This window comes from Cricetulus griseus, chromosome 4 (genome assembly GCF_003668045.3).
Source record: "Cricetulus griseus strain 17A/GY chromosome 4, alternate assembly CriGri-PICRH-1.0, whole genome shotgun sequence".
Classification (NCBI taxonomy): Eukaryota; Metazoa; Chordata; class Mammalia; order Rodentia; family Cricetidae; genus Cricetulus; species Cricetulus griseus.
Genome location: NC_048597.1, coordinates 55,967,666 through 56,256,023, shown reverse-complemented (window position 1 = coordinate 56,256,023; position 288,358 = coordinate 55,967,666). Strand labels below are relative to the sequence as shown.

At 43.7% G+C, this 288,358-nt stretch overlaps 2 protein-coding genes, 1 non-coding gene and 1 pseudogene across 15 annotated transcripts; all 4 read left to right on the top strand.

The window, feature by feature from the left end:
- Positions 1-52,728: 52,728 nt before the first annotated feature.
- On the top strand, positions 52,729-167,476 carry Znf148 (zinc finger protein 148). 13 transcript variants are annotated; one of them, XM_035444614.1, is made up of 11 exons: positions 52,731-52,936; positions 53,518-53,780; positions 90,767-90,843; positions 91,156-91,225; positions 97,630-97,765; positions 103,664-104,012; positions 121,792-121,917; positions 133,671-133,794; positions 134,965-135,048; positions 158,811-158,929; positions 159,181-165,981. In XM_035444614.1, the coding sequence occupies exons 6-11, from the start codon at positions 103,680-103,682 to the stop codon at positions 160,783-160,785; spliced, it is 2,391 nt and encodes a 796-aa protein (XP_035300505.1). In that variant the 5' UTR covers positions 52,731-52,936; positions 53,518-53,780; positions 90,767-90,843; positions 91,156-91,225; positions 97,630-97,765; positions 103,664-103,679; the 3' UTR covers positions 160,786-165,981. The 13 variants fall into 13 exon arrangements, with proteins under 13 accessions (XP_027268607.1, XP_035300505.1, XP_035300504.1 ...); XM_035444613.1 differs by lacking the exon at positions 53,518-53,780; XM_035444615.1 differs by lacking the exon at positions 91,156-91,225 and having other exon boundaries at positions 97,725-97,765.
- A 27,866-nt stretch (positions 167,477-195,342) lies between these two features.
- Positions 195,343-207,943, top strand: LOC118237735 (solute carrier family 12 member 8-like). Its single transcript, XM_035444125.1, has 5 exons — positions 195,343-195,408; positions 196,625-196,771; positions 201,500-201,691; positions 207,599-207,830; positions 207,903-207,943. The coding sequence occupies exons 1-5, from the start codon at positions 195,343-195,345 to the stop codon at positions 207,941-207,943; spliced, it is 678 nt and encodes a 225-aa protein (XP_035300016.1).
- Positions 207,944-228,530: 20,587 nt separating this feature from the next.
- LOC107979009 lies at positions 228,531-229,307 on the top strand (annotated as a pseudogene).
- Positions 229,308-247,043: 17,736 nt separating this feature from the next.
- Positions 247,044-262,132, top strand: LOC100756489. Its single transcript, XR_004769811.1, has 3 exons — positions 247,044-247,160; positions 260,089-260,176; positions 262,045-262,132. It is a non-coding gene; the product is annotated as an uncharacterized LOC100756489 (transcript).
- Positions 262,133-288,358: the final 26,226 nt, after the last annotated feature.

Sequence of the window (288,358 nt, the reverse complement as noted above, 5' to 3'; positions counted from 1 at the left end):
TTACAGACAGTGGGCTTTGGTTGGCTATTAGTTCGTTTGATTGTAACAACTTCCACCCCTGTACAGTTCATTTTCTATCTTAAGATACTGAAATTGAGAGAGAAGACCTCTGTCCAGCTGGTTACCTTATTCTCTTGTAGGCAGTTCCAGGACTCTAGCCAAGGCAAGGGATTCAGGTGGATGCCCCAGTTGGCCAGCCCTACACTCTAGGAATATGCCACTAGGTGGCAGTAGAGCCAGCGGACCTGAGTGGAACTTCTGGTTGAAACTTTTTTTTTTACTTTTTTCATAAAAGTAGCACTAACTTCTATGCTGTGGCCAAAACTAGATTATTCGATAAAATAAACTTTAACCAAACAACCACTTTCTTTGGAGTAAAAAGATAAAGTAAACAGACCTTTAAACTTGGACCTTTCCGCCTACATTTCAGCAATGTAATTACTCAGATTCACCCCGTGTCCTGTACTGGCTCAACCCCAGTGACACTGGCTGTGAGATGACTCTTGCCTGGGAGACTGCATCAGAATCTGGATCCAGGATGTAAACAGTGGGAGCATGGAGGGTAGTAAAGCCTTGCCTTCAAGAGGGTGAGGGTATGCTTGCCTGTCTTCTAAGGGGGCTCCCAGGTTTGGGAGAGAATCCCAGCTCATCACATACCCAGCCATCATTTTTGTGACAGAGCACATGAGGTCTTTCTGATCTAAGCATTTGCAAGCTCCCCATTTCTTCATTCTCCCAAGTGGGGCATGTAATTCTTCTCCCTTTGAAATGGTTGTGAAAAGGAGCCAGCAATGGTGGCATACAGGCATATATTCCCAGCCCAAGCCATGACAAAACCCCTTCTGGGAATGATTGGAGCATGGGTCAATGGTAGAGAACCTGCCTAGCATATATGAAATAGGAAATATTGAGTTTCTTACCACATGATCACTCACACACATACATACAGCTTTCTTCATGCCTGTGTGTGTGTGTGTGTGTGTGTGTGTGTGTGTGTGTGTGTGTGTGTGTGTAGGTCAGAGGTCACTCTGAAGTCTGTTCTTTCCACCTTTATGTGGGTTCTGGGAATCAAACTCAGGTTATCAGCCTTGCACATGCATGTTTTACCCACTGAGTCATCACCCTGGCTGTGCTTTCTTTTTAGCATGGAGATTGAGCATGAGTGTTTTTGCCTGCATGCATATCTGGGCACCGTGTATGCAGTACCCATAGAGGCCAGAAGAGGGCATTGCATTCCCCAGAACTAGAATTACAGAAGGGTGTGAACCAATATGTGGATTCTGGGAGCTGAGCCTGGGTCCTCTGGAAGAGCAGCCAATACTCTTAACCACTGAGCCATCTCTCCAATCCACATCTAAATTCTAGAACTGCCTCATGGCCGAAGCAGAACATGGAGAGGGGTTTCCTAATGGTCCACTATACCTTTCTACTGTCTGGACACTGGTCTTTAACTCCAAGCTATTCCCTGGGTGTTCTAGGCTGTGGGAGGACTACCCAGGCCACCTAGGAAAAGGGCTCTTCATCCCCAGATGGGTGTGGTCCTCAAGTGGTACCAGAGTTAGGGACTCCAGGACTTGGGAGGAAAGGGCTCATTTCATCTTTTGTTTATTGTTTTGTTTTGCCTTTCCAGACGGTTTTTGTGTGTAGTCCTGGCTGTATGGGAACTCGCTCTGTAGACCAGGCTGGCCTTGAATTCAGAGATCCACCTGCCTCAGCCTCCTGAGTGCAGGGATTAAAGGTATGCACCACCACCACCACCACCACCACCACCACCACCACCACCACCGGGCTAGAAACACTGCTGTTTTTGAGGACTTGAAAGAAATACCTCGAGGTGGCCCACGTAGGGCTGTTTGGAAACATGAACCCAAACCAGGAGGCTGGTGACTATGGATTCCATTTGTTTGCAACCGTGAGTTGACATTAATTTTTAGATCCCCATTTGGGGCCCTAACTAGGCATACACAAAATGAAATGATCTAATTAGTATAAATATCTGCTACTGCTCACAGAACACTAACTCAGGGAAGGGGCGGGAGAGTGGTATAGACTTGAATACTCAGTTTTTTTCCCAGCATCAAGGCTGAGCTGCAGAAAAGCTTGGCCACAAATAACATAAGGCCTTGTGCAGTGAAGATGGTGCCACACCTGGTCACACCACAGCTTCTGCTCCCCTAGTTGACCCCTACTTACTAGAAAGGCCTAGGCCATCCTTGAGCCTAGGCTCAAGGCCTTCATCCCTTGAGCCCTGGGGCAGCTGAGAACACTGGTTGCAAGGTGCTGGGTACAGGTAAGCCCTGGGGGGCTGACTCCAGGTTAGAGTGTCTTAGAATCATGGGGTGGGGATAGGGTGGGGCATCTTTTGGAAGCTCTTCATTATGAGCCAGCAGAATCTAGAGAAGGGAGTGTTTGGGAGGTGAGTGCTGCCTTCCACTTTGATGTGTTTTGGATCTTTTAAAAAGAATTGATTTAACTGGGTGGTGGTGTCGCACGCCTTTAATTCCAGCGCTTGGGAGACAGAGGCAGGTGGATTTCTGTGAGTTCAAGGCCAACTTGGTCTACATAGACAATTCCAGGCCAGCCAGTGCTACCTAGTGAGACCATATCTCAAAAAATTACTTGTTATCATCATTATTATTATTGTGTGTATGTGTACTACAACACACATGCAAAGGTCAAAGGACAATGCTGAGAGTCAGTTTTCTCCTACCATATGGATCCCAAGGATCCAACTCAGGTTGGCAGGCTTGGTGGCAAGTGTCTATCCCCTGAAGCATCTTGCTGAGCTCTGCTTTGTTTTTTGTTTGTTTGTTTGTTTTTTAAGATTTATTTACTGTGTGTATAGTGTTCTGCCTGCACATCAGGAAAGGGCACCAGATCTCATTATAGATAGTTGTGAGCCACCATGTGGGTTCTGGGAATTGAACTCAGAACCTCTGGAAGAACAGCCAGCGCTCTTGACCTCTGAGCCATCTCTCCAGCCCAATGCTTTGGTTTTAAATACGCCCCTAAAGCCCATGTGCCAAAGGTTTGGTTGCCAGCCATAGCAGTCACTACTGGGAGGTGTAGAATCTCTTAAGACAGCCATTCTCAACCTGTGGGTCTCGACCCCCTCACCAAACCTCTGTCTCCAAAAATATTTATATTACTATTCACAACAGTGGCAAAATTACAGTTGTGAAGTAGTAACAAACTAATTTTGTGGTTGAAGGTCACCACAACATGAGGAACTGAATTAAAAAGGGTTGCAGCGTTAGGAAGGTTGAGAGCCACTGTTGTAAGAGGCGGGCCCTAGAGGAAGGAAGATAGGGCTTGGGTGTGCACACTAGCCCCCACTCCTTCCTGGCTTCCAGAGAGAAACAGACCTCCTTTGGTACATGTTCTGCCGGGTGCCGTACTGTGCCAGGACAAGCTCAAAGGAAGGAAGCCAAACCAACCACAGTGACAAAATGCAAAGCTGTTAACGCCCACCTGGAGGTAGTGAAGGTGAAATAATGACAACTGGACTAGCAAAGTGGGGCCAGCTGAGATCTTGTTAGGGCAGCAGACCCCCCAGCCCACCTCCTCCACTCCCCACCCAACACCCCAGCCCTCCTCCATGGGCTCAGGCAACTGTGGTGGTTCCGGCCCTGTGCTGTTCTGAGTGCCCAGGTGACTGAAGGTGTTAGCATGCAGGGCTCTACACCAAGCCACCCTGGCACTATAGAGGTAAGTCTGTGCACTTGGCGCCATCATACCTGCATCCTGCTTCTGCTTCTTCTCCTGGACATTAGGGTGAGAGCCCGGAACACCCAGGGCACAGGTGGGAAGCAGGCCCTGTGTAGGCGGTAGCCAGTTTTTTCACTGGCTGCCTCCCTGCTCACCCTCCACCTGGTCCCGGCTCCTTACTGGACTGAAAGTGATCTTAGATCGTGCGATGCTCAGGTCTGTTCTGTTCTCTAGAGACAGGCCCCAGAAGCGCACATTTGAAGAACTCCATGGTCAGGCTAGTAGTGGCATCTTGCCTTGCCAATGAACTTGCAGTGGTGACCACACCCTTTGCGTGTGGTTTCGGGTGCAAATGTGACCGGTTATAAGGTAGAGGAGGGGCTGGCTCAAGCTCTCTGGGGTTGCGGAGACTGCATCTTCTGGAGCAGGAAGACCTCACAGTTACTCTTATCTGTGTAAGTGCTTCCCTAATAAATACCTACTTAGCATCTATTTTGGGTCTGGTGGACTCATTTAAACCCCACTTTCACAGGCTGATATCAGTTGTTTCTGACTTGCTTTCCTGAACTTCAGTTTTCTATTCTGTTAAAAGGAGGAGAGCTGGGTGGTGGCATGCAGGCGGATCTCTGTGAATTCAAGGCCAGCCTGGTCTATAGAGCAAGTGCCAGGGCAGCCAAGACTACACAGGGAAACCCTGTCCTGAAAAACAAAAAAAGAGGGGAGGGATAGTGCTGAGAACTTGGTGGGTCCCTGTGACCCCAGCCTTCATGACACATTTGCAGGCGCTTTCTTGGTGAGATCTCTGGCCATTCTGCATGCCCATCCACCCTGAGTGTGTGGAGGAAGGGGTGCTGTCTGCCTGACCTTGTGGAAAGACCTCCATGGGAGAACCTAGCAAGAGTTCAGGTTACAGCAGAGCCACTGCCAAGTTGGTCCCTTAAGGCAGCCATCCCCATAGACTGGCTCATGGTCATACTACAAATGGCTCATCACATTCCAGGTTTGTTGACTGAGGGCCTTGAACCTCCTCTATCTGGCTTCTGTTCTGTCCCCTATCATGGAGACTGGGGTCCCCCAGGGAGAAAAGGAGGCCTCCAGGCCTCTGAATGTGGAGAACTTGTCCACAGTCACTTTCACATTATAATGGTTCGGCAGCCACAGCCTTGTTCAGAGTCAAGGGGGTGGCGTTGCAAACTGGATAGCTGCACCGAATGCCCTTCAGAGAGGGAAGGCAATGGCGGCAGGTGTCTTTGCAGAAGCCGTGCCTGCTACAAGACCTGCGAAGCTGGGGGAGTAGGGGCCTGGGATGTGAGGCCCTACTCCAATGTATCACAGACAGATGAGCTGACTTGGGGCTTTGGGGAGCAGCCAGACTCTTGTGGGGACATGTCTTAGGACCACCACATACCCAACAAGAGGCTATGTGGCTATTTCTCATAGATCAAAAAGTGGGCCCAGGCCATGCATGGCTGTTCACATTTGTTTTTTTTTTTTTTTTTTGGTTTTTTGAGACAGGGTTTCTCTGTAGCTTTGGAGGCTGGCCTGGAACTAGCTCTTGTAGACCAGGCTGATCTCGAACTCACAGATCCACCTGTCTCTGCCTCCAAAGGGCTGAGATACAAGGTGTGTGCCACCAACGCCCATCAGGAAGTCACCTTTAATTGTCTCCCAACACGAAAAGCCATCAAGTTGAGCACCAAATGGCAATATCCTCCTCCCCATACAGGACAGAAACGGCTATGTAGTGGAAGTGGTATCAGGGGAAATGGGTTGGTTTAATTGAAGCCAATCATCCTTCTCACAGCAGCACGGACCACTAATTGCTGTGCCCTGTATTGCATGGTTCTAGAACCTGTGTAGTGATATCTTGTTTACACTCTAATAAATAAAGCTTGCCTGAAGACTAGAGGGCGGAGCTAGCCACTAGCTAACCATAGAGGTCTGGAGGTCTGTATAGACAGACAGGAAGTGATATGGCTGGGTGGAGAAGGAAGTGATAGGGAAGGAGGAGACAGGAGCCCAGTCTCTTTTCGGCTGGGAAATTATTGAGGTATGGTGTGGCTGTGGCTTGCTCCTTCATCTCGCTGATCTTCCAACATTTTCTCCCATATCTGACTCTGGGCTTTTATTATTAAGATCTATTAGAACTCTGTCTGGGGCAACACAGGAAGGAGCAACAGGCACACACAGAAAGGCTGGGATTGAGTGGGCTGTGCCCACTCTGATGGAGGGTACCTATTGCACAGTGGGATACTCAGCATGAGGAGAGGGGAGTTGACTCTGTTTGAGGTCTCTAGGGAAGGAGGAAACTCTGCCCCACGCTTTCTTCACACACTGTCAATGTTCATACCGGGCTTTGTCATGAGTGTGAGACCTTAGAGTCCTTAACATGGCCATTCCCATGTTAATAACACATTCACACAGGAGCTCAGTTGCTGCTTGTGCATTCTGTTCCTCACACCTAGTGTTGGCCCCAGGAAGTGAGAAGGCCTTCCTTTAAATTCAGACGGAAGGATGGCTTTGTCATATGTCTACATTATGTGAGGGCAGAGGACAACATGCAGGAGTAAATTCTCTGCTACCATGTGGGTTTTGAGGAGCAAACTGAGGTCATGAGCCTTGGTGCTAGGCACTTTTAACCACTGAGCTATCTCACTGACCAAAAGTGCAGTTCCTGACTTGGTCACTGTGCTGGCTACCATCCTGTCAATTTGACACAAATTTTGGGGAGTGGGAGCCTCAGCTGAGAGAATGCTCCCCCAAGATTGGCCTGTGGAATGTTTTTTGGATTGATGATGATGTAGCAGAGTTTAGTTCGCTGCAGATGGTGCCACCCCTGGTGTGGTGGGCACTATAAGAAAGTAAACCCATAGACTAGAGAGATGGCTCAGAGGTTAAAAGCACTGGCTGCTCTTCCAGAGGACCCGAGTTCAATTCCCAGCAACCACATGGTGACTCACAACCATCTATAATGAGATCTGGTGTCCTCTTCTGGCCTGCAAGCATATATGGAGGCAGAGCAGAACCAATATACATAATAAATAAATAAATCTTAAAAAAAAAAAAAGGAAGAAAGAAAGAAAGTAAACGGAGCAGCCGGATGTTGGTGGTGCACGCCTTTAATCCCAGCACTCAGGAGGCAGAGGCAGGCGGTCTACAGAGTGAGTGCCAGGATAGGCTCCAAAGCTACACAGAGAAACCCTGTCTCGAGAAAAAAAAAAAAAAAAACACAAACAAACAAAAAGAAAGTAAATGGAGCAAGTCAGGAAGGGCAAGCCAGTAAGCAGCACTCTTCCATGGCTTCTGCTTCAGTTCCTGCCTCTAGGCCCTGACTTCCTCAGTGATGAACTGTTACCTGGAAGTGTAAAATGAAATAAACCTTCCTGCCCAAATTGCTTTTGGTGTTGTATCACAGCAATAGGAACCCTAACTAAGACAGTCACAAATATGCTTGTTTGTTTTACAGTAAATGGATGGTGCTACTGCAACCCCAGAGCCCAAAAGCCCAGTGTGAAGAACCCATTGTACAAAGCCTTGTGCAGGCCATTTGTTCCTAGTGCCTTTCCCTACTTGGGTGGAAGTGGGGGTGGTCACCAGGACATTTCATCCAGATCCCAAAGATGGAAAGGACTTTTATTTCCCAGCAGAGCCTCAGAAACATTTCCAGCCCTTCTAAAGCTTCCGCCCTGGCCTGGAGATCCCTTCCGGTGCTGTGGGTCTCTTGTCTGGCACCTGGAAATGTCAGCACACCCCTATCATAGATGTATCTTTAGGCATCTTCATACATACAGCCAGGCTGTGACCTGGCTTCTGTTGTGTTGACTGCTATGGGGCAGACAGATGTGGGGAGCTGGTAGTGAGGGAATGCCAGCTATGTGAGCGAAATATAATCCAGTACCTCTGTCTAGTCATGACAGCAGAGTCTTCATGGGGAAAGAAGGGCTGGGCCAGCTGGCAGCCCTGGACTAGGATGTGATAAATTCTGAATCCCTGGTTGGAAATCCACCACCACTGATGTAATAAGCCAATCAAACCGAATTATTAAATGCAGATATAATGAACAGAGCAAAGGACCCTCAGGAGGTCAGGAGAGGAATCACGTGGCAAATATGGCTACCAGGTCTTAAGTAGTCTATAGGCATGGTCTTGAGCAGCCCCCCCAGGGGAGGAGCTTCCTGAGGGGAGGGGCTGATGCCTGGTGGGCTTTTGAGGTGGGGGGGTTGGAATGGGAGGAGTGGGACCTGGGTGTGGAATGGAACCCCACGATGGAGATCCCCAACACTTACCTCTAGATTTCCCAACTGCACAGGTGGGTGCCACCCTGGCTGCCTCCAAGTCACTCCAAGGTTATGACAGTGCGGCTGTCAGAAAGGAGTGAGTTTCTCATTGCTGTCTGTGTAGGGCTCCATTCAGAAGTTCTGTTTCCTAGCTGAAGGACTTCCTCCTCCTGTGGGATTAGCCCTGGGAATGAAGCCATCTCAGGAGAACCCCAGGAAGTCAGAGCAGGCAGAAAGTGATTTGAAGAGTTTAATGACAGGACCAGGTAGAAAGGTTGGTCAGGGTTAGCAGACACCAACAAGAAGCCATGGATTCCCGGGACATGAATTGCCGTACTTAAGCTTGCAGGGGCGGGACAGGGTCAAAGTCAAAATTTGCTGAGAATCCTAGGAACAGGAGAAGGCCACCCAACAGTCCTGTGGACACTTTTGAAGAAATGTGGCCATTAGGATGCAGATGAGATGACTCAGTGGGTAAAACTGCCCGTTGGCAAGCCTATAGATATGAGTCTAATTTATCACAGACTAGGTAGGAGAGAACCAACCCCAAACTGTCCTCCACACTCACACTGGGGTGAACATTCCCCATTACCACATAAACATATGCAAAACAAATTACATGTAATACAAATTTCAATTTCTATTTTATGTATGAATGCTCTGCATGTACACCTGCAGGCCAGAAGAGGGCACCAGATCTCACGATAGATGGTTGTGAGCCACCATGTGGTTGCTGGGAATTAAACTCAGGACCTCTGGAAGAGCAGCCAGTGCTCTTAACCTCTGAGCCATGCCTCCAGCCCCCTAGTTAGGGCAAGGTTTAAGTGACTCTTTAAAAGTCACTTAAGAAGAGTTCAGGGATGTGACTTGTAGCTAGCATACTCATTTTCATGGCTTGCTGACAGGGAATATTTTTTTAAGATAGTTAGGCTGCTGTAGAGACTCTGCTCGGGAAGAGGTGGCCAGCGTCAGCACCTCTAGGCACTTCTTTAAAGGCAGTTTTTGCTTTCATTTGGTGCACTATTTGCACTCCCAGAGTCTTGTGAAAAAGTGGCAGAGTTCTAACTTCAGGAGGATGCATCCTCGCTTTGAGTCTCGGGTCTATTCAGGGACAGACACCTGTGGACAGCCCAGGTCATTCCAAAGAGGATCTGCCCAGTGCCCTTGCCTTTGGAGCCGTTTGCACCTCATGCATGCAGTGCTGGCAGAGGCCAGAAGAGGGCATCAGATTCCCTGGAGCTGGAGTTAGAGACACCCCTGAGACCCCATAAGGATGCGGGGAAACGGAGTCAGGGTCCTCTGCAAGAACATCCAGTGTTTCCAGTCCCACAGTTCTCTTTTAACACCCAAAAGTCCTAGGCAGAGAAAGGGCCCACATGATGGGGACTGAGCAGTCTGGCTCAGTGACTCAGCGTGTAGAAGTCGTTAGCACATGTCTTCTGCAGCGCCTGTGCCAAATGGGAAACTTCAACCCTCTCATTCAGAACCTTGTCATTTGAGTGAGGTCAGCCCTGCCCAGTGCCACCCAGAGATGCTCTCCAGAGGACATCAGGTATGTGACAGCTGGTCAGAAACCCTATGGCTTAACAGCTCCTCCTTGAGTAATAACTATTGGTCCTTGCTTGTGTTGCCACCCTGACGTTTGTACCTGCATGGAGCAGGAGCTGGCTCTGCTGACTGGATGTTGTTAAGTCCAGCTCACAAATGCTACTGAGAATGAAAGGAAGGAAGGAAGGAAGAAAAGAAAGAAAGAAAGAAAGAAAGAAAGAAAGAAAGAAAGAAAGAAAGAAAGAAGAGCAAGCCAACCAAAGCCCACGTAGCCTCCTCCTCTAGATGTCAGGAGAATATACAATGTTCTGTTCCAAGACAGTTAAAAACAATGGAAAAAGGCAGTTTAGTCCCCTAGAATCTTGGCCAAACATCAAATTGCCATGATGTGTCTGTGGAGGTGGGGGATTGGAGGGGAAGGTCCAACATCGCCTGCCAAGGGATGCTCAAATTGGATAAACACAGCCCAACCTCTTGGAGCATCAATTTTGGTCTAAGTTTTAAGGAAGAAAACATATTTTTGCTATAAACACATTATGAAACTGACTGTAAAACCCACATGGCTTTTTAAAATATAAATTGCAAATTTTTAAAGACATTTTTAGCTTACAGCTGACCTTTTGGGGCTATAACCTCTCCTCATCTGCCTCCAGCTTGGGTGCGTGTGAGGGTGTTTTCCTGGCAAAGCCGAGGGAGCAGGCTCAGGGAAGGGCCTTGAAGATGGAGGAACTCCAGGGTGACATTGATTCCCCCACCCCAGGTGGGCACATAAACACTTGCCTTGCTTAGGAACTGATGTCTCACTGTGAGCTTTTGGGCGACTTTATAGAGCGCCCTCCAGCCAAACGGGTTCAAGAGGGCTTTATAAACTGTCAGAGATGGTCCTTGGCTTCCCTCAATGTCCTCTCTATGAGGAGTTGTGTTATAAATTCCCATTTGGTTCCAGATCTTCGCTACAGCTGCCTCCACACCATGAGTTAGAATTCTTTGTCTTAATTGGACAATGAAAATTATGTAACCCGTTGTGTTTCTTTCTGTTTCCTTGCCAGGCAGCTTGGAACCAAACTCTCTTGTTTTAAATACATTCAACACTGTGCCAGAAAATGTATACCTCACCACCATCAGGCAGTTTGTCCCCTGCCACCATCAGGTGGTTTGTTCCCTGTATACTAGATCTGGCTCTAGTTTGTAAATTGCTGGTGAGAGGTGCCAGGCGGCATGCTTTTTAGTGTAAATTCACTTCAATGAACTTTTAAAAGAATACGGTAAGTTTATAATAAAAATTCAGATACACGAACAAAAACTCTTAACGCAAGCTAAGACAGAAGTCAAGCCTCAGAGGAGAATACCTGCTTGTCCCCAATCCCTCACCCTATGTGGTCCTGTCTGTCCTAGATGTGTAGCCCCAGGAGGCCTTGAACTCTGATACCCCTCCCTACCTTTAGCTCCAAAGCACTGAGATTACAGCCCGAATGCCTGGTTTATGTGGTGCTGGGGATGGGAGCCAGGGTCTTGTGTGAGTGAGGCCTAAGCTTACCAACCTAGTCCCTGTTTTTGGTTTTGGTTTTGTTTTTTCCCCAAGTGGAAAACTTGTGCAAATTTAAAAAGTTTTTGCATGCCAGGTGGTGGTGGCCCATGCCTTTAGTCCCAGTGCTCTGGAGGCAGATGCAAGCAGATCTCTGTGAGTTTGAGACCAGCCTGGTTTATAAGAACGAGTTCCAGGACAGGCTCCAAGCTACACAGGGAAACCCTGTCTCAAAAGAACCATATATATATATATATATATATATATATATATATATATTGCAATTATAAAGAGTACTGAAGCCAGGTGGCATACACCTTTAATCCCAGCACTGGCAGGCAGATCTCTGTTGAGTTCAAAGCCAGCCTGGTCTACAGAGCTAGTTCCAGGACAACCAAGGCTACACAAAGAAATCGTGTGTTAACCTCCCCGTACTTGGATGACTGCCTCTGTGTGTACCTTTCTGATTGGTATTTTGTGGGGGCAGGAACGATGTCTCATTGATTAAGATCAACTCTGCTCATTCAGTTCCCAGTACCCACATCAGAGCCTACAATCTCTTGAACTCCAGCTCCTGGGATCCGATCTTAGGGCTTCTGCTGCAATATTTTCAAAACTCTTAAAGCCCATCTATTTCTGGGCTAGGGGTGCAGCTCTGTTGGTAGATCATTTGCCTGGTATGAATACATGAATCTTTGTGTTCAAGCCCCAGCACCACCTAAACCTCAGATGGTGGCACACACCTGGAACGTCTCTCAGCCCTTGTGAGGGAGACCATAATTTCAGGTGCTTCCCCAGTTGCATTCTGAGTTTGAGGACAGCCCGGAATACGTAAGACGTTGTCTCAAGAGGTGGGCGATATTTCTAGAAGTTTACTTCATCTAGTGTTAATATTCTCTCTCTTGTTTTTTTGTTTTGTTTTTCAAGACAGGCTTTCTCTGGGTAACAGTCTTGGCTGTCCTGAAACTAACTCTGTAGCCCAGGCTGGCCTTAAACTCACAGAGATCCTCCTGCCTCTGCCTCCCAAGTGCTGGGATTAAAGGGGTGTGCCACCATTGCCTGGCTAATATTTTCTTTTTTAAAGATTTATTCACTTTGATTTTATGTGCATGTGTGAGTCCCTGCATGTATGAAGATGTACTAGGTGCATGTCTGATGTCTGTGAAGAGGCTGGAAGAGGGTACTGGGTGACCTGGAACTGTAATCACAGGTGGTTGTGAGCCACCATGTGGGTGCTTGGATCTGAGCCCAGGTGACTTGCCAAAACAGTCAGTGGTTCTCACTAAGCAATTTCTCAGCCCCAGTGTCAATGCTTTCAAGGGCAAGCTAGTTTGCTGTGTCTGTGAGGATCTTTGGGTCCTAAGAGACATATAGCACACCTGCACACATGTATACAAACACTCACATGTGCACATGTACACAGAAGAGAAAAAGACAGACAGACAGACCGGCTCTGACTACCTTACCTTCTGCCAACTAACCCTTTAACATGAAATCTGGTCACACACCCAGTCACAAAAACCAGGTCATGTAGTTGGCCGCTATATCAAACAGAGCCTTTTAGTCTTTTTAGTCTTTCTCTCTCTTTTTTTCCCCCCTTGGTTTTTCAAGACAGGCTTTCTCTGTGTAGCTCTAGCTGTCCTGGCACTCACTCTGTAGACCAGGCTGGCCTCGAACTCAAAGAGATCACCTGCCTCTGCCTCCCAAGTGATGAAATTAAAGGCAAGCACCACCACTGCCCTGCCCCACTGTCTTTGTCTTTCTTAAGCTCTTAGGAGTATTTGATTGAGTTCATGTCAAATAGTTTAGGAAGTGAGAACAGGATATTCAAAGACCTGGTTGTGCCTGAGGGCAGGGAACGCTCCAGTGAGCCTGTGGGCACTCCTCGCAGCTCCCCCTGCTTGTCCCTGGCCTTGGCAGGCTGTGTGTGTGTGTTCCTGGGCTCGGTCCAGCCTCTCCCATTACTCCTCCTTAGGGCTTTTTTCGTTGACTATCTTCTAACATTGGCTCCCTCCTCAGGGGCCTCAGCTTGGCTCCTTCCCTCCTCCCTTCTCTGTATGTCTTTCTAGATCTTTGTTCATTTTTCAGTGACAGCCCTGTGAAGGCTAACATCGATTGCCAGCTTGACCGAATCTAGACTCACCTAGGTGACAAACCCGTGAACATGCCTATGAGTTTTTAAATTGTGTTGGTTTCGATAGGAAGCTCTACCTAAAGGTGGGTGCTACTGTTTCACTGGCCTGAACTGTGGACTGAATAAAAAAGGGAAGGCAACCAAAGGCAGCCTTCATCTCTCTGCTTCCTCTCAGCTATTACTAAAGTAACTAATACAAACCCGTCCTGAGGGATGCCCAACGCAGGCTCCCTGGCTCAGACTCCCAGCAGAGCCCCTGTCCCACACACTGAACACTCCCACTCAATTTTGTAGGGATTTCATAGGTACTTTTTGTAGGATTTTTCAGGAACCTGGAAAGCGATGCCACTCAACTCATTCATGCGTTTTTCTCTCGTGTGTGTTCTTTGGTACCACTGGCTACTAAAGTCAGAAGAAGGGAGCCAGTTTTGACCCCCCTCTCCCTGTCCCCACACTACATAAAACAGCATCTTCTAAGAGGAAGCTGGGGTTCTGCTGGCTTCTTCACACCGCCCGCACGCTCTACCAGTCCATGAGCCTTGTTCGCCTGAGCAGTTGAATGGCTTCCCAAAGATTCTCCCTATTAATTGCGATGGACTCCAATCCAATGTGCACTCAACTCTAGATGTCTTCTTTTACATCAAGGGGAAAAAATAGCTTTTGCCTTGACACCCCTTAAACGAGTGGCAAAGGCCTTTGTGAGCCTCCACGAAGCAGCTTTCATCTTGGGGTGCCACAGTCAGGACTTTGAATGCGATGTTCCCTCTCCCTTTTACCTTTGCCTGTCTTAGCCTAACTTTTTATTTTCTGATCTCAAAGTTAATATCACTTTTTCAGGTTAGGCTTTGTGGTCACATGCTTCCTTATCAAGATAGTCTTCTCTAACACCTAGCCCAGAAGCTTGAAATTTCATATTGTATTTTTCCTGTTAGATCATAGGGTCCAGGAAGTTATAAGATATATTGATTTTTTTCTCTTTTTGCCACCATGCACCCCAGCACTGTGTAATATCAACAGATGATAATTAGCTACTAAATCTGGGACCAGTTGCATAAGGGTGTGTACACTTTGTGTTGTTCATAGTGGCAAAGAAAATAATTCTAAGTAAAGCATAATTTTCTTAATTTTGTTTGTGTGTGTGTGCCTGTGATTATTTGTATATGTGTGCCTGTGTCTATGTAAGTGCCTATGTGTGTGCCTGTGTGTATCTGTGTATGTTTTTTTTTGTTTTGTTTTGGTTTGGTTTGGTTTGGTTTGGTTTTTCGAGACAGGGTTTCTCTGTGTAGCTTTGGAGCCTATCCTGGCACTCGCTCTGGAGACCAGGCTGGCCTCAAACTCACAGAGATCTTCCTGCCTCTGCCTCCCGAGTGCTGGGATTAAAGGTGTGCGCCACCAACACCTGTCGTGTGTATGTGTTTCTGTGTGTGTGTGTCTGCATGTATTTGAGTGTATGTGTGTGTGTATATGTGTATGCTTGTGGTTATTTGTGTATGTGTGCATGTGTATGTATGCATGTATGTGTGTATATGTCTCTCTCGATATGTGTGTGTGTGTGTGTGTGTGTGTGTGTGTGTGTGTGTGTGTTTCTCTGTGTGTGTACGAGCGTGCACGAGGGTGTAAAGCCATATATTTAGAATTAGCCAACAGGACCGAGGTTTTGTTTTTGTTTTTGTTTTTTTCCGAGACAAGGTTTCTCTGTGTAGCTTTGGAGCCTATCCTGGCAATCACTCTGTAGACCAGGCTGGCCTTGAACTCATTGAGATCCGCCTGCCTCTGCCTCCTGAGTGCTGGGATGAAAGGTGTGTGCCATCTTTAATGGACTGAGTTTAGATGAACTTCATTTTGTTGGTCACATGCTCTTGTTTTTCCTTTTTCTTGGCGTTCATAGTCCCAGGTAGACACCTATTCACTAGGTTCTTTTTCTGCTCTGCCACATATTTTTTTTTTCTCTCTGATGATGATGCCAAATAATTCCCTAACATTTTCTTGTGTCTTACAGTAATTTGCCCCCCCCTTTTTGGGAGGGTTCCCTTTCCTCTTATTCTTTAGGGAGAAAATGACCTAATCCTCCTTCTCTTTGGTATCATTTTCTCAAAGGATCCATCCTCCCCCATTCTGTGAGATAAGCAAAACAGAGTTATCCAGTTTGGCCTCTCTTACCTGCTTGAGGCTATTCTCTCTCTAATCAGCTGTGTAGGAGAGGCTAGTGTGACTGGCTCCCCATCAATTTCTGAATTCTACAGGACAGCAGTTGAACTGCATCACTAACTTGATGTCTTTGGCACCTCCCACCAGCCTTTTGCTTCTATAATCTCGTCTGCTATATATAATTTTGATTCCTTTTCTGTTAGGGAAAGGAACTAGGGCTTACAGGGGACAAGGGTGGTTCCAGGTCTCTGTAAGAAGTAAGCAAGATAAATCTGAACAGTTTTGTGCTGGCTAGTCATGTCAACTTGACACACAAACTAGAGTTATCTGAAAGGAGGGAACCTCAATTGAGAAAAATGCCTCCATAAGATCTGGTTGTAGGGCATTTTCTTAATTAGTGATTGATGGGGGAGGGCCCAGCTTATTGTGGGTGGTGTCATCCCTGGGCTGGTGGTCCTGGGCTCTATAAGAAAGCAGGGTGAGCAAGAGGGAGGCAAGCCAGTAAGCAGCAACTCTCCGTGGTCTCTGCATCAGCTCCTGCCTCCAGAATCCTGCCCTGTTTGAGTTCCTGGACTGACTTCCTTCAATATAGAAGTACTGTGGAAGTAAGCCAAATAAACCCTTTCCTCCCCAACTTTCTTGTTGGTCATGGTATTTCATCAAAACAGTAGAAACTTGAAGTGAGACAGTCTTCTTACACCAGAAGGGCTCCTTTGACTGACAGTGGATAATCTTGAGGCCAAATGTAGTAGATTCGAAATATATCAGAAAATTTAAGTCATGCACTTCTGACCCCACCCAGACAACTCTAATCAGATGATCAATTATATTGAGAGACCAACTTTTTTTTGCCGTTTTTTTTTTTTTTTTTTGATTTATTTATTGTGTATACAGTGTTCTGTCTGCATGTGTCTCTGCAGGCCAGAAGAGGGCACCAGATCTCATTTATGGATGGTTGTGGTTGCTGGGAATTGAACTCAGGACCTCTGGAAGAGCAGTCGGTGCTCTTAACCTCTGAGACATCTCTCCAGCTGTTGTTTTGTTTTTCAAGACAGTGTTTCTCTGTAGCTTTGGAGCCTGTCCTGGAACTCACTCTGTAGACCAGGCTGGCCTTGAACAAAGATCTGCTTGTCTCTGCCTTCTGAGTGCATGCACCACCAAAGGCATGCACCACCACCAAAGCCCAGTTGAAAGAGCAACTCTTTATGAGAACTGATAGATAAAGGTAAGAAACCTAAGAAACCAAATACAAACAAACAGTGGGGAAGTTTCTCTTTAGAGTTACAGTTCCTTTGTAATGACAGATGAGTAAGGAGGACAGAATTGCAATCCCCAAAGTCTTAAGGGAGTTAGGTTTTGATCATCAGCAACTGTCAAAGTTGGGCTGGGGACAGACGGCAGAACACTTGCCTGGCATGCTGAGGTTAGTCCTTCGTGCTCAAGAACTACTCAAGAGGCAGAGGCAGAGGCAGAAAATGATCTGAGCCCAGGAGACAGGGTAACAGAGAACCTTTGTCTCTAAAAGGAGAGACCAACTGCCAGACTGCAAGGGGCTTTCTGGTCACTGGAAGAAAACAGCACTAACTCTAAAGCAGTCTTGACAAAAACCAAACAACAACAACAAAGCTTAACCCTACCTAACCCCCAGGTCTAGCTCTCCTTTCACTGAAAACACAGGAAGCAATTCACTGTCATCAATACATGGATGCAGCCACAGTACCCAAATTGTGTGACATTCTGTAGGACCAATAGCATATCCTTTTTGATAAATTACCAGAAGAAAGAAAAACTTGATACATGGGAAATGGTAAAAAGGAATATATGTACACTTCAAAGTGATGTCCCTGGCCCTAACATATGGTGTTTAATGAAACAGCTGAAAATATTTACCACTGACTAGATTCTGATAATATTAAATGTTATATTAACTATTGAGATGATAGTGCTATTTTATTGACATTGGGAGATCTGTTAATTTATCTGATAAAATACCTATGAAATGATATGATGCTTAGAGTGTGTTTCAAAACTATACAGGGGGTAGTGAATGGAATGCAAGCAAACAAAATCCACAAAAACCCCCAAACACTCACACACACACACACAACCCATGCACACAGTATTAGCCATGAGTCAATAACTGTTGGATTGAGTAATGAAAAAGCAGACCCACAGCAGTTTTCTGCTAATCTTGTATAGCAATATTCTTTATAATAAAAGGTTTTTAGAAGTGTAGGGTAAATAAGTCAGTGATACCTTCCTGCTGTGTTGTGAGGTATCCGGTTCAAACCCCAGAACCACACAAACACAACAACAAAAACACAAATACTATGTAGTTAAAAACAGAACGCTAACACTTGACTCTCCACTGACACAGCCTCTGACACAGCAGTTGGGAATCCTCTAGAGATCATGGCCTACGGTGGAACCCTGGCCGCCCATAATGATGGTCTTCATGCAGCATGTGCCTTGCCTTGAAAACCCTCTGTATTTCCCATGAGGAGTAGATAAGGTGTTGCAGCAGCTGCCTTCCTTATGCATGGTCTCAGTTAAAAAACACTTAGATTGCCGGGTGTTGGTGGCGCACACCTTTAATCCCAGCATTCGGGAGGCAGAGGCAGGTGGATCTCTGTTGAGTTTGAGACCAGCCTGGTCTATAAGAGCGAGTTCCAGCACAGCCTCCAAAACCACAGAGAAACCCTGCCTGGAATCCCCCCCCCCCAAAAAAAAAAAAAAACTAATAACATGACATACTCCTTGTTTCTGGATACCATTTTTTCTTGATTCTCTTCCTACCTTATTGGCTGTTTTCCTCATGGTCCTTCATATGTTGTCAGTGTTGGGGTGTCTGGGGGTTCAGCCCTGTACTGAGACTTTTTTCTGTCATAGAGGCTGGTGACTTAAGCGATGTTGATGGGTTGATGATTGCCACATTTAATGCCTGCAATGTGGCTCAGTCCCTGAAGCCCAGGCCTAGTTATCCAGTTGCCACTGAATGTTCACTTTTGGATGTCAGTTAGGCTCTTAAATTAGCATGTGTGAAGCAAGATACACTCCATTTCTGTACTTTTTCTACTTACCCCCCCCCTTAGTGGTTGACCTTCCTAAAAATGGTGCCAGTTGCTCAAGAATAAAATGTTACGTCTCTCTCTCACATCCCATACCCGATCTTTCTTCCTTTAAAATAGCCCCGGGATCAAATCACTCTTCCCACCCCCACCACTGCCGGTATGAGGCCAAGGTCTTTTGCTTGGGTTTCTGCAGCCCCTTGGGCTTCTACTCTTACTCTCACTGACAGTTACTTTTCAAGCCCTGCAACCCAAATGACCACCTACCTGATCTAGTCTCGCCTCCTCCAAACCTGTCTCAGAGTAAAACCCAAAGATCCCAAGTGGCCTCCTGTGCTGTAACTGTCAACTTGACACAACCTGGGGTCATCCAGGGAGAAAGTCTAGTGAGGAGTTCTCTACATCAAATTGACAAATCTGTGGAGCATTGTCTTGACTGTCAGTTAAGGTGGGGAGACCCAATCAGATTGTGAGTGGCAACCACCTTATGGGCTGGGCCCTGAACTATACAAGAATGAAAAAAAGCTGAAAGCAACACGCAGACGGAAGTGTGGGTCCATGACTGTCTCCCTTACTCTTGACCGTGGGTGTGATGTCACTAACTGCTCCAGTTCCTACCTTGACTTCCCCTCAGTGACAGACTATAGCCTGGAACTGTGAGCCAAATAAAATGTCCCCTAAGTTGCTTTTGGTCAGAGCGTATTATCACAGCAACTGACTTGAAACTGTGAGGCTTAATGAGAGAATGAGACCCTAGAGGCTCGAGGCTGGCAGACAAAGTGGCGAGAGCTGCCCGGCTGTCTCCAAGAGATGGGAAAGCAGCCCCGCCAAGGGGGGCACTGGGGTTTTATAGGGAGGTTTTAGTTGGATGGGAGAGTGGCAGGGGAGCATTAAGGGGAAAGGAATTGCTACAAGCAAAAATTGTTGTAAGCAAAATTGTCTTATGAGGGGACTTCTGGAATTTAAGATATTACGATATGTGGCCAAGCGGCCCTCTTGAGTTAAGAGTCCGATGGCATCTCTCCAGTTCCAGTGGATCCAGTGCCCTCTCCTTTTTTTTTTTTTTTTTTTTTTTTTTGGTTTTTCAAGACAGGGTTTCTCTGTGTAGCTTTGGAGCCTATCCTGGCTCGCACTTTGGAGACCAGGCTGGCCTCGAACTCACAGAGATCCACCTGCCTCTGCCTCCCGAGTGCTGGGATTAAAGGCTTGCACCACCAACGCCCGGCTCAGCGAGCTCTTCTGACCTCTATGCAGATCGCTCAGTTTTCATTTCCCTGAAAGGGCTCTGGTCCCTACGAGGGTCTTCTCTTGGTGTCATAGGTGACTCCATCTTGGGCCAGCTTAACAGAAACTAGACTGCTTACAAAACCCTTAAATTTGTTATTTATTCATTAAAAGAAATTGTGGTACAGGAGATTGAGCCAGGGCTCACACTTGGTGAGTAAGTACTCTTGTTTCTGGGTTACTTGTTGGTTCCTTTCACCATACTGAGGAGTGCGCTCCACTGCTCCCCAAGGGCCACTCCCTCCTCTGCCAGTCTTACTATTCTTTGCATCACTGAGTTTGCTCAACTGGCTGCTTCCACCACTGTTCGGAGAAGACCCCCACCCCGAGCCTTGGCTCATCCTCACTTCTCTGGGTGCATAGGTGCCCTTCTGATTGCTCTCACCGGGGCCTTGCCCTTGAGCACTCTCCTCAGTACTTCCTCTCCCATTTACCCTGCCTCTTAAAATGGTTTTGTTAGCATAGACTACCAATTATACATAATAGATTTTTATTATGACTTTTCACACATGGATATGATGCATTTCAATCACCTTCACTCCCGTTACCCTCTCCTGTCCCGCTTCCAGGCAACTAATCTCCTTCTTCTCAAATAGCCCTCCTCTTACTCTCTTGTCTTTTTTTTTTTTTTTTTTTAAATCCAGTGAGTTTCATTACGGTTGTTGCCATTGCATGGATGAGAGTTTGTTTACAGGAGCATGGGCATCTTACCAGTTACTTTACTTTTTTCTTTTTCCTGTAAGACTGTAACTGCTGGGACTCTGGTCCCATAGAGTCTGTGAGATGATAACTGCATTTAAGCTGTGTTGTTTTATGCCACTATATTAGTTCCTTCTCCTCCTCTTCATCCTCCTTGTTTGTCAAGACAGGGTTTCTCTCTGTAGCCTTGGCTGCCCTGGAACTCACTCTGTAGACCAGGCTAGCCTCAAACTCACAGAGATCTGCCTGTCTCTGCCTGCTGAGTTCTGGGATTAGTGATATGTGCTACCACATCTGGCCAATTTTGGGGTATAATTTCTTACACCGCCGTGGTCGAGTAAGACAGGTTGGGTGAGTACCTGGTCTGCCTCTCCAGCTCTCCAAAGGGTTGGGACAATCTGGAGGAGACTGGAGTTTTCCAAACACACAAGCGCTTTCCACAAAGGGCAGGGTGTGCTTCTGAGAGCTAGCAACAAGCTGGGTAATTGTCATCTCTGACAATGGCCCTTTGATTAGAAGCTCCAATGCTGCACTTCCCAGAACACTAATCTGCAGTTAGCAATCACAGGTTATTGTTGCAGGCAAACTTGACTTACTATCTCCTCTTCTGGTCTGACCACCTGTGGAGATGTGGTCCACTCTGAGCAGCCAGCCTTCCATTGTAAAATGACACAGAGCAGGGACTTCTCCAGAGCCACTCCTAAGACGAGCACCTACCTATGCACCAACATTAGTCCTTATTTTGAATCCCAGCCCAAGAAGGTGGTAATCATGGGGTCTGACATGTGACCATTTGCACGCACATATCAGCCGGCACGTCCCCACTGAGTCACAGTGGATTCCTTCCATCAGGAAATGAACAGAGGCTGCAAGGGAAAACTTCTTCACTGTGCTAGCCAGACGCTTGCCTCTGCCAAGTCCTGTGCTCAGAGCCAGCTAAAGACAGAGCTAGAACGCACTGAATAGAACACTCCCTTTTATAAACAGGCCTCACCCCTGCAGGTCATGTGAGAGCCCACAAGAAAGGTGAGAGGCCAGACACCGTTCATTGAACATCACGACACATTCTGTGTCCCAAGAAAGAATCCCTGCTCAACTTGTGTGTTAAGCCTTGGGTCTCAGAGAAAGCAGCTGTGGGTTTTTTATATTTTTTCAACCAAATTTTATGCTTCTTTAATGACTGAGTGCTTGCAGACTGCCAGGCAGGACATGGTTAGCTTTTTTTCCCCCTTCCTTCCTTCCTTCCTTCCTTCCTTCCTTCCTTCCTTCCTTCCTTTTTTTCTTTTCTTTTCTTTCTTTCTTTCTTTCCTTCTTTCTTTTTTTTCTTTTTTTTTTTTTTGAGACAGGGTTTCTCTGTGAAACAATCCTGGCTATCCTGACACTCACTCTGTAGATCAGGCCTAGAATTCATTGAGATCCACCTGCCTCTGCCTCCTGAGTGCTGGGATTAAAGGCCTGTGGGACCAATGCCCGGCTCTTTTTTTTTTTTTTTTTAATATTAGAATAAAATCACAAAATTTCCAAGCAGCTTTCTTTGTGGAAGAGAAGGACAGGGTGACATTTGACAGATAGACAGAACTGGGTGTTATTGGTAAAACCAGAATTATGCAGGGGTAGGGATCAGATTTGAGACCTTGGGTAAAGATAAGATTTGAGAGGGGTTTTCTGTGGCAGGAAGGAAGGAAGGCAGTAAGAGCACATTAGTCCAGTTAATAGAGTGTGAGGCCTGGAGACGTGGCTCGGTGGTTAAGCATGCTTACTGCTTACTTCTTCCAGGGGATGTGAGCAGGTTCAGTTCCCAGGCTAACTTGGCGCCTCACAACCATCTGTAACTCCAGTTGTAGAGGGGCCAGTGCCCTCTTCTGGCCTCCTAGGGTACTATACTCATGTAGTTCACATACATACATGAAAGTACATCCCCATACACATAAAGCAGCAACAACGAAAGCCCTTTAAAAATAGAGTGTAAGGCCAGGTGGTAATGGCACACGCCTTTAATCCCAGCACTCGGGACCAGGGAAGCACAGAAGGAAGGATTCATTTGGGGCTTACAGTTCCAGAAGGATAGGAGTCCATTGCCATCACACTGGTGAGGTGTGGCAACAGGCAGGCAGGGCAACTGGAGCTGAAAACCCGAGAGCTGAGGGCTCACATCTTAAACCACAAAAAGGAAGCAAACAGAGCAAACTCTCAAAGGCAGGCCCCAAAGACACACTTCCTCCAGCAAGGCCACACCTCCTAAGCCTCCCCCAACAGTGCCACTAACTGCAAGTATTCAAATGTCAGGGCCTATGGGGGGGCATTCTCATTTAAACCACCACACCCCCCCAAAGTGTAAGCAAAACCAAACCTTTCCTTCAGTTGATCTAGCCAGATTTTTGGTTACAGCAGTGGGAAAAGTAATACATTCAGAAATCCTAGTTCCAGTGAAGCCTCTCTGTGAAGGGACCTTGAATGATGCTGAGGCTGAAAGAGCCTGGGGCTGTGGGACTCCACAAGAACGGAATCCAGACTGTGGTGCTTTGACTCTGAAATGTCCCCCATAGTCTTGTGGTTGGAATGCCTGTTTCACTGTTTCTAGAAGGCTGGGCGACTTTTAGGATACATGAACCTTGCTGGGGGAAGAGAAGTTACTAAGAATCTTTTTGTTGCTTTTTGAGGCAAGGTCTCTGTGGGGAGCGAGCATTCATGTGCATGCATGTCATGAGCATGGCCATGTCAAAGACCTCAGTGCCTCAGATCTGTGGTGGTGCAAACTTCCCCCAAGCCCAGAATGGATGTTAATATGTGTGCAGAGGGGATGAACCATACATAGTACCTCCTCCCAGATGACTGCAGCCTGCCTGAGGCTGCTCCCTACAGAGGCCCCCTATGCGATCAGCTCACATACCTCCTCATTCAGCTGTGTGTAATACATGGGGAGAGTTTCTGGGCCCATGGCCCACCGGATCCCAGATTGTCTGTCTGTGTGTCTGTCATTTCTTCATTTCTGGTTGCCCAGTAAAGTCAGTCCCAAAGCCATTCAGGTCTCATTGTGTGTTCTTTTTTATGGGGGGGGGGGCGAGGGTTGAGATAGGGTTCCTCTCCCTGGCTGTCCTGGAACTTGCTCTGTAGACTAGGCTGGCCTCAAACTCAGACACCCACCTGCCTCTGCCTCCCAGGTGCTGGGATTAAAGGTGTGCATCACCATGCCAAACTAAAGATGGCCTTTGAAGGTTTTGGCCCAGTCCTTGGTTCTAGCCATTTTCGGCTTCCTAGTCCACCACAGTGTGGTGATTCCCATCCCCATCACTGACAGAGACTCAGCAGCTGTGCCTCTCCTACTGTGGTGATGATGCATCAGAGAAGTAGAGACAGGAGTCTTACAAATTCAAAGTTATCTGGACAGAAATCTGTTCCTGAATAGTATTTTGAAATGAATGCTACTAATGTTCTAGAGCCAGAGTAAACTGCTTGGTCTGATGTGATGTCTGAGAGGAAATGGGTCAAAGCGTGGTCCTAGCCCTCCAGGAAGGGACTCCTCTTCCCCTGGCTGCACACGGCAGTGACTCAGGGAATTTTAAGAAGTATCCATGCCTGAGACTAAGCCAGCTCAGCTAAGTTGGTAGCTGGGTAGCTGGGAGTGTGTACTCGTGCAGTCACCTTTTTTGAGAGCTCTTAGAGATACGGGATGGACACTTCTGGCTTACCCTATTCTAGAATGACCTCAGCTGCTCTAGGCAGACCAGAGGCAGACCACTTCTTCCAGAGCAAAGGCAAGTTCACGGAGATGCCTACGAATGACAAAAGGATGGCCAAGCTAGCCAGCAAGTTGGTCAGCAAGGTCTAAACTTCAAAAGCAAATAGTTCAAGTCACTTTCCCTATGGCTAGAAACCTTTTAAGATGTTAAAAAGCAAACCTTTATGCTCCAAAGCAGCTTTGAAGTTTAAAAATGTAAAGCAAGCAGGCCATCGCCCTATGGAAGGGAACATTTGAAATTCCCAGTGAGCTTGTCAGGATTTCAAAGGATAATAATAATAGGTGAAAACTGACTGAAGTCTCGAGGCAGGGAGGCAGGGAGGCAGTGAGGGCTAACAGGACAACAGTCACCCAAAACCTCCAGGTCTCACTGTCTTCTGCATAGAAATAGACAGCTATAGGACTGGAAGACCAGTCTCCTACCAGACAAGAAAATTGTCCAGAATGACTCCTCTGTAGGGCAAAATGAGACTTTTGAGGGGGAAGAATCTCATTAAAGAGACCTTTAATGTCCTCTTAGAATGGTCCACACAACTTGTATGACAGCATTCCTAGGGAGATGTGAACAAATGTCCCAGTTTGGGAACCAAGGATAGACCAAAGTACAGATCCCACCAAAGACCAGCTTGGTGAACCAGTGAGTTTTACTGGGGTTGCATAGAAGAATATGGGTGAGGGGTTACAGACAGCAGCAAAAATGACTCAAAGACACTGCATCAGCCAAGCCCAACCCAGTGTGGATGAAAGCTCATGAAAGCTGTAGTGCCCAGCAATGGCCTGCAGGCAACTCAGGAGTTGGAGACTATCCTTTCCAGGTAGTTCAGTTGGTCTGAGCCTCTTCTAGACAGTCTTCTCTGAGCATCTCCCAGAAGCCCTCACATCTTATATTTGCTTCTGTGTGTGTGTGGGGGGGGAGGTAGTGAATCTAGTCAGTTTCAGGGACTTCCTGAAGCTTCTAGGTGTTCACTTCTCTGCTTAATGAGCTTCTGTGAAGGATGGAGTTTTTTTTTTCACCTCCCTGTAAACATTCTATGTCCTAGTCAGCTTCCATTGAGATGGAAGGGTTTAATCTGGGAGGAAACTGCTGCACAATATCGCATAAACAGAAATGGGTGCTCTCAAAGGCCACAATTCTGCCCTCATCCTGTGTTGGAGCACCCATGCGTCCACAAACCCTCTCTCTTCTGGTTGGGTTTTTTATTTCATTCTTGGTATAAGATGGTTTACAGTCTCCTTGCTATCTGGTGTTCTGTCCAATCTATCAGTATGCTTCTTAAAATCTGATACCCAGAACCAAACACTGGGTATGAAATGTCAGATGCACTGGATGACGGGACTTAGACACACAAGCATCTGAGGTTTGCTTCTCTGTAATTAGAATGGAAGCCAATCCCAGGCTGGGTCATCCCTGAGCCAGTGGCATGGACTGAGACAGGCTTTGAGAAGAATCACTCAGGGAGAGAGAGCATAGCTATATGGTCAGAGAAGAATGGGTAAGATTTAGCTCCAATGGGTAAGATTGTTGCACCCAGGAATAGATAGGAATGTTGCTTGGCAGTGGACTCCTTTACTATTAATTAGTAAACGTCTTGAAAATGTCTGCTCAGGTATAGTCTATGGAGATCAAGACAAGGAAGGTCATTGGAGGAGAGAGAGAGGGAGAGAGAGAGAGAGAGAGAGAGAGAGAGAGAGAGAGAGAGAGAACACCCCTGTTTCTTGGGCACAAACAGCTCCATTGGCCCTGCTATGTTGTTGGCTGAAAAGTCAGAGGCTTTGATGTCAAACCAGAAATGATACAGTCACTGACTGGTCCCTAGCCAGAAACTGGTAGAATATTCTAGAAGGCAGGCTGGGACTGAGAGCAATCATGGGTATTGGCTTTGGCCCCCTAATCCCCTGCCTGGAACAATGGGAGGCTCTGGGAAGTTTGGTGTTCTGGGAGAGCAGGTCAGAGGCCAAGATAGTATCCCCCAAATCCCCAAATATTCGCCCATGCCACTCCTCTTGGAGCAGAAGGGTGGGTCTGTGCTCTCTCCTTTTTGTCTTGTGCCAGAGAGTCAGAGTTCTAAAGAATGTTCTAGAGCAGCGGCTCTCAGCCTTCCTGATGCTGCTACCTGTTAATACAGTTACTCATGTTGTGGAGAACCCCAACCGTAAAATTATTTTTGTTGCTTCGTAACTATAGTTTTGCTACTGTTATGAATCACAATATAAATATCTGTGTTTTTAGATGGTCTTAGACAACCCCAGTGAAAGGGTTGTTCAACCCCCCAAAGGGGTTGACTCACAGGTTGAGAACCACTGCTCTCAAAGGTGTCCTACCTACTAGGCACAGTGTCACACACCTATAACCCTTGGCACTTGGGAGGTGGAGGCAGAATGATCAAGGATTTCAAAACAGCTATGTAGCAAGTTCTGGGCTAGCCTGGGCTACACAAGACTCTGTCTTGAAAAAAAGCAAAACAAAATACAACAAAGAAGAGAATGTTTCATCTGGAAAGAGACAAGAGGGGAATTTCCAAAGGCCGTGGGCCAGAGGCAGCTCTGACCTTCCGCAGGAAGCTGCTTGGAGAGCTGGCAGTCCCACAATGAGGACAAAAGCAAAGACTCTGCACCCTGCCATGGAGGCAGGCAGCAATGCAAATGAAAGGTGATGTCATCATTTGGCTTGCTCAGAATTTCTGCAGTTTGAAAGCTGAACCTGGTGTCCTGAAGATGTACGCATCTTACAGAGGACCAGGCTTCAGAAAGAAGCTCAGGGGACCAAAACAGTCTCCAGAGGTACAGGGGCGGGGCCTGTCCCACAGGAGGGCGCCTCTGAGCCCATTAGGCAGCAACTACCCACTCTTTGCCATTTGGGTTATATTTAGTCTCTAACACAACACCACTTTATTTTATTTTTTGGTTATTTGAGACAGGATTTCTCTGTATGGCTTTGGAGCCTGTCCTGGAACTCTCTCTGGAGATCAGGCTGGCCTCGAACTCACAGAGATCCACCTGCCTCTGCCTCCCCAGTGCTGGGATTAAAGGCGTGCGCTACCAACGCCTGGCTTCCCATCACTATTTTCTGGTATGAGCTTTCCTGGTTTTGTGAATGGTCCATGATGGATCAGGCAGCATTTGACCTGCTTTCCTTCCAGGTTCACTGTCTTCCTGGAAATCGTCTCCTAAAAAGAAAACATACAGAGGAGAAAGACAGGTAAACTAAGGACAGGAGTGAACTGGTGATGAGGGGAGTTTGGTTGTTTGTTCACTTCTGAAATACCTGAGTGTGCCCAGGTTGCAAGACACTGTCTCAAAACCAAACCAAACAGGGTCTATGGAAGTGCTTAGACCACAAAGGCGGTTGCTTTCAACCTGACAACCTGGGTTCAAACCCCAAACCCACTTGATAGGAGAGAACCAGTTCTTGAAAGTTGTCCTCGAACCTCCACACACATGACATTCATACCCACAAACACACATGCAAAAAACATAAATAAACATAACAATAAAAATAGATTTAAGGGGCTGGAGAGATGGCTCAGAGGTTAAGAGCACTGGTTGCTCTTTCAGAGGTCTTGAGTTCAATTCCCAGCAACCACACGGTGTCTCACAACCATCTATAGTGGGATCTGATGTCCTCCTCTCTCTGATACCTTCTTCTGTCATGCAGGCATACATGCAAATTACATATAATACATGAATAAATCTTTAAAAAATAAATAAATGTAAAATCACACAAACATCACAAAAAAGGAATAAAAAATACAGAGGACTTCCGTTAAGGGTTGGTCACCTTTTGGAGGGGGAAAATACTATAGCAAGCTCAACCTATTGTTTAAATCTTCCCCTATCAGGGTGGGACTTGAACCAGTGCTATTTCCAATCACTCCCCCACTGAACTATAGTCCTAGCTGGTACCACAGCTTTAACCACAGGGAGTGGGCACTGGCCCACATGGATCCTCACAATCTCTAAAAACTCCAACACATGGCCCAAATGCTGCCAGGTAAAATCCACACCGCCTCAGTAATACCATGCTCACAAATGAGAGAAGGAAGCAGGCTTGCAAATGGAATCCGTGAGACGAGTGTCAACCCAAAGGAACAGTGTGTTTGAGGAGGAATTTAAATGTGCCCAGCTTGTGCGCCTGTCCAGAATCACAGAGAGCAAAATCTGTTTGTTCATTCATTCATGCATGCGCTCGTTTAACAAATATTTATTGAGGGCGACTCTGTGTCCACAGTGACTGTTTGGCTTTCAGGTTAGAAGCGGCTCAGCCATAGGTCTCCAGCTCTGTAGAGGGAGGCACGGCATATTCATCAATCCCCTGTGAGAAGCAGGCTGGTCCTGGCCAAGACGGTGCTCAGCAGCCTCGGTGTGAGGAAATGCACACAGGTGAGGAAATGCACACAGGTGAGCTCGCATGCATGGCTGTGACTAGAACACCTGAATCCAGGCTTGCTCAGTGTTCCCACTCTTTATATCCAAATGTCTCCATCTCTCTCTTTTTAAAAATTTATTTATTACTTTTTTTTTTTTTTTTGAGACAGGGGTTCTGTTAGGATAATGCACAAGGGGAACCTTGGTGGATTCCATGGCTTAGTGAGGAGTTTTATTAGAAAGGGGAGGGAGGGGGAAGGAAAGAGAAAAGAGGTAAAGGGACACAGAGAGAGGACAGACGAGAGAGACAGGAAAAGTCCTGTCTGCCCCAGGGGAACCTCGGGGAAGGGGGAGGGTGGAAAGAGCTTAAGTGGGGGGGCTCTTTTTTTTTTAAAGGATCCTTTGAACCTGCTTCCAGACTATGCAACCATGGAACCCTGGGCTGACCATGGTACTGCCTGAGTGCATTCTGCCAGGTGACGGGCAGGGCAGGATTATACCTGAATCCTTACAGTTTCTCTGTGTAGCCCTGACTGTCCTGGAGGCTCACAACCCTAACTCAGGAGAGCTGACACTCTCCCCCGGCCTTTGAGGGCCACATATGTAGCAGACACGTAAATACAAATAAATCTTTGGGGGGGGCGGTTTTCGAGACAGGGTTTCTTTGTGTAGCTTTGGAGCCTCTCCTGGCACTTGCTCTGGAGACCAGGCTGGCCTCGAACTCACAGAGATCCTCCTGCCTCTGCCTCCCGAGTGCTGGGATTAAAGGCGTGTGCCACCAACGCTTGGCACAAATAAATTTTTTTTGAAGATTTTATTTATTATGTATACAACATTCTGCTTCCACGTATTATCTGCACACCAGAAGAGGACACCAGATCTCATAACAGATGGTTGTGAGCCACCATGTGGTTGCTGGGAATTGAACTCAAGACCTTTGGAAAAGCAGTTAGTACTCTTAACCTCTGAGCCTGTGAGCCATCTCTCCAGCCACAAATAAATCATTTTTAGAAAGACTTTTGTTTTGGTTTTTCGAGACAGGGTTTCTCTGTGGCTTTGAAGGCTGTCCTGAAACAACTAGTTCTTGTAGACCAGGCTGGTTTCTAACTCATAGAGATCCTCCTGCCTCTGACTCCCAAGTGCTTGGATTAAAGGTGTCTGCCATCATCGCCCTGCCTAGAAAGACTCTTAACTGGGGGCTGGAGAAATGGCTCAGTGGTTAAGAACACTGACCACTCATCCAGATGGGTCCTGGGTTCAGTTCCTAGCACCCACATGGCAGCTCTCACCTGTCTGCAACTTGAGTTGTAGGGGCTCCGACACCCTCACACATACATCTGTGCAGACAAAACACAATTGCACATAAAATAAAAATAAATTTTAAAAAAGGTCTCAGCCAGGCAGTGGCAGTGCACACCTTTAATCCCAGCACTCAGGAGGCAGAGGCAGGCAGATCTCTGAGTTCAAGGCCAGCTTGGTCTACAGAGTGAGTTCCAGGGCAGCTAGGGCTACACAGAGAAATTCTATCTCAAAAAACAAAACAAACAAAAAAACTCAGAGAGAGAGAAGTTACTCACATGGTTGTTGTAAAGATATAATGAGTGAATGGTGCTTAGTTCTCAGAGCAGAGGTGGCCTAGGAAAGGCCCCTCTGAAGTAATCCTTGTTTTTGGCATTTGTATCTGAGGACACAGGTCCCAGTTTCTGTCCACGGCTGGCCCAGACATTACCTCAGAATTGCAGACACCTCCTTGCCACTCGGTGACTAGAAAGGTACTTGGGTTCTTCGTCTCTCTCCTGCTTCAGTTTCAGGCAGTTATGGGATAACCGTGTTTTTCTCTGTGCCAGTTCTTTTGGACGCCCATCTCTACTCTTGAGCCTTTGCTCAAGGCCTACTTCTGCCTTTTGAACTGTGTCTGGCCAGGGCACTGTCACCTCCCCTTTGCTGCACTCTGGGGCTGCCCTGGTGGGTTCTGGGGTTTGGTGGGATCAGGCCCTGTACTGGGGGGCTGATCTAGTATGATGATTCCCACATGCTACTGAGCATTCTTTTGGGGAATGTCTCTTTTCTTCTGGATGATTATGGTGTGTGCATGCGTGCGTGGTGTGTGTGTGTATGTGTGTGTGTGTGTATGCATGCCGTGTGTGTGTGTGTGTGTGTGTGTGTGTGTGTGTGTGTGTGTGTGTGGTGTGTGTGGTGTGTGTGTATGTATGCTGTGTGTATGCATGTTGTGTGTGTGTGTATGGTGTGTGTGTGTATGGTGTGTGTGTGTGTGTGTGTGTGTGTGTGTGCATGCTGGTTATTGAACTTGGAGTCTCCCACATTCAAGGCAAGTGCTCTACAATTGGAGTGCAGCACCCCAGCCCCACATTAGGTATTTTAGATAGACTCAGGGAACCAGGCTCACAGGAGGTGCTCACTAAACACTTATTTTTAAAGTTGCTTATTCCATTTACTTTTACTATATTTTTCATTCCTATAACTTGGGGGTGGGTTGGGATGGGGGTGGGCTGAGGCTTCATTGCAGTGGCACCCTTACTTATGTGGGAAAGTCACCTTAGCATGGCTATCATTGGGTGCAATGACTCAGACGTATTAGACTTCAGCAATGGATTTGTGTTGAGCCGCTCCCACAAATGAATTGATGTAGACTTGTAATAAAGATGAACTCTCTTCCTTTTCTGGCCATGCTGCATGGCCAGTCTTGTGTCCAGCTCTCCATGGAGGCAGCCAGAGGCACTTTAACTTTTTTGGTTTTCTATAGTGTATTTCTGAAATGAAGGTCACTGGTCCTTTATACTTCTAAAGCCTCATGGCAGATACAGCAGTAGTAGCTAGCTATGCCCTATGCCTCTGAAAGCAAGCAAGCCTGGGTCTACAAGACACCAGGTAGGCTCTTGTCTGTCCCCCAAAGCTGAACTTTCTGAATAAAGAGAACATGGCCCCCAGTGCCACCATGGACAAGCTCTCCACATATTGCATGAGACATTGCACTAAGAAATTACTGAGGTTGGGAATCTAGTTCGGTTGGGAAGTATATGATTAGCATTAAACACACACACACACACACACACACACACACACACACACACACACACACACACACACACTCAGCAACAAAAAATGCAAATGTAATGGGCATAACCAGGAGGGGAGGAAAGGCAGTGGGGGTGACAGGTTCTATTCTAGAAGAAGGGGCAACAGGGACAACCATGGGCAGGTCCAGCGCCCACTTGTGAAACAATCCAGATTTTTGTGGAGGGCCAGTTTTAGTAAGCATAGCAGCTGGAGTCCGAGGCTGAGAGCCATTCAGGGCTGGGGATTGTTTCTCTCCTTTTCCTGCCGCTTTAGCGATCAGGCCTGGCAGAGGCCTCTACATCCCACTGTCCTCAGAGAATGGAGCTCTGCACGCAGCCTGCATTCATTTGCTCTTTGAAGGGCCTTCTGAGGAATGGAACACTGAGGGGGGAGAAGACACAGAAGTATATGCCGTGAAGAGCCTAAAGTATAACCTAATCTGGGCCAAATGTAGCCCACAGGATCCTAAAAATGAGACACGTGGGCACCTCCAGTCTCTAATTACATGGCAAGGATGACGCAGGTTGGCTGAAGCCTGGGTTGAGCGTACACAAAGCCTGCTGCCTCTTTCCTTATGGGAGGCAGGGGTGCCGTCCCTCTGGAGACCAGAGAACAAGGGCAGTGGAGGCATGTTTGTCATCCCTGTCATCGTGACCATGTATGTCTCCACCTATCTACTGGAGCGTGTTGTCATTGTTATAACATTTCTAAGCACTCAAAATGGCCTGTGTTTTATAAAATGAAACCAAAACAAAGGAGCTTCACATTGCTAGACACTGGGGAGAACGAAAATTAAAAGCATATTACAAGTGGGCTGTGCTCTGATCCTGAAGTCCCAGCAACAGGAAGGCAAAGGAAGAAAGATCACTTGGGCTGGAAGTTCAAGGCCAGTCTAGCTGACTACATGTCTCAAAATTGAGCCGGGCTCCGGGTCACATGCCTGTAATCCCAGCCCTGGGGAAGGGAAGATAAGAGATCCCTGGGCTTTTTTGACTGGTCAATCTAGCTGAATCACTGAGCTCCAGGCTCAGTGAGAGACCCTGTCTAAAAGATAAGGTGGAGCTGACTAAGAAGTGCCTGCTGTAAGTCTGACTTCCAGGGGAGTTCGATCCCTGGAACCCCTATGGTAGGACAGTCAGCTCCCTCAAGTTGACTCTGGCCTGTCCACACCACAACCTCCCTTAAGCTGCCATTCAGTCTACTGTCTAGAATGACAAACATTGAAATATAAAGTAATCTTCATTAACCATAAAATATACTTTTAAAGCTGATATATGATATTTAATGTATAGAGAATAACATTCTTTTTGTTCCCCCTAAGACAGGGTTCCTCTGTGGAGCCCTAACTGTCCTGGAACTCACTTTGTAGACCAGGCTGGCCTAGAACTCAGAGATCCACCTGTCTCTGCCTCCCAAGTGCTGGGATTAAAGGAATTTGCCATCACCGCCCAGCAACATTCATCTTCCATCATGGCTTCCAGGGCTGGAAAGTCAGGCTGTCAGTTGTAGCACGAATTCTACTCTGTGGCTGACTAGTGTGACTAGCTTTGCACTCTGATCTTCAGGCAAGCTGTATTTGTTAGATCATAAAGTATCAGCACAGTCAGTATTACACAGCACGTGCTTTTTACCTGCTGATCCATCCTTCCTATATTCTGATACATGCATTCATTTCTTTGCCATTAAGAACTCCAGATTCATTATCTAAGATGGGCCTTCTCATCTTCTAGAGATGTCTCCACCAGGCACCCAACTAAAACATCATCCTGGTTTCTGCACCCAGGCTGTTATAGTTTACTTTTGTAACAGTGATAAAACACTAATTAAAGCCAGCTTGGGGGAGCTGGAGAGATGGCTCAGAGGTTAAGAGCACTGGCTGCTCGTCCAGAGGTCCTGAGTTCATTTCCCAGCAACCACATGGTGGCTCACAACTAACTGTCTGTGACTCCAGTTCCAGAGGATCCAACACCCTCACACAGAAGGCAAAACACCAATTCATATAAAACAAAAATACATTATAAAAAAGCCAGCCAGGCGGTGGTGGCACATGCAGGTGGATCTTTGTGAGTTTGAGGCCAGCCTGGTCTACAGAGTGAGTTTCAGGACAGGCTCCAAAGCTACACAGAGAAACCATGTCTGAACCCACCCACCCCCACCCCCCCCAAAAAAAAAGAAAAGAAAAAAGAAAGAAGAAAGTTCAATCTCTCTTTAAAATATCCAGTGTCTTACCTGTGGGCTAAATTTTAAAAAATGAGTTAAATACTTCTTAATTCAAAACTGAAAAGTCAGAATATAGTTAGTCTTATCAGAGCAAACTAAGATCCAGTAAACTGAATCCCTTAGCTCATTGTCCATCTCCTTGGAGTTACTCATAATCTTCTGGCCTTCAAAGGACTTGTGGAGCTCTTCTACTCCAGCTCTGCCATTCACAACACACAGCTATGTCATCAGCTCAGGTTACCCCCACTCTGCACATGTCACTGTTCTTGGTGGTCATCCTGGCATTTCCAGTATCCTGGGGTCTCCACTGTAACGGAGGCTGTATCTTTATTGATGGCCTCTCCTTGCTTCTCACAAACGCCAAGACTCACTCACTCTCTATGATCCTTTTATGCTTTCAAAGCCAGGATGTGGGAGGCTCACACATTGCCAAGTTCGGTTTCCAGCTTGAGATGCAAGCTTGACACCCTCTGGACTACACCTTCCATGTACTAACTCTGAGGAAGTAGTTTCCCTCAACTATGCTGGTTTCTTAACAATCAGTTTTTTTCAGCCCCAGCTAACCAGCATCTGTTGTTCCAAGGCTTCGCTTCCATGGGTTCGTAATTGAAAATGTAACACAAACAATCACCGTAACCGTAGCATCTTTCTTCCCTCCAAAAATTCACAAGCCAGGCCTCCATTGTTTGCATCGCTCTCGTCATTCCTATCTCCAAAGCTTCTACAACAGCTCCTTAAGCTCTGAGAACTCAACAGTTCTAGCCCAAACTTCCAAATGCTTCCATACCCTTTCCAAAGCAACATGCCAATCTCTATCACAGTAATAAACCCCCTTTCCTGGTACCCGTGTCTGACCTCATTTGTTTTCTGTTGCTGTGATAAATCACCAGCAAAAGCATCCTGAGGGATGAAAAGGCTTATTTGATGTATAGATGATAGCCCATCATTGATGGAAGCTAAGGTAGGAGAAACTCAAGGCAGGAACCTAGACACAGAAACGAAAGCAGAGGCCAGGGAGGAATGCTGCTTGCTGCCTAGTTTCCTCAGCTACTTTCCTTATGCAGCCCAAATCAGCACCACCCATGGGGATTTGGTTCCTTGTACTGAAAGACCCTGGTGGCTCAGGCCCCCAGGATCTTGGTGCAGAACTGCGGTGACTCCAATCACCAGGTGGAGGCGAAAACTTGATGCAAACAGCACGAGGTTTTATTGCAGTTGTTTAACGAGCTAACCCCATGTTAACTCAGTCCTTTCATCCACCCACCATGGTGGATGGCTGGGGAAAGACTCTGAGAAGCCACAGGACCGAGATCTTATAGGGCAGCATAAGGGGAGTGTCTAGGGGTACGCACAGGCTCAGGATTGGTGTGCCTCCAGGCTTGGAGGGTTTGCCCTGTGTTGATTGGTCAACTGGTTGTTATGGCCCATAGGCCCTCCCAGGGTGATTGCTATGCTCTGCATGTCATTGCTGTGCACTTGTCCGTAAAGCACACCCAGAGCCGTAAAGCATAGCACCTCAGGCATCTGACCGCCTAGTGACCAAGGCAAGGTCAGGAAAACATGTGTTAGGCTGTTATGGCTGCTGAAATGGGGAGCTGGTCCCTTTAGTACATCAATTATCGATTAAGAAAACGCCTCAAGCCAGGCAGTGGTGGTGCCTGCCTTTAATCCCAGCACTCGGGAGGGAGGCAGAGGCAGGTGGATCTCTGTGAGTTCGAGGTCAGCCTGTTGCACAGAGCTAGTTCTAGGACTGTCACACAGAAACCCTGTGTCCAAAAACAAACAAAAAACCTCAAACAAACAATAACAAAAACAAAACAAAAAATGCCTCAAACTGGGTGGTGGTGGTGCACACATCTCAGCATTTTGGAAGCAGAGACAGGTAAATCTAGTTCTGAGGTCCAGGACAGCCAGGGCTACACAGGGAGACCCTGTTCCCAGGTAACTCTAGATTTGTGTCAGATTGACAGCTGAAGTTGGCCATGACTCAGTCACTTTCCCTGAATTTTAAAAATCATCCTCCAATCTGTCCTTTTCTCTGGCCTTCATCATACCAGCACCAGACTGGCTCCCTGGGGCACTGTCATCTCAAGCTTCGACATGCTTCAGTTTCTGAAAGGCACAGTGACACCCACATCACATCCCTGGACATCCTGACACAGCAGGTTTTGGGAAACTCCATTGGAGTCTCTACCAGAGGATGGTCCCTTTGGTGATCTTCGACTCCACTCTGAGACTCCATGGCCTAGAGGTGGATTTCAAATTTTACCCTTCTTAGGCTGGGCAGTGGTGTCAAACATGGGTGGGTTTCTGAGTTGGAGGCCAGCCTGGTCTACAGAGCAAGTTCCAGGACAGCCAGGGCTACACAGAGAAACCCTGTCTCAATAAACAAACAGACAAAAAAATAAACAAATTTCACCCTTCTTTACTGAGTGGCCTTGGGCACATCCCTTAGTTTCTCTTGGTCTCTTTCCTTGCCTTTCACATGGTGGTGAATATTAGTTTTAAATGAGATTATATAGGTCAAACATGCAGCACTGTTAGCCTGGGCAAATAAGGACCTAAGAGATGGCTGCTATCCCAGATTGACCAGTGATTTCCTCCACACATTAGGAAGTAGCCATCCAAGTGATTATCTCAGAACACAGTGTCTACAATGCTTGGCTTTCTTGCTACATTTTGTTCCTTGCGCCTGGTCTAGTTCTATTGAGGCTTTGGCTCTTTGACTGTATCCTCTGACTCCCACACCCTTACTATGGGTGGCATGAGTGTGAAAGACCCTGTCCACTGCTTCTACACCTTGGCTGATGGGACCATTAGGGTTGTGGAAAGCTGCAATGTTGTAGGTTAAGAGACAAAGTCTTGGACTGTTGCTAGCCACTTGCCTTCACTTTCGTATCTGGCTTAATCTTCCTGTAGCTAATGAATAAATTTCACTAAGCTAGACAGACCTCTAGCCTCCGTCACCCCCAAAGCTAAGAACAGATGAATGGCAGAGAACCTTTGCTCTGCTGTGGCTCATCTTGCTGATGCTCCACAATGTAGTTGATAAATGCATTGATTTATGGCTTTCTATCATGAATTCTGTGGCAATAAGAGCTCATATAACCCACTTGTATGTCATTCAGGGGAACTTCAATCTGTGTCCCTGGACCATGGTCACTCATATGTGACTTGGAATAAAGCTACTTTCTTAACTTAAACAGAGTCACAATCTTCCTTCCTTCCTTCCTTCCTTCCTTCCTTCCTTCCTTCCTTCCTTCCTTCCTTCCTTCCTTCCTCTCTTTCTTTCTTTCCTCCTTTTCTTTTCTTTCTTTTTGGTTTGTGTGCTCTTGTGCACATGCACATAGAAGCCAAAGCATAGTCTTGAGTCTCATACTTAAGAACACGGTCTACCTCCTTTGAGACAGTGTCTCTCATTGGCCAGCAGCTCACCAATTAGCTCAAACTGGCCAGCCACCAAATCCCAGGGATCTCCCCATCTCTACTTTCTCAACACTGGGTTACAAGCATGGCTTTTTTTATGTGCGTATTGAACTTGGGTCTTTGTGCTTGTCAGGCAAGCACTTTACCCAGTGAGCCATTTCCCCAGGCACTAATCTATTACTTATGTGTGTTTGATTTCATTTATGTTAACTCTTGTTCAAAGTCTACAAAATTTCTGCCATATTATCTCCACTTCCTCTCCAGCTGACCTTCTCAATGAGAAGTGACACGGAAGTTCCCATTGTCCGTCTGCCTGCTGTCCCCTCTGCAGAGTCCTGTACCCACACCATGCTCCATCCCAACGACTGGTTCGTACATCTATGTGAATTTGTATCATATCTGCATTCTTGAAGAACTTGTATTTTAATTAATTGATTAATTGGTTGCAGTACTGTGGATCGGACCTAGGGTCTGAGCTAGCCCCAGCCCTCCCCCTTTTATTTGTATATAATATCCATTTGCATGGTGAATGTGTGTATGAGTGTGTGTGTGTGCATGCACAGCCAGTGTGTGTGAGTGTGTGCATGTGCATGCACAGCCAGTGCTCTTAACCGCTGAGTCATCTCTCCAGCCAACCCTTCTCCGCTTTTAAATCACACCTGAGTTCACATGCCTAAGCTAACTCCCCTCCACACAGGGTTAGTCACCAGAACAAACAAACGAATAACAACAACAAACAACAAGCTTCTCTCAGCCCCAACATCCTGTAAAGGGCTGGAGACTTAAGTTCAACAAAAACATCTTGAAATACTGATTGGGCGAGTTTCTGAGTTGGTAAATGCATCCACATTTGCATCCACAAGTGGGTGGCACAATCCTGACTCCTACCATCCAGACTCTTGTAGACCCCACCATATGGGCTACCTGCCTGTCCTATATAATAGTCTGGTAGGTGGGACAAAGTGTTTCTTTGAGATCTGTGAGCTATTTAGTAAATTATCCTGTCTGAGGAAGGAGTCCCAGGAAATTCTAATCCAGGAAGACTTGCAATTGACATCTGAAGTGGGGAGAGGGGGGATCTCTGTGGCACTAAGCCCATGGATTGTGAGATCTGGCCCTGATAGGGTCACAATTGAAGTTTGGAATACCTATCTGGTGTCAGAGAATTGGGTGTTGTTTGGAAAACCTTGTACAGTTGGTGTTCACAGTGTTCTGTGTACAAGTGTACCGAAACAGGGTGTTTTATTAGAAAACTAGGTGATAGCCAGGCAGTGGTGCTCACTCCTGAATTCCTAGCATTTGGGAGGCAGAGGCAGTTCAAAGCCAGCCTGGTCTACAAAGTGAGTTCCAGAACAGCCAGAGCTGTTACACAGAGAAACACTGTCTTGAAAAACAAACAAAAACCCCAAAACAAACAAACAAAACAAAAAAAACGAAACAAAGTAGGTAACAAATGTATTTGTTTTACTTTGATTTTTTTCCTTCTTTGCTTGTAGATGGGGGTCTCTTTAATGTAGCCCCAGCTGTTCTGGAACTTGATATGTAGACCAGGCTGGCCTCAAACTGAAGAGTTCTGTCTGCTTCTGCCTTCTAGTGCTGCCTTTCTTTCTGAAAGTACTTTGCACCATCAAGCTATGCCTCCTTTCCTTCCTAACTCCCTATCTCCTCTGTCTTTCCCCTGCACCCTTTGTTTTTGCTATCTCTTACTGCTGCTGTTTCTTCTTTCTTTCTTTTCTTTCTTCCTTCCTTTCTTTCTTTCTTTCTTTCTTTCTTTCTTTCTTTTTTTTCTCTGTGACTTTGGAGGCCGTCCTGGAACTAGTTCTTGTAGACCAGGCTGGTCTCGAACTCACATAGATCTGCCTGCCTCTGCCTCCTAAGTGCTGGGATTAAAGGCATGTGCCACCAACGCCCGGCTACCACTGCTGTTTCTTAAGGTTCTTTTTGCTTCAAATCTCAATATTCTTTCCAGTCTCACCCATTCAATGCCACATACAAGCCAGTGACCCTAAATTTATTCCACCTGGGTTCTGGTCTTACAGGATACTCAGACACAGCATGTCCAAACCTGAACTTGTATTTCCCTCACACACACCCACTCCATCCTCCCACATTGTCTGTCTCTACAAACCACTATCTCTTAGTTTGTTCAAGATAGAAAGCTTTTTGGGCATTGCCTTTTATTTATTCAACAGTATTTACTGCAGAGTGTGGTGGTGCATGCCTGCAATCCTAGCGTGTTCCGGGGCATAGGCAGGTATAGGCAGTAGGAGTATCACACATGAGCCTGGTGTATACGGTGAGACCTTATATTACACAGACACACACACACACACACACACACACACACACACACACGCACGCGCGCGCGGGGTGTGTGTGTGTGTGTGTGTGTGTGTGTGTGTGTGAGAGAGAGAGAGAGAGAGAGAGAGAGAGAGAGAGAGAGAGAGAGAGAATACACATACCCCACATACGCCTACACACAGATTCATCAAGCTATAAGGTACCATGTAGTGCTCCAGGGTCAAGAAAAGTGACATTCCTGTGGGGAGGGAGACGATGAGGGAAGCTATATGGCTGTCAGCGTCTCTGTATCCATCCATCCATCTCCCAAAAAGGGCTATCGAGGAAAATTGAGCAGGCGCCAGGATGGGATGGAGGATTCATTATAGCATCAGGCAGATGGTGAGAAGAGACCTCTTTAAACACAAGAGACTTTAAAAGGCCAGGACTGTGCTGTAGGACTGTTTCGGCACAAAGGGAACAGTTCGTTCAGAAGCCTTGACTGGGACCCTGACTGGGGACTTGAGACCAGCAAGGTGGCCTGAGTGGCTGGACAGAGAGAAACAGGGAGCTTACCCGAGAGAAAACTGGTGTGTCCAGATCATGTACAGCCGCAATTATTGCAAGGAGTTGGGGTTTTACTCTGAGTACTACAGGGACCTGTGGGAGGGTTCTGCTCAGAGGAGTCACGTGATCACTCTGGCTACTATGTTTAGCACCGGCTGGAGAGAGATCGTCCCTGTTCCGTTTTTATCTCTCAGCCCTCAGTCTATTTTTCTCACCTGTTTGTTTCACCTCTTGAATATGCAGAGAACCATCTGCTTCTCCCAATTTCTGTTGTCATTTCTCAAGTCAAACCAGCCACATCCCACATTCTTTTATTCTTTTAGGTAACACTTGGGGACCAGGTATTGTGTTCCAGGCCTGGGAGCTATGGACACAGCAATGGACAAAACAGACTTTGTGACACCTATGTTATACCTTGAATTTATTTATTATTATTTCCTTTTTAGACCTGGGTCTCACTATGTAGCCCTAGATGTCCTGGAAAGTTCACTATGTAGACCAGGCTGGTCCCAAATTTACAAGAGTTTGCCGAATGCTGGGATTAAGGCATGGTACACCCAGTTTGAATTTATTTTTAAGTTTTTGGTTTTTTTTTTTTTTTTTTTTTTGAGGCAGGGTTTCTATATTTAGTTTTGGCTGCCCTGGAACTCACTGGTTAGACCAGGCTGGCCTCAAACTCACTGAGATCCACCTGCCTCTGCCTCTCAGGTTTTGGGGTTAAAGGTGTGCACCACCACTGCCCAGCCCCAAAATTTGTTATTTTTTTAGAGCTTGCCATCTCTTACATTGCTTAGGGCTTTATTTGGTCACTTGCTCATGGTAGCTCTTCTTCACCCAAGTGGAAGCTGTGGGGCTGGGTGTAACATAGTGGGAGATTTTTGCATGTATGAGGTCTTAGCTCCCCAGCACCAGAATGGAAGTACAGACTCAGCCACAATATCTAGTTTGTTCACCATCTAGAACCTCAGGGCCTTGAACAGTACTAGCTGAATGAATAAATGAATGAAATACTACAACAGTCTCCTAAATGATCAAACTCTAATAGCTTTAAACTTCCTTTGTGGTAGCAGAGAGATGGCTCAGCAGTTACAGGCATTTGCTGCCAAACCCACGGGCCTGTGTACAATCCCTGGAACCCATATTGCAGAAGAGAACCAGTTTCCACAAGTTGTTTCCTGCCTTCCACATGGGTACCATGGAGTGCCACCCCTAATAAATAAATAAAGTGATGGGAAAATGAACATTAGTGTTAGCAGAGGCTCGTGTATGCTGTGACTTGGAGAAGTGTCCCTAAAGGACTGTGTGTCAATGGTTCGGACTCTGGCCTCCAGCAACACGAAGAAATGATGGAGAGAATAGAAATATGTGCTGGAGAAATGCTAAGATAAGTACTGCTCTTGCAGAAGACCCGAGTTCTATTCCCAAGGCCTGCGTTGGTCAGCTCACAACCACCTGTAACTAGGGCTCCAGGGGATCCAACACTTCTGGCCTTCTTAGACACTGTACTTGTGTGGCATACCCACACAGAGACGCATATACATAATTTAAAAACAAAACAAGCCTTTAGAAAGAAGAGTGGGAGCCTGGTGGGGGAAAGGAATGTTGGGGCTTCAGCTTCCTTCTCTGCTTTAACACACTGGCTGTGAAGCAGAGGCAGACAGGTCTCTGTGAGTTGGAGGCCAGCCTGGTGTATACTGAGAGTTCCAGGACAGCCAGGGCTACACAGACACACCATGTCAGTTGCTTTAACTTAGCCTCAGGTGCACTACGGCTCATTGTTGCTTTCTGCTGATGTGCACACATACACAAGTACACATACACGTGTAGCCATGCAAATATTTTATTGTGTCATATACTAACATCGTGAGTGTATTATATGATATATAATTGTGCATTATACAATGAATACATTTGTATTGTCAATCTATAGTATTATAAATAATTGAAGAGAAGAAAGTTGTTATTGTATATCCTAAAACTATATAATACATTGTTATAGAAGCATGTAATAGTTATCTATTCTATACAATGTTATAGATAATAAATTCTTTTTATTTATTTATTATGTATACAACATTCTGCTTCCATGTATATCTGCACACCAGAAGAGGGCACCAGATCTCATGACGGATGGTTGTGAGCCACCATGTGGTTGCTGGGAATTGAACTCAGGACCTCTGGAAGAGCAGTCAGTGCTCTTAACCTCTGAGCCATCTCTCCAGCCCTGATAATAAATTCCTATCCCATCACTTTTATTGCACCACATATGTAACTCTTTCCACCTCCTGAATAGATTCTGAAGTATCTGCAGGCCCCTGAACGCAGTGCAGGTTTCTGGCAATAGGGCTCTACACAGGCCATTTTCTGTCTCTCCAGAACGCCACCTACCACTCTCTTTCAGGTTTCAGCTTCAATGTCACCTTGGGGAAGCTGCTCTGGCTCTGGTCTGGGCTGTACCCTCCCCCAGCATCCTGTGCTCATCCCTGGGCTAGAGTGTATTTCCTGGACTAAATCACATGCTTTATTCCTCCAACTGGACACTGCCATTTCTTCTTGTGGTAGAAGAGTATTACAGCATTTCTAGCCTCAATTACCAGACGTTCAATAACAAATTGTTCTGTGAATCAAAGATCTAGAGTTCTCGGTGGAATTATTCTCCTTAGCACTAGTACTCCCCACGGCACACGAGAGGCATTCAGGAACTTCTGCTGAGTGCTTGACAGATGTGAGTCCTCACCCTCCCGCAAGCGGCCTCACGGAAATGGAGGGTGGTCTCGGGTTCCAATGTATCATGCTCTGTGGCTTGAACAGATGTCAGGCATGGAGTAAAGTGTGGTCCTGCAGCCTGAAACCTGAGGGTTTCTCCATGTGCGAGCCTGCCATGGCGGTGGGTGGGAAGCTGCAGCGGATGGATAGACATTCTTCGCATGCCTCTTACATTGATTTCGCAGTAGAGCCAATGCACGTGCGTTTGAGTGCAGTGAATGTGACAGTTACTGTAGAACCGGGCTTTTATAGCAGCGTCTCTTCTGAGGTGATCTGTGGTACTGGTGATGATGTGCCTCAGATGGTGAAGGAAGCAGAGGTTTGTTTGCTTCTTCTCCGTGGTGGTTCTACGATCCCGCATCTGGGGAGATGTGGAATAAACGATTCCACAGATAACTGACCTTTACTTTTATAAGCATTAAAATATTAAAAAAGTAAAAAAAAAAAAAAAAAAAGATGGAAAGGTTCCCAGTATGCTGCACTCTTACATTGACTTTCCAAAACAAAATGTTCCAGATATTAGATTAACTCTCCTTGCTGACTGGGCTATGATTGTATACTACAGCCATTTGCACGTCGTATCGGTCTTTGCTAGAGAGGACATTCCCGGTTGGACATATACAATCAGATGATGTGTGGCCTGAGGCCAGGTGGGTAGTGATTTTAACAGTAACACTGAAGCATCTTTTTACTGTTGTTCAGGCAGGCTTTCTATAGCCCAGGCTGTCCAGTAACTCATTCTGTCCCCCAGGCTGGTCTTGAGCTTTCAGGGATCCTCATGACTCAGCGGTCAGAGTTTGGGGATTATAGGTGTGAGCCATCACACTTGCCTGACAGTTTTCTTTTCACAAACAAAATGAAACTTCAAACCAGCTGATTTTTTGAGCTTTTCTTTGTGCACTTCCTCCCTTTTGTAAGGGAAGAACAAAGCCTATGTAGATGCATATTTTCCAGAAAGGGTAAGATGGCTGCCCCCAGGAAGCAGCATTTATTAAATAGAAAGTGAGTCACTTCATGGGGTGTGTGAAAAGGGATTTGCCTTGAGGTTTAGACATTTTAAATCCTCTTTGTCTCCTGGAGCAGTCTGTGAGTTTTAGTCTGTCTTCTCTAAACCCTAGCACTGGAGGACTTCCTGCCCTCGGGTTTTCAGGATTTGGGGCACTGGAGCTAACCCAGGCAGTGCTTGCTCTACCGCTGAGCTGCACTCCCAGCCCAGCTCTTCAGTTCTCAGTGTGGCTACATCATTCTCTTTAGGAAAGCAAGAAACAGTTGCTGTTGGGAATAACCAGCCAATGAGTGAGAAGGTAAAATAGCCAGCACTTCTTCCTGTGACCCCCCACCCCCTTTGCCTCATGTCTTCCTGTGTCCCTTGACATCACATTGTGGACTTAAGTACAACCTAGTTTCTCCTTTACTCTTTTTAGTGTCTTTTCACTGTCTTCCATGTGGACTTTCAATAAATACTTAAACCGAATACTGGCTGGTAGGAAGTATTTTTTTCAAACCAACCAGCCTTTGTGTTGAACTAAACAATTTTAGTGACAGGATGGTTTTAATATGCTTTGATACTTTTTATTTCATTTCATTTTATTTATTTATTTTGTTTTTCGAGACAGGGTTTCTCTGTATTGCTTTGGAGCCTGTCCTGGGACTTGCTCTGTAGACCAGGCTGGTCTCGAACTCACAGAAATCTACCTGCCTCTGCCTCTGCCTCCTGAGTGCTGGGATTAAAGGTGTGCCCCACCACCACCTGGTAATACTTTTTAAAAATTTTATCACTAGGGCTTGATGACTACCAACCTACTAAAGAATTTGAGCTCTGAGCTGGGTGGTCTACAAAGCTACACAGAGAAACCCTGTCTGGGAAAAAAAAAAAAAAAAGATAAAAAGATGCTATAGGTACAGTGCAAGACATCTCGATTATTCTTTTTTTTTTGGGGGGGGGGTTGAGACTGTGTTTCTCTGTGGCTTTGGAAGTTGTCTTGGAACTAGCTCTTGTAGACCAGGCTGGTCTCAAACTCACAGAGATCCGCCTGCCTCTGCCTCCCAAGTGCTGGGATTAAAGGCATGCGCCATCACCGCAGGGCTCGATTATTCGTCACCCAACTTTTCCCAATAACATAAAACTCTGGAAAGACATCAAAATTAACAAATTGATAGGAGCATATAACTGTAACGCTGTATCTGTGACCTTTTAACCCATTACTTCTGCATGTGTGTTTAGCGTTTACCTCTATTCCTGTGTGTAGACCTGTGCTCCTGACCCTCTATCGAAAATATAGAACCACTCCTTGTCGGACATGGTGACATAGGCCTTTAATCCCAACACTCAGGAGGCAGAAGGAAGGCAGCTCTATGAGAGTTTGAAGCCAGCCTAGTTCCAAGACAACCTCCAAAGATACAGAAAAACCCTGTCTCAAAAAACAAAAGCAGGAACTGGAGAGATGGCTCAGAGGTTAAGAGCACCGACTGCTCTTCCAAAGGTCCTGAGTTCAAGTCCCAGCACCCACATGATGGCTCACAACCATCCGCTATGAGATCTGGTGCCCTCTTCTGATGTGCAGATCTACATGGAAGCAGAATGTTGTATACATAATAAATTAAAATAAAATCTTAAAAAAAAACAAAAATAAAACTATGCTTTGTGTCTTAACTTTTGAATTTTTTTCTTGAATCTGTGTGTCTGATGGGAAGTGCAATTCATGCCATGTCACCCTTGTGGCTGTCAGATGTCAACTTTGTGGAGTCGATTGATTCTCTCTTTCCACCATCATGTGGATTCCAGGGATGGAACTCGGGTCACCAGGCCAGTACAGCATACCCCTATACCAACGGAGTCATCTCACTAGCCCTTAACTCCTCTGTTGAGATGGTGCCGGGATCTGTCTGTTAAACGGATCAATTACTCTTGAGAGGCAGTAGAAATTAAACTGAGGTGTTCAGGAGCCACACGGGTAGCAAGCCCTGTGTGCAACAAGCCCAGCAGGTAAGGTGAGCTGAGGGAAGCAGATGTGGAAACACTTGACAGTGAAAGGATGAGAAGAGGCAGCACACTCCAACTAACTGGTCCAAAGGTCACAGCCACTAGTCACTCAGTACCAGCTTTGGGTAAGGAAATGAGAGGAGCCAGGAATCTGAGGGTGAATTATAACTTTTTTTTTTTTTTTTTTTTTTTTTTTTTTTTTTTTTTTCGAGACAGGGTTTCTCTGCATAGCTTTGGAACTAGCTCTGGAGACCAGGCTGGCCTCGAAATCACAGAAATCCGCCTGCCTCTGCCTCTGCCTCCTGAGTGCTGGGATTAAAGGCATGTACCACCAACGCCCGGCGAATTATAACTTTTTTTTTAAAAGATATTTATTTATTTATTTATTATTTATACAGTCTTCTGCCTGCATGCCAGCAGAGAGCACCAGATCTCATTCAGGGTGATTGTGAGCCACCATGTGGTTGCTGGGAATTGAACTCAGGACCTCTGGAAGAACAGTCAGTGCTCTTAACCATTGAGCCCTCTCTCCAGCCCCCTCGAATTATAACTTTAAAAAAAAATGTGTATCAGTGTTTTTGCCTGCATGTAAGTCTATGTGAGGGTGTCAGATTTTAGAGTTATAGTCAGTTGTGAGCTGCCATGTGGGTGTTGGGGATTGAACCCCAGTCCTCTGGAAGAGCACTCAATGCTTGTAAACATTGAGCCATCTTTCCATGCCCAAATTAGTAACTATTTATTTATTTATTTATTTCCTTTCCTTTCCTGTTTCTTTTTTTCTACAGCTGGGCTAAATAGTGCACGCCTTTGGTCCCAGCACTCAGAAGGCAGAGGCAGGTGGATCTCTGTGAGTTCCATACCAGCCTGGTCTATAAAGTTCCAGGATAGCCAGGGCTATAACACAGAGAAACTTGTCTTAAGAAAACTAAAACAGAAAACGAGTTCTCATGTAGTGCAGGCTGGCTTAAAACTTACCACAGACAACAACTGACGTCTGGTCGTGCTGCCTCCACCTCCCAGGGTTTACAGGTGTGTACTAACACACTCAGCATTTGTTTGTCTTGAGAAAGTCTCACATAGCCCAAAATGGCTATGGACACTTGATCCTCCTGCCTCTGACCTCCAAGTGCCATGATTATGGGCATGTGCTGCTAGGCCTGGCTTTCACTACACTTCTGGAGAATAAAAAAACATGTCAGAGAAAATATGGGCTACATTCAGCCTGCAGACACCAGTGATTTTCCCCCTCTGGTGTGGCCCAACCCACAGAGGGTTTCCTGGAAAAGCAGCTCTGGCGGAGGATTGCAGAGCCTCCCACAGTCCCTCCTAGACTCTGCCAATGGAATGTATTCTCATAGATCTGTTCCCCGGGCCTCTTTCCCAAAGCAATATACTTTTATCCCAATCCCCAAAAGCTTCTCCAGGGCTACAGACCTCCTAAGCTCTAAGCTTCCTGGGACCCAAGCTCAAATCTGCATGGACAGCTACCTTCTCCACCCATGTGGATACTGATGGCATTTGTCAGGGCTGGTTCTACCTGGCAGAAACTTGGCTTCTTTTTGCAGAGCCTGAAATTCAAGGCCTTATCAGAGACTGGGCTGGAGGCTTCCTCCACTAAACCTTGTCAGTCCCACTAGCTTGTCCTGCTCCTAGGAGTCCTCTTTACTGGAGACACTTCTCCTGAGCGGCTGCTTCAGATTTGAAGGACAGTTCAAGGTCAGTGAAATACACTCAGCCTTCCAGACATGTCAGTGCTATATCAGTCACGTAGGAATAAAATATATTTGGGGAAGATAATTCCTATATTGCCATATAGATTATATTTTTCCTTGTCTTTATTCTAACCTAAACATTACAGCATAAGCTTTTACATTGTATGAAATATTAGAAGAAACCAGAGCTATATTCAAGTGGTATTTTTTATAAGGAATGTAAGCATGCATACTCTGAGGAATCACCCTCTCACAGGGCTATGAGGTGACCAGCCTGTCTCTAAAACTAAGTGAATGGCCTGTCTCCCACTCAAAATACAGATCATAGGTTTTTGAGTCCTGGACAATAGAAAGCCCATGGTCCCTCAGAAGCACCTCTGGGGGTCTCCAGGCTGTGTGAGAAACAGAATAATCTTGGTGTTGCTCTAAGGAACACACAAAGAGAAAGTTTGACAAGGCAATTGTTTTTGTGAAAAGGGTGTGCCAAAATCCAGACAAGGCTAGCCACACACCCAGGCCAACATGGCTCCTGTCTTTTATCCCTGACAGGTGGTGACAGTGTGTCATCCCATCTGTGGAAGCTTGACTTCACAATCTGATACCATTGGCTAATTGGTAGAAGAGCCAGGAATGCTCAGAAAACATGAGTACTTGTTGATTAAAAAAAAAAAAAAAAGTGTTTCTTACATTTACACTGAAGTTCACTGGCTATGAGATTATCATGATTTGGAAAGCACAAGTTATCTTAGTGAGGGTGTCTACTGTTGTGATGAAACACCATGACCAAAGGCAATTTGGTGACAAAATGGCTTATTTCCTCTTACAGCTTGTAGCCCATCATCCAGGGAAGTTGGAGCAGGAGCCTGATGCAGAGGTCATGAAGGGGTGATGCTTATTGGCTTGTTCCCTATCTCAGCCTGCTGTCTTAGAGCATCCAGACCACCAGCCCAGGGGTGTCAACAACACAGTGAGCTGGGGCATCCCACATTGATTGTCCATCAAGAATTCACCATGGGCTTGCCCACAGGTCAGTCTGGTGGGGGCATTTTCTCAATTGAAGTTCCTTCTTCCAAAATGACTCTAGCTTATGTCAATTGACAGGAAACTAGCCAGCACGGAGTGAAGTCAAGATACGTAGGAACATAAGAATGAATGAAAATAAAGCCTTAGGCCAAGCTGGTATTAACCATATGGGGTGGGGGTGGGGCAAGGGAATAAGGATGCTCTTACAGGGCCTCGTGGTTACCCTGGGGTAAAATCCACAGGCTCTGACTGAAGCCTCCTCTGTTGAAACCCTTATTCTATCACTGTGGTGGTTTGAAAGAAAATGACCCCCAAAGGGAGCAGCACTATTAGGTGTGGCTTTGTTGGTGTGGGTGTGGTCTTGGGGAAGGAAATGTGTCACTGTGGAGGTGGGCTTTGAGGTCTCATATATGTTCAAGCCATGCCCAGTGTCTCAGTTCACTTCCTGTTGCCGGTGGATCAAAGATGTAGAATTCTCAGCCCTTTCTCCAGCACCATGTCAGCCTGTACACTGCCATGTCTCACCATGATGACAATGGACTGAACCTCTGAACTCTAAGACCCCCAATGAAATGTCTTTCTTTATAAGAATTGCTGCGGTCATAGCATCTCTTCACAGCAATAGAAATCCTAATTAAGACAATCATTTAGTGGCTCTACTCATGTAACTCCTCTGTGCTGTGACATACCCCAAGCACAAAACTAGGTTGACAGTCCTGTAAAGGCTGCTGGGTATATTAAATGTTAATACAAATAAGTATTTAGGATAACATCTAGTTACATAGTTTGTGTATATGCTGTTGGCATTATTTTTAAGAATGTGGTGGGCCCAAATTTCTTAAAACTAAAATTTATAGGTTTGGGAGGGAAAAAGTTCGAATGAGTAGATAGGAGTGAAAGAAAAAACAAAAACTATACAGATGTCTCTCTGACTCCACAAAACGAACATGAGAAATATGCTTTGGGTGAGAAACTATGCAGAATGTTTAGTATGGAAGTCATACTTGGAGCTGAGGGCAAAATAAACAATGAAGCTGCAGAAAAAAATATTGAACAGTTTTCAGAGGATTCCTTTCTGAGCATGGTCTTGGCTGAACAATTGGGTAGGGCTGATAAAGTTACTTGCTATGCTGTGCCAGCATGGTGGCACACACCTTTAATCCTCAGAGGCAGGGACCTCTGTGACTTTGAGTCCAGTCTGTCTACACAGAAAGTTCCAGGCCAGCCAAGGCTACATAGTGAGACCCTGTCAGGAAGGAAATCTCAATGAATCTACTGCCTGCCAAGGGTTTAACCAGAATGAAGACAAACTGACTACTCTTTCACACTAAAGCAGTGGGTTTCTATTAAACAGAAATAGTGTCAGTTCAAAGTTTTTATTTTTCTAGTGTTGAGAGATTCCACTTATTTAAACCAGCTGTTTGTGGTAAGCACCTGGAGTGTTAGCCACTGGCAAGGCTGAGGCAGGAGAACAGATTGAGTCCTAGAGTTTGAGGCTAGCCTAAGAAAAGTCTTAAAACAAAAATAAAGACAAACAACATATCAAAGCCTGGCACAGTGGTGCATGTCTGTAAGTCTAGCCCTTAGGAGGTGGAGGCAGAGAGATCCTGATTTCAAGGTTAGCTTTAGGTTCATAGGAAGTTTAAGGCCAGCTGGGACTACAAAAGATTCTAAATAAATAAGATTTCTGATATAATAAAAAAAACAAGACTTCACACACTTGCTTATTGCTAAGGTACATGAGTGTAGTACACATGTATATGGCTTTTGTGTGCACACCATGCACACCTCTGTCCTTAGAGGCAGGTCTCTTCCTGAATCCAGAGTGCAAATTCTTTTTTTTGTTAGTTTTTTTTTTTTTTTTTTTTTTTTTTTTTTTTTTTTGTGAGACAGGGTTTCTCTGTGTAGCTTTGGAGCCTGTCCAGGAACTCTCTCTGTAGATCAGGCTGGCCTTGAAGTCACAGAGATCCACCTGTCTCTGCTTGGATCAAAGATGTGTGCCGCCACTGCCCAGCTTATCTGTAACTTCTTATGAGTCTATGGTTATTTTTTAAATTTTATTTATTGTTAGTATGTGCACATGTGGAGGTTAAGAGGACAACTTTGTGGAGTTGGTTCTCTCCATCTATCTTTAATGGGAGCTGAGCTCAGGTTGCCAGTCTTGTGAAATTAAGTGCCTTTACCTGCTGAGCCCTCTAGCTGGTCCTTTTTTTTTTTTTTTTTTTTTTTTTTTTGCTATTTTTATTCATGTGTATGGTATGAGTCATCTGCTGTGTGTGTGTGTGTGTGTGTGTGTGTGTGTGTGTACAGGTGCTCTTGGAGGCCAGAAGAGGAAGTCGCTGAAGTGGATGGCAAGTACTCTGAAATGCTGAGTTACCTCTTTATTGTTTTAAGAGGGAAAAAAAGAAATTAAGAAGGAAAGGAAGGAAGCTGAATGGATAGGACTGGCAATGGGAAGGCAAGCAACAGCAGTATGGATAACAAAGGGGCTAGAAGTCTTTCTAGAGGTTTACCCTATCTAGGGCCTTCTTACTTTGGCCATCACAGTCTCAGTCTGTAGTCTTTTTCATTCTGCCCATTTAAGATGGTTATTTCTTCTTTGCCTCTTAATTATGTTCAGAAACAAAGAATTAGATCTATTCCTAGTGGCAACCCTATCCACCTTAGTCCATTAGGGTATGACCCTAGGCTTTTAGTTCTAATTATTAGCTTCTCCACAGGTTAAAACTGAAAGTCTGCTTCTTTGCTGCCAGAGGGTTTTTTTTTTTTTTTAAACATGTGAATTTGATGCCATTGCAGTTGCTAGAAGTTGCCAGAAGGCTGTCCTCCAGAGAAGTGTCCCTTGCTCTAGCTTATATCACTGTTTTGTTACAATTAGCATTCAGAATATGCACTGTCATCTTATTAAAATTTATATCTTTTAGCAGAGAAATCGAATGGAGCTTATTGCGGAGCTGTTGGCTCATCCTTGCATTTCTTAGTTACCCGTGTCTGAATTCATCTGAACTTCTGAGCCTCAGCTATTTCAAACGGGCATCACGATATACTAAGGTTAGTACCTGAGGGGTATATTAACCTTGCAGACAGTAATCTAATTCAGTGTCATCACAAGTGCGTAATTCGGGAGTTTGGAGTTTTGCCAAAAAAGCACTATTCAAATGAACATTCAGGGGTGGGGAGGTGGGTGTGGACAAGGAGGATTCCAGAAATAGTTCTGTAGGTATTTTAATGTCCTTTCCCTCTCACCCCAAAGGTTATGTTTAAGTATTGCAGAGAGGCGCTAAATAAAGCCTTGAGATTAATGAAGAAATCATAATGAAGGTGCTCCAACTCATAAAGTCCTGATAACCGTTCAACTTTCACTGAACATATTACATTACCTAGCTGACCTTGTATTAGTGTGTGGTACAAAAGCGCGTAATTGTAAGCCATCCCTCTGTACAGGCAACTCAGGGGCTTGATGTTAGTTAAATGAGGGTAGGAAGGACACGATTTACTGAAGGTCACCAAAGAGTCTCCAAAAGACGGGACAAATGAGCAATCTTAGGTCTGTATAGATCATAATCAGATCTTTGTTGGTGCGCAGAACGAGGTTTGGGCCCAACAAAGTCCCGACTGGGATCTCTTTGCTTTTTCTCGGTGCTCACACCCTGCATCACAGTTTGCAGACTCCAACAAGGTCTTCTGGTTCAAGGATGCAGGATTGCATCTTCCGGAAAACGTGACCCTCGGGGTCGCAGATGAGAGGCTAGGTAAGAGGCTAAAACAAAGATCCAAGAAATTCTGGCCAAACCTTTCATCTGCGTTCCCGCCCCTTCCACTTCCCAGGGCCGGGGCCACTTTCAATCCCCGTTCCTCACTTCTCGGGGCTCCAGGCACGCACCCAGCCTCAAGGGGCGGTCGTCCCTCGCAGGAGCTTTCCCAGCTCCGCTCTATTTCAAAGCGTCTTCCTCGCAGGCCCATCAGGGGGACCGCGGCGCGAGGCCAGCTTCCCCGGCCACGCTGCGCGGCTGACACGCAGGCGCCGGAATCAAAGCCACGCTCCGGGTCTCGCAGCCAGGTCTCCGTGCCAGGCGAGGGCCGAGCGCTTCCTGTGTGCGGGGCTTCCCACAATGCACCGCTCAGGCAAGCGGCGGCGACCGCGGCGGCGCTCTAGCCGCGCCATGTCTGCTTCTCGACTGCTCTGGGAGGAGGAAGAGAAGGAGGAAGAGGAGGAGGAGGAGGAGGGGGAGGAAGAGGAGAAAGGCGCAGGGGTGGGAGCTGTCGCCGGAGCTGCCACAGCAAAAGTTCTCTCCCCTCCCCCTCGCCCTCCTTGCCGGGCCCGTGGGAAGGTCGGAGCCGCCGCCGCCTGCAGTCGGTGACCGCGCGCCTCGGCGCCAGCCCGCGGTAAACGCTCGGCCTGGCAGGCCCGGGCCGGGAGGGCGGGGGAGGGGGGGGGCACGGGGGGAGCGCGGCGGCGACGGCCTGACCGCGGGAGCGGCGGGCCAGCCGGGGGCGGCCCGGGAGGCGGCGGGCGCAGGCCGCGGGAGCGCGGGGCTGGGGGACGCGAGGAAGCGGGGCGAGGATGGTGGGTCGGGGCTTGGAGAACGGAGAATGACGGGGGCGGCGGAGGCGAGCTGGCGGCCTCAGAGGCCTGCGGCCGGTGTCGGGTAGGAAGGAGGTGGGATGCTCGCGGGGAGGCCTCGGGGTGCCACGGCTGTGGGCGAGGAGGCCGGCCAGACCCCAGGGCTCTCCGCCGTCTTGGTGCAGTGCTTTATGCACCGCAGGCCTCGGTCGCCGCTGCTGCCTCCGAGTGCTCTTTGGCTGCAGGGAAGGGCAGGGGCTGGAGAAAGGGGATTGCTTGCAGGAAGCGTAGTGGGAGTGCGAAAGGGGAGAAAGGGGCCGGAGGGAAGATGCCGGATAGGTGGAGGAATGCCGGGGGTGGCTGTGGAGCAGTCTTGAGGATTCTGGGGGTGTTCATTGTGCAGATATGTTATGTGCTTCATTATGGAAAGAACCGGAGCGTTTCCAAGGCAAGCAAAGAAGGCAAAGAGTAGTTTCTGCGGATAGAAGGGAGAGCATTTGAAGCTGGAGGAGTGCTAAATATTAGAGAAGATGCAGGCAATGCATAATAGAATAGACAGATGTAGCATAATTATCAAATGCTGGCTCAAGGTCTAAAGAGTTATTCCAGATGGGCCAGAGTGGCCTAGTTCGGAACCTGTTTGGGCTCTTCAGTAGATGACATCCGGTAAGTGCGGGTCCCCGCTGTGGTTGGGGTCACTGAGAATTAGTCTCTTAGCCTGTAGATTGGTTTGAGACATTTTAGTGCCGCACTACTGAACTGAAAATCTTTGAAAGAGTCCTTGAGAAACCGCCTGGCCTACGGGGATTCTTGAGGCCACCGAGTTTAGAATTTTAGCAGATTTGGAGTATTGTCACTTGGGGGAGGCTGGATGAACACCGTCCTGGCAGGCACTGGAATAGGAATTACTTGGCCTGGAGGTTTTCTTCTTCACTCCCTAGCTTCCACGGTTCCAGAAGAGCCGGCGCTGTATTTCAGCCTGGGTTGCAGGACACAAGATTATAATTGTTCGTGTTGAGAGTCAGTGCATTATAGTCCGGTCTTTGCATTTGTGTAGCCCCAAAGGAGACTAGTTGGATTGGTTCTATACCTCGGGTTGGCGGGAGATCCTTTTCCATTCACAATTCCGGATGTACTCTGTCACCGAGGCATGGAGTTAGTGAAGAAAATAGCATCTGCCAGCAAAATGTAGGCATGCAGAGTGGAGGCTCTGTAATGTCTGTGCTGATCTTAGGTTATAAGGAGGTCAAGAGTAGTTAATCATGATGCCTAAGGAAACTTGAAGTGACAGGATGAGTCTAGGTCTGATGAGGATGGACAGTTAGCATCTCTGTTTATGTCAGGAAACCAGGTTCTTTCTTTTGCTTTCACTGAGTGCACATTAGACCTGATTTTCAAGAAGGAACACTGGATGAGGACAGTGCCTTATCTTTTTTTGTTGTTGTTGTGGTGTGTGTCGTCCCGTGTCGTGTGTCCCATGTCTTGCCCCCTCACCCCCCCCCCCCCCCGTTTCTTTGTGTAGTTCTGGCTGTCCTGGAACTCACTTTGTAAAACAGTTTGGCCTTGAACTCAGAGATTCTCCTGCCTCTGCCTCCGGAGTGCTGGGGATTAAAATCGTGCACCACTGCAAGGCTAGGTCAATGTCTTAAAGTCTACCTGAATAGTATTCACCTTTTGTTATTAAAGAGGAATTACATACATATTAAGTTGTACTATTACTTCAGCTGAGTAGAAAATAATAAGTGTGTTAAATGTGACAGATCTTTTTATGGAAGTTGAGAGAAAAATTAATGGGGAAGATGGAGTGAAATTTGGGAGAGGGATGGGAAACGAAGGTTATCACTCCTTCCTTTATCAGAGGTTTCATTTCTCTAGCTAAGATGGTACTTAAGGTGTGGAGGAGATTTCTTCCATTACAAAATTTCTTGTAGAAATAATTGGGATTTTTGTTTTAAAAAACTTGGAAAATTTCCTGTTAGTGCATTTAGATTTGCTCACTTTTAAAGATTTTATTTTTATTTATGTGTTTGTGTGAACATATGCCATGGGTGTGTGCATACCCCCAAGGAGGCTAGAAGAGACTGTTGGGTCCCCTGGAGCCAGCATGACAGGCAGTTTTGAACTGCCTGACGTGGGTGCTGGGAATTGAACTTGGGTCCTTTGGAAGAAGCACTCTTAACTGATGAGTGTGTCTCCAGCCTGATTTGCTCACTTTTAAAAAGGGCTTACTTGTACCCATTTTTATTATCATCATGGTGAGAGAGGCTCAGCCTCTCCCCCTACTAATACAGTATAACGTCAATTCTTTTACTACAATGCACCTAAGTATAGTGTTTTTTCCTTATGCAAATAACATAAATATATTTAATTTTAAAAATTGTTCTGAGGAAACTAACAATGAAAAGCATACCCTGTCAATCAATTGCATTTTGCTTTCTAGAGATTGCTGCATGCTGTGATGAGTGCCCCCCTCCTTTTTTTTTTTTTTTTTTTTTTTTTGACAGGGTGTCACCATGTAACTCTGGCTGCTCTAGAACTGACTGTAGGTCAGCCTGGCCTCAAACCTGGAGACCCACCTGCCTCTTGCTCTACCACTCCCAGCTTACATTTTTTTTTTTTTTTTTTGGTTTTTGTTTTTGCTTTTGTTTTGTTTTTGAGCCAGGGGCTTGTGTCACCCAGACTGACTGTCCTCTTAAGTATATAGGGAAGATGACCTGACCTTTTGCCTCCTTAAGCTCTGGCTTTAAAGGTGTGAGTTCCTCTAGTTTATGCAGTGTTGGGGAAGGAAACCTGGACTTTTTTTTTAAGCTATACAATTTTTCCCCACTCCCCTTCCCTCCTCACCTTTCTCCTTCTCCCCCCCCCCCTTTTTTTTTTTTTTTTAAATAGGGTTTCTCTGTGTAGCCCTGGCTGTCCTGGAATTTGCTCTGTAGAATAGGCTAGTTTCAAACTCACAGAGGTCTGTCTGCCTCTGCCCACTAAGTGCTGGAATTAAATGTGTGTGCCACCACTGGCTGCTGAACCCAAGACTTTGCCTGCTGGGTTAATACTACCAATTGAGCTATAACTTCAGCCCAGATTTTTTTAAAAACTTGTTCTCACTTTACACCTTAGGACAATAAACACAGACAGGTGGTGGTGGTGGTACACACCTTTCATCTCAGCACTTGGGAGGTAGAGACAGTCAGATCGAAGTGAGTTTGAGGCCAACCTGGTCTACAAAGTGAGTTCCAGGACAGTCAGGACTATACAGAGAAACCCTGTCTCGAAAAACAAAAACAAAGAAAGAAAGAAAATAAGCACATTTTGTACAAGACAACGGGTTACCTTACAGCATTTTCACACACACACACTTGTCCTCTATCACAGACTGCTACTTCATTTATTATTATTATTATTATTATTATTATTATTATTATTATTATTATTACTACTATTATTAACATTTTGTAGTTGATGTTTTTCTCCAGCTCTCCTAAGTAGTTGGTAGGCTTGTATCATTTCTGTTTGTGTTATATAGCTCAGGGTGGCCTCAGACCCCTCTTGCCTTATCTTCCCAGGTGCTAGGATTAAAGATGTGTGCCACCATGCTCTGCTCCATCATTTCTCTTTACCAAAGTGACATCATTTTGGATAATGACTATAGAAGTCAGCTTTCCTTGAGTGAAATGGGTGAATGTCACTGATATTTTTTTCTCTTTTTTGTTCTCCATTCTGATCTTTAGTTATTTTTGTTTATTAGATGCTTTTCACTTTCAAATGATGTGCTTAAGTCTTGATATTAAAATTTTATTTTAAATTTAATTTTATGTAAACTAAAAAAGTACTGTTGCATGTGGGCACATGTGCAGCAGGGTGAATATGTGTGGAGGTCAGAGGACAACTTTCAGGAGTTGATTTTTCTTCATCACCTTTATGTGGGTTGTAGGGATTGAATTCAGGTCATCAGGCTAGCATCATTAAGCTGCAAAACACATTTACCCTCTTAGCCATCTCGCTGGCCCAACTGAAGTCTTGAGTTTTAGAGGCTTGAAAACTTAAGAGGCTTTAAACCAGCTATTGAGGTTGTATCCCTTGACTTCCCCACTGTGTTAGAAGAGGCTTTAAGGGGTTGGAGAGATGGCTCAGCAGTTAAGAGCACTGGCTGCTCTTCAGATAACCTGGGTCCCATTCCCAGCAACCACATGGCAGCTCATAATTGTCTGTAACTCCAGTTCCAGGGTCTCTCATACCCTCACACAGATACACATGCAGGCAAAATGCCAATGCTCTTAAAATAAAAGTGAGACTTTAAACTTTTCTAACTTTAAAGGGCTTTGGGTGAAATGATGAAGGGAGTTGCAATATTAGATTTGCTGGTTAGCGATGGGGAGGATGCTTTAAAGTAGCAATTGCTTCTTCATCTTGGAATTACCTACCAGGTTGTATATTCTTTGGCAGTCTTCTAAAGAGTTTTAGTTGATGAAATGAGGAAATGTGTTAAAATGACCCCTGAATGTTCATTTCAGGTTTCTGAGGTGTTTGTTTGTTCATTCATTAGTTCGTTCATTCATTCATTCATTCATTCATTCATTCATTCATTCATAGGAGATAGGACCTTGGAGAAAGTTCCATACTGGCCTGGAATTTTTGAAATTGTCCAGGCTTACCTAGGTCTTGGGATACTTTTGCTTCAGTATTTTGGATTACAGGCATGCACTACCATGCTTGGCTGAAACATTTTTAAAATTTGCATTTATTTATTGTGTGTGATCATGTGCACGAATGCATGCATACAGGTACACCAGGATGTAAAGTATGGAGGACAACTTGAGTTAGTCAGTTCTGCCTTGTGGGTCTGTGGGATCAAACTTGGGTCAGTAGGCTTTGCAATAAACTCCTTTCCCCTTGAACCATTTCCCTGACCCCTGACTGTGTGATTCTTAAATTTTTATTAAATAATGGATTGGTGGGGACATATGGTGGACAGATCTATACTGCTCATTTAGAAGAATGGAGTCATCAGGGTTGCTGAGATAGCTCAGCTAATAAAAGTGCTTGCTGCCAAGTCTGATGACCTGAGTTCAGTTACCATCCCCACATGGTAGAAGGACACTGACCTCTACATGCAAGTGTCACATGTGTGTGCACAATAAAAAGAATGGAGTCTGTTTTAAAAATCTGTATGGAGTTCAGGTCAGCACGATAGACATGGGGAGTAAGAAGATACTGTTCTTCTTTTAGGAAATGCTTTTTGGAAGCCTCTCTTAATAATGTCAATAGTTCTTTCACATGTGCATGTGAATACTGAATATTCTAGTTTATGAGACAAGATTTTCTCTTTAGAAATTGTTTTTTGGTATTGTAAATTACATCTAGGGTCTTGTGCGAGTTAGGCAAGGACTGCACTGAGCTAGCTGTATCCCCTTTGCATAGTCATTTATATTAATTCTCTCCCTTATTTTCTCTTTGAAAATGCTAACTAGATTGTAACCTGTTCTAGAACTGAGATTTTATTTAAATAATCTTTGGGTAAACTGAACAGTTCAGTTTGGTTGTTTTTATTTATTTTTTTGTTGATTGTTTTTTGTTTTTGTTTTTCGAGACAGGGTTTCTTTATGTAGCCTTGGTTATAGTGGAACTTGCTCTGTAGACCAGGCTGGCCTTGAACTCATAGAGATCTACCTGCCTCTGACTCCTGAGTGTTGGTATTGAAGGTTGAGCCACCACCACCGGCTAACAGTTGGGTTTTTAGTAAATAGCTGTTGAATAATCAATAGAAGGTGGTGTTGAGTTAGTAATAATAATGACACTTCATGAAATTACTGTGTGAGTGTTATAGACAAAAGTATGTACTGAGTGTTTTGGTGCACACCTTTCGTCATAGCACTCAGGAGACAGAGGCAGGAGAATCTCTGAGTTTTAGGCCATCCTGGTCCATATAGGGAACTCAAAGGCCAGCCAGTGCTACATAGCATGACCTTGTCTCAATGAACAAACCAACACAAGTGTGTGTCTATGGTTGTGAGTTTGAGAGCATGGAGGGAAGAAGATGGAATAGATTAGATTGGAGCTCTAATCCTGCATAAACATTGGAGGGGTGAGATCAAAGGATGGTTTAATCTGGTCTGGAGAAGGGTGCTGGCTTAAGTTTGTGTTTTTTTTTATTATTATTATTTTTATTCTCTGTTTTAAGGATCTTGATTTAAGGGCTAGGGAGATGTCTCAGAGGGTAAGAATCCTTGCTGTGCAAGGTTTGAGGATCTGAGTTTAAATCCCTTGGACCCATAGAAAAAGCTAGAGTGGTTGCATCTGTGCCTGCAACCCAGCACTGTGTGTAGGGTAGAGGGTGGGGTTTATGGGTAGGCAGAGATAGGAATAGCTTAGTAGTTGCAGATTCATTGAAAGACCTTGTCTCAAGGGAATAAAGCAGAGAGCAGGACACCTCTTGCCTTCAAGTACATACTTGTTCCTTGTTCACACATGGTGTATATACACCATGCACAAAGACACACACATACAGCTGCATGTACATGCACACCTATAAATATAAAATCTGATTTAGCCAGTCATGATGACCCACGTCTGTAATTTCAGTTATTCTAAGAGGTGGAGGGTGAGGCAGGAAAATTTTGAGTTCTGGGTCAGCTATAACTATAGTGTGAGACTGTGCCCCTCTTTTCCCCAAGCCCCAAACAATTTGACTTAATTAATTTTGAGAAAAATGAAAAAAAAATGAGGTGCCCCCCCCATTAGGTGAGAATAGGCATTGTGAAACAATTTACTAATTTATTTTCATGTGACCATGTGTGTGAGCACACACACCACAGTGCATGTGGAAGTTACAGCACACTTTGCAGGAGTCAGTTCTCCAACCTTGCAGGTCCCAGGGGTTGAACCCAGGTTGTCAGGCTTGGCAGTGGGTACCTGTATCTGCTGAGCATCTCACTAGTCTGAAATTGATCTTTTGAAGTGTAAATATCTTCAGATGAGAGTTTTAATGTTCCATAGTAGTGTTCAGACCTTTTGTGGAACACCTTTTCTGAATTACCTTTCAACCTGGAGCACCACTTTATACAGCTATTACTAAGTATCTATGTGTGCTGTTTGGGATGGTTTCTTAAAGTGTACTTGAGATGTGGTCTTTATGAGGTCATAATTCTTTCAGAGTAGTACAAAGTATATTTTGAGTACTTTCATTGTTGACAAATTTTTTAAAAACATTTTATATTTATGTATTTTGTGCATGTGTTGTTCAGAGGACAGCTTGTGATCTGTTTTCTTTTTTCCACCATGTGGATCCTAGAGATCAAACTCAGGCCAATAGGCTTGGTGGCAAATGTCATTACTAGATGGGTCATCTTACTGGCTCCTGACAAGTCTTTTTTCACTCCAAAAGTTACAATTTTTAGAAGTGATAAAGACCAACCAGTATCAAATAGAGAATAGTTTTACTTACAATTCAGTTAATCACAGGTACGGGAATGATTTTCTTGGTTGAAAAACTGGCTTTAGAAAATACTCTCAAAGAGGAAGTTGGGACTATTTTGGACAGTTGTGACCACTTTATAGTTAGGCACTTCTAAGTAAGTGCTACTTGAACAATATCAGATGGTTGAATGGGTGCAATAAATAAAAAAAAAGTAAGGGATACTGTAGGGAGACACTATCCCTGCCTCCTAGTAGCCCGGACAGGTATGCCGGGACTCACCTGCCTGTGAGGGCGTGGTGAGGGGAAGTCTAAGGTGAGGCGGGAAGGGTTCTTAAGGGACTGCACACGTGGAGACCCTCTTCGCCCTTTTCCCTTCTCTCTGGCCTGGCTGCCTTGCTGCCCCTGGCCCACTTTGGCTTGCGCCTGGCTGGTGTTATCTGAATAAAGAAACCTTAGCCATACGGACTGCAGATTGATCTCTTCAGGATACCTTTGTGTGTCTGTGTGTATACATGTGCACTTTTTAGTCAGTGTCTCACTGTGTAGCTCTGGCTGTCTTGGAACTCTGTGTAGACCAGGCTGGCCTGGAACTCACAGAGATCTTCCTGCTTCTGCCTCCTAAGTACTGGGATCAAAGATGAGCACCACCCACCTGTTTGGACAAAGGAGTTTTGAAGACTGTCAGTAGCACTGAGTTCAGAGTATTAGGAATATCTATTAATAGTATCAGGAAAGGATAGACAAAGATGATATGACACCTTAAGGTTTGGTTCTCAACCTGTGTGTCTTGACCCCTTTGGCAACCCTCTATCTCTAAAAATATTTACATTATGATTCATAAATACAGTTATGAAGTAGCAATGAAATACTTTTATGTTGGGGACGTCATCACAACTTGGGGAGCTGTATTAAAGAGAGAATTAGGAAGGTTGAGAACTTTTGCCCTAAGGGGTTTCAGAGTGGAACCAAAGGGCTACAGGTTTCTTGGAGTCCACCGTCTGAATCTTTTTGAATGCTTCCTATCTGTTTCTTGTTAGCTGTTTCTATTGGTCTGCTTCTTTCTGAATTAGCTTCTGTTGGGTAGATTTCTGAGCCCCCTGAAATAACTGTGGGGTCTTTTCAGTCTTTATGTAGTGCAACTTTTAGTTTATTTCCTGAGTCTCCCTTGCAGATTGATTGGTTAAGTGAGTGAAGAATACAAGTCTGGCCTTTGCAGGACACTTCTCAGAGCTGCTGTCTGAATTGAAGATGGGACAGATAGGATTGAGGGCATGTGTGCAGTGGACACACACCTGCCTGTTGAATAAATAAGTGAACAGGAAACTAGTTCAGGAGAGCTCAATTATCTATTTTCTGTTTTTGTTTTATTTACTTATAATTTGCCTTTTTATACAAACAAAAATTAAGGGGATTGGTAAAAACAGGTGTACTAGAAATGGTGAAGATAATTTGAGGAGACCTAGTTGAAGAAAAATGTTAACTATCAAACTGTTCAATAGGGCCATGTGGCTCATGCCTATAATCCAGGGCCATAGAAGCAGAGGTTGCGGCAAGTCGAGGGGCAGCCTTGTCTACATCGCAAGCTCCAGGCCAGTTAGGAAGATAGCGTGAGATGCTGCACTTACCACCTCCTACCCCTACCTCCAAAAGAGAAAATGATTGGTTTAGATGTTGGAGAACTAGAACTAAGGCAGAAGAGAATCAGCATGGGGAGAAAAGTGGTTCTGCAAGAAGGACATTATTATGGTAAGTCATGCCTAGTGAGAAGTGGGGACAGTGGGAGGAGGCAAAGAGGGTTGCTGAGGAGGAAGATGGTAAGACTACTTGAAGCATAAGAGCTAAGAGTTAGCAGACAGTTTAGAGTATATCAGAGATTATTTGTGTTAATTTAAGATCAGGATTTCAGAAAAAGGAAGGATGGTTTTTATTTAACAAGTCAGATACATCATATCCAAAAGCACTGTTAGATGCCATCACCAATGACCCTTTGGGAGTTGTATTCTGGAGGAGGTAGACTTGTACACAAATGCATGGTGATGACAAGTGTGCCATAAACACCAAAGTGTACCATAAGAAAATACCCACTGGTACTGAAGTTGTAAGAATGTACTTGACTATGATGAGCCTGGGACAGCATTGCAGTGCCACAGAAGTAGGGTTTAAAGCTGGTGTGGGGGGGGCTGGTCTGTAATCCCAGCACCTGGAAGCAGAAGCAGGGGCAAGAGGATTGAGCTTTCCAGGCCAATTTGGTCTACACACCCTGTCTCAAAAAAAAAAAAAAAAAAAGATAGAAATAAGGAAAATAATTAAAAAAGAACATTTTAACCTGAGTGATTGGAGATGAGATATCTAAGGTCTATCGGGGAATGGGGTAATATTTAAATGATAACCCACAGTAAGAGATACGAGGCATCTCTCAGTTAATGTGTGTATGAATATATGTATATGTAAGATGGAAAATTCACAACACAACCCAAATCATCTTTACCAAGTTGGATGTTCTTGAATAGTATGTATTCTTCGTTAAAAAAAAAAGTTATTGTATTATTTTGTGTGAATAGGTGCTTTGCCTGCATGTATGTCTGCATCTACATGCATGCAGTGCCCCTGGAGATCAGAAGAGGCATTGGATCCCTTGGGACTGGAGTATAGACAGTTGAGAACTACTATGTGGTTGCTGAAGATCACACCCAGGTCCTCTGGAAGAACAGCCAATGCTCTTAACTGCTGAGCCATCTCTCTAGCACCCCTCCCACTCCATTAAAAAAAAAAAAAAGAAACAGGGTCTCACTATGTATAGCCCTGGCTTACTATGTAGATTAGGCTTCCAATTCAGAGATCCACCTGCCTCTGCTTCTTGAGTGCTGAGATGAAAAGCATGTGCCACTTTGCCCCGCCCAGATGTTATCTAAAAGGAAAAATACTGCCCCCCCAAAAGGCTTAGTGGGCTTGGGGTAGGGTGCCTAATTATTACCCATGAAATGGGTTTCATGAATTTCTAAATAATCACAACCTGTAGTTATAAGAGCAGAGAGGGTCAATTCATGAGTTAGGCATATTACATTTCAAAGTAGGAAGAGTCAGTTTGGATTAGGTACAATTTGAGTGACCAGAAAGCTAAGTAAGAAGTTTGTATTTCTTGTGTTAGTGTTGTGCTTCATAAGCAAATAAAAGCTGCCTTTTTTGTCTTGGCTTTTGTATTTACATATTCTGTAATTGTAGCACAGTGTTTCCCAACCTGTGGGGTCTCAACCCCCCTATGTTACAATTCATAACAGTAACAAAATTGCAGTTATGAAGTAACAGTGAAATAATTTTATGCTTCTACCACAACATGAGAAACTGTATTAAAGGGTCCCAGGGGCTGGAGAGATGGCTCAGAGGTTAAGAGCACTGGTTGCTCTTTCAGAAGTCCTGAGTTCAGTTCCCAGCAACCACATGGTGGCTCACAACCATCTGGCATCCTCTTTTGGCCTGCAGGCATACATGCAGACATGACGCTGTATACCTGATAAATAAAAAAATTAAAAAAATATAATCCAGGCAGTGGTGGTGCCCATGTCTTTAATCCCAGCACTCTGGAGGCAGAGGCAGGTGGATCTCTGTGAGTTAGAGGCCAGCCTGGTCTACAGAGTAAGTTCCTGGACAGCCAGGACTGTTACACATAGAAACCCTGTCTGGAAAAACAACAAACAAAAGGGTCACAGCATTAGGAAGGTTGACAACTGCTGTTAAAGAGAACTATTCTCTTTCCTGAACTTCTGCTTTCTTATCAGGAAATTGATAATTATTCTACCTTTCTGACCAATGTTGTGGGGCTTTGATGATTAAAATATGTTAATAAAGCAGTGCAGTATGTTAACATATATCATTAATGTATAGCTATGGAGTTTTGAGTAGAGAATTTAAGTCAAGAACTGTATATTAGACTTTCTTTTTTCTTTCCCTTAGTGCTAAGGATTGAAACTAGGGCTTTGTGAATTCTAGGCAAGTGTTCTACCACTAAGTTCTGTCCCTAGGCTTATTTTTTCAATCTGACAATAGATATACCCTTCAGCACTGGGACACTGTGGTAGTACAATAAGGTAGGAGATGAGAAGACCAATTAGGAGTCTCATAATGAAGCTTAGCAGTAGGATTACAGACAAGAGGATGGGATGGGATTGCTGGAGTGGAGAGACTGGGCGATTAGAAGAATTCAAATGGCAGCAGCTGAAATTGGATTGTATTTTTGGGTAGCATAGTGGGTGCATTACAACAGTTTCTTTCATGTAGTACGGGTTTAACCAATTTTGTATGATTAAATATGTAAACTGGGATGGATTGTGAATAGAAATAGCAATGAGTAGGATATTAAAAGGTGTGGTTAGATTACAGGGTGTTTTTCATGGACTAGCAGAATTTACTCAGGAATCTTTGTACACTTAACACTGTACAGGGTTTTATGGTTAGCAGTGGAAGGATACATTTATGTTTATGAATGCACGACCCATTTTCTTCAGGGATTTATCTAGGGACAAAGTGTATGCATCCATCTATGACAAATTATATGGCAGCTGTGATCAGGCTTTGTGGAAGAATTGGTGTGTAGTTTAGAACTTGAAGGATAGGTAAAGATGATGAGGGTAATAAAAATGGCATTTCTGAGTGTGTTTAGGGGCTCATGGTTTAAGTCAGCTGTAAGTAAGGTTCGTGTTGAGGAATGGAAAGAAATAAAGCTAGAAAATATAGCAGGAAGAGCTCAAAATCCAAACCAAAATGGTTTAAAATACTTTATTTATTGAAATATGTCCACTAAGGTACTCTAATTCTAAAGGCACAGGGTTTTTTTTTTTTGAGACATACTTTCTCTGTTGTCCTGGAACTCACTCTGTAGACCAGGCTGGCCTCCATACACAGATCCACTTGCCTCTGTCTCCTGAGTGTTGGGATTAAAGGCACATACCAGCACCACCTGGCTGGGTAATATGTTTTAAAACTAATTTTTATTTATGTATCCATTTACACAGCTACCTCCTAGCTTAATATATAGGTTTCTAACATTTCTTACATCCCCATAAACTCCCTTTGTGTCACCTCCAAGTAGGAAGATGTCTCCTCTAAACCACAGTAATTATTCTAATCGCTGTCATAACAGAGTAATTCATATGAATGCAATCATACCTCTGGGTCTGTTTTCTTTTGCTTAAAATTATGGCTGTGAGATTCATTTCTATTGCATATAGCAGTAGTTTATTTTTCATTCCTCCTTAGGTGTCTCCTGTATTAATATTCTACAGTATATTTATCCATCCTTCAGTTGTAGGATAGTTGGATAGTCTGTAATTTGGGGAACTTGTAGGAACTTTAAGATATACTGCGGAACAATTGATGAAATTTTATTTTAACTGATGAGTTTTGAGTGGGGAAGTAACAAGAGGGTTTAAGAATGGAGTCTTAAGACCTTTTCTTGTGTGATGGAGGCATAACTGGAAGACATTAATAAGGCTGTGGCAAAGTATGATGTATTGAAGGTGTACGTTGGCAGTGATGGTGGTGGAGTAAAGGTGATTGAGGAATGTGAACTGATAACAAATAATTTGGTTACTTAGTACTGTTTCAGTGTGTTAAGCCATTGGGCCAGGTGTTGGGATCACCCTGCACCAGAGTGACTTAAGTAGGAAGATTGCAATGACTTTGATACCAACTTGGGCTATGTAGTGAACTCAGGGACACCTTATACTATGTCAGGAGATTTGGTCTCAAAACAAAACCAAAACAAACTAAATAGAAAAATAGAGGGTAGGTTATCTAGCAAGAGTTAAAAGAATTGGATGTAGGGCCAAGAGGTTCAATAGAGATTTAGGAGTACATGTGTGGGTTGGTAATTGATACTACTACTGTATTTGATAGAGCACTCACTGGTGATTATCAAATAATTTGGACTGATAATCTAAGTGTTACCTGAAGCAATATCAGAAAGGATTGGGTTAAAAACTCAGTATATGGGGCTAGAGAGATGGCTGAGTGGTTAAGAGTCTTGGCTTCTCTTCCAAAGGAAGATTCCAAGTACCCACATGGTGGCTCCCTTACTCCAGTCCTAGGGGATCTGTCACCCTTTTCTCTCAGTAACTACTTCGTGCATGTGGTACACAGACACACACCAAGACAAAAACCCATACACAGAAATAAATAAAACTATTTTTTGTCTTTTGTCTTTCTTTTTTTTTTCTTCAGGCAGGTTCTCTACATAGCCCTGGCTATCCTGGAACTCACTCTGTAAGCCAGGCTGGCTTTGAACTCACAGAGATCCACCTGCCTCTTGTCTCCTAAGTGCTGGGATTAAAGATGTGTGCCAGTATACCTGGCTTTATAAGTAAATAAAATAAAATAAAAAAGATGATTCCTTAGGAATAATAGATTGTAGCTGAGGGTGATGACTCTCACCTTCCCCCAAAGGCCATTTGGAGGAAGCAGTGGAAGATCTCCATATGAAGGAAAGGGTTGAGACAGTAGTAAGAGGGAGAGCACTGTAGAAAGTTCCAGGATAGAACTGGAGGAAATACCCACAGTTTGGGTTAAGAGGAGTGGTCTTACCACAAGCCAAGGCCAGTGTAGAATCACGAACCATGAATCTAGTGTAAGGATGTCATGTAAAATCATGTGCATGTATGTGCATACCAAGACAGGCCAAGTGTCTCTGCCAAAGAGATGAGGACTTGAGTGGTGGGCCAAGGGCTTGGTACATAGGACTTTATAGTTTTTCTGTTGTGGTCTTCAAGAAAGCCAGTTATCAGAATGCATGGAGGCGTATACGGCGAGCTAGGAGAGTATGCAAGCCGTGGATGTAGGGATTGTGTTGAGTTTACTTTAAGAAGGATGAATACCTTATTCTGAAACTGGAGGCAAGAAGTAACAGATGGATGAAGGTACTGCACTTGTAAAGAAGATTATAGGTACCAGAGGTATGATCTGAGGATTTCATGGAAGGACATGGAAGTATTTGAATAGGATTACGTTTTAAGTATGGAAGTGATTTAGATTAGTTTATGGGATAGTTATATTTAGAATAAATTGTGGAATATTTAATAGCTTTCTGCTATTAAATCAGAGATCTGCCTGTCTCTGCCTCCCTAGTGTTGGGATTAAAGGTGTGCACCACCAACACCTGGCTATCTGCTGATATTTTTAATATGCAGTGTATGAGTGGAGAAAACAGATGAGGATAGAATCACTGAGAAGCTGCCTACTAGTATAGTAGAAGGCAGACATTCTGAGGATGGCAGTAATGAAGGCATTGATAGCTTCACAGTGTGTAGGGAATAAGTGAAACTAAATGCCAGTAAAAAGCAGGTGAAACCTGCAAGGTATGATGGTGCATGCTTGTAATTCCAGCTCTCAGTTTGAAGCCAGCCTGAGCTACGGACATAGCAAGGTCTTGTCTCAAAAAGATGAGGTGTATAACTAGACTGTATATGGTTGGGGCTAACAGAGAGTCGTGGAGGGTATGAAGCACTCTGGTGGCTTGTTGTCAGTATGCATGTGTGGATAGCTGAAGTGAGATGTGTTCTTTAGGAAATGAGGAAGGACTGAACAAAGTTTTGGAGCATATTGTTGAAAATATTTCAGAGCTTGGTGGATGGTGCAGAAGGGCTGGGTGACTACACAGCAAGTTCTTAGTGGTAGAGTAGTAGTAGAAGAAGCAGAAAGACATTTTATCCAAACACTGAAGGAGTAGGAGAATGGGACTGTAGATGCCAGAGAAGCAGTTTATGTAGGCAGGGGCAAGTTGGAGAGAAGAGGAAGTGGTCACAGCTGTCCGGCCAAGAGGTGAAAAAAATCTCAGATAGTTTTTGAGGTACAGGATTGAGAGAAATAGATGGATTTGTTAAAGGGTAATTTGTTAATGGTTCTTTGACTTCCTGTACAAAATAACATTTGTAGAATCATTGCCCTTCAAATGTAATATATAGATAAACTTAGTTGAGAGATACGTGGATTAGAAAGGAAACAAAATGAGGTAGAAGTATACCAAAGATGAGACGAAAGGCTTGTATTTGTTGACTGTAGAGCATGGCCAACCCCCCTCCCCCCTTTTCTTCTTCTTTGAGAGGTTGCCAATAGTAGTCCAGGCTGGGATTGAATTTGCTGTCTGGTTTAGGATGATCTTGACTTTGTGACTCTCCTGCCCCTGCCTCCCAAATGCAGGATTTCAGGTTTGTGTACCACATCTGGTTTTCTGTGCTGCTTGGGTCAAACCCAGAGTTTGGTGCATGCTAGGGATGCACTCTGGCAACTGAACCACAGCCCTGCCAGAGTGTCAACAGTACAATAAGCTGATAGCAGCTAGTCAGATACACTGGAAATGAATGAGGAGGTCAGATGCTTAAAATAAGGCAAGCAGGTGAAGAAGAGTAGCTTGCAGGAGAGCAAATGTGTGCCTTGCCTTTTGTCTTATTTTCAGTCTTGTTTTCCTTTGTTTTTAAACAAGAGCCCCAGTCTTATGCTTTCCTAGGTGGGCCTGAAACTGTGACCCTTCTGTTTCAGAACCCTCCTCTCCCCAGTGGCTGAGACTGTGTGCCTTCATACCTCACTTATGTCATACACTTTCTTAGTTTTAGGAGTTAGCTTTTCCTCCCATTATTTACCAATGTATAGACGCCTCCCCCACACAATTCTAAATATGTTTTCTTGGGTTATTTCTGGTTTTCCTTAAATTTTTTGACAATTTTGTACAAGGATATTCTAGTCTTACTTATCTACCGAACATCTCTAAAGACATTGACTTGCTAATCTCAAAGACAAAATAGTTTAAATGGAAACTTTGTCACCTAAAAAGAACTACTGTATTTTCTTGCATACATTCACCTTCATTAATGGTATTTAAGACTCTGGCCCTGCCTCTGCTTTATTTGCACCTCTGCTCCCAAACTTAGCCTGTCCAGTTCTGTAATAGCACTCATTTTGTCAAATTTTATCTTCTGTCACCTTTTCCTTTGTCCTGTCAAGAATCTGACTAAAAAAGTACTTATTGGTGTATGTGTATTTTGGATGTAGAGATTAGATGGTAACTTTGTGGCGCCGCCTCACGGCCTATGTGGGTTTAGGGGATGAGTGGTTCAAATGACTTTTAGAGACTATTTTAAAAGATTTTAAAGATTGATGTTAAGTTGAGGGCAGGGTGGGAGATAGTTGGAGATACAGGTCAGGGGTGGAGTGTTTCTCTAGAATTCATGCCCTGGGTTCGACTCTATACCCTAGACTGCCAAAGGGGATAACATGGGGTGGGACACACCTAGAAAATGGATTTTTAAAGTAAACTATTTTCGGGAATAGTTTCACAGAATATGAATGTGTTAGGCTTGGAATTATTAGCTTTGAGAGAATGAGGCAACAGACCTGGAAAACGAGTGATGGGGAAAACTAATAAATAAAAGCTAAATTTGGTGAGATTTTGAGTAGCAAAGAGTGTTCTGGACGAGACTTAGGAAACTTGTTAGGTAAATTCAAGAGTAAGTGGAAAGATAGGTTAGAGAAAAATTCTTTAAGGAAAAATACAGTTCTTGTGTAAAACTAAAGGGAGGGAAGACTAGAATGAGTAAATTAAGGGATGGAGAAGTATGAGTAAGAGGAAGGACTAAAGCTATTAAAGTTTCCTATTGAAGGCCGTCTTTTGCCATATGCCTGCCTAGTAAAACTTGACAGGCTGCCGTTTTTACCAAGACTCAGAAGCCTCACACTTTTCATTTTAGACACTCGAGAATAAGGAGTGCTCAAGTTCCCTGGGTTTTTGGAGCAACGGACAGATCCCGGGAGCCTGGCCGAGCGGAACCCAGGCGAGCCGCTGGGCCCGCGGGACCCACGCGCTTGCGGCCAAGGCCCCTTGGAGGAGGAGCCTTTGTGCTGAGCGCCTGCGCCCGAGGTCTTTAGGCCTCTCTGCGCTGCTTCCGGATCGGCTCAGCGGCGGTGCTGTGGCCGCTCTGCCAGTGCCTTGGTGCAGTGTCTGTGTTTCAGTGGCTGCCGGGGCCAGGGGCTGCTGCTTCTCCCGCTGCTGACTGCACCGTGCTTACAGCTTTATGGTTTGTGAGAAGGTCAGGCTGAACTTGGTCTACAGGACAACTTTGTTTTAAAACTTGGTCTCGGGCACGGTGTGTGTGCCGCAGTCCTTATGTTGTCTGTGCTAGTAAAACCTGCAGGGTTAGAGGTGAGAATGCTCCCCAGGCCTTTCCAGGATTAGGCTGTGGGGCAAACTTTTGCTCTCCAAACTGCGAAGTACTTTTTACAGTGACAAAGAATGGCTTCATGTGTAGTAGACTAAACTGAGGAAATGCAAACTGAAAGCCTTCCCCTCCCATTTGCATTTGTCTTATTTTATATAATGAATATGACTTGTTATAGAACTTTGAAAAAGACTAATTTTGTGGAGCGCAATGATAAAAGTAACACATGTTCTTGAAGTTGTAAGTGTGTTAAATGTTACCATAAATGAGTTAAACAGAATTTTAGAGCTAATAAATCTAAAAATATGTTTGTAATTGTCTTTTGGGTGTCTAAGGCAGCCCTGGGTATTCTCTGCCATTTCTGGATAGTGTTATCAGCATGGTATGAGTGGAAAACCTCAACCTGAGGGAGTACTTTGTTGAGATTACCAGTGTGTTTTGCAGCTGGGAATAGACTCTGGGTCTCTTATTCCCAGTCTGGTGACCTATCCAAGAATAGACTAATGAAACTGGCTATTTATCTGTTTGGAGGGAAATGTGGCTGAGTTGGTTTTGTAGTAAGCATTAAAAAGCTAAGAAAATGAATGTAGCATGTTTAATTTATTGTTGAAACGTGTAACCTTAAGTGTAATTTATTTGCATGGGATTTCTTTGGCCTTTTCTTTAAAAACATAAAGGCCTTGAGGGTATTACTCCGGGTTAATTCCTTTTATGGGATTTATGCTACATTTGTATTTGAGTAAATGGATCGATATAGAAGCTTGTGGCATTTAACTGGGTGGATGTGTTTTTCATGTGGATATTCTCAGTGGTTACAAGTAACTTGAATGCTTAGCTTTTGAGAATGCCAGGGAGAAGAGGACTTGTATTAATAGTTAGTCTCAGTTTAAAACATGGTCTGGCCATGGCATAGGCCTGTAATGCCAGAACTTAGGGGCTTGAGGCAGGAGGATTACCACTTCAGGTGAATCTGGGCTACATGGCCAGACTATCTCAAAATAAAATGAAAATAAAGCCTTTGGACCTCTTTATTGAGGGTGCTTAGCAAGGTACAGTTAGAAATATTAATGAATGCCTCCCATAGCTTTTAAGAATAATTAAAAGATTAATTAAAAAAATAAAATTTAATGTGTATGGATGTTTTGCCTGTATGTATGTCTGTGTACCACATGGTGCAGTGCCCCTAGAGACCAGAGACAAGGGCAGTTAGTCAGATCCTCTGGAACTGGAGTTGCAGCAATTATGAGCCTGCCATGTGGGTTCTGGGAATCGAACCTGGGTCCTCTGGTAGGCAGTAACCGCTTTTAACTGTGGAACCACCTCTCCAGTTTCTCCCACAGCTTGACAATGCTGTTATTCTCATTTTCACAGTGGCCATACAATAGTATTTGGTTAATGGTCTTTTTAAAAATTCTTTTGAGACAGGGTTTCTCTGTGTAACAGTCCTGGCTCTACTAGTACTCCCTCTGTAGACCAGGCTGGCCTCCAACTCAGTAGATCTGCCTGTCTGTGCCTTTCCAGTGCTGGGCCTAAAGGTGTGTGCCACCATGCTTTGGCAATGTTTTTAATTGAGTCTCATGCAAAACTATGTAGTTAGGCATTTTTGTTTTGTTAGAAAATGTTCCTAGCCTTTCTTATATATTTCCACCTATGTCACAAAAGAAAAACAGTCACTATCTTTCCCACCTTCAAAAGGCCTTGGAACGTTTACATTTCATGCATTGGTTCTCAAATCAGAGGTGATTTTGGCAGTATCTGCAGTTTTTTTGTTGTATTGCTGGGGGATTCTTCTAATTTTGGTGGATAGATGTTAAATATGCTACAGTGCACATGACAGCCTCAATAAGAAGTAAATTGTTGAGAAATTCTAACCTAATATTGAGAATAACCATCCATCCAAATGTATGTCTGTGAAAAGAACTTGCAGTGTAATAACTACTCTTCAATACCATATGCATGGCTGAAATTCCCTAACGCAGTCCTCATGGTCATGGGTAGAGTGTGTTACAGCACAAGATTTTGGAGTTGAAACTGCAGTAAGTGTCATCATTGCTTTGGTTTGTAGATGGCAAAATATTGGGACTTACCTAGGTCCCATTGAGAATGCAGAGCTTGCCTTCTGTTATTTTATATATAGTTTTTTTTTTTTGGGGGGGGGCTTCTCTACAGCTTTGGTGGCTGTCCAGGAACTCCCTCTTTAGACCAGGCTGGCCTCGAACTCACAGAGATCCGCCTGCCTCTGCGTCCTGAATGCTGGGATTAAAGGCATCTGGCCACCAACTCCTGACTATAATTTAGTTTTAATAAACTTATTTTATTGAAATTACTTTTAATCACTAAGGGAAAGAGTATTACCTTGATATAATTAATCAAATTAAAAAAACTCAAGCAATTGTATGATAAGTATTCTTTTTCAGTATACATTAAGTTGTTACTTTTCATATTCATGTATTTATTGAATATTTCAGCAAATTATAATCATTGTGCAGTTTTCAATGTTTCCTTTTAATATTTTGTATGTGTGCATGCATTTGCACATGGTGCCTTTCTTGAATGCTCTCCTTTTTATTTTACTTATTTATTTTTGGTTTTTAAGACAGGGTTTCTCTGTGTAGTTCTGGCTGTCCTGGAACTCTCTCTGTAGACCAGACTGGCCTTGAACTCACAGTGATCTGCCTGCCTCTGCCTCCTGAGTGCTGGGATGAGAAAGGGTGTGTACTACCATCACCCGCCTCTCCCTTATTTCGAGACAAGGTTTTTCATTGAATTATGGCTAGGCTGGCTGGCAGTGACCTCTAGGGATCTTGCCTTCCCAGCTCTGGTGTTTGTGCACCATTGCACCTGGGTGCTGGGGACCCAGTGCGGGTCCTCATGCTTACATAGTGAGTATTGTATTCACTGAGCCCTTAATAGCTACTTTTAAAAAATGTTCAAAAAGTTAAAAAGACTGTAGACAATTTAAAAACAAGATCACTTAAAGCTAATTTTAACTTAGGCAAAAATTCCTCCCTTCCCTCTCTTTGCACTCTCTTCGCCCCTTTCTCCTTTCTTCTCTCCCCCCTTCTCTCTCCCTTTCTTCCTTACTTTTTGTTGGCTCTTATTTAAACATTTTCCAGCTTGTAGGCCCAGGCAGCCCTGACTGCCTCTGCTCCACCCATCTGAACGGCTGGGGTTACAGGTGCACGCTAAGATGGTGAGTTTTGTAGGCGACATTTCTAGCATGAAGCAGCCAGGATTAGTAAAACGTCTTCAAACATACCCATTTTCCCCTGTTTAATGAGGATCACTGGAATAACGACTGGTGCATTGATTGTAAATCTTCTCTAGCAGGGTCTCTTTGGTTAATTTTAGAAAAAAGTTGTTTTGAATCTTTAGGAGTGTGGTTAGGTAGAACATAAACGGGATATTTAGATGAACTATTTTCACATTGTGTAATCAGTGTAATGTGAGGGGAAGAATTATCAGTAGGATTCTCTTCATGTTCAATCCCTCCACCCCCCTGATGTTGCTTATAAACAGTCCCAGCAAGGAATTGGAACACCCCCCCACAAAGTAAAAGAAGGGCAAAATACAAGTCATTAATTGAACTTAAGCTTCTAAAATCGTTTTGTATTACTCTATTTTGAAAATTAAGTGATTATCGTGTAAGTGTCCATGATGTGTGGGTACTGGGGTGTGTGTCAGGGCAGAGGACAGCTTTGTGGAAGGTGGAGTCAGTTCTCACCCAGGTTGTCAAGTGCCTTTATTCCCTGAGCCAGCCCAAAAATCATCGTATAGAAACACGATTATTTTACAGAATTGAAATGTGTGTTAGGAAAAACAAAACAAAACAGGAGAAACTGTTCAGTTAATACTTTGGTTTGTAGGTGGAATGGCTTTCTTACATCTTTATTAGTGTTTTATTATAGGCAAATTTAAACACAGGAAAGCAAAGTCTAGTAGCTTTACAGTTAGCTAGCAATTGTTGGCCATTCTTGTTTCATTTACACAAAACTTCTACCTTTCATGTTATCTACCCTCTCATTTTTTAAAAAAAGATTCTGTTTACTTGTGCATGTATGGGTCTTGTGAGTAGATGTGCACATGAGTGTATGGGTGCATATGCTTGTATACATGAGCAGAGGTTGGGAGAGCATGTCAGATCCCTTGCTGCTGGAGTTAACAGGCATTTGAGGCTTGTTATATAGGTGCTGGGGTCTGAACTCCAGTCCTAATGATGGTGCTGCAAACACTTAACCACTGACCAGTATTTTGTTTATGTGTTTATTGTGTGTGTGCTCTGGTTTACCTGTTGAGGTCAAAGGATAGCTTGTGGGAGTCAGATTTCTCCTCCTACCACGTGGATCTCAAGGATCAAACTCTCAGGTCCATTAAAAAAAAAAAAAAAAGAAAGCAAGTGAAAACTTGCTTTTACTTGCCAAGTGCCTTTACTTGCCAAGCCTGCTGGCCCCATGGCTCCTGTTATTTTTAGGATAACTTTATTTTGAAAAAAATTATAGGAAGTGGCAAAATTAGTATAGAAGGCTGGGCAACTGGGTGTGGTGGTGCACACCTTTAATTCCAATACCCAGGAGGCAGAAGTAGATACGTTTCTGTGAGTTTGAGACCAACCTGGTCCACATAGCAATTTCCAGGCCAGCCAGGGATACATAGTGACTGAGACCCTGAATCAAAAAGGGGGAAAAAAAAAAAAAAAAGAATGCCATGCTGTCTTCATCCTGACATCTTCAATGAGTCACCAAACCCAGAAAATTGACATGGTACCTTATGATTATGCAGTCTTTTCTCTAGCTCTGTGGTTTTGCCATTTCCAGAATGGTATGTAGTGGTAAGTTAAGGTGCTTTGTTTAACCTTTCACCTGTTGAGCTCGTTGCGTGTGGTGTGTGGTGTGTGGTGTGTGGTGTGTGTGTGTGTGTGTGTGTGTGTGTGTGTGTGTGTGTGTGTGTGTGTGTGTGTGTGTGTGGTGTGTGTGTGTGTGTGTGTGTGTGTGTGTGTGTGTACGTGAGGAGGCCAGAGGGAGGATTAGCACTCTTGTCCTGTTCCGGTACCACAGGGTCTTTTGCTGAACCTGGAACTAGCGGCCAGCAATCCTTTCTTCACCCCTGTCACAGTGCTGGGATTACAGGCACACCTGGCTGTTGCGTGAGTTATGGAGACTTGAACTCAGGGTTTTGTTCTTACAGAGCCAGTGCTCTTATCTGCTGAGCCATCGCTCCAGTTCTAAGGAATGTTCAAAGTTGTTCATTGCAAACCTGTGCTTAGTGAACATTTGTGCAGGAAATGTGAGGCTTTTGTGTAAATTAACTCTTCATTTTTTAAAAATAAATGTCCAAGGATGAGATTGCCGAGTTGTGTGCTCTGTGTGTTTATTACTTTCTGTGATGGCTGATGGTTTTGGTCACAGGAAAGAAATAGGTTGGTTTGGGTGTTCCAAGGAGGGGAAAAACAAAGGCTGAAAAGATTATATCATTGGACAGTGGTATAATAATTTGTGCTTACTTAGTGAGACTTTGTTTTGAACCCCAAAGAATTGAGTTTGGGGAGCTTCTGGATAGCTAGCTAGCTCAGCTTGGAGGAGGTTCCTGGAGCATGTTGTGCTCGGAAGGACCTGTCTTCTCATGTTCTTGTGCTTATGTGTCTCATCTGATGTCTGTTGGTGTCTTTTGTGTGTCCTTTGTAGTAGGCCAATAATTGTGTTTTCTGGAGTCCTGTGAGATGTTCTAGCAAATTAATTGGGTCAAGGTGGGTTCATGGGAAGCCTGATTTATATCAGGCTTATCAGTAAACATTAAGTCCACCAACCTGAGGGTGCATAATTGGCATTTTAAGGTAAAACAGTTTATCTCCAGATTAGGTTGATTTAAAGGTCAGTGCAACACCATGATTAAAAACAGCTTGGGGAGGAAAGAATTTATCTTTTAACTCTGTGGTCACACCCTATTAATGAGAGAAGTCAGGGCAGGAACTCACATGGCAGGAATATGGAGGCAGGAACTGAAGCAGAGACCATACAGGAATGTGGTTACTGTCTTGCTCCTCACGGCTTGCTCAGCCTGTTTTCTTACACAGTCTTGGACCAACTGCCAAGGAGGGAAGCCTCCCACATCAGTCATCAATCAAGACAGTACCCTATAGACTTGCCTACATACAGGCCAATCTTATGGAGGCATTTTCTCAATTAAGATTCCCTTTCCCCAGATATGTTTAAATTTTGTGTCAAATTGACAAAAACCAACCAGCACAGATGCCCAGCTAATATCTGCCTTGGAATTTGGAGAAATCCCCCCCATACTTCTTGGTGACAGAAAGTCAGAATCTTTGTTTATTCTGGATATTATGACATGGTTTGTACATATTTCTCTCTGGAAGGATTGTCTTCACTTTCTTGATGGTATCTTTGAAGTTCAACCAAAGGTTTTGTTTTTAAAAATACATAGTATGAGATCAGTGCTCTCCAGATTTTATTTAAAGCATGAAATTAACTAGAAGCAATGTTGTAAAGCAGAGCCCAGAAGCTTTTCACTTGTTACTCACTGAAATTCTAGAGCCATGCAGCATAACTCTTCACTTTTACGTCCTTGGCCCCTGGCAGCCTGCGTGCACTCTGCCTCACTTCTGTGGTTGCTTTAGATCCCTCATGATGGAGTCATACACTGTCTGACCTTCTGTGCTGGCTCCTTTTTTATGTATCATTTTGTTCTCGAGGCTTGTCCATGTTGAGTACCCCTTTTAAGCACTTACTATTCTATTGTATGACTATACACCACTATTTGCATTTTAAAATGACATTAGTTTATGTGTGCACACACGAGTGCTATGCTCATGCTTGGAGGTCAGAGACAACTTGCAGGAGTGGCTCTTCTACTACATGGCCTCCAGAAATGGAACTCAAGTTGTCAGGCTTGGTGGCTGGTGCTTTACCTGCTGTTTGCTCCATTTAGAACTGGCCCATATCTTATGTGTTTTCCTTGTTCATTATCTGTTGATGTCTTTTGGTTCATTTCCACATTTTAGTTAAGAATGTTTTAATACCTCCTGGGAACTGATTTCAGTTCTTTTGCATAAATACCCTCAAGTAGGATTACTGTAATAATGATTTTGTTTTTGAGGAACCTCTATAAACTTTCTCTAGTGACTGTTACCATTTTGTATTCCCATTAGTAGTTCACAAGGTTTTCAATTCTTTTCGTATTCTCTCAATATTTATTTTACCTTTTTGATCATGACCATCCTAATAGGTGTGAAATAATAGTTGTATGTGATATTTTTTCTCAAGTTTTTTTTAATGATTATGGTTGTCATTTATCTTTTCATGGTTTTTTTGTTTGTTTTTGTTTTGTTTTTCCAAGACAGTGTTTCTCTGTATTGTTTTGGAGGCTGTCCTGGAAACTGGATCAGGACTGGCCTTGAACTCACAAAGATCCACCTGCCTCTGCCTCTCGAGTGCTGGGATTAAAGGTGTGTGCCACCAATGCCCAGCCTTTTCATGGTTTTTAAAGAGTATTTATTTTTATTTTCTGTCTATGGGTGTGCATATGCATGTGTGTATACACACACGTGCATGTGTGCACGTATACCTATGAGGTCCGGAAGAGAGAGTTGGGTTCCCTGGAGCTGGAGTTACAGATAGTTGTGAGCTGCCCAGTGTGGGTGCTGGGGGCCACAGCAAGCACTCCTAACTGTTGAGCCATCTCACCAGCTCCCTTTATGGTGTCCCCACCCCCCAAGGCAGAATTTCTTTGTGTAGCTTTGTCTGTCCTGGAACTAGCTTTGTAGACTAGGCTGGCCTTGAACTCATAGAGATCCACCTGCCTCTGCCTCCTGAGTACTGGGATTAAACACTACCTGGCTTTTTTTGTGTGTTTTGTTTGTTTGTAAACCAGGTATTGATTTGTGGGAGTGTTGTGGGAGTTTCTGCTGTCGGTTGGATGTTGGATATTCCCCTTGTCAGATGTGGTTTGCACATCTTTTGCTGCATTCCATAGGGTACTTTTTTATCTGATTGTTTTCTTAGCTCAGTAGAATCCTTTCTTTGGTTTGATGTAGTTTCACTTGTGTATTTTTTTTTTTTTTTGCTTTTGTTGCTTATGTGTTCTTGGGGTCAAGAAAACATTGATTTGTAATGAAACTTAATAGTAAAGTTTCTGATCTGTAAATACCAGATACCTGTATTGATCGTTCTTAATTCCTTTCAGTCATGCTTTGTGATTTTCACTTAACTTTGTTAGCAGGTACTTTATATACTTTTTGATAGTACATTAGTGACTTTTCATTTGAGATGTAGTTTCACTATGTAGTCCAGGCTGGCCTGTAATTTATTCTGTAATATAGGCTGACCTTGAACTTTTGAATCCTCCTGCCTCAGTTCCTGAGTACTAGGATTACAAGCATGTTCCTGATTTGTGGCATATTTTTCTGCTTCCCCACCCCCAGAACCCCCATGGTGGATCTGTGGTATACCGCTGAGCTCCATCCTTAGCCAATACAGGAATATAACAGGGTTGTTTATTTGTTGTTGTTGAGATAGGGTCTCGGGTATCACAAGCTCATTAGGTGGCCAAGAATGATCTTAGACTTGAGATTCTCTTGCCTCTTTTCCCCAAGTGACGGGATTACGGGCATGGATCACCATGCTTAGTTTATGTGGTGCTGGAGAGCAAACCCAGGGCATACCCTACCATCTGAGCTATGTTCCCAGACTGATTGATGTGGTTTTGTTGATTATACAACCTTGTTGAACCCATCAGTCCTAGTATTTTTAGTAGGTTCCTTAGACACGTCTGTCTTCTAATGCATGCCACCTATAGCTGTTTATTTCCTTTACAGTAGTAATGCCTTAATTTTCTTAATTGTTGTAAATTATAACAATGCTTGTTAGAAGTAGCAAGAGCAGACATACATCCTTGTCTTATTCTGATCTTAAGGAGAAGCATTTACTATTTCAGTATTAATTATGATGATGTTAACTGTGGCTTTCTGATAGACAGTGTTTATTTGATTGTAGTAATTTGATCAGTCTGTTATCTTTCTAGTTTTGTGTGTGCATGCAGGTGCTGAATTTTATTAAAAGTTTTTCCATGTTTCTTGAGGTGATTTATTCAAAGTAATGGATTGATTTTTAGTTCTTCATTGTTTTGCTGTGGCATATGTTTTAGTCTTCTGATGTGATAAGACATAGTTGCCAAAAGCAACTTGGGGAGGAAAGGTTTTATTTTATCTTACAACTCTTAGGTCACCCTCCGTCACTGAGAAAAGTCAGGGTGGGAAGTATATGTAGTAATCTGGAGGAAGAAACAGGAAGCAGAAGCCCTGGAGGGATGCTTCTTTCTGTCTTGCTCCATCTACTTTATTAAACAACCTGCCCAGGCACCTCTCCTGTGGACTGGGTCTGCACTTTAGTCATTAATCTAGAAAATGCCCTATAGACTGGTGCCTACAGGCAGTTTAGATGGAGACATGTTTTCAATCGAGGTTCCTCTTCCCAAATATGCCTAGGGTTGTGTCAAGCTGACAGAAAAATAATCAGAACAGCATATTACATTAACTCTTACAGTTTAAACCAACCTAGCATTTCTGAAATGACTTCTATTTGGCTGTGGTTCTTAATTCTTTTATGTGTTGGTGGCTTTGGTGTGCTAATATTTTGGTGAGGATTTTTTTCATCTATACTCTTAAGTAAGTATAGAAGTATAGATGTCTTTCCATGTGGTATGTGTGTCTTGTTTAGATTTCAGTAGTACTATTTTTTCTTTTTCTCCCTCCCTCCTTCCTTCCTTCCTTCCTTCCTTCCTTCCTTCCTTCCTTCCTTCCTTCCTTCCTTCCTTCCTTCCTTTTTTCTTTCTTTCTTTCTTTTTTTTTTGAGTCAGGGTCTTTCAATGTAGCCTTGGCTGTCCTGGAACTCACTTTGTAGACCAGGCTGGCCTCTAGCCCATGGAGCATTCCACTCTCTGTTTTGGGAAAAATAAGTGAACATTTAGTTTCAATTCTTCAAATCCATCTTATCCTAGAAATTTTGGGGGGAGAGACTTTTCAAGAGCCCAGTTTTCTTTAACGGTTATAGAACTATATATATTAATGGTTATAGAAGTATATTGATAATGCCATTTTATTCTTGATATTGCTTGTGAGCCTCCTTTTTTGTTAGTTGGTTAGAGGCTTGTGTGGGAGGGGGCTAAACAGGGTTAGAGGTAACCTTGAACTTCTTTTGGGCCTTAACTGCCTTTGGGTCTTGGATTTGCTATGTGTGTCTGCAGTGCTGGGGTTACAGGTGTGACTCCTACATCTGGTTATGTGATGCTCAGGATGGAATGCTGGGCTTTGTATGTGCTAGTAAGCACTCTTCCTTTGAAGAGTATCCTCAGCCATGTTTATAAAGTTTTATTTAAATTTTCTCCAGTTTTCTTTGAGATAGGGTTTGTCTGTGGCTTTGGAGGCTGTCCTGTAACTAGCTCTTGTAGACCAGGCTGGTCTCTAACTAACTCACAGAGATCTGCCTGCTCTGCCTCCCAACTGCTGGGATTAAAGACACGCTGCCACCACCCAGAAAAATTTTCTCTATTTTCTATCTCATTGATTTCTGTTCTACTTGTTTAAAGTTCATGTTGCATTTTTTACAGTATGTTTTGCATTTTGCAGTTTGCATGAGTGTGAACGCACATGTGTGTATATATTCGTGTGCATGTGTGTGCAGTTTCAGAGGTCATCATTGGGTGTCTTCTTCATTTGCTCTCCATCTTATTTTAAAATCTTTATTATATGTTTTTTCCAAGATTTATTTTGTTATTTTAAATTATGTGTATGCATGTGTGTTTGTATGAGGGTATGTACACATGAGTGCAGATACATAGGAAGGCCTAGACACCTGGAACCCTAAGATGGGTGCTAGGAACTAAATTTGGGTACTGTGCAAGAGCAGTATGTACTCTGAACTTCTGCCATCTTTACAACTTGCCAATTATTTACCTGCCATTTTGTGTGTGTGTGTGTGTGTGTGTACATGTATATACACCACTCACGTTTCACACTGCACATGTGTAGGTTAAGGACAACTTTCAAGAGTCAGTTCTCTCCTTTCATCGTGTGGAACCCAGGGATTCAACTCATTTGCTCAGGCCTTGTGGCAATGCCTTTACCAGCCCATTCATCTCTCCGGTCCACCACCTCATTTATTCTTTTATTTGTTTATTTGTATATTTCTTTGGGCTCTTAAGATTTTTAGAGTTTTGTCATTTTATGTGTGTGGGTGTTTTGCCTGCATGCCTGTCTGTGCACCACTAGATTCAGGGGAGCAGAGGAAGGTATCTGATCTCTCTGGAACGGAAGTTCCAGATGGTTGTGAGCTGCTGTGTGGGTGCTGGGAATTGAACTATGGCCCTCTGGAAGAATAGCCTGTGCTATTAAAGTCTGAGCTATCTCTCCAGCTACAGGCCTTATTTATTTATTTATTTATTTATTTATTTATTTATTTATTTGAGTTTTGCCTGCATATATGTCTGAGTACCATGTGTTCCTGATGTCCAAAAAAGTTAGAGGGTCATAGATCCCTTGGAACTGGAGTCATGGATGGTTGTGCTACCATGTATTTGCTCTTTGCTGGGAATTGATCCTGGACACTGTGCAAGAGCAACAAGTGTCTTAACCATTGAGCCATCTCTTCAGCCCCCTAAGGCTTACTTTTAATTGTGTGCTGTCTGTATATGTACATGTAAATGTAGGTACGGGGTGTGCAGAGGCCTCTGATCTCCTGGAGTTTGGAGTCCTAGGTGGCTGCTGTGAGCCACCCGAAGTGGGTGTTGGGAACCAAACTCTAGTCTTGTGCATGAGCAATATGTGCTCTTAACACTGACCCATCTCTAGCCTTCTGTGTTAATTTTTGGCAGGGTCTTCAACAGATCTGTAGCTCACTGATTTGGCTAGGTTGGCCAGCCAGTGAGGTCCAGCGATCACCCAGTCTTCATTTCCTAAGTGGAGGATTATACACACATGCCACTGTGCCTGGCTTTTTATGTGTGTTCTGTGGAGCCAGACGTAGGTTCTTTTCCTTGTCCCTAGCACTTTGCCAACTGAACCAGCTCCCCCGTGTTAGTTTTTGTGGTAGATAAATAATATTGGTTTGGGATGTTTGTTTTTTATGTAAGCATTTAGTGCTATTGATTTTTACATTTTTTATTGCATGTTTGTTTGCATGTGCCATGGTGCACATGTGGAGGACAGAGGACATTTTGTGGGAGTTGTTTCTCTCTTTCAGTCATGTGTGGTTGGGGATTAAACTCAGGTCCTCAGCTTTACCTGATGAGCTGTCTTATTGGCTCTATCAGTTTCTTTTAAATTGTTTTTAGTTGTATCCCACATATTTTAATGCCTTCTGCTTTTTTCTAAAATTTTTCTTTGACATTAATTTGACCCATGAACTTTTGTGTGTGTGGGTGAATCCATGAACTTTTGAGAAATGTGCTTTATTTCTGTTTAGTTTTTTTTTTGTTGGCTATTACTTATTTCTAGTCTTAGTTGATTATAGTTAGAGAATAAACTCAGTTTTCAGTACATTTTTAAGGTTCACTGTGTGACCTAGTGCATGGCATGCTTAGGTTAATGTTTCATATGTGCTTGAGAAAATGTGTGTTCTGCTTACCGGAGCATTAATTAGATCCTCTCGGTTAATTGTGTTATTGATGTAGCCACTCCTGTTTTTTTAAAAAAAACAGAGCATATAGAGGTTGATGAGATGACTTGGCTGGTATGGGAGCTTACCTCCAATTCTCATGACCTGAATGTGCTCCTTGGAGCCACATCGTGGAAGGAAAGGACCTGACAATTCCTGCAAGTTGCTCCCTGACCTCCGCCTGTGCCTGGTGTATGTGCTCATGCATTTTTTAACTTTAAAAAATTACAAAGTATTACATGTTTACATTTTCCCTTTCAACTTAAGTTCCTAGTTTTGAATTTATTTTGCTCTCTCTCTCTCTCTCTCTCTCTCTCTCTCTCTCTCTCTCTCTCTCTTCTGTGTGTGTGTGTGTGTGTCTGTGTATGTGCGCGCGCTTGCGCACGCACGCGCTCAGGCAGGCAGGCAGGCAGGCAGGCAGGCAGGCAGGCCAGGCAGGCAGGCAGGCAGGCAACATATGCCACATTAGGTGGGGTCAGAGGATGACTTTTCAGGAATTGGGTCTCCTTCCCTATTTGGATTCTGGGCATTCTGAACTCAGGTGGCCAGGATTTACACTGGGCTTTGTTCACTGGCTAGTGCTTTTTATTTTTTGTTTTTCAAGACAGGGTTTCTCTGTGTAGTCCTGGCTGTCCTAGAACTCTGTGTAGACCAGGCTGACTTTCAACTCAGAAATCTGCCTACTTTTGCCTCCCACGTGCTGGGATTAAAGGTGTGCACCACCACGCTTGGCCATGGCCCCTGATTTTGAATTTCTTGAAAGTGATACAGAATCATTATAACAATAACAAAAACCCAGTTCATCTTCAGATTAGTTTATGTTCAACCTATTTGCCTTAAGGTACTTTTTGCTGTGTCAACACCATTTTATTTCTTCTGTATTTTATTCCTCTTTGTCTCCCGTCCCACTTTAGTTTTTGAGACAGGGTCTCAATAGCCACTGTACCCAGTTCATTTTTGGTATTTTGAGATACCCTCCTGCAGCTGCTTCTTTAGTTAAGGAATTACAGACATGGGCTACCACATCTGGCTTCTGTTTATTTTTTTGCCTTCTTGTGGATTATTTGAGCATTTCCTGGGATTCCATCACTAAAGTTCTGGAGTCTGTCTTGTATAATGTTCCTAGTGATTGTTCTATTATAATATGTATGCATGCCTTAAAGCTGCTTTACTTTTATTAGTCTTGTTTTACCTGTAGGGAAAGTATCTAAATTTCACTTTTCTGTTTTTTACTTTCTCCAGTTTTAAGCTTATGTATTAACTAGTCTTATCTATTGTTTTGAATCATCAAACATTATCTGTAAAACTAGTAAAGGGAAAGCAGTCTGTTTTCTTTATGCACCAGAATTTCCTTCTTCTCTTGTCTCTTCTTTCCTATGTTCCGAGCTGCAGCTTCTCCTCCCGTTTGGGAAGTTTACTTAAGCTAATCTTTTAAAAAATATTTATTTTAAGGATTTATTTTTATGTGTATGAGTGTGCATGTCTGCATGCATGTCTGTTAACCATGTGTGCCTGGTGCCAGCCAAGGTCAGAAGAGGGTGTCAGATGCCCTAGAAATCAAGTTATGGATAGTTGTAAGCCATTATGTGGGTTCTGGGACCTCTGTAAAAACAGCAAGTGCTATTAACCACTGAGCCATCTCTCTAGTCCTCTTTTCAGTCAATCATGATGAATAGGTCTGCTAGTAGTGTGTGATTTCAGCTTTTTATCTTTAGAGAGCTATTTATTTTTCTATTTCTGAAGGGTAGTTTTACTGATTGTAGTATTAAATCTTCATTGGTACCTCCTTTCTATTATTTGAAAAATACAATGCCACTTAATTTTGGTCTCTGTTTTCAGGTAAGAAAAGAGTGTTTGTACATGAGTGAAGTGCCTACAGAGGTCAGAGAAAGGGTCTCCTGTGGAGCTGGAGTTAGAAGTGATTGTGAGCTGTCCAACAAGGGTACTGGGGACTGACCTTTGGTCTTTTGGAAGAGCCGCAAGCTCTCTTAACTGCTGAACCATTTCCCTAGTCCCTAAGCCCAACTTTTAAATAAGCATATTTCATATCAAATACAACAGTTTTAGCTTTTCTTCTTGACTTTTTTTAGTTGTTTGGTTTTTTTAAGCTTGTCTTGTTATGTAGTTAAAGCTCAGAAGAATTTGGGCTGCTTCTCCTATTTCAGCTTTCCAAGTACTGAGTTGATAGGTATGCACCACCATACATACCTAGTTTTAGTAGTGTTATTATTATCATATGCCTTTTGTTCACGAAGAACCAACACCTTTGGATATGTAGATGCCAGAGATTTACATCAGGTGTCTTCTATTGCTTTCCTTAATTTTGAATCTTTAAAAAAATTACATACTTGTTTATGTGTATACACACAGAAATATGACTTGGTGCACACGTGGAGGTCAGAGAACAACTTGTGGGAGTTGGTTCTCTCCTTCCACCATATGGGTCCTGGTGATCAAACTCAGGTCGCCAGGCTTGACATCAGGGTGGCCCTCTAGCTTTTTTTTTTTTTTTTTTCCTTTTAAGCCTTTAAAAAAGATTTATTTTGTGAGTGTGCATGCGTGTGTGTACATGTGCACTAATGCCTGTGGAGGACCCTGGAGCTGGAGTTAAACAGTTTATAAGCTACCAGTTGTGGGTACTGAGAATCAAACTTGAGTCCTCTGGAAGAACAGTCAGTACTTGTAACTGCTAAGCCATATCTCCAGTCCTTTCTATTTCCTTTTTGAGATAGTGTTGCTCATTAAGACTCACGGATTACTGATTGGCTACACCAGATAGCCAGGAAGCCTCCTGGATCCTTTCTTTCTCAGTGTTGAGAGCGTAGGTATGCTTTCAGGTCCTTAGGGTTGTATAGCAGCAGGGTTTGGTCTGATGTGGATGATAGTTGTGGATGTTTCTTGCTTGAAAAATACTGTTTCTAGTAATAGCTTATATCATAATTTGGTAGACTTAAAATATACATAAACAGCATACAGATATACTTTTGGATTACTTTTAGCTGTAGAAGTTAATCTGATTTTCCTGGAATCAAACAAGAAGCATCTGGCATAAACAAAAACAAACATCCCCAACCCAAAACTTCCTGTCAATTGTTAAGTTCATGCCCTTTCTAAAATTTGGCTGAGAGAATTTTGTCAGTTAAATGCATCAAGGATAGCCTCAGAGGCACCAGTATGTGTCTGTCTCACTAAGGAAAGAAAACAAAGCACTTGGATTGGTTTGACTGAGAAGAAGCCCAAGTTTGAATTCTCCACTTCCTTCCTCCCTGTGTCTTCTGTCTGTAGCTTATGGTTTCTGGCTTGTCTATAATCTGTCTGTGTCTGACTGCTCCTGCCTGATGTCTGACTGTCTGTCCCTAACAAAGGGCTTTGTTCTGTCTTTATTAAGCAGCACAGAAAGCATCACATGGGGAAGGAATGGGACACTTTACAGAAATCTGTAAGGTCACTCCAACTGACCCAGCTGTTTTAGATAACAATCAGCACTACAAACATTCCATCATCAAGCAATGTTGTCTGTTTCCAGTCTTTATGGATGATATTTGCTCTATAATGTCATTTTTAATATATTTACTCTTTTTTTTTTTTTTTTTTCTTTGAGACAGGGTTTCTCTGTGGCTTTGAAGGCTGTCCTGGGGCTAGCTCTTGTAGACCAGGCTGGTCTTGAACTCACAGAGATCCACCTGCCTCTGCCTCCCGAATGCTGGGATTAAAGGCGTGTGCCTACACGGCCCAGCATATATTTACTGTTTTTAACAAATAATTATCATGACACACACACATATTATTGTTCTCTGGGTCAGTGGCATGGAAGACTACATAATTTAAGATGAAAGCTGTGTGTAAGTTTAGGTTGTTGAAGCTGATTGTATGGGAAATCAAGGCACGTCAGGCTGGTTGTTACATTGTTCTGTTAAAGACAGTGTAAATGAATAGGCTGAGTACATATCAGGACAGCAGTCTTAAGTCTCAAGTGACCTCAGTGCCTATTATTAACTGGGCAGTGAGGTCCAGCAAAAGTTCCAGTCTCTTTGAATGTAAGACACCTCATAAAATATATTACCACAAATAAAATCTTCTGAAATTAGTTGTTCTTAAAATAAGCATTGTAAAGTAAATTCTGTAGTACTAAATTATTTTTCATATCATGCGTTTAAAACATTAAGCTATATAGGACTGAACTATACATAGCTAAGACTGACTAATCATGGTGTATTTGCAGAGAAAGGGGAATCTCTTGAGTTTGAGGTCAGCCTGGTCTACAGGACAGGCAGGGCTGTTACATTGAGACCCTGTCTAAAAAAACAAGACCAGAAACCTTTGAACATGGAGTCTTACCACTACCTAGTTGCTAGTTTTGTAGCTTTTAGTAAACTATGTGAGCCTTCAGTCTTATTTGTAAAATGTTAGTGGAATTCTACTAATGACTAGTAACAGTATGGATTGAGTAACCCTTATCTGAGGTACCTAGGAACAAAAGTGTTTTGGGTGGTAGACTGTCTGTCTGTCTGTCTGTCTTTCAAATGAGAGAATATTTGCATACATGTAATGAGCTATCTGAGGGATGACACCCAAAGCTAAATATAAAATCCATTCATTTTTCATGTACATCTAATATACATAAACTGACAACAATTTTATATAGTATTTTAAAAATAATTTTGTGCATGTAACAAAGTTTTATGGTATGGAGTCTTTTGTTTGTATCACATTGCTACTCAGAAAGTTTGGGATTTTAGAGCATTTTAAATTTCACATCGGAGATACTCAACTTTTGTATCAGTTACTGGGTTTTCTTGGATACCTGTCAATTTCTGAGAATGTTGCTCAGCAGAATCTAAATAATGTTCTCTTCATTCTTGTATGTGAGGTCAACATTAAAAGTCAGCCTTATTATTTTATTTTATTTTTTTTTGGTTTTGAAAAGTTAGCAAAGGTAGATTAATCACTCTCAATTTGATTTTCCTGTGATAAATTGCTTAAACTTCTCTTACTGGACTTAGTACTTTATTACTCCAAACATCTTCTCTGTGTACTCACCACTGCAAGATCATAAACACCCCTGGACACAGTGTCTAGTCTCTTCCTGTTGCTATAACAACGTACTAGGACAAGAGCAACTTAGGAGAGAAAGGGTTGCTTTCTGGGTCACAGTTCAAGGTGTAATCTAATAGGATAGAATAGAATAGTGAATGGCAGTATAGTATAGTATAGTATGGTGCAGATACTCTTATTGTAGTGTTTTGATTTTCATGGCTTCTATTTGTCTGTTCTTTTACTGTAGAAATATATATTTAAAATAATTTTGTGTGTGGCACAGTAGCATGTTTCGATAGTTCTAGAAGTTTGCAGGCAGAAGTGGGAGGGTTGCTTAAGCAATCCTAGGTGTTTGAGATCAGCCTAGGCAACACAGTAGAACTCTGTTCCTACAATAGTAAGAAGCACAGTTGATAGGACTGGCATACAGGCTCTTGAATGCTTGACTTTGAGGCAGACAATGAAGAGCTTACTAGAAACTTTTGTTGTTGTGCTGGGGACAGAGCTGTTGTGTGACAAAACTTTTCCTGGGAATATACCACACACATACACATCTACTTACCCCAGACAGGAATCTCATGATAGATCAAAGTATAGATACCAACAAAGTACAACTTGATGAACCAATGAGTTTATTGGGGTTACTTATGAAGATGGGTGAGGGGTTACTTAGAGGAGCAGAAAAGACAGCAGCATCACCAAAGCCCACCCCAAGTATTGGTGACGGCTCACAAAGCTGGGAACATGGAGCACACTGCACAGCCTGCAGCCAGCTCAACAGGTGGGAGAGTGTCCTTTCCAGGTGCCTCAGTTGGTCTAAACCTCCTCCAGGTAGCCCCACTCGTTTCTGCTTCTTACAGGCAGTTGGTCTGGTCTCAGTTTTCTCTGCAGCTTGGCTAGTCTGAGAGTCTTCTTTGGGGAGGGGCCTATTAATCTTGTTAGTTTCAGGGACTCCTGGAAAGTCACCCATGCTGGGTGGGTTTTGATCTGTCATGGGGTTTCTATTTGTGTCTCCTAAGGAAAAGTCTTGCCACACAGAGCTCAGGGTGTTCAGAGCACTAGGCAAGTGCTCTGTCACTCAACTACATTACTGTCCCACAAAATGAATTACTTTAGGAAATATTTTATAGCTAGGTAGGCAACTGAGCTACCCACTGGGTATAGAATGATAAATTATCAGAAAAGTTATTCTTTGGAACCCTTGATAAAACTAAATCAACAGAACTTTTAATTACTTGCTTATATCCTGGATATTGCATTGGTGGCTTTTACTTATTTACAAGATACCTAGGCTTAAAAATGGCTAGGGGAGTGGTGAGATGGCTCAGTAGGTCAAGTGTTTGAGGACCTGAGTTCAGGCATGTTGGTTGTCTGTAGTCCCAGGGCTTGGGAGGCAGAGACAAGAAATCCCTGGGGCAAGCTGGCTGGCTAGACTATTCAAATTGTGTAGCTCTATACATAATTGGAGAGTGAGTGAGAAAAGCACTAACACCAACCTTGGCCTTTCATGTGCACATGTATGTATAACACATGCACTGGTGGTTCCCTAGGTGTCTGTGGAGTTCAGATAGATCCCTTGGAGTTTTCCAGTATGAATGCTGAGAATTGAACTTGGGCCCTCTTCAATAACAACTGTTCTTCACCACTGACCCATCTTTCTAGCCCCAAACTACATTGTTAATACATTTAGCCATTTCAACAAGAGGCAGTGTTGCTGTGGGTTTTATCAAGAAATAGTTCCATGTGAATAATGGACACATGGAGAGAGAGCATCAGTGCATATTTTGTTTTTATACTGTTATTTCTTCTTGAGGTAATTTTTCCTAACTTTTTCCAACGTGTTTGAGATCTTCCTGTGCCAGTCTCTTTGTACCAGCAACACATCTGTTTTTTCTTTCTCTATTTTAAGATGATTAAAAATTATGGCCCTAACTTTCAAGACTTTTTCTCCGAAACAGGGTTTCTCTGTAGGTTTTGGGGACTGTCTTGGAACTCTCTTTGAAGACCAGGCTGGCCTCAAACTCACAGAGATCCGCCTGTCTCTGCCTCCCGAGTGCTGGGATCAAAGGCGTGCACCACCATCACCAGGCATCTTTTAAGACTTCTTAATCCTTAACTAGAAGTTTGAAAAAGTACAGCTTATCGTCTTTGATATTCAGTTGTATTGATGGGCCATTGTAGTTGAAGCACTAGTTGTGAATTATGTTTAATCCAATGGCACCTACTTATGAAAAGAATTTTGTTAGATCTGTTCACATTTAATTAGACCTGTTTTGCCTAGCTGTAAGAATGTGATTAATTCAATTCTTTTGGGTGACTAACTTGCGTTTTCATACTTTACAGAACAGAAGAATCAGTGGCTTGAAAATTCAGCCAAGTGACCTGGCGGGATGGGCATTTGCCTGACACATTTTATAGAGGTAATCCAGGAATGTTTTGTCCAGTCTGTAGTTTTTACATGAGAAGTTGTTGTCAGACTTGCACACACATTCTTTATTTCCTGGGTAGTCCTGTGCTAATGCTTATGCAGATCCTAAGCTCCAGAGACATCCTAAGCTCCAGAGACATTAGCATGGTGGTGCTTGAATGTTCTGCTCAGCTACACACTGAAGAGAATCAATGTACTGAGTTGGCAGGTGAAGCCCATTGGTTTTTTCATTTAACCAGATCTCTTTTTTAGCCCCCAATTCTTTTATGTTAGGAGAAGAGTTGATCCTTTTCTTTCTTTGCAGCCTGTCTTGGTGTTTGTATTAAACCTGTGCCTTTATCAAACAACATGAAAGAAAATGAAATATTTAACAGGTATAAAGATATTTATATATCTGCTAATAATACTTATTTCTAAGATAAGGTTTCACTGTGTGTCCCTGGCTGGCCTGGAACTTGCTCTGTAGACCAGGCTGGCCTTGAACTCAGATCCGCCTGCCTCTGCTGGGATTAAAGGAGTAAGCCACAACTGGCTTATAACTTGTATTCTTATGTCAGTTATTAATGGTCATAAAAATTTTAAAGTTGTATTATGAATTTTTAAATTTGTTTTGAGAATTCTTTTACTACTTGAGGATTGAAAATATTACCTGTTTTGATGACCATGTTGTAGGGTTTTCTTCTTTGTTCATGTCTTCTGGCAAATGTGGTAGCTACTACTTACAACTTCCTATACCTAGATTTCATTATAAGCAGTAGAGAATGGCACAATGTTAAAAACAGACAGGAAAATGGTCTTCTCTCCCATTCTTTGTTAATATTGTGTATTCTCAGACACCTCTCTGGATACACAAGCACTTATATACTTTTTAAAATTTCTTAATTTAATTTTTTCCCCATGACAAAGTCTTTTTATATCCCATGCTAGCTTCAGACTCATTTTTAGCCTACAGTGGCCTTGAACTTTTGTTATACTCCTCTCCATGTTCCACCAACCAGGCCATAGTTACATTGTTTTAGACAGATTTTATGTATATTTTATTTCAGTGTGCTTTTTAAATAAGGTCCCATATTTTGACACCATTCCTTCTCATATTTCTTAATATTTAGATGTACCATAATTGTTTTAATAAGCCATCTATTTATAGCTATTTAGGTTTTTAGAGTTTTTATGTAGTGCAAATTCTTGGACAGATCTGTACATATTTTGAATGTACCTACAGTTTAAATTCCTTTTATGTGCATTTTTTCCCCATTTGGGTGTGTGTCTATGTGAGTATAATTAGCCTGCAGGCCTGTCTATGTGAGCACACTAGCCCATGGGTGCTTACATTTCTCCTGTATACAAGCTCAGAGGCTAGAAGAGGACAATCAGTATTCCTCTTTATCACCCTCACCTTTTTCCTTTGAGGTAGGGTCTACCTAGGCTTTGTTTTCTTGGGTAAGCTGCTGTCTCTGAGACCCTAGGAGCTGGAGTTGTAGGTATTTGCAGGGATGCCTGGTGTGTGTGGGTGCTAAACTCTGGCCCTCATGGTTTTGGAATAAGTACTTTTAACCACTCAGTCATCTCTCCATCCTCTACTGCTTAAATTTCTAAGGGAAAATGTGTTGGGCCAAAGTGTGGTGGATGATTGACAGCTTGGATGAGTGTGTACCTCTGTAATGTATGCCCAGCACCAGTGGTTATCAGTGTGAGCATTGGTTTATCTCTTTGACAACATTAGCAAAAGATTTATTTGTGGGCGGTTTTTTTCTGGGGGGTGGATTCTTTTATACTTTTTTTTTTTGTATATTTGTGTATTAGGGAAGGATCCTTCTCTTTATGTTAAATTATTTTACTTAGTATTTGCTTTTTTGTGATTTTGGTTTTGTTTCAGTTCTATAGAAACTATTTTTTTCTAAATTGTTAGATATTTCTTATCCTTCTTGGCTCTGGTAAACATAGAGTGGAGAAATTCTGCAAAAACTTGAAGAGATTGCCATCCTTGATTATATGACTGTACTTTCCTCTCTAACATTATAATTTCTGTGAATGACCTAAATTCTGACTTGTCCGAGTTTGACATTTCTTTTTCTCTCTTGGTGATATAAAATTGTTGTATATAATGCTAGTCATTTTAGATTTAGTAAGTTGTGATAGTTAAAAAGTCACCAGCAGATCACAGAAGTAGATACATAGGGACTGTGGTAAAAGGACTACACATGATGGTGTACACCTGTGTCCCAGGACTTGTTCAAGGCTAGCTTTGGAGACATGGTAAATAACAGTCAGGCTGGCTACTTGAGACCATGTCTCAGAAAAGAGGAAAACTTAATAAATTTGATGTTTAAAACATCTACAAAAGATCTTAATAACCTACAAGGCCTCCTTGGCTGATCCATCTGTGTTTGTGGCTGTGGCCACGACTGCTCCTGATGCCCCAGCCAAGGCAAAGCTAAGGAGGAGTCAGGTGAAGAAATGGGACTTTGTCTCTTTGACTGATCCCTCTAAACACCCAACTCAGCCAGTTTTAATTGAGAAACATGGAAAGACAGACACACTTCTTAAAAAACACACACACAAACAAAGGAAATGAGTAATCTGGTAAACAAGTCGGGACAGTTGGCTCATCATCTGGAAAAAAACGTAGTGCTGGATCTGTGCATTCGTTGCTTATATAAAGATGGTAGTAAATTCAGATTTCATTTTTGTTTTTTTGTTTGTTTTCTTGAGACAGGTTTTCTTCATACTGCTTTGGAGCCTGTACTGGAACTTACTCTGTAGATCAGAGATCTGTTTGCCTTTGATTAAAGGCTTGTGCTACCATGTCTACCTTATAAATTCAGATTTAAAATAATTCAAGTTATAAAAAGTAATAGAACCTTTATTCATTGTGGTTGGAGAACATTTTGTAGGAGTTGAGTCCTTTTAATTTTGCTGAGGTTGTCTTACTGCTTAGTAGAGTGTCTGTGCTGGAGAATGTCTTACACATTAGCGGGATGGTCTGCTGCAGGTTGTTAACAGTGGTCTCTGCAGGTGAATGTATGATTAGAAGCAGTATTTTTCTTTACTAGCCTCTCTTTCTCTCCAAACCCCCCTCTCCCCTTTAGTCTGTAATTCCACCATCTTCTCTCCTCTGTTGTTATGCTTGGAAGTTAATCACTGATCTTCTTGATGGTTGTATTAGATAAAACACCATGACTAAAATAATTTATAAAAGACAGCATTTAAATGGGCTTATGGTTTTATTTATTTATTATTTGTTTATTTTTTGAGACAGGGTTTCTCTGTGTAGCACTGTCACTCTGTAGACCAGGCTGGCTTCAACCCAAAGAGTTGCCTGACTCTGCCTCCTGAGTGCTGAGATTAAGGGCATTCTCTGCCACCACCACCGCCACCACCACCCAGCTGGGCTTCTGGTTTTAGAGGGTTAGAATTCATGATAGTGGAGCAAACACATGGAGCAGGAACAGCTGACACCTCACATCTCCAACAGCAAGCAGGAGGCAGAGAGTACACTGGGAATGGCTTACTCTGAATCTTCAAAGCCTGTTCCCAGTGGTAACATTTGTTTCAACAAGGGCACACCTCCTAATCCTTCCCAAACAGTTCTGCCAACTGTGAACCAAGTATTCAAACATGAGCTTATGGGCTATTGTCCTTCAGACCACCACAGTACTTTCATGCTCACATGCTTTTTCCCTTTTTGCTTTCAAGATCTTTTTCTCATTGTGTTTACTTTCAATGGTTTTATTTTGATGGATCCAGGAATAGACCTTTTTATATCTATTACAATGGAAGTTCATTGAGCTTGGATTTGTAAGCTTATTTTTTAAAATTAGTCAAATTTGGGGACTATTTGGCTTCTGTCTTATTAAATTTTACTTTTTCTGTCATCCTTATATTAAATATTGGTAAGCAGGGCATTGGTTCACTTATCTCTGGGTCTCTTTTTTCCTAATTTTTTTCTCTGTATTGAGTAATTTTCTTTTTCTTTCTTTCTTTCTTTTTATTTATATTATTATTATTATTATTATTATTATTATTATTATTATTATTTTGGTTTTTCTAGACAGGCTTTCTCTGTGGCTTTGGAGGCTGACCTGGAACTAGTTCTTGTAGACCAGGCTGGTCTCAAATTCACAGACATCCACCTGCCTCTGCCTCCCAAGTGCTGGGATTAAAGGCATGCGCCACCACCACCCGGCTGTAATTTTCTTTTTTTATAAAGATTAACTTACTATGTTTGTTTATTCTTGTTTGTGCAAGGGGTTGCATGTATGGAAGACAGATGACAATGTGTAGGAGTTGGCTCTCTCCACTCATCAGGCTTGGCAGCAAGCACCCCTCCCCACTGAGAAATCTGGTCAATCCTAATTGGATAATTTCTATGGATGTACATTTAAGGCTAATGGTTTTATTTATTTTCATTTTTGCAATTGTGAATTTGTTTTTGAATGCTTGGCATACATTTTTGTATTTCAATAACCCTATTCTTCAACCCCCAAATTTCCTTTAGGGTCTTTGGAATAATTTCCTTTATTGAGAATTTTATTTGTTAGCTGATTGTTTTCATAGTTAAAGTTGAAACATGAGTTGAGTTTATTTAACTTAATGTTTTGAAATATTTTTTTAAACCAACCCGTAAGGGCACTTAGAAACACCTTCTATTGTCTGTTGCTTTTGATGAATATCTGATTGCCTGCCTGCCTGCCTGCCTTACTACTTTTTTGAGACCTCCTTTCTATGTAGCCCTGGCGCTGGATATATAGACCAGGCTAGGCTTGAACTCACAGAGATCTGCCTACCTCTGCCTCCCAAGTGCTGAGGTAAAGGATGTGAGCCACAACACCTGGCTTCTGTTACTACCTTTTTCTGGGTCATACTAGGGACTGGATCTAGGCTTCATGCGTACTATGCAAGTACTCTACTGCTGACCCAGTGGCATGAGTTATAGTTTCTGGTATTTTTAACTATCTTATGATTGTTGAAAATGGGTATTTTGCATGATGCCTGGGATAAATATGTAATATTGCAAGTCTAAATTGTTGTTGCTCCCCACTTCTCATGTAGTTGTTATTTTTAGTATTGTTTATGTGTGCTAACAGTTCTGTTGAAAAAGAGAGCATATTTCACTTTACACATTTTATTAGGAAAAATAAACAAATACCTAAAATTCAGGAATGGAATACTGAGCACGAATAGGTCTGTCTTTTAACTTTCAGATGCTTATAGAAGTTTATCTTTAAAATATATATATATGTATATGTATATGTATATGTACATGTATATGTATATAGCCTAGACTAGACTCAAACTAACAGGTCACCTGACTGTGCTTCCTGAATGTTGGGGAATTATTACTGTTCTTGCTTTAAGTGGGCAAGACTGTTGTTGTCTTTGTGTGATAGTAAACACGTACAATCATAGATTGTTTTGAAGCTGATGTAGACCATCCATGGACCCGCTATGTTAGGAAGTTTTGTAGTCATTGGCTTGATACTTTGATCAGAAGTGCTTGCTGTCAGAAAGTTTCCCTGTGGATAGCTTGTTCTCTTTGGTGTTAGTTACACAGCACATTTTCTGAACGATTATTTCTATCTTTTTGTCAGTTTTTTTTCATCTAAGACAACCCTGATAATCAAATTTGTATATCTAGATGCTTATGTGATTTTAAGATGGTACTCTTTCTATTGTGAACACACACACTACTTGTGCTTGTCATTTTTGAGACCTACATTTGTTTACTTCTCTTTGACTTCTTTTCACAAACTTTTTTTTTTTCTAATACTGGTACTAAACTTGTCCACCACTGCACCAGTCCACAGCCCTAAGGCAGCTATGACCAGTGTCTGTCTTTGTGTGGTTGCTTAATCTTTGTTTTTCATTTTCTTATCTTTTAGTTCTGTAGCCCTCTGAATTTTGATGGAGTATTTCTCAGAGTTGTTGATTCCTGATCTAGGCAAATTACATCTTCCTAAATAAAGTCTTAACCTTCCATCCGTCCGTCCGTCCATCCATCCTTCATCCGTCCATCCATCCATGCACATAACATGTAAGGGAGAGAGAACTTGTAGGTCAGAGGGACAACTTGGTGGAATCAGTTCCTTCCTTCTTCCATTTGGGTTCCAAGAATGACACTCAGGTCATCAGCCTTTGTGTCATGCATCTTTACCTGGTCCCAAGGCAAATCATTTCTTTTCTTTTCCTTTCTTCCTTCCTTCCTTCCTTCCTTCCTTCCTTCCTTCCTTCCTTCCTTCCTTCCTTCCTTCCTTTCTTTTCCAAGACAGGGTTTCTCTGTGTAGCTTTGGATCCTATCCGGCACTCGCTCTGGAGACCAAGCTGGCCTCGAACGAGTGCTGGGATTAAAGGTGTGCACCACCAACGCCCGGCAGGCAAATTATTTCTTAAAAAGTTGTGGTTGGGCTGGGCGTTGGTGGTGTAAACCTTTAATCCCAGCACTTGAGAGGCAGAGGCAGGAAGATCTCTGTGAGTTCAAGGTCAGCCTGGTCTCCAGAGTGAGTTCCAGGACAGGGTCCAAAGCAATACAGAGAAACCCTGTCTCGAAAAACCAAAAAAAAAAAAAAAAAAATTGGGGTTGTTTCTCATTTCCTACCTAGCACTATTGTGTTTTCTCAGTTTCATACCTAAAACACAAGCCAGTGTGTTTTCCTTCAGACATGGCTCACTAGATTTACAGACAATCACTTTAGTGTTCATACAGTTAGAACTTATTGTGTCACATCACCTTTTCCTGAATGTAATTTGATTTGCTTATTGAGTATGTATTTAATTTTAGGAATTGGATAGCACAAGTGACTGAGAGGATCTTGAGAGTTTCTGGAGCCTGTGAAAGGTAGAAACTCAACCATGATTTCTTTCTCTACTCAACAGCATTCCCTTCCTTGAAGTCTTCATTTTTACTTCAGTCTCAGGTAACCTATTTCTCATGACCTTGAAAAAGTATATTTTATTTATTTATTTATAAAACTATTTTAATTAAGTCATGGCTAAAAACAGCACACATTCTGAGGCAGCCATTCTAATTATATAGTTCACTGTATAGAGTTTTGGACTGGTCAAGTGTTTGGAGTGTCTCCTTAAATCCACTGTGTTAAAGATAAACTTTCCAAATATATTTAATTTTTTGTTGTTGTTGTTGGATGGTAGATTTCATATTGGGTTTGTATAATAGTTTCAGTTTGGATTTTTTATCTGGAGCAGACTTTAATTTTTTTTTTATCCCCTAGACAGGGTCTCAGTATGTAGCTCTGACTGTCCTGGCACTCACTGTATAGACCAGACTGGCCTTGAACTCACAGAGATCTGCCTGTCTCTACCTCCCAAGTGCTGGGATTAAAGGTGTGTGCCATCACAGCCCTGCTAGATTCCATCTTATTGAGTGTGGTTGCTATAGTACCTGCCAGTGGGGAGAAGAAAATCTTCTGTCTGTCTGTCTGTCTGTCTGTCTGTCTGTCTATTTGGTTTTTCGAGACAGGGTTTCTCTGTGGCTTTCGAGGCTGTCCTGGAACTAGCTCTTGTAGACCAGGCTGGTCTTGAACTCACAGAGATCCACCTGCCTCTGCCTTCCAAGTGCTGGGATTAAAGACGTGTGTCACCAATGCCCGGTTCACTTTGTAATTTATTATTTTATGTTGTGTGTATGGGTGTTTTACTTGTATGTTTATCTGTAATCCATGTGCTTGCCTGGTTCATGCAGAGGCCAGAGAGTGTGTCAGATCTGGAACTGGAGTCACATCTAGTTGTGAGCTGATGTGTGGATATTGGGAATTGAAACCAGATTCTCTGAAAGATCAGTCAGTGATTTTAACTGCTGAGCCATTTCTGCAGTTCTATTATTCTTTTTTTTTTATTAAAGGAATTGTATGTATATCTTCCATTTATATCCCATTGGCCATAACTTTGTTATTTGACTACCACCTGTGTCCCATAAAATTTAGATTTTTCTTTTGTTGTTATTTATAGTTATGTTTTTGTCTTTGTGTATATTTGTGTACCATGTACTTGCCTGCTACCTATAGATCTCAGAAGATGGTGTTGGAGACCCTGGAATTAGAGTTACAGATGATTGTGAGTCATTGTGTGGGTGATGGGAATCAAACCCAGATCCTCCATAAGAGGAGTATGTGGTCCCTTCCCCCCAAACCTCCTAGACCGTTTCTCTGTATAACAGCCCTACTTGTCCTGGCACTCACTGTATAGACCAGGCTGGCCTTGAATTCACAGAGATCTGCCTGCCTATGCCTCCTGAGTGCTGGGATTAAAGGCGTGTGCCACCACTACCATAGAGTCATCTGTAGCCCCATCATATAACTTATTATTAGATAGAAGACAATAGGTTTTGGGTGTGGGTATTAGGCAGCCAGCTGTCTGACACTCTAGAGTTTGTGTCAGATTTAATTTTATTAAGTCTGTTCTTAGACAAATCTTGGTCAGTAATGAAGCACATTAAACAAATTAATACCTAATTAACATAAGGTATTAAGCATTTCTTCATGTATCTAGGGAAATTAAGAAGTATTTCTCATATCTGTATTACATGAAATGGTGGAATTCAGTTTTCTAATGGAGTCAGTAGTTTGAGTTTGTGCTGGCACCAAACGTGTTGCACACTGTATGTAATTAGGACTCAGGGTGCTCACTTGGTGCGCCCTCCACCCAAATGCCTTCTCGATACAGATAAATTATACCTGTTTCTTAAACAGTTTGAGTTTGCAAAAATTAATTTTTTAATTTCTCCAGGCCACTATTTTTATTTGTGTTATTTTAGAAGACATTTTGATATATATTTGTAATATATTATGTGCTTAGATCCTAGGTTTTCAAGGGGTTTTCCTATTATGTGGGAAATGTGTTTTTCCTTAAATACTTACACATTATTTTTCTATGGTTAAAAATGGTCAGTTTTATCTAAGTTGGTTTTTACAAAATGGAGACCCTTATCTTGAAAAATCTCTTAAATTTTATTAATATCTGTTAAAATTATGATTTTTACTTTAGTATGTTCTGTTGCTGCTGGCACTGATCAGAAAGACCATTTTGTCTCATTTCTATTATGAACATGGCTCTTACTAGGCTGTTTTGAAATACTAGCACTTAAAATGTAGTTTTCAAGAAAGACTTTATAATACACAAAATGGTATTTATACAAACATGTACCTGAGAGCTGGGCATGGTGTCATCCTGTAATTCTTATACTTGGAAAGGATGAGGCAGGAGGATTGCTATGAATTCAGGGCTAAACTGGGTTGCAGAAGGAAGACTGTCTCAAAAAACCAAAAGAAAAAGAAAAAGTATATCTGAGATATATCTGAATATAGACTATGCCCAATCAAGAAGTATTTTGTTTTTCAATGAAAAATAAAACAATTTTGAGTAGATCAAAGCTGTATTTTGAAGGAATGAATTAGAAACTTGTCAAGGTTCATTCTGGTATTGATAGGGGTTTCTTCATTTCATCAAATGTATGCACACATCACTCTCCACCAAGCATATCCACATACACATGCGTTTTGTTTGTCTTGTTATATTGACCAGTCTGGCACTAAACTTGCATCCCATTTGCTTGTAGTCATGCAGCACCACAACCAGCTAGCTGGTTGATATTTGTACTTCTCAAGTTATATGTTCACAGTGGATTTCTCTCTGATTTGTAAATAGAGTAGACTATGAATATCCAGATTAATGTAATTGAAATCCTCCAAATAAACAGGGATTTGGTGAAAATGTTTTGGTTCAGAAGTCATTTGTGAGGTCTGGGGATATAGCTTAGTAGTGAATGCTTACCTAACACGCCCACATCTCTGGGTTCTATCCCAAGCTCCTTGTTGATGGGCCAGAGAAATAATTGAGTTTTAGAAAAAGTACCTTTGAGTGTCTGCCTAAAGAGAAATTTGTTTGTTTTTCCTCCCCAATACAGTGTTTCTCTGTTCTCTGTAGCTTTGGAGACTGTCCTGGAATTCACTCTGTAGACCAGGCTGGCCTCGAAGTTTCTTTCTAGGCCTCATGGGTTCTGGTGTAAGGGTGGCATATCGACCCTTTCTTAGATTGGAAATTATTTTTTTCATAGAAAATAAAATGATATTTAGGTTGCTAAGCTTGCCTGTCATATTGTTTTGACTCATAATGTACATTTGAAGTTCTGTATTACTCAGTGACAAAGAATAGGAAATGCTGTATCTATCAAGCTAAACAAACAGAAGGGTAGGATCTTGAAATGAGAATTTTCTTTTTTTAAATGCATGAATGAAGGTTATTTAAAGGTAGTTAAATGGTGGAGACAGGGATAATGTTTCCCAAAGACCCAGCCCCATGACCTGCTTCCTCCAGCTAGGTCCCATCATTTGAATTTCTGTAGTCTCCCCCAAACCACCCCCATTGAGGTGCCAACCTTTTAAATAAATTAGCCTCTTGGGGTAGGGGAGAAATTCATTGTCAAACCAAGTGTTAGGTCAAGAGTACCCACAGTTTCCTAGGTAATGGTGAGGCATGACTTTAATTCCAGCAATGGCTTCTACCAGAAGGAAAGGAGGTATTTTTTAAAAAGGAGAAAGGAGCCAGGCAGTGGTGGCACATGCCATTAATGCTAGCGCTTGGGAGGCAGAGGCAGGTGGATCTCTGTGAGTTTGAGGCCGGCCTGGGCTACAGAGTGAGTTCCAGGACAACCAGGTTTACACAGAGAAACCCTATGTGTTTGGCGGGGGGTGGGGTCTGGGGAGACTACACACAGTTTTTCTTTTGATAAATATTTCCAAGGCTTACTTTAAAGTTGAGCCGTGATCATTGATACCAAAGTATTTTCTGATATTGGAGGAAACTACACATTTGTAGTTATCCAGTTTAAGTCTAAATACTTGACTTAATTTAGGATTGTAGGAGTAAATAACCATGGGTTAAAAGGAGGAGTCTTGTCATCTTGGCATATATTTGTTTTCAGGAAGATTTTTGGAGAGGCCAGTTCTGTTTTCTCCTTGGACTATTTCTTCTTATTTTTAATTTACCCACTCCTTTTGAAGCATGCTCTTTTCCTGTTCCAAGACCCTTACTGAAGGACTTGATGCTTCCTCCACCCCAAATAGCCTTTGTCTCTAAAGCTTCCTTAATTTTTGCTTCAGCTTGATGTCATATTTTATTAGTTTGTTTCTTTGTCCCCCTCCCAAAGTGATACAAGTACAGAAATGTAATTTTCAATTGTTGATCAAAACTGTGGCAGTTAAGGTCCTCTACTATAGGGAAACTTTGGGCAGGACTAGCATTGTCATCTGAATGCTTTTCTGTTGATAAAAACAAAAACTGAGTTTCCTCCAAACCACTTACTTTAAGTTGATCTTTTTTAAAATTTCTTTTTACATCTTCCATACTCTCTAAAACTCATAATTTTTTAAAAATAATTGTAGATGGGACAGCAACAGATGCAGTAAAGATCTCTTGTTTATATGTAAGTTCCTGTAAATTAGGGGCTTTCCACATTCTCTTATTTTAATCATTATATTTCAAGTATATTTTAAAAATCATAAATGGGGCTTGTAACCCGAAGCTGAAACATGTATTCTTCAGAGTCTGATAGGCAGTTCCAGACCATACATTCCAAACCCATTTTCTTGTTATTTTTCAGATTTCTGAGGACTAGTATTTAAACCGCTGTATTCTAAATGGCATAACTCTGGTACAGGTTTCCACATTCTTTTAAAAAAACGAAAAGCAAAAAACAAACAAACAAACAAAAAAAAAAAAACAGTGGGTAGTTTAGAAATAACACATAGTTTGCAAGGATTTCCAAAGAATTGGCCAGAATAATCAACTTTTAGCCCTTTACAGAACATTTACTTAGTTGTAGAATAGCTTATTCTCTAAGAAACGCGTAAAACAGAATGTGAAGATAGAAGCTATAGACAATTGACCTTTAAGAGTGTGTTTGCTGTGTGAAGATTTTGAGAGGTAATATCAAACACTGCTCTCTGGTCATCATATGTCCTCCAGCCTAATAACATCTGGTACCTTGGAAGGCAAGACAAGCAACTCTGAATTAGACTTTTGTTTGCTCTGCTGTTTATAACAGTCTGTGAACTGTTGACTTAAAAAAAGGCCATCCCTTGATGATATCCTCAGTAAATAAAAGGGCATTTTGATTTTAGTTCTGATTGAAATTTAACTTAATTTTGGTGATAAACCAAAGGTGGTCTTTAGCACTATCTTTAGAGAAGAGGTCCGTACACCAAAGCACAGGACCCACTCCCTGTACTCATTCACTTGGAGAGTGAGGATTATATTCATCCTGTGTACTCTCATGTCCTCAGCGTGCAGCAGTGTGCCTGCCTCCCATGCTGGGCTTGCAGGATGTGTACCCTGCCTGTTTGATGTGTTACTGGGGCTTACTGAGCATGTCTGCCAAGTGCTGCACTAACTGAGCTGCATCATAGCCGTTTCTTAGGACTTGTGAGGGTTTTTGTTTGCATTAGTGGTTTGCCTGATAGTATTCTCTGTCAGGTTATATTTTACTGAGTTCATACATTTAAATTTTATGACACTATAATATGTTGAAATCTGAAGGTTTTTGAACTGAAGCCACCTTTAATGTATTTTGTGTAAGATTCATTTTCAGTAATGAAGTAGATTAGGATTATGCCTTAATTTCAAAGTGAAAACTTGTACTTTTCTAGCCTCTGGAAGTCATCTTGATAATTGTATGAATTAGATGAATAAAAAACTTTCTGTTTGAATGCATACTTTTTATAATTTGAATTAAAAAAAACTACCAAGTTAGACATGTAAACTAATTTATTATGCTTTATTGCCAAACTTGGTTTTTCTAGGCAGTTATACTTAAGCATGAACATTGACGACAAACTGGAAGGATTGTTTCTTAAATGTGGCGGCATAGACGAAATGCAGTCTTCCAGGGCAATGGTTGTAATGGGTGGAGTGTCTGGCCAGTCTGCTGTGTCTGGAGAACTGCAAGAGTCAGTACTTCAAGATCGAAGTTTGCCTCACCAGGAGATCCTTGCTGCAGATGAAGTGTTACAAGAGAGTGAAATGAGACAGCAGGATATGATATCGCATGATGAGCTCATGGTTCACGAGGAGACGGTGAAAAATGATGAAGAACAGATGGAAACCCATGAGCGCCTTCCTCAAGGACTTCAGTACGCACTTAATGTCCCTGTGAGTACTAACTCTTAAGACATTGAGCTAAACTAGAAATGTTAATGTGGAAGTCACCAAAGAAATCACAAAGTTTAAAGGCCAATCATTCTTTTAGTAGACCAACTGTGGACAGGTATCAGACTTGAAAGACAGAATTTTGTGTCATTATTTTAGAAATCTTTCCAACATTTATTTTTTGGTGAAGTTATGTGTGTACAGGTTTTAAGTGCTTGCTTTTGAAAGACACTGAGTTTATTAGCATTTGGGTGTTTGTTTGTTTGTTTGTTTGTTTTGATTTTTCAAGATAGGATTTCTCTGTGTAGCCCTGGCTGTCCTGGAACTGTGTAGACCAGGGTGGCCTTGAACTCACAGTGGGATTGAAGGCATGCATCACCACTACCAGGCCTAGCATCTGTGTTCATAAAGAGCATGGAGCCCAGACCTTAAACATATTTAGAGAAAAATCATAAACTCTGGGGTGTTTGTGTGTCTTATTCCTGCCTTTTTCTTGTGTGCTGTTGAGATGACCCCAGGGCTTTATATACTCTAAACCCGAGCCTGCCGCTTTTTTCCGTTTTTCTGGATGTCCCATTGTGTTTTTGTGCATACTTGGTTGAATTTTGTCTTTGGAAACAGTGTCAGCCATTTACTCTTCCCTGTCCTAGACATTAGGGCTTGGCACTGAAGGTGTTGTTTTTGGCTTTTTGTTTGTTTTTGGTTGATATTTATTTGTTTGCTTGTTTGTGGCAGGCTGTTACTATAGCCAGGATGGTTTGGAATTTGCTGTGTGGACCAGACCATCCTTAAAGTCTGTCACAACTTCCTGCTTCTGCTTCCTTGGTGGTGGAATTTCACCTAGCCACTCTGAGATAATCATTTTTAGGCACCCGTGTCTTGTCTTCTTTCACCTTTACGTTTATTTGTGTTACATTTATTTGTTTGTTTTGATGAAGTCTTGCCGTGTTGCCTAGGTTAGCTTCAAACTCATTGACAGTCCTCTTGCTTCAGCTTTCCTGGTACCACCCCTCGTACTGGCATTTATAGGCACGCTGGCACCACGCCCCGTTGTCTGCTTTATTTTTACTCAAGTGATGAGTAAAACCAGAACCAGATCCTAAGTCTTACCTCTTTCATCACTGGTACTAGGTCCTGAGGATTTTATTCTCCTTTATTACTAATGCTGCACTTTTTCTTTGCTTGAGGATCATCATCATATATCCTGCCTGAATATTTAGCCATAACTCCTCACTGTTTTTTAGCATAGATAGTGCTTCATCACCATCCTGCCACTTCTACAGACTCTAGGCTGAGCCCTGAGATGGAGACTTGTGATGATTTGTTCATTGTCTCTTTATAGATTGTGGACTCTAGAAGGTAGTAGTTTTGTATTTTTTGTTTGTTTTTTCCTGTATCCCAGGTGTTGAAACATAGTATGAATAACTGGGTAGCCATTTAGAGCTATGTATATGTGCATCACCTTGTACCTACTCAGTGGCAGAGGTCCCTTTATAGTGGACTACATGAATTGGTGCTTGAGTGTTGAGCCAGTTTTTACATGCCTTTAATGAATCCTAGTACAATTCTTTCTCTACATCATTAGATTTGATTTGGTAATACTTTATTTTTCCAACTTAGGAGAAAGAGTGTTCTGTAATTTTCTTTGCCTCTGATGTCATTATTTAGTTTTGATGTTTGATATTGCAATCCTCAGAATGAGTTAGCAAGTGTCCTGTCTTCCAGAGCTAGGCAGTGGTGGCGCACACCTTTAGTCCCAGCACTCGAGAGGCAGAGGCAGGCGGATCTCTGTCTACAAGGCTACACAGAGAAACCCTGTCTTGAAAAACAAAATAAAGTAATATTCCTATCTGCCAGGAAAGAGGAGAGAGTTAATTCATATCCTTTTACATGCTTGCTAAAATTCATCAGGACCTGGTGCTTTCTATTTTAGAAAAATAGAAAAATCTTTGACAAATTCTCTTACAGATTTGAGCATATTTAGATAATCTCTTTATGAATCTTGGCATTTTGTTTCAAGAAACTGGTCAGTTCTGTCAATGTTTTCCAGTTTTCAGACACAAAGCTATTCCCAGTTTTATTATCCTTTTAATGCACACGCAGTTGCTTCTTTTCTGTTTGATGTCAATTGCCCTTTTTCTTAGCCTGGCTGTAGGCATGTGTTTTGTGGGTTAGTGCCACCTTTATCATTCTTACAGCTGAGTAGTGCTAAAATGTATTTACAGAGTTGTAGAGCTTCCTTATCTTATAAAACTGACAATGTATCTGTTGAGTACTATTCTGTGTCACCTCCCTCCAGAAATGGCTTACAGATTTTATTGCTATTTTTAAGAAACATTTTTATTTTATTTTTTTCTGTTGATTTCTTCTTTTTATTAATTTATTTTATTTTTGATTATTTGCACATCTCTGTGGGGGTGGATGGGTGGGGATGGCTTTGATGCCCTGGAGTTGGAGTTACAGGTGATGGTAAGTTGGTTGTATCCAGTAGTCTATAGAATGCAGTAACTTTGAGTAGAGAGGCTATAGCCTGAACCTCCTTTTCCTTTTAGATCCTGCAGCGATCTTTCCAAATGAGAGAAAACTTGTTACTCCCTCAGTCAAATGACTTCATTGGCTCTTCATTGCGACAGCAAAAAGCTTATTTCTTTCACAGGAGGTTACTGTACTCTCCCCATATTTCCTTTCTAGGAAATCAGACTATATTAGTTCACCAGGTCCATTGTGACAGGTGTGTGTGGGGTGTGGTGTGTGTGTGTGTGTGTGTGTGTGTGTGTGTGTGTGTGTGTGTGTGTGTGTGTGTGTGGTATATTTATGCCTGCAATATTCTTGTTGATGTCTTAGCTTTTGAAAACTTTTGCTTTGTATAAAGTAATTTTGCATTTCTTCTAAGATTATTGTTATTATCCTTTAAGACTTATTTTCTAGGCCACCTCAGGCTTTTGAGTGAAGATGCATTTTGTTTTTAATTGAGGAAAGATTTAAATTGGAAAGCTTCATTTTCAGTTCAGAGTTCAGACAGCTGCATACATGTAATCCACAACCCATCAAGATATAGAACATTTTCATTATTCTTGAAGGTTGTTTTGAAATTCTTCCCAGTAATTTGCCTTCACAATTGTTAGGATTTTTTTTCCATCATAGTTTATTGTTGTCTCTCTTGGGAATTTCATGTAGTGGAATTATGTGTCTCTCTCATGTCTGGCTGCTTTGGTGAAGCATGTTATTAGTTTGTATCCATATTGACTGAGTTTATTGATACTTTATTCTTTTTCCTTGTTGATTTATGTTTTATTGCTTTAATATCTGAATACTCATGATCTTTCTCTTCCTTGTGTGTTCTTTCTCATTTTAATAAAGTTACTGTTAAATGTGTTTATTGCACTTTTCTTTTTCTGCATTTTTGTATGTCTTCTCTTAAGTTTTGTTTCTGTTTGACTGGCTTAGTGTCTATCTTTAAGTCAGAATCACTTTTCGACTCTATTCTCCATGGTAAAATTTGAAATCAGGTAGAGTAATACCTCCAGTTTTGTTCTTTGCAAGACTGTTAGGACAGTTTAAGTCCTTGTATTCCATGTGCAGACTCAGAGCCAAACTGGGTTTTTATTTGGATCATGTTAATTCTAGGTATTGGTTTTATTATAATCAACATTTAAATCGTAGTGGCTTCTAATTCATCAGATGGCATACCTCTGCAGATTTTTAGGTTTTCTTTAATTTATCCCAGCATTGCCTGCAGTTTTCAGTGTTATGTAATTAAACACATTTTGTTTGGATGCTGTAGCAAATAGTATTATTTAAAGTATATCAATTTTTAGTTGATTACAAGGATAAAGAACAGCGGTTGCTTTTCCTGTTGATGCTCTTCTGTGACACTGATAGGACTGCCTGTCAGTTCTCAGAGTTAGGCTGTATATTCACTTGTTTTCCAACCACAACACGTGCCTGAGCTTCCTTTCTTTGTGGAGAACCCTTTTATCATGCCTGGAATCTGACATCTTGAAAAACATCTTTTAAGAAATGTATTTACTTGCTGTAGATTGTTTCTGGCACCTCAAGCGTACTAGGCAAACACTATCCTTGGCTTACATTACCTACACACCCCCAACCCTGCTTTGGCATCTTACACTGGGTGGACTTTCCGTGCAGTGCTCTAGCTAACTGTGGGGACTGAGAGGCTCTTGGGTAGTTGATGGGAAAGAGCAGAAAGGGGAAGAGACAAGAGCTAAACATTTGTAATCAATCCCTACCCTACTGCTAATTCTATGCCCACCTCAAATCTGGTTCCCACTCTGTAATTTGGTCATTTTTAAGGATGTTTTATTAATGAAAACAATGTGACCTTTTGAGACTGGCTTTTTCACTTGACATATAATGAATCTGTAATCCATTCTTCTTGTTAGGTCACAGGTCAGCACTCTCTTATTGAAAAGACATTGTGGTTGTTTCCAACTTTTAGTTAGTACAAATAACGCTGTTGTGGACATGGGTACATGGCTTTTATGTGAATACAGGTGTTGATACCTGCAGAACAACTGGCTTTCATAGCCCAACACACACACACACACACACACACACACACACACACACACACACACACACACGTCCACTCCTAACATTTTGCTGTGTCTCTTCATGTGTTTTTTATAGACTATCACTTAAAGATTGTGAGAGTTTTCCCTCCTTATCAGCAAGTTGGAACTTCTCTCAATTCCCTATTCTTTTAAAATGTCTTCTTGATACTCCCATTTGTATGATTACCCAAACTGGGTTGTCACATCTCTAAGATAAGTGAAACTTAAAAATTGGTCATGCCATTTAACAGATGGTCAGAATATGGGATTTATGCAATATTGTTTTATACTGGGATGTAAATAGACATGAATATTTTGCCTTTTTAGTCATATATTGCTATTAGTGGCAAGGGATAGGGCTTGGGGTTTAAGTATGCATTGTTTTTCTTTGAAAGGGAGTTTCACCCGGAACAGTATGATCCTGTTCCTCGGTGTGTATAGACTTAAGAGTAACAGGCTGCTCTCTATATTCTTTTTAGAGTGTGTTTTAAAAAGTGACACTGATCATGGTTTTCTTCTTGCATTTTTTCAGTACTTGGAAATAGCAAAGAACCCCTTTTCATATTACCTCTGGTTTAGAATTAACAATTGAGTTTCCTCAAGCTGTTAATGACTTTAGGTTTTGTGCCCTTAGTAAATTCTAGTGTCTATTGAAAGTTACAGCTAAAAGTTCTTATTTGTGGCAGCTTTGTTCTCAGGATTTATTTTGATTTTCTGCACTGAATCAGTAGAGGCCAACTTTTTAGTATGTAGTTCACTAATTGGACATTTGTTCTCTAACTCAAATTAAAACTTGAGTTCCTTAATCTTACTGGACACACTCCAGATGATTGTCAGCTGCGAGGTTTCTGTTGGGCAGTGCCCATGCAGGCGGTTATCTCTGGTGTCCGTCTCACTAGACAGTGCTCTGTTAGAATCTTTGCAACCAAAAACAAGTTAAGAAAGCTTTCGCTTACCTTCTTATTCCTACTAAGTTCATTAAAGAGGATCTGAGAACTCATAAATGTTTATGTTCTTTTCCAGTTTGACGACAAGCATGTTAACAGGAAAGGTTTGTGTCTGGGTACAAACTGGGGCAAATTATAATGAACAATATTTGTCCTCTCATAAGCTGTTGGATTGCATCTCTTGAGTGAAAATATTTTATAAATTGGGAGCTATCTAAAAATTCATGTCCTTGTCATAGCGTGGTATACAGAAATTATTTCAGCTATATATAACCCTGAAAGATTCAGTTCAACATTTATGTGCCATTCTTACAGACATCATTTCAAAGCTTATGTGTGAGGTCAGAAGACCGCTTGTGGGAGTCAGTTCTTGCTCCACTGTGTGGACCCGAGGAACAGACTCCAGCCATCAGGTTTGGTGCTTGTATCTGCTGCAGCTTCTCGGTGGCTATGTATGACATTTGGAATCATGAGTTTCTGTGCTATAAAGTGGCAAAATAGAATCGTAGCTATATTTTAATGTGTTTTGTTTCTTTGAATCAGTTTTTAATGGACCTGTAAACTCAAAATATATTTGGCCATTAGAGTAAGACTTTTGCTTTGGATTTTTAAATTTTTCTGAAATCCTATCATTAAGGAAGATGGCACAGGCAATTTTAATTATATTGTATACTTTTTCAAAGTCATTTGTAAGTTATAATCTGTTCTTAATTATTATTGTGTATCTTTTCCAGACTCATTTGGGAGATTCAATAGTAAATTGTTATGTTTGTGGGCTGTTGATTCTTGATTTTTGTTAGGGCTGTGTTTCAAGAGGATATACATTTTTAACATTCAAATACTTCACTTCAGCATAGTCTGTATATAATTTTTAGAGACAGTTGAATTAGACACATGTTGGATAGAATAGGCCAGCTCCAGGTTTTTCATATTTTGCTCCTGTGCTACAAGCCCTTAGAAGTATTACTTGACAGAAGTCAGTTTCTAAACAGAGAAAACTTGACCCAATGAACCTTCATACTCTTTGATGAGAGTTATGTTATTGCTTACAATTACTGATGTCAATTCATTTTATTAGTTGATTTATGAATTGAGACTAGGTTATACTATGTGGTCTCAGCTGGCCAGGAACTCACTTTATATAGTCCTGGACTGGCGTCAAACTCACAGACATGCCCATCTCAGTTCAGTTTATAGTAGATGAATTAGAGTAACACTTCAATAGGTTGAGTTACTTTATCACCATGCTTGTGTCTAGAAGTATGTTAGATTTTGGCCTTTTCTTTTAGATTTTGGAATACTTACATATGAATAATATTTTGGTGATGGGACCCAGGTTAAAGCAGGACAGCCATTTTTGTGTCATTTTTTTTTTCCCTGTGTATTTTGAGTATAGCCTGATACATGAAGCCAAGATTGCAAGATTCCGCCCACTTGGGGCGTCATGTCAGCACTCATGGTGGAGATTTTGGAGTTTGGAGTATTTTGTAGTTTTGGATTAGGAATGTTTGATTTGTAGTTGTTTGTTTTAGTGAGCAAACCCAAAAGATTCTGCTTTCCACTATTTTCCTCTTATCTTAAAGGAATCTGATCCAACTCACCATCTTTTACCCCTGAACGAGGATGTAAACTAGTAATAGAAGATTTCTCTCTGGATGGCTTTATGAGAATTTACAAGTTGGACTTTGTTTAGGTCAGAGCTAGAGATTCAGCTCAGCTGGGTTAGAGGTGTCCATTGTGCATGTATTTTATTATAAAATGACCAGTTATTATAAATGTTAAAATGCTATGACGAGAATAATAACACACAAAAAGGTAAAGGTTCTTTAGGCTTTTATATAACTCAGTTACAGAGTGCTTACCTAGGATGTTCAAGGTCCTGGCCAGGCTTGGCTCTCCAGACACACACTCACTGGTGTGTGCACACACACATTCCAGAATAGATGGCTGCGGAGTCCTTGTGTCTATCTTTTGTCTACTCTGATCCCAAAGAGATTACTAATACTAATATCCAAGAAAATTTTAATTTGTAAACAAACATTGGTATGTTTATTTCTATGTAGTATGCTTTAAAGATTTCATATATTATGTAAATGAGAATTACATCATATCACATTTGAAATTGTGATTAATGATATTTTGTATAGATTTTCATGTCATTGCATACAAAGCTACCTTGTTTATTTTAACAGTCAATGAATTGGTCTGCTATTGTTTACTTGACTTTATGTGATTGCTAGATCTATTTGCGTTAAATAGTAGTGAAAGGAATGCTTGTGCATGTATCTATATACACATATTCAAATTCTTTCTGTACATGTATTATTAGATCAGAACAGTCATAAAGAAAATTGGATAAATTGGTCTGGTCATAAATTTAGGTTTCATAATTTAGTCAAAGTAACTCCCATGTGTCTAGATCAAGGCATAGCATATCACTAGTGACCCAGAGACATGCCACCACCACCACCCCTATTTCTGTTACCTTGATGTTTTTATTGTGGTCTGTTAGCTTGCTTGAATTTGAATTTGATATAAATGTAACCATATATACTATGTACTCTGGTTTTGCTTGTTGCTTATGAAATACAGCCATTGCATGCCTTTAGTAGGTTATTCTCATTCCTGAATTTATTGTTCATTATAGTATTGTAGACAATTAGGCTGTTTCAAAAGTGGGCTGAAGGTGTGCTCATACTGAGATTGTTTGTTCAGCCAGCAGAAAGGGCTAGTTTCAGTCCCCAGCATACCTACCCCTTCTCCCCTTCCCCCCAAAGGCTTGTTTCTAGATACTGACCACTTTGAGAAGCGCTGCTTTGAGTTTCCATGCGTATTTGTATTCATTGCTTCTGGGTGTCTCTTCAGGAGGCAGTTATGTAGTTGGCAAGTGTCCTGCTTACTGCCAGAGTTTGTGATTGTTTCAGCAATATATACAAATTGTTCCATATTTTTTTTTTTGGTATCTGGTCTTGTTATGTACTAGATTTCAACTATAGCCATTTTAGTTGTATAGTAGAATGAAATATGATTTTAGTTTTCCTTTCACTGATACCTTGTCATGTTTAGTGACAGACACTTATGTATTATTGCTTGAATTGAGTTTTTGCAGGTGATATGAGAATCACAAAAACTTAATGCAATTTAGTTTTTGAAAACTAACCCAGAGAGATTTCTTTGGGTTTCCATTGATGGCACAGTTGGGGTACTGTAAGGTGAGACGGCTAGTAGAAGGTGTTTTCTTCCTTCATGCCTTTTTTCCTCACTGTCTCCCTGTCGCCTTCCTCCCTTCTTCCCTGCCAATCATTCCTTTCCCTCTCCCCTCTCCTCCCTATCCCTCTTACTTATTATTCTTTTATTATGTCCAGGGTATCATGTAGGTTGGTCTTGAACTCACTCTGTAGCTGAGGATGACTTTGAAGCCTTACTTCTCTTGCCTCCTCATACCTCGCAAGTATGAGGATTACAGCCACGTGCTACCATTCCTGGGAAGTCCTTCTTCTAATAATGAGGACATGCACTAGATTGGAATTGATGTCATTTTAGGATAATAAAGTAATATACTCTTAGTGAGAAAAAAACTAAAAGTTTTAAACCATAAAAAGAATATAAAAATGGCCGCTGTAATATTACTACCCTAGAATAACCACTGTTAATGTTTCTTAGATAGCTTTTTAGTATTTCTTTTTGTTGTTTGTTTTCCTGTGTAGGTGTTTGTGTGTTTGGGCAATGTTTGCCCCCAAACATGTTTGTGTATTTCATAAAGCTGTAAAAATGTCTTCTTTTACTTATTTCTATTTACCACTTAACCTTCACCATGAGCGTTTTCTGTCATTCGTGTTAATCAAATGTAGTATTACTAATAACTGTATAATACCTGTAGTTTATTATTGAGCATTAGATTTATTGAGTATTAGGCTTTGTAGTTTTTATTATTATAAATAATATTGTGATGTTATGTGAACATTATAATGGTTTTTGATTTCTTCAGTATGGGTTTCTTTAGGCTTTGCACATGTATTGGTTAAAATATAATTCACCCAAAAAAACTAGTAAATCCAGTTTTTGTAGTGGTATTTGAAAATTCCAATATAGTATCTTTATAAATGATGTAGCAGAATTTCAAAATACATTTCTGCGTTCACATATGATCCTGAGAAGGTAACAAATGTTCTCATAGGCTAGAGAAAAAATAAAAAATACAAGAGAATCAGTGGATGGGAATATACATACATACATCATACATACATACAATTTTATTTAACTTTGTTTATTGTTATTTGGGGTGGGGATGTGTGCATTGACACATGTGAGGTCAGAGAACAACTCTATGGGAGTCAGCTCTCTCTCCTTCTGTCTTTTTTGGATTCTAGGATCAAAGTCAGGTTGTCAGCCTTATGTAGCAAGCACTTCACCTGCTGAACTACCTTCCCAGTCTTGGGAATGGATAATATGTTGAAAGACAAGGAAATTGGAAAGATGCTCTGTATTTTATTTTAATGTACACATGGATGTTTTGCCTGCATATGTGTCTGTGCACCACTTGTGTGCTTTGTGCCTACAGAAGCCAGAGAGGGTTTTAGCGTCCCCTTCCCCTGCTGGAGTTACAGACAGTTGTGAGCTGCCATGCTGGTGCTGGGAATTGAACCCTGGTGTCTGCAAGAGGGCAGGCAGTGCTCTTAACCTGAGCTGTCTCTCTAGCCCTGGAAGGAGAGTTTTAGATGAAAGGAGAGATTAATGCGCTTTCGCTGTATTAAATTTAAATAGCAAGATGTATAAATGGAGCTGTTTTGTAGCAGTTAGTAACCCTCTGCATGTCTGAGCAGCCACATACCTGCAGTGTGTGGTGTGCATGAATGGCAGATATGCTTATTTGGTTATTTGGTACCTTAGGATTTTCAAAGTATTCTTTTTGTAATATTGTTTGATTTTTTGTTGGGGGGAGGGGTGAGTAGTGGTTATTATTACTGTACCAGTGGACAGTGGAGGAGACGACTAATCTAATGAGTAACATCATGAATCTCTTGTATATTGCTGTCAGCTGCATGCCTCCATCAATGTGTGAGTATGTTGTGGGCCTATCAGTTTAGTTAGGGTTATTTACACAGCATGGGTAAAAGGGCAGCATACTGGTGGCTATACCACTTAAGAAAATGCTTCTTCCCTCTTCCAGTAACCATTGGCTACCTATAAATCCTCAGGCCTCTGGACTCTCCCTTCTGTGTGAGGGCATTGAGAGGCCCAGATGTGTTTAGGCCCTGTGAAGACAGGAACTGCTAGTTTGAGTTCTTGATTTCTTGGTCCCAGTCCTTATTAGCAACATGAATATAAGAAATAATCCACAGAAAATAGTAGTTAGGGTCTTAAGTGTCCCTGGATATGTAAGACTTGGATTTCAATTTTTATATTCTTTTAATTACTGCAGTTTTAAGCAAGACTTAATCTTTTGGGCCTTAGTTTTGTTTTCCAGTGGGATTAAACCTTAACCTTAGAGTTAGTTAGTTTATAAATGCAATACTGTAAGAGTCCATGTATTTTCTACTCACCACTCGAATTCACAGTATCCTCAGTGCCCACACAGTACCTGGTTTTTGGAGATCAAAGGGCTGCATTTTTGACAGTGCCATCGCCATGGTCTTGAACCCCCCTTTGGGCATTCTACAGGGGACGTATGTGGCCTGTAACTTCATCATTTAAGGAGGTGTTTGCCAGGATTTTCTACTGTAAGTTAATGATTTTTGTTGTAATTGTCAAATTATCTTTGAACAGATACTTTGACACACTGTGTTTATCATTTCAACATTAATATTTACTCTGATTATAATCCAATAACCATTGCTTATTTGTTTGCTTATATTGCTCCAGTTTGAGCCTTTAGGAATTCTTTCCATCATTTGGCTCCTTTTGACATATTTTGATCACAACATACTCTGTTTTTTTTTCCTGTCCTACATGTGGAATCGGCTATTTCCTAAGTAATCATTGGTTTGTTATAGTTGGATAATGATAAATAGAAACTAAGTTCTGGGTGCTGGATGAGTGTCATTCCTTCTTGGTGATGTCAGAAGGCAGAAGTAGGAAGTACAGGTATGTCTGCTCACCCACCTGCATGTGCAGCATGTAGGTATGTGCCTTTATTTTGATGGGGACAAGCATTTCTATGAAAAGAGATTGGATGGAGGACGAGGAGAAAAGAATATGACTGAAGTGTGTCTAAGTCAGCTGTCATATTGGCATGGAACACTCTTCAGACTCTTAAACTGAGGGCTTGGAAGAGCTTTTGCTGTGTTGATTACATTAATATTTACCCTAACAGAAATAAACTCTATCAGAAATTTAAAGTTTTATTTTAACATATAAAAAGTATTGGCTGGGTGGTGGTGGCACACGCTTTTAACTCCAGCACTCAGGAGGCAGAGGCATGTGGATCTCTGTGAGTTCAAGGCCTGTCTGGTCTACAGGTATTTTGAGACAGGATTTTTTTAATGTTGACTTGGTTGGTTTAGAACTTGCTATTTAGATCAGACTGGCTTTGAACTCAAAGAGATCCACCTGCCTCTGCTTCCTGAGTTCTGGGAGTCACCACTGTGTCTGGCCTTGTTTTGTTCTAAAGATCTACCTAGTATTTTTATTTATGTGTGTATGTTTATACCTGTGTAAATTTCTGTGCACCATATGCATGTAGGTGCCCCCGAGGCCAGAAGTCATCTGATCCTCTGGAACTGGAGGTGTGGGTGGTTGTGAGCCACCTGATATAGGTATTGGGGACCGAACCCAGGTCTTTTCCAAGAGAAGTAAGTACTCTTGACTTCTCTCCAACCCTGAGAAAATAACTTTCATAAAACAAAAAATTTAGTGAGAAGTGAATTGTGCATTTTTGTAGCTCTTGTCATTGTCTGGCTCAATATAAAATGTTTAGATTCTGTGCTTGCTGATGCATCCAGGTTCTGATACTTTACTTGTTAAACAACCTTAAAATGAAACTGCACTCCTGAGAGTACATGTGAGTAAAGAAAGTAGGTGTGGTGACAGCTGTTTGATAAAGAAGTATGACATGGAGAGTGTGTCAGGGCTCTTCAAGAGCCCCCCCCCCCATGAGAATCACAGATGTAAATGTACCGACCCACTGCTTGGAAGTGTATTGTTGAACCAGTTCAGAGCAGTAATAAGTACACTTGATTGTCAGCCTCCTCACAATCAATAACAACTGTCCACTTCTTCACTTGACAGACAGAGTTCTTATAAGAATTTGCCTATAGCTGTGGGTCAGGCAGAGGAGAGAGTTTGATTCATAACTCACAGACCTCTGCCCGTCAGTGTGCTGCAGCTTTGGGAGCTTAGAATGTGAAACCTTCCCGTTGGCTGCTGTATCAAGTTTTGTCAGAAGTGTCCAGAGTCAATCACTCTAGCTCTCCTTCCGTTTCTCTCTTCTCCCTCCCTCCATCTTCAGCCTTGGATTTCTCGTTTTCTATATTCCATAAACATCCCAAGTACTGGCACTCTTTCTTGAGCTCAGTATATTTGCAGTACAGGTAATTGTGTCATAGCTTTCTTCTCACACTTAATGCTTGTTATACTAGTGGTCATCTTGACTCAGCTCTTTTTCAGGCAGTGTTTTGGGACAGGTTTCTTCTGTTCCTATTTGCATAGCTATGCACTACTTTTACTCTCAGCATAACCATTTTTTTTTTCTAAATTTGGAGTCAGTTATTTGTCTGGATATGTTAAATACAGATTATTTTTTCAAAACCTTTGGAAATTTTTTTCAAAATATGGATAATCTTTACAAAGTTTGGGTTTGTAAAAATTTATAGCAGGCATTGCATTGCATTTCTAAGAAGAGGAAAAGAAGCTGATGGAGCCAGGGGTAGTGTTGTAGAGAGGTAGTGAAGCAAGAATAAAGAGGTGCATTCGAGAACTGTAAGAGAACCGGCCACATGGGGTGGGGATGCGTACAACTTGGGGACTTGGATGATGACAAGAGCAGAGGGTTTAGAGTTTTAGGTGGTGAAGTCTGGATAGAGAACCACACTGAACTTCACGCTTTGAAGTAGCCACAAGGGTGCTGTGAGGGGGACTAGATGGCATGACTTCTTGTTTTTATAGATTACTGTTGTAGTCTTGCTTGAATCAAAGAGGCTGAAATTCTGTCTATAGTGCATTCTTTCACATTCAGACACTTCTCCCTGTGTTTGAATTTCCCAACATCTTTGAAAGACTTACTTTATTGTTAGATTTCTGTGGCTATGTTGTCTGTATGTAGGCGTGCATGTCATCCTTGTGTACAGAGGTCAGAGAACAACTTTATGGAGTCCTCTGATTCCCCTTTCTGTGGGTTCCAGGTGTCTCTGTGCCCCTCCCCCACTGTCCTCTTTGTAAATGGTTGCAGTGAGGAGGGGCTTGGCTGAAGGTAGTTTGTGTGAGAGATGAACCATGTACTTGAGACTTGAGAAGTTAGAAGTCATACAGGAAGGAGATTAGTTCATTCCATTTTGATTAGCAGTCTTTTTGGATCATTCTAAAACTGTAATCTACTGTCTGAGTTTGTGCCCTTTTTTATAAGTGTGCCTAGTATTTGAAAGTGGTAATATTAATCACTTTTCATGTGTGTGCTCAGAAAGACTTTAGTTTGTGAATAGCTGCTGATTGCAGACCATATGAGCCTGTCTTAACTCTGTTAAAAGAGTTCCTGTTGTTTTCTCTTTTTTTCTGTTTTGGTGTTTTTGAGACAGGGTCTCTGTTTAGTCCTGTCTGTCTTGGAACTAATAGAGATCTGTCTGCCTCTTCTTCCCCACACACAGCTGGGATTGAAGACCACTATGCCTTGTAAGTTCTTTCTCATTGTTGCAGGTTATATTTTAATGTTTTTTTTCCTTCAATTTATGAACCGAAAAATATCTTTGAATTGCCTTTTGGAACCCCTATGAAATTGGAGCAGTTCCACCATAGGGGACAGTAAGCCACACCTGTAGTCAGCCGTTTCAATTCCACAGCTGCTTTCTGTCTCTTATCTCTATCTGTTGTATACCCAGCCTGAATACATGGTTGTGTTTCAGTGAACCTCAGTATCAATTCTATGTTGTCTTTAACTGACACCAAAATGACTCTTGAGTTCTGCAGCCTAGTAGACTCATCAGCTAAGTAACCATTTGCGTGTTAACCTGTGATTCCATAGTTCTTCATTTCAGGGACTCAGGATTGCTTCTATTTCATTATTCTGCCATTCTGTCTGAAACCCCTGGCTCACAGAGGCTAAGCATTCTACTTACGAATCCCTACTAGCCACTTGTCTTCCAGTTTACTTGTGAGTCTTTGGTACCATTTTTTTTTTGTAAGTTTTTTTTTTTTTTTTTTTAAACAAACGCAGTCATGCTAACTGTTGTTTTGGGGGCATAAGCCTGAGCCCTCGAGGCCCTAACAACTAGGCTCAGTCTCCTATCCACAGCATGCCAGCTAACAGAGAAACAGCTGTAAAAAGCACAGAAAGGAAATTCTGTTGGTGCCCTCACATTGAGAAGAGGATCTTAGAGAGGTCCAGTGACTAGCAAGTCCATCGTGGTTTAGGTTTGAACAGAGAACAAGAGCATAACAGCATGGCTAAGTAGTCCTGGTCAAGGTGTGCTCCTGCCTGGCATTGACCCATCCTTGTCTGAGCTTAATCTATTCTGAGGATTTGTCAAAATTGTGTGAAGTCCCTCCCAGGAACCTGTTCCCCCTCCTGACTGGCACTTTTGGCTTTGGGTATGTATCCCCTTCCCTAGCAGGAGATTTCTGGGGAAATAGCAATTCCTTGGGGCCAGTATTTGAATGATCTTATAGATAGTGAGTGAGAGGCACTTTATTCTTGCTGGAACACTTAAATCATTAACACCTTTTTGTTTACTTGGATGATTTTCAGAGAGCTCTGCTATATCTTATAGCAGAATTTCAGAAATTTTGTTTTCATTTTAAGGGTAAATTTATAAGGTTGAGGTGAGGAGGGGGTTGACTGAGGATTCTCAATCTAATGAGAATTGACTCCATCACTAGTGACCTTAGAACCTTGTTGTGTTAAACAAGCAACTCTGGAACCAAGATTTGAAGACAGAACAACAATGTTGACAGCATATGTCTCCTGGACTCTGTTTCTGTAATTATTGTATAGTAAGTATTAGGTCTTGGGTAAAACCTTTATAATTATATATTTGGTAATGATTTGTTGAAAAGGCTAGGAAGAAAGTGACTATTAGTGTGTAAAATATCTTGAGCATAGGAAGGGGAAAAATGTTAAAGACAAAAACATTGTTTTCATTGTTTGATTTAGTTTTCTTTTGATGAGATCAGTTTTTAGAATTTTTGTATTGTTTTCTTGATATATAAAAAAAGACATCAAGATGTGTAAATGTAGATTTTTAGTTCCTGATAACTGAATTAACTTGTTGGAGCCTAACCTTTCTTTATGTTATATCCTCAGCATTAGTTCCTTAGTTTGGCAGTGAAATTGGAGAATGAAATTGGAGTTACTGACCTCCACTGTATGTTGTTAGGTCTTATAAACATCCCTGTCCAAGACCATTCATCACCCCCTTCAACAAAATCTCTCAGTTTCATAAACTCTGTTTTTGTTTCTTAACAGCCTATTAATTATTTCTCTAGCACTTTGTTTAGTTTGGTGCACATATGCATACAGTTACTCTGTGTAGATTCAGCAAAAGGTGATGAGTATAATTTTGGGGTGGGTGGTCACAAGAGACTTTTATGTGTGCACAACAAGCAGTAACAGGGAGGTTTCTCTATGTGTACCCTGGGAAGAGAGCTGTGGAGAAGTCCAGGGCTAAGCCTTGTGCTTAGAGCCCTGCCATGAGCTTTAGGGTTAGAGGAATTGGTGTAGGGCAAGAGGTGACTAAAAGTCAGCAGTTCTGTCATTGTCTTAGCTCTGGTTGATCTTGAAGAAGTCCCTTGCTTACAGGGATGGGGTAGTTACCAGGATAGTGTTACTTCTGCTTCAGAAGACTGTCCTGTGAGGATACGCTGTCCTTGGTATCCACCGTGATACAGAAGAAAGGTTAAAGACATGATTTTTTGTCTTAGTTCTGGTTGATCTTGAAGAAGTCTCTTGCTTACAGGGGTGGGGTGGTTACCAGGATAGGGTTACTTCTGCTTCAGAGGACTGTCCTGTGAGGATACGCTGTCCTGGGTATCCACCGTGACACAGAAGAAAGGTTAAAGACATGATTTATCTATGCTATCAACCATTCAGGAGATGAGATAAGTTATACAGAGACTTTTGGGAGAGATAAGCAGGTAACCCCAAGTAAAGGAGACAAAACCAAAGTAGAGAAGCCAGGCTTTTATCCTGAATTGAGTTACCTTGAAGCTCAAGTAAGGAGTAGGTGCTTTTTAGAAAGGCAGTTTCTAAGTGCCTGTTACAACTTTCCCCTTGTGTATTAATACTCTCAATCTGATACTAGAGTATCAGCTAGTCTAGCCTTACAGGTTTCCTGTGTGAGTGATAAACTAGTATATGTGAAAGGGCAGACCCTAAAGACAGAGCATATAGGTGAACAGAGCATAAATAGGTATTTATGCCTGAAAATAGGCGTGCCACTATAGAGCAGAGCCCAAAAAATGGAGTCACATTGTTAAAAGCACCATGAGTGTGAATTCTAGTGAAAGGAACTTTAGTGTCAGGTAACCATGTATTAGATCCATTTCTCCATAACTTCCTGGCTGGAGTTACACTTAGAAGGGTTAACACAAGTGACTTCGTTTTTGTTACTGACTTTAAGACAAGGTTTTGCTGTGTTGCCTGGGCTAGCCTCAACCTCATGATTCTTCCCCTTTAGCCTTCCAAGTGTTGGAATTATAGTCTTGTGTTACCATGCCATTTCAGTTCTGATGCCACCCCCGCACCCTTGTCTCTGAACCGTTTTCTCTAACAGTGTTGATTAACTATCCTATGGTTTGGTTTTCTTCAACCCTCTTCACCAGAATGGACTTTATCCTGGTTGGTTTGATTTGGTTCCCGTGTGTAGGGAGAAGGGACAGATGACAACAGGTTAATACAAGTAACCCTTTTTGGATAAATTCAAGCAACTTAAGAAGTATAGAGCAAGTAGGCAGTGCCTACTTGGAGTCCATCCTCAAGTTTAATTGTCTGTCCTGTGGGTGATGTCCAAGCATCCCCCAAAATACCCTCAGGTGATTTTGTTAGAAGTTGTACTTCAGCACAATGCACATTGGACTTTATGCATTTCTAAAACCAGCTTTGTTTTTTTTAAACAGATAAGTGTAAAGCAGGAAATTACTTTTACTGATGTATCTGAGCAACTGATGAGAGACAAAAAACAAGTCAGAGAGCCAGTAGACTTACAGAAAAAGAAGAAGCGGAAACAGCGCTCTCCTGCAAAAGTAAGAGAATGTGTTAAGGTGTCATCACTAACCTTTTAATTTTAAACTGTTGGCTTATCTTGTGGGCAGGAACCTGTTTGGACCTTAAGCCAGATGCACAAGTCTTGACATGGTTTAGTACAGTTGGTATGCTGCACCACCTTCTGCAGGAGGGGTAGAGAAAAGAGATGCATTACCTGTATGGGTGGGGTGGGCCATGACTTTCAGTTTCTCTCTCTCCCACCTGTACCCCCACAAACTAACAGGATTTGTAGGTTCTTGCTTGTCATTCCTATTTTAATACAAGTGCTAATGTTTCATTGATTATTCATCAGAGACACCTTTAGTAGAATGTACGCTCTCTGAGGGCAGAGACCTCATTTTTGTCACAACTCTATCCAGGACCTGAAGGGGGGAGGGCTAAATGGAACCTTAATATTTCGTGACACAAGGAATGGATTGGTAATAGATGCTATTAGGAGTTGGTCTGCTTTTGTGGTTTTTTTTTTTGTTTGTTTGTTTGTTTCCTTTTTTTTTTTTTCTTGCAGTGGTAGTGTCTTGATGTTCGGTAGTATGTATCATTGGCAATTCATCTTCATAGTAATTTCTTACAGCTTACTTTGTGTAGTAAAGAAGACACCCTTTTACCCCCTTTTTTGAAACGGTCTTACTTAGCCAAAGCTAACTTTGAACTTAATAAGTAGCCAAGAATGGACTTTGTGTTTCTAATTCTCCCACCTTTATCTCTTAAGTACTAGATTACATAGGAGCATGCCACCATGCATAGTTTTGGACAGTGCTGGATACTGAATCCAGAGTTTCATCCAGAGCTTTGCATCCTGAGCTACATCTTTAGTTCCCCCTTCTAAATATCATAATACGATATTTTTTTTTTTTTTTTTGGAGACAGGGTCTTGGACATGATCTAGACTAAGCTGGCTTTGAACTTGGAATCTTCCTAGCCCATCTCCTGATTACTAATATGAACTACCATGCTAATTGAGTAGCAGGATCTTTTTGATGGCTACTTACTGTAATTTTTATTTAAAATCATAATCATTATTGTGTACGGTTATACTCTGTCATGGGCTAGAGCAACTAGTACTGGGATGCAAGAGCAGATTACTAAAGTTTTAGTAGTTTTGTGAGTCAGTGAGGCTAATGCTGAACATTAGCCACTGTGGGGATGTTTACGAGGTGGAGACGGGAGCTGCTTCCTGCACCTCTCATTTCCCGTTGTTAGCACACCCCTTGTGCTGTCTTAAGGATGTAGAGCATGTGCTTACGGAGTCAAAGTTCAAGAATTACAGCATTCTAACAGATTTTGATTCTCTGCCATATTTCCCTTCTGTCTTCAAACTTCAGTGATTTGTGTAAATGTATTTTTCTGATTTTTTAACTTGTATTGTGTGTTTAACCATTTTTGCACTTAAAGTTAACAACAGTAGTTTTTTGTTTTTATAGTGCTAGGGAACGCATGCACACATGTGCTCATTCTGGACAAGCATTATACCCTTGAGCTGTGTTCCCAGATCCATAAGGTTTATTAAGCATTTTTATTAGCTGCATAATATATCACTTTGACAAGATCATGTTATAATTAAAGATTATTTTGTTGAGCATTGCTATGTTGTTATATTCCTTTCGTTTCCATTTTAAGTCAATGCTGTACATTATCATTGTGTTATGGAGTCACAGGGTATACATTTGATTTCGAGAATCATTGTACAAGTTATATCCAACCAAGTGTCTGTGACTGGTGCTGCCTGCAACCTCGAGAGCTTGGAGTTGGCCTTCTATGGCTAACTCACCACAAGAGACACTGTAGTTGGAATCATATTTCTTCAGTTTTGGGTCATACTTAGTTCATATTTATTTGTCTGACATTTGTGTTTCACATTTTATGAAATCCTTTCACCCCCCCCCTTCTTGTTTGGAGTATGTGATTAATGTGATTAATGTGATTTATTTTTATTGTTATTGGTCTTTGCATCAACAAATCAGATTCCTCAGAGTAATTTCATGGTCTGTGAAAAATTAACTTCTAAAATTGTAATAATGGTCAATTGTGCTACTTTATGCTCATTGTTTACATATGGCAATCTGTTTTAAGAATTTAAGGTTTATTTATTTTTTTTTATTGTATACATGAGTGTTCTGCCTGCATGTATGTCTGTCTGTACACCACGTGCATGCCTGGTGCCTGCATAGGCCAGAAAAGGACGTTAGTGCTGCTGAACTTGGAGTTACACATGGTTGTGAGCCACCATGTGAGCATCAAGAACAGAACCCAGGTCTTCTGGAAGAGCAACCAGTGTTCTTAACCTGAGCCATTTCTTCAGGCCCGCTGTTTCAAGATTTTAAATCTATACATGTGCAAAGTTATATATTTTCCTAGATATTTTATTACCATATTTTTCTGGTGCTATTCTGTAATTTATTTTTTAAAAAAGTTTGATCTATTTTATGTGTAGGAGTGTTTTCCCGAGTGTATGTGTGTACATTACCTGCATGCCTGGTGTTAATGGACAGAAGATGGCATTGGATCCCCTGGGACTGGAGATATGGATGGTTATGAACTACCATATGAATGCTGGGAACCAAACCCAGTTCCTCTGCAAGAGCTGCAAGTGCTGTTAACTTTACCTAGCTATCTCTTCAGCCCATTATTGTTGTTGTTGTTGTTGTTATTATTGTGTGTGGTTTTTTTTGTGTGTGTTTTTTGTTTTTTGAGACAGGGTTTCTTTGTAGTAGCCTTGGCTGCCCTGGAACTCCCTTTGTAGGCCAGGCTGGTCTCAAACTCACAGAGATACGCTTTCCTCTGTCTCCTGAGTGTTGGAATTAAAGGGGTGCACCAGCACACCTGGCAGAGTGAGAGTGTGTGTGTGTGTGTGTGTGTGTGTGTGTGTGTGTGTGTGTGTGTGTGTGTGTGCTGTTCCAGGGCAGAAAAGGGTATTAGATTCCCTGCAGCTGGAGTTATAGCTAGTTCTGAGCTGCCTGCTCACAAGTGGGAATCAAACCCAGGCCCTCTGCAAGAATGGTATATGCTTTTAACCACTTAATCCTCCAGCCCCAATTTGATGCCTTCTGAAGTTCTCACTGAGTCCTAGGTTTTTACTGTCCAATAGAGGATTACCCAGAACATTTTTGGTGATGTGCTCACTAGGCCTTCATGGGTGTGAGGAGGGTGCTGAGGATCAAATCCAAGTGCTGGGATTAAAGGTGTTCGACACCACTGCCCCAGCAAGGCATTTCCAAATACAGATCATGTATTCAGAGTTTTGCTTGTCTAAGTCAGTTCTTTGAAGATTTCTAAAAGCAACACCAAGATATTGTGTCCCAGTCATTGTAGTGGCCAGGGAGCCAATCTGTTCTAAGTGCAGTATACATAAGAGAGCATTTTAGGGCAAGCCCTTCAGTATAGATAGGACAGATACAAATGAGAAGAACAAAAGTAGTCACTTAAAGATTGTTTACAGCAGTTGGGTGGTAGTGGTGCACACCTTTGATCCCAGCACTCTGGGAAGGGGAGAAAGAAGCAGGTTGATCTCTGTGGGTTCAAGGCCAGCCTGGTCTACAGAACAAGTTCTGGGACAGCCAGAACATAGAAACTCTGTTTCAAAAAACAAACAAAAAACAAAACCAAATAACAACAAAAAACTTGTTCATAGCAGGGCATGGCGGCATATGACTCTAAACCCAGCACTTGGGAGGCAGAGGCAAACAGATTTCTGAGTTTGAGGCCAACCTGGTCTACAGAGTGGGTTTCAGGACATCCAGGTCTATGTAGAGACCCTGTGTTAAAAAAGAACAAAAACAAATTTGTTCTTACATGTTAGTATAGTGGGCAGAGAAAAGTATGGCTAATTTTCACATTGATCTGCAGTTTCCTAGGTGAGTGGTTTCTTTGTGTCTGAAGTGTTAGGACTTGGAAGTGTAAGCTGAGTTCTTTCATATCTCTTCAAAAGTGTGTTAGTGCCATACTTCAGATATTTCATTGAAATAACTTATTCTGCTATTTTCACATGAAGACAGATAAGTTTATCGTCGGTTTGTAGTTTATAAATCAATGTGCTGATTATCTGAAAATTTAAAATTTTTTTAAATTTCTCAAAGTTTGAGGTGTAATAAATGCTAAGAAAGTGCAGAAGACTTTGAGGAAAGTTGTCAGAGGGTGGAATGTTTAGGAATAATATGTAGTAGATGCTTGAGAACTGGAATTCATTATCTTTGGAGAATTCATAATCTCCCTCAAGACCTTTGCCAAACCCTGGTTGCTGCCCATCACCAGTATCTTCAGTATATGTATCGTCAGATGGGATCTGAAGAGGAAATAGAACCAAAGTAACATGATGGGACTCAAGTGAGCAGATGAAAGCTCTGTCACACTAACTGTGGTGCATTGCACTGCAGACAGCATACAGTTATGTCTGAACTTTTGTCATCTTAAAATAGATGAAATGCTTTGTAACTGAGTTGGGGACTATTATCTGGGTTAAGGTGTTTTCTCTATTGTGAAATAATCTGTTAAAGAAAATTGAAGAGGTTGTAGTCACTTGTTTCTTTCAAATGCCACATTTCTTCTTTGGGTGAGGGGTGTAGAGAGCTGCTTTGATTGAAGTAGATTGAGTTGAACCCCAGAGCTTCATGCATGCCAAATAAGTGCCTACTATTGAAGCACCTACTATACTCCCAACCCAAATACAATTTCATTTTTAACCAAAATAGTACATTTAACCATAAATAAGCCTTTGGTGTCTCAATGCTGCTGTAATAAGCTTTTTAAACTTGCATGAGTAGTAAAACAGCCCTGTGAGAAGACTGATCTTCCCCTCACAGTGGAGATGTGAGCATTGGACTGGAAGTGTTCTTGTTGACTGCTTCTGATGGCTTCCCTGTCTCATTCCTAAGGACAGGCTACACATTGTTGTATTGCTGTATCTGTGGGCTACTCGGCACCACTTTGTTTTGCCTCTTTAAATCTGCAATTGTTCTGTATTACAGATGGCTAAGTTATTAGAAGCCTGTGAAGTCTGTGTAAATGTAATCCGATCTCAGTGGTGGTACCCCCACCTCCCAGGCTCTGTGTTGGTTGTCCATGGTACATTTTCTAGCTGTAGACATCTAGGGTCCATCTGTGAAGAGTTTTACTTGGGAATGTTCTTGAAAAGAACATGTGAGCTGAAGACCTTAAGTCTTGATAAATGAAGTGTTGCCACTAGACTTTGCCATGGCCATTGACCTTCACGAGGCGTTTTCTAGCTCAAAAGAATTTTGTTATGATTGTTTCCTTAAAATTCATGAATTCTAAGAAAAATTTTTAAAATAAAATTGAGTATTCTTGTAAACAGGTAGTAGACTTTTCAAATCCTTTAGTAATCAATCAAGAAAAGGCAGTGTGGTTTTAATTCTATTCTGTAGTATTTCTCCTTTTCATTTAACAAATCATTTGAGTGTCCAGTCTCTTGACAAGAGCTAAGGAAAGGAAGTGGGTTGTTATTAGAGTGCTTTAGGAGATCTTAATAGAAACTGATTGTTCAGAGTGGAGCTGAACTCTTGAAGGATGATGTATTACGTACACAGATTATGAACCTATGGTCATCTCCCAACAGTTCAGTATGTACCATTGGTCCCAGAGGAGAGTTAAGATTTGGGAATCAAAATATGTAAGATAATGATTGTTAAATGAGAAAAATTATCATCATCATCATCTTCTTCTTCTTCTTCTTCTTCTTCTTCTTCTTCTTCTTCTTCTTCTTCTTCTTCTTCTTCTTCTTCTTCTTCTTCTTCTTCTTCTTCTTCTTCTTCTTCTTCTTCTTCTTCTTCTTCTTCTTCTTCTTCCTTCTTCTTCTTCTTCTTCTTCTTCTTCTTCTTCTTCTTCTTCTTCTTCTTCTTCTTCTTCTCCTTCTCCTTCTCCTTCTCCTTCTCTTCTCCTCCTCCTCCTCCTCCTCCTCCTTCTTCTCCTCCTTCTCCTCCTCTTCTTCTTCTTCTTCTTCTTCTTCTTCTTCTTCTTCTTCTTCTTCTTCTTCTTCTTCTTCTTCTTCTTCTTCTTCTTCTTCTTCTTCTTCTTCTTCTTCTTCTTCTTCTTCTTCTTCTTCTTCTTCTTCTTCTTCTTCTTCTTCTTCTTCTTCTTCTTCTTCTTCTTCTTCTTCTTTCTTCTTCTTTCTTCTTCTTCTTCTTCTTCTTCTGAGACAGGGTTTCTCTGTGTAGCCCTGGCTGTCCTGGAACTCATTCTGGAGACCAGGCTGGCCTCAAACACACAGGGATCTGCCTGCCTCTGCCTCCCAAGAGCTGGGATTAAAGCGTGTGCTGCCACCACCTGGTTGAAAAAAAATTACTTTAAAAGAAGTAGAAAATGGATGTTAGACATTGTCATACTATCTTCTCCATGCTCCATTGGTTTTGGGAAGAACCATCTTTGAAGATGAACTGAGACTAGAAATGGAAGTAGGAAATCAAATGTAATATTAATGAGAAAATTAAAGATTAGAAAGATAATATACTAGTAATTCATTAATCTGGTTTTCTCAGACATTGACTGTATTATGGGGAAATTGTTTTCCATAGACGTGAACCATTAAAAAGATTCTGATGATGAAAAGAAAAATCATCTTTTAGAGACTGTCACCTACTCCTTTAAACTCAGGACATATGAGAGGACCTTTCTAAAACTAATAGTCAGAGGTTAGTGAGGTGGCTCAGTGGGTAAAGGCACTTGCCATCAAGTCCTACCATCTGAGTCTAATTCAGGACCCATATGGTACAAGGAGCAAACTGACACTTGCAAGTTGTCCTCTGTCTGTTTTCGAGAGTGTACCCCCTCCAATCTTTTAAATTCTTAAGGCCAGTATGATGACTATGAGTCATATTCCATTATTATGACATGTGAGTTTCATATTCTTATTCTGACACCATTAAAACTTTCCATTTGAAAATGAAATTTGCTAATAAGTAAAATGGTAGTATAGAGACATAATAAAATCCGGAGATTGTAAATAATGAGGAACTAGCCCTGACTTGACATTTACTCTGGGTGATCTTGTTATGTGCTTTCAGAGTTGTATTGTTTTGGATAAGAAAGACAGTTTTATTTGTTTGTTTGTTTTGAGACAGTTTCTCAGTGTAGCCTTGGCACTCATAGACCAGGCTGGCCTTGAACTCAGAGATTTACCTGCCTCTTCCTCCCCAGTGCTTCGATTAAAGGCGTGTACCACCACCAGGCAGGAAGAAAGTCTTCAAAGTACTTTTCCTGCCCTCAGTTAGAAGCAAAACCTCTCATAATTGGTAAGGGTTTAAATCAGTGCTTTTCGACCTTCCTAATGCCTCAACCCTTTAATACAGTTCCTCGTGTTGTGTTGATCCCCCAACCATAAATTATTTTGTTGCTACTTCGTAACTGTAATTTTGCTGCAGTTAGGAATTGTAATATATATATATATATATATATGTATGTATGTATGTATGTATGTATATGTATATGTATATGTATATTTATATGTATATACATGTATATATGTATTATATGTATATATGTATATACATATATGTGTATATATAAATATATGTATATATTGCATATATAATGTAGTTGTAATATACATACATACATACATACATTATTTAGAATATTTGATGTGAACCCTGCAAAAGGGTCTTTCAGCCCCAGAGGGGTCATGACCCACAGGTTCAGAACCATTGATTCAAATCATCTCTAAGTTCTCTTGTGTTTGAATGGCTTAAACATTGATATCAGTTAATGTTGGAAGGTGTTATAAAGTCTGTAGTCATTAGATTAAAATATGAATGGATTATTTTAGTTGTATGCACATACAATGCAAAAAGCTGAGTTTGTCTTTTGAGAAGAATCCTTTCTCATGGGGAGTGTGATTGATTCTGGAGTGGTCTGTCATTTGAATAAGCAGCGTTTTATTAAACCTTGCTTGATAAAAAGAGGTGTGTTACTAAGAGAGCTCTCCTCACTCCTAAGACTCCTCCCTGCTCTGTGTGTGTGTGTGTGTGTGTGTGTGTGTGTGTGTGTGTGTGTGTGTGTGTGTGTACTATATAATGTATACATACATATTAGCTGGAAACAAATTTGTCTCAAAGTAAAAATATATAGTGAACTATGAGATTAGGGGCACAGAATAGCTAGGGAATTCCATTAGGTACCAGTTTTTTTTTTTTTTTTTAAACCTGTAAAATCTTAACACTATTAAACAAATATGAAACTCACAAGAGTTAGATTTTTGTATTACTAATTTGTCTTCTTGGTAAGAGGAGACCCTGACTTGCTCTGTCTTTATAATATACTGTTTATGACAAAGTAGTAGGACAAGAGGAAACTAACCCAGAGTTGCTGCTATGATAATTGAGCTTGAAGAAGCAGACTTGTAATTCCAGTCTTGGGGGACTCTGAACATTCTGGCCAACAAAAACAGCACCCCCAGCCAAAACTAAAAAATGCTATGTCATACGTCCTAGGAATGAAAGCATTAGCCTCCAGCTCTTTCTGCTGTAATGGTGATCATATGTTGAGTGGGAGAACTTAAGCAAAAATATTTTGTGGTACTAATAGCAAGTAAGACTGATAATCTTTAGAATAAATGTCTCAAACCATTGGATCACAGTTCAAAAAGATCTTGAAAGGTTGTAAACAAGAGTAAGTCAAGTCAGGCCTATATAGATGGCTGCTCTTCCAGAGGTCATGAGTTCAATTCCCTGCAACCATGTGACAGTTCACAACCATCTACAGTGGAGTCTGATGCCCTCTTCTGGCCTGCAGGCATACATGCAGACAGAGCACTCAAATAAAATACATAAATAAATTAAAAAACAAAAAACAACAACAACAACAACAAAAAAACTAAGGCCAATGTATGCTAAGGAAGACAGTTTGGCAGAGTTAATATGCTGCTGGTCCCATGCCTGCGCTTTGTCTTGGAATGCTCACTTGTCTGTGTTCCTAGGATGGTCTGAAGGCCAAGAGATTGAGAAGTACAATTTTAGCTAAACATTTCTTGTATTGCTTGTTTGTTTAAAGAATGAAGTGTTAAGTTGTGTGGGCTATTTGGTATAGGCAGCAGACAGGTAACTCTGTCAGTGATAGGTGTAGAATCCACTGTGCCCGCACTCCAGGTTTGGACATTGGGGTTATAGTGGTGAATGAAACAGGCAAGTTCATGTGGATACATTTCAAACAGATTGCAGATTGGAAAAGCTGTTGATGATTGTTTATGGTAAGGTGGATTTTGCTCCATTCTATAAATAAAAATATGCATTGCACTGGCCTAACAAAGGAAAAGAAAATTAAATTTAAAATGTCTGAGAATCTGACATTTCTACTTGAACTTATAAATTTGCTTGATTGGTTTTGGTGTGTTTGCCCATAAAATAGTAGAGGTATCTGTTTCATGTATATAAGTAAACCTTGAATTAAGACCTGAACGAAGAGAGTATGATGACTTCCAGTGCTGAAAATAATGACCCAGAACTCTTAACTGTCTACAAAGGGCAGAGATTACATCCGCTTCACAGTAGGCAACATAGGCCAGAGTTGTGCCTAACAAGAACCTTTCTTTCCACTTGCTATCCATAGACAGCCATTGAGCTACCATGACTTTTGGCACTCAGATCTTATTTTTATCAACCCATGTGAAAAGAAGAAAGCCTGGTATTATTGTCTTATTTATTATGTATAATACTTAGCATCATTTTCTTTTGCATGTTTTGAATCCTATTTTAAGAGGGTTTGTGCATTTTTCTTGGGTACAGTGTTAACTTACATTATTATTATGTGACTTGGAAGAACTGAAAAAAAAAAAACAACAAAAAAAAACAACAAAAAAAAAAAACTAACTTAAACTTGACTGGCCAGAAATCAGACTTTTATTCTCACTGTCTGTTCAGGAAGCTGTGACACCCACTTCCATTCTCCTGCCAAATGTGTCCCTTCTATGTGTTGGGTGCATAGACTTGAAGCATTGTTGACCATGTTGGCAATTTGCCCAGAACCCAAATACCCTGTATAATTTGCATGCTAATTATCATTGATTTGCATGAGTATAGGCTGAACTGTCTCCTTGAATTTAAAGTAAAAAGATACTCTAAAGCTTAAAGCCACTTTCCTTTACTACCTCTCTTTTCTAGAGTTGAAGAAGGGATCATAGCTGTGTGTTGGTAGGCCCCAGTCAGTTTCTATGGTGCTTTGTATTTCTAAGATGCCGTCCAAATTTCTCTTTCCTGTGTTAAGCAGTGTCTCAGTTTGCTTGCTTTGTCTCTTTCTTTGTTTTGTGTGTGAGAGGTGAAGTGTTGAGACAGGGTCTCTCTGTGTAGCCCTGGATGTCCTGGAACTGTCTCTGGACCCCAGGCTGGCCCTGGACTCACAGAGATCCACTTGCCTTAGCCTTCTAAGTGTTGGTTTAGTGTGCCACGATCTCAGCTTACTTTCTGCAGACATTCAACTCCAAGTTGCTTCCCACCTCTGGCTCATGCTCTGATCCTGTCTTTCCCTCTTCTTATCTTCAAGTTCTTGCTCTGCAGCCCAGACTGACCTTGGACTCTGTAGCCTCCTGCTTCAGACTCCTGATCTCCACGATAGCTGGCGCTCTCTTAGTTTTCCTCTATTCTTCTTCACATTATATTCTGCTTCCTTTTTTCTTTCCTTGGTAAAAATGATGATGGAATCATTTTCTCTTACCACTCTGCTGTGTGTCTAACGGGAGGTAGTAAACGCTGCATGCTGAGGAAGTGGTTGGTAAGGTAGAACTCATGAGGTTGCCTGAAGGTGAGCTTTCACTGGTAACTGTCTAGACCATACTCACAGTGTTCTTGTTTGCAAGATGCCCAGGATGGTCAAGTTGGTTTCTTTTCTCCTGTCTTCCCACTCTGATTTATCTGACAAGTATTTTTAAGACATGTTTAGCAGTGCTAATTCTACAGTATCTTTAGAGATCCTAGATGAGACAAAGTCTAGATTCTACTGAGGATTACTGAGAAACTTAATTTTCTCTTTTTAAAAAAATGAGAAAATAATGACAGGCAAACTCTTACCTGTCTCAAAAAATGTTTAAAGTCTGTCCAGTGTATCCATTATTTATCTGCTCAGTTCATCATCCCTCACAGTCAAGGTGTAAATCCTTTTGAAGTAGTTATTAAACATATACAAATAACTGTATATTCAGACACACACACAAAAGGACACCATATCTAGATAGGTATATATGATTAGATACTATCTAGTCCTTTTGTATCTATCTATCTATCTATCTATCTATCTATCTATCTATCTATCTATAGTGGATTTTGAACCTTTTTGTAATTGATCAAATCCTGATGTTTATTCCATTCAAGTAGATAGAATTTCACATTGCAATCACATAAAATTAAGTTGTATTGGTTTTCTGTGCTTTAGCCATTCACAGTGATTGATTGATACCTGACTTTTCTCCCTGCAAACATGAGTATTTGAAGTTGGAAATCAAGCTGTGCTCACTCTAGCAGCCCCATAGGAGAACACTCAGGGGCTCTGGTGGCCATCAGCATGACAAGGGAGGTGGCTGAGTGCTACCAGTACTACCAGAGTGCTACTGATTTTACCCAACCTAAGTACACAGCACTTAACTACATTACAGGTGCCACTATTCTAATAGTCTTTTCCAGATTATTTCTGAAAATTTTATAAGCCCCAGTGACCATTGCTTATATTGTCCTTTTAAAGTGTAGTATTTATTTACATTTAAAAAACTTTCTTTTGTTTTTGCCTCTTTTTAAACTAGATCCTTACAATAAATGAGGATGGATCACTTGGTTTGAAAACCCCTAAATCTCACGTCTGTGAGCACTGCAATGCTGCCTTTAGAACGAACTATCACTTACAGAGACATGTCTTCATTCATACAGGTATTGAATAAAAATGGGCTTGTGGCCATTAAAATTATTATCATTGTTATTTTCATCTTCGTGTAAATGTAATCCAGTCTTAAGACCATAGCTAACTTGACATTGTCAATCAGAATTTGTAGTCAGACTATCAGTAAGAAACCAAGAAAGACTTTAAATGAGCAGACAATTAGCATGGATATATACATTTAGTAGTCTTAGTTGGGTGCTTATCTGGCTTAAAGCACTCTTTTTCACTGAGAAACTGCTTGAGAATGTATTAAGAACCTATGGCATTCTTCTTTCTGTGCTATATATATAACCCTCACAGGCAAGGTTTGATATCAGATACTAAAAATGATAGCTAACCAAAGTAGAAGTTAAAATTTGTAAAATTGTTGAAAATAGTACTAAAGATTGATTACACACCTTTGGAAAAGCAAGCTAGGATTGTTAGATGACTTGGTAGGTAAAGGAGAGGGAGTAATAGGGGAGAGTTGATGAACTAGGAAATATGGTGGCAGCCAGAAGCCAAAGGAGAGAGGTTGCCAGGAGGCTGAGGAAGGGCCACGCCCTCAGAGGACAGAGGCTGGTGGGGAATCTGTGGATCGAACACCAAGGAGATCTTCTCTGCAAGGAGATTATCTCTGTAAGGGTCTTGCCACGGTGGGTGGGGAGGCATTTGAGACTTGAGACTGCTCTTTGGTAAGGTGTAGTAGGGGAAAGAGGGAAGGTGTCAAGGAGCATTGTCCCATTGAAGCGAGTCTTCCCAGTGGAACAGACCCCCAGCACTCTGAAATGAAGACGGATGGGTTTCTTTCAAGGGTGTTCATACAGTTCTGAGCTCTCTGAAGAAGACAGACAGGTAAAAGGGCACAGAGGGATGGTCCCCACAGAGAACAGGTGGGCATGCCTTCAGGTACCGGAGGAACGTGTGTCTTTCCTTTTTTATTAGAAAGATGTAAATCATATTTTATTTTTGTGTGATTGTGAAAATATAAAACTTTAAATCCTGGAGGAATTTTCTGAGGGAAAATAGAACTGTTATTGAAACATGCTTTTTAAAAATCCTATCATGTTTTAGAATTTTCCAAAATTTGGGCTTCTAAGACTTATTATATATCCTCAAAGTAGTGACTTAAAATGTTGTTTTACTCATTAACTAATGTATGGATGTCAAATTATTTTAAGGCGAAAAACCGTTTCAATGTAGTCAATGCGACATGCGTTTCATACAGAAGTACCTGCTTCAGAGACACGAGAAGATCCATACCGGTGAGTGCTGGCTGCACCCTCCCCTCCTTAAAGCTCTGTCTGGTAGGAGGGAGGGCGGGGTCTAGTAAGGTGCATGGCCTTGACCACTCTACTCATTCTTATTGCATAAAACCATCAAGCTCGGCCTGTCCCTTTTCTCTTCCTCAGTAAAGCAGTGTTTAGACCCAGGCTTCAATGTCATGTCCCAGGGGATTATTTTGAAATAGTTCCATAATAACCTAAATTGTGTACATATAAGGAGGACGCTTTCTTGAAATAGCTGTTTCTTGAGCTAAGTAAAAATATCACTCACACTAGTTAGCTTGTGGACTATTGAGTTGTTTGGAAACTCTAGAGCAGTAGTACCCTTCATATCTCCTTTATATGGCTTACTGTATTAAGAAAGAGACAACTGCCAGTGTCTCTGTCAAGTGTTATGATTTACAAATAAGTGTTTTGGAAGATCACTTTTTAGTTTATATGTTAAAAATTTAAGTCTCATTTTAAAGTAAGTATATATTTTATTATTTTAATACATATAAAACTAAGTTGTATAAGTGAATTGATTTGGTAAACTGTTGATATTCCTCGTTTGATATCCCTAAGCAGTGTAAAAGATGGTTTTTTGAAATTGATTTACAATGTTTTGGGGGTGAGTTTGTGTGTATGTATGGGGGTGGGGAGAAAGTTGGTAAGTCAGTAGAGCTGTAGGTTTTATACTTGAATGGAATTGAGAACGCTGATGAAAATACACTAACCTTGAAAAGATTAAGTAAGCTCTTTATATTTTTCTGTGTCACTGCTCAGTTAAATGCCTGCCCTGATATTATTTAGATGGAGTTTCATAGTATGTGCAGAATTTGTGAATTCGATTCTTGGACACGGTGTCCAATTGAAACAGCCTTTGTTGTCAGTAACTTCCCTGCATCTTTGTTGCCATCAGGAAGAAGCCTGAAGGTGGCTATTCTGCTGCAATGCAGTGCCAACTGTGCAGCATATCTGTCTGCATTTTTGGTTTCACTTTGATACAGGGTCTTGTTCTGTATCTAAAATGTCCTGGAACTCAAGTCTGTCCTTATGCCTTGGCCTCCTGACTGCTGGTGTTATCAGCATGAGTCACCATGCCTGGTTGGATGCACTACTCTTTCAAATACGGTTTTGAATATCACTAAGTAAACATTTATCACTTTCATATATACAGTGGAAGAACAAAGAAGATTTTATGTGGCTAAATAGTTAAATTGAAATTTCAGTGCAATAATAAAGCCATCAGATAAAAGGTAAAAGTAGTTAAATATTTTTGTGTGTTTATTAGATTTTGATGATTTACTCATTCAACTAGTGATGGATCCTCCAATGTTTTTCAGGTACTAGGAGTACACAGACTGTGTGAAAGGGTCTGTGTTTTCTTTTGTTTTGGAGATAAGAAACATATAAATAAGCATGTTGTAATTAAGTGCTATAGGTTTCTTCAGAGTTACTCGGGGAAATCCTCAGAAAAGCCACTAAGGCTAAGTTAAAATCTGTGTGTGTGTGAATGGGATCTGAGAAATGCGGCATCGTGCTTATCCTTCCGTCATTCAGACATCTTCACTGTGGTGAACTCTAACCCTGCTTACAGTCTTGTAGTAGCTCTGTCCTAGTTTCAGTCCTTATTGAACAACGTAGGGAAAGCATTGTTGTAACTCACAGCTCTAGGCTGTAGCCTCTCATAGGCAAGCCAAGGCAGCAGGGAGAAGAATGCAAGCATGCTGGGTCAGCACTCTCCTCTAGGATCAAGCCACCAAATGGTGCTCCTCACTTTCAGGCTGAGTCTTTTTCTTTCTTCTTCCTTCCTTCCCTCCCTCCTCTTCCTCTTCCTTTTCTTTCTTTCTTTCTTTCTTTCTTTCTTTCTTTCTTTCTTTCTTTTTTTTGTTTTTTTGTTTTGTTTTGTTTTGTTTTTTTGTTTTTTGTTTTTCCAAACAGGGTTTCTCTGTGGCTCTGGAGGCTGTCCTGGAACTAGCTCTTGTAGACCAGGCTGGTCTCGAACTCATAGAGATCCACCTGCCTCTGCCTCCTGAGTGCTGAGATTAAAGGCATGCACCTCCTCTGCCTGGCCTAGGCTGAGTCTTATGACAGCAATTAATGCAATTAAGAAAATCCCCCACAGGCATGCTCACAGACCAACCTGATCCTGACAGTCCCCCATGGAGACTCCCTTCTCAGCTCGCCTAAAGTGTGTTACATTGACTGTTAAAGCTAAGTCAGTCATACCCACCAATTGAGAAAGCACCAGTGCTAGACTGTGGGGGCACTTTGGGTTTGAGTATGATGAGTAGTTTATTGAGAATTTACTAAATAGCAGGGACTGTCTTGAACTGCAGGAGGTATTCCTGTCCCCATTTTGCTGGTCCCACATGTGGTATTGGGAAGTGGAGAGAAGCTGAGGACTTCATTAACTTTCTGCAGTCTAGTCAGTGACATTGCCCAGACTACATTTCATGCTCCATCCTGTCACTCAGCCTTACATTCTCTGTGTGTTTAGTAACATTTAGAAGGCGTGGAAAGCAAAGGCCAGAGTCATTAAAAAACACACACAGAGAACATTAAACATAAACACAAACATTAAAAAAACACACACACACACAGAACAAAACAAAACAGCTTAGAAGAACATAAAGACTCCAGAGGAATTACAGCAAGGATTTCTTCTCAAAGAAAAGCCCCCCCCCTGTTTCTCTGCCCCCCCCCCCCCCCCCCCGTGTATGTGCGTGTGTGTGTGTGCAGCTACAGTACATACCTGGATATTACATAGAGAACAACTTTCCAGAGTTGCTTCTTGCCTTCCATCTTAATTTTAGGATTTATAGATGTGCATTACTGCATCTGGCTTTTATGTGGGTTTGGGTAATCTGAACTCAAGACATCAGGCTTGCACTGCAAGCTCTTTTACCCACTGAGCCATCTCTCCAGCCCCAGAAGTTTCTTTTGAAGAAGCTCTTTCCTTTACTCCATTGTCCTTCCGTTTCCTTTACTCCATTGTCCTTCCGTTTGCTAGTCCCCATCACATTTTCTGTTAGGAACCAATAAAAGAGGAATCAATTTTCCTTCTTTATTTAGTATTCTATTCATTCCTTTTGTAAATTGTTTTTAAGGACAGGAAAATATTTTTGTCTTGAAATCAAATTATCTATTTTTGAATACATATGAAAAATATTTCTACTCTGATGTTCTACTTTGCTTTCTATTGGCAAACACCACCACCAACAGCAACTTGGGGAAGAAGTTTACAGGTTATAGGACAGTAACTAAGGTAGGAACCCAGAGTCAGGAACCGATACAGAGACCAGGAAGCAATGATGTTTACTGGCTTGCTTCCTCTGGCTTGTTCAGCTACCTTTTTTATACAGCCCACCCCTACCTGTTCAAGGATGGCACTGCCCACAGTGGGCTAGACCCTCCAGTCTTAGTCAGCAATCAAGAAAGTGCCTGCAGATGTGCCCACAGGCCAATCTAATGGAGACAGTTCCTCAAGTGAGAGTCCCTCTTACCAGGTATGTTTAGGTTTGTGTCAAGTTTACACAAACTTATGACATATGCTCATCTACTTTTTACTTGTTGAGTCAGAAATAAGTTATGGAAGGTTAGCTGATGTGAGATTGTGCAGTGACATGAACTGTCAGTTTTTGTTTCTGTATAGCCCTGGCTGTCCTGGAACTTGCTTTTTGTGCTTTGTAGACCAGACTGGACTCAACTCAGATCTTCCTGCCTCAGCCTCCAGAATGCTGGGATTAAAGGCATACACCACCAAGCCAAACTTTCATTATCTTTACAGCCTTTTTGCATCCTGGTAGATCCCATTACATTGTCTCCTCTTGCCCAACCCATTCTCTGCTCCATTTGCAACATGAATAAAAATCAGTACGGGGTTGGCTGATTTGACAAACAATATGCTATTTTCTGGGACTTTTTTAAAGCTAAGAATATAGCTTGATTTGGCTTTTCTATTTCAAACATTTTAACCCTCCCTAGACTGGTTATCACTTAAGCCTGTTCCTGACACTGGGCCTGTCTGCTCAGCACTATCTTAGGGGAAGAAAATACTTTGTCATCTAGAAGCTAATCCCAGAGATTTTGGTCCTTCTGGACGAGAGCCCTGAAAACTCATCCTATGAGTTTCCTTGGGAGGGCTGTTTGGAGACTTCTGAGAGATGTGTTTTTCTTTAGGAATATTGTGGGCCCTTTACTTTGTGTATGTTTTGGGGGTATGAGCAAGGAGGTGAGCCCTGAGGCTGAGGATGAAGACTGTGATTCTAGCACTCCTGCTTGAGTATATGCTACCTCCACACTGCTGCTGTCCCTATCCCTGTCCCTGTCCCTGGTGGGTTTACTTCTAAGCAGGTGCCTTTTCCTTTGCATTTCACAAAGACTTGGTAGAACTAGATAGGAAAGTGTGTCTGGCTGTGGTCTTGCCTAAGACAGCTCCAGGCTGTTCATTGTAGTGGAGGAGGGGTCGAGCAGTAGGAATCTGAAGTAACAACGTGTAGTATTTTTCTGAAGTTCTTTAGTAAGCCACAGAATGCCTCTTCTGATATTCAGTTTAAGCAAACTATGGCTGCTTTTTATAGTGTCGACAGTTTATTTCAGTTAAAAAAAATGCACGAAGCCATATCTGTTTATAGGGAAGTTGCTGTAAATACCCCTTTCAAATTAGAAAAATTTTGGAAAAAAAGCCAGATTATTGAGAATTATCTTCATTGACTAGGTTTCTTACCTCCTAAAAATTTATTGCAGAGGCTGGTGAAGTGGCCTGAGTGGTTAAGGCATTTACTGCCAAGCCTCATAACGTTTTGTCCCTGGGACCTACATAGTGGGAAGAGAAAATTGATTCCCACAGGTTGTCCTCTGACCCACACATATGCTGTGGTCCACTCCCCAATAAATAAATAACTGTAATTTAAAGTGAAAGAAGTTGGGGTTCTTCTTGCAAATATATTTTCTTTATGAATATAGTAAGTGGATATGATGGCACACCTCTCTCTTCCTAACACTTGGGAGGTAGAGTCAGAAGCAGGAATTCAAAGTCATCCTTAATGCTACAGTGCATACAAGGCCACAGTCTGAAGATCCTGTTATACAAACAAAACAGACAAAAAATATTAAGAGACATTGGAGGGAGGCGGAGGCAGGTGGATCTCTGTGAGTTCAAGACCAGCCTGGTCTATAGATCGAGTGCCAGGACAGGCTCCAAAGCGAGAGAGAGAGAGAGAGAGAGAGAGAGAGAGAGAGAGAGAGAGAGAGAGAGAGAGAGAGAGAGAGAGAGAGAGAGAGGAAAACATGTTAATCCTCTAGACTATGACACATTAACAACTATGCTAAGTAGCTGGGCTGTGTGAGACCCTGTGACAAAAACAAACAAAATAACAACAAAAGCCACCAGTGCTTGGGAGAAACAGTGAGGCACACAAGCATAGGGAGTAGCTTAGGAACCTGGGGCGTCACTTAGCTTGGGCTGTGCATTCACTCCTCTTCTGACAGTGTGCGTGGCAGCTAAGCCCCCACCCACCTGTGCTGTGCGTGCACACTTATCCTTCTTTTAGCAGCACCCAGCAGCCTTCCCCACCCAACACACAGACCTACACTCAGCTACACCCTACTCCAAACAAGTGTCTCTTGTAGCCTAGACTGGTCTCAAATTCACTATGTAGCTAAGGATGACCCTGAAATTTTGATTCTCCTGCCTCCACCTGTAGCGTGCTGGTCTTGGAAACATGTGCTAGCATATGTGGTTTTATGAGGTACAGAAAAATGAACCCAGTAGCCCCAATTACTGTATTGGGGACATCCCATCTTATCCTCATAGCAGTCCTCAGCAGCAAAGGGTATTCCTGTTTTACAACTAAGGACATTTAAGTTTTAAAACAATGTTAGTCATTTGCTCTAATATATGCAGCTGGTTAATGACATCAACCATCTCTTCTGAGTTCATGCTGTTAACCAGTCGCTATTGAAAGGGTACATCAAGCTCATAGGAAAATTTGAATTGGCAACTTTTGCTTCTAACAATAGAGGCTTTTATTTTGTTCATTCAGGAACATTGGCAGTCTTGCATCTGGCCTATAGCCTATGGGTAATTGGGTATGCTTGCCTAAAATGAAGTCTGTGGAGCAGATTGTGTCCAGGATGGAGTGGATGGAGGCAGGCAGGATGGGGAGGGTGGAAATGATCTTTCTGACTAGGCAGGTAGAGTGGGTAAAGGAGAGATGATAAGGAAGATTGATTTTAGAATTATATTGGCTAATTTTGATGTCAGGTTAATGAGTATTGGATTTCTTCAATGATTGTTACAAAGCACGGAGCATTGAACTGCTATGTTTAGAAGAACAGTGGAAATTATGGCACTGTTGGGGGGTATTTTGTTATTTGTAACTAATATGAGATTTTACTATTTTAAGATTTTATTTATATATATCCAGATAATTGTAAATGCATTAACCGTATTTATCTTTAGATGATGCAGAAATATTTCTTTCAAAACCTCAGAGTGTAGTATTACCTCAGTTTGAAAATTAGATAATGCTTAGAAACCATAGGTTATTACAGCAAAACAGGAAAAGAAAGATCTAGGAGCTTAGATCTTTGCTATGTTTGGATAGTATTGTAACCCCTTATTTTCAGAAAAAAAAATGTGCAGATTTCTCAAATTTAATAAATGGCACTTGTTTTGTAGTTACCTTTGACATAACAACTTTAGAAACCAGTGTCAGATATGATGAACACTTCAACTCCTTAAGCTCAGACATTTGGAGACCTCTCTGACTTCTGCATGTGAAGTTGCCTTTCTCATAGCTGCTGTTTTGTTGTGTCAAAGCCTGCGTTAAGTAGGTCATCAGCATTCATGACCTAAGTAGGTTTGCAGGTGTTTATATTGGCTGATGAAGACTTCCTGTTTGTCAATGAATTTTTTAATAACACTTAGCCTTTATGTGTTTTGAGTTTTTGACAAAAAAAAATACTGTCTGGTTTGTATGTAATCATAGTGAAGAAGGAGATGTAGAATCATTGAGTAAATGTTAGCTCTTTATGAGGTTGTTCCTACTGTTCTGAATTCTTTGAGAATCTTTGCATGTCATTTCTGCCAAGTTTCTGTTATTTCCTAAAAAATACTTTAATACTTTAATAAATGTCATCATTTCAGCCCACATTTGAGTTTTCTAAAATAGCGTATAATTTGTTTTGCCCTTGGGTTTATTTTTGGAGAGAATTTAACTTCATTCCCCTTTGTCTTAAAGTCTTGTTCATAGGTGGATAGAATGGATATGAATGACATTTAATAGGAAGAACAAATATGGGTGAATTTTATTAACAGTTTAATCCAAAGGAACTGGAGTCTAAACATACAGGGCAGTGATTTCCAAACCTCCACCCACCCTCTGATAGCAAACTTACCTTTTGAAACATATTTTCAAGTGAAATCCAGCATTGAGAGTTAACAGAGAGCAAGGCCTGACCTTGATCCCCAGCAATAATAATGAAAGTAGCAAAGGGTTTAATGGTTTTACTTAGCTCTTGATAAGTCAGTAAATAACACCAGCTACTACAATCTGTTTCTGCCTAGTGATGCCTCAGATACCAAATGTGTGTGAGGGGGCTGTGGCTGTAGCTCAGTAGTGGTATAGTGTTCATCTAGAAGATGCATGATCCCAGAGTCAGTACCTAGACTACAAAGAAAAGGGTTCCTCACCCAACCCCACCCCACTCCATACTCCTACAACTAATTTTCTAACTTCTAGGACACCATTTGTGCCCTGTAATTGGATACAACTCTGACAGTATTTGAGCTAGAGTCCAATCCCACAGAAGGGCCTGAACAAAACCACCCTCTCTTCAGCTGTAGTTTTAAGTCCTATCACCTTTACTTATGACCCCCTACTTCAGTTTTATAATTCACAGAACTCAGGGAAAAAACCCCTTAACTTGTATTTACCACTTTGCTGTAAACAACATGGATGAACAGAAAGATGCAGGGTGAGTCTGGAAGGGTCCAAAGTTGGAGTACACACTCTCAGTGTGTTGGCCACTAGAGTGCTTTTGAGTGTAGGGCTTTTAAAAAATATATAATTTATTTAACTTCATTTTATGTGTATTGGTGTAAAGGTGTCAGATCCCCTGGAACTAGAGTTACAGACAGTTGTGAGCTGCCATGTCGGTGCTGGGAATTGAACCCTGGTCCTCCGGAAGAACAGCCATTACTCTTAACTGCTGAGCCACCTCTCTAGCCAGTCCATGTAGGGGCTTTTAAGGAGAGTAGATGAAAATTGAAGGCTAATCAAGGCCTGATCTTTTAGATGAACAGCTCCACCTTGATGCCGCCTAGGGTTCCACCAAGAGTCAACTCAGTAAAACAAAAGTAGCTTCTCTGATCCAGGAAATTCCCAGGGATTTAAGAGCTCTGCTTCAGGAATAGAAGACACTTACTATGCCCATAACTGAGGAAGCTGCAAGAATCTCAGACACTCTGTCAGGAACTAGAGTCAAAGACTGAATATTGGAGCAAAAGATGCTGAATAATTACAACCATCCAGGAAGATATGAGACTTGCAAAGACCAAGGCCGTCTTATACTGTACCAGGGTTGTTGTTGGTCTTTCTGCAAGAAGTCAGTGCTGAGTTACAATGACTCAACTTCTCTGGACCATACAGTCACATACTTTTAAGTGAATGAATGCCATATTGAGTTAAATCTCATTGAGGCTTTTTAGCTTTTCTTTTTTTAAAAATTTAACTTTATTGTATTTGCATTGATATGAAGGTATCAGATCCCTTGAAACTGGAGTTACAGACAGTTGTGAGCTGCTTTGCTATGTGGGTGCTGGGAATTGATCCTGGGTCCTCTGGAAGATCAGCCAGTGTGCTCTTAACACTTCCAAGCCATCTCTCCAGCTTTTTTTTTTTTTTTTCCCCCTCAAAAAGTTGTGGAAACATTTTAGTCTAACCTGAAGTGAATCTGTCAAGTTTTGTTATAACTGATGGTGGGAAAAATATCTACATGGAGCAGAGAAAAGTATTTGGTGGGCTAATACAAAGCTTGGACAGTAGAAGTCATTTAAAGTAGGACTTTTCATTGTGTTGTCTGTGGGTACTGCCTTTGGAACACTTGGAAATATGAATGTCAGCAATGAGATTTATTTGCTCTACCTGTAATCTTGCCTTTTCCTACTATATATAACACTTTGATGTTTTAGAAGTGATAAAGTTTTAGTGGGAGATTTTTTTTTTGACATTTATATATGCATGAGTGTACATGTGTGTGTGAGCCATCGAGGTTTAAGGGCAACCCCCAGGAGTGGGTTCTCTCCTTCCAGCATGTGGTCCTCAGCCTTGACATAATGCATACAGTATCTTTGATTTACTCCTTGGATCACCAAATCTATTTACTCTCTAGTCTTCATTGAAAAAAATGTGCTGTCTCAGTTCTCCCCTTACTCTAAGTTCTTAGGCCTCTGCTGTGTTGATGTTCCGATCTTTCTTTCTTTCTTTCTTTCTTTCTTTCTTTCTTTCTTTCTTTCTTTCTTTCTTTCTTTCTTTCTTTCTTTCCTTCCTTCCTTCCTTCCTTCCTTCCTTCCTTCCTTCCTTCTTTCTTTCTTTCTTCCTTCCTTCCTTTTCTTTCATTCATTCATTCATTTGAAACAGCATCTCACTGTGTACCTCTAGCTGGCCTGAAACTATGTAGACAAGGCTGGCTTTTGAACTCAAACAGAACCACCTGCTTCTGCCTCAAAGTTGGGGTATTAAATGTGTGCATCACTACACCAGACTCCTGTCGTTTATTTGGTTGCACTCATGGTCCCTCCTTACACTGCTGGTTGCTGAACTACACTATCCGTGACTTCTGTTTCCTGGCACTGTGTCCTGTTGTGTTTGCTCACACTGTTAGCACTTGAATTTTAAGAGTCCTTTTCTCCACTAGGACCTACAATTCAGTGATTCTGCCTCCTTTCTAACTTGCTTTTTGTTACCGTGATAAAACACTGACCAAAAACAGCTTGGATGAGGAAAAGGTGCCCCCCCCCTCCCCCAGCATACAAATTACAGTCTATCATCAACGGAAGCCAAGGCAGGAACTGAAGCAGAGACCAGAAAGGCAGAATATTGCTTACTGGCTTGCTCCCCTTGGCTTTCCCATTTATTTCTATACAACTTGCAGCCATCTGTACAACTGCAAAACTACCCATAGTGGGCTGGGACTTCTGCATACATGAGCAATTAATAAGAAGCCCCACAGACATGCCCATAAGCCCATCTGATGGAGACAAGTCCCTTGGTTGAGGTTTCCTTATCTCAGGTTTGTCACATTGAGAACTAAAGCTAACTGTGACATTCTACTTTGTCAATTTTGACATACAAACATCACTTTAAGCTATAAGGTTTCCTTTCTTGTTCTCAGGATATCATATTAATATGATTTAAAAGTTCAAAGATCTCTTTTAAAATTAAAATATCTTCTGATTCTTCAGCCCCCAACTGACCAGAAATCGGTGTCATTATTCAAAATTTAACACAAATGGCCCAATGCAGCCTTTGCTTCCTTCTAAAGCCAAGCCTCCTTTGTGTGCCTCTCACAAGTCTTCTGAGATACCACAGAACTCCCATAGAATTCTGAGTGCTCGATGGCTTTTCCATCCCAGAATTCCAAGTGCTTCCATTTTCCTCCCATGAAGCAACGTGGTCAGGCCCTTCACATTACTGACCAGTAATGATCTCTGTTCCAGCTTGCTTTTCTGTTTTTGGGATTAAACATTTTGACTAAAAGCAACTTGAGACACCAGAAGACAAATAGCCTGTCTTCTAGATAATAGTGCTTTGAGGGGAAGCTCCTGGCAGTGGGACCTGAAGCAGGGATGTGGAAGAAGGCTGCCTTCTTTCTGCCTTGAGTAAAGATCCCACCTGCCCAGGTGTGACACCACCTACAGTGCAGGGGTTCCTTCTGTGTTAATTAGCAAATAAGAAAATGCAATACAGGCCAATCTGATGTCAGGTTGATAGCTGAAGCGACCTGTCATAGCCAGTCCCCTTTTCATCATTTTCCACAGATCTTCACTGTCTTCACTTCAGGTAAATTCTGTCATTTGTCATAGCTATTCCCTTAAAAACATGTCTGTTTTTAAGTATTATTTTTAATGTATATTGGTGGTTTTGCCTGCATGCATATCTTACCTGGAACTGGAGTTAAAGATGGTTCTGAGCCTAAATGTGGGTGCTGGAAATTGAACCTGGGTCCTCTGGAAGAACAGTCAGTTCTTGTCCTTTATATGACTTTTTTATGTGTGGCTAGGTTCCCAGGGATTGAACTCATGACTGTTACTAGGCAAGCACTCTACTACAAAGAGCTCTGACACCACCTCTCTTGTTTATAGTACTTACTTGACTGAACTTTAATTTTATTCCAGTATAATTATGTATTTTTGTTCACTTGACTTGGGCTAAAAAAAGCTATGCCAAATTAGAGTCAATTTGCTTTACTGGTGTTTTGTTTTTACATTTTTCTTTTGTAAGAGGGCAAGAGTGGTATGTGCATGCTACAGCTCATGTGTGGAGGTCAGACAACTTCCATGAGTAGGTTCCTATCATGAGTGTCACATTCAGGTTGTCATGCTTGGCAATAAGCATTTTTGCCCACTCAGCCATCTTGCTGGCCCCATGAATGAAGATCATTTAACAATGGGTTCTGAATGCCTCCTATGAATGGTTTCTGTAGTTCACTCATCTGGACTGGGTCTCTAGTTCAGTCAGTGGACCATTTCACAATCTATTGCTGTAATGAACAGTATTTATGTATTGTCCTGTGTCTACTTCTTCATAGCATGCAGCAGAGCTGGATAGTTGGACAGAGAGTGTATGACCCTTCAAAGCCATATTTATAATGTGTGTGGTTTTGGTTTTTCAGACATGTTGAAACTTTAGTTTTGTTTTGAGACAGGGTCTCACTATCTAGCTCTGGCTGTCATGGAGCTCATTATGTTACTAGGCTGGCCTCAAATTCTGAACAGAGATTTGCCTGCCTCTGCCCCCCAGGTGCTAAGATGAAAGGCATGTGCTACCATGTCTGGGTGTACGTAGTTCTTTTAAAGGAAAGTCTTAGAAACCTTTTTTTTCTTAAACATGTGTGTTCTGGTGGACGCTTCACCCCTACCCCTCGCTTCCATATACCCAAAGAATCTGGAATGTTCTGGTAGAACTTCCACCCCAAGCCCCCTCCCCATCTCTCTCCAAACCCTGTTGCATCTCAGAAAGCCCACCAAATGATGACCCTCCCCCAGAGATGCTCAAGGCCACTCCCACAAGGTATTTAAACTGTCCCCCAGAAAACAGAGGTGTGGTTTCCCCAGCTCTCTTTTTCCCTCTCCTCTCTGGGGGGCTGGAAAATCTTCCAGGACTGCTTTATCCACTAAACCTGGGCTTTTTCTAATTCAGTTAGATTTGGTCTGATTTGGATTGCTGCGTCAGTGGAGAGGCTTACAGGGTGCAGACGCTTTTCAGTGTTTTCAAACTTTCTCCTTTCTATAAAATCCCAGCATTCTTCCCCCTCTTACTTTTGGTTGATTGCCTACTTGCTGTATAACGGGAAAGATTGGATTATTCCAACATTGAGTTAAATCCCTAACACTGCATGTATTCAGCCATGTGTTGGAATTATTTTGATGGAAGATGAGCTAATAGACTCCCTTTGAATGATGACAATTGAGAATAGGGTAAAGTTAGCAAAGGTCTGCAAAATCAGGGTGGTGAAAGGAGATAGAATCACTATGTCGAAGGTTCTATGGAGGCAAAGAATGGTTGACATTTAGCAAGTAGTGAGTAGAAAAAGTAAGAATGATGAGGAAGTAGAGTTTGGGAAGATTTACTGTATTTTGCAGATCATGTGAGGCTTTTTAGTGATTTGTGTAGACATGGATAGAAATAGCTTCTTCATTATTATTATTAATATTATTATTATTATTATTATAAATAGTTTTTTTATTTATTTGGATTTTTGAGACAGGGTTTTTCTGTGTAGCCCTGGTTGTTCTGGAACTCACTCTGTAGACCAGGCTGGCCTTGAACTTAGATCCTCCTGCCTCTGTCTCCCAAGTGTGGGATCAAAGGTGTGGACCACCACCACCAAGACAATAGAGAGCTATTTTCATTTTAGAGGAGAATATATGAGTTCAGACTTAACAAGATTTACATAGCAAAAAATGTTGCCACTTTTAGTGTCAGTTGTCCATCTTTTGAAAAACAAATACATCTTTGTAAACACAATGTGTATTGATGGGGATATTCTATCCAATTCTTCTGTTGTATTTGATAGTGTGGTTTTACCTCTTCCAGAATATTATTTAAGTGAAAATGTATGGTGTGTAGCCTTAAATCTGATTTCTCTCAGCATAGTAAATTAGAGAGAGTTTGTGTTTTTGATGAATTAGTAATTTGTTCCTTTTTCTTTGCTTTCCATTTTGTGGATATAAGCACTTGTTGGGGCATATTTAGAGTTTTTTCCAATTGTAAACGTTGCATATATAGGCTAGAGAGATGGCTCACTGGTTCAGAGCACTTACTGTTCTTGCAGGTTCAATTCTCAGCACTCACATGGTGGCTTAAAACCATCTCTAACTACAGTTTCAGGAGATCTTATATACTTTTCTGACTTCCACGGACATTAAGTAGGCACATGGTCCATGGGTAAACATGTAGGCAAGCACTCAAATGCATGAAATACAGTAAAGTATTTAAAAAATTTGCATGCAGTTTTTTGGTGACTATGTGTTTCATTTTTGAAAAATACCTTACAGTGGAATAATTGGCCAATATAGCAAATGGACATTTAATTTTATAAGAAGCCAGTCAACTATACTAAAATGATTGTGTCATTTTACATTTTTTTATAGTAACTGATGAGTTTTCGGTTTGTTCTGCTTTGTTTATTTGGGTTTTTTTGTTTGTTTGGTTTGGTTTGGTTTGGTTTTTCGAGACAGGGTAGGGTTTCTCTGTGTAGCTTTGGAGCCTATCCTAGCACTTGCTCTGGAGACCAGGCTGACCTTGAACTCACAGAGATCCGCCTACCTCTGCCTCCCGAGTGCTGGGATCGAAGGCTTGCGCCACCAATGCCTGGCTGCTTATTTGGTTTTAAGAGAGGATCTCACTATGTAGCCCAAGCTGGTTTCAAGTTCGTGATCTTGCCTAGCACTAAGATTACAGGTGTATACCACCATGTCCCACTTGATCTGCATTCTTGGCATTGCCGTATGTATTTCGGCTATTCTAGGAAGTTTGTATTATTGTGGAATTTTAATTTAAAAACAAATATTGTTTAATTTTATGTGTATGGGTGTTTTGCTTGCAAGTATGTCTGTGCATCATGAGATGCACACCTGGTTCTTACAGAGGCCAGAATAGAGAATTGGATCCCTCGAAATTAGAGTTGAAGATAGCGGTGACCACCATGTAGGTTCTGGGGACTCAAACTCAGATTCTATATAAGAGCAGCCAGTGTTCTTTATTTTCATTTTCCTGAGGACCTAAAAGACTGAACATCCTTTCATGTTCTTCCCTTCATTGACTTAGTGAGAATGATGTGTTTGATTCTATCACTCATTAAAGAAAATTGTGTTATTTCCTTACTGTCGAGTTTTGAGATTATCAGTTACATAATTAGTGCCTTTTCTGCTGTAGATTAATGGAAAAGACTTCATTTAGGATAATGTAATAATCAATGTTATTTTCCATTAACTTTGTGTTTCTTAATGTGATATAAGAAACAATGATAATGAATTTACATTAATAATTTTTGAGATATGTAGAACTGTAAGTCTAAAACTGACAGATACTAGGTTTTCTTTGTCTTCCTATTATAATTGGAACATGTAAGAAAAGGTTTAAGCCCAAGTTTTATTATTTAGTACAAAAACCAATAAGTTTGGTGAGCAACTCTAGTTTAGTGTGTCTGTCCCCACCACCCATGACCGTGTGTTGAGGCTTTTGAGGGGTCACCGCCAAGTGTACTAGCCTGGAAGTATGGCACTGGTCCCCAGTGGCTCACTTGTTGCCCCTAAAGACTGTCACCAGCACTGCCGGGTGCTACAGCTAGCAACAGCTTCTGCAAGGTGCTCTGCTACAGCAGGGCCATGACTCACCTCCTAGGCCTCTCTGCCCTGGCTGATGACACACGGGCCTGCCTCTCTCTTCTTTGGGTGCTCCACTTCACAGCCATGGCCTCAGTGCCAAAATCCCCTGAGCACTTTGCAGAATGTCCCAAGACCTCTAGCAGCCGGTCAACCAGTCCACTGCCAGGCTGGTGCCAGCCCTTGCCTTGACCTGGCAAAACTACCACCTTCGGCTTCTGTGTTAATAGGCCAGAGCCATGCCAGAAGCCTGGCCCTGTAAACCAGGCAGTGCAGTGGACACTAGGGGGGGTGGGGGGGGGCGGGGTGGAAGAGGGGGAGGACGAGGACAACACATGGCACCCTTGTCTTTCACTGTGCTGTTTTGACCCTTTAACTGCCTTACACAAAGAAAATGAAATCCAAGTGAATCTTCCCTGCAAAACAAACAAAAGCTCATTATATTATTTTATATATAGTATATGATACAAACTTACATTTATGTATCACATATTTTTCTAGAAATGTAGTTAAACTTTATTCATTTATTTATTTGAAATCCAACTGAAGCATTAAAGATAATTTAAATTGGCCAGGCATGGTGGCACATTTCTGAAATCTCAGTATTTAGGAGGCTGAGGCTGGAGAATCACTGCAAGTTTGAGGACATCATGGCCTGCATGTCATATTTTAGCCACAGCCACAGTGTAAGACTCCATCTAAAACAATATGAATAAATAAATATGAAAAAAACACAATTGAATTGAAAATTGTCATAAAAAATGTTTTGAGTATGACTATTTTATACTTACAATTGTATAGAAAGATTCATGCTATATTTATAACTAAAGTGCAATTACATTATATGTGAAATTACATTGTAATCTCAATTGAAGATCTGAATTCATGTGACTAATCTGAAAGTCAATAAAAAATCATGAACACTGGCTCCTCTTAGAAAACAGTTCTGTAAAGTTTTAGATGTGCTATTTTAATACTGTTGAGCTCTTTGTTTCCAAATACTCTTCTTTATTGAAAATAATTTTTTATTCATATTGTATATTCTGATCACAGTTCTCTCCCCCATTTCCCTGATCTTCCCTTCCCTCGCCACCTATTAAGCTCCCTGCCCTCCCTTTGAGACAGGGTTTCTATGTACACCAGGCTGGCCTTGAACTCAAAGAGGTTCACCCGTCTCTTGTTTCTCCTGTGCTGGGATTAAAGATATGCACCATCATGCTTAAACTTTTTCTCTCTTGAAAACAAACAGGCAAAGTAAAATAAAACAACAAATCATAGAGGCTCTTACACATGCAGAGATACAAGCACACACAGAAAACCCACTTTAAAAATTGGAAACCATTAATATATAAGGAAAAGGACAATAAGGTAAAAATTGTAAAATCCCATCCACCCTCAACCCAGACAGTGTCTCTCTGTAGCCCTGGCTGTCCTGAAACTCACTGTGGAGACCAGGCTGACCTCGAACTCACAGAGATCCACCTACCTCTGCCTCCCAAGTGTTGGGATTAAAGGTGTATGCCAACGTCAGCGGGCTAAAGCAGCTTTCTTATCGCTGACCAGAGACTATAGAGACAAAAAGAGGGAGGCAGGGAGCAGCCTATAGAGGAGACAGAATTTAAGAATGAGAATGAAAACCCCGAGGGTGTAGAGCTTGTGTGTAAAGAGCACCTAGCCCACACGGCTGAGAACGACTGCAGTTTGTAAAACTGCTTATGTGCGTGTGTACATGTCCATGCATATGCACACAAATAAAAACCCAAACGAGGTAAAACTTAAACAGCCAGGTGATAATTTATGGACCATGGTAAGCTTTGGGTATCTGGAAGTTTAAAAGAAAAAAAAAATGAGAATAAGAAATAGGAAGGAATGAAAATAGGAAGGAATGAGTGTTTTTGGAAAATCGTAGTCTTGGACTTGTGGTCATGTCATGTAGATTTAAAGTGGCCTGCTCTCGTGTGTGCTTTGGGGGAGAGCAGTTCCTCTTTAGTAGATGTGTCAGGAGGCATGGCAGTACTCTTAGATATATGGGCTTTTTGCTTTGTTTTGGAGAGGAGGTGCACTAGTTGCTTTCTGTTACTGTGATGACCAAAAGCAACTTATGGAAGATGGAATTTATTTTAGCTTATTGTTCCTGAAGGAGAGTCCATAATAGCAGTGGGGGCATGGCAGCAGGCAGCCAGATGAAGAAGCAGAAAGTGAACTGCAAGTGGCTTGAGGTTATAAACCAGAGGTTCTCAACCTGTGTGTCAGGGCTCCTTTGTGGCTTGGTATATCAGATGTCCTGCACCTCAGATAGTTATATTATGATTCGTAACAGCAAAATTACAGTTATGAAGTTATTTAGTGTTAATAGGCTTAGGGTCTTATACCGGTTTATAACTGGTTTATAACCTCAAGCCACTTGCAGTTCACTTTCTGCTTCTTCATCTGGCTGCCTGCTGCCATGCCCCCACTGCTATTATGGACTCTCCTTCAGGAACAATAAGCTAAAATAAATTCCATCTTCCATAAGTTGCTTTTGGTCATCACAGTAACAGAAAGTAACTTACTGTATAGCTTGGCTAATAGAAAAAGTATAAAGCTTGGTTTGGTGGCATACCACTCCAGAGACTGAGAATTTGAAGCCAGACTGCACAGTATGGAGATAGAGATAGATAGTGAAAGGGAGGGAAGGAAGAGAGAAAGAAAGAGAGAGGGAGGGAGGGAGGGAAGGAAGTCACAATGACTGTGTTCATGTGTGTTCATGTGTTGTTCAGCATCTGAGTAAGGACAGTGGGTTTTTCTATTTTGTATTAAGTGCCTAGACCAGGGGTTCTCAGCCTATGGGTTGTGACACCTATGGGGGCTCCACGTGGCAGATATTCTGTATATCAGATATGTACATTACTATTCACAGCAGTAGCAAAATTACAGTTATGAAGTAGCAACAAAATAATGTTATGGTTTGGGGTCACTACCACATGAGGAACTGTATTAAAGGGTCACAGTGTTAGGAAGATTGGGAAGCACTGCTGTAAACCATCAGAGCCCACCCCAGTGATGTACTTCTCCAGCAAGGTCATACCTCCTTAATGTTTCATAAGCTCCTCAGACAACGTCATCAGCTAGGGACCAAGTGTTCAAATACCCGAGCCTAGCGTCATTTCTCAAACCACGATACAGTCTCCCCAGGCTGGTCTCAGACTTGCTATTTATCAGAGGATAGCATTGAATTTGTGTCTCCCTGCCTTGAGGGCTAGACTAACAGGCATGTGCCCCATACCTGTCCCACTTTCTCAGTCAGAGAGTGTGTCAGCCTGTAGGTTATAGGTGGAAATAACAGCCTGGAAACTATAGTTATCAGGAGACTTTAAAATGTAAACTGTCAATAATGTATTTTAGAAAATAGATAAAAAATGAATTTTACTAAAGAATTTTATCCTATGAAAAGAGAACATGGAAGTTCTAGAATCGAACAGTATAATAAGTGACATAACATACAAGCTTAATGGAGGAGTAGAGGCCATAAAAGAGATTAGCAAGTTGGAAGTTATTGAGAGAAAAACAGCATGGAGAAAGGAAAAACAGATGAGCAGTGGTGGAGGGTTATTTACTTGAGCAGGGACACCGCTGGGGAATGGACCTCCCACACATAACCATTAAGGACCTATAGGTCCTCAGAGTGTGGTGGGGCCTTATGAGCTCCCCCCATCCATAACTGAGTGATGATAGGCCCAGTTTTGTGGAAGTCTGGAACCTGTGTCAAAACAAAGCAAAACAACAAGAAAGAAAAAGAATAGTAAAGCAAGTTATAGTCAGTATAATCAAATAGGACAGAAAAATAAATGGATACAGTTTGAGTGTCCTTTACCCTAATACTTGGGACCCAAAAGTGTTTAAAATTGAAATGGTTTAGATTTTATAACACCTGCCTTTGCCTAAGATGCCTTAGGGTTAGGCCCAAGTAAAACATGAAATTCATTGTCATTACACACATAGCCTAAAGGTAATGTGCTAAAAACTTTTAATATGTCAGCCTATATTGTAACATACAATGGGAGGTTACCTGTGGGATTTGCTTCTTGTTTCATTTTGGTATTCAGAAAGTTTTGGAGGGGAGGGAGAGAGGGAACTGGAATTGACATGTAAAACAATCTTGTTTCTAATTCAAATTAAAAAAATGGGGGAAAAAGAAAGAAAGTTTTGCATTTTGGAGCATCTCCGATTTCAAAATTCTGGGTTAGAGGTGCTGAGACTGTGCCTGAGTTGCCCCTAAAGCAGTAGAGAGGAGCAGAAGGAACAGAGACCAAGTGGTCAAATATCAAGCAAATAGTGTGTGATTATGTTTAACCCAAAATAGTTGAGAAAGTATCCTAAATGTAAATAGCTTAAATACTGCAGAATAGAGTCAGACTATACTAAAACAAAGCCCTGTGATCAAGAAGTATATTTGATATGAAGAATCTGTAAGAAGGAACATAGTAATAGAAAAGCCAACAGTTATCAGATCAGAGAAATCCGACACATTCATTTCCTCAGACATTATCTTTTCTTTGTCTGGGGAACATTCAGAATCCTCACTAATAGGAATTGACAATAAATAGATTTAGACCATGGTTATTCTGCCCTGTTGTTGCTATTAGCCATCTTCTCTCCATCCCTGTCTCCCACACCCGTCTCCAGCTTTACTGTTTATCATGTTTCCTACTCTGAAATAAACTGTGTGTGTGTGAAATTCGGCATAAAGTACAGTTAATATGAACAGCCAAGTCTTTTATTTTTTATAGCAAAATAATAAGACATTAGGGACCGGAGAATCAGCAGAAAGTCTACGGGCCCTAATTAAGGCCCTGATTAGGAAAAACATTTAGTGACGAAGAATGTTTGCTTTTGAGGATGGCTTTTTATCCCTTGCTACTCTGTATAATTATTAAGGAGGAATAGCAAGAAGGCTGAGGCGCCTGTATACAGTCTCACATGAGCAGGAGGAAGACTGTGGAGCCAGCTGTGGGCTACACCTGTGAAAGTATGAGCCAACTGAATCTTTCTTTCTTTTAAATTATTTACTTCAGAAACTTGTTGCTTCAAGGAAAAGGTAACTAACACAACTAGTTAGAGGGGCATTGTATCACTTTCAAGGCCAGGAAATGTCTTAAACTTGGGTAATAACAGTGGAAAACTGAGAGGAAATCAGTAGGATCTGTTAATTGGGCAAATACGAAACTACAGAGTAAAGTTCTCCAGGCCTCTAACTTGCACAGCTAAGTGAATAGTAGCGCCATTGTAATCTAAGTTGTAGTTGAAGATCTTAAGTTTAGTATGAGATGTGATGTATTTGAGATGCTTAAGTATCAGAAATGTCAGGTGTGAAGAGATGGCTTAGTGGTTAAAAAATGCACTGGCTGCCCTTGCAGAGGACCCAGGTTTCATTCACAGAATACATGTGGTGGCCCCCAACCACCTATAACTCTAGGTCTAGGGGGTCTGACACCCACTGATGGCCTCCCACCCCTGGCTCACAGGTGGTAAGCATATGTACATGAAGGCAAGCATTCATACATATAAAATAAGGCTAAAATGAAAAAGAAAAATAGATACATTGAATAGACTGATTGGAGATGTGGGTCTGGAGATTAGAGTTGAGCATAATTAAAGCCATGACCATAGATGAGCTTCCCTCTTGCCAAAGAAAAGAACACAGAATGAGAAAGGTGGAAGGCTGGGGGACATTTGCATTCAGAGGAGAGTCAGCTGGAAACAGTGGCAGGAAGGAGGAGTCTGTGAAACTGAGGGAGTGTTGGTATCCTAGAAGCCATGGCAATTCAAGGACAGTGTCACCTAGCTGAGTGGCAATAAGAGGATCAGCAAGGTAGCTGAAGAGAGAGTTCTTTGAATTAACAACTTTGTGGTGATTCCTAATAGCCATACTGGGCCTGGTGTGGTGGTACCTGCCATAATACTGGCATTTGGGAGGCTAGGGCAGAAGGATGGTGAAATTAAGACCAGCATGGCCCTAAATAAATAGCAAGCTTCAAGCCAGCCTGGGCTGCATATCAAGACCCTGTCTCAAACAACAAAACAATACAAAAAGAACTATTTTGATAGGATGGTGGTTAAACCTAGTTTGGAATAAAGTTTGAAGAGGAAGAATTGGTTCAGACTGTCAAAAATCAGATGATTATGCCAAGCTATATAGAGTTAGATTGTGCATGAAACCTAGGTCCTTATATACTCACATATATAACCTACCCAATAACTACTGTAGCAGAATGCTGAAATGAAGTGACACCGGCTGTGGGTACTTCATAGAGAAAGCACTTTCTGTCACTTGCCACCTGGAGGTTTAAGTCAAGACTATGTCGCTCTGTTACCTTGGCCTCTGGTGAGGGCCCCTAACCATGTCACATCATGTCAGGTGGCACATGGCAGAGTGTGAGTGATTAGAAGGCAAAACATGAGGCCAGAACAACCATTTAGTTCTCTTGAAAGAAGTAACTTTAGGGGCTACAAAAAAAAAAAAAAAATAGAAGAAGAAGGAAAGAAAGAAAGAAAGAAAGAAAGAAAGAAAGAAAGAAAGAAAGAAAGAAAGTGGAAAAAGTTACTTTTGAGGGTGTTGTGGTGGTATAGTCACTTCACACTAGCCTCCATTTCCTCAAGATTCCACATCCCCCCCCCCAGTGCCATTATATCAGGAGCTTTGTGGGACACGCTCAAGCCATCTAAGGTGTCCATCCTTACCCGCAGACTGCTGATGTTCTCAGTGTCATGTGACCAGGGTGAAACATCACAGTCACGACTAAGAAACCCCAGAACTCCCTGGGTGTGGTGGTGCACGCCTTTAATCCCAGCACTCAGGAGGCAGAGGCAGGCGGATCTCTGTGAGTTTGAGGCCAGCCTGGTCTCCAGAGCGAGTACCAGGACAGGCTTCAAAAGCTACACAGAGAAACCCTGTCTTGAAAAACTAAAAACCAAACCAAAACAAAAACAAAACCCAGAGCCCTTGAACTAAAGGAGCAGTGTTTGTGGAACATATTGAGATGATGTTATGCTTTCTTATATTCATATATTATGAATATATGAATTCATATATTCATATGAATATATTATGTTTTCTTGAATGAGTTTTTAAAAATCACAAACTTACTACTTTTCATGTAAATTTTTATGTCAGTCTTAAAATCATTTAAGTAGTCTATATAGATTGGCTTCCTTTTCCAACAGAGGATCTCAAGCCCTCCAAGGAAAAAAGCAGTCAAAAGAAGTTTCATTCAATTTCTACATTTTTCATGGAGAAGATGTGTCTGTCATTTTATATCCACTTCTTTCTGTTCAGCAGTTGCAAACCACATGCAAGTGCCCAAATCAGGAACAAGACATCAGCGTTACTGCTTTTTAATGTAATGTGTGGGAACAGTAGCTAATAGGCAGGTACATGAGGAAGACACAGGTCAAGGTCTTGTTCTACAGAGTGCACGGGCTACATAGTGAGACCTTATCTCAAGAAGAAAGCACAGAGTCAACTGCAGACAAATGATTTCATTAGAATAGTGAAAGATACACTGTATACATGCAGACATGGGGAGGCATGAAAGAGAACATTTTACAGTATTTCAGTAACATTCTGTTGAAGGTGTGATGGGGGGAGCATTAGTTTCCTGGAAAGCATTCATGATGACTCTGTTACTCTGCTGGTCACTCAGACATCTACCATCCCCGGTATCAATACAAGTTATTTGAACTCAAGTAATGTTTCCCCACAGCTAAGAAATCCTTAGGGATTATAGAGAGGGTGATGAGAACAGCTGTGTGTCCAGTTGACAGCACTCAGTTTAATTCTTTCCACAGATGATACCAGAAACTCAGGTTTGCGCTAAGAAAGAGAGGCAAATAAACCTTCCTTTGTTTCTGTTTTTGCAGTCCTGGGCATGAAACTCAGGGCTGCATGTATGCTGTGCAGCACACACACTACAACCCCAACCTTACTTGGGAAATTTTGTCCCAGTATTGTTTGTGTTAGTAAACTCTGTTGTAAGAGATACTTTCCGAGGATCCAGATTTTATTTACTCCCAAGTGCTTTTAAAGGAATTAAGAGTTAAAACAACAACCCTTATTTATGACTTGAGTTCAATCCCTAGGACCTACATGGTGGGAGAAGAAAATGGATTCCCTCAAATTGTCCTGTCTACCTCCAAGTAGTGATTTAAAAATTAAAAAGGAAAGAAACTAAGACTAAAATAGCTGCCCTCTGGCCAGCAAGATAGCTCAATTCATGTTGGTGTCTGCTGTCAAGACTGATTGAGAGCCTGAAAGTTCAAACTTGAGATCTCCATGGTAGAAGGAGAGAACCGACTCCCACAAGTTATCTTTTGACCTCCATATATGTGCCATGGTATATGGCACATGAATGAATGAATAAATGAAGTCTCCAGGTGTGATACAATATTTTTTAAAAATCTGTACCCAAGAATTACATTAGATTGCATTGATGACATTCTTTTAATGTGCCTGCTTTCAGCCTTTAGTATATGGAAGACTTTTTTTGTCATTTAAAAGGAGCAAAATATTGTGACTGTCAAAAGCTGTTTACATTAAGAGATCCATTGGCAAAGCAGTCTGTGATTTGACAATGTTTTGTTTTACATGTTTTAAATCATGTATTAGGTGAAAAACCATTTCGCTGTGATGAGTGTGGTATGAGATTCATACAGAAATATCACATGGAAAGGCACAAGAGAACTCACAGTGGAGAAAAGCCTTACCAGTGTGAATACTGCTTACAGGTAAGTGAACCAGTTTGAATTTTCCTACCTAACTGCATTGTGAAATAAGTAATGGTTAGGTACCATTAGTACTAGAACCATTTGAGATTTTCAGCTCTTTGGTGAGATTTATAACAGAAACTTGATCAGTGAATTGTTTTGGAATTGTCTAATATTGTTATTAATTGTCTTGTTTCTTTTCTTCTCTTCCTTGTTGACCAAAAAAATCATAAAAACAACAAAAAACTACTTCCAACCTCTGATTTCAACAGTATTTTTCCAGAACAGATCGTGTATTGAAACATAAACGTATGTGCCATGAAAATCATGACAAAAAACTCAACAGATGTGCCATCAAAGGTGGCCTTCTCACTTCAGAGGAAGATTCTGGCTTTTCTACATCACCAAAAGATAATTCACTGCCAAAAAAGAAAAGGCAAAAAACTGAGAAGAAATCATCTGGAATGGACAAAGAGAGTACCTTGGACAAATCTGACATGAAGAAAGACAAAAATGATTACCTGCCCCTCTACTCTTCAAGCACTAAAGTTAAAGATGAATACATGGTTGCAGAATATGCTGTTGAAATGCCACATTCTTCAGTTGGAGGATCCCATTTGGAAGATGCATCTGGAGAAATACACCCTCCCAAGTTGGTTCTCAAAAAAATCAATAGTAAGAGAAGTCTGAAACAGCCCCTGGAACAAAATCAAACCATTTCACCCCTGTCCACTTACGAAGACAGCAAAGTTTCAAAGTATGCATTTGAGCTTGTGGATAAGCAGGCTTTACTGGACTCGGAAGGCAGTGCTGACATCGATCAAGTGGATAACTTGCAGGAGGGGCCCAGCAAACCTGTGCACAGCAGTACTAATTACGATGATGCCATGCAGTTTCTGAAAAAGAAGCGTTATCTTCAAGCTGCAAGTAACAACAGCAGGGAGTACGCGCTGAATGTGGGTACCATAGCTTCTCAGCCTTCGGTCACACAAGCAGCTGTGGCCAGCGTCATTGACGAGAGCACCACAGCATCCATACTGGATTCCCAGGCACTTAATGTGGAGATTAAGAGCAATCATGACAAAAGCGTTATTCCAGATGAGGTCCTGCAGACTCTGCTAGATCATTACTCCCACTCCCACAAGGCTAATGGACAGCACGAGATTTCCTTCAGTGTTGCCGATACGGAAGTGACTTCTAGCATATCAATCAATTCTTCTGACGTACCCGAAGTCACCCCATCAGAGAATGTTGGATCAAGCTCCCAAGCATCCTCGGCAGATAAAGCTAACATGCTGCAGGAATACTCCAAATTCTTGCAGCAGGCTTTGGACAGAACTAGCCAAAATGATGCCTATTTGAATAGCCCAAGCCTTAACTTTGTGACTGATAACCAGACCCTTCCAAATCCGCCAGCATTCTCTTCCATAGACAAGCAAGTCTATACAGCCATGCCCATCAATAGCTTTCGATCAGGAATGAATTCTCCATTAAGAACAACTCCAGATAAGTCCCACTTTGGACTAATAGTTGGTGACTCACAGCACCCGTTTCCCTTTTCAGGTGACGAGACAAACCACGCCTCTGCCACATCAACTGCAGACTTTTTGGATCAAGTGACTTCTCAGAAGAAAGCTGAGGCACAGCCTGTCCACCAGGCTTACCAAATGAGCTCCTTTGAACAGCCCTTCCGTGCTCCATATCATGGATCCAGAGCTGGGATAGCAACTCAATTTAGCACTGCCAATGGACAGGTGAACCTTCGGGGACCAGGGACAAGTGCTGAATTTTCAGAATTTCCCTTGGTGAATGTAAATGATAATAGAGCTGGGATGACATCTTCACCAGATGCCACAACTGGCCAGACTTTTGGCTAAAAAAAAAAAAAAAAAAAAAAAAAAAAAAAAAAAAAAAGTGTAAATAATACTGGCACTTTAGAACAGATTAATCGAGAGTGGGTTCCTCTGTGTAAAATGGAGTGCTATACAGATTTAAGAGCAATGCGTTCATAGCAAGCTGATAAGAATAGCAAGATAATCCAATACCTGCATTTCGTTTGGTTAGTGCGCATTCCTCGAACTGCCTTATGTGTTGTCACCGTTATAGAGCAATGCATTTACTCGTTTTAGATCAGAACCTTGCTATCGACCCACACCAAGATAAAAAGGAAAAAGACTTTCGCACAATTGTTTCCTAACTGATAACATTGTACATTCTTAGGAGAGTAGTAATTGTGTGAAATTTCCTCATACTGTTTCTAAGTTTTCAGCATAGTATTGCACTTGAGCAGGGAATCCGAGGACACTTCACAGACAGTGAACTTAAAGTTTCCATGTCAAGAGATTATGGCTTAAATAAGTAGTTTGTCCTATAGGGGGGAATAAAAAGAAACCACCTTAAAAATGATATGCCATATGCCCTTGATTTTCATTTTGCATTATATTGACATGTGTTTTTTTTTTTTTGAAGAAAAAAGTAATAAAAATCTGATAGTCTAAGACTCCACTATTTAAAAGCCTAATTACTTTTAAAGTATGCATACTTTCAAAACTTTTACCAAAACACACAACTGTTGAAACATTCACTTCTCTACGGAAGTATGCATATCGGTGTCAGTTTCTTTGTACAGGTATACTTAGATATTTTTTATGATTTTTCATGTGCAAGTATCAAGGTTTGAAGTTTTAGTAAAAAAAAAAAAAAAAGAAATATTCTGTAGATTACATTCCCAAAAAAAATAATGCTTACACGCAATGTATATTCCACGTTTTAAAGCTGAGATGTATTTCACTTTACACACTTCAGTTGACATAGAGCACTTAGAATTAATCGGGTATTTTTGATTTCTCAAAGTTAAAAAAAATAGATTTTTTAGGCTTGATATGGTTGTGTCATAATCATCTCGTAATTGACAATTTTGCTTTTTGGCAATAAAAGGAAGTTGGGATATCTTTGGACTGTAAAACCTGGTCTAATTCTTCTCTTTCTGGACTCTTGATAGATTGGATAATTAAACAGTATCCCAAGAAACTAAAGAAATGGGCATTTTAATTGCTTATTTAAGTTACTTTTAAGTGAATACTGCTCACAACAGTTTTACAAAGAGGAAGTGCTTACTGATTCCAGTAACTGCAATTTCTTTTTCAGCTAGATGAGTGATCGGAAATTTTTTGTTGCATTTCAAAATCTAAATAAACTACAGACTTTATCCTTATACGAAGAATGTTTTTTTTATATATGTATACTTTGTCTTAAAATAATACAGCATGGTACAATAAATAGTGCTTTTATATACACGTATATATATATACACTTTTATGAAGAATGATGGTTTGAGTTACACGTTGGACAGTTTTAATTTTTGGAGACTTAACATTAGTTACACTGACTCTGCCCTCCTCTTTTATTTGTTCCACCTTTTTGGGTTTTGTACTTCAAATTTCTGCCATCTTTATCGAAATGCACCAGTGGTGACCTGAAACTAGTACCCTTGGGAGATGAAGCTTTCCATAACTTCCACTTTGACTTTGCTGTTGACCTTGTAGACCTGCGTGCTTTGTTTCAATGTTGAATATGTTATCCATTTAAATTATTTTTCTTTTATTTAATGTTATCCCAAGACTGTTCTCACAAAGAAAGGGAACAAAGAAATATCCCCCCCACCCCGTATCATTCACTTAAACTCATTTATTTTTTAATATGTTGGTGTTTTTATGACAAGGAATATGTGGTTTCCTCTACACTTTGTTATGACACTTTGCTTGAAATCATAGTTTTCCCACTTGACAGCTTTGCTGTCAGATCTTCAAGAACTTTAAGACTTCTTTGAAGTAAATATTTTAAGTTCTGCCATTGGTCTGAAGACCGCTGTGTCGGTGGCACATCACCTCAGCGCAGGAATGCTTCATCAGATGAGGTGTTATGGGACCGTGCTCACCCTCTATGAGCGTTTGTATTTTTCTATAGTACTTTTGATAAGAGTAGACATTAATTTCCTAAGTCGAGCCTGATTTTAAAAAATTGTAGTTCCACTGAGAACTGGATACTTTTCTTGTACAGTGTAAGGGGTTTTGTTTGTAACATCACCAGCACAGGTTTAAGAATGTGACAGTTGCTGAGCGGTTCAGGTACCCTTAGGAAGAAAAGGCTTGGAAAATGGAAGTTCTGTAAACAGAATTTCAGGTGTTGCATTCCTGTCGTAAACACGTTTCTTTAAATCTACACGATGGCAGACTTTCCTACCAGGTTATAACATTTGAGGTAACTGATAGCCAGCATAACTTATTGACTTACCATTAAAGTGTAGTCATCACTCTTACTGTGAAGTCCTGAATGCCTGCCAGGCTCAGCTTGTTTCTTCATCATTCGAGAAGCATCTCAAAAGTTGGGTTTCTCCACTTTGGTTCAGAAAGTTCTGGGTGTTAGAGGAAGGAAGTGGCCTTGTGTGCTGCTCGAGACGGATCCCTGTCAGTTCACACTTCTCATCTCTCTCGGTGAGCAAAGTCTTGTAGAGGAGTAGTAGCTCCTAATGCCCTTCAGCTTTTGTTCACCGTGAGCCTGTTGTGCTTTCTCACAGGTCCTTCCTGGTCCTGTGTGGGCTGGGGAGACCTCCCACTAGACAGGGCAGGAGCTCTCCAGCATTGGAAACATTGTTGCTTTTTGAGCTTCAGTTATTACTGCACATTATTTCATTGGGTTTAGAATAGCTGAGTGGCTCCTACACATTTTTTTTGTCTTTGATCTACAGTGCGCATGTGCTACCTAGGCAGGTAGGAATCCACCATCTTAGCTCTGACTCAGGGTGCCAACAATGGGTCATTTTATCTTCCTAAGAGGTAGAAGAGGCCTTGTGCTCAGGGCAAGCTTTCATTCCCACAGATGAGAGACACTTGCAAAGTGCCAGTGAGGTTAGATCTTTTGCCACTTCTCTGATTTTACTGATTTGGGTTTTTAAAGGGCTGTTTAAAAATAAATAAATGAAATGAGAAAAAAAAAAAAAAAAAAAAAAAAAGAGGCCGGGAGCCTTGGAGTGGGCACACTGACTGCCTGCTGCCCTCCCTAGGACCTGTAAAGTAGAGCTCATCTTTTCCGTGTGTTTACTTGAAGAAGCACTATTAGAATCAGTGAGAATTTATTTGAGTCTGCAATTTAATTTAAACCTTTTCCGTTTCAAATTGCTTTATTTCAGGGAAATAATTTTCCAGTTGTTTTTGCTATATTCTGCAAATAAAAACCATATGTTTCCTTTCTCCAACTAAACTTTGGTAGGAAACAAGCTAAAGCAGACAAACATTTCTTGTTGTGTTTGTTGCTTTCTTTAATCCAATGGATAAAAAAAAGTAAAAAACCCTGTAAACATTATTTTATTTTTTTATGCAATACCATGCTGTAAATATGGTTCATCAAGTAAGGATGTACCTATGATTGAATCTTTAATTCTGCACAGTTAGAGTTTATATATAAACGTGTCTTGACAATCAAGGACTTTGATGTGAGTCTTCCTTTATGATGTTTATTAATGTTATGCATTCCATTTGTTTGAAGTGAGTACCAATGTGCTAATTTGTATTGTCTGAAAGTATGTAATGTTTTTACAGCTTGTTTTTAAGACTCTGTAAATATGTACAAACCAATCACAGTACGGCTTTATGTTAGAAGGCGTGTGATGTACTGTATGTAAGCAATAATACATAGCAGTGCTAACTTTACAAGTAGCATCAGGAACGTTCTATAGAAACATTTCAGAGTTGTTAGTTATCCTTATTTCATTTAACAATGATTATCTTTAATCAGTTTTTATAAGCAGATTCCATTGTTCCTTCTGTTGGAACGTAACACTGTTTACACAGCATAATTGACGTTGCAGGGGAGACAGGCTAGACCTGGCTTCGTCTGCGCTCACTCTCACTAAGCATTGAATGGCCTTACCACTCTTGTGCAAAGATGGAGGAAGACCACAGAACTTAGTGCCCATCACACTGAAGGAAGGGATGTGTTTTTGTTTTTGTGGGGCTTTTTTGTGGGTTTTTTTTTGTTTTGTTTTGTTTTGTTTTTTGTTTTTTGTTTTTTTTCTTTTTTTCTGCTTCTGTACTGCTACCTAACTTTGTGGTTTGCTTTGGGTTTTAATATGTGTTTCTGTTTTAGATTCAAGCCCGTAAGTGTTCAGGTAACTTCAGTTCAATTGTGAAGTAGATAAATTTCTTCATATTTCATAGCTACATTTCAATGATTCTAAACTTTCTACTTTGATTTTTAGATACTTATTTTTCAAGCTTGATTTCTCAGTTGACCAGATGAATTTACTCAACTTCAATACAAAGAAAGACAAACTTATAGCTTGAAGTGAGTAGATCCTGTACTGTACAGAACAGCTCTCTGAACACCCGTCACTGCTTTAGAAATGAAGCCGCCAATTTATAACTGATTCTGACCTACATTTTATAGGGAAATGTTTTTAATGCTAGTCATTTATATATTGTGCTTTGAAGGATTTGCTAGTCCACTCCTGTCACTTTTTAGTACACTGGTACCTTTTCTATGTAATGTATGCTTTTTATTATTGTAGCAAAGCATTTCAGTAGAAAGACTTTTGCAACAATATGGGGGAAATTTTTCATTGTTGGGTTTGAATTATACTGGATTTTATCTGTCTAGTCTTACTTGTCTTTATTTTAATGCTGTCTGGAAGGGACCTTGGTACCCAAATAAAGCAGGTTAACCTCATTGCTTCAAGGGCATACTGTGTAGTGCTGAGTTTCACCTGGAAATCTGATGACTTTGAAAAGAAAAACACATTTATAAAAATTGTACAGAAGAAATTAAATGTGTGATGGAAATCCTGATGGTGGAGCACGTTGAATTTTCTGAGACATAGTGTTATTTTCCTGGAATCCCTTATGCCTTCTTTGTATTCCAACCAATAAAAGAAAACCTTGTCATTGAAAGTGGTAGGCTGATAGGATATTCTGATTATACAGTATTACTTTCCTGTCTTATTCTCTGACCCCTTCTCAATCACTGTAAATTTTTATTTTCTATTTTCTATTGCTAATTAAACATGTATATAATGTAGAGGCCGTTGTATAGAACTGAATGAATTGGGTTGCTATGCTTGAATGGGTAGCTACATGGAAATATTTGATGGGTAAGAGTAAATTTATGTGGGAAAGGGAAGGCCTCAGCAGATGCTTCCTGCACCCTAGGGGGTCAGTGGGAGGATCAGCTGCAAACTCAGTATCAGACAAGAGGGGCTTTCCTTCCCTTCCCCCAAAACATGAGCACTAGATTTCAAAGTCTACTCAGGTGAAATCGCTTCACAGTGAAACTTAACCACATTGAAATTTTCACTGTTAAATACTATATTTGTGATATTTTTAAATACAAACTTTTACACTGCGGTCAGCAGCCTAACCATTGAAATTTAGCCAAGATATTTTAAAATGTAATTATCCTCCATGTATAATTGTCTTTAAACAATTGGGAGGATTTTTTTGTTGTTGTTGAAAGATTTTTTATTGTCATTGTAAAAAAAACAAAAAACAAAAAAAACCAAAAACCATCTTGCTTGACCCCACATTATACCATGAGTGAATCACTGAGCCATTCCCGAGCACAGTGGCGGCTTGTTTCATGCCTAGTCATCAGACTCGAACTGACGTTACGAGGGTTAACGAGTTCATAGCTTTTGGCACTGTCGTCATGGAGTTCACCTTGCCTCTTGGAGTTTATAATACCATTTTATGTATTGTGATACTAAAGGAAGCTGTTTTACTTTATTTTAAATTGAATTATTAGATTAACTTATATTTGCAAATTCTGCATTTTAAATGTGGACACTTGGCTGTTTGAAAATAAAATACAGAATACAGTTTTATGAATAATTTTCTAGCTGAATTTTTCACAGTACTTTGAACCAAATGACTAATGGTAAATATGCAAAAAAAAAAATGTGGTACACAGTTATTAAGAGGAAAGGATGTCCATGTGGAATTACCAGTTCCATGGGTTAAGTAACAGTATCAGGGCCTTTACTGTGGCTTGCTGTAGAATGTCACGAGTTCCAAGATCAAGTTAACTGTTAACTGTCATCAACTCTTTCAGATTGAACCATGTTGAGCATAGAGCTAAGATGATGTGTGGCTTTTCCTTTAAAGATAAGATTCTCCATTAACCTTTTATCAGTAGCACACATGGGATTTCTTTTTTCCTCCATTAGCGTAGATAGATTTGTTTTCATTCACCAACCACCTTGCCGGGACCTTGTCTTCTGACAGTGAGGTGCATTGTGAGGAAGCAGTCTACAGTTAACAGTGCTGCTTAGGTCCTTGGGACAGACTTGAGTTAACTGGCCCTTGCAGTAGTCAGTGCTCAGACCTGGCTTATTAGCATGGTGCTGTAACCAACTACGTAATGGTACCACTGATGGTCTACTATTGCATTTCCTACATCCCAGTTCCTGAGTGATTTGGCTTGGTGGGGAAAGGGGTGGGGAGATAACTCTACCTGACACTTCTCCCACCTTTTGAAGATTATACAAAAAAAAATAAAATAAAATTGAAGTCACTTGAATTAACATGTTGTCACTGAGTCTTACTTGATTATTCTGATTAGTGTCTGGATAGAATCTATACTTCCCAGCTGTTCAGTTTTCTGCTTTGCTGAACCTGATGGGTATTAAGATAAACAACATCCACTCCTGGATCAAGAGTCAGCGGAGGTGAGAGCCTTAGGTGAAGCAAAAATGAGGATCCATCCCGGGGGTTTCCCCTCCACCTGCCCCACCCTTGTCACCATGAGATAACCTGGGTAATTAGGACAAAACCTTTAATCAATAGACTCAGGCAGACATACGCATACCTATGTGTAAGGGCTGGGATGAAAAAAAAAATGTGACACTGTAAATAAACAACATTTTCAAATGCCTGGAAAAATGCAAGTTTTTAAAAATGGTCTTGACTTGTAAAATGGAAAACATTTGAATCTTTGCCTGTTTACTCACTGACACAAGATGAGCTTTTAAAGTTGTAACCTCAGTGTTCCTAACTTCTCTGTTCTTAATGCTGAAGCCAGTGTTGCTGTGGTGTAGGGCTGGGAGCCAAGGGAGAGGCTGGGACGGGACTTACAATTCCTGTTAACTTGGACTTTCATTGGCTGGGGCACAGAATCTTCACCCTACCTACATTCAGTCCTGACCACCTGCTTACCAGACACTGTGCTAAGTGCAAATAATAGATGGCTGAGGCTACCAGTGTCTTATTTTATGTGTTTTGCCTGTATGTGTGTCTGTGCTCTATGTGAGTGCAGTGCTGGTGGAGTGCAGAAGAGAGTATCAGATCCTCTGGAACTGGAGTGTTGAGGGCTCTGAGCCGCCACGTGGGTACCGGGAATCGAACCTGGAGCCTCTGGAAGAGCAGCCAGTGCTCTTAACCACTGAGCCATGGATGCTCCAGCCTGGCTACTTGTCTCTTAATCTGAAAACATTGATTGTGGTATCAACTACAGATTACATGTCACAGTGTTGTACTTCATATGACTGAAGCAAACACTGAGTTTAAATCCGTGTCTGTGCTGTGCTTTGTACTTTAGGTCACTTTCCTCAATAAATGGGTAAATGGGAAAGCATGGTTATTCTCGGCTTCAGCATGATTTTCTAAGAAAAAAAAAAAAGGAATTTAATAAGCCAGCTCCAGAAGCTAAAGTATGTGGAGACAATATTATAGAGGAAACAACATTGTTAAAATTTACCCCCATGGAAACAACCAGATTTATGGGTAGTATTCAAGCCTGGAGTGTGCAGCTGGTGAAAAAGGCTGAAGGAACTGGCCTGTTATGGGTCTGGGTAGTCAATGCTTTACGGATTTCCAAAGGAGGGGAAGCTATCCAGAGGATCTCCTCTTATACTAGGATGCTGGAAGCCAGTGCTGGGGATGCAGCTAACAGCCAAGGCTGGTAGGCACAGCCCCTGTGGAAAGGTTCTATGTTCATCTGTGCTCACACACTTCTGCAGGTTCTTTCAGACTACATTTGTGTTTACAGCACACTCTCATTTCCTTCAGGGTCTTTGAGCAACTGTAAATTCAAACCTCCCTTGTGGTGGTCTCCTTTTGTGTGAGGGAACTACAAAACCATCGCTTCGGCAAACTTCTGCCAGTGGAAAAGTGAGGCTTACAATGATTGCTAGAGCACCAAATAAAATGACAAAGGACCCACAATGAACAGGGGCAGGGCAATTCAGGAGCTCGAAGATGGCAGGGAAAATGGGACCGAGGTTGGGGAGGAGGTGAATATTTTGTCCATTTGGGCCTCTTGATTTCAGAGCCGATGTTGGTGCTCAATGCATGAGAGGAATATAGAGTTTGTAAGACTTAGGCAAAAATTGTATTGCTTAGGAAAAACTTGCCAACAGCATGAAAGGTGATGCCTTAAATGAAACTCTGGTGTTTTTTTGTTGAGGACCGTATTGAGACAGTGGGATGTGGTTTGGTCATGTTCTCCAGGCTGTGTGGGCAAAAGGAAGTAGGATGGGTCTTAGAGTCAAAGAACTTGAACTGGTTGTCCTTGATGTTGCTGAATAATGTTATTAAAGCCATTTTGCTTTTCTAATCCTCAGTGGCTTCTAGTTACACCATTGACAATCTGTCTGTTTTGCCATCAAATTGAGGCAGAAATGTGTGAGAAAGGCAAGACCCTAACTGGGCAATGCTGGTAGCCTCGCTTTGTGTGAAGCATGGCATTAGGAAGTTGTGACTGGCAGACCACACAAGTTGAACAACTTCAATCCATAAAGAAACATCCCCAAATCCAAGACTTTGAGCCCCAATGTCTTAGAAGTGGAAAATTCCGATACCTTGCTGATGGATTGCTGACAAGATACAGGTACCCTACAAGATGTCTCATTGTGGTTATGAAAATATTCCAAATACATCTTGTCCCAAGTATTTTGTATGCTGCACCTCCACATCCTTCAGAAGATTGAAGGTAGAATGTCTTCAGTTGGCCATCGAAAAAGGAACTAGCCGACAAGGTGTGTAGGAGTGCTGTTAACTTCTGTAAAGGACAATAGTTACAATCTGTGTTTGCCAGCAAGTGTATTGCAGAGATGTCAGGGCAACTTCATTCAATTCAGGAACAGATTTCAACAAGCTAGATTAAAGCAGAAGTGATTCTGAGGCTAGAGTTCATTTGCTAGGTGTATGTATGTGTGTTGGGAATGTGCGTGTGAGTACAGGTGCCCAGTACAAAGCCAGAAGGGGTCAGATCCCCTTGAAACTCAAGTTATAGGTGGGTGTGAGCTGCCTGACCGGAGTCCTCTGCAAGGACAGTGTGTGCTTTTGACCATGGAGCCATTTCTCCAGCCGCCTTGGAGGAGGCTGAACACCGTATTGCAACATAGAAGAAACAAAAGGCAGAAACACTCTATAAAAGTAAGGAAATAAATCGAAGTGGAGGTCTGCAATTTCTCACATACGTCTCTTTGAAAGTGAGGTTTTTTTTTCTTGCTTTTTCTAATAAGCTGTTTCATCATTTCATCCCACCTTCCAACCCTTGCTAACTCCTCTGTTTTCACCTTGTGAAACAACCAGGTATGTGCTGCCACAGGTACATGCTAAAGAACTGAATTACACTGTAGGGTGCCCTGCCTCGTTTAAGGTTAGTGTGTGTTTTTAAATAATGATAGTAAAGAAAAATGCAAAATAGTAACTTCTTACTGAGAAAAGATTAGGGACCCGTGGGTTAGTTTGTAAGCTAGTCAAAGGTGTTTAGTTCACAGCCTCAAGCTGCCTCCTACATCCATGTGTAAGTGATGATGTGTTTTGCATGGTAGAGAAGGCATTAAGGGTGCTGTTTGAATTAATCAGAAGTGGCATTATGATGAGGCCATGATTGGGTAGAAATCCGCACTTAACGAAAAGCTTCTAAACAGGATTCCTAAAGAAGATGCAAGAATCCAGGGTCAGAGAGAAGTGGAATATACTTGTACTCCCAGCATCCTCGAGGCTGGGGCTAGTGATCTGTGTTCAAGGCCAGCCTGGACTACATAGTGAGACCCTGTTGAAAACAAGAAGACAGAATCCAAGGTTACTGGGAAATGAAGGACCTTTTTAAAAATCATGTTGGCCAGGACAAAAAGACTAGAGGTAGTTTCTTCCCCTTGGCAACCTCAGGCTGAGCAGAGCAGCATTAGAGTAGCGTGAATAGAGACTAGGATGGCCAGGACTCTCAATAGCCTAGTGGTCCCAGTCCTTTCCCAGCTGCAAAGGGACAAAGGCAGAAGCAGAAGCTGGGGCTCGGTGGAAAATGACTTTGCTCTGTGCTGGATTTGGTTCAATACGTTTGGTTCAATACCTATAGCCAGAATGTTGGCTCACGGTGAGAGCAGGCTTGGGAATGCTACTCTAACGCTTTGGAAACCCTCTTCCCTTTACCATCACCATAGCCTAAGTCATCCCAGGCTTTCCTGGGTTTCTGCACACCCACACTGGCCTCCAATCCTTGCCCTACATGGGCCATGTAAAGTCATTTCAGAAACTCCGCAGTTGTCTAGACCAACAGTGCTCCTTTCCTTGGTCCTGCACAGATGTCTTCTGGCACCACCCTGCCCCAAGAAGGCCTTGGGACCTTCTACCTCCCAGCTGATTCCCAGTGCTTGGTCATGGTTCCTCCTCATGTTACAGTGCTTTCTCTCCACACTCTGCTAAAACTTCCCTCTCTACCCTGTCTTTGGATCCCCAGAAGTTTGTCCTGATTTGAGTGATGAGATCATTTCAACTATGTCTGAGTTCTCACCACCATGTGCATTTTCCTAAGCTGGTTTGCTATCTACAATGTTGTGTTCATCAGTAGGAGAATTTGAGTAATGTCTATTCAGAATGGTCCTGCTCCTGTGTGTCTATTCAGTGTTGCCCTCAGTGGTTGGCCAGGTACAGATATTTGATGGGTGTGCCCGAGAAGGACTAGAGTTAATGAGGGTGCAAAGAGATCCCCTACAAGGTGCAGTGCTCAGGAGTTTGGGGTTCTGGGATGATAGCATTAGGTGGTGTGGTTTTAAAATAAAAGGAAGTGTAGAGAGGTACAAAAACACCAGGCCACTGATTTGAACTTCAGTCTCCAGCAAAATGGTCCATAATTCTTGCAGGTAGGCTTGACAGGTCTTAGTGTGAACTCTGTGTAAGATGTGAGGAGACTGGGTCTTGAATAGGTTAAAGACCTTGGGTAAGATCATTGTAAAAAAGAGCCAGGTTCTGGTCCAGGCCTGGCTTTGCTCATCTACATTCTCAAAGGTCTGTCATTGGGGCTTCCCTGTGTGACCTTTAAGGAGATAAGAGAATGCCAATCAGTGCTATTGCAGTCCGGAAAGGCTGCCACTGTCGTCATAAAACAAACAGGCCCTCTAAGTATGTTTTCTCAAGCTTCCAGGTCCTGGCCTGTGACAGGTGGCAGGTGGCTGATACTAGTCTTGTTGCAAGGCAAACTCCCAGAGTCAACAAATGCCTTAGATCCTGGATGAGAAACCTGCTGGACAGGAGCTGGGGACACCTGAGAGGAGGGGCTCCTGCCCTCTGTACTCAGCCCTGCCCAGGAAGCCAAGCAGGATTCTGTTTTATACTCCTCTGAGACCCAGGAGCTCCTGTATCCCACTTCCGAGAATACCCTGTCAGAAGACAGATGTCCCTCCCTTGGACTTACGAGGGACTTTGAAGCACAATTCGAAATCCAGAAAAGTCAGGCAGGGAGATCCACACCTGTGATCCCAACTGAGGCAGGAGAATTTTTGGGAGTTTTGAGGCCAGTCTAGGCTATATATTGAGTTCTAGGTTAACCTGTCATACAAAGTAAGGCCCTGTCTCAAAAACAAAACAAAACAAAACACCCACAAATGCAGGACTAGATAGATGGCTCAGCAGTTAAGAACATGTACTTACTACTCCTGCAGATGACCTGAGTTTGGTTCCCAGCACCCATGTAAGGCGGCCCACAATAACCTATAACTTCAGCTTCAGGGGATCCAGCACCCTCTGACCTTCAGGAGTTCTTGCACGCATGTTCGTCCTCATACCCACAAGCACACACATTCATGAATGCATGAACTCACAAATAAATGTAAAAAAATAAACAAAACTTTAAACTTCAGAAAATATATCTCAATGACCAGCCAAATATTACCACGTAGCATACTACCTCTGTCAGGGATGTTTACACTCTTTCTTGCCATTAAAGTTTCAATTAGAGGGCTGGAGAGATGGCTCACTCTAGAACATTTGTTGCTCTTCCAAAGGACATGAGTTCAGGTCCCAGCACCCACACCAGGTGGTTCACAACTGCTGTAACTCCAGCTCCAGGGCATCTGACACTCCTGGCTTCTGTGGCCACCTGCCCTGGAGCACATATGTGAATATGGACACACACCTACAGAAAATGAAAAATACTAAATCTTTTAAAATGTACCTAGAGGAAGCCTGGCCCCCTGTAAGATGATATTTTAGATAAAGACAAAAAACGCTAGGACTAGAAATTCATTAATTTTCATAGATGGCTGTCTTCTAGCAGTTGAGGGTTTTAAAAAAAGTGTCAGTGTCCAGCTCCATCTCAGACCAGTAAAATAATGAGATTGGAATCCATAGGGCAGTTCCCCAGGTAGAGGTGTTTCCTGAATCCACTCCTAGATGATTGTGGAGTAAGCACATGCCAGTCCTGCCAGCCCCTCCTTGAGGCACTCGGCCTCTGGTGCTGGAGGCAGGCTGTGAGGTGTGATTTGTGCACACACATCCTGACATCACAGTTTTGTGTTTTCACATTTCTGTCCTGCTTTATTCTGCCCAAGCTCTGATCCCTCCCTGGCTTCAGACTTTCAGACAAAAGAGGTCATCTTCTAAGACAGTGGCTCTCAACCTTCCTGATGCTTCGACCCTTTAATATATTTCCTCATGGTGTGCTGACCCCAACCATAAGATTATCTTTGTAGCTACTCCATAACTGTAATTTTGCTACTGTTATGAATCATAATGTAAATACCTATGTTTTCCAATGTTCTAGGTGACCCCTGTGAAAAGGTTGTTTGACCCCCAAAAGCAGTCAAGACCCACAGGTTCAGAACCCTCTGTTCTTGTTCTTTTGTTTTTCGAGACAGGGTTTCTCTGTGTAGCTTTGGAGCCTATCCTGGCACTCACTCTGTAAACCAGGCTGGCCTCGAACTCACAGAGATCTGCCTGCCTCTGCCTCCGCCTCCCAAGTGCTGGGATTAAAGGCGTGCGCCATCAACACCCAGCTTTAGAACCTTCTGTTCTAAGACATGGTTTTTCTGCCAGCCTTCATATAGAGGGCAACTCTCAGCACCAACCTCTGGGAGGAAAGAAGTGAACAGGCTTCTACACACAGCCCAGCTGGGTGAGATGCACAAAGGGACAGCCTCATTATGGCATCCATTCACTGGAGCTTGCATTGTTGCTAAGTTGATGAAAAATAGTTTCATAACTGTATAAGTTTTTACACAACTGACTATGGGTTGGGATAATAGTGAATCCAAACAACAAAAATGGGTAAGAAAATTGGGGGGGGTCACTTTTATCATGGTTTCTCCATGTATTGCTATGTGACAAATTACTCACAAGCCCGTTGACTTAAAGCAGCCACTCTCTCTTGTCCCATCTGTGAGTCAGGAGTTCAGAAGAAGCACAGCTTGCTCTGCAACTCCTGGGACCCATCTGCTGGGGACTGGAATCACTTACAGGCCTGTTCCACTCACAGCTGGTTAATCCTGGCTATACACATCTCAATACAATGTTGGGCCTGTATCGTGGGTAAGCTGTCTACAGGGGAGATGAACAGATGAACACCCGTTCCCTTTATCTTTTTTGCTTGTGAAGCTGAACAGTGTTGCTTCTTCCATTTCTTTTGTCAGGCGAGGCACTTGCAAAAGCCCACCCAGGTCATGAGAACAAATGGAGATCCGTCTCCTGAGGGAATCTCATTTCCTATTTTAAGAAAACCAGATTCGAGGAGAGGGCATGTATTAGTGCAGCCATCTTTGAAATATAGAGTGGGCCCCACATTACTTTTCTTTTTAGCTTTCTTACTCATTTCCCCTTCAGCTTCTAAAGTAACATGTATTTGTTGTAAGGGGGAAAAAAGTCAATAAAAATCGATATTTATCCATCAAAATGGATTTCCTCCTCTACTTCACTATCTCTGCTCCAATCTGTAGAGAGAAACACAATAAATTGATGGTGTTTTGTGTGTAAATGATACACCTGTAGACATATAGATTATAGCCCACCACTCACGTTGTCATGCAACCTGCTGTTTTTACTCATTATGTGACAGGAAGAACTCAGTGTCAGTACACAGAAAACCACCTGACATAAAACACTGGCTGTCCTCATGTGGCTCTGCCCTAAAGTAACCAATCTTCTGCTAATGCATTTTAGGTTCTCATGTTTTCAACTATGACAAGGAAACCATGCAATGGATACCCTTCTAGTAGGTCACAGGGGGATAACCTAGAAATGGAGTCTAAGAGTATGTAAGGTACTATTTTTTTGACACAGGAAGTTTTTTTTTTTAACTTTTGTTTTTTAGGTTATAAATTAAATTGACATCAAGTCTAGTTTCTCTTTGTGAACAACTGAGTTTCTCTATTTAGCCTTAAATGAAAAAGATACATGAGCACATGGGTTTAAAGGTTTAGAAGACATTTAACAAGCTCACTTAATTAGAAAGTGGTTAGAAGGGGGCTGCATTTCCTTTTCTCCTGTTGTAAACTCAGGCTGAGGTGAACTTAGATGTAGGTCCCCCAGGGTTCATGCTGATTCTCAGCGGGAGGCTCCCCCAAAGTTGGCAGCAATCAGGAACCCAAGTGAAAAGGTGTCATGTAGCGCCAGCAAGTGAGGAAGAGAGAAGGCTTTACTGGCCGTGCAGGTGACTGGACGGCCATGTAGTGCATCCTGACCGGTTGCCCATCCTCCTCTCACAGATGGCTAATCTGCGCTTTCATTCTGAGGGAAGTGTGTGTGTGTGGGGGGGGGGGGGCGGTCTTGCTTCTTGCAGAGATGCGTTATTAAGACTCCTCTGCAAGCTGGGGATAAAGCTCAGAGGCAGAAGAGAAAACCTAAGCCCGGACAAAGCCCTGGATTCCACTCCCAGCACTGGAAAGCTGAAAATGCAAACAAAACTGCTCAAACAAATGAAAACCTGTTTTCTTGCAGTGAAGTGCCGATGCACACAGCATCGAATGGACGTTGGGCACTTGGTGCTCAAGTGTGATGAGCCAGGAACAAAATGATAAATATTGTACAATCCAGAGTAGACAAAAAAGCTATTAAGTGGGTGGGGGCGGCGGAGTGTGCATTTTCTGTATGGGGTGCTTAAAAAAGTTTTAGACATAGTGACGATGAATCGTTGCGCAATACCGTGAGCGAGATTAACCACCCCGAACTGTACAGTTAAAATGGATCAGACGACAAACTTTACGTAAGACACCTTCGCAGGAACAACTTCGCTGGAGCAGCAGAGAGGAAAGGGCGCCGCCAGCGTTCCCGGGGCTTTGCCTTCCCCTTTGTTTTAAAAGAACAGCCTCTATTTTTAGGGTATTTCACACAAAGGCTTGTGGGCGTGGGAAGTACTCCCAGCTGCCCTCCTGTTTCTCAGAAGCCCACATGGAAGCCTAGCAAGTTATTTAAGGTTTAGGAACTATGCCAGATTGAAAACGGAGATAATTTAATCTCTCTGTATGTTAATTCCCCTCTCCCTCTGCAACCCCAGGCCCTGGAAACCTTATTTCACCTCCAGCAAAGTGATGGTCTTGCTGAAGTGATGAGGGTCATCGCCCTGCCTCTCAGCAGCGCTTTCTCGTCCCTAGAAGCTCCATTCCCTGCTAGTTCGCTGTCACCTGGCTCAACCGCCACCCTTCAGCACAGGTGGTGCTCGGGCCTGGGTCTCAGGTCCAGATGCTCTGCGGGGGCGCTGGGGCGGGACGCGCCAGCCGCAGGGCAGGTGGCCCGCAGTGTGGCCACGTGGCGGGGCGGGGTGGGGCTGGCGTGGCCGCGGGAGCCCGGGCAGGAGCAGGTGAGAGCTCGGAGCCGCTCTGCGGAGGGCAAGTGCGGCCGGGTCGCGAGGACCTGACCCTGGGACCCAGAGCCTCACCCCGCAGCCCCCAGCTCTTCTTGGGGTGACGCGTCCCACACCCAGCCCTTGACAGGAATCTTCTCCAGGTTCTCTCCCCTCATTCGCTGGAGTGTCTGGAATCTTCTCCCCGTTGGATGGAGATCAGGGTCGTCTCAGCCCTTCTCCTGGACCCCCACCCCTTTTCTTCTTTCAAATGCCATGGGACAACCCCCCCCCCTCCCGGAAAGGCCAGGGTCGACTCCTCTGGTGGACCAGAACTGCGCTGTCCTGTCTTTCTCACCCGCGGTGTGCTGGCCAGGATTCAGGGGCTCTCCCCTCATCGTTCGGCTCGGCTCCCCTCTGCCTAGCGTCTAGCCTACATTTCACCTGCACTCACCATCAGGCACAGGGTCCAGCTAGACCGCAATGCCCTTTGCTCTGGACAAAGTGTTCCCAAGGCATTGGGAAAGGAGTGTGGGGCTGTGTAGCTGAACAGTCAGTCCCCCACCCCCATATTTCAGGAGTTCGGGGAGCAGGGAGTTGTAGTGGTTCCTGTGGCTTCAGGACAGCAAGAAATGAGCAGGTAGACTCTGGGCCATGAATGGGGTAGCAAAGGGACCACTGGGGAGGAGTCTGAACAAGGTTTCTGCTTTACCCAGGGCCTTACTTCGTGCAGAGGGAGGCTGGGCAGAAGAGAAGCAGCAATGGAGGGAGGAGCTAGCCTGACCAAGAGATGTTTGCTTTACAGAGTGGTCCCCCCACCTAGAGAATCAGGACCTCACTTCCTGGAGAATGGCCCAGAGGTCTCCACAGGAACTCTTCCATGAGGCAGCCCAGCAGGTAAGCCTGGTACAGGGTGTGCTGTAACATGCAGCTGCTAGAGGCAGGTGCCATCAGACAAGGAGCAGAGGGGGACGTGGCGGTGCAACGTTCTCAAAGCAGTTTTTTCAGAAGTTTCCTTAGGCATTGAGAGAATGCTATGGAACAACCTTTAACCATGTGCAGAAGTCTCCCTTGGCATTTTTTGCAATGCTCTTGGTCTTCCACTCTCCACCCTGCTGTGGAAGTTGTCCACGGCTGGAACAGACTCGGACAATATGAACTTTTAATATCGAATCTGACCAATGTGAGGAGGTAAGTTTATTTCTGGAAAAGCTCATCTACTGAAGCCAGAGGGGTTCTGGGCTCCCCGCTGTCTGCTGGTGTTTTGTTTATCTTCATCTCTTCAGGCTGACTATTAGTTATAGTAAACATTGCGTGTAGTCGATGTGGAATTGAAGGATTGATCCCTTAAGAAAAGAAAACCCATACCTAGGTGCTGATAGGATCTCTGCCAGCCGTGTTCACTCATCTTGGCAGTTCATTGCCCCTTGGATTTCATTAATGCTTTGTAGAGAGAGGCAGGGAGGTTTCACTGCATTATAACAGAGGGGATAAGCTCTTCAGAAGGAGAGAATCAACTCAGAGCCTCTTCATATAGCAAGAGCAGGGTCTAGAGCCAAAAGTCAGGAGGTGGTAGAGGAGTCCAAACTGTTAACTCCTTTTTTTATTTGCCGTCTGGTGACTGGCAGGCAGTAAATGCTCAGTAAAACATGCTGCTCCCTCTCCCTCATTGGATGCAGGACTTACTGTAAGTGGCCTTGTCACTTGTAAATCCTCCCACTGCCCTGGGAGTGGCCACGCTGCTTTGAAATGAATGACTAGGAACTTAGAATTGCTCTTCGAAGGGACTTCATAGGCTGGGGTGTAGCTTGGATACGGCACTTGCTCAGTGTAATGCCCTGGGTTCCATCTTTCATGCTGCCAAAAAAACCAAAACGAAATACAAAAAGATAATTACTCTTGGCTAGAGCTATCAACTCCTGGGCAAAAGGGCTTTGGGCCATGTTCTTAGTGTGCTTGGGGGACCCTAAGGGAGCTTCTTTTTTATTTTTAAATTACAATGTATCTATTTATCTGTGTGTTCACATGCCACTGCTCGAATGTGGAGGGACAGCTGGCAGAAGTCTTCTACTACGTGGGTCAGGGTCAGCAGCTGCTCTTTTACCCACTGAATCATGTTACTGGCCCTCAGAGAGCTTCATTTGTGCCGGGTAACATATGTATTTACTTTGACCAGTCTCTCACATAGTTTGCTTGTGTTTTCTTTGGGTAGTAAGACCCAGTATGTGCCAGGCGTGGCACCTCAGTCCTGTAACCCAAGCACTTTCGGAACTAGGGCAGGAAGATTTTGAGCTCAAGTCTAGCCTGGGCTACATAGCAATGCTATATTTTAAAAGTGTGTGTGTGTGTGTGATTATATACTCTCAACACTTGTTTATGGTCTATTTTTGTTGTTAAATATTTGTTTATTATATATACAGTGTTTTGCCTGCACATATGCCTGCAGGCCAGTATAAGGGCACCACAATTTATTATAGGTGGTTGTGAGCCACCATGTGGTTGCTGGGAATTAAACCCAGGTCCTCTGGAAGGCATCCAGTGCTCTTAACCTCTGAGCCATCTCTCCAGCCCCTGCCTGTGTTGATCATGAAAAAGAACCCCAGGAGGAAAACAGGAGGCTCAAGAGAGTCTAAAAGGAGAAACGAAGAAGGCAACCTAGCTCTTCAGTATAAGGGGATGTGATGAGGCTGAGCTCTGGTCCTTTCTCCCTGTTGAAAACTTTCAGTGTCTCCCAAGACCCACCATGAAATTGGGAGTCCTTTACTCTGGGCTGCATAGGCTGACATGGCCTGAAACTTTAGCATCCTCCTCTCAGACAGACCACACCACTCCCCGGTGAGTGTGTCTTCTCTGGTCTTAGCTGATTATGTCTCACTTGACTGCTTCTCAGTGGAGCCTGCCCAGTGCCCAGGCAGTGCCAGGTATTTAAGTGGACAGTGAACGTTAGTTGACTGGCCAAATGAACAGACAGCAGGCAACTGTGGTGCAGAGCCAGTTGTTTTAAGTTTCCTAAGAGAAGGTCCACTTTTAAAAGGGTGTACAAAGTCCTGAGTCACATTCTCTCCCTAAACATCAAGGGACTGTACAGTGTCCAGCATCAATGCATTTGGTGTTCACTGTATAGGGTCACCGAAATCCATCAATTTTTAAAACGTTTATTTATTTTTTTTAAAAGTATGCGTATATGCCTATGTCTGTGTGTAAGCACATGAGTGCTGGGCGGGCAGAGGCCAGTAGAGGGTGTTGGATCCCCAGGAGCTGGAGTTATAGATCCTATGAGCTGCCAGTGAGTACAGGGAACCATAGTCTTCTGCAAGAGCAAGACAAACCCTTACCCTTCATCTTAACAGCCCTTCATCCCCCCTTTCTCCCTCTCTCTTACGCTGTCTTGTCTAGGGTACCTTTCTTGACTGGACTATTCATACCCTCCACAGCACCTTTCTCCTTTCTTATGAAGTGCTTCCGTCTACAACATTGACCTGTTCACTTGAGTCCTCTACTGAGAGCCTTTAAGTAGCCTCTCTTACCTCAGTTTCCAGTTCAAACTTTTTGTCATGACCCTCAGACCCACAGAGATCTGACCAGGGCCATTGCTCTTGCAGTGTCGTATGGTGATGAGGCATTTCTATCCTCTTTCCTTGGGGGAGTTCAGGAGCATTCTCAGTACTCACCATTGGGCTTGGGGTATGGATGATGCTCAGCCACGCTGGTTGTATGTCTGGGATTGGATACGTTGCATTTGCCTTGGGTCTTGAAGTATTGATGGAAACAGAGCACGTGTTAAATTTTGGAAACACATCCTAGATGAGAAAGGAAGAAAATTATGATAGCCATCAGCTAGTGAGCACTTTCTTCTTCTAAGCACTTAATATGCTTTATCTTTACATTCTGGGATGGGTCTGGTTACGTTGGTTTGATTGACAAGGACTAGAGCACTACAAGTGCAGGCATGTCATCTTTTCTGGTGTATACCTTCTGCTCCAAAGTTATGAATAAATCCACCCAGACAGTAAGTCAAGAGCCTCTGTGGGAGCCAGAGGGTAGCAGATAGTAAGTCAAGGGCCTTTGTGGAAGACAGAGTAGCAAGGTAGCTAATGTCTTTGAAGCTGAACTCTGGGTGTCTGGCCCTCAGTGAATGTCCCATGAACCTTTTTGTAGCCTTTACTACAGCTGTGGTGGTTGGGAATTCTGGGAAGAGCTCTGGAGCCTGTATGGGGTTAGGTAGGCAGAGCTCAGTAAAAAGATAGGTGAGTGGGTGTTGTGTAAAACCCTTCAGTCTTGATCTCCTTTCTCTTGATCTCCATGAGTAGGATCCAGACCATGGCTGGGAGTTAGGTAGACAAGTAGAGGCCTGGATTCATGGTTTGGCTCTAAGCATTTGAGGGTCAGATGGGCCTAGGTGTGTGTGTGTGTGTGTGTGTGTGTGTGTGTGTGTGTGTGTGTGTGTGTGTGTGTGTGTGATGAACTCACTGAGAAGGGGTTGTAGATCTAAGAATTAGCAGTCTGGTAGTCAAGGTCACATGTGCAACCTGGACCCAAGTGCTGATTCTACACTCTGTGAGTTTGGGCACGTTTCTTATTTCACTGAGCCTCTGCCTCCTCACCTATGAAATGGCTATAACCAGAGTCTCCTCTAAAGGATGAAGAAAAGTAAGGAGGAAATTCTTGTATATTGTCATATGGGATGGTTCATAGTAAGCATTCAGTAAACGCTAGCCGGTAATAAAGCTAAAGCAGGGAGGCACCATTTAGTCCATGGGGTATCCGTATGAAAGATCAAGAGGGCCAGCTGGCAAATCAACGCATGATTTAGCCCAGCAAAGTCAGGCAGAAAAAGGACAAAGGCTGGAATGTCAGCTGCAGAATGACACTAGTCAGGAAGTGCTTCCCAGTGCCCGAGCCTGCCTGGGTTCCAGCCTATGGCCACTCCCACTCCTGCCCCTTTCTCCTGTGCTGATTGCCCAGCAGTGCTTGACCTCCGGCTCTTTCCCTTCTGTCTTCTCCTCCATTCCACCTAAATCAGCTTGACCAGTAATGGAAGGAAAGTCTGGTCAAGTTGGAGCATAGTGGTGAACCGGAAGGTAGCGCTAGTAAGAGAGATGTCTTAGTCAGGGTTACTATTGCTGAGATGAAACACCATGACCAAAGCAATGTGGGGCGAAAAAGGTTTATTTCACTCACACTTATACTTTACAAGTTCATCATGTAAGTCAGTCAAGGCAGGAACTCATACAGGTCAGGAAGCTGGAGGCAGGAACTGAAGCAGAGGTCATGCAGGGGTGCTGTTTACTGGCTTGCTCCTTATGTCTTGCTCAGCCTGCTTTCTTATAGAACCCAGGACCATCAGCCCAGTGATGGCACCACCACAATGGACTGGGCCCTCCCACATCAATCACTGATTATGACAATGTCCTATAGGCTTGCTTGATCTTATAGAAGCATTTTCTCAATGGGGGTTCCCTCCTCTCAGATAACTAACTCTAGCTTGTGTCAAGTTGATATAAAAACCAGCTAGCACAAGAAAGCAAACATGTCAGGAGACTGGGGTCCTCACAGATCCTATGGCTCAGCTCCTTGCTTAGCATGTCAGGGAACAAGCCCAGAGATGCCAAATTTCTTGCTCCAGAACACATGACAAGGAGTGGCAAGGGTAGGCTGAAGCCAAGTAATGACTTTGTAATGCAGTCAGGGATGATCCAGTCTCCAAGTTACAGTATTATACTTACCACACAAAGGTGCTGGACTATATCACTAAAAAAAAGAAAACAAAATAAAACCTGAAACCCTCTGCTCTCATTTCTGAGTCCTCATTAGCCAGTCCATACCAGGTTTGGTCAGGTGGCCAAAGGCAGGAGTGAGAGGGAGCCAAGACTTGTACTGGGGTTCTGCCGGAGCAGGAAGGCAGGGTAGAGTGAACAGATTGGAATGGGCCAGTCTGAAAAATTTCTCTGGACTCCGGATTGTAGGAGTGGTCTCTAGTTCCCTAGAAATTGGCCCTGGGATGATTTGGGTCCAAAGAAGTATTGGTTTGGTGTTCAAGAATTAATGACTGCAGCTATCGACTCAGAATAGGTTGTCTTGTATATGAAAGGCACATTCCTGGCTAAACCCTGCTTTCTGTGATAGCCAGCAGGATTTGATTTTGCCTACTTGCATTGCCTTGTGGTACATTTCACCTGTGTCCAGAAGTGGGGAAGAAAAGAGTTTTGTCATTATATGGTAGATTGGGTTTTCAAGAAGTGTAGATGTTAATGACACTGAAGCACTATTCTTGTAATTTAAGTGAGGGGCCACTGGGTGGTCTTAGGCTCAGGTCTGACTTCCTACGGGGGCAGCTATCTGAGTTTTAGCTTGGTTTTGTACTTTTTCTTTCTTTTATTTATTTTATGCTTATGAGTGTTCACCTACATGTACACCTTTGTGTCAGAAGAGGGCATTAGATCCCACTAGAGATGGTTGTGAGCCACCGTGTGGTTGCTGGGAATTGAACTCAGGACCTCTGGAAGAGCAGCCAGTGCTCCATCTCTCCAGTCCCTGTTTTGTACTTTTCTGACCAAAATATATCTCTTCATGAATGAAAAAAATGAAAGAAAAGGAGGAGGACGTGACTACTCCTAGAAGTATGGAGAAGATTTTTATTGTAGGTGTAAGGGGAAAGCAGGAAGAGAAGAGTCCAAGCCGAACATGGCTAGTCTGCCTCCACCCCCCGCCCCCCCAAGAAAAAACATGAGAGGAGGAAAGGGGAGGGAGAGTTAAGAGAGGCGCAGCTAATCAAGAGAGGCAGTCCAGGCCAAGAGATCAAGAGACCGAGAGAACAAAATGGCTCACTTATATAGGGATCAGGAAGGGAAGTGGAACCCAGCCCCTGGGAGGGAAGGGCTTAGGGTAAGAAGTGCTGGGAGGAGCCACAGGCACTGAGTGATGCTGGGAGAGCTGACCACCTTCCACTTTGATATGTTTTTTTTTTAAATTTTTTTATTATTTCAAGTTGGGAACAAGCTTGTTTCACACGTAAGTCCCTTCTCCCTCTCCCTCCCCTCACCCCCATCCCTCCTCTCTCACCCCCTGACCTACCCCCCACCCCATCCACCCTCCACTCCCCAGGCAGGGTAGGACCCTCAACGGGGCTCTGCAATGTCTACCAAATCTTCCTGTACTGGGCCTGGGCCCCTCCCCATGTGTCCAGGGCCAGAGTGCATCCCTTCACATGGGATGGGCTCTCAAAGTCCCTTCTTACACCAGGGAAAAATACTAATCCACTACCAGGGGCTCCCTGGAGTGCAGAGGCCTCCTTATTGACATCCATGTTCAGGGGGCTGGATAGGCACCTAAATTAGCCACTTGTCCCAGGTTTCTGAGACCTAACACTACAGGATAATAGTTTAAACACTATGGATCTATATTTATGGAGCAGTGTGAATCATACTTAACAAATTCATCTAAATCAGTATAATTCAACTATATATCTCCTTTTGCCCATCAATCATTGTCAAGTATAATTAAATCTATTACAAATCAGTTGATTTTTTTTTCTTCTGGAGTTTTAATGTCCTATTCAGAAGGTTCCGTGTGTTGGTGATGTATAGGGTAGTTTTACAGGAATAGTCTTCAGAGGCAGCGCCCAGGCAGACTGCAATGCACTTCTGAAGGGACAGTGATTTCATGTTACATCTTTCCAGGAGAAAGATCCTGTTAGTCAGCGGCATGTCACTACAAGGAAATCCGTGAGCCAAGTAGCTTACAGAGGAAAGAGATTTATTTAGTTCATAATTTGGGAGGTTCAAAGCTTGCATCAATTTAGCTCTGCCAAGGGTGTGGATGGTAACAGAGGGAACATGTGACAGAGTGGTCCCTCTTGAGCAAGAAGGGTGTGTGTGTGTGTGTGTGTGTGTGGTGTGTGTGTGTGTGTGTAGGCAGGCTTCTCTAGAGTAATGCATTGATGGATTGGATATATTGCAGATGAGGACTTACAGAACTGGGATACATAGTACAGGCTGAGTAGTCCAACATTAGTGAGCTTGAGGAACTGGTAGCTGCTATACATCTCAACAGTTCCAATCTGGTGCAGAAGGCCCAGGCTTTCTGGAGAGCCACTGATCTTCAGTTGGTGTTGTTCTGATAGCAGCTAAGCATGCTGGCAGCAGCAACAGGAGAGGTAAACTCGCCAGCAAGAAGAAAAGGCTAGAAAGCAAACAGCCCTGCATCTTCCTCAGGCCTCTTCATCAAGGCTGCCATTGGAAGGTGCTGCCTGCCCTGGGGGAGGGCTTCCTCCCTCAGTTAACCTGTCCTGGAAATACCCTCCCATAGGACTGATCCAACCAAGTCAGCAGTCAAGATTAACCACCACAGAGGGTGTGCTCCTCCCTAATGAGCCCAAGACCTCTCAGCAAGACTTACTTCTTCCTCTTTCTTTCTTTCTTTCTTTCTTTCTTTCTTTCTTTCTTTCTTTCTTTCTTTTTCTTTTTCTTTCTCTTTTTTTTGTTTTTTGTTTGTTTGTTTGTTTTTCGAGACAGGGTTTCTCTATGTAGCTTTGGAGCCTATCCTGGCACTCGCTCTGAAGACCTGGCTGGCCTTGAACTCACAGAGATCGCCTGCCTCTGCCTCCCGAGTGCTGGAGTGCGCCACCAATGCTTCTTAAGGGTCCATGTCATTCCACTACCTGGAAACCAGCGTTTGCATGTAGAAGGTGGTGGCATTTGACATCCCAGCCACAGCAGCTCTTATGTACATTGCTTTATGTGGCGAGTGCTTTTCTTTTTTTCCCCACATGCAAAACCCAAAACTAAGCAAACAAAAAAGAATGGCGGTGAAAGGATTAGAAACCACTCATTTATAATGAAAATTTGGAACTACACCTGGGGTCTCCATGGTCACTGGTTGAACGGATGCTGGAACTTACAGACCGGTCATGGGCCATGGAGACCTAGTACCCTTCTGTAAGCCAGAAATAATTGTGTCCTTTCTGTAACAGGAATTCCCATATTTACAGATTTTAACTAAAAGAAAACAATGCCATGGCTCATTTGAGACATTTTAATTTTATGTGGCTATTGGTTAATGAATAATGGAAAACAATAGCAATTACAGTCCATTTTAAAGGCACAGAAGCCGTGGGAGCAGGCATTCATTTTACAAAGGACTTCATGCAATGAATTTAAAATATGACCCGGAAGGAAGGGTTTGTTCTTGTGACCCAACCACTGAATACCATAAAAAAAATTACTGACATCAGCTCAGCAAAATCAAACTGAAAACCCTAATCTGTCTAAGATAACTCTAGTATGTAGTTGTTTTTTCTTGAAATAAAAACCGAGTGTTTTTGTCATTGATGTACTTAGTGTGTGCAGGAAGAAGCCCTTAAGTGTATACAGGGGCATGCAGTCAAAAACCCTTCATCCTTGTCGTTCCCCAGAGCCGCCATCGAAAACGCCTTGTGGTCTCTATTTCCTCTGCTGGCCACCATCACTTTAGGTGAAATACTGAGACCTCAGTTTCTGGGTCATTAATTTAATATCAGTTTACTTATTGCTTCCTGATACCAAAAATAAGACCTTGGTACACCTGCCAATCATCTTCCCCCGCTCTTCTCTCATTTCTGAGTTTTGTCAGCTGGATTCTTGTATTGACATTGTTGAGGTTTACATGGCTCTGTTCTCTGTAACTGGCAATGAGCACTTTCTTCTTCAGTATTGTTGGTTCTATAAGTTGTAGGCCAGCAAACAGTGTTTATATGGTGAGGTTGTGCATATGTGCTCAAATGAATAACCAAGTGCCTTTTCCATGCCTTTGCTGTCTTTCTTTCTTTCTTTTTTTCTTTCTTCCTTCCTTCCTTCCTTCCTTTCTTCCTTCCTTTCTCTCCCTCTCTCCCTCCCTCCCTCCCTCCCTCTCTCCTCCCTCTCTCCCTCCCTCCCTTCCTTTCCATTTACTCATGCTGCTACCTTGATTTCCTATATCCTTGTCACTTTTTTTCTGGGGCTTCTTTTATCTTTTGAGTGACGCATTTTTTTTGCCACACATGGATCAGAAGTAACAAATTAGTCTTTCCTTTCTGACATAAAAACTGTAGGGTTTTTTTTTTTCCTTCTCTTGTACTTCAAAAATGACATTTTGCGGCAGATTGAATACAGAGTACATATGAAAAACCAGGTCTGCTCTCAGGCCAGATATAAGATTTGTAAAGTGTTTATCAATGTCTTTCTTTTCACAATAGAAAATGATTTTGTGTAGGGAAAAAGGGCCAGCCAAAGAAACACACCCTGAACATACCCCCATTTTGTGTTGCAAAATAGTTCTTTCACTAATAAGAAACAAGTCTATTGTTACATTAAACAAATTCTTAAACATCTCAAGTTTTTAATATGGTAAACTTTGTTAGATACTAGCCCACATAAGCAAATCTTCTGGGCTCTTTGTGGTCTTCAGTAAGTGTGTCTGTGTTTGTGTTTGTGTGTGTGCATGGAGGCCAGAGGTCAGTGTCAGGTGCCTTTAATTTTTGCTTCCCATCTAATTTTTTTTTTTTTTTTTTGAGACAGGGTTTCTCTGTGGCTTTGGAGGCTGTTCTGGAACTAGCTCTTGTAGACCAGGCTGGTCTCGAACTCACAGAGGTCCGCCTGCCTCTGCCTCCCCAGTGTTGGGATTAAAGGCGTGTGCCACCACCCGGCCCCATCTTATTTTTTGAAACAGTTTTTCACTGAACCTGGCACTCACCAATTCAGCCAGACCGGATGGGCAGCAGGTTTGGGCTCTGCCTGTCAGTGCTGGATTCAACAGATGCGCTTTTAGGTGATTGCCTGGGATCTGAACTCAGGTCCTCATACTTGCATAATGATCTAGTTTGGTTTTCCATTGCTGCAAAAAGCAATGACCAAAACCAACTTGGGGGCAGGGAGGGTTTATTTTAGCTTACAGGTTACAGTTCGTCATCAGTGGAAGCCAGGGCAGGAGTTCAAGGCAGGAGCTTGAAGCCAGCCAAGGAATACTGAGTACTGGCTTGCTCGACTACCCTTCTTATTCAGCCCCAGCTGCCTACCGATGGTACCTGCTCCATAGTGGGCTGAGCCCCTTTACATCAATTAGCAATTTTTAAAAATACCTCGTAGACATTTACAGGTTAGTCTGATTTAGGCAACCCTGCAATTGAGATGCCATCAGATTATCTGGGCTGGTTAAAGTTGATAACTGATAACTGTGACAAACAACAAGTGCTTTATGGCCGAGGCATCTGTCTCCCCAGCCCCCATAGTCTTCAGTAATTGCTTTTTATATTTATTTATTGGGGGCACACAGGAGTCATAGTGTACATGTGGATTTCAGGAGTTAGTTCTCTCTTTCCATCAATCAAACCCAGGTCATCAGGCGTGACGGCAGGTAGGGGCACAAGACTGAGGAGCGCACATTTTATTTCTTGAGTTTATTTTTTGCTGTTCAACATTTCATTGTGGTAAGTAATATGTAACAAAATTCACCATTGTAACCATTATTAAAATATTTTATTTATAAATTTTAATTACAATATACATGTATGTGCAGAGGTTGTTTGCACACGTGTGTGGAGGTGCCTGTGGAGGCCAGAGGCAGAGTTATAGGAGCTGGAGTTATAGGTGGTTGTGAGCCACCCGATGTGTGTGCTGACTAGTTTAGCAGTATTACTATGTCTGTAATACTGTGGGACCTTATTTTTAAACTTTGATAAAATTTAGAATTTCACGTTTATAGAACAATTTGCAACAGTACACTCATACATACAACCCTCCCCACAAACCCATGCAACCTGGTTTACAGTTTCAACTCACCACTTGCTACTATTTTGCTTTATTATTAGGTTTGTCTTATGCTTATGATTGCCCTCTCCTCCATGTATGAGTGTGTGTGTGTGTGTGTGTGTGTGTGTTCATTCTCCAGGCATTGTATCAGGAGGCACTCTGTTCCCACTGGGCCCCCGTGGTGATGTCACCTGTTACATCAGGTGAAGTCTCATAATGAATAAACCAGTTGTTAGAGCTGCCCTGAGACCCACAGCTTTAGCCCAGTTGATAGGAGGCAATCTGCAGAGCCTGTGATTGGCTGTCCCTGCTTCTGGGCTGCAGATGGTAGTTTTCTAATTCCATAATTCCTTCCCCATACCTTAGTTTGTTTTCTGATGTAAAAAAAAAAAAAAAAAAAAAGCGCTGTCTAAATCCAGCCTAGCACTCAAGAGGTTAAGGCAGGAGGGTCACAAGTTTAAGGCCAGCCTCAGTTACATAAGACCCTGATAAAAAGGGATGGGGGGCTTTTTCTTGTTTGCTTCATTTATTTATTTGTTTTTATCTGCAGGGATTCTTCTTTCATATTTTAATTTGCAAATTTTAATTTTTTATATGCACGTGTGTGTGTGTGTGTGTGTGTGTGTGTGTGTGTGTGTGTGTGTGTATGTACCAAGTGTGCACCAAGTATGTACAGTGCCTGCAGAGGCCAGAAGAGGGCGTGGAACTACAGTTACAAGCACTGGTACCGTGCCTCTCGTGGATGTTGGGAGTTGAACAGCGGTACTCTACAGATGCAGCAAGGCTCTTAACTGTTGGGCATCTCTCCAGGCTTCAGATTTCTTGTATCTTTTCATGTGTGTTCATGTTTGTGTGTATGAATGTGAGTATGTGCATGGCATGATTCCCGTGTGAAAGTGAGAGAATGACCTTGTGTGTCTCTCCTTGCCTCCCACATTGTTTGAGACAGGGCCACGTTAATGTTCACACTGTGGACGCCACATCAGTGACCTGTCTCTCCCTCCCATGGTGAGCTCGCTGTGGCAGCACTGAGATTACACAATGGCTGCCACTGGTCAGCTTTGCATCAGTTCTGTGGGATTTGAACTCAGATCCTCATACTTGTACTACAAGTATTTTACCGACTGAGCCATCTCCATAGTTCTGGATCCAAATTTTTATTCTATTGATATTATTCTAATGAGTTACTATTATTTTTCCTTTATTTTGGTAGTCACTGTACCACATATGGCTAGTGGGAGTTCCTCCAATCTGGCTTCTATGTCCCATTAATATTCCCTTCTCTCTCCTTGTCTCTCTCTCCCCCTTCCTTCCTTCTTCCCTTTTCTCCCCCCTCCTTTTTTTTTTTTTTTTTTTTTTTGTTTTTTGAGACAGGTTTTGGTGGTTTTTTTTTTTTTTTTTTTTCCAGCCCTGTCTGTCCTGGAACTCACTATGTAGACCAGGCTGTCCTCACACTCACAGAGATCCACCTGCCTCTGCCTCCCAAGCACTAGGATTAAAGGCTTGTGCCACCACTGCCCAGCTCCTTTCTCTCTCTCTCTCTTTTTTTAAATACCTCCTTTCTTTCTGGTAGAAGCCATTGTACATTCTTCCAGAGCCCTGGTTCCTTAAGAATGGTATCTAGAAATGAAGACCTGAGTCCTGGGCATGCACTTTGCTGTGCAATACCTTTACTAGTAGATCCTTTAGAGAGAGAGAGAAGGAAGAGAGTCTGTAAGCATACACGTGTCCTCACTTTCTACACACACACACACACAAACACACACACACACACACACACACACACACACACTAAAGACCATAAATTCAAACTGTTAGCTCTAGTTCCATTTTCTCACACAATTCATTCTTCTCTTCTTTGCCTTTGTTGGAACTTGAGATGGCTACTTACTTATTTATAGTGTGTAAAAGTGTGTGGGTGTGTGCAGTGTGAATGTAGAGGTCAGGGGACAACCCATGGGAATCGCGTTTCTCTTTCAACCTTGTGGGTTTCAGGGATCCAATTCAGGCCACAGGCTTGACACCTCGTGTCCTTATCTGGTGAACCATCAGCCCCAAGATACTTAATTTTGACCATCAATTTGATTGCATCGAGAAATGTTTTGATTGGTAAAGCCTGTCTCTGGGTACATCTGTGAGGGCATTTCCTGAGCCAGATCATGAGTATTCTCAACTAATCAATTGACTAATTTTCTGATAGATCCATAATAAGGCAATATTGAGAGGTTGTGAAAAGTAGGGGTGGGACCCGTGAGGAAGTAGTTCTGTGGGGGTGTGTCCTTTGACTGTATCTCCTGCTCTGGCCTCTTCCTGTATTTCCCTTTTCACTGGTCAGCCATGATGTGGGCAGCACCCTTCCATGTAGTGGGCAGCACTACACACCAGCTCCTATGAGACTGTTCAAACACATGGGTCCAGCAAACATGGGCTGAGCCCTCTCTGCCTGTCTCTGCCTCCCAAGTGCTGGGATTAAAGGTGTGTGCCACCACTGCCCTTGAGGGCTGAACCCTCTGAAAGCATGAGCTGACATAAATCCCTCCCTGCTTAGGTCATCTTGGTCAGGCATTTTTGTCCTGAACTAGACAAATCTGACTGCTTCATTGGATTCTTGGTCCTCTCCTGCAGAGTACATTGTACATCCATCCTTGGTGAGGTTGAAAAAATCCTTATCTATGTTTAGACCATCTGTATTGTGTGTTCCCTCTGCAAAGCTTTCACAACGGTCATCTCAGTGAATTAAACTTTGCACAGTCCCCATGATGCAACTGTGTTGTTATCTGTACTTGATGTAGGTATACTAGGTGGGTTCTAGCTCCTAAATCCTTGGTCACATGACCCTGGTACCCAGCTCTCTGTCTCTGTGATCTAGCCCACAATGCCTGTTCATCTCCAGGGTAAAGGAATTAAGTACTCCAATCAGTCCATTACATCATGGGTCAGTAGCAGCCTGGGCTTATTCTCTGATGGCCAATTAAATTGTCAGCTCCCAGAAAACAAGTTACAGGTTCCTGCAAATGAGATGTAATCCAGGGAGACCCACTCCATCTCTGCAGGAGGACACTGGGAAGATGGCAAAGTGGTGTCCTGCTTCAACCCACCCCTGACTGGTTTCTTTTCCTCCAGTTGCCAGAAGAGCAACACGGTATTTATTGCCTCACAGTTCAGGTGTGTTCATTAAAGCCTGGCAGGTGACTGTCGGAACAAAAGGGTCAAGGGCCTGCATTCATGTGGCTGCCTTTGGCAGGAGTGCTGTGCCTTACTTAGCTCAGCTTGCTGGTACAGGAGGGAGAGCACTTCTCTGCTCCTATTGGTAGAGTCTCTTTCACAGAGAAATGCCTCTTTCTCAGAAAGCCATGGTTATCTCAGTATTGGGTATAGCACTTTAATGTAGACACCCAGACTGTGGCTTCTTGACTAGCAGGCTTGGGAACGACTCCAGCAGTGAGCAGCCCCAGGTGTACTCTCCCTAAGACCAGACTCCCATTGGCTTCCCAGAGGGCTGAGGATCTTCAGGAGAGTGAGGGGACACCCCCCACCCAGCATCCTTTTCTGTACCCTTTCTGAGGGACTGACCTTACAGTTAGCTTCAGCTGTCATCGTTACAGAGTCACCTGGGAAGAGGGAATTTCAACTGAAGAATTACCCAAATCACATAGGCCTGGAGTTGTGTCTGTAAGGCATTTTATGAATTCATAATTGGCTTCAGAGGGCACAGCCTGACATGGGTGGTGCTATCTCTTGGCAGTTGGAGCTGAGCTGTATAAGAAAGGTAGTTATGCAAGCCAGAGAAAACAAGTCAGAAAGTAGCGTTCCTTTGTGACCTTTGCTTGAGTTCCTGCATCACTTTCCCTCTTTTGCCTGCCTGCCTGCCTGACTCCTTCCTTCCTTTCTTCTTTTCCCCACTGGGTTTTAAGGGGTCTTTCTCCCTAAGAACACTGGAATTGCAACAGTGGTTAAAGCCAGGTGGGGGAAGACTTAGTGATAGTCTTTGACCACTTTGTAAAAAAGGGGAAGCCCCTCCTCCTGCCCCCAACATCCTGAAACACGAAGCTGTGTCTTAGTCACCAAGACACTTTCGCAGCAGTTCTGCCTTTCTCAAGGTAAAAAGTGTCCTGAAATTTGATCCTGCTGTAGATGTAAAGCATTCTTCGCATTGATGTACTAGAGTGTGAGGTCAAGGCTTTTCACAGCCTTCAGAGTAGAAGAAAGACCAGAGCAGTCACATGGCATTCGCAGGGTAGACCAGATGGCCACAGTTAGGCCCAGAGTGTTAGGGCCCAACTTCAGGGAAGAAAAGGACACATTGCCTTAAGTGAGTGTACTATAGTGTAGAATACATATCCCACAACCTGAGCATAGGTTGGAGCCCCAGCTGGAAGGCTTAGGACAGCCAGGTATCTTCTCAGCTCTCTAGGCAGGGCCATCCCATCTCTCAGGACTCTTGTCTCCCAGGGCTTAAATCTTGGGGGATTAAAGGAGAGTAGATTTGGAAGCAGACTGTTAACTCTTTCCATTGCTGATGGCTACGGTTATTACTGTCTCTAATAATAATAGATCATAATAGGCCCTGACAGGAAGTTGGGCTGTGCTCTGGGGTTTTGAGCCTGGGATCCTAGTTAACAATCCTGTGTTCATCAGCCCTGTCCCTTGGTACTGTTGTTCAAGGACAGTCTCAGGTGGCAGAGTCTTTGATCTGAGCCACATCAGTGGATGAGCTTCCGAATTTGTGGTTTGTGAAAGACAGATGAATTAGTAATGAATAAACATAGACGTCAGCAGAGCTGAGAGCCGGCAGGCAGGGCTGACCAGAGTCCCACAGGGCTTTCTGCATCTGCAGCCTAATTGACTCCCCAGTTATTTCTTGAAGCCTCCCTCCCTCCCCCGCTTTCTTTCTCCCTTCCTTTCTTCTTTCCCTCCCTCCCCTCCCTCTCTCACTCCTTTCCTCCCTTGCACTCTATCTGCCTCTTCCTTTCCCCTTCTCTTATATATCCTTCAAATTTAAATTTTATTCTATTATGGGGGAGGAAAGAAAGGGGAGTGCATGGGCCATTGCACACACATGGAGGTCAAAAGACAACTTCCGGGAAACAATTTCTCTCCTTTCTTGTGGGACCCAGGTATTGAACTCAAGCCATCAGGTTTGTGCATCAAGCACTGTTAACTGCTAGCCCCAAATTAACATTTTAATTAACATAATATGTACATACGTATGAGGTTCAGTACAATACTATTTAAATAGACCTGGAATGATCATATAGGGGTGATTAGCACTTACATGTCAAACATCCACCATTCTTTGTGCTGGGAACCTTTAGGCTCCCCTCTTCAGGCCTCCGTAATCTTTGTAGACTATAGTCTGCTAGTTCCTCCTCCTGACCATATTCCCTGAACACCTATTATCCAAACTCCCTCCATCCCCTCCCTGTCCTTCCTTCCTTGTACTGGGTAGCTTTGTGACTTGACACAAGCTAGAGTCATCAGAGGAAGGAGCCTCAGCTGAGGAAATACCTCCATGAGATCCAGCTGTAAGGCATTTTCTCAGTTTGTGACCAATGGGGGAGGGTCCAGTCCATTGTGGGTGGGGCCACCCCTGGACTGGTAGTCCTGGACTCTAGAAGAAAGCAGGCTGAGAAAACCATGGGGAACAGGCAGTAAGCAGCACTCCTCCATGTCCTCTGCCTCAGCTCCTGCCTACAGGTTCCTGCCCTGTTTGAGTTTCCGTCCTGACTTCCTTCAGTAAACAGTGATATGGAAGTAAGTCAAATAAACCCTTTTCTCCCTAACTGGCTTTTTGGTCATCATATTTCTTCACAGCAATAGGGGGAAGAAATGGTTTATTTTATGGTTCCACTTTACAGTCCGTCACACAGGGAAGGCAGGGCAGGAACTAATGCAGAGGCCACGGAGGAATACAGCTTGCTTACTTGCTCCTAATGACTTGCTCAGCTTTCTTATAGAACCCCACACCACCTGCCCATAGGGGGCTGGACCCTCCCGTGTCAATCATCACTCAAGAAAATGCTCCAAAGGCTTGCCTACAGACTAATCTGGTGGGGGGTGTTATTGTTTTGTTTATAAAGAAGAAAAGAGAAATATTGAGACAGACATATTGACTATAAGTTTATTATAAGGACCGGCAGAATGGGGAGACTAAGAAGAGGAACAGGGTAATGGCTGACCGCCATGGCCGGTCGCCATAGAGAGACAGAGCGGGGAAACAGAGAGACAGGAGACAGGAGACAGAGAGAGAGACAGGGGAGAGAGAGAGAGAGCGTAAAGGGGCAGGGGCCTATCTTTTAAAGGACCCTGCGTGCAGACTTCTTTCCCATGGAACCTTGGGCTGACCAGGGTATTGCCTGAGTGGATTCCACCAGGTAACAGGGGCAGGCCAGCATAATGCCTGAACCTTTCAGGGGGCTTTTTCTCAGTTGTGGTTTCCTCTTCCAAAGTGACTCTGGCTTGTGTCAAATTGACACAGAAACCAGCTTGCACAGGGTTTATGAATGCTTTTGTTATCTTTGAATTGGAAAAAAATAGAACCCACTGAACCAATGGTCTATCTCTGGTTCTAAGCTAAGCGACCAAGGCATACTTTGGGACCCTGGAAAGAAAGGAGGTATGGGAGGTACCATGTCAGTGTTCAGGCAGCGAAACAAATTACTCAGGTCTTTTAAACAGAAGGACGTGGTGACAGGGGTATGGGAAAGGCCAAAGGAGTGAAAAAGTGCCCAGTCGTCATCAGGAGCCTTTGCTTGAAGCTGATCTCACCCCTGAGGCTGAAAGATGGTGAAGGAACCAGCTTCCCTTTTGGCAGCCATAATGGCCGAACATGTGCTTCTATGACCTTGTTCTAGACACTAGAAAGTCAGATGCCTGTCTTGTGACAAGGAACCAATCAGAAGTTAGCTGGTGGAGCTATGCTTTACGACCCTGGGTGTGCTTTATGGACAAGCGCACAGCAATGGCGTAGAGAGCACAGCAACCACCCTGGGAGGGCCTATGGGCCATAACAACCAGTTGACCAATCAACACAGGGCAAGCCTGGAGGCTCACCAATCGTGAGCCTGTGCGTACCCCTAGACACTCCCCTTACACTGCCCTATAAGATCTTTCAGGAGCCCCTAGGAGCCATCTTTTCTAGCTGTCTGCCATGGTGGGTGGGTAAAAGACCCGAGCTAACATGGGGTTAGCTCGTTAAATTACAATAAAGCCTCGTGCAGTTTGCAGCAAGCTCTCGAATCCGCCTGGTGATTGGGGTGACCGCGAACGTGGCCTGGGACCCCGGATACTTGAGGTTTTCGGGGATCTAACAATGGAAGGGAATGAAAATTGCTGGGGGCCAGAGACACCGCCTGATCTGGTGGGGTCCCAAACTAGCAATTCAAAACCTGCTATTGCTTCTTCTAAATACCTCCTCCCAGTCACATGATCTCACCTGCAAAGAGCCTGGGTGTTTATTGAGCGATTAACTACATATGCATACAACAACTCTGCCTGAGAATAGGGACCCTTTAGAGAGTAATTCCACACACACGCACACACACACACACCTGAGACAGAGATTCCCACTCAACTCAAAGCCTGTTCTGGCTAGGCTGGCTAGCCAATGAGCACCTGGCATCTACCTGTCTCTGTCCCTTACATCTACCTGTGCAGCCATATCCAGCTTTTCATATGAGTGCTGGGGATTTGAACTCAGGTCCTCATGCTTGCATCACAAATACTACTACCTGCTGACCCATCTTCCCAGTCCTGAGGTGTGAGGTGTTTTTTGTTTGTTTGTTTTTAAATTAAGGTCAGTTTCCTCCCTTTTCCTGGTCCACTTCAGTGTTTTCCCCAACCCCCGCCCCCCCCAACACACACCCCTGTCCTTCTGTCAGCTGCTTACCTGATGTCACTGTGTTCTTTGCAGGGCATCCTAGCCCAGCCCCAGCCCTGGTGGAAGATCCAGTTGTTCATGTGGGAGCCAGTGCTGTTTGGGACCTGGGATGGCGTGTTCACTTCCTGCATGATCAACATTTTTGGGGTTGTCCTTTTCTTGAGGACCGGCTGGCTGGTGGTGAGTGATGAGCTGGTGACCCTGGAATTTCTCATGGACATGTGACCTGGAAAGGCATCTTGGATCCCACAATTTAGGCAATAGGTTCCTGAAGCACAGATTCTCCTGGGAGGAGAAGCAGGAAGCACATTGCATGACTGCCAGTGATTTTAGAGTAAGAATCCTGGGAGCCTGGGCCTCAGAGGTGCCCCAGTGAGAGCCTCAGGATGGACCTGACTATATGGGGTCAGGGTTCATTGTGAGTGGGACTAGAGACAGGGCAAGGATCAGAGAGATGCTGATTTTTTTTTTTTTACTCTAGTTTGTAACCCTTCTGGGATTCCTGGTGTTTGTCACATCACTTTGTGCCCCTCTGAAACATCAACCCCCGTGCACATGGTTCCCTTTCTCACTGCTCTTGGTCCTGTTCATAGGGCTGCTTGGTTAGAGGTGTAAGTTCCTACTTCTCAGGATTTACTGCTCAGGACAGACCCTCTTGTCTAGATCCTGATGGTTGAGTTCATCTTTTGCTCAGGGCACAAAGGACATCTCCTTTATACCTTGGGCAAAAATGTCCTAGCACTTCCCTAGCGTATGTGTGCCCAGCCAGGTTCCCAGAACCCTCACACCTTGCCTTCGCACTGAACTTCAATAGGCTGAGCAAACTGCCCGGAAAAGAGCTACACACCAGTGAAGGCCTGGTGTGTATAGACACTAATGCTGCCCTGGGATTATAAAATCTTAGCCTTTGTTCCTCTGGTGGTGCAGACTTGCATTAAGAGAGATCTCTTGAGCATTAAGGCCCCCCTAGGAGTGGATGCAAGGTGTCTGGGAAAGCTGCCTGGAAGAGGAGTTGCTGGAGGCTTGAAGGCTGGATAGGTGAAGGGAGAGAGCTGTTCAGGGGGACTATGTTCCCAAGTGCTTGACAGAGAAACGGGCAATGTACCACACCCATGAGGTACATTGTTGGGTAAGCTTTAGTGAGGGCGAGACTCTAGAAGGCATTTATTTCTGATGCAGTCTAGAGGCAGAATGCCCCTTGGGAAGCCTCAGGCTTAAATCCTTTTGTTTTTTTTTTTTCTGAAGTTATCAGTGTCAGGAAAGAAGACAGCTCCACATTGAGTCTTTAGCCCTCTCTGTTTGATTTTTAAGAAATGCTATCTAAAATAAGCTCCATCCCCAAAGTGAAGGTTTAAGTTGTATTCACTGTTTGTTGTTGTGTATGTACTCAAGGTTCCTGTGAGGCTGCAGTTGGTGTCAGGCACGTGTTGCTCTACTGGATCACTCAAGTACCACTTGGCAGGCTTTGGCCATGTCACATCACGTGGTCTCCCTGTGGGGCTGTCTTCTTTTCAAGGCTGCAGACTTCCACCAAGATCACAGATAGAGTAGGAGAAAGTTCCTGCCTGTAATGGCGGCCAACGTCTCTTTAATGTCCTAGCTTCAAAAATTATATCCCATCACTTCCGTGGGACACTGAATGCAGGTCCACAGAGGGCAGGAGACCACACAAGGACAGGAACACCAGAGTCAGGGGGGGTCACAGGCCATCTTTGAGCTTGTCCGTCCTTTTGTCCTAAAATAACCTCTACCTTTCAACTCTGCCATTGGTATCATATTTTTGATCATGAAAAGAGAAGATAAATACGAAATGCCCAAAACGAGACAGAGTATCCAGAGAATTGTATGAAATCGAAGCAGATATAATGCCAAAAGCATTTCTTAAATAGAAAATACTAGCCCTAGAGCAACTTGGAGCAGTGATAGCGACTGCTCTGTTCTGAAAACCCAAGGTTGTTCTTGGGGGGTGGGGTGGATCTTTGTATTCACATGCAGACAGCTTTCAAGTATGGACAAAAGAAGGAAATGGCTCTGTAGGATTTCATTGGCAGTGGGATATTAGCAAAGTCAGTAGTGGGAACACTCAGATGTCGTGCTCAGGTGTACATGTCTTGGGGACACCAGCATCCGGGACCTGGGGCTGCACCATGAGTGGAGGGAGCCACTCGGGGACTTTGTTCCTGTCAGCCGTTCTCCACCCTTGCTCTCACCACTACCAGCTAGCACTGCCGCCACACCCAGGAATTCAGCAGTGTCCTTTGCCATCTGGCACTATCTGGGCTTTGCACACGTGGCTATTGGCATTATCTTTTGAAGGGAGCTCACAGCTGTCCTTATGCATCAGCCTAGGCCTTGGGGACGTTTAGAGGGTACAGAATTTATAAGCTGTATAACAATAATTATTAATAATAGTATAACATTTATAGCAAAATAAGATATAGCAAGTAAGACTTATCGAGCACTTATGTGACAGGTGGCAGTCAAAGTGAAGTAAATGTGTTTAATTCTCTAAAATTGAATGTTTCCTGACAGCTACGAGGCAGATATGGTCTGTTCTATGAGGAGACAGCTCAGAGCCGTGAGGTAGCAGAAGGCATAGTTGAGGAGCAGCGTCCTGATTGCTCACGGTTGGCATGCAGAGCCCAGCTCTCTGCAGACAGATGTCCCCTAAGGGAGCCTCCTTTGCTTCGGTCTCCACACTAGGTCAGATGTGCAGAGGCCCCTCTGGCAGTGACTACTGCTGCATTGTCACAGCTGTTTGTTAGGCTTTGGAGTGGCCCCGAGCCTCCTATGGATTTTTGTTTTCTTTCTTTGTTGGTTTTTTTTTTTTGCTTTCTGGGCTTGAACCCAGGCCTTATAATAGGTAAGCGCTCTGTCATTTCTGTTCTGTTTTATTCCCTCAAGGAGCTTGGCTTAGTTAACAAAGACACCTATAATACTGTAAAATAAAAAATAAAAATTGTGAGAGAGGGGGTTCTTGAAGGGCCTTTGCTTGCCGCCTGAGCTCTTCTAGTTGGCAAGGTAACTCAATGCCTCTCCCAGTGGCCTCAGAGGGGACAGTGGATAGAGAGCCTTGCTTCTGGACCTACTAAGTGGCAGTGTTCAGGGCAGTTGCTATAAAAGAGAAAACCAGAATGGGTTCGTGTGAGACCCACAGTCAGAAGAGTTAGGATGCAAATATCCTCATGGTATCTATAAAAACCTGCAGATTAGTAAGAACGGGATAGCAAAATGCTGGGTCTTGGAATAGAAAGAACACTGCCTCCCACCCCTGAGATCTTGCTCTCCATCCTAGACCAACAATGTAGCTGAGCACCCCTCACTTTCTGGGCATCCTCCAGCTTATTGTAAGGCCCCTCTGCCATCCCTTCATTCTGTCTCCAACAATCAGCACACCTTCTGAGGGGCTCCATCACCCATGCCCTTACAAAGCAGGCACCATTGCAAAGGGCTCGCCCCGTGTCCTTTTCCCTTCTTTTGATTTTCACACTGAGATGTGTCAGCGTGCATGTCCAGGAACGTGTGCTTATTTCTTATTTGCTCAGAAAGCACTTAGTATGCACCAGCGAGCATGGATGGGGATAGAAATGTGTCCTGTCCTCACAGCTCAGACCTGGGAAGAGACTTGGTAACTAGAGACTTATTTAGCAAGTACTCTGAGAAGTAAGCACTAAGCTGGGAGTACCGGAGGGCTCAGAAAGGTGTCAATGATAGCTACTAGAGGGAGAAATCCTGGATACTGTGTTCAAGGATGCTTTAGAGTTAACCTGGCAAGCCAGTAGAATGAGGAGAAAGGGCTTTCTAGGCAGGGAACTGGTATTGGTAAGAGGATGGCAGGGAGAGCCTTTTGTGTCCTTTTGTGCTAGGTCAAGGTTACCTGCAGGGTAGATTTACAGGCTCCTTGTAAATCTCTCGTTTTTTTTTTTAATAATTTGTTTTTTATTTCATTTGTATCAGTATTTTGCCTGCATGTATGTCTCTGTGAGGATGTCACATCTTGGGAGTTATAGACAGGTGTGAGCTGCCAGGTAGGTAATGGGAATTGAACCCAGGTCCTGAGGAAGAACAGCCAGTGTTCTTAATTGCTGAGACATTTCTCCAGCATCAAATCTCTGTTTTAATTTTACCTTTGTGTATAGGAGTGTTTGACTACGTATATGTGTACCACATGCATGCCTGGTGCCTGAGGGGTCAGGAGATCAGTCCCCTGGGTCCCCTAGAACTGGAGTTAACAGATGGTTGTGAACGACCATGTGGGTGCTGGGAACTGAACCCTGATCTTCTCCAAGAACAACAAGTGCTCTTAACTGCTGAGCCATCTCATCTCTCCAGCCTGGCTGGTCAGTCTCTTGAGTTGCCTTCACTTTAGCCACGTGTGGTATAAAGTTATTAGAGTCTGAAGGATGGACTTTCCACCTATCTGAGACTTCTTGGAGGCCTTAGCTTGGAAGAAGATCCAGGAGGTACTTTACACTTCTTTTTCTCCCGGTCCCTTGGTGTGCCCCTCTGCCCAGTGGGTCACCCAGTGGGTGGGTATTAAGAAACTCAATTAATGTGAATTGCAATGGAGTCAGAGCCAGTTTGAAAAACAGATGGTTTATTAGGAAAGTACTCACGAGATGGAGCCAGTCCTGTACAAGCGGGCAGGTGAGGGAACAGAGAGAGCTGCATGCGTGCCACCTCATATTTAAAACCTTGGGCTACGTCACTCTGACTATGCCCAAGTGTGAGTGGATAGTGTCACCTCTGCCAGCCCCCAAGTGGGTGTGGACAGCGTTGCCTGTGCCAGCCCTCAAGCAAGCATGACCAGCATTTCCCCCTACAGGTGGGGGTACTCAGTCCTTCCATTGGGAACAGCTCTAGTGAGATGTCTCCTAAATCTGATACCCTTCCCCCATTCTGCTGCAGGGAAACACAGGTGTGCTCCTGGGCTTGCTCCTGGTGTCCTTCGTCATCCTCGTGGCCCTCATCACCGTGCTGTCTGGCATTGGCGTCGCAGAGCATGGCGGGATAGGCAGTGGTGGCGTCTACTCCATGATCTCCTCAGTCCTTGGTGGGCAGATGGGAGGCACTGTTGGGCTGTTGTATGTGTTTGGACAGGTGAGACTGCAGCATGATTCAACTCTTGCCTCTGCCTGTTCATTTGCCATTATCTCCTTTTCCCCTTCCTAATTTGACCTGGGGGGAGGCAACGGTGGGGACAAGGGCCACACTGATAAAGGACCACACTGGGCTCTGAGGAGGAGCACACACCAGCAGCAATCTAGGTCAAGAGCCTGAAATCCAAAGATCCTGACTGTCTCCTCCTACCTCTGCCTCATGAATTCCTGGTGAGCCCAGGCCAGCGACTGGCAGTGTCTCACTTCTGCTGCCTTTCTAAGAGGGGTGTGCATGGCTGGGGTGTGCATGGCTGGGCTGTGCATGGCAGGGCTGTGCATGGCAGGGCTGTGCATGGCTGGGGTGTGCATGGCTGGGGTGTGCATGGCAGGGCTGTGCATGGCTGGGGTGTGCATGGCTGGGGTGTGCATGTGCATGGCAGGGCTGTGCATGGCAGGGCTGTGCATGTGCAGGGCTGTGCATGGCTGGGGTGTGGCATGGCTGGGGTGTGCATGGCTGGGCTGTGCATGGCAGGGCTGTGCATGGCAGGGCTGTGCATGGCTGGGGTGTGCATGGCTGGGGTGTGCATGGCTGGGCTGTGCATGGCAGGGCTGTGCATGGCAGGGCTGTGCATGGCTGGGGTGTGCATGGCTGGGGTGTGCATGGCAGGGCTGTGCATGGCAGGGCTGTGCATGGCTGGGGTGTGCATGGCTGGGGTGTGCATGGCAGGGCTGTGCATGGCAGGGCTGTGCATGGCTGGGGTGTGTGCGTGGCGTGCGTGGCTGGGTGTGCGTGGGCTGGGTGTGCATGGCTGGGGTGTGCATGGCTGGGCTGTGCATGGCGGCTGTGCATGGGCTGTGCATGGCTGGGGTGTGCATGGCTGGGGTGTGCGTGGCTGGGCTGTGCATGGCTGGGCTGTGCATGGCTGGGGTGTGCATGGCTGTGCCAGGGCTGTGCATGGCTGGGGTGTGCATGGCTGGGGTGTGCGTGGCTGGGGTGTGCGTGGCTGGGCTGTGCATGGCTGGGGTGTACATGGCTGGGGTGTGCATGCTGAGTGAGCACATCCACTATCCACACTGGCTGCCTACTGCAGCCTAAGTTAGGATTTGTCTCTGAAGGAGAGAGTGTGGAGGATGTGCCTATCTGCTACTACTCAGGTCTCCTGAACACCTGATTGACCAAAACAAAGGCCCCGGGATGGAGGTTTCTATCCTGAGAGTATGCCTCTTCCTTTCTTTAAGATGGTGAGCGCCCCCCACCCCTTATGTGGCAGGGCGCTACAGATGTTCCTGTGTTGAGAATGGTAAAGAGAAGGAAACGTCCCTGATTATGGTAGAAGGAAATGAAAACAGTTTCCAACTATAATGAGCTCTGGGAATGTTTACAGAAACTCAGTACTGCTTTCCAAGGAAGAGTGCGTTCCAGCCTGGATGCCTTAGGGCAGCTGGCTTGCTCAGGAAGGCTTGGGGTTCAGACCGGTCGGCCCTATGTCAGCTGTCTCAAGCCGGATGTGGGCTAAGGCCTTGAGTTCTGAGTCAGAAGGGACTATACTTTCCTGCCTGTTCACAGGCCCCTCTTCCCTGGAGATGGGTTCACTTTGTAACTGGGTACAAGGCACTTTTGTCAGTATACCCCAGATGTATGCAGGTATTCCATCTCCATGGTGATGGGTGTGTCACCTGTTATGAAGGGACCAGCTCCCCTTTCGGCAGTCTTAGCGGCCGAAGTGCTTGTTTGACCTTGTCTTAGTCACTAGAAAGTCAGATGTCTGCTTAGTGACAAGGAACCAATCAGAAGTTAGCTGGTGGCGCTATGATTTACTACCCTGGGTCTACTTTACAGACAAGCACACAGCAATGACGCAAAGCATAGCAACCACCCTGGGAGGGCCTATGGGCCATAACAACCAGTTGGCCAATCAACACAGGGCAAGCCCTCCAAGCCTGGAGGCACACCAATCCTGAGCCTGTGTGTACCCCTAGACACTCCCCTTACGCTGCCCTATAAGATCTCAGTCCTGTGGCTTCTCAGAGTTTTTTGCGAGCCATCCGCCATGTTGGGTGGGTAAAAGACCCGAGCTAACATGGGGTTGGCTCGTTAAATTACAATAAAGCCTCATGCAGTTTGCAGCAAGCTCTTGAATCTGCCTGGTGATTGGGGTGACCGTGGTCGTGGCCTGGGACCCCGGATACCTGAGTTTTCCGGAGGTCTAACAGTTAGAAATGTAAAGGCAATACAGTAACTCTGATGGGTGTGGTGGCTCTCCCCTCCCCGACTCAGGATCTTACTATACAGCCTATATTGCCAAGTAATACAAGCTAGTCTTGAATTCCTAATCCTCCTGCCTCTACCTTCTTAGTGCTGGGCTGTTAGACAAATGCCCCCATCCCTAGCTTGATAGTCAACCTTGACTGTCAACTTGGTTGGCTGTAGAGGAACTTAGTAAAGCCTATGTCTTGCTGTGTCTGTGAGGGTAAGCAACTGAGGGGTGAAGAGCTGTCCTGACCTCAGACACCACAGTCCAGTAAGCTGGGGGTTGGATGGAAGAAACCACAGAAGAGGATGTCAGAGCGGAGGGTAGTCGTCCTCAGCAGGTGCATGCATGCTCCACCACCACCCATTAACATCAGACTCCGGCTTTGGCAGCCTTCGATGCAGACACACTCCAGTGACATCCAGGGAGCTTCCAGACCCTTGGCTTGAGGCTGGTACTGCATCTTGGTCCCCCTTGTCCTGAGGTTTTCATCTCTTGGACTTAGCAGCTATTCGCTTCTCTGGATTCCCAGCTTGTAAATGACCACGTGGGACCACCCAGCCTCTGACTGTGCAAGCCCACCCAGTAAATCCCCTTTTGGAATTTGCATGTGCATTCACTGAACCCTGGCCGGGAGAGAGTGCTTATGCTTTTCTGTGTTCACCTTGGAACAGCAGCTTCCTCTTAACCAAGCAGCAGGAGGCTATGGTGACATTGTGCCGTGTTGTTAGAAGCTGGCCAAGTCAACAGGACTTCGCCCAGGCAGATTTAACTGAGTTAGAGTGGTGATGCAGTGGTAATGGTTACAGGTGAGGGCACTTGACGATGAAAGGCAGCACATCCCACAGCAGTCACAGAAGGCTTGCATCACGCTTAGCAAATGGAGGATACTGAAGAGGCGAAACAAGCATTGAGTTTTTAAAACTTGTATCTGGTGTGTGCACTTGCCTGATTATGTGTTCACATGGTTATAGGTGCGTGCGTGCGTGCGTGCGTGCGTGCGTGTGTGTGTGTGTGTGTGTGTGTGTGTGTGTGTGTGTGTGTGTGTATGCTGTAGAGGCCTGAAGTTGACACTGGCATTTTCCTTAGTTACTTTTTTTTTTTTTTTTTTGAGGCAGGGTTTCTTGCTGAATTCACAACTGGCTAATTCCAGCTAGGGAATCCCTGGAGATCCCCTTTGTGTGCCTCTATGTGGAATGCTAGGATTACCATCAGCCACCACACCTAACCAGCTATTGCCATGGGTTCTGGGGACCTGAACTCTGGCCTTTACACTTGTGCAGCAAATGCTTTATCCACTGAGCCATCTTCCCAGCCCAAATATTTTATTTTTTAAAGGGGGGTTTGTATTCTTGGTGCAGGAGACAGTAGAATCTCGGCCTGGATAATTATATAGCACCGACAGTAAATTTAATGTTTACTGAGTGACCAGTGAAAGGAGAAAGAGCTTGTGGAAAAGAAGAACTTGAATAGGTTCAAACTGAATTTGTTCCTGGGACAATGGCAAGGACAGGGCTGCACTGATGAGGGTGACCAGCAGAGCCTGGGGCTGAGTAAAGTGACCAGTCTAAGGAGAAAGGGGACCAAGGTTGGTGATTATGCAAAGTGATGCTCATGCCACCAACATTTTATTACATTTGTTTATTGTGCGTGTGTGTCAATGTATATGTGTATGTGTATATTATATATATGTGTGTGTGTGTGTGTTTGTTGTGTGTGTATATATTGTATATATGTGTGTATGTACATATTGTGTGTGTGTGTAGGTGTGCATGCAGAGGTCAAAGAACAACTTGCAGGAGTTCTCTCTCTGCTTCAACCCTGTGAGTCCTGGAACTCAAACTCAGGTCACTAGGCTTGGTGACAAGTGCCGTCACCTGATGAGCCATCTTGCTGCCCCACACATGATACTTGTTTTTTTGTTTTTAGAGACAGGGTCTCACTGTGTGGCTCTGTAGACACGTATGACCTTGAACTTACAGAGACCCACCTGCCTCTGCCTCCCAAGTGTTGGGATTACAGTGGGCACCACCATACCCAGCTCTCGTCACTCTTAACTACTTATTTGGACCTGCCTCTCAAGTATTTCCATAAAATGTAAAATCATGACTCTAGTGTATGAGTGAGTGTAGCCTACTAGTAAGATGTTTAAGAACACTGAGGAGTGAGGTATGGATGCCAGACAGACAGAAATCAAATCTGCACCTCCACAGTTAGGCACTTTAGTCAGCAAATGGAAGGATGAGTTTGCTGGGTTCGACATCAAACTAGCCACTCTTTTATAGGACTGTAAACCTTAATCCTTCGGACTATCTGGTCACCAGATGAAAGCTATTTTTGTATCTACTATTGATGGGCAAAAAAGCATTATAAATTAACATGTAACTTTACTCAGTCTGGGACATTTAATGCTAATTTAATCAATAGTGAATAACGAACCAGACCCTGGCTTCACCTGGATAGCCTGTGGACACCTTTGCCACACACCACACTGAAAAGATGTGGCACCTACTCTCTTTTATTCTAGTTCTATTTTTTTTTTTTTTTTGAGTCAGGGTTTCTCTGTGTTGCTTTGTAGACTAGGCTGGCATTGAACTCACAGAGATAATCCCTGCCAGTGCTGGGATTAAAGGTGTATGCCATCACTGCCCAGCTTCTAGCTCTGGAATCTTGTTTATTTAAGACAGGCTCATTCTATATAGCCCTGGTTGGCCTATGTAGATGAGACTGGCCATGGTTTTCCATGATCCTCCTGCTTCTGCCTCCTGAGTATTGGGATTACAGCATGTGCCACCATGCCTGGCAGCTAGATAAGTAAAAGAATAATACTGCCAGGGATTGTGGCTTGGAGGCTGAAGAAGAAGGGTTACTGCGAGTTTGAATCTAATTTGTGTTATATAGGGAGGGTCAGGTCAGTCTGGGCTACAGTGTTAGACCCTGTCTTAAAGAACCAAAACCAACCGATACAAACCAAACCAAAACAACCTGATTTATAAGCCTGGAAACTTTTTACTCAGTCAAGTGCTTGTTTGTAAGCCTGGGCATATGCATTTGATCCCTAGAACCAGTGTAAAAACCAAACAAGGTTTGGTGTGGTGGCGTATATACTAGAGAGGCAGAAGTAAGAGGATCCATGGGCTGCTGGTCAGTCAGCCTGGCATTCTTGGCCAGTCCTAGGCCACTAGGAGAGTCTGTTTCGAAAAAGAGCTGGACTTACATGCACACGCACATGCACACGTTAAAAGAAATGGCGTTCAAATGTCTGTGGGACAGCACTGCTGTGGCTCTGAGGAAAAGGCCCTTCCTGCATGGGTTTGTTGTAGAGATTTACTTAATGAATAACGCAGGCAGAGAAAGCCAAAGGCCTTTTTGACCCACTATCCCATAATCTTTTTGCCTTGGTGACCACTGGAAGCTCTCAACCAGGGCTCATTCCTCTCTTGTTCAATATGTAGATGAGCAGAAATGGGGCCCTGAGGCGGGTTCCCCTGTGGAGGAGCAGGTTTGACCTGGTGCTGACTCCCAGGTAGAGAGACACAGTGCTGGTGGAGTGTGTGTGTGTGTGTTTGTGTGTCTGTGTGTGTGTCTGTAAGCAGGTAGGTCTGCAGCTGATACATCTCTGTTGCTGGCTCTTCCTGCTGGGAATTGCCTGGCAGTGTGTTGCAGGTGCCATGTACATCACTGGCTTCGCTGAGTCCATCTCAGATCTGCTGGGCCTTGGGAACATCTGGGCTGTTCGAGGAATTTCGGTTGTTGTACTTCTGGCTTTGCTGGGCATCAACCTAGCTGGTGTCAAGTGGATAATCCGCCTCCAACTGCTGCTGCTGTTCCTGCTGGCTGTCTCAACCCTGGATTTCGTGGTTGGCTCTTTCACCCACCTGGACCCAGGTAGGCCCTTGGAGTGCAGTGCTTTGTAGATGTTGATGGGTGTAATTTGTGGAGTACCTTCCCTTCCCACAGGCTGTACCTACAATTTGGGTAGGCTGGGCTTCGTCAGGTGAACAGCTGCACTTTGGTACAGCTCCCTGGGCCCACAAGCCTTTCACACACACACACACACACACACACACACACACACACACACACACACACACACACACACTCACACACAGAGGCATGCATGCACTTTTACTTCTTGTATTTTCCATATTTCCCTTTTATTTCTTTCTATAAAAAGATACAAAAAATGTAGCTAACACAACTTCCACCAAACAAAAGCACAAACAGATGGGCAGGAACCAAATTTATAGCAATGACTGGGACACAGAGCAAGAAAGAACTGTGGGGATAGAGAGGAAGACAGGCTTCGAGGTTATCTTCCAGTTTTCTTTAAGAACTTGATGTAAATATATGTTTCTGGGCATGGTGGCACCTGCCTCTAAATATTTGGGAGGCTGAGGCAGGAAGATTTGAAACAAAACACTAGGACCTTATCTTGAAAAACAAGAAAACTACAACAAATATTGACGATTGCCATTTCATAGAGATGGCTACCAAAATGTTTGATTAGCTGTTGCATTATATGCTAAATTATTTTTTCAAAATAAAAATGTGTGTTCCTTACCCAGGCTTAAAAAAACAATCAGGTAGCCAGGAATGGCTCTTCACTCTTTGGGATGACATAAATGGTATATTTTTTTCTTTTCCTATTTTCCTTTATTGAGACATAGTTTCTCTGTGTAGTTCTGGCTATCCTGGAACTCTGTAGACCAGGCTAGCCTCTAAATCACAGAGATTTTCCTGCCTCTGTCCCCCCAAGTACTGGGACTGAAGGTGTGCATCACCATACCCATTGAATATTGTAACTATTCAATGAACCCATCACTGATTACTCTAGCTGTTCCCAATCTGTGGGTCGAGATCCCTTTGGGTTTCACAGAAGTCGCCTATGACCATGGGAAAAACACAGATATTTACATATGATGTAGCAAAATTACAGTTATGGAGTAGCAATGAAAATAATTGGCGGCCAATTATTTTGGCGCCATGTGGTTGGAACTTTATCATGAGGAACTGTATCAGAGGGTCATAAAGTATTAGGAAGGCGGAGAACCGCAGGTATAATCCAACCCAGGGTTTCCTCAGCCTCCTGGGAGCCTAGCAGTGTGAATCCTGCATCCCAGGGCTCTGAATAACATGGGGTCTGTAACTTTGCCACCTTCTGATTTGTGTTGTTTTAGTGTCAAGGTCAACGGTGCCTGTCCTTGAAATGCACACCTATCACCAGGGTGCTGTAGAGAGGCCTGACACTGCACACTCCAGAAACTCTGTGCATATATGGCAATATAGACCAGGCTTTAAAGAGAGGGGGAGATGGGGCCACAGAGTGTGATTAAAATAATCTGCAGCCCAGACAGGGACCTGTAATGGTGGTGGTGGGTGAAGTGTCCAAGCATCTGCCATGCTGGGCATTTCCCCAAGAATTTGCCACAGCTTATTTTACTTGGTCCCTACCAGAACCTCTTGAGAGGGGAGCACTGATACCCATTTTACAGACAAAGGAAGAGGCTATGGTTTGTGCTAATGCTTGGCAGAACTAGGGTGTGAAACCAGACATGATGCTGCAGTCGAGCCCGTCCTGGGGTAGGAAGAGGCCTGCTTTCTGCAGCATGCTTGTCTACTCCCTCTGAGGTCTGCCTTGCTTTGTGTTCTTCCTACTCTTGCCTTTACAAACAACAAGAAAACTGAAGATGTCTACACCATTATACTTTTATTCTTAATGTATTTTTAGATTTTATTTGTATTTATGTGAATGTGTGTGTGTCTGTTTGTGTGTATGTCATGGGTGTTCGGTGCCTGCTGGTATCAGATCCCTTAGATACGGAGTTATAGATGGTTGTGAACTGCTTGACATGGGTGCAGGGAATCGAACTCAGGTCCTTTGGAAGAACAGCAAGTGCTCTTAACTACTGAGCCATCTCTCCAGTCCCCACTCTTGCCTTTTAAATACTGTTGGTTGTAGACTGTTCAGAGTTGAGTTGTTGTATGGCACCATTTCTTCAGATATTATGATCCCAATGTTAGAAACTGTATATCCTCTGATTCCCTGGATGTTCCCCACTTACATCTAGAAGCCCCCACCCCCACTCCAACGTAAGGGCTGACTCCTATACGGTAGGGGTCCTCAGGACTCACTGCATTGTCAAGGGCCTGGTAGTCTGCCTAGCTTACCTGAAGTGCTGCTTGCTGCATGCTACCTGAGGCTTCTCTGTGGGAGGAAAGCTGTGCAGTTTCCCAACCTTGGGCCTTCCTGTAGCAATGCCTCTCACACTGGGGAGACAGACTGGACTGGCCATTGGCTGCTAAACTGTCAATCGAGGGGGAAACAGCCTATCCAGTCTCTGACTCCCAGGTGCTGTCCCCTCCACTGACACAGTTGCTAAGAGACTACGGTTGACTGGCAGGGCAGTGCTGCCGGATGCCTCGCCTCAAGCTTCACTAGATTCATGTGTTTTCCTTCTTGAATGGAGACATTCTTGGCTGTTCTTCTAAGTGACTCCAAATGCTTGTTCTTCCTTCTGGTCAATACATTAGCAGGGTGTAGTATGAGCTGAAATTTATTTTCAATTATTTCCATAGCAACGGGCCCTTCTAGTATCTGTTTTTGGCATCATTGGTTTTATCAAACTGTTTTTTCTGCAGTTAAAACCCACACTGAAACCAGACCGTAAACCTTTAGTATGGATTTAGCAGAATGACTTCAAGTATTAAGGGGAAAAAAGACATATTTCTTTAAGATTTATTTATTTATTTAGTGTGTGTGTGTGTATGTGTGTGTGTGTGTGTGTGTGTGTGTGTTCCTGCATGTGTGTATATATACTATGTACATGTCTGGTGCCCAAGGAGGCCAAAAGAGAGAATTGTAGTGATATATTATTTATGATTTATTAAAGCTTGCCTGAGGATTCAGAAAGCAAAGTCAGTCACAGGCCATAGAAGCCAGGCCCACACCTTTAATCCCAGCAGCCAGAAGTTAGTGGGTGTCGATACACACCTTTAATCCTAAAACTCAGTATTAAGAGATAGATGGACCTCTGTGAGTCCATGGCCACCCAGATCTACACAACAGTGAATCAGTCTAAAAGAGAATTACAGCCGGGCGTTGGTGGCGCACACCTTTAATCCCAGTACTTTGGAGGCAGAGGCAGGTGAATCTCTGTGAGTTAGAGACCAGCTAGTTCCAGGACAGCCTCCAAAGCCACAGAGAAACCCTGTCTTGAAAAACCAAGAGAGAGAGAGAGAGAGAGAGAGAGAGAGAGAGAGAGAGAGAGAGAGAGAGAGAGAGAATATTATAGCTCACACCTTTAATCTCAACATTTGGGAAGTAGATAAGACAGAAGCAAGGTCTTGGTAGAGACATTCATTCTCTAGCCACACTGAGGAGAGGAGCATTTGTTCTCCAGTCATGCTGAGGAGAGGCAGCAGTTTGAGGCTTGGATCAGCTCCTTCAGTCTAAGGTAGAGGTAAGAAGCTACTGGCCAGCTGCTTTGCTTTTCTGATATTCAGCTTGAAGCTTTTGAACCCCAATATCAGTCTCTGGGTCTTTTATTTTTTCCTGTTACAGGGAATCAATCAGATCCCCTGGAACTAGAGTTACAGATGGTTGGGAACTGCCATGTGGGTTCTGGGAACTGAACCTGGATTCTCTGTAAAAACATTAGAAGCTCTTAGCCACTGTCCAGACTAGTGCCACTTAATGTATATATACATATACATATCTATATACACACATACACATATCTACATAATATATACACATACACACACATATATGTGTGTGTATGTGTAGGTATACATATATATACACATACATATATATATATATATATATATATATATATACATTCATACATACACTGTGTGTGTGTGTGTGTGTGTGTGTGTGTGTGTGTGTGTGCGCGCGCATGGGGCTGGAGAATTGGCTGCTCTGATGTCCTCTTCTGGCCTCCGGGGGCACCAGGCACCAGACATACATGCAGATAAAACACACACAAAAACTAACATTTGAAAATTTAAAAAAAAACAAAAACAGAACAAAAGTTTTTGTATTATGGTTCCCCTTTATTTGAATTTTAAAGGTAAAACAAGTCATGCATGGCCTCCCATCTATGAATTCAGGAAGCTGAGGCAGGAGGATTGGCATTAGTTCAGCGTTAGCCTGGGCTACAGAGTAAGGCCCTGTCTCAAAAAAGGAAGGGAGGAAACGACAAGGAAGCAGGAAAGGAAACGTTCTTTTTTTTTATACAAATATTATGAGACCCCTTAAATCCTGACACCTATAAAAGGAAGAGTAAACTTTCCTTCCCTGCTCCAGGCTTCCACTCCTGTGGCCCAGGAGGAGATGGGCACACACGCATGTGTGCACGTGTTGAGTACACACAGGACTGCACTGCACTACTGTCCTGCTCCTGCTTTGAGGCACCTGGTGGGCATCTTTCTTAGTCACTCTAAACAAATATGTTTCTTTTACTTTTTTGAGATCATAATATATCATTTCCCCCTTTCTCCCTCCAAACCTTCCCCTGCACACCTCACTCCCTTCCAAATTCATGCCTTTTTTCATTAATTGCTGTTGCATGCATATGTGAACATACGTACTGTATAACATTCCCTGTTGCTGACTTAAAGATACCTTGAGTTCAAAGTCCTATCGATGTATTTTCGATTGCCCTGGTCTTGAACCATTACAGGTGTGGCTGATGCTCCTGTTCAGATGTGGGGGCTGTTTCGGCAGGAGCAAGTCATTAATAGAATTCACAGGAGGGAGAGCAAGTGTGCTTTAAATTTTGCTGGCTTCTGTCACGCTGCCTCCCAGTTAGATTGTGGTGGATAAGAGTTATTGATTACCAATATCTTGGAAAATATTGGGTAGCTGTGTTAATAGATGAAAGTGTGTATTCCTTTTCTTTCAATTTGTTTTTTATAAACCATTGAGGATATTGTTTTCATGTTTTTATTGCCTCCTGTATTTCTTTTCTCTTGAATTGTCTATTATTTTCCCCTGTTCTCTCCTACCCAGTTTTCTTGTTCCCTGATGGTCTACCTTAGTGGTGAATCCAACACAGACAATGCCAGCTTACTTCTTATTCATGATAGATGTGTGCTACAGACATTGAGCCCCCACCATGTCATCTGTCCTTTGAAAATTATATGTAAAGAAGCAATACATACATAAAATGCCCATTTTGATCCAAACTATATACTCTGTTTATTTCCTTGTTTATTATCCTGAAATCAAATGTACTCTGTGTGTTAGGTCTCTGGGGCTGCTTTAACCAACTGCTACAACCACGGAGCTTAAAACAACAGAAGTTTATTCTCATACAGGAAAGAAGTCTGGAATCAAAAGTGTCTCAGAGTCACTGTCCCTGCAAGTCCCTAGAAGAGACTTCAGTTTCTGGAAGCCCAGGTGTCCCTTAGGAGTGGCTGATCATTCTAGTCTCTGCCCCTGTCCTCACATGGCCCTGCTCTGTCTTTCCCCTGTGTATGCAGTGTCTTAACAAAGTAACAGCCAACCTGATAATCTGGACAGATCTCACCTGGGGGGGTCCTTAGGTATGTGTTTGCAAAGACACTTTTTCCAAATGAGGTCTCATTTACAGGTTCTTAGGTCTTGGTGAGAACACGCATTTGGAGGCCACCATTTTCACCACTATACTCCATCACTTATTTATTTTCCTCCTAGATTTTTAAATTTAAATTAGAACAATCTTATTTTACATATCAATCCCAGTTCCCTCTCCCTCCCATCTTCCCGTGGCCCCCACAACCCCCCATCTTATCCTCCTTCTGCTCCCCAGGGAGGGTGAAGCCTTCCTTGGAGGATCATCAAAGTCTGTTATATCATTTGGGGCAGGGCCTAGGCCCTCCCCTGTGTGTCTAGGCTGAGAGAGTATTCCTCTATGGGGAACGGACTCCCAAAGTCCATTCGTACACTAGGGATAAATAGTGTTCTACTACCAGAGGCTCCATAGACTGCCCAGGTCTCCTAACTGATACCTACGTTCAGGGTGTCTGGAACAGTCCTATGCTGGTTTCCCAGCTGTTAGTCTGGGGACCATGAGCTCCCGCTTGTTCAGGTCAGCTGTTTTTATGGTTTCTCCAGCCTGGTCTTGACCCCTTTGCTCATCACTCCTCCCTCTCTACAACTGGAATCCAGGAGTTCAGTTCAGTATTTAGCTGTGGGTGTCTGCTTCTGCTTCCACCAGCTACTGGATGAAGGTGCTAGGATGGCATATAAGGTAGTGCTCAATCTCATTATCAGAGATGGGCATTTAAGGTAGCCTCTCCACTATTGCTTAGATTGTTAGTTGGTGTCATCCTTGTAGATCTCTGGCAATTTCCCTAGTGCCAGATTTCTCTTTAAACCTATAATGACTCCCTCTATTAAGGTATCTCTTTTCTTGCTCTCCTCTATTCTTCCCCCAACTCAATCTTCCTGCTCCCTCATGTCCTCCTCACCTCTCCTCTTCTCCCCTTCTCTTTCTCCTAGCTCCCTCTCCCCTTCCCCCATGCTCCCAATTTGCTCAGGAGATCTTGCCCCATTGCCCTTCTCTGGGGGACCATGTATGCCTCTCTTAGGGTCCTCCTTGTTTCCTAGCTTCTCTGGCAGTGTGGATTGTAGGCTGTTAATCCTTTGCTCTATGTCTAATATCCATATGTAAGTGAGTACATACCATGTTTGCCTTTTTGTGACTGGGTTGCCTCACTCAGGATGGTTTCCTCTAGTTCCATCCATTTGCCTGCAAATTTCAAGATTCCATTGTTTTTGTTTTTGTTTTTGTTTTCTGCTGAGTAGTAAGTAAGTACTCCATTGAGTATCCAGTCTTCAGTTAAGGTTCATCTATATTGCTTCCAGGTTCTGGCTATTACAAACAACACTGCTATGAACATGGTTGTACAGATGTCCTTGTCATCCTTTCACTCCATCACTTTTGATTTGCTTTATTTTCTATGGCCAATTACTATGTAGAAAATGCCCCATAGAACCTCAGCTGCCCCTGGTGTTGGGCTTAACTCCCCCTGTGGGAGCCTCTCTCCAGCCTGGCTTTTCCTAGAGAGGCCACTCTGTGCTGGGTCCCAGCTGGTGTGCTGGAGTTCCCCACCTCTCTTCTCAGAACCTGGGCCCTTTCCTGTGGGTCCCAGAAAATGTCACTTCTCTACCTTCAGCTGTGATGTGATTGACATTGGATAAAAAATTCCAAGTTGCAAATACTTTGGAGTAGAACTGTGAAATCATTTTGCTTCACTTTTTAGCATTCCATTGTGTCAGGTGTCCGGCACTATTCTCACTCCCACGCTTGTTTCTTCTGCAAGTGTTAAACATCTCCTCTCAACCCACAATGCCCTATAATTCTATAACAAAAATTGGTATTATTTAATTTTTTTTGAAATTATACGTATGTGTGTATGTGTGAAAATTCGTGTGGACTCCTATAGAATACAGGAAAGTGTGTTGGATCCCCTCCAGCTGGAGTTATAGGCAGTTGTGAGCCACCATGTAGGTGCTGAGAACAGAACTTGGGTTCTCTGGAAAAAGCAGCCAGTGCTCTTAACTACTGAACCTCTTTCCAGCCCCTGTAACAAAAAAAGATCTATTTATCAGCTTAAGCACCTCAATTTGGGGGTTACAGCTCTTTCTTTTATAGTCTCACCCACACACATCTTTTTTCTATTTTGTATGTGTTTAAATCACTCTTACCATGCTGGCCTTGAACTTGAAATCCTCAAACTCCTGAGTGCTGCAAATACAGGTGTGTACCACCACACCCACCTAGCTTACCCCTCTTCCCCCCTTAAATTCTGACTGTAGCAATCCTCCTTTAAAAACAATCTAAGTTTCTTTAGCTTAGGTTACCCAAAAAAGTATTAAATGGAAAATTCGAGATATAATTCATGGATTTTTATCAACATTTCATGAATTGTTCATAGGTTCCCAATTATTGTGTCAGGTTTTTTTTGGCAGTCTCTTAGTGTGCCTAATTTATAAATTAAACTTCATCATAGGTATGTGTAGGTAAATGTAGGATTTAGTGGGGTTTGCAGGTTCGGACATCCCTGGGATCTTGGAACTGTTCTCGGGGATAATAGATGAGTGCAACAGTTGGATATTAGAATTCTTGGTTTGAACATTTGTCATTTAGAATGTTTTTAAATTTGAAATTATTTGTGTATATTCGTGTGTGTTCATGTATGTGGGTGGCTATGTGCACTGTGTCCTTCTGTCTCAAGGTGTCCCTCTGTGTCATGTTCTCTCTTTGCCCTGGTTTTCCTCACCACCTCCATTCCTCACCCCCTGGTTATGTCCTGGCTGGCAGTGAGGGTCCCTCTTTCTTTTTTCACCTCCTGTCCTGTCTTTCCCAAAGCACAGCTACTGCACAAAGCTGAACAGCATGGCAGTTTAGACATGACACTTTCAAACATTTGTCTTAAAACTCCTAAAATGCCATTTGGGGGCTCATATGTTCATTTATGTAAGATGAGTCTTGGGCCAAAATGATCTCACTGCCATGAAAGTCAGGCAAATATAGAGAAAATACATTTTAGAAAACGAAGTGACATGTGGTACATTTTAATTCTAGGTTCTACATTTTAAGACAAAACTGTGAGTCTTCAAGCTTAGTCCTTTGGTTATCCAGGAAGACGTTTGCCAAGGTTCTTCGACATACCCTGCGTTTCGCAGCCTACATCGCATACTCTGCTCCACTCTGGTCCTCTGGTGTCTCCTCTCAGTCAGTGAACAGGGCCTGGGGCAGGCTCATCTCAAGCAGAATCCAGCAAGTGGAAGTTGCTTCGTGAGGCTAGGAGCTTATTTTTGGCTATGTGAAGGCCAAAGTCACTGCTTGGGAGCTATAAAGAGGGTGCAGAAGCATGCCTGCCCTCCTCTCTGCTGAAACGGCTGTTTCCGAGGGTCCTTGAGTTCTTCATCTCTGAATCCAGGACCTTTGCTCAACTCCGATTCCTTTCTGCTTTTTGTTTCTTGTGGGGTCTCACTGCCATCCAGGCTGACCTGGAACTCACTCTGTAGCTAAGGATCATCTTGAACTTCTGAGCCTCTTGCCCCCGTCTCCCAGGTGCTGGTATTAAAGACATGTCCTGCCATGCTCAGCTTTCATCTATGATTCCTGACTCGTTTTGTACATTGGCTGTATGTACTGGTTTAAATAGCGTTTCCCTCTTTATTTTGTGATTTAATGCCTTGGCTCTCCTCTTGGTCTTCCTCTTCCTCATATGGTCAGGGGAGCATGGGGCTCAGTCCTCTGCTGTCAGTGGGTACCATGTGCCTTCTTCCTCATCATCCCTACTGCCCTGGTTCATCTGCTTCCCAAGATTTCTCCAGCCCAGCTCCCATACAGCCAGTCCCTGTGGTCCATATACCACCCTGAGTTAAAGTCAAGCAAACTCATACCCTCCATTTGTTACTTTTAAACGTTATGATATATCTTATTATCTTTTAAAGGTAGGATTATCTTTTATTTATGAACAACTTCATACATGTAAACAATGTATCTTGATCATTGATACTCCTTTTTATATCTCCTAAGCATCCTCCTGCCACCTTCTAGTCTGCTCAGGTTTTGTTGTTGCTTTGGAAACCCACTGGGGCCAATTGGTACCTTCTGTTGAATGTCAACTGCTGATTTTGTTGACAAGTCTTCTGTAGGTAACCATAACGACCATGGTATGTCCAGAAGAGAGCGTCTCACAGCGCTCCTCTCCACACCTTGGCTCTTACATCCTTTCTGCCTCTCGTCTGAGATGGTCTCTGAGCCTTGAGGGTGGGATGGAACACTCAATAGTCACTTAATTTTAGCACTTTGACCCCTTGTGAGTCCCTGGCCAAGGTTGAGGGCAGCACAAATCTATGGGTATATATATATCACTATTTAGAAGGCAGCCTGGCAATATGTCCACTTAGTAAAACCACACTGTTACAGGGGCTGGGCAGGGTTACTGCTGTACCTCAGAGATGTAGAAGTAGCAATCTAGAGAGGGGAAGTAATGTCTAGGGACCCAGGCCTCCATGTTCAGCTCTTTGCTGGCTCAGCATCCAAGAGAGGAAAAATCTGGGTGTTGACAGACTTGGGTTCCTGCCTAAGGCCTATGCCCCAAACCATGGGCTTTTGAGCAGGTTTATACTTATAGGCATGATCTGCATCCTGTGAAGCAGGTGAACACATACCTTTCGGCTGCTCATCTAGAACTTGGAGTCTGCCTACATGGTGGCTAAGAAGGGCAAGGCTTGGGTCTTCCGTAGTTGCTCAATACTGGCTTATGGAGATAGGCAGTAAATACTGATATGTAGGGAGAGTCCACTGAGTGGAAGATAGCCAGACTGCAAGGCCTTTTCTGCTCTTGCAGGTGCAGTTGGCTAGTCTGTGGCAACCATGAGGGATGCCTCCATGCCTTTATTGCCCATATACCTACCTGTCTTGTACCCAATGTGGTGTCCCAGTCTGGTGCCTTCCCATCTGGCTGGCCCCTTGTGGTGGACACCAACTTCGTATGCTTTGTTTCCAAGTGTTTCCCAGGCTGTGGGTAGGCCTGCCTGAAGGGCCTTGCAGTGCCCTCAGTGGCCTCTGTGTGGAGTTGTAGTCTGTTTGTTCTCTGGCCTCTGGGCAGGAGGCCTTATCCCAGAGCAGCTCACTCAACCCTTTTCCCTTCCCCAGTCCTAGGAGGAAATGCTCACTCCTGTGTGTGGACTGCTCCTCCCAGCTGGTGTTTACACTTTGCATTGGAACCAGGGATGGATGATGCTATTCATCAAGGACTGTCACACACATGCTCTCAAGTGACCCTCATAAACAACACTGGACAGGGGCTGAGCAAGGTTAATTCAGAGAGGCAGAAGTAGCAGCCTAGAGAGGGGAAGTGGTTTCTGAGAACTCAAGCCTCTGTGTGCAGCTGGCTCTTTGCTGGTCCAGCAGAGAGAGGCTGAGTCTGGGAGTAGACAAAGAACACTTTCAGTGAGGGTCCCTGACTTTCACTCCAGCCTTGGTCCCCAGGCCCCTGAACCCTGCCTGTACCCAAAAGCACCCATAGAGCCTGAGGGAAACCAGAGCAAATCCCAAGCCCTGGCTCAGTCCCGGACCTCTGGGTGGAGACTGTCCGTCTGTATTTCCAAACTGCTTTGGGGTGGGAGATCCCTGCCCAGTGTCCTTTGCTTGTCCAGGCCTTTGCCCTGCCTTTTTCAGAGAAGGACAGTGAAGTACAGTGGGGGCAAAGACTCACGAGACCTGGAGTCAAGAGTGGCCTAGAATGTGCTGAGAGTAGGGGGGCTGATCTTTGTTTCAGACTTCTCAAGTGACTGACACCCAGCCAAGAGTTACACTCACACATCCTTGCTCAGTGCGTGCGTGTGTGCGTGCGTGCAGCCGTGCGTGCATGTGTGTGTGTGTGTGTGTGTGTGTGTGTGTGTGTGTGTGTATTGTGTGTGCACACGCACATGTGAGAGGACACAGCAAGCATCACCAGCTGCAGGCACTCTACACGTATTACCCTAGTCACCCTTGAAACAACAAGTGTGTGGTGTGTGTGTGTGTGTGTGTGTGGTGTTGACATGACAATTCCCACTTTATAGACAAGGGAATTGAGGTTCCAAAGAGCTTGTAAAATTCCCTGAGGTTACATAGTATGGGGCTTGACCAGTGTGATCTCAGGTACTTTCGACCACCAGTGTGTTCTCAGAGGCACCTGCTATCACCGTGTGCCATTGGATGAAGGTGGAGTCCCTATCCTACTTCCATTCTTTCAGATCCAGAGGATCTGAGACCCCAAGGTCTCAGCCAGCCTTCTTTTGCATGGTCAGATGGTCAGATGGTCAGAGCTGAGCCCCTTGAAGGGGAAACAAGAGATGAGATGGAGAGCTGTGAACACCAGGCAGGGTTGTGACAAAGCGTGCTTCCCCTAGTGCCACCAGGAACAGAGATCATGGACAAGCTCAGCCAAGGAATGCTAAACCTGGGTCCAAAATCAGGTGGCGTTGGTGTCAGGCCATCCAGGCTACTCCCTGTGCAGCCTACCTCTCACCTCTGGGGCCTCCAGCAGCAGCCTCCTTGAGGCGTGGTGGTGAGGCAAATCTAGGAGCTGGATGTCTCCTCTGCATTGCAGGCTGAAAGCTGTAGGTGAGCATTTCTGCCATCCCTAGGATTCCCTAACAAGGTATGCCATCTTAGAAACAGAAGGATTGCAGCTGCTGGAGGGGGGCAGCAAAACTTCAATATTTGAGGTCGCAGTATAAAAACGAAGAGTAAGTTGACAAATAGCATTTCTTTAGTTTTGAGACAGGGTCTCACCCGAAAACCCTAGCTGGTCTGGAACACGCTGTGTAGATCAGGCTGGCTTTAAACTTGGAGATCTGCCTGCCTATACCTCTGAGTGCTGAGATTAAAGGGGGTGCCGCCACGATGCTTTAGTATTATTGCTTTGCCTGTCTTCTGCTTCCCTCCATCTATCTCCATACCTGATTCCTCTACTGGCTTCCTCTCTTTCTGGTTTGCTTTCCTTCTATTTCTATGGCTGGGTCCTTGGAATGAGCAGTGTATGGGGGTTTCTGACTTGGCCCAGATCATTTCTGTCGCTGTCCTAAACTCTCTTGGTATACTAAAATTTTTACCACTAATTGTATGTTAGTTTATCTAGCTAAAGACTTGATGCCTTGTGGACATAGATAATGTGTAGGTGTTTGGATGAGTTGGAGGCAGGCATCATGGGCATTTTAGTCTTGAAGAGTTTATTCATCATTTATATTGGAGTTCAGCATATGCCACTCACCACAGAGGGCCTGTAAGACAAGTTCTTGTTAGACACTGGGCCAGAATCCAGAAGCTCTACGATGCTGAGGGAGAAGTGAATTTGGGTCTGCCTGGATTCCCCTGCCTGGTCCCCCACTTCACACCGTTCATTTGCTTTGGCAGCGACCTGGGGAACACTGCTGGGGTGTCACAGTGGGACTGAGAGGAGGGTGGGGCTCCAGAGGAGGCCCAGTTGCTGGGATTGTCCCTTTGGTGGCTTGTCACGACAACAAGAATGCTCTGGGGGACAGGGATAGACCTCAAGCACCTGTGTCCCCCAGCAACAGGTTAGGGCCTAGGCAGGGTTAATTGAACAAATGAAGGGACCAGAGTGATGAGGGCTCTGTGAAAAGGTTCTAGAACCTCAGTAGAGGTAGAGGACTGTCACCCTTGACCCCTAGTCTGCAGACCTGGGTGGCTGATCCTCCCCAGGCTCCCCCCAGAGAGGCGCCGGCCTTCCTGTTTTGGCAGCGGCTCTCAGGTATTCCGTCTGCACAAGCTCAGCTGGCAAGGGATCTCACAATGCCTTCACAGAGGGCCAGCCCTGGGTGGAGTCCGGCTACAAGTTCAGTCAGACCTTCTTAGGCAGAAGGAAGGAAGACGGGTTACAGCTGTGGCTTTGAAAGTCTTCCTCCTGAATTTTCTTGTTTGCAAGGAATGGAGGTGCTTAGGGAAGCATTACATACTTCATGAAAGAGTTGGGGTGAGTCACTGGGCATCAGACTGTACATCTTACCTACCCCAGGTCACAGTGCAACATCTGAGTCACAGCTTCAGGAACAACCGTATCTCTCCCTCCTCCCTCTTTCTCTCTCCTCCTCCCCCCTCCTCCCTCCTCCCTCCCCTTTTACTACACATGTGTCGTATTACCCATATCCACATGTAAGTAAATTAAACCAGAATCTAGACATCCGGGACAGGGGGTCTCCTGATTTGTTCTTTCCAGCTGCGCAGGTCTGAGAGGAAGGCCAGGGATCTGGGATGTTGGCCAGACACTCCCATAGATCAGCCAGAGTCTGTCTGGGGATTTGTGGATGGAGGACACGAATAGGCAGTTCACACACCAACCTGAGGGGACGAAGAATAAAACCAGCCTGACTCAAACAGACCCTCCTTTGCTGGGGACCAGACACCAGGTGAGGCAAACGGAGGATGATGGGATGTCTGCCGTTTGTTAGCAGATAGCCAGTTGTTTCTCACCGGGCTCCTCCAGTGACAGCACAGAGGATTGCGGTGATCTCATTTTTGATCAATGGCCAATGCATTCAGCTGTCTGGTGAAATAATCTATTAACTGGGCACCTGCCAGTTGTCTGGAACAGGAACGAGTTCAGGCATATGTTTTAAAAAGAGATAACATTGTTACGGGTCCTGCCCAGACAAGGAGATGGGAAGCATAAGCCGGCCAGCACTAGCCCTGGAGTTAAATGAGGCGGTGTGTTCCGAGTAGACTCGTTACCCTATGACTGGCCTCTTTCCTCTGCGTAATTCTATGGCAGGAGTTCTCAGCCTGTGAGTTGTGACCCTTTGGGGGGTGGAACAACTTTTTCATGGGGCCGTCTAAGACCATCGGAAAACACAGATATTTACATTACAATTCATAACACAATAGCAAAATCACAGTTATGAGGTAGCAACAAAAATAATTTTATGGCTGGGAGGGGATCACCACCACACGGGGAACTGTACTAAAGGGTCATGGTATGAGGAAGGTTGAGAAGCACTGCTCTATGGGACCTAAGGGCGCACCAACAAGCACCCACGGCGCCTGAGTGAGGAGCTGGTTACAGGGAACTAGAGGACCATTGGGCGGGTCTCAGATATGCCATTGGAACTCACTTCTCCCAGCTCCTCATCCGATGGCCATGTGACATCTGTGTTTTCAGGGAGCCATTCTCACACTTCCGCCCAGGACGCGGTATGATGCTGGCTGGTGATGAAGGTAGCTGTGCTGATCTCAGCCTACCACAAGCTCAGCATGTGATGTTAGCGAGCCATGCCTCACAACCCATCTTGGTTGTGAAAGATTTGGACAAGTTGTTACAGATGTCACTTGCTTCATCCAAACTCCACAACTAGCTAGGGGAAGATGGGACGCTGTGGCCATCAGACATCTTCTGCATGAGGACTGAGCACAGCTAGACGCTTCAGATAGAAAAAGCTTATAAAAAAGGCTCTTGTGTAGCCACCACTTACTTGTAGTGATCATGACAACAGCTATTCTTTATCAAGTACTGCATAGGTCAATAATAATAATATTTATTATTATTTGCTTTATTTGTACTTGTTTAATTCTTACACAGTAAATTCATGCTTTGATTGTTCCCATTTTGAGACAGTGGGTGGTAAATACATTCGAATCACAAGGACAGATGAGACTCAAATAACCTAAGCTCTCACCCACAATACCTTGCTATGGAGGTCTGGGATGAGGAAGAAGGCTGGGTGGCTTCTACTTTCATGATATAGTAAAAAGGCCCTTCTTCTCCAGAGAGTAGTCTCTAGGTTCTGTTGGGTTGTACCAGTTGCCTGGTGACAGCAGTATCTTTTTCAGGTCTTTTTTTATTGTAGCCTGTCATCTCTCAGACTTCCACACAGAGTCTGTGAGGTGCTGCTAGTCTCAAGGTCTTTGCACATTGTCTCAGGAGGATTATTCTGGCTTTCAGCTTCTTCTTGGCTAACTTGACCTTCGGTTAGCACCAGTGCTCACATGTCTACTTTTTAGCTCCCAAAATGTTGTTGCTATTTTATATAAATTTTATGGATTTATATCCTTAAAAAAACACAAACAAAGCCTTTGCTGTATATTAATTCAATTTAGAGAGGAAATAAGACGTTGCACGTGTATTTAATCTACTGTCTTGACTCAGGAATTCTGTGTTAATAATTTTATATGACAAACTGACCACATTTTAAAAATATGTAATTTCATTTACTTCTTGCCTTTATAAAGTGTCATTTTCCACCATTTGGGGGTGGCTCATCCTTCTGGAGAGTGTGCTATGTCCTTTCTCTAGCAAAGGCCAAAGTCTTGTGTTCTGGACAGTCACTATTATGTGGGTTATGCCCCTGATTTCAAGGGTGGGAGGGGAATTTGTGAAAACCTGAATAAAACTATAAATAAAAGGTTTCAGGGCCTTCTAGACACCTTTTGGGAAAACAGTGTAGAAGGATAACAGTGTTTTCTCTTGTTTGGTTGCTGGAGTGTGATTTTCAACAGTGTCAAAATAAACATTAAAGAATCCCTCACTGTCCTTGGAGGGATAGCTTTCTGGGCTGGCCTTCAGTTGCAGCAGTCAGAAGGTGTGAATTAGCATTGTGAACAACTTCCAAGAAGACTGTAAGGGTCCCAGCTGCACAAACTGTGGAGTATTCATAGGCTATAGAGAAAGGAGTGTCAGGTGTTTCTCTGGGGAAACAGTGACTTCATGATTACAATACCTGGAAATAGTATCAAGAGAAAGGCTCATGTCCAAAGAGCATCTTGCAATCATTGGATATACTCAAAATTATCACCAGGGCTCCCCAGGGCTGAAAATAAGCAGAGAAATGGCAGGGAAAACCTAGGGCCAGTTATGGTAGTGCAGCCCCAGCACTAGGGCTATGAAGCAGGACAGAGTTTAGGGTCAGCCTAGCCTATACCATGAAGCCTTTCTCAAAACAACCCAGCCATCCCTCGAAAAGAACAAAATGAACATTTAGACTCAAATAGGAAAACGCATTTTTTCCCTAAAAGATATTTTGTCATGGTGCATTTTAAGGATTTTCTAACTGACACTCTTTCCTGGGCTCCTTTATTTCTTGTCCTTCCTTGGTCCCATTTGTCCATGTCTCCAGTGTCCCTCCCCGCTCCAGCCTGCCTCTATTTCTTTCTTCTCCACTTGATCAGTTGACCAAAACACCTTTGCTTGATTTCCACTATGTGCAAAAGCAATGCTCAGTGTTTATAAGACACAAGAATAAGGCCCCGTCTCCCCCCTCGACCTGGGGAAGTGTTATGAGGGAAAATCTCCGAGTTCTGGGAGCAGTGTGCAATGACCTTGACCTGAGGTTATCACTGCCTAAAGAATGTGAAGCTTAGAGGTTACACATGACTTCACCTGATAGTGAGCCGGGAAGGGTGACCCTAGGGCAAGTGAACACTGTGAATACAGACACAGAAGTGAGAACTCGCATGGAAAATTCCCAAAGTTCCGAGTTAGCTGTGTGGTGCTTAGGCCCTTAGGACAGGGAGTGACGGAGGGTTAGATGGAAATGCTGCCAGTTTAAGGAAAATCACACACATTGTTTCCTGATGAGGCTTTCACCTGAGCAGACACAGCAGCTAAGGAGGCCCTGTGACTTCCCAGGCTTCCAGAGTGGGTTTGTATCATAGACCTTGGAGACAGCATTCTATGTCCTCAAAAGGTAGCATTTTCCCATGGGTGTGGGGAGGTGGGGGAGTGGGTTTGGGGGTATGGGGTGTGGGTGATATTAGCTCTTCTTTTTGGGCATTGTGCACTCTCTTTTCTCTGGCAAACTCCAAAGTCTTGTATTCAGGACAGTTACCACCATGTGCATTACATCCTGATTCCGGGGGCCATTTGTGGAAATCTTTTAATAAAACTCTGTAAATAAGAGGTTTCAGAGGCTTCTAGAAGTCATTTGGAATAATAGTGTAGAAGAAATAGGAGTGTTTTCTTCTGATGAGCTGCTGGAGGAGGAAGAACATAAATCATAAAAATTAGTGTCTGCATTGGTCGAGATGCAAAAACAAAAAAATAAATAAATCAAACAACAAAAAGTTAGCTGTCACCTGCCATCCTTTTGTGCCTTTACTAAGGGTCCCCCTTCCCTTGCTCCCAAAGATGGATCTCTCAGGACAGGACCTTGTGGGAAATCTGTGAGCCAGCAGGCTCCTTGGGGACCAGACTCTGCATGCCCATCCCTGTCCAGACATTGTATCCATAGAGCAGAGGGAGATGTTGAACTAGAAACATTCTCATGGGCTGTGTCCTCAAAAGACATGACAAGCATGGAGAGCATCAAAGACCTCCTTGATCATGTGGGACAGTACAGACAGGTCAGGGTTCAGCCTGTCCAGCAGAACCGGCCAACATGAAAAAATGAAACAAAGTTTTTTCTCAAAGCAATACATATTCCTCTCAGAGAGTCTGAAGGATGAAAGCAAACAGAGGGGAAAATCACTCAGAACACCGACACTCGGAGAAATAAAGGATAACTAGTCTCGTTGTTTCCATATTTTTTATTTCATGTTTGTATTCATTAAATACTGAACAAAAATTACAATTTTATATTTGGAACAATGCATGCTTATTTTAATTGTTTTTATAATTATTTCTCTCTGTTTGTGGAGAGGATAGTCCACCTGTGGAGGTCAGAGGACAGCCTATGAGGAGCTGGTTCTCTCTTCCCACTGTATAGGTCTCGGTATTGAACTCAGGTCATCAGGCTTGGTGGCTTTACCTTCTGAGCCACCTCACTAACCCATGTTTCATTTTAAAATATACAGTATAAAAGCCATCACATTACAGTGTCTTTTCTGACCTTGAAAACATAATCGAGTTCATGTCATATATTATGCTCAGAGGTAAAACTGAGCTGCAGCATTTAGAGGCCTCAGACAGCTTTGGGCACAGCAGAGGCTCCATGATATACCTCTGGATGCTGGGATTTTCTGAGTCTTTCTGGCTAGAAGAGCAAGCCCCCCCCCCAAAAAAAACCCAAACAACAACAAAACCCCAAAACAAACAAACCCACACATGCATGCACACACATAAAGGCTGAGTGGGTTTCCTTTTAAGGGCATAAGTGGTCAAATTGGGAGTCACTCTTTGGAAACCTAGTATGGCAGGGGGATAAAACTTGGAGGGACTGTCTTAGGCAGACTGAAGAAGTCACAGCTGGGACTGTGAAGCTGCAAAGGACAGACCTGGAGCATTTTGGAAATCTTTTTTTTTTCCCTCTTGTTTCTAAATGTCTATTTAGTTTTTCTTTTATTTATTAATCTTGGTTTTCCAAGACAGGGTTTCTCTGTGCAGTCCTAGCTGTCCTGGAACTCACTTTGTAGACCAGGCTGGCTTTGAACTCACAGAGATCTTCCTGCCTCTGTCTCCCCAGTGCTGGGATTAAAGGTGTGTGCCACCATAATTTCCTAATTTGGCCACTGCCACCATCAGTAGCATACACACCTGCCAACACCAGCAACAAAGTTTATTTTAGCCTGGGAACCTTAATTGACTTTCCTCTTGTTAGTTTATGAGCTAAAAAAAATAACTTTTAAAATGTTCCAAGATCCTGTATGGGACTCTTTGTGGCTAGGCACACCTGTAATCCCCAACCCGGAAACCTGTCCAGTCACAAGCACTGGGGGCCCACCCCCATCATAAGCTGTAGAGGAAGAAAGCAGCCAACAGTGTCAGAACTTCAGCGTTTCTCTCCCCCAGAGAACTGTGCCCAGCTCGGCCTGTGATGCGGTGGTAGCCTTGCTGATTACATTGGCCGGGTTTCCAGGGTGCCTTGCGCTTTTAGGTCTCCCATCACACGCCCTGCAGGTTCCCTTGTCTCAGGGCCATAGGTCACTCACAGGCTGGATCAGCAGAAGAAATGGACAACTGGGGTCTCTGCCTAGCCCGGAGCCTGGATTATCTGTGTATGTGGTTATGCTTTGCATGAGAAAATAATGTCTGTCTCAAGTCTTCAGCCCAAACAGTAGTCTCCTCCATAGAGTGTAGAGATGTAAAAGGAAATCTGGTATTTCTCTGAAAAATTGTATCACTTAAATATTCTGTGTGAATGGTGTGCATGGGTGTGTACCATTCCTCTACTCTTAATGTTGTCAAATTCATATCTAGTAGACCCTTAGGTATTTGTCTATATTAATTGGCACATCAGAATCTTGATGGGTCTAATCTTCATCCTCCTCCTCCCCCTCCTCTCCCTCCTCCTCCCCCTTCTCCTCTTCCTCCTCCTCCCCATATCATCCTATATAGCCCTGGCTGACCTGAAACTCACTATGTAGAACAGACTCATGTCAAATTATCTGGGACCCACCTGCTTCTGCCTCATGAGTTCTGGGGTTAAAGGCCTGTGCCACCATGCCCAGCTGGCTCCAAACTCCTGGTCCTCCTGGTTCTACCTCCCAGCATGTCTTGAGTGGCCGATTTGGAGCTGTAGAGTCAGATTTTTTTTTCCCTCTGAGTGCTTGGGATGAACTCAAGGCCTTATGCATGTAAGCAAGCACTCTCCCACTGAGCAATATCTCTAACCTGGTCCTTGTTCTGCTAAAACAGATTAAGTTTGTTCGGAACTGCTGGAACACCCCCTTCCTCATGCTATTCCTGACTGAATTACAAAATAATGATTGTTGCATTGCAATGCCTTTCAAGGGGAGACGGCTCAGTGCTTTCCTTGAAAGACTGAAGATGTATTCAAACCCCAGAACCCATACTTTAAGATCTGGGTGTGGTGGTGTCTGCTTGCAATCCCAGGGCTGGTGAGGTAAAGCCAAGCAGATCCTGAGTGCTAGCCAGCCTTCACTATTAAGTTTTATTATTTTGATGAGAAACTCTTTAGTTAATTTTTTTCTTTATTAAAAAAAATGAAGCAAGGTATGGTGTCTCACAGCTTTAATCCCTGCTTGGTCAGGAGAATTGCTGCAAATTCAGGGCTAACCTGGGCTATATAGCCAGACCTTACTTCATACAAACAAACAAATAAAACCAATAAAATACCAAAAAGGCAAAGCAAAAGTAAAACAAAATGAAAAAGAGGCTGCTTCTTCGGGAAAACATCAAATGGCAGATGACCCCTCAGGTTCAGGGGGAGGGCTGGAAGGATGCAGGGGCCCAGGATTAAGAGGCTTCCAAGGAGGGCTTAGCAGTGGCTTTAGGGTCCCCAGTGATGGCAGTGGCCATGGCTGCCTGGCTCATGGAGGTAAAGCTGAGGACAAGGAGTGGATCCCCATCACTATGCTGGGCCGCCTGGTTAAGGACACGAAGATCAAGTCCCCGGAGGAGAGCCACCTGTTCTCCCTGCCTATTAAGGAATCCGAGATTATTGATTTTTTTTCCCTGAAGGATAAGGTTCTAAAGATCATGCCAGTGAAGAAGCAGACTCAGGTTCAAGGCTTTTGTCTCTACTGGGGACTACAATGGTCATGTTGGTCTTGGCGTTAAGTACTCTAAGGAGGTAGCCACTGCCATTCGAGGGGCCATCATCTTGGCCAAGCTTTCCATTGCTCCTGTGGGAAGAGGCTACTTGGGGAATAAGATTGGCAAGCCCCACACTGTTCTGTGTAAGGTGACAGGCCGCTGTGGCTCTGTGTTGGTGGGTCTCATCCCTGCCCCCAGAGGCACCGGCATCGTCTCTGCTCCCGTGCCCAAGAAGCTACTGATGACGGCCAGTGTTGATGACTGCTACACATCAGTCAGGGGCTGCACTGCCACCCTGGGCAACTTTGCCAAGGCATCTTTGATGCTATCTCTAAGACCTACAGCTACCTGACCCCCAACCTCTGGAATGAGACTTCAGCTGTGACTATCACATTAGGGTTTTTACACAAGAAAAAGTGAATTAGATCTGAGAGAGAGAGAGAGAGAGAGAGAGAGAGAGAGAGAGAGAGAGAGAGAGAGAGAGAGAATATCTCACTGTATACCCAGCCTGGCTCCACACAATGCCCCTTCTACCTCAGCCTCCTGAGTGTTGGGATTACAGATGTGGCACGGCACCATACCTGGCTTCCCCTGTTAGACCCCACTGGATAGTCTCAAAACTACAAGAAACACAAATGCTAGATCCCAAGGTGATCCAGCTGCAAGAAATTAAGCCTATCCAAAGTAAATAGAAGAATAAATTCAGGCAGTAAAATCTACTTGCTGTCTGAGTGAGCATTGCAAGCCCAGATGGCTGTTATAAGAGGAGTACTCTTGTATGTATGTGCTCCAGTTCCTAAAGTAATGAGGAGACATTCATTATAACCAAAAATAAAAAATAAATAAATACAGCGGTATCCAGAGAAACCCACCAAGCATGCATCTCTTCCTCCAATCCCTGCTAGAAGCTGGGGAGGCTGTAGCGACTCAGACTCTGGAAGCGACTTCACAGAGCAGTCAATCCAAAGTCCCGAGTCCCTGATCTATGAGCAAATCTGCCCATGAAACATCAGGGAGGAAGCAGTGGGACCTAGACTTTAGTCCAGCTGTGCTATTTCCTCACTCTGTGACCTTGGGGAAATCGCCTGTCTGCATAGCTGCTTCCGAATATGGGGAATAGAGAGTAAGAGTACCCGCCTCTCAGAGCGCCCAGAGATTAACTGGATGCGATAGACTTTATTTCCTCACGTCTAGACCACTGTCAGTTTTAATTCACTCAAAAAATTTCAGGTGGGAAAAACCTTTCATACAAAGTGCATTCACTGTAAAATATTCAAATTTCAGCAAATCAGAATGTAAAAGATACTTGGCCAGGGATGCTCAAAAGGTGCCTGGTTCAATTCCCAGCCCTGAGTGGGGGCAGGGAGAGAAAAATCATACTCACATTGAGGAAATAGGACAAATGAGAGTGCTTTGGCTAAGAAGATTCTAGACAGAAATTACTGTGGATGGCCTTCCTGGTGGAGGATCTGTATTGTGTGCAGGACTTCTCATGTCACTGTCCAGCAGTCGGAAATGAGGCTGCCTCTCCAGTGTCCCCCTTGGACCCCATCCCATAGTTAGGTGCTGGATCCAGTGTGAACAGGTTTGGGCCGATTGTGTTGTCTCTGCCATGGGGATGTTCCTGATCTAGAAGATCAACGGGCATCTCCTCATGTGCTCTGGGCTGAGTGGCTCCTTGCTTTCCATAGGTTTCTTCACCCCTGACCCATTCCTTCTAACCAGCTCCGGGTCACTGCACAGTCAGGGGTAGATCGTGTTGGTCCAGAGTTCCAGGGCAAGGGAGGAACGCAAGCCAAGAGGCCACTGTCTTTACCTTCTCCACTCCATCACTTTGGAGAAGAGAAAGAAGACACTGCAGGGCCAGAGAGGCCCAGGCTTTCAACCCCAACACCACAGACAGACAGACCGGCACTCTGGCAATGTCTCCTGGTTTTTGTTGAATTCTAAGAACATTTTGAATTTTTCAAAGCATCCTTATAATAAACCCAATACAAATACTTCATGTGGGTACCATAACAAAATAAGGCTGTCTTGCCCCATATCCTGCCTTTTTAAAAAAAAAATACTAGATCTTACTTTGTAGCCCTGGCTGGTCTTCTATTTGTTATGTAGCACAAACTGGCCTCAAAATTTTAGTTGTGCCTCAGCCTCCCAAGTGCTGGGTTTATAGGTGTGAGCCACCAAGCTCCACAAGTTCTGAAAACTGCCTCTGTGTCAGAATCACCAGATGTGTGTGTGTGTGTGTGTGTGCGTGCGTGCGTGCGTGCGTGCGTGCGTGCGTGCGTGCGTGCGTGCGTGTGTGTGTGTGTGTGTGTGTGTGTGTGTGTGTGTGTTCCTTAGCAGCCTGTGACCTAGGAATTTGGATTATGAGAAATACTCCTGGTAATTTTTAAAATTTTATTTTAGTGAGCATACAAAGGAACAGGTTCTTTATGGCATTTTTACATCTGTGACATTGTGCTCTGTGTGTGCATAGCCACAGATGGGAAGCATTGCCTTAAAGGACCCTGTAGGGTTTCACCTTTTTACAGTGCAGGATCTGAAGCTAGTCTGATAGTTTCCTTGTACACATGCCTCTCCTGCCTTTCTCTAATCTAATTTAGTTTAATTTAATGTTTTTATTTGGGCAATTGAGAGTTTCCCAATGAGACTGGAGTTCCTAGTTGCCAATATGGAGCCCAGGAGCCACTGAAGTTTCGAGAAGCCTTGAAAGTGGATAAAGGATGTTTTTCTGGGAGAAAGTCCAGAACTGCCGCCAGTTCCCAAAGGCATCCTTGACCCTAGAGGGAGAAAGATTGAGGATCGGAACACAGGAATTTTAGGAGATGAAACAGTGGAAAGTAATAAGCAAAGGCCTGGGGCTGGGTGGGATTTCTGAATGACCGACTGATCCAAAGCAAAGCCTGATCCACACATTCCTGGGAGTTAGCTCCCTCCTCCTGCTTTTCTGTGTCTCCCTTTGTTTCTTCCTCTCTTGTTCTGTTTTTCTTCTTTGTCCTCATCTCTCTATCCTTCCTCCCATCCCCATAGTATCCTCCTTGTTAACGGGAGTCAGAGGCAAATTGTACACTCAGTTTGTTCCACCTGTGGAATATCATTTTATGGGGGCAATTCTTGTTTTTTAAGACTGTGTTGGACTTTTATTATTTCCCTGATTGAAGGTGGGAAACAGGGCTTTAGATGCCCCGAATCCCCCACTTTACAGACCTGGCCCCTGTTAGGAGGTTTTCGGTGGGCAGAATGGCTGGGGCGATCGCCATGCCTGCATGTCTCTCTGCTTTTGTGCTGCGTTTGACTGTGGTAAAAGAGTGACTGACCGGAATGCTAGCACCCTGCCCGCCCCTACCCCACCCTACAACTGAGATGTCTCCCCTGGACTGTTTCCATTTGATTGGTGCTGAAGGGCAGAGAAAGGAACCACAGGCTGGAGAGGCCACGGGGCCTGATGAATACTGCTGGTCAAGTGAGAGTCAGCGCTACCCAGTTTCTGCCCCTGTGTGGGATCCAACTCTGTGGGCAGGAGACAGGCCTGGCCAGCCTGCCTGGCCAGAGCTCTGGGGATGGATGCCTGGTGTATGAAATCACTGGCTTGGGAGGTTTCTTTAACATCACTGAGCTCCAAAAAATCTGGGAGTTCCACAGAAGTAGAGGGTGGAACTCTGAGGGGCGGGCTAGCCCGCCATGCCTGTGACACCCGTGCCCCCCTCCCCTTGACAATGCTCAGCCAAGTTTGTGCTCCTCTCAGGACAGGGGCAGAGTTAGGTGGCCTGTGAGTGGCACTGAGTACTTTCCTGTGGCTGTGGGAGGGCAAATCATGGCACTTCAGGAACACTGACTGTGTGGGGAAGCATCTGATGTGTGCTGTGTATCGTGTCTCACATCACTCACATTTGGTTGGGGAACAGGCAGTTGCTGTAAGTGGCTGGTGCAAAGCACCCATCCAAGGTTGGCTGGAGAGCCAGGAGGCTGGCCAGGTGGAGCTGGCAGAACTGTGCTTCCTCACGGAGTTGGCATCATAAATTTGCGAGTTATACAATGATAAGGGGGATTAGCGTGGTTCTCACCCTGCTTCCCTCCCCTGTGTCCCTCAGTCTGGGCTCCAGCGCTGAGGTGTCTGAACTTAGGGTGAAGTGGTTCCCAGGCCTGCTCTCCAGCTTCTGCATCACTGTAGTTCTGGACACTCATGCGCGCTCTGCGAGTGCACTTGCAAGCTCCTCCTGGTGGACGAGTTCTGAAAAGATGCCGAAGCCTTCTGCTTCAGGCTTAGCCCAACCACAGCAGGCCAGGCCTAGGAAGCCTCTGGAACACCTCCTGGGGAATACATCCAGAAGTGAATTTCTGGGCCCTAAAGGGAGTTGGCAAGAGGCTGTAGGTTGCTGGCCCGGTGTGAAAAGTTGTATCACTGTTACTGTAGTTGTCAGTGTTAGGAATACAGAGTAAGGGATTGGGACCTCCCGTGGCAGACCTAGCACTGTGGTCCCGAGGTGCAGTGGGTGATGGATGGCTGGTAGATGGGCCTGTAGACTCATATTGAATGTTTCACTGAGAGAGAGAGATAAGAAAATAAGGAAAGGAAAGAGAATAGAGATAAAGTGACACAGAGACAGCGAACAGAAGAGAAAGGGGGGAGACAAGAAAAGTCCTGTCTGCCCCTTCAGAAGAACAGTGGGAAAGAGAGGAGAGTAGGGGGGTGGAGCCTGTCTTTTAAAGAGCCAGGTACATACACCTGCCATGCCCAGGTGGGTGAGAAGCGGGGCCAGGTTTGCCTGAATTACATCAGTTAGAGCTCTGCTTTTAGAGTTAGACCCTTCAAAAGAAATCCCAGCTTGGCTACAACTTGCTGTACAGACCCTACCAACCTTTGTCCAGCTCTCCTCGTGTCTGAAAACAGATGGTAATGCCTGCCTTGCTGGGCTGTCAAAGAATAAAGTAAGATACCATCTATATGAGGCCTACTCTGGGACCAGGCATGGAGTATGTCCTTCATGGAGAATTATCATCACTACCCTTGCTTAACCTAGAAGAAGCCCCTAGAAGTCACTGGGTTATGTGCCCAGATAGTGTTTCTCAGGCCTCGGGATTCTTGTGGTGCAGGTTGGGGGTGATGAAGAACAAAGCCACTTTAAACAGCGCTCAGGCCCAGATGCTTCCTGGATTAGGCTCTGCTGCATGAGGCAGGCACCTGAACCCTTTAATCCAGGCCAGCTGGATGAGACCCTCAGTCCTCTGAGTTCCTTTATGCCATTAGAACACTTCCCACCCGATTAACAAACACTCCAGGTACCACACCCCAATGATGACATCCACTTTGAGCTGAGGAGTCGATGCAGAAGGAGGAGGGAAGTTGTCACTGACCTTGAGGCATCCTCTTCTGATAGGAGATGCTCCAGACAGCACCTCGCTCTGCATGAGTCCTTGCAGCAAAGGCACGGGAAGGCTTGCAGAGGAAATCAGTACAGTCAGGTGCACCCCTGCCTGCTCCCTCTTAGCATCTGAAGGCTGTGGGTACCTAGAGCACTGAGCCCTGCCAACCCCTGTAAGAACATGGGAGCAGCAGGAAGCTTTAGAGCCAGCATGCTGCCACCGCCACAGTTTATCAATAGCATACTCCCCTAAGGTAGCTCTGGCTCATGCAGACCCCGGTTAAATGTTGCTCAAGGACCACAAGTGCTGGTTACCATGAGAGTCTTGGAAGTGGGAACGTGCAGGCCAGCACAGCTGGGCAGAGGACCCCTGGACAGCACCAAAGTGTTAAATGTGAATTGGGAACCACTGGCACCAAGACACCCAAATCTCAGCTTCTTCATGGCTCGTTGCCAACGCTCTCACCTCCACTGCTCATACGCCATGGTTTCCAGGTGTCAACAAAGGGTTACCAGACTTCCATGGATTCTGTCCACATCTGCCGCTGACTGACAGCCTCACACTGGCTTTTCCCTGCCGGGCTCCAGCTGGCCCTGTTGGGGGAATAGCCATGTCTGGGAGGCTATAGTTTTATAGCTGATTTCCCATTGGCCTGACCGAGAAGTGCCCTTTGTTCCCTGTGTCGACATGTGCAAGCAGGCAGGGGCTAGATCCAAATCAAGGCTTCAGGCTGTGATCCCTGAGGGGGCGTGTGCAAAGAAATGGGTTCTTTTTTATTGTAAAAAAAATATCTCTAAGGTGCAAGTTGATGTTAAAACCATTTTTAGGTATGCTGTTTCAGTGGGGTGAATCACAGTCACCCTGTATAGAGCAGTAACCACCATCTGCTCCCCAAAGGTTCCTCCATCCCAAATAGATACCAAGGCCCTGGGCCCTAGGCAACTTCCCTTCTACTGTGTGTCTGAATTTGTCTAGTCTGGCTGAATATTTCACATGGATGGACTCACATGACATTTGCCCTTTCTCTTGGCTTGTTTTCGTTTTGGTTTTCGAGACAGGGTTTCTCTGTGTAACACCCTAGCTGTCCTGGAACTAGCTCTGTTGACCAGGCTGATCTTGAACTCACAGAGATCGCCTGCCTCTCGAATGCTAGGATTAAAGGCAATCGTCACCACCGCCTGGCCTGGCCTGGTGTTGTAAAGTCCACCTATGTTGTATCATGTCCTGTATTTCATTCCTATTGTGTGTATGGTGTGTGTGTGTGTGTGTGTGTGTGTGTGTGTGTGTGTGTGTGTGTGTCTTTGTTTGTCTATTCGTGAGTCTGTGCATGCAGAGGCCAGAGGACAATCTAGAGTGTTGTTCCTCAGGTGCTGTCTACCTTGCTTTTGAGGCAGGGTCTCTCACTGGTCTGGAACTCAGCAAGCAGGTTGACTGTCAGTGAGCCCCAGGGCTTTATTTGCTTGTCTCTGTCTCTCTCCGATGTTAGTATTATAAGCATGTGTTACCACACCCAGCTTTTAGGAGTATTTGATTAGTGGGGCTGGAGAGATGGCTCAGTGGTTAAAAGCTTCGGCTGCTCTTGCATTGGACCTGGGTTTGATTCCCCACAAACATCTGTAACTCCAGTTCCAGGAGATCTGACATCCCTTCTGTCCTCTGCTGGCACCAGACATATAAGCAGACCACACACCCATACACATAAAACATTTGCTTAATTAATTAACTAATTAACTAATTAATTAATTAATTGATGTATTGCTCACATGTGTGCAGTTAGCATGTGCAGAGGCTAGAAGAGGGCACCAAGTATCCTCTCTTCTCACTCTCTGCCTTTTCCTTTGAGGCAGAGTCTCTCTCTCTAAACCTGCTACTTCTATTTTCTCAGTGAGACTGTAGATATCTGAAAGGATACCCAACATGGATGTTACATGGATGCTGGGATCTGAATTTCTGTCCTCCTGACTGGAACAAGTTTTCCTGACCTCTGAATCATTTCTTTGGCTCTCTGACTTTTAAAATGTTCCGGGTTCTGGGATGTTGAACTCAGGTGCTCATGTTTGCAAGGCAAGTACTTTACCAAATATACTTTCTTTCTAGCCCCTGCTTCATTCCTTTTTATGGGTGAATAATATTCCATCACCCAAGTATACCACATTTTGCTTATGCCTTCATCTGTTGATGGACACTTGGCTTGTTCCCAATGTTATTATTATGAATATTTTATATTTTTGCATGTCCCATGGGGCTAGGCACTAGAGCCATCCTAGGAAAATAGCTACCTGGTGCATAGTCTAATTAGGCAAGTGGCTACATAATAACAACATACACGATTGCTGCCCCGGGGCTTGTGAGGACACACAGGGCATGTTGAGTAGAGGCTTAGACTCCTTGGGTCCTGCACTTTCCTGACCAGCTGCCAAACTTGTGGTAAAGGAGTCTCTTCACCTGGCCCTCAACACCTCCATTCGTAAAATGGATTTCAGGTTAAAACCTCCTGGGATATTTTCAGGCTCTGTGCTGCGAAGTCTTATCAATGGCAGTGGTTTTCACCCTTCCTAAACACTAAGACCATGCTGAGACCCTTAATCCAGTTCCTCCATGCTGTGGTGAGCCCCCAACCACAAAATTATTTTCCTTGTTACTTTATAACTGTAATTTTGCTACTGTTACGAAATGTAACATAAATATTTTTGAAGACAGAGGTTTGCCAAGGGGGTCATGACCCACAGGTTGAGAACCACTTTTCTATGGGCGTCTTTGTTGTTGCTGTTGTTTGTTTTCTGTGTTGCTGGGAATGGAGCCCAGGGTCTTGTGAGTGCTCAGCACATACTCTACCACTGGTACATACCCCCAGCTCCAGGCCATGGCATTCTAAGAAGGCTTCTGTTTTGTTTCCTGGGTGGAATTGGGTTGGAGACTTTTGGGGCAGGAGTTGTGTGTTTCAGTATTGTCAGCCTGGTGCTAGGCAGGAGTGTAGCCCTGAGTGGCGATGGTCCTGTGCTCTGAAAGGCCACCTGGCATCCTCAGCTGCCTGCCTATATCTGCCTAGGTAGCATATCCACAGAGGAGTAGGGTAAGGGATGAACTTCTGAGTCAGAGTCCCCATCGCCATGGAGTTGTGAATGGGTAACTAAGTGGAGGGGGCCCGAATGCGTTTAGGATTTTGTTGGGGATGTCAGGTCAGAAGTTTAAGCCTGGGAAGTGTATGCCAGAGGCAGGGACAGCCAGAAGGAGTGAGTGGTGCCTGGGAGGAACCCACAGTTAGGGTGGAGACTTCCTGTCAAACAGCCCCTTGTCCTGGCAGGAGAGTGCATTCCTTTCCCCCAGGAGATAAGAGGCCAGATTTTCCTTTCTCAGGGGCTCCTTCAGGCTGAGAGTTACACAGGCCAGGTCTCCAGGGGGGATTCTGGGGCCACAGTGGGTGGGGTCTCTAGTCTCCTGTGCAGGGCCTCAGTTGACCCTGGAGCTAGAACTCCCTTCCACTGCCCACTGCGTCCTTGGAGGAGTTGCAGGCCCTGAAGGGGGAGCAAAGACTTAGAGTCTGCCTGGGGTCCCTGTCTCTGTGACAACACTTCACCTAAGAAAGTGCACCAGGGTGCTGGTAGCTTAAATGCCCAGCCCAGGAAAGTTCCACACAGTGTCCCGCACCTTTCCTGCCCCATTGCTGTATTCACCTCAAGATCCCGCTTGTTTCTTGGGGCCCAAGTCACCCCATTCCTGGCATTTGACATTCCCTTTTGACCATTGTCTCTGGGTGACATCTCTTCTCATTTCACCTTATTGACTCCAATACCACTGAAGGGGAAAGCTCAGTACATTAAAAACTATTTTAAAAATTTATGATTATTGTTGTTGTTGTTTTGGTTTTTTGAGAAAGGGTTTCTCTGTGTAGCCCTGGTTGTCCTCGAACTCATTCTGTAGACCAGGTTGGACTTGAACTCAGATTCCCTCATGCTAGGATTAAAGGCGTGTGCCCCAACTCCATCCCCGGCTAAAATGTTTATTTTATGTTGGAGCTGGAGAAGTGGCTCAGAGGTTAAGAATGCTTGCTGAGTATAAGAGTTCAGTTCCCAGCACCTGCAACTTCAGCTCCATGGGATCCCTCTGACCTCCACAGGCAACTGAACACATGTAGTATACACATACACAGATACACAGACATACACACACATACATATATACATATAAATACAAAATAGAAAATGTGTATGTATAAGTGTTCCAGCTTGTATGTATGCTGTGTACCAAATGTGTCCCTGGTGCCTGCAGAGGGCAGAAGAGAGTATGGGATCCCCTAGAACTGGAGTTACTGATGGTTGTGAACTGCCTTGTAGGTGCCGAGAATTGAACCCTGGTCCTCTGGAAGAGCATCAGCCTCTTAACTGCTGGGCCATCTCTCCAGCCCTAAGCACCTTTTGAAATAGAGGCTATGGTCACAGATGGAGTGGCTTGCTGGCTGTTAGAAACCATCTTGCAATAGGAAATGTTCACCTTGCCTTTCACAGGGGATAATGCTTGGCTCAGAGAAGACCAGGCTGCTCTTTTAGAGTGTAGAGGTGGCAAGGATCCAGTCACTGGACACATTTAGTCACTCCCCTACCAAAGCAGAGCTGCTACTCTGACACCCTCCCCTCTCCGGCCCTTCATCCCCTTGGTTGCCAGTGCTGGGAGAGGAGGTGGCATTTTTGCTTCTTCCTGGCAGCCTGCCCTGCTCAGGGTGGAGGCCCTCTCCAGGGCCGGAGGAGGCTCCAGGGCTCCAGGCTGCCTTCCCTGAGCAGTCTGGGTGGACCCCACAGGGCCAGCCCCATTTCACACTTCCCTTCTGGCTCCTGCTGAATGCCCAGCCCTCTCTGTGTGTTTTCTCTCTGGGTGGGGGCTCAGGCCTGGAGACCTGGTTTATTCCTCTCCCTACCCTCTCCTTGAAAGACCAAAGTTACCAGGGCTGAGGCCAGAGAGTGGCTTGAGGGCTGCTCCCAGCTCATGGCCCAGTATTTCTTAAGGGCCCCTTCCAAGCCTGTCATATTTCCCCTTCCTTCTCTGCAGGCCATGAGCTGTCCACCCCAGTTATGTTCCATTCTTTTCAGGGTTTTTAAAGAGAGACTTGTTCTGAGGCCCAGGCTGGCCTCAAACTCTTCCTTCGTCAGTGTGAGATTACGGGCAAGCACCACCATGTTCAGTTTTAGTTCCATTTCATAGCACTTTTATCAGACACCTGTAATTGTGCAGAGTGGTGAGCCCCTCCTCTGGGGACATGGCAGTATCTTTTGACTCTCGGGTCTTCTAAGCAATCTGCTTTCCTGTGCACTCTGGGGTCCTTGTTTGCTAAGATGTTTCCGTCTCTGCAAGTTTACATGTGCATCAGTCCTGTTATGTCTGGGAAAACACTCTTTCCCTGGAGTTATCCACCACCCGGGCTCTCCCAATCTTCTCACCTCCCCGCTTCACAGACCTCTGAGCCTTGGGGACGGGAGGTGCTTGATAAAGATATCCCATTTAGGACTGGGTGTTCCAGAGCCTTCCACTCTCTGAACTTTGTCCAGTTGTGGGTCTCTGTTAGTTTCCATCTGCAAGAAGAGAAATGTATTAAACATCTATAGATAATAATAATCTATTATATATTTACTTAGTATATAATGTGAGTTTATATATTAAACATATGATATATATCCATATGTCATTTTATTGCTGTTTCTTTAGCAGAATAATAGCAGTAGGTTTTCCCCTAGGGACCATGACCTACGTCCTCAGGTTCTTGGGCATTTTAGCAGTGTCAGATATGGGTACGCACAAGACCTGCACAGGCTCAAACCAGACAAAATTCTGCACTGAGAAGGGGAACTGGATATGAGGTCACACCTCTAACTAAGAAGTTATCTGTAACTGATCTCTTCTGGGAAAGGACAAATCCAATGGTATGTCACTGGGTATATCAAGCATACTCCAGGGCAGGACCCAAGGCCAGGAATTGTTGGCCAACACAAAACAGCTTCTGTGTGTGTGCGCTTTCTATTTGGTTTTGGTATTTTTTTGTCTAATTTTCTTTATCTGTTTTGATTTTGTGTATGTTTGTTTGTGTGTATGTTTGTGTGTGTGTGTGTGTGTGTGTGTGTATGTGTGGGTGTGTGTAAGAGAGAGAGAGAACATGAAGTTGTTTGTGTAGGGAGATGGGGAAGATTTAGAAGAGGGGAAAGAGTATCATTGAAATATGTTGTATGGAATTAAAAAAAAATACAGCTTATATAAATGGCTTAGTCAACCAGACCATAGTTCCCTTCTCTCCTCTCCCTTTCACCTCTCCTTATCTGCACTCATGAAAGCCACCAATGCCACTGGTGATTCAAAACAGTAGAAAATAAAAAGCACACAAGGCCAGTGGCAGAGACTGGTTATAGCTGCTTTGTCAACGTTGGTTTTCATCTGATGGTTGCTGGTTCCCAGGGGCAGGTCAGGGGCTGCTGGGCAGGGGCTTCAGGGCGGGGGCTGCCAGCTGGCACAGGAATTCAGCCATGTGTTTGGATGCTGTGTGCCGGAGTACTGAGAATGAGGCGACTTTCAGAGGGAGGAATCTGAAGAAATCCTCTCCTACACCCCTCTGAGAGTGTGGCCTACAGGCCCGGGCTTGGCATCGCCTGGGAACTCCTTGGGAGTGCAGGACCCCTGAGAAGGAGGGGCTCATCGGCAGTTCCAGTGAATCTGTGGCAGGGCCAGGGTATCCGGACTCACATTCTTGCCACAGTTCTTGTCTTCTCAGAGGTCTTTGGCAGTCTTATGTCTGCAAAAGACCCTCACATCCCATGCCAGGCAAGAGGAGCCCAGCTGGGACCTCTCCCAAGGCCATGCCTCTGTGTGATCATCCTACCTGGTGGCCTACAGCCCCATGTCTGCTGCTCTGGGAGCTAATGTCAAAGCCCTGGCCAGCAGAGTCCGTGTGCCTAAGTACCATTTGTTCATTGTTGCCGTTCTGGCCTTGGGCAGTGGCTCAGCATCGGGCCCCTGGTAGCCTGTACATCGAGATGGGGCATTGAACACTCCCTTTCCTCACCCCTCTCTGTCAGGCTATTTCAGATCTGCCTGGATCTCTGTCCCCAGAGTGTGGCAGGTGGTGAAGACACTGGATCCTCCTGGATCCACAGCTGAGGGTGGGGGTGGGGGTGGGGCTCAGGAGGGGCCACGTGCAGTGGGAGGCTTGAGCAGTACTTCCGATGTGTCTGTACTGTACTTCCTTCTTCTTTGAGAATCCCAGCACGCCGAGCCCTGGTGGCCTTCCCTTGCCCTGCCTGGGTCCCTCCTGCCCCTCCCTTCAGGGCTGTTTTGGTGCCTGTGTTTCCCAGAACCGTGGCCTCTCCTTTCCTTTTCCTTGCATAGTTACTCTTCCTGTGATCTCTCAGGCCCCACCCTCCGCTCAGTCTGGGGGGTGCCCGCCTCCCTCCCTTCCTCTCTCCAAGCCCTTCCTCCACTCTTTCTATTCCTGGTTGGGCCGGCCTCTCCCATTGTCCGTTCCCAGGAAAGGGATGTCTGGCTGGTCACTGGTCACTGATTGCAGAGTGGGGGACCTGAGCCCAAAAGAAAGCCAGTGCTTCGAGAAACTCTGCCCACAGTCTACAGTTCACAGTCCACAGTTCACAGCACCAGCAGTGTTTTTAGAAACCTGATTTTCTAAATCAGTCCACAGTCACAACTGGACACCCACACCAAAGTCTCAGCTGCCTCTGCTAATTTCACCATGGGCTGTGTGTGTAGGGAGCTGGGTGGGTGCTCACATTGTGTGTGCCACAGGTTGTTTCCTGGCAGCCGCTGTACCAGGCTGGCTGGATCTGTGAGCCTGGGCAACTAACATCGATACCCAGAGCTGCCTCTTGTCACTACTTGTGACCGAAGCTGAAGACATTTTCGAAAGTTTGAGGAGGGCTTCCATGAGTTAACACGAGGCCTCCAAGGACTGTAGTCTAGTGACATCATCATGGGAATGACCCCATTCTGGGGATATGTAAGGCCTTCTACACACAGGCCTTCAAGGGCACCCCTCTGCCTCTTCCTGCCTGGACTTGTGACAATTTGTTCTCTCTTCCCCTGCCCTGTTCTGTTTTTGGCCTTCCTAAAAAGTGCACAGCTCAGAGGGGCCCAGAGTATTTTTACTCAGAGGATACAGAAGCAGATGTTCAGGTCAAGCCCAGACGCATTCACACACAGCAGCTGCAGGTCCTCAGCATCCCAGGCTCTTCAGAGTTGGAGATGCAGCTGACAGGACCCAGATTTTGCAGCAAGCAAATAACATTTGGGCTGCAGGAAGCACGCTTAGGTTGGGGCTGTAGCTTAAGACTAGGACACTTGCCTAGCACCCTAGTCCTGCAAAACAGAACCCCAAAGCCCTTTAGGATAAAATACAGTGAGACAACATAGTGATTTGGAAACTGATGCAAACAGAGCTTGAGTCCCAACAGCGTTGTGCATGCCCCCAGCTCTGTTGGCCCTTGTCTCCTAGGTAGCCCTGACCTGCGATGATGCTCCACAGGATCTGCCTGTCTTTCCCCGATGAGGGAGACACTGGCTTCTGGAACTGAAAAGGAATCTGTGTCACCTGCATCTCTCTGTGAGGGAGGCAGTGTGGCAGCCTCTGTAGCAGCTGGCCCAGGATTTGGAGCCCTAAGAGAAAAAGAAGGGGAATTAGGATGGGTAAGAGTCACAGAGGACTGGGAGATGGGGCTGTGGGAAGTAAGGCTAGCCTCAGACATTCCTTTCCATCTGAGTGAAAATGGCCTAATGCCCTGCTCCTGTAAGCTTATTCAAAACAATCATAGTTTATCTCCTTAGGCCCTGAATTCTAGTCTCAGGACATGGCTGCATATTTCACTTCCAAGCCTTATCAAGCCCCTCCTTTTTAAATGCTATCCATTCTAGCTTGCTTATGATCTTCTCATAAACCACTAAATTGTTCTGAGAAGCAGGACAAGCATGTATGGTGAACAAGGAAGGAAAGAAGGTGGCACATCTGGAATGTCCCAGAAGACACTGGGCCTTCATGTGGGGTTCATTTATTTTCCTAAAAGATCCAGGTTTTTGATAAGTGGGTACCCTCATTTTTTAATGTACGGGAAATTTTTGAAGGAAAAGAATCGCTGGATACAATGATGAGTGCCAGTGATCTGAGCACTGGGGAGGCTGAGACAGGTAGATGTTGAATTTCAGGCCACCCTGAACTACATAATGAAATCTATTTGGGGACAAAGGAAGAAAGGGAGGAAAGGAGAGAGAAAGAGAGAGAGAAATCTCAAGGAAGAAGGGAGAGATGGAGGGAGAGACAGAGAGAATGAGAACTGATATAATTATTTATATAGACAACCACAGTATTTGGGTATGTTTCCATATATATATTGGGTTTTCGAAACAGGGCTTCTCTGTGTAGCCCTGGCTATCCTGGAACTCTCTCTGTAGACCAGGATGGCCTCGAACTTAGAGATCCACCCGCCCCTGCCTCCTGAGTACTGGGATTAAAGGTGTGCACCACTAGGCCTGGCATAGATTTTTCTTATATGTACATATAAATTTATTTTTAGTATTTATAACATGGGAAGATTTATTTATTTATTTATTTAAATGAGCATGCTAGATACCATTATGGCATGTGTCTTAGTTAGGGTTTACTATTTGTGAGGAGGCACCATGGCCACGGCAACTCTTATAAACAAAAAGATCACATTTAATTGAGGTGTCTCACTTACGGTTTCAGAGGTTCAGTCCATTATCCTCATGACGGGGAGCCTGGTGGTGTGCAGGCAGACACAGTGCTGGAACTGTTGCAGGCAACAGGAAGTCAACTGACTGTCACACTGAGTGAAGCTTGAGAAAAAGACCTCAAAGTCCGTCCCCATAGTGACACACTTCCTCCACCAAGACCACACCTCCAACAAGGCCACACCTCCTAATAGTGCCACTCCTTTTGGGGCCATTTTCTTTCAAACCACCACAGCATGTCAGTTTTCTATGATACTAAGTCCTGTGGTGTTTGGCTCTGATGTCTGTCGTCATGCATGCTAAGCAAGAGTACGATACTGAGCTATACGCTCAGTCCACAGTTATTTGTTTGTTTGTTTAAATAAACAATATATGTTGAGACAAAGTTTCATTCTGTAACCCTTGAATTTTTAATCCTGTGTCTCAGCTTCCTGGGGTTACCTGTTTGTAAAAAAAAAAAAAATGACAATTATCTTTGCTCATAAAGTTCTTTTCAAAGGTAAGATCATTCCCCTGAGGAAGGCTAAGAACAAGACTTAGCCCAGGGCAGAGGGCCAGGGTAGCAGGATTTTGAGTGTGTCAGTGAGAGTGTGTACCAGTGCCTGTGTTTGTGGGTGTGTTGGTGTGAGTGTGCCCACACACGCTCATGTGCATATGTAAGTGTATGTGTGAATGGGCCAGTGTGAATGTGCGCTTGTGAAATATCCTTGGGTATAGGTATGAGTGTGTACCTGTGCGTGTGTGTACGCAGATGTAATGTGTGCTTGTGAACGAACGTGTCAGTGTCTGTGCTGGGGAGATGTGTATTAGTGTATGCTTCTAAGTGAGTCACTGTGAGTGTGTGCTTATGAATAATATGTCATTGGAGCCGAGAGTGGCAGCATCTGAGGCCTCCTCCTGCCCCATAGATGTTGTGAGGGGGAGAGGTGAGAAGATTTTCCCATTGACACCACTAAGGGACTAAAATGCCTTTGAGCCTGCAAGCTGACCAGGCAAAGCCTTTAGGCCAGGGAACCAAACCCTTCCTGTCTGAAGGCCTCCTTTGAGGCCATGGAGGTGAACAGTGTGGAATGAGGTGTTTATGTGCTGTGGGCTGGCCGGCTCAGGGTGCACAGCCCTGGAGCAGATGTACGTCATCCCAGCCTGGCTGAGCTGAGCTCCAAGGCAGGCTGCCTGGTTTTCTCCTCAGGAAGACTAGTCAATGGGGTCAGCCAGCGGGTAAGCTAAAGTTAACTTAGCTTGTTATTGCTTTTTGTTGATGAGGGGAGGACCAGCTGCAAGGAGGCCAAGCCATTCAGAAACTTGGTGCAGTACTTGGGATTTAATATGCCAGAACAAAGTCTATAGTCAGCCAAGAGAAAGCAATTGACAATGATTTGAAAGTCCGGACTGGACTCCCCAAGGCTCTCTGTGCTTCCCTGAGCTTCCAGTTTCTTATTTTCTTGAAGAATATTTTTCCTATGAAGTTACGACTCTTGGAAGCTGAGGAAGCACATGGCCACCTGGGAGCCATCAGAGACCAGGGAGCTCTCTTTATGGGGGAAGCTTTGAGGTAGGTGGGGGTGGGGCAAGGCTCCTGGAGGACTCTGTCCCCAAGCTGTGGGTGTGTGATGGTGGGGTGGGGACAGCAGTTCATAGACACAAGCTAGCTAGTTCTGGGGAACAAGGCTGAAAGGCAAAGCCGAATATCCTGGATGTCCCCGAGCCAAGAACATTCTACTTGTGTCTCCGAATTCACGGCCTGCTAGTACATCCGCACATGCTGTTCAAAGTGACCTCTTTTGACAAAGAAGCAAAGTGGATTGAAGGCACTTAAGAAGCTTTGTTAAGGTCAATGTGCAAATGTATTAAAAATACTTTGAAGAATTCAGATGTTAGATGTTCTTGATATAAAGTAGCTTGTGAACTGAGCGTAGCAGGAAGCCTGGGAGGGTGGTGTGCCCCTGAGCTAAGAGATCTAAGAGTGATGAGGCCTATTTACAACCTACCTATTGTGTGCCAGGGAGAGCAGAGGTGTGCCGGAGTGGATTTCTCACCTCAAGAACTGTGGGTGAGAGGCTGGAGAGATGACTTGGTGATTAAGAGTCAGTACTGCTGCCACAGAGGAACTGAGTTTGGTTTCCAGCACCCACATCAGGTGGTTCACAACTCTAGCTCACATCAGGTGTCTATAACTCTAGCTCCAGGGGACCCTATGCCTTCTTTTGGTCTCCATGGGTACACACAGATGCATCCACATAAATAAAATTAAAACAAGTGTTTTTAAAGCAAGGGCTGTGGTTAAGGCCGGGAACAAAGCTTAGCTGATAATCTGGGCACTGCAGTACTGGGCTCCAGAATTAGATCAGAACCCAGCTTGTGCAACTTAGACCGTTCTCAAAAAAAAAAAAAAAAAAAAAAATTGATTCTCAGAGAGAGGGGCAGTAGGGCAGGGAACATGATCCCAATGGACACACAGAAGAGGTAAAGGGTGAAGGAGACAAGGCAGACTGTTTCCATGTCGTGGGGAACTTTGATGTTCAACTTAAGGAGTCTGGACTTTATTCTTTGGCTCCCAGGGGAGCCAATGGGAGGTTTCCAAGCAGGCATTTGTTTTTATGGAAAGCAATCGCGTAAATATACCCTCATTGAAAGATGCTGTCGCCATTCTGAAATCTATAAAGCAAAGATGAAGTCTTCCGTGCCCTGAGCTAACCACTGCTCTCTATGCCATGTCATCCCTGTATAGCTGTAGGTACAGATACACAAGTCAGTCTTCCAAGTCTCTCTTTCTGTTGCCACACCCTGCCTTTGAATGTTCAGTATTACACACCTGCGCCTGCACGTGGTGGCTTATGCCTATAATCCCAGAAACTCAGGAGGCTGAGGCAGGAGAATCACAGTAAATTTGGGGGTAGCCCAGACTACACAGTATGTTCTAAGCCAGCGTGGGCTACAGAGTGTGTCACTGTCTCAAAAAGAAACAAATATTTGCCATGCTTAAACAATGAATGCTATCTCCTTGGGTACTGTGCAGTTCCTGGTCACTCAGCCCAGTTTGCATCCTTCATGTCCTTTCAGAACATGGCTTTATTGGATACTCCCCAGAACTGCTAGAGAGCAACACTCTGCCAGAGTACAGCCCTGGGGAGTCTTTCTTCACTGTGTTTGGGGTGTTCTTCCCGGCAGCTACAGGTAGGTGCTCTCGGCTCTTTCTCACTCTTACCTTAGGGTTGTAAACGCTTGATTCCCCAAGCATAGCATCACAGTTGACCTGCATGCTCTCTTGGAATGTGTAGCTGACTTGGTGACGGTGTTAGCTCTGACTAAAAATCCATTATTTTCACAATGGGTTTGACTGGTCCTAATTTCTGGGAGGCCTTGACCTGCTTTCAACAGTCTTCATTCCTTTATACAAATTACATATATTGATCAAATTAGTAGGAGGGGATTATTTCTCTTCAGGCAGGACAGGATGGGTTCCTAAGCAGGACAAACTGCCTCTGTCATTCTAGAATGAGTTTGGACTGTGTCCCTACCCTGCCCTGTGGTCCATTGTGTTTTCTCCCAGGGATCAGAGAAATGAGGTCCCTGGGCAGGGATTGTACCTACTTATCCTGCCTTCCCCGCTTTCTGCTTTACGTGGAGGAGACAATAGGAGAACCTTCTGCCTCATGTGTGGATCCCTGGCCCAGAAGGCAGGAAGCTAACGTGCGACAGGTGGCCCATGGGGAAATGCTCAGGACAGGGCTGTCTCCAGAGCACAGACCAGAAGAGTATCTCTGTTGCTGATCTGGAGCCAGCTGTCTCCTGTCCTCTGCTTCCTACATGCTCACGCCATGTCCTTACTTGGTACCCTTTCCCCCACATAGGCAAAGGGGCGGGGAAAGGAGAAGCTCCTGGGATGTCTAACATGAAAGAGATGCCATACAGATGTTGGAGGGAAGTGCGAATCCGTACTCACTTGTCCTACTGATGGGAGCGCAAAATGGTCACACCACTTTAGAAAAGTTTGACCATTTCTTAAAAATTCCATATATCCAGCTGTTCCACCTCTAATTATCTGGAAGCAAGTGAAGACTTGTATGTGAAAATTCAAAGCAACTTAATGTGAGCTAGAGCGATGGCTCAATGGTTAGGAGCACCTACTGCTCTTACAAAAGATGAGAGTTTGGCTCCCAGCTCCTACATGGCTCATAACTGCCTGTAACCCCAGTTCCGGGGGGGGGGGGGGGTGTCAGATGCCCTCTTCTGGTCTCTACAGGCACTGCACTCAGTGCATGCACACGCGCGCGCGCGCGCGCGCGCGCGCACACACACACACACACACACACACACACACAAATAAGTAAGTAAGTAAGTAAATAAATAAATAAAAATGAAATACAATATTCAGAGCGGCTTAATTTATAGAGTCCCCAAATGAAAATTTCTGGAATGCTTATCAACATTGTATGTAGATAAGTTTTGGTATAGCCACACAGCAGGAAGAGCAGTATAAAAGGAAGGCATTGATATATGCAGCAAATATATATATATATATATATATTATATATATATATGTGTGTGTGTGTGTGTGTGTGTGTGTGTGTGTGTGTATACGCCTGAGAATAATTATGCTGAGCAAGTCAGACAGAAAAGACGCAAAATGTTAAAAAAGTAAAATCACATAAACCCTATTTATATAACATTCTAGAAGAAGTGGGGCTTTAGTTAGCAGGAGGATGCCTGGGGACAGAGGTAAGGGGATTTGAGGGAGGGCCTGCTGGGCTCAGGACACTTCAGGATGAAGAATACATTCTGGGTTATGCTGGTAGCTTCACAGTGTATCTGACTCTCTCCTTGAAAACATGCAGTTTACTGAGTCTGAGTTATGCTTGAATAAAGCTGTTTAAATGAAAGAAACACTTAACTTTAACCATCTTGCCCAACCCTACCCTCTTCTCTGGTAAAGGCCCAAGGTGAGGTCGATCCTATCTGTATTTCCTACTGCCTCCTGCTCAACTCTGCCACACTCTCCCGAGAGCCTCCCCAAATGAAAGGGATCCTTCCGAGGTCATGGGTGGCTTCTGTGGTACTAAGCAGTGAGTGTGTCTGATTTCCTGCTTTATTTGACCTCCCGCTAGCCACTGCTTCCCTTTCCGTCTGAATGCCCGTCACACACCACTAGTGCCTTCCCTGCCCCTGCTCTCATCTCCTCTTCTGTCTGCCTGTCAGATGTTTGGCTTTCTCAAGCTATGCCTAGCCCTTCTCTTCTTTCCCTTATTTTTGTGTGTGAGTGTGTATGTATGGATGGGTGTGCGTATGGAGGCTGAGGACAACCTCAGGTGTCATTCCCCCGGTTCTAGCCACCTTGGTTGCTGAGACCAGGTCTCTTTCCAGTTTAGAACTTGCCAAGTTGGCCAGGCTGGCAGGCCAGTGAATTCCAAGGACCTGCTTGCCCCTGACTCTCCAGTATTGGTACAACAAGCACATGGACCATACCGGGCTTTGTCACATGAATTTTAGAGATTGGGTCAGGTCCTCCAGTTACACAGCAAGCACTTTACCATCAGAGCCATTTCCCCAGCCGGTTTTTCTTAATCTTTCCCAATCCCCTTATTTAGTGATCACCCACAAAGCTGAGAGGACTCCCACATTCACCCAGCTAGCACAGGCTTCTCCTCAGCACACCCCACAGTTTCTTCAGTGGCCTGTATAGCATCTGGGATGCTTCAGACCCAATGAATTCAGAACCAAACTGTTTTCTTCCCTCCTCCAACTGGCTTTTCTCTTTCCTTCCTGTTCTCAGGGATGGTGTCCAGCAGCAGGGACTTAGCCCTACTACTCCCATCTTCCTCCTAGAACTCTCCAAGTCCTGACAAGTTTACCTTCCAAATAGCACTGGATTCTCTTCACTTGCTCTCAACTCTACCACCTGACCACTCTGTTGTGAGATACACCCCTCTACTCCATCCCCAACCTTGGAAATGAGCCTGAAACTAGGGCTGTGTAGGTAGACTCCTGGTGTGCAGGTCCTGGTTGGGCGGAACAATGTATCTCTTTCATTTTCTAAAACGGAGAGAGTCTGTCTCTGACTCAAGCTTCCACCCAGCAGGGTGACTTAAGATTCATCCCTACCCCTGTGACTCAAAGCCAGCGCTGGTCAGGCCATTCAGGATGTCTCTACCCAGTGCTGCCATGGTTCCATCAGTTCCAGCTTTTGGGGCTCTTACCCAGTGCCAAGGCACTTTAGATGGTCTTGCTGTTGTGTATCTGCGTACAGAGCCAGGCCTTCCCAGGTCCTCTCTGAAGGGCCTTCATGTTTCTGCTGCCTTTAAGCTGCTTTGGGAGACGAGAAACCTGCTGAATTTGAGAGCCCTACATTTAGGGCCTAAGTATTTCCCAGACCCTTGGTTCTCTGGGGTCCCCCCAGTACTGCCAGGGAGTGGGTCCAGGGTCCTTATTATCTCAGATTCTGTGGGCCTACCTTTCCTTACTCCTAACCCTAGGGCCAATCTTCTATGTGAATGTGATGGGGAGTTGTTCTGCCCTAGGGTGTGACCAGCACATTCACACAAGCTCCCACTGAGAGAAGGGCCTCCCCTTGGTGTAATGCTTTGCTTTTGCTAAAATTCTTCATTGATTTTGAACAAGGGACCCCTGTAATTTTATTTGATTTGTCCCCACGAGTGATGTAGTTCCTGTTCTGGTTCCCCAAGCTGTCACCAGCCATCTGCCCGATTCTCTTCTACTATTTTGAATCTGTGAAACATCATAAGGACCCTGGGCTGTGGAGGAACAAACCTGAACAATAGTTGGGTGAATTCTGCACATCTTCACCAAAGCCACCAATCAAATCTAGCTGAGCTTCCTCTTGAATGGACAGAAAAAGAATGAGGGAAAAGGGAAGAAATGAAAAAAAAAAGAGATTAACATTTAAAACTGCTTACTGGTCCCTCCTGCCCCACCCCTCCAAGACACTGGACAAGGGGTTCCATGAGTTTCCTGGGCCTGGCAGAGAGTTCCCACCAGGTGAAGACCCTGAGCCAGAGAGGCCAGGGTAGCTGTTGTGCCTGGACAGGAGGCTCACCTCACCGTGGCTGCTCATAATGCTGTTCTCCCAGAGTGTCACTGGGTCCCCAGGAGGCTGTGGTCCTGATGCTCTCCTAGTTGGTGAGTAAAATAGGGGAGCAGTGCCTGGTCTAAGTGATATGGTGGTGAGCCTCCTCTCCAGATGAGAATCAGCAGTGGCCTGCAGCTTGGGAATGCCACTTGGCAGGGAGAGTTGAGCTGAATTAACATGAGATCAGTTGCCAGGCCAGCCACTCAACTTGCTACCTTTTCTCTCATTTTCATGTTTGTGTGTGTGTGTGTGTGTGTGTGTGTGTGTGTGTGTGTGTGTGTGTTGCTAGGAACAGAAACTCTACCATTAAGATATATCCCAGTCTCTTCAACTTACTGTCTTTTAAATCACTTTACCCTCTTGATAATCACAATGCAAATTCTGTTCCAGGGAGGGTGTCTGTATTTCTTTTGAGACAACTAAGAATATTGGTTGAGATGTATTTTCTAAGACAGAGGCTTGCTGGGTAAAGTGCTTGCCAAGCAAGCCTGCTAACCTGGGTTCTGGTCACTGAAGCCCACATAAAATCCAGACACAGGAGTGCAAGCATCTACAGTCCCAGCGAGCCTCCGGGAGATGGGCAGTGGAGACACACGAATCTCTAGAAGGTACAAGTCAGCTAACCTGTTTTTTTTTTGCAGGAACTTTATCTCAAATAAGGTGGAAAGGTGAGGGCTGATGTTCCAAGGTTGTCCTCTGTCTGCCTGCCACGAATGTCCCATGGTACACACACACGGCCACACCCCACACATGAACAGGCATCCACTCCCCAACACAGACATATATTCACAAACACAGATTTATTTTTTTGCACTTTATGAAATTATTATTTTGTAACAGTCCACATGTAAAATTATCACACTGAAGAGCGTGTCTGCCACACAGGCTTCTATGTGCCAACTTAGGGCCTCCTCGGCAGCTCTCAACCAGGCTGAGAACCTCTGATCCGAGTTTGTTTTCCTGACTGGGGAAGGAAGGGTGCATAAAGGCTTGGGAAGGACCTGATGAAGATCATACAGCTAATTAGGAAGCAGAGAGGGGACCAAGCTATTCTCCCCTGACTCTGTTTGCTAGGGCCCCAAAGTAAACATGGAGGCAGGGTGAACGATCTGCACCACTTGTTTTTTCTCCTGGCAGATGTTCGGTTGAGCTATGAAAAGCATGGATGATTGGCAGTTTCCATGGTGATAGATTTGCCAGGGATTAGCTGTGAGTGAGTCATGGCTGGGGCTCCCTCCCTGCACCATCCTCTTCCTGGCTGTGGAGAAGGGAGTTTTGAAGAATAAACATTTTGGTGCATTCCCACTCCCAGAGCCATGTCTGTAACCTAGATACTTTATTCAAGGTGGGGGTGACTTCAGAGGAGCAGCAGAGTGGTAGGGGTGGTGGCCCCACTGTATTTATGAAGCCTGACCTCCTGTTCTCACCAAGCTGGCCCCACCGCACCCTGTGGTAGGGGTTGCAGGGGTGGGAATAGGGGCAGTTTCCTTCTCCAAGCTGTACCACCAAACTCTCCAACTCCAAACATCCCTCCATACAGGGTTTTCCCAAACACACCCTCACAGAGGCAGCCACTCCAGGAACCCAGGACCACAGTTCATTGGAGGAGGCGGGAGCTTGCTGAGAAAAATACCAGTTGGATGGAGTCACTGAAACCTTGTCCTCAAATCCCAACCTCTTACTGGAAAGGATAAGAGGTTCTTTGGCCACAGTCAGCACTTGGGGCTGTGGCTGACCACACCCAGCATAAAGAAATTGGTGGGAAACCAACAGCTTTTTACCAGAATGTCCACAGCCATCGTCTTTGTCAAGGTCTATTTCTGTGATGCCCTTGACTCTTGAGCCCAACTTCCTGTTTACACACATGTGCCCTGGGAAGCTGTCTGTCTGCAGGATCTACATCCTGGTTGCCCCTTGCTTATGGCCCAGTCACTCCCCTCCCTGACCCAGGCTATTAGGGCTGACCTGACTAACCATCCAACCTTCAAGCTATTTCCCCACCCCCCCCTCGAATGTTGTCTGTCGTGAATGAGGACAAGCACCTGCTGGACTAGAGGGCAGACTCCAGGCTTAAGGACTAGAGAGGACCAAGAAAGGATGTGACAGACGCCACACCATTCTGACGTACTTTGGGCAGGAAAATTGTTTGATAATTTTATAGAAATAAATTTATCAAACTATTATAATTGTTATTGTTATAGCCAATTATGTTACATACTATGCTGAGCTCTTACATACTATGCTGAGCTCTTGATATATAAGCCTTTCATTTAAACCCTCCCTGGGTCTGTGAGAAACAGAGTTGACCTTAGTTTGTTTTCTATTGCTATCACAAAATACCTAAGACTGGGTAATTTATAAAGAACAGAAGTTTAGTCGACTCATGATTCTGGAGGCTGAAAAGTTCAAGAACACATCTGATCAGCATCTGATAAAAGCCTAGTGAATTGTGAGAACATTCTTGAGGACGCCACATGGTGAGGCATAGCAAAGCGTGCTAGCTCTGATTTTCTCTACACCCCAACCCGGTTATCATCCCTCCTTTACCTTCCTAGTGTTGGAATTACAGGCATGTACCACTGCGCTGGGCTAGACAGTGCTTTCTGTTCTTAGTGTTATATGATGCAAAGAGAAGAGCCCAGGTCTTCATACATCTTGAGTAAGTGCTTTACTATTGGTCCATACTCTTTAGTGTTTTCTTCTTATAAAGCCACCAATGTCACCATGTGGTCCCATTCTTATGACTTCTTATCCTAATTAACACTCAAAAGTTTCGTCTCCAAATGCCTTGGATACAACCTCCCCCTCCAACATAGCCCAGGTTATCCGGGGATTTGCTGTACAGCTGATCTTCCTGCCTTTGTCCTCCAAATGCTGGGATTATAGAAGGGCACCACCATGCTCAGATAACATGAACTTTTCACTTCAGTTTCCAACATGTGAACCTTTGGAGGAATGCTGCGGCACCTTCCATGAAGTCAATGAAGCCTTGGCTTCAAGGTCCCTCATTTGCACAAATTCCTGCTAAGGCCCCACCCTATGTTTACTTGAGGTCTACTGCCGTTCACCCAGATGATAAACAGTGAACCCCACTGCTTCTCAAGCACTCAAGAGAGGACCCATGATGTCCCGGGGCTATCCCTGTGCTGAAGCCAGCAAACCTTGCCAGAGCCCTGGCATTTGCAAGGCCCTGTTTGATACTATCTGTCCCATCGGCATTCTTACAGCTTTGAGGAGGTGAGGACTGCAGAAAGAGTCATGCTTGGGCCAGAAGGCATCACCCATGATTCCCTTCTGGGACACCATCTTCTGGGTCTGTCTCATTCTTGTCTGGTTTGTGAGTGTCCATCTTTTCTCTTCCCACTGAGCGGGTGCCCAGCTCTTTCCACAATGACCAAATGGGCATTTGCTACTGATACAGAACCTGTCTGGAGCTAAAAGAGAATAAGCATGAATTAGTCACTTATTTGGGGTTCTCACGGCCCCCAGGCATTAACTTCCATTAGCGATCTGAAGGAAGGTGTGACCATGACACAAGAAACCACAGGACTAAAAAGTGGGCAGGGATAGGACAGTGTACAGTCTCCTAAAGTTGAGTGAATGGCCAGCCATGCTGGGGACTTGGGGGCAGAATGGAGTCCTTGCAGAGGAAGGAGACAACATGATAACCAGTGAGGCCCGGCAGCCAGTCAACTGGTAATGGTGGGGACCTTGCCAAAGGGCCCTGATTTAGGAGAACCATGGAAGGAGTGTTGTTTGGGGTAGAGCTAGAGCCTGGGAAATACAGCCCTTGACATCAGATTGATCTGGCAGCAAGCAGTGGGGCTCAGCTCTCTAGCTGAGTCCACAGCAACAGGACTTGGCCCCGGGGAGGCAATTGTATCTGCATATTCTAAGCTACAGAAAACACAGTCTCAGAATGCACCACCGATGCGTGGCTGGAATATTCTTAATAAGGCTAGATGAATTAACTTTCTTACCTCCAGTTAGTTAAGCTCAAGTCACTTCTTAGTTTTCTTCATATTTAGACCTTGGATTTTTGTTGTTGTTGTTGCTTTTCCTAGATTTTCAATAACATTTTCTTTTCTTGCTGCCAAACAAGCAATCTACACATCTCTTAAAGGTTATTGCGTATGTCCGTGCTCCATCCCTATTGAGTCATGTATTTCTTACCCAGGACCTCTATCCTTCTCTGTTATCCTGGGGCTTCCTGTCAATCCTGAGTTATTACTGCTGCTCTTTCCCCCCTTGTGACTGACATTTTCATTTTGCTGGAGTACATACTTTAGCAGCTTTCTCAGAAATGATATGGGAAGTTTCTGAGCTCTTGTCGGCTTAACTTTATTTCTCCGTAATTGATAACCTGGCAAAAACTCTAGTTTAAAAACAATCTTCGCTACAAATTTCAAAATTAGTGTTTTTAGAATTCAGTGTTGGGGGCTGGAGGGATGGCTCAGACGATAAGCTCACTGGCTGCTCTTCCAGAGGTCCTGAGTTCAATTCCCAGCAATCACAGGGTGGCTCACAGCCATCTGTAATGAGATTTGGTGTCTTCTTCCAGCGTGTAGGCAAACATGCCAGAACACTGTATACATAATAAATAAATAAATAAATAAATAAATAAATAAATAAATAAATAAATAAAATCTTTTAAAAAAAGAATTCAGTGTTGATGAGAAGCCCGATTCTGGTCGGCTTTTAGTTCTCATGTTAATGTTCAGGGTTTTGTTTTGTTTTCCCCTTGGCAGCACTTGGATTTCTCTGGGAATAGCACAATGATGTATTTAGGTGCTGGGAAGTAATGGGAATGAAGACAGGGGTCTTCTTCATTTGGGGAAACTGCTATCTCTTATCCTGGCATTTTCTTTTATCTTCTCTGTTTCTGTTCTCTCTCTGTTCTCTGGCTACTATAATCTCAAATTTCTCTCTGATTTCCTGAACTTTCCTACCCTTGTCTATTTCTATCCTACATGCCAAGGGGATACACTTAATTTTATTTTTCAGATCTATGACATTTACAGTTTATTGTAAAATAAATTATAAAATTAATTAATTAATTAATTATATGTTCCCCCACGTGGGTCTCAGGGATCAAACTCAGGTTGTCAAACTTGGTGGCAAATGCCTCAACCCACAGAACCATCTCACCAGCCCAGATCTATGGCATATTTAACTTTGATGATCACATTTTAAACTTTTAATAATTCTTTCTTTTTGGAATTTTTTTCCTCAGCATTTTCATTTTGCTGGAAGGATATTCCTCTTGGATGTATCCGGAACTACTAATTAATGTTTTTCTCCAAAATTCTCTCAGCCACGACTTACTTATGTGTTTCTCCCATCGGGGTTGTTCCGTGTTTATTCAGGCTTTTGTTTATTGGTTGTGGTTCTCAATCCTCATCTGGTGAGCTCTGGTTATGTGGGTTCTTGTGCTATAAGTTGTTCAGTACTGTTTTCCTGCTAGATGGGAGGGCAAGCACAACACATTTGTGTGCCTGGATGATTTGTGGGCGGGGCTTCCATCGAGGTACAGCATCCACACTGGCAGCCTGGCAGCCTGGCAGCCTGGCAGCCCTCAGGCCATGTACTGAGACTCCCTAGGAGCCTTCCAAAGCGGCCCTTTCCAACCCTTTCAAGCAGTTGTTTTTAATTGTCTCTGTGTCCCAAACAGGAGACGTTTTGTCTTCTTAGAGTAGATTCATTCTCTCTGCATAGAGACACTCGTTAATCCCACCAACACCTTTTTACTAGTTTCTTTAAGGAGAAGGGGAATTAATAGAAAGAAAACATGAATGGCCTGCCACATCATTTCCAACCTTATTGTTGTTCCAACCCATAGTGGAAAATTGTCTTGAGCTTATATGTAGTTATATATATTGACTTATATATATTGACAGTGTTTGCCTTGTATGCACGAGGCCCCAGTTTGGAGCAGCAGCTCTGTATGCAAGAGCCTGTCATCCTGGCACTTGGAAGGTACATAGAGTCAGCCTGAGCAGGAGACCCCGCCAGAAACAAAGATAAAAAAAATGATCATTGTAAAACACTGGGAAAACAAACAAATTGTAGAAAAAAAAGTTCTTCCATCATACAGAAATAATATGATTAATATTTGTAAACATGTTCTAGCTCCGTGTGTGTGTGTGTGTGTGTGTGTGTGTGTGTGTGTGTGTGTGTGTGTGTGACAGGGTGTAGGCCAGAGGTCTACATTGTGTGTCTTCCTTTGTCATTCTCCATCCTGTTTTCTGAGACAAGGTTTCCTCACTGAATCTGGAGCTGGCCCATTCAGCTAGACTGTCTGGCCACAAGCCCCAGGGGTGCTGCTGTCTTGACCTTCCCAGGGCTGGTATCTTAGGTGTATGCTACCATTCCCTCTTTATGTGGGTGCTAGAGCCTCAAACTCAGGTCTATTCTTTGTGTCCAAGAACTTCATGGACTGAGTCTGTTCCCCTTCTCTCTCTCTGATAACAATGGGAATATGCCATATGTTCTGTTTCTGCTAAGTCTCTTTAAACAATAGCTGAGCCCGCCCTTCTATGTCACAGCATATCCTACACTGACTCTGAAGCCTAGTATTTCTTGAAGGCATATCATCATCATTTACTTAGCCAACCCTCTAGCTTTAGACATGAGATAGTTTGTAATTTTCACTGCTTAAATAAGTATTTCTATGTAGTGATGTGCTGTTTGTAATCTAAGGAATAAAACTGGCCTGAAGATCAGAAGAGCAAAGTGGCTAGCCACTAGCTCTTACCTCTACCTCAGACTGGAAGGGGTCATCCTGTCTGATCTTCAGGCAAGCTTTATTAGATCACACACACACATACACACACACACACACACAAAATCACCACATTTATAAACCTGTTAGTTACACCTTTATTCATAGGTATTCTGGTTTGCTTTTCTGTTGCTGTGATAAAACAGTCCAACCAAAAGAAATTCGGAAGAGAAAAGGGTTTATTTGATGTCCTAGTTAGGGTTTCTATTGCTGTGCCGAAACAGCATGATGGAAAAGCAAGTTGGAGAGGGAAGGGTTTATTTGGCCTACACTTCCACATCACTGTTCATCATTGAAGGAAGGACAGGAACTCAAACATGGCAGGAACCTGGAGGCAGGAGCTGATGAAGAGACCTTGGAGGAGTGCTTCTTCCTGGCTTGTTCCCCACGGCTTGCTCAGCCTGCTTTCTTATAAAACCCAGGATCACCAGCCCAGAGGTAGCCGCACTCACCATGGGCTGGGCCTTCTCCCATCAATCAGCTTTCCTACAGCCTGATCTTACAGAAGCATTTTCTTAACTTGAGCTTCCTCCTCCCAGATGACTCTAGCTTGTGTCAAGTTAACAGACACCTGACCAGTACATTTGGGTTATACTTTCTAGTAACAACAGTACATCACTGAGGGAAGTCAAGGAAGGAACCTGGAGGGAGAAAGTGAATCAGAGACCATGGAGGAATGTTGCTTGCTGGCTTGCTTGCTAGCTTTGTTACTTAGCCCAGGGCCCACTTGCATAGGGATGATGCCTCCCACAGTGGGCTAGGCCCTCCCACATCAGTCATCAACCAGGATAATTCCTCACAGACATGTCCACAGGCCAATCTGATTGAGACAATTCTTCAATTGTGGCTCCCTCTTTCCAGATGACTTTCGGCTGTGCCAAGTACAGACAACACAGCGCAGTAGTACCCCTGGCTATTTGGGAAAACTCTTAGTGGTAGAGTACCCGGGACAAAAATGTGTGTAGAGTCAATTCTTAGTCCAACATTCAGGGTTCTTTTGAACTAGCCCCCCTGTAGCTTCCTGGCCCCAAGCCCTCACTCTGCTACTCCAGGGTTCCCTAAGGCATCACAGCAGAGGCATTAGAAATGGTACTATCAGAGTCAGACAGATTAGGGCTGAAGCATGGCTTTGCCAGTTACCAAATGTGAACCTTTAGGCTGTTTCAGTCAACTTTTCTAGAGCTTTCCCATAAAACAAGGGAATAATTCCCATTTTCTGGTGTGGTTGTGGTAAATGTTTAACAGAAAGAAAATTTGCACAAAGCACTTATCCAGCTCTGCAGGCTGAGTGTCAGTCTACAATGGTGGTATCAGACCCATGTCATCCCTGAGTCGACTAAAATCTCTTTCAGGGCCATGCTCCTCCTGCCTCCATCTCCACCTGCTGTGTCAAGAGTTTCATGGTGACATTTCCCTTCACACTGAGTTGATAGAGCACTCATGTGCTGGGCCCTCATCTCACTTTGTCCTGTTGAGTATGTCTAGAGAGAGGAAATATCTCCCTCCTCCCCAGCTGTGCTATTGGTCCCTCACCAGGAGGGATGAATTAATTTTCATTACTTTTTTGAGGGGGGTTTAGTTTTTTGAGACAGGTTTTTACTATGTAGCTCTGACTGTCCTGGAACTTTCCATATACAGTAGACTGGACATCCACTTGCCTCTATTGGTGTTCTTGGGGACTGGAGGTAATAAGATAAAGGAGACTGACACAGTGATCGCTGATTGCCACAGATTTTTGTCATTTGGAGCCCTCTGGTAGGTCAGGAGCTCTGAACATGGCACTTGGTCCTGGCTGCTGGGTGATACCTGGCCCTGGGAGTACTTGAACCCTCCGTGAAATAGCTGGCAGCAGAAGAAATACACAGGCCTTTTGTTCCTAGGAGCCACTTTGGGCATTGTCCTAGCTAAGCAGGCAGAGCTCAGCATGGGGCATCAGGACCTTTGTGTGGCGGTGAGCACCCTCCCTCATCCTTGATACTTTCCACAGAGTGATAAGATGCTTTCAGAGCTAGGAGGGATTTCCTCTTGAGCACAGCACAATCCACAAAGGTCCCTTTCACCGCCCTGCAGATGCCTCCCCAGTTGCCAGGGGAGATGGAGCTTTGGCCTGCTTGCACTGTTGCAGATGGCAGCTAACAGGAAAGGGCCCAGAGGAGAGGAAGGGACCACCCTGGGGAGAGCTATTTGCTTCACAGAGTACCCTGCCTCACTTCATCCCATGTCTGGGTGTCTTTCAGGCGTCATGGCTGGCTTCAACATGGGAGGAGACCTGAGGGAGCCTGCCACCAGCATACCTCTAGGTTCCCTAGCAGCTGTCGGCATCTCGTAAGTTCCCCTCAGTGTGAGCTGGAGAATGGGAGAGAAAAACCTCAGGCAGAAGAGGGGACTCCCCTTTTGTTCTGAGAGTGCCCTGGCTGTGACCAACCTATTTCGTATTCCAATCCTCCTTTTTACACTCGGTGGGCCGGAAAATTCACGTCTGCTGGGTTCAGACACTGTCCTTTCACACCCCCTGCCTGAGATTGCTTCAGGAGGAGGAAGGTCATGAATGCAAACCAAACCCTTCCCTTGCCCCACCCCCTCAACCACCCTGCCTCTTCTCCACCCTCATTTTGAACTTGGGGATTTTTTTTTTTAACCACTGAGTTCCCAGGGTCGTGGTGGGAACATGGTGATGAAGTATGTTGCAATCACAGACTACTGTCTGCATCCTGTTCGTCAGCTTTCTGAGTGTCTATAAGTGTGTGTGTGTGTGTGTGTGTGTGCACGCACGAGCGCGCACGCAAGCATGAGTGTGTGTATGTAGGTAGGTGTTTAAGTATGTGTGTGTGTCTACATGTGTACACCTTATGGATAGAGGGAGATGCTGCATGCTAGGATGAATAGCAGAAGCTCAGAGATGGGTCTGTTCCTTCCCCTCCTATTCCCCCAGGGTTGTTGGTTTCTGGGGTTTAGTTCCCATCGTGCTGCTCTTACTAGCAGACTGTGCCATGACCTTGGGTCTGTTTCTGACCCTCTAGAGTCTTCTGCTGTTTTTCTTGTATGGGCAGAAGGGTGCATCTCTGCCTTCATTGGACAGGTGTGGGAAGGCAATAAGGTCCTGATGGGAGATGCTGACAGTACCTGCACAACACAATACTTTAAAATGTTAAAATAAAGCCAGGTGTTGGTAGCACACACCTTTAATCCCAGCATTTGGGAGGCAGAGGCTGGTGGATCTCTATGAGTTCCAGGCCAGCCTGGTCTACAGAGTGAGTGCCAGGATAGGCTCCAAAGCCACAGTGAAACCCTGTCTCGAAAAACCAAAATAAATAAATAAAACGTTAAAATAGCCACCTGCAAACGCCTACTGCGGTGCCTCCATTGCTGCCAATCAGGCACAGGGCTCCTGGCCATGTGTGCAAAATGAGACAGCATTGGGAAGAAATGAAGAGACAGGGAGAGCCTAGTGTTGGGAGGAAGAGGAAGAAAGTTCCATATGAGCAGCCAGCCAGAAGTCAGAGGCTGGTGTATCCTGTCATGGCCTAGATGGGCAGCCCTCAGGATCATGTGACTTATTCTCCCATACAGGGCCACAGCTTGGTGGTAGAGCCAGGCTATGGCTCTGCCTTTTAATTCTCCCTTCTGTGTCTGTTGCTGTGATAAAACACCATGACCTTGGGGAGGAAAGGGTTTATTTCAGCTTATAGTTTATGATCCATCGTGGAGGGAAATCGGGTTACTCAACCTGCCCAGGAATGGTGGCACCCACAGTGGATCCTCCCCCATCAATCATTAATCAAGAAAATGCCCCCCACCACTCGCCTACAGGTCACAGGCCAACCTTACAGAGACATTTTCTCAGCTGAGGTTCCCTCTTCTCAGATGACCCTAGCTTGTGCCAGGGTGACAAAATACTCAGTGTTGTTATCTGTGGTCTAGAGACCAGAGGCGCAAGAGATGACTGGGTAGTTCTGCTTGGAGGAAGATGGATGGGCTGTGGGACAGCAGGTCAACCCCGACCAAGTCTTGGTAGCTGGACTTCCCACTTCCCCACCTCGACATCCTTCTTTAATATAAGAATGAGAACGCTGCTGCCTTGGTTCCAGAGGAGAAAGAGTACAGAATGCAGCTTCCCAGGCTAGCTCTGTGACTTCACGGCTGGCCTCCTTTCATGACACAGGTTCCCACAGAAACTCTCTTGGGTTTTGCAGGTGGTTTCTGTACATCATCTTTACCTTCCTGCTTGGTGCCATCTGCACCCGAGAGGCCCTCCGCTCTGACTTCCTGATAGCTGAAAAGGTGGGTGTGTCCCTTGCCCCCCAAAGGGCTCAACCTGCAGGGCTTACTCATTCCATGAACACACACACACACAACTGCCTCCCCTTGTAGCTCTGTCTGGGAATCTGTATCATCTTCAGCCCAGGACCAAATCAGGGTTTTGGGGATAGGCCTGTGGAAAATGGATCCTTAGGATGGTCCTCAGATTCCAGCATCCAGAGACGGACATGAATGCAGGAGACCAGATAATAGGGTCATCATAAAGAAACCAAGACAAAGGGTGGCGGTAGGCAGCTCTGTTGGTAAAATGTTTGCTGTGCAAGCATGAGACCCCAAGTTGGCCCCTCAGGACCCATGTAAAATGCTGGGAGTGGTGGCACACACTTGCAATTCTAGCACTGGGGAGGGGACACAGGAGGATCTCTGGGGCTTTCTGCCCAGCCCGCCTAGCCTATTTAGTGAGTCCAGATCTCAGTGAGAGACCCTGTCCCAGAGAACAAGGAGGAGGACCAGAAAGATGGTTCAACAGGCTAAGGGTCTTTCTGCCAAGCTTGATGACCTAAGTTACATCTCCTAACTCACAGATGAAAGGAGAAGAATGGAAATGTGTTTTCTTACCACACATTTACCATGGCATGAATATGCACATGTACACATAAGCAAACACATACACACACAATGTAAGTAAAAAAAAAAAAATCATGAAAAACAGAAGAATCCAGTACTTGGAATTCCCCATCTCCTAAGTCTTTACTTTTTTGCCCATAGCTTCAGCTGCCACCTGGAAGTGCTGCTCATAAGAGCAGGGAGGAGGAGGAGGGAGGGAGGGGTGCAGTGAGGAACAGGAGGAGGAGGAGGAGGAGGAGGAGGAGGAGGGGGGGGTGCAGTGAGGAGCAGGGAGGAGGAGGAGGAGGGGCGGTTGCATGAAGGCAGGCTCTCCTAAGAATCACTCTGGGTTGGTCTGGATTAGTGAAGTCCTTGAGTTCCATAGCTTCCTTTACAGACTGGACATCACGTGACACCAAGGACACTTACTTGGCATTGCTTAAATTCACAATAAGACTGTCTGAAAAATTCCCTAAAACTCCCATTGTGCCTCAAATTCACAGAAGAAAAGCAGACTCTGAAATTCCCACCATTTCCGGAAAATGGTGGCCAGTTAGTTAGGGAGGATCTCAGTTAGGGAGGGTCTCAATTAGGGAGGGTCTCAGTTAGGGAGGGTCTCTCTCAGTTAGGGAGGGTCTCTCTTAGTTAGGGAGGGTCTCTCTTAGTTAGGGAGGGTCTCAGTTAGGGAGGGTCTCAGTTAGGGAGGGTCTCTCTTAGTTAGGGAGGGTCTCAGTTAGGGAGGGACTCTCTCTGTTAGGGAGGGTCTCTCTCAGTTAGGGAGGGTCTCAGTTAGGGAGAGTCTCTTTCTGTTAGGGAGGGTCTCTCTCAGTTAGGGAGGGTCTCAGTTAGGGAGGGTCTCTCTCTGTTAGGGAGGGTCTCTCTCAGTTAGGGAGGGTCTCTCTTAGTTAGGGAGGGTCTCAGTTAGGGAGGGTCTCAGTTAGGGAGGGTCTCTCTTAGTTAGGGAGGGTCTCAGTTAGGGAGGGTCTCAGTTAGGGAGGGTCTCAGTTAGGGAGGATCTCAGTTAGGGAGGTCTCTCTCAGTTAGAGAGGGTCTCTCCAGAACTCCTGCACTGTTCTCTGGTGTGGAGCCGGTCTGCACAGAGGCCAGTGATGACGGAAACTGACTGACCCAGGAGATGGAACTTGTTTTTTAAAGGTGTGCTTGAGTTTGGTCTCCACACTCACACGGGTCTCTTTTTAGAGTGTTTTTGTTTTGTTTTGTTTTGGGTTTTTTGTTTGTTTGTTTGCTTTTTAATCTCTTTACTCTTTCTTTGCTCTTTGGGGGCCCGCCACCCAGCTCCAAATAAATACACAGAGGCTTATTCTTTCTTATGAACACCTGGCCTTAGCTAGGTTGTTCTAGTCAGCTTTTTTTTTTTTTTTTAAAAAAACCTTTCTCTATTTCTGCATATCTTTTCTTTCCTTCTTATTCCATGTGTGGCTGTGTGACTGGCTCACAGCATCTTACGCTTTTCCTTTTTCTCGCTCCTCTAGCCTTGATTTCTCCTCCTATTTATTCTCTCTGCCCGACAGCCCCACCTATTTCTCGCTCCTGTCTTGCTATTGGCCATCCAGCTCTTTATTAGACCAATCAGGTGTTTTAGGCAGACAAAGTGACACAGCTTTATGGAGTTAGACAAATGCAACAGAAAAGAATGCAACACATATTTGGATCATTAAACCAAATCCTGCCAGCATACAATAATGTAGCTCATCTTTAACTAATATTCCACATAGACTCCAGTACAGGTGCACTTGATTTTAGAGGTCATGACCTCAGGACAAAGGCAGGATGGGAAGGGAGAGGAGCTCACTCAGGTCTTGAGAGAGCTGGCCCCAAGCCCCAAATCTCAGAGAAGGAATGTTTATCCTCAGTTATGTACTCTCTCTCTCTCTCTCTCTCTCTCTCTCTCTCTCTCTCTCTCTCTGTCTATCTCTCTGTGTGTCTGTCTCTCTCTCCTTTACTTACAAACAGACACACACAGACACACACGGTTTCACCTGGAGTTTGATCTTCATGGGCCTCTTCTCAGTAGTGGGACAAGCGTGGCTACACACGAGAAACTGAAAGTCTCTAAAAGCTATTGAAGCTAAGAAGGAGCGCCTCCCCAGGGACACCTGCTTGCCACTTATCTGCAGCTATGCTGTGAAGTGGAGGTGCGGGGTGACTGGCTCTGCCTGTCTCTAAAGCAGCTTCCTCTCCAGCAGCTCCCTCCATGGTGCTCTCCTCACCTGTTAGAGACTCTGGTCTGCAGAGAGGGAGGCAGATTTCCTGCTGGGGTGTGGCTTTTTGGAGGGAAAGCTCAGCATGGACATGGTAGAGGCCTTGTAACTAAGGAAGACCATCACAGCACAGGTCAGAAACATCTCCAGAGGTGTGGGCTATAGCCCGTGGGTGGAAGGTCCTCACTCAGTAATGAACCTGCCAACAGAGGGCACTCTGTTGGGAATGACACCTATCTTGGATGGTGAGACAAGTAGGCAGTTGGCTTGGCTTAGCTTGGTAGGCTTGGCTATGGAATGTGGGGATGTACGTACATACATTTGAAAAGTGAAGCATAGGTTTTGGAGGGTACTCAAGAGACCATTTCCTGGAAAAGCAAGTGACTGTTCTTGGTTCTTAGCAGATGCAGTGCACATGTGGACAGGGATGGACCAGCAGGGAAAACCCCAAGAGTGTAGCCCTGGGCCTCTTCCCCAAAGATCATCCAGGATCTTTCCCCAGACTTCTCCCCTCTTCCCTAGTCTGTCTGTCTGTCTGTCTGTCTGTCTGTCTGTCTCTCTCTCTCTGGGTCTGACTCTGTTGCAGTGGCAAGCACTACATTGGGACAGTTGGTTGGGCCATGTGTCCTTATGTAACCAGAGCCCAGAGAAGTTCAGCTTATAGAAGTGACTTTACTTTGACATCCATTGTCCTGATGTAGTTTTTCTGCCATTCAGCCCAGGTTCACATCTCAGCTAGATCTTGGTTCTTGGTTCTAGGCTGGGCTGTGTCTATTGGAGTTCCCCAATGTCACAATGACACAAAGCAGCTGGCTTTGGACACACTGTCAGTGCTGGTGGCTTGCAAGCCCCTCCCAGAGCTCTCCATCAGAACGGCCCTTTGGATGGCTGCTGGTTGTCCTCAGTCCTTTACCGTGGGTGGGTGGTCAGCTGATCTGTGTCTACTGGGGTTCCCTGCAGCTTCTCTGATCTATTTCTAATTCTTTGTCTCCCTAACCCAGTTTTCCCACGCCAGAGGAACTTCCCCTGACTTCTGCTTTCTTCAAATGTTTTACTATATGTGGCAGTTGTGAAATACTGTGTGACACATGGCAGGCGGTTATTATTTTAACCCCTTTTCCCTCCTCATGGGGACATCTTCATAGATGGAGACATTTATTTTAGGGACACTTTGTCCCCACCTTGTGTCCTCCATGTTTAATTCAGTAAGAAAGTTGTCAATCTCACTATTCTCTGTGATAGAGGACCTGCCTAAAGAACAGTATTTTGGCAATAGATTATGTAAACCGGACACACTCTAGGAAGTGGGTGTTTATAACAGGTCAAGAGGACCAAGAATCCTAAGAAATGCCAGTTCACAGAGCAAATGAAGTAGGAAGAGGATGACAAAGGGTCTTTGTTACAGATGGAAATCCCCCAGAGTCAACCCTAATTCATTAGCTTCATGTATACAGGAGGGACTGTGAAAGCCCGTGATAGTTTCACTATTGCATGCTGTCCCTAGGATGGGCAGAGCCCATGGCTGGTGAGTGGTTGGGGGCCTCTGCTCAGTGCCCACCACAGTGCCTGCCACCAGCTGAGCCACCCTCTGCTCACATGGCAGGCAGAACTGCCTCTCAGAGGCAAAGCTGACTGTGCCTCTGAGTGTGGGAACTGGCTAGCAAGCGAAGGCTGGATTTGGCTAGGAGTAGAGTTAAGGGAATATTGGGTAAACACATTTCTGGAAATATGAGTTGGGAGGAAGCTGGGGTGTGGAGGCATTGACTTCTTAATTCATCGGAACTTGTGGGGATATTGTGGTGTCCCCCATAACATCCACAGGTCATAGGAATTAGATGAGGCAAATGAGTCCCAAAAGAAGCAGCCACTGAAGTGGGGGAGACCTTCTGTGGCTGAACAAAGTGGACATCAGGTGTAAAAGATAAAGAGCAGAGAGCCTTGTATAATATATGTTATAATTACTTCCATCGGTAGTTACCAAAAAGTAATTAGGGTGTATGCAACCATATAATCTTTTAGAAAGATAGCTTTTGTGATGGCATGGGTGTTGCCTTTTTTTAAAAAGTCATTAACACACATTTGCTCAAAGTAAATTCTCATTTCCATGCCTACCAAAATGTTTATCAAGCTTTCAAATACAACGTTAATATGAAAACGACTAGGTCCTGTGGGAGCTGGGGACAATGCCATGTGCTTTACACCCACACATATCTATGTTGCCTGCCCAACCTTCTTGGAGCCAAGACAGTAACCTTAGTAAACCTGTTTGAATGCCTGGGTGGATGGTGGCTGTAAAAAAAGAGCTAGGATTCAGCTGAGAAAGATGAATTGTAAGAATTTTATCACTTATCTAGATGTAAGGGCCAACATTTTAGATAATTTACAAAAATAGACTGAATAATAGTTTTATATAAAAATTTGTAAGTGAGCAGACCATTCCAAACACCGTTCATCAACAGAACTTAAACTGGTCATTACCACTGGGCGATCTCTACTCTGACCCCAGCCCAAGGGTTCTGGAGGAATCCCAGGGTGTATCTGTGGAAGGCAGCCCAAGATGAAGTCACCAGTCATCACCAGTCACGGAGATCACAGAGCCAGACACTGACCAAGTTCCTGGGGTCCAGCCAGCACTGGAGAGATGCAGACGAGGGAGTCTCATTCCAGTGTACGGACATGCTTTAAATGAAAATAAAAAGTTACACATGTGTGCCTGCGTGTACTCAACACGTATGTGTGTGTATACACACACACACACACACACACACACACACACACACACACACACACACACAGAGGAATGCACACACATATGCACATGCCTGCATGCACACATTCCCAGATTCTACATTTACACATTTAACCCCTAGATTAAAACATTTTCAGAAAAAAATTGCAAAATTGCCGGGCGTGGTGATGCACGCCTTTGATCCCAGCACTAGGGAGGCAAAGGCAGGCCAATCTCTTTGAATTTGAGGCCAGCCTGGTCTACATAGTGAGTTCCAGGACAGCCAGAGCTGTATAATAAGACCCTGTCTCAACACCCTGACCCCAATTGCATTTGTTCTAAAGACAGCTTTTCTCTTCATTAGTCCCTAACAAATGCAACCATTTGAATTAGGTATTATGTATAGTAATCTAGAGATGAGTGAGAGAATATAGGATGATGTAGGTAAATTCTAGCTTTATATTATGCCATTTTATACCAGGCACCCGAATGATAGATTCAGATACCCTTGGTGTCCCAGAAGCCATCCTCCATAGACACTAAAGGATGATTTCCTAGCCTCTTGGCTAAGAAGCAGTCAGATTTCTGAAGGACGATTCATGCCTGCCTTTTCAAAACATGCCTTCCAGGAGTGAGGGCAAAGGGTGAACTATGCTATCCCCAGCCATTCACACTGACTGCACTCTAGGGTTACCTGGGAGACGTCTTACAGTAAGCACCCATGTCCCACTGAGCACACTTACTGAGTCAGAAATTTTGATAAAATTTCATCTCAGTCTTTTTTCTTAAGTCATCAACATAGGATGCATTTGGTAGAGAAGATGCAAAGAAAGATTATGGATGGTTCCTCTCAGGATGCACGGGGAGTCTCACAGAGGCAGTTTTCCTAGCAGCCGTGTAAAAATAGCCAGGGCTCAGACCATGTAAAGTGCCCAGGCTACACTGAACCTAGTCTCTGCTGTAGGTGGAGGCTGAGAGGTGATTCTTCTGTGTTTCTAAGGAGTGCAGGGCACACGGGTGAGGTAAACAACGAGCCCGATTAACTCTCCCACAGGGGAGAGAATCACAAAATGCTAGCAGAGCACACAACGTGATAGGGAACAGTGATAACAGTGATTTCTAATAATTAATGAGGTAAGAGAAGTGGGAACAAACCCGAGAAATGCATGGCATTGAAACAAGAGGCAGAAGAATCCACCTGGGGTGATCTGGACTTGTGGGGAAGCAACCCACATGGGATTAGGGACAAGATGGCTCTGTAGTGGACCATGCTGACTCTTGCTCTATCTCTTGACACCTGTGAGATGTATGGGTTATATCAGTTAATTAATTCACCATTTATATACCTCTGTTGGTCACCGAGAATGCTGGTGTGAAAGAACATGAGGCCTGACTAATTGAAGTCAGCAAGTTGGTAGAGGAGACTGAGATAGGCCTATCCTATCCTCAGGCCTCATAACACTGGGGAGTAACCACTGGTATGAGGACAAGTGAGATGTCCCATAGAGGAGATGGGGTTTGTACTGAGTTTTTTTGTTAAATGTATGTGTATATGTATGTACCCAAGTGAGTTTATGTGTATGCAGAGTCCTGTGGAGGCCAGAGGGCACCAGATCCCCTGGTATGGGAGTTACAGGCTCTTATAAGCTGCCTGAGATGGGGTGCCCAGGTCTGAACGCAGGCTCTCTGCAGGAGAACTCTTAACTACTGAGCCATCTTCCCAGCCCCTTTGTGCCGCTTCTTGGTGCCCAGTGTTGAACAATGAGCAGACTGGGGAGTGTGGACAGAGGGTCCCAACAGTCAGTGTTGTATAGGGCGTGGGGCTAGGGGAGTCATGGACTGTGCAGGGTTTACTTATCAACCAATAGGAATTGTAGCTGCAGCTTTAGGATCAGGGTTATGTTTGTCACTCTGTCCCGGACTATCACTCGGAAAATGTAAGAGCCTGACTGGAATCATAGTCAGTCACCAGTTCTCAAAGTGTGGTTTCTAGCCTTTGGCATCAACATTACCTTGGAACCTTCAGGAAATCCATATTCTTAGACCCCCTGAATCTGAAATGCCAAGAATAGGGCCCAGAAACCACTGGTTTGAGAGGCACTGAGATGAATCCAATAGCTGCCCAATTTGAGAACTAGTAGATAGTCCATATGGGATTGAGCTAACCTGAAATAGTGAGGGAATCTAGCCCTGAGGCTGAGCTCGGGGAAGCATTGTATAAAGAGCTGGACAGCTGGAAGGCATACTAGGGGAGTACAAAGGGTCAAGGCTTGGTCTACCTAGTTTAACATGCCTGCAATCCCAGAACCGTGGAGTTGGAGGTAAGGAGTATTGTGAATTAAGGACAACCTGAACTTATGGCAAGAATCTGTCTCAGCAGACAAAACAAACCAACAAAACTAGCAAATGCCAAAGGTTAGGCCCTGGGAACGTTCAGACACTCAGCTCTGAGAGTGCAGTTCTGATGGCTTGATTTGGAATCCCTGGAATCCCTGAAAAGCCAATGGATTGTCACAAAACCATAATCCCAGGATTTCCACAGCAAGATGAGAGGGAGGTGGAGGATAGAGAATCCCCCAGGAGCTTGCAGTCATCTAACCTAGAATATACAGTGCAGGGCAAGCAAGAGAGACCCTGCCCCAGAGTATACAGAGAGGACTGATGTTCTGGGTCATCTGACCTGTAAGGTATACAGGGGTACAGAGCACTCCCCAAATAAATAGTAAATATTTGTAAAATAAAAATAACAGTGATGGTCATTGAATAATTGTACTAGCTACATTCCAGTCAGTATTGCACAATGCCTGAGATAATTTACAAAGAGAAAAGTTTGGGTCGGTGAGATGGCTCAGCAGGTAGACACACTTGGAGTAAAACCGAGTGGCTTCAGTTTGATCCCCAGGACCCACATGGTGGAAGGAGAGAAAACATTTTTATAAATTGTTCTCCATTCTCCACATGCCTGTCATGAGATGCTCCCACACACTTCCACACTGAATAAATAAAATGTAATAAAAGTCTTCTTTAGCTTTGGTTTTGGGTTGTCATTCCCCGTCCCATTGTTTTGAGCCTCTTGTAGGGTTGGCAATGGCTACAAGTGTGTAGGGTGTCAAAACTGTCTCAAAAATGAAAGAGAAGGGCCTGAGACCCCAGCATCCCCTTCAAGGGCACACCCCCCTCACCTAAAGAACTCCCTGCCTTTGACAGTCCAGTACTGTTCAGTAGGCGCCTCTCTGGGGTGGGGCGAGGGCAAGCTTTAGCACAGAGTGGCTGCAGGACATTCAGGATCAGCCTGTGGTAACAGTGGGACATCTGCCTCACACAGGTGTCTCTGGTTGGCTTCCTCTTCCTGTTGGGCTTGTACATCTCATCCCTGGCTTCCTGTATGGGAGGACTCTATGGAGCCCCCCGGATCCTGCAGTGCATTGCCCAGGAGAAAGTGGTTCCTGTATTGGCCTTTCTGGGGCAAGGGGTGAGTGGCTCATTTAGTTTGCATGCTCTCTCTCTCTCTCCCTCCCTCCCTCTCTCTCCCTACCCCCCCCCCCATTAGCTTTTCTTATTTGACTTTTTGATCAGTGTCTCTGGTCTCTGAGGTGGGGTAGAGTGGAGTGCAGGGGCCGTATCTTTCAGCCCTGTCCCTGGGTGGGTTGCTAGCTACTTAGACAAAGAATCTTACCTATCATAGCCTCCCAGCTTCCTGAGTCTGAGCAGCAGGGAGCAGAGCCCTCTCCTTCAATAAAAACAGATCCAGGACCCTCCAAGTTTAGCATAAAAGAATCTCTTGTTAGGAGAAGAGCAAGTTCTTGCAGCTCTGCCTTTCTCACAGGCTCATTGCGTCCTGAGTGGTAATGGTGATGGTAGTGATGGTGGTGACAGTGATGGTGTTGGTGGCAATGGTGGTGGTGGCCATGGTGGTGATGATGATGGTGATGATGACAGTGGCGGTGGTGATGGCAGAAGTGGCTGTTTAATGAGGCTCCACACTGTGGGCTCTCCATGAGCTATCATGGGCCAAACTGTAACCATACTGAATAGCATGGCTGAGTGATGGCTAGGATGGTCAAAAGAGACTTTCCTAAAAACCAATAGAAACAGACACTAGGAATCCCACTTCTCTGTAATGTGTTGTATAAGCTATGTTTTTGTTTGTGTGTTTTGTTTTCTGAGACAGGGTTTCTCTGTGTAGCCCTGGCTGTCCTGGAACTCACTCTGTAGACCGAGCAGGTCTTGAACTCAAAGATCCGACAGCCTCTGTCTCCCAAGTGCTAGGATTAAAGGTGAGTGTCACCACCACCCAGCCTATACTTTGTGGATTGTTAGTCCCTTCTGATTCCAGCCTCATCCACTGTGATTCCTTTTCCTCCACCCCACTTTGGATTTTTGAGACAGGGTCTCACTGTATAGCTCAAGGTCACCAACATTTGCTAGAGTTCTCTGGCTGCATGTCCAAATGTTTCTGATTTTATTTATTTGTGTGTGTGTGTGTGTGTGTGTGAGAGAGAGAGAGAGAGAGAGAGAGAGAGAGAGAGAGAGAGAGAGACAGAGAGAGACAGAGAGAGACAGAGAGAGAGAGAGACAGAGAGACAGAGAGAGACACAGAGAGAGACAGAGAGAGAGGCAGAGAGAGACAGAGACAGAGAGAGAGAGAGAGAGAGAGAGAGAGAGAGAGAGAGAGAGGTGGGGAGAGCATGAGGTAGCGCACACATGGTGGCTGTAGTCGAGAGGATGGCTTTAGGAATCACCAGGCAGCTCCTTCCACCGAGTGGGTCCAGGGAATCAGCCTCAGGCCAGCAGGTTCACATCAAGTGCCTTTGTCTTCTGAACTACCTCAGCAACCCCTGTTTGTTTCCTGAAAGAATCTGGCCTGAAACTTGTGATCCTCCTGCCTCCAACACTCGAGTGCTGAGCATATAGGCAGCAGTGAGCACAGCCGCTGGCCGGGAGGCGCAGTGGCTGCTACGTCAGGGTCAGATATTGGTATAGCGCACACCTTTATGCCACTTCATTACAATGTGTATGTGTCTGGGTGTTTTGCATGTGTGAACATCTATGAACTGCTTGCATGCCTGGTGCCCACAGAGCCGGAATTGGGCACTTGATTCCCTAATTAGAGTTACAGGAAGTCATGAGCTACCAGGTGGGTGCTGGGAATTGAACCAGGGTCCTCCAAATGAGCAGCCAGTGCCCTTAGCAGTGGAGCCATCACTCCAGCTTTGTTTATTTTTTTATGAGGTACCATAAACACAGAGTTCAAAACTAGAGATTACATAAATGGTATCCTTTGGGAATTTCTACTCCTATGGCGAAACTTTCTACCTGTTATCCTAACCTTAACCTTGTCCTTTAGGCACTGTTTTCTCTAGGTTTTTATGGTTGTTGTTGGTGGTGGTGGTGGTGGTGGTGGTGTGTGTGTGTGTGTGTGTGTGTGTGTGTGTGTGTGTGTGTGTTTCCATTTGTTTCTTTTGCAGTGTTGGGAACTGAATACAAAGCCTTGTCAGTCTGTGTGTTTGTGTGTGTGTGTAGTATATTACATTCATATTCCTGTGGATATGTTTCTGGTGTGTGTAAGTGTGTGTGTGTGTGTGTGTGTGTGTGTGTGTGTGTGTGTGTGTGCATATATGTTGACCTGAGGTCATCCTTATGTGTTTTCTTCACCCACTCAATCGCTCTGTACTTTATTTATTCATTTATTCATTCATTTGTTTATTTATTTGTTGAGACAGTGTTTATCTGTGTAATGGCCCTGGCTGTCCTGGAACTCATCTGTAGACCAGGCTGACCTCGAACTCACAGAGATCTACCTGCCTCTGCCTCTTCAGAGCTTGGATTAAAGGCGTGCTCCACCATGCCCAGCTATATTTTTACTTTAAAAATTATATAAAAATACATACATATGAGTGTTGTATCTGCATGTATGTCTGTGTGCCACTTGTGGGCAGTGTCTGTGAAGGCTACAAGAGAGTATCAGATCAGATCACCTAACTGCCATATGGGTGCTGGGAACTAAACTCAGGTCCCCTGGAAGAGGATCAAGTGCTTCTAACCACTGAACCATCTCTCTAGCCACATCATTTTATTTTTTGAAGCAAGGTCTCTCACTGACACAGGTAGGGTAGCTGGCCAATGAACTCTAGGGATCCTATCCCGGAGTCACCACCGGTCCATGTTGGTTTACAGTGCAAGCCTCCATGCCCAGTTTACATGGGTGCTGGGGATTTGAATTCAGGTCCTTATGATTGTGTGTCAGGCGGTTACCAACTGAGCTGTCTCCCCAGGCTCCCCATTTGGTTTTCAAATGAATCCTTCTATTTTTCACCCAACAGACAGTTCTCCCAGTTTATTTTATAACTTGCATTTTAAAAATTTCATATAGTTTAGAAATCCATCTTTTATATTAGTGTAAACAGGAGTTTCTCACTCTTTTTCCTTTGTGTTGATGTGACATAGTTTGTTTAATCAGTTCCCTCTTGACTGATACTTATATGAGTGGCTTCCAGAAAACGGTGTTATAGTGGATAATTCTCTCTTTCTACTACTACAACTGCATCTATACAATTTACATCTGTATTGGCAAATGCTTTGAATAAATCTTTTTGTGTGCAGTGTGTGATAATGTTTTTTGTTTCTTTATTCTTTGGCAATTTCATACATGTGTGCAATGTATCTTGCTCATAGCCACCTCCAAGTCTCTCTTCCTCTCCCCTCACCCTCTTGTCCTTTCCTCTTATTATTAACCCACTGAGTCCAGTCAGTGCTGCCTGCTGGAATGTTGGCTGGTCTTGTTGGCTTAATTTTGTGCAGGTAACCGTAGTTACAGTTTGTGGGTGCAACAGCCATGTCATGCCCAGAAGACAGCATAACACAGCTGTCTCTTCCACATCCTCTGACTCTCACATTCTTTCTACTGGTTACAAGGTATTCTCTTAGCTTTGGGATGGTTGGTGTAGACATCCCATTTAGGGCTGAGCCCTCAATTGTCACACGTCTCTACATTAACTGCTGCCGGATACAGAAAGCAACTTCTCTAAGATTAAGAGTGGCACTAGTACCTAATATAAACATTCAGAAGATAGTTTGACAACAAGTCCGTTTAGCAAAACAACAGTAGCAGGTTCTACCATTAGGACCTATTACCTCCCCAGCCATGGGCTTTTGACTAGATCAAAGTACCAGACTTGAATTCTTTTATGTGGAACAGTCGTCAAATTCAATCAGAAAGTGGTTGGTAACCTCCATAGAAGTCATGGGCATATCTTTGGATGGTCACATTTAGGGTTCTCTGCTAGGCAATTCCACTGATAAGTTTTCACTTCCAGCAGCCTGCATGACATCTTTTGGAACTATGCTGACAAGGAGGAAGTTCTGAGCTTAGTTCCAACTTTATTCTCTATGTCCTAAAACCCAAATAGGGCGTGTCTTCAGCAATAGGGCCTTTCCAACTGTATTAGTTATTTTTCTGTTCCTATAATAAAATACCATGACCAAAAGCAACTTATGGTAGAAGGGACTTATTTTTGTTCAATAACCCATGACTTCTAGGGGAATTATTGTCCACCCATGCAGCGTGGACATGGGTACTTGTGTTCAAACTCCTTCTTCCAAAAACAGTATGCATTTAAGTTAGCTTATAAAGTAATGGGCACCTGGGCGTTGGTGGTGCATGCCTTTAATCCCAGCACTAGAGAGGAGAGACAGGCAGATCTCTGTGAGTTTGAGGCCAGCCTGGTCTACAGAGCGAGTTTCAGGACAGGCTCCAAAGCCACAGAGAAACCCTGTCTCAAAAACAAACAAACAAAGTTGTGGACCTCCATAATGGGTTTTCATAATTCTTAGTTTTGGTTAACCTCCCCCTTACCTCCTCTTCTCTCCTGTTCTTTAACCTCCTTTATTTCCCACCCTTTCCTTCCTTCCTTTCTTCCTGTTTTTCTTCTTCTTCTTTTTTTTTCTGAGACAGGGTCTCTCTGTGTAGCCCTGGCTGACCTGGATCTCTCTCTGTAGACCAGGCTGGCCTCAAACTCACAGAGATCCACCCCGCCTCTGCCTCCTGAGTGCTGGGATTAAGCCGTCACACCTGGTTCCCTCCCTTTACTTTCCTATCACGTGTTCTACTATCCTCTAACCCTTAAAGCTTCTTCACTTCCACTTCTCATAGGGCCTTTCTAGCTTCCTGGCTTATATAGATGCTCCCAATTACACACACACAAACCTCCAAGTTTGAAGCTTGGATCTATGTGAGAGAACATGTGTGGCATTTTCTGGGCCTGAGTGACCTCACTTGGTGTGATATTTACCAGTTCCATCCATTTTCCTGCAAATTTCATAACTTCATTTTTCTCTACATCTGAATAAAATTCCACTGTGTATATGTGCCATGTTTTCATTATCCATTCATCAGCTGATGGACATCTAGGCTGATTCCATTTCCCTGCTACTATCAATAGCAATGAACATGGATGTGCTGGTACCCTGTAAAAGAGATACAGAGTCCTTTGGGTGTATGCACAGGGGTTAGGTATGGAATGTATCTTATGTAGGTTCTATTTTTAGTTTTTTTGAGAAACCTCAAAACTGATTTCCATAGTAGCTGCACCAATTTACATTTCTGCAAACAGTGAATAAGCATTTCCCCTTTCCCATATCCTCACCAACATTTACTGTTTGTTTTCTTGGTTTCTGACTTGGGTGAGGTAGAATCTCAAAAGTAGTATTAATTGTATTTCTCTTATGGCTAATATGTGCACACACACACTCAAAAAAAAAAAAAGAGAAGAAAAAAGAAAAAGAAAACTGACCTCATCACATGAATACTAGTGATTAGACCAGAGCCTGATGGTCAAATCATCTATGTAAACACTCTTACAGACATTCAGAAGTATGCTTTACTGATACCCTAGGTGTCTCTCAACCCAACCAAATTGACAATCAAGACTAGCCATCGATTGGATTCTGCTCCAGCTGTTGGATGTAAAACATCGGTGAGGCCATAGGAACATTCCTACCTAGGTCCTAGAAACCTTCTTCTACACTGTGTCCAGGAAGATACCATATAATATTCCCTGCCGAGATGCCCTCAGCACCACCTACCTCCACAGTGTGCAAATACCTCTCACCATCTAGACAGAGTTAAGGCATGGGGTGAGAGTCTACATACAAGTGTGGGTCTCCCCTCCCCAAGTGTGGTCTACAAAGAGATTTGGGTAGGCCCAGCATTTGGGAGGCAGAGGCAGGCAGATCTCTGAGTTTGAAACATACAAAACCTAAAACCTGGCCTTCCTCATTATCTTGTAGGTATGTCTACCAAGGAAGAAGGGTAGACATATTCCCTCATATTTGTGTTCTTAGCTTGGTTTATATCTGTAAATATTTAGACACTGTGTATGAACCTCATTTGCACTTGAGTGACAAGGACTGTGGTAGCAAGGAGTATGTCTATGGCTCATTGGGTCTTTTTGTTTGATTTTTTTGAGACAAGGTTTCAACAGCCCTGGTTGTCCTGGAACTCACTCTGTAGACCAGGCTGGCCTCGAACTCAAGAGATCAACCTGCCTCTGTCTCTCAAGTGCTAGAATTAAAGGTGTGTGCCACCACTGGCAAGCTTCTATGGCTCATTGTTAAGTGAAATGTTTTTCCAGTGTACAGTAGAAATGGCCCTTTGGGATACTAAGATTTGTATTCCCTTTATTGTGAATGAAGTAGATTATCGCTTCCTGTTTTCTAGCTGTTTTTTTTTTCCCCTATTATTAGGGTTATTTTCAATTTCTAGAAGTTCTTTGTTAGGAAGGTTAACTCTTTGTGATCTGTATTAGGGATATTTCTCCCTGTTTGTCATGTGTCTTTTAACATTGGAAGCTTCCCTCAACCCCCTAAAAACTTCTTCATAGCTGGGCAGTGGTGGCACAGGCCTTTAATCCCAGCACTCGGGAGGCAGAGGCAGGTGGATCTCTGTGAGTTCAAGACCAGCCTGGTCTACAAGAGCTAGTTCCAGGACAGCCTCCAAAGCCACAGAGAAACCCTGTCTCGAAAAACAAAAACAAACAAAAAACCCAACAAAACTTCTTCATATATGATTGGGTTATGTTTGCTTTTCTTAATGGCAGAACATTAGAAACTTAAACACATCTTTGAGTTATAGTGGACATAATAGAAAACATCATAAAATCATTATAAACAGCCTTAAGAATAACCCTGAGGCAAGCACCTTGTAGCCTCCACCCATGAACCCTGCAAGTCTGACTTCCTCCCTGCCTACCTCCCCAGTGAGGTCCTTCCCTTCCCCTCCACACCCCTGACTTCTGTGATGAGCATTTCCTTGCCCTATGTATGGCCTTTCTCAGGGGCCTGCAGGGTTTTCCCAAGTGTTATGGAGCACATACCTTAGACATTACAAGCCCCATGGCCTTAGCCACCTGTGCTTTGCTCTGCCAGTGAAGGCTCATAAATTGTCACAGAGTACCCAACCCTTGACCAAGGCCACAAATCTAAATTTTATGTGATTCACTTGACAAAACATTCTTCTTTTGACTTCCCTCCAGTTGTTTAAAAAATGCAAAGCCACTTGTAGCTCATGGCATAAATAGACACTGGGATTTGGCCCAGGGACCTCGGCTTGCAACTCTGTTCCCTCCATATGCATCTCTAAACAGTTTGCCTGATTCTGAGACCTTCAAATTCAGATTAAACATTCCTTGTCTTTACTGTCTGGGGCCAGGAGCTTTTCAGATTTGGGGGTTTGGGATATTTCCATATTTATAATGCAGTATCTTTGGGGCCAAGTCTAAACACCCAATTTATTTATGTTTCGTATACACCTAGCCATATAACCTGAAGGTAATTATACACAGCATTTTTAGAAATTTTAGGCATGAAACCAAGTTTCATGGTGTGGGATTCCCCAATTAAATTTCCATCCAAATCAAATACAGACTTTGTAGAATTCCATCATTTCAGATACAGAGTCTTTATACTGAGGATACACAGTCAATACATGAAATTATGCCAGTGTAAGTGAGTGTGTGAATGTGTGAGTGTGTGAGTGTGTGTGAGTGATTGTGAGTGTGTGAGAGTGAGTGAGTGAATGTGTGAGTATGAGTTAGTGTGTGTGTGAGTGTGTGTGAGTGAGTATGTGAGTGTGTGTGTGAGTGAGTGTGTGAGTGTGTGTGTGAGTGTGAGTTTGTGTGTGTGTGTCCTTCTATGCTATATTCCTTCCCTCATCATTGTTTTTGATAACTCTTTCCACCAAGCTGCCCAAGCCCCTCCGCCATGTGGGCACCCAAAATAACACACAGAGTCTTATATTAGGTACAATGCTGCTGGCCAGTGACTAGGATTTCTTAATCTATATATTTTCTAAAGACTTGTCTTATCGAGGACAAGGGCGGAATACATCCTCTTTCTGGGATCACATGGCGGCTCTACAAGAAGTGAGGAGGAAGAGAGCGATTTCCTGCTTGTCCCTGCTTATATTCTGAGTCGGCCTGCTATGTCAGTTCCTGCCTGGATCACAATACTTCTCTTTACTATGTTTCCCAGAATCCTCCTCAACTCCTAGTCCTGCCTATCTTACTTCTCTATTAGCCGACAGTACTTTATTTATCAACCAATAAGACAAACATACACAGAAGGACCTCCCCCATCACCTCCTTTTTGGGGGAGTCGAAACACCAAGTCTTCCAAAGTTGTATGGTAGTGACCCATGTTGCCTGTGGTATTTAGGAACCACTATGTAACTGTGCTGGGTTTGCATTATCACGTTAGCTCAGGTCTCACATTGCCCCTATGAGTTGGATATTATTTTTCCAATTTCACATGGAGAGAAGTTCCTGAGACATTCCATTTGATTTTTTTTGTCATTTAATTGTAAAATTTCTGAAACTTGCTATCTGAAATTTCAGAATTCTTTATTTTTGTTGTTGTTTTTACAGAAAGGGCCAAATAAAACACCTGTAGCAGCCATCTGCCTGACCAGCTTGGTGACCATGGCCTTTGTCCTTGTGGGTCAGGTGAATGTTCTGGCGCCCGTTGTCACCATCAACTTCATGCTGACCTACATCGCGGTGGACTACTCTTATTTTGCCCTCTCCATGGCTCACAGCAGCCTCCCCCAGTCTCCTGAGCCAGTGCCCAGAGAAGGGCCAGGTGCTCTGCGCTGCTCTGAGCACCTGCTCCAGGACAAGGCTCCCAGCTATGGCTCTGACACCCCTGCTGGAAGTCTCTCTGAGGGCACCCTGCTAGAGTTTACCAAGGACATGGATCAGCTCCTCCAACCCACGGGGAGGATCGAGAGTCATCAGCTTGGGTCAATAAAAGGAAATCGGATCCCAAAGAGGCAGAAGGGGAAGTGCAAGAAAGTTGCCAAGCGAACCCTACAAGATAGCTTCCTCTTGGACTCGGGGTCTCCTTCGTTCTTTCCTACAGAAGCCTCTGGCGGGTTGCCCGCTGCCTTCTGGGAGGGACAAGAGTCCTGTCAGAACCAGCAGGCGTCTAGGAGTGAATCACATGACCAACTTGTCCCGGATCTGTGCACCCAGCCTAGAGGGAATGGAGAAGGTAAGTACTTTGGGATTGTGCTGGGGACTCCTATTTTGGGGCAACTCCTATTTTGGGGTGACCACCATTTGCTTCACCTACCCATTTTTTTTAACTTTTGGTAATTTTAATATTTATTTCAGAATGTTAGAATTTAGGTGCCCGTTAAATTACTTATAATTCTGCCCTGTTATTTACACACTAACTCATTTTAGACAAAAATTTCTATTTGCATATATAATAGCTAGGGGCCATAGCTAGAAATTGAGTGTCATTTTCCTTTTAGTCAAAATTTAGCTGAAGCTTAACCACCGTGAATCAGACTAAGTTATCCTTTGTTGGGGATTCTTCTTAACGCCAAGGATTCACTCAGTTTTGTTGGCAGAAGAGAACTGTCATAACACAGGCACCATGGGATGAAGGGATGGTAGTAAAAGGATTCCAGCATTTCTTAAACCTATAAGCACAGTGTCACAAAGAAAGTCATTACAGAACTTGAGAAATCCTGAGAGAAAGAGAAAACATCATCTTTGAGGACCTGCCATATCCTATCCTTTATATGTTGCTATAGTTTCGGTCCAGAATGTCATTCAAAGGCCCATGTAAAATGCATGGCCCCAGGATGGTGCAATGGTGGTAGTAGAGCCTTTAAGGGGAGGGGCCTAATGGGAGGTCTTCAGGTCATCGGCTCCACAAGGGCGTTTGGGGGCACTGGTGCTCTCTCTGCTCTCCTTTGCTCTTTGGCCCATGATATAAGCAAGTCTTATTCTATCACATGTTCCCAAAGAAGTGGGGTCAACTTGTCATGAACTGACACCTCCGAAACCATGGGCCAAAAGAAACCTTTTTGCTTCAAAAGTCGGTGAATTAGCTAACTTTCTATCAAGATGACAACATGCCTAAGAAAACAACTTAAGGGGGAAAGAATTTATTTGGGCACCATTTCAGAGGTTTGGCACCATTGTGTTTGAGCCTGTGGCAAGGATGAGGACATGAGGGAACTCTCTGGAAGTATGCTAGAGGGTGCAGGACAGTGCCGGCAGCAGCAGTATTCCCCAGATACATACCATCTTTGAGTGTCAGTGAGCCTGGCTCCGGAGTCCTGACCTCACTCTCTAGTCTTTCAGCTGTTTGCAGAAATACATTTTTAAAAACTTAGTTAAAATGTACTCAATATATATATAATTGCGATCTGAGCCATTTCTAGTATACAGATTAGTGTCATTAAATATATTTATGTTTAAGTTAGACAGCTACTACCGTCGTCATTTCCTTCTGATAAAACTGAAACTACATCCATTAATCAGTAGCTCTCATTCTCTTTCAAGGAGCTCATTGTTGGGGAACGTACCTTGCTGAGCCTACATTCTTAGTGTTGGAGTGATGACTGTGCATGTTCATCTTGTGTTGACTTGAGTCAGGTGAATCTCTGAGTTCTAGGCCAGCCTGGTCTACAGAGTGAGTTCTAGGACAGCCAGGTTTACACAGAAAAATCGTTTCTCAAGACAAGAACAACAGTAACAAGGTTTTTGTTAAGTTGACACAAGCTAAGTCACCCGAGAAGAGGAAACCTCAGTGGAGAAAATGCCTCCATCAGATTGTCTTATAGATTTACGCTTGTTGTGGGAGAATCCATCCTACTTGTGTGTGGTGTCAGCCCTGGGAAGGCGGCCGGCCCTGAGTTGCATAAGAAAGCAGGCTGAGAAAACTACAGGGAGCTTGCACCAGTGATCAGCATTTCTCTGCTTCAGTTCCTGCTTCCAGGTTCCTGCCTTGAGTCCCTGCTCTGACTTCCCTTCATGATGAACAGTAAGCTGTAACATGAAACAAACTCTTTCCTCCCCAAGTTGCCTTTGGTCATAGTGTTTATCAAATCAATAGAAAGCAAACTGGAACAATGACTGATCCCAGTTTGTCATCTCTGAAGTTTTAGGACATTTTCTTACTGCAGCCTCTTCGTTTGTCCTTCTATTCAGGAAATATAAAGAACATTCTCATGTTCCTTATCCTGGAGACTGGAATGGGGGTGTGCAGTGATGCTCTTGACTTCAGATGTAAAATAAACCTAATAAATACTCCCACTAATTTCTCAATCCCTCTGGTTCCTTAAGGACAAGACCTTTCTATCTTTCTGGGTTTTGTTTGTTGTGTTTTGAGATCTCAGGGTCTCATTATATAGCATAGGTTGGTTTTACAATTATTATATATCGGAGGCTGGCTTTAAACCCAGCTGGGTTCCCTAGTGCTGAGATTAGAGTTATACACCACAATACCCAACAAGACCTCTATATCTTTGGAGATTTCTTTCTCTCTCCATTGCCCATCATGTTGATATTGTGTATATTTTTCTTTGTTCCACAGTATTTTCAAATATATAATGTATATTTCTTTAGTTAATTTTCCAGCTTTCTTTTGCTTAAAAACTGTTTTGTTTTTTCTGTTCTTGACAGAGCTAAAACTACATGAGTAACATGTGAGCCAGCTCCCTTCCCAGGGTGCTGCACACACAGACACAGCCCAGCCAAGTCTCCTATTGCAGCTGCTGTCACTGTTTGTTTGTTAGCAGAACTCCCACCTGTTCACTGATTTCCTTGATAATTTTCCACAACGCTGCCACCCCTCCCCCATCATGTTAAACAGTGCTCTGTTTTCTTGTCATCGTGTTATCCTTTCTGGAACATGTCACAAATTTCTTTCCCAGTTTTTCTGGTGATTTTAGTTTTAAATGTTGCTCGCTGTGTCAGTCATAATGAGGCTTGATTACAAATAACAAAATCACAAGACAGGCTCCTACAAAAGGAGCCCGAGGTCCGCAGCAACTCCACAGCCCTAAGTGGCTCGAATTCCCTTTTTCTCTACCACCCACACTTAGCAGATTGTCTTGTGATACAAGGTAGGGCTGCTGGAGCCTTGCCCTTACATCACATCCAGGCAGTCGAAGAAAAAAAGAGGCACAAAAGACAAGCCTCCAAACTGTGTCACATGGGGCCTTCCTTGAAAGCCCATTCCGTCTTGATGTGTTCCCATGGTTGGCACGTGATATGGTTAACACACCCTGCAAGGCGGGCTAGCAGATGTCTTTTTACCCAGTGTATTGCTACTTATAGAATGACGCTTTGCTTTTGATTTCTTCACCAGGAAGGTGATAAGGTGGAAACCAACAGTCTGGGCAACAGTTGTTCTGTTTTTAATTTCCAAACACTTTGGTCGTAACCTGACTTGCCTATATCTTCATTTTTTTTCTTATTTTGAATATTATTCCATTGTTTGTCTTATAGATATAACTGCTTCTATTTGTCCTTGAGATATATCCTTCCTTTCTTCCTGTAAAAAACTTTCTGCTTTGCAATTTGTTTCCATTTTCTCTAGATTCTTTTCCTTTGGTGTTGCCTCTCTTCCTCTCCCCTCCCCACCTTCTTCCTTCCGCTCCCCCCCTTCCCTCCCTATTTTCCTCTTTCCATCCTTCTCTCTTTTACTGCAAACACATTTTTAAAACATTTTTATATATCCTATTCCCATCACAGTTTCCCTCCATCATCTCCCCCAAAGTCTTCCCATTCCTCACCCATCCAACTCCACACCTTCTTTCTTTCTCTTTCGAGAAATCAAATGGCCAATAAAAAACCAAACTGGAATAAAACAAAGCAAACAGAAAAATGGGGGGGGTGAAAAGAAAAGCATGAGAAACACACACACACACACACACACGCACGCACGCACGCACGCACGCACGCACGCACGCACGCACGCACGCACACCAGTAAACTGGAAACCATAATAGGTAAGCAGCAAACAAACAAACAAACAAGGTGAAAATGCATAGACAAAGCATTATGAGACAAAAATACCACTGAGTTCATTTTGGGTTGGCTGTCTACTGCAGGTTTTGGGGCCTCCCTTAAGTGTGGTTTGTGTACTCAGTGCTGCTTTATCAGAGAAAACTAATTTTTCCTTTTCAATGAGTTATCAGTTGGCGATAGCTTCTGGGTTAAGGATGGAGGCTCATGTCCATTTCCCTTCTCCTTGCTGTGACCCTATCTGGCTTGGACCTGTGTAGGCTCTGTGCATGTTGCCGTACTCTCTGAGTTTACATGTATCAGTCCTTTTGTGTCTGAAGGGAGTTTTCTTGGTGTCCTTCATCCCCACTGCCCCTTACAACCTTTCTGCCTTCTCTTCTGCAAAGTTCTCTGGATCCTAAGGGGAGAGGGAGGCATGATGAAGACATCCCACTTAGGACTGAGTGTTCCAAGGCCTCTTACTTTCTGTACAGTGTCCTGTTGTGAGTTATCTGCGTTAGATCCCATCTCCTGAAGGAGGAAGCTTCTCTGATGCTGGCTGAGTAGGACACTGATCTATGGGTATAGCAGAATGGCATTAGGAGTCATTTTATTGTCATGTTCCTTTTGCAAAACAATAGTACTTGATTTCCCTCGAGGTCCTTGGCTTATCTAGTCTCAAGTTCTTAGACACCCAAGCATTATCAGGAATGAGTTCTTTCTCATGGAGTAGGTCAGATCAGATCAAATCACATAATGGTTGGTTACTTTCACAACTTTTGTGCCACTACTGCACCGGCATTTTATGTGGACACGTCACCATTGTAGATTAAAGGGTTTAGAGCTGGTTTGGTGTTTAGCTTTCTCCTTTGGTGGTGTGCAAAATACTATCCAGGACCATACACACTAGTCAGTAGGGATTAAGGCTCTAGTTAGGCACCAGCTTGACTTATCTGCATTCAATGTGTTATACAGGTGATGTCTTCAGCAATAGGACCTTACAGTCAGTTTGTAGAGAACAACTAATAGCCTTGGCCAATGACTTAATTAAATGTGACCCGTTTCTGGCACTGAATGTTTCACTTGGTGGTGACAGAGGTCTAGTTTTGTCTTTGTCTCCCTCGTTATTTGGTGACTCTCCTTGTATTCCCTCCCTTAACCCCCCTTCTTTGCTACCCCTCTCAATTTAATCCTCCTGTTCCAGTCTCCCCACCACCCCTATCTCTCCATAACTATATATTCTGTTTCCCCTATATTAGGGGTTCTTTCTACCCTGCCTAGTTGCTTACTCTTTGCTTAACCTCTCTTGTTATGTGGATAGTAGCAATTCTATCAAAGGTTTAAAATCTAGCATCCAACATATAAGAGAATACATGCCATATTTGTCTTTTGTGGTCTGGGTTATGTCACTCAGGATGGTTGTTTTCTAGCCCCATGCGTTTATGTGAAAATTTCAATTTTTAAAAGCTGGCTAATATTCCATTGTGTAAATGTACCACATTTTCTTTATCCATTCATCTGTTAATAGACACCTAGATTATTCCCAATTTCTAGCAATTGTGAATAGAGCAGCAGTGAACATGGATGAGCAAGTGTCTCTGTAGTAGGCTGTGGAGTCTTGGGTATATCTAAGAGTGGAATAGCTAGATCTTGAGGCAGATATATTCCCAGCTTCCTGAGGAACTGCCACACTGATTTCCACAGCAGCTGTACAAATGTGCACTCCCACCAGCAATGAATGCTCCCCTTACCCCATATTGTGGTTTGAAAGAAAATGGCCCTCAAAGGGAGTGGAACTATTAGGAGGTATAGCCTTGTTGGAGGAAGTGTGTCACTGTGGAGGTCGGCTTTGAAGACTCATATATACTCAAGCCATGCTCAGTGTGACACCCAGTCACTTCCTGTTGCCTTCTGATCAAGATTGTAGCCAGCATCATTTCTGCCTGCACACCACCATGCTCCCACCATGACGATAATGGACCAAACCTCTGAAACTGTAAGCTGCCACCTCAATTAAATGTTTTCCTTTGTAAGAGTTGCTGTAGTCATGGTGTCTCTAAACAGCATTAGAAACCTTAACTAAGCCTTTAATCCCAGCACTCAGGAGGCAGAGACAGGTGGATCTTTGTGAGTTCAAGGCCAGCCTGGTCTACAAAGCAAGTTTCAGGACAGCCAGGGCTACACAGAGAAACCCTGTCTTGAAAAAACAAAAACAAAAGAGCCCCTTAACTAAGACACCCCACATCCTCTACAGCATGAGCTGTCATTTTTTTAAATTGATTTTGTCCATTTTTGCTGGTGTAAGATGAAGTCTCAAAGTTGTTTTGATTTGTGTTTCCCTGATGCGTAAGAATGTTAAACATTTCTTTAAGTGTTTCTCAATCATTGTGTTTCATCTTTGAGAACTCTCTATTTAGTTCTGTACCCTATTTTAAAAGAAAGATTTATTTGTTTGGGTACTTTATGTATATGGGTGTTTTGTCTGTATGTATATTTGCACAACAGAAGAAGGCACCGGATCTCATGTGACTAGCGTTACAGATGGCTGTGAGCCAGCATATGGTTGCTGAGAATTGAACTCAGGTCCTCTGGAAAAGCAGCTAGTGCTTTTAACTGCTCAGCCATCCCCTCAGTGCCCCCATACCCCATTCTCAAGTGGGTTGTTTGTTTTTGTTGTTGTTTCATTTTCCAACACAGGGTTTCTCTGTGTAGCCCTGACAGTCCTGGGACTCACTCTGTAGACCACGCCAGCCTCAAACTCAGAGATCTACCTGCCTCTGCCTCCCAGGTGCTGGTATTAAAGTATTGCACCTCCACCACCCAGAGGATTGTTTTTTTGATGGACAGGTTTTTGTTTGTTTGTTTTGGTTCTTTATATATTTTAGACGTTAACCTTCTATTAGATGTGTAATTGGTAAAGATCTTTTCCCATTCCATAGCCTGCTGCTTGTCTGAATGATGGTGTCCTTTGCCATACAGAAGTTTTTTTTTTTTTTTTTTTTTTTTTCAGTTTTATGAGGTTTCAGTGCCTGTGCTATTGGTGTTGCATGTAGAAAGACTTTTCCCGTGCCAGTTCCGGCTTTCTCTGTTACCAGATTCAGAAATGCATAAGGACTTATGTTGGGGTCCTTGATTCATTTGGAGTTGAGTTTTGTTCAGGTGATCAATATGGGTCTATTTGCATTCTTCTACTTGGAGTCATCCAGTTTGACCAGCACCAATTGTTGAAAGTGCTGGGTTTTTTGTTTTGTTTTGTTTTGTTTTGTTTTTCCATTGTGTATTTCTAGCTTCTTTGTCAAAAACCAGGTATCCATAGGGTCTTTAATTTAAGTCCATTGATCAACATGTCTGTTTTGTGTCAGCAGCATGCTGTTTTAATTGCTATAGCTCTGTAGTAAAATTTGAGACTGGTAATGGTGTTACCTCTAGCAGTTCTTTGATTATTCAGGATTGTTTTAGCTGTTCTGTTTTTGTTTGGTGTGTGTATTTTTATGTGTGTGTGTGTGTGTGTGTGTGTGTTTATAAGAAGCTAAAAATTGTCCTTCCAATTTCTGTGAATACTTGTGTTGGAATTTTGATGGGGATGGCTTCGAATCTGTACATTTTTTGGGGGGGTAGGATGGGCCATGTTACTATGTTAATCCTGCTGTAGATCCATGAGCATGGGGGAACTTTCCATCTCCTGGTATCTTCTTCAATTTCTTCAAGTTTTTATCCTACAAATCTTTCACTTGCCTGGTTAGAGTTGCCCTTGTGTGTGTGTGTGTGTGTGTGTGTGTGTGTGTGTGTGTGTGTAAATAAATAAATATATATATATATGTGTGTATATTGTATATGTATATATCATATATATATAGAGAGAGACAGAGACAGAAACACAGACAGAGTCTATTTTAAAAGGTGTTGTTTCACTGATTTCTTTCTCTATCATTTGTGTATATGAAGGCTACTAAATTTTTTTTGTGCTAATTTTGTGTCCTGCTATTTTGCTGAAAGTGTTTATCAGCTATAGAAATTTCCTAGTGGAATTTTTTAGGGTCTCTTATGTATTCTATAATACTATCTGCAACTAAAGATACTTTGACTTCTAACTTCTCAATTTGTATCCCTTTGATCTCATTCAGTTGTCTTATTGCTCTACCTAAGACTTCAAGTACTGTATTGAATAAGTATGGAGAGAGTGGACAACCTTGTCTTTTTCCTGATTTTAATGGAAATGCTTTGAATTTCTCTCCATTTAATTTGATGTTGGTTATGGACCTACTGTAAATTAACTTTATTAGGTTGAGATATGTCTCTTGTATCTCTGGTCTCTCCCGGACTTTTATCATGGAGGAGAATTGGATCTTGTCAAAGGCCTTTTCTGTATCTAATAAGATGATCATGTGGT

Excerpts from the sequence above, each read along its gene's own strand:
- Znf148 (XM_027412805.2), top strand. The coding sequence starts at position 103,680 with ATGAACATTGACGACAAACTGGAAGGATTGTTTCTTAAATGTGGCGGC. Across the intron at positions 121,918-133,670 it reads AACAGCGCTCTCCTGCAAAA|ATCCTTACAATAAATGAGGA; the intron begins GTAAGAGAATGT and ends TTTTTAAACTAG. Across the intron at positions 158,930-159,180 it reads AGTGTGAATACTGCTTACAG|TATTTTTCCAGAACAGATCG; the intron begins GTAAGTGAACCA and ends TGATTTCAACAG.
- LOC118237735 (XM_035444125.1), top strand. The coding sequence starts at position 195,343 with ATGTCAGTGTTCAGGCAGCGAAACAAATTACTCAGGTCTTTTAAACAG. Across the intron at positions 195,409-196,624 it reads AGAAGGACGTGGTGACAGGG|GGCATCCTAGCCCAGCCCCA; the intron begins GTATGGGAAAGG and ends TGTTCTTTGCAG. Across the intron at positions 207,831-207,902 it reads TTTCACCCACCTGGACCCAG|GCTGTACCTACAATTTGGGT; the intron begins GTAGGCCCTTGG and ends CCCTTCCCACAG.